Raw genomic sequence first — 288,358 nt, 5'->3', positions numbered from 1 at the left:
TAGTTTTTATTGTAGAGGTCTTTCACCTCTTTTGTTAAATTGATTCCCAAGAATTTTATTTATTTATTTATTGAGGCTATTTTGAATGGTGTAGTTTTCCTAATTTTTCTTTTAGAGGATTCATCTCTGATGTACAGAAATGCATTTGATTTATGGGTATTGATTTTATATCTCACTACTTTGTTGAATTCATTTATTAATTCTAGAAGTTTTCTGGTGGACTTTTTTAGATCCTCTAGTATAGAATCATGTTGTTGGCACATAATGATAGTTTGAGTTCTTCTTTTCCTATTTGTATACCTTTAATTTTTCTTCATCTGTCTAATTGCTCTGGCTAGAGTTTCAAGAACTATGTTGAATAGGAGTGGTGAGAGAGGGCATCCCTGTCTTGTTCCAGTTTTTAGTGGGAATGCTTCCAATTTTTCTCCATTTAGAATGATGTTGGTCTTGGGTTTTCATAGATAGCTTTTACAGTGTTAAGGTATGTTCTTACTATCTGTAGTTTTTCTAGTGTTTTGAACATGAAAGGGTGCTATATTTTGTCAAATGCTTTTTCTGCATTAATTGATATAATCATGTGATTCTTATCTTGAAGTCTATTGATGTGATGAATTACGTTTTTGATTTCTGTACATTGAACCAAACTTGCATCCACAGAATGAGTCCCACTTGATCATGGTGCACTGTTTTTTAAAATATGTTTTTGTATGCAATTTTCGAGAATTTTATTGAGAATTTTTGCATCTATATTCATCAGGAATATTGGCCTGAAATTTTCTTTCCTTGATGTGTCTCTTTCTGGTTTTGGTATTAGGATGATACTAGCCTCATAAAATGAGAGTGGAAAGGTTCCTGCCTTTTCTATTTCATGGCATAATTTAAGGAGTATTGGTATTAATTATTCCTTGTAGGTCTTGTAGAACTCAGCTGTGAATTTGTCTGGTCCTGGGATTTTCTTGGTTGGTAGGCTTTTGATGGCATCTTCTGTTTCCTTGTTTGAAAATGATCTATTTAAATTATGTATGTCCTCTTGACTCAGTTGGGTTGATCATATGCCTCAAGAAATTTGTTGGTGTCTTCGAGGTTTTTCTATTTTACTGGAGTATAAATTTTCAAAATAGTTTCTAATTGTCTTCTGTATTTGAATAGTGTCTGCCATGATATTTCCTTTTTTCATCATGAATTTCAGTAATTTGAGTTTTTTCTCTCTTTTCATTGGGGTGGCTAAGGGTTTATCAATTTTATTTATTTTTTTCAAAGAACTAGCGTTTTCTTTGTCAATCTTTTGAATTGTTTCTTTTGTTTAGATTTCATCCCTGATTTTAATTATTTCCTGTCTTCTTCTACGTCTGGTGTTGGTTTGTTTTTCTTTTTCTAGCGCTTTGAGCTATAATGTCAGGTTGTTTATTTGTTGACTTTTTTCTTCTTTTAATGAATCAACTCCATGCAATAAACTTTCCTCTTAGCCCTGCCTTCATAGTGTCCCAGAGATTTTGATATGTTGTATCAGAGTTCTCATTTACCTCTAAGAATTTTTTTTATCTCCTCCCTGATGTCCTCTGTTATCCATGCATCATTCAGTAGCATATTATTTAGTTTCCAGGTGTTGGGGTAACTTCTGTTTTTTATTTTATCATTAATATCTAATTTCATTCTGTTATTATCTGATAGGATGCGGGTAGTATCTCTGTTTTTTTTTTTTTGTATTTGCCAAGACTTGCTTTGTGGCATAGCATATGGTCTACTTTGGAGAAGGATCCATGTGCTGCTGAGAAGAAAGTGTATTTGCTTGTTGATGGATGGAATGTTCTATACATGTCTGTTAAGTCTAAATTATTGATTGTTTTATTGTGTTCTATAGTTTTTATGCTTAGCTTTTGTTTGGAAGGTCTATCCAGTGGTGAGGGAGGTGTGTTAAAGTCATCCAGTATTGTTGTGTTGTGGTCTATTTGGTTCTTGTATTTGAGAAGGCCTGGTTTGACATACATAGATGCCCCATTGTTTGGGGAACAAATATTTATGATTTTTGTGACTTGTTTTATGATTCCCTTAAGCAGTATTAAATGTCCTTCTTTATCCCTTTTCACTAGCTTTGGTTTGAAGTCCACTTTATCTGATGCTTGTTAACAAGGTCCATGTGAGTGATATGGTTTTTCCCACCCTCTCACCTTCAGTCTGTGGATGTCTTTTCCTGTAAGATGAGTCTCTTGAAGGCAGCATATTTTTGGGTCTTGTTTTTAATCCAATCTGCCAATGTATGTCTTTTAATTGGTGAGTTTAGACCATTCACGTTCAGGGTTATTATTGAAATATGTTTTGTATTCCCGGTCATTTTGATTTAATTTTGGTTTTTAGTTGACTTGGTTTCTCTTTGATTGGCCTTTCCTTTAGGGTAGCTCCTTCATTTGCAGATTTGCATTGTTGTTTTTCATTTCCTCCTCATGGAATATCTTGCTGAGAATGATCTGTACTACAAGCTTTCTTGCTGTAAATTCGTTGATCATGGAAGGTTTTTATTTCATCATCAAATCTGAAGCTCAATTTTGCTGGATGTAATATTCTTGGCATTCATTTGCTTTCAGAGCTTGGTATGTGTTGTTCCATGATCTTCTGATCTTGAGGGTTTGGGGTGAAAAATCTGCTGAGATCTGAATTGGTCTCCTCCTATATGTGATCTGATTCTTCTGTCTTGCAGTGTTTAATACTCTATGCTTTTTCTGTGTGCTAGGCATTTTCATTACAATGTACTTTGGTGTAGACCTGTTGTAATTTTGTACATTTGGTGTCCTATAAGCATCTTATATTTGATTTTCCAATTAATTCTTCATGTTTGGGAAATTTTCTGATATTATTTCATTTAAGAGATTGTGCAGTCATTTGGTTTGAAGCTCTGTGCCTTCCTCTATCCTGATAAATCTTAGATTTGGTCTTTTCAGAATATTCTTCTTTTTTTTTTTTTTTTGGTGGTGGTGCTGGGGTTTGAACCCATGGCCTTGTGTTTGCAAGGCAAGTACTCTACCAACTAAGCTAAATCCCCAGTTAGATTTGGTCTTTTGATGTTATCCCATTAATCTTGGATATTCTTTTCATGGTTTCTTACCATCTTTACTGTGTGGTCAACTTTGTTTTCTGGATTGTATATTTTGTCTTCATTGTCTGAGGTCCTGTCTTAGAAGTAATCTAGTCTATTCTTGATGCTTTTTATTTAGTTTTTTATTTGATATTTTTGTTTCCTTCATTCAAGGACTTCTGTTTGTTTGTTTTTCCACAATTTCTACCTCTTTCTCAAAGCAATCTTTTGCTACCTGTATTTGCTCTCTTATCTCTTTGTTGGAGTGATCAATTTTTGCTTGTATTTTCTCTCTTAGGTCATTCTTTAATTTTCAGATCATTTTAATTATGTATATTCTGATCTCCTTCTCTGTCATTTCATGAACTTCACTGTCCATGAATTCTATTGTTATAGTATCTTGCTTTGTTTGGGGCATTTTCCTCCCTTGTTTTTTCATGTTGTCTGTGTGTCTTCCTCTCTTTTTCTTTCTTTCTTTTTTTTTTTTTTTTGTGTCTTCCTCTCTTGCAGTGCACATCTGAGGTATTGCAGTTTCCACCCTATAATCTTGTAGTGTCCCCTCAGGTTAGAAATACTTCCTCTTTAAGGGGGAGATCAATGTTTACAGCACCCAATGCAACTAATATGCAGCCATAAATCAATTAGCTTCTATTTAGACACAGTTTTGCTGCTATAAACAGAAATGACAAGTATAGTTATCATCTGCCATATAGCCAGTAGGTTTGCATAAGGGCTTACAGTTTCTAGTAGTAGACAGAGAGAGGAGGGGGGTGTAGGTGAGGAGGTAGGATATAAAAAATACAGAGGTATTAGATTATAGAATGAGTGAAAGGGGAATCAACAGAAGTTGGCTGTTAGCAGGAGTAAAAAGAGAGAGGTGACCCCATGCAAGGCTCCCTGTTGCCTCTGCATCAGGGTGGTGACTATTAGCACACCTAGTAAGAATGCTTCTTATGCAACTGGGCCCACAGGGACCTTAGTGACAGTCTTCCAGATCCTGGTTATTGTCCGCAGATCGGAGGGGCCATGTCCCTAATTGGTGGCAGCAGCAACATCACTCCTTTAGGTACCTTGCTGTTGGGCTTCCAGGCCTCAGTCAGTGTCCCAAGATGGAATCTACCCCAACTAAAGGTGGTGGAGGTGGCAGCAGTGGTAACCCAAGACGGCAGTGGAGGTGTCCCATGATGGAGGCCACCACTTTCAGAGAAGGGGCTGAAAGGATGGGCTATGCATTGGCGTTGGGTTGTCTGTTCAGTGATGGAAAACTGTGGCATGCGATGCCTGCAAGGGGCAGCTGCCTCTTGTCCCTGTCCATTGTCCCACAGTGGAAATTACCACATGGGAAGGGTTATGGAGGTGGCTGCCGTGTCCCAAGATGGTACTGGCTTGGGTGCAATCACACATGGGTGGTTAGGGAAACGCCTTGCGGTGTTTGTCTCCACGAGGGTGCTGTGGTTCCTGGCTCCGTGTGGGTGGCGTGTGGTGGGTTCTGGTCCTGCCAATCTTCTTGTTCATTATTGTGTAAGGTACATGCAACACTAAGAAATGCAGCATAACGGATTAAAAAGTAGTTCTTCCTTTAACATTTTTAATTTGATTATCATTTTATTCTCTGTGAGTCAGGCAATAATGTTCCTTTCCAAAAAAGCTACCAGCACACTACAAAAGCCTGTGTGATAAATGTATGCATGTGACTGGCACCTTCCAACACTGTGAGTGTACTTGAAAAATTCTGTGTGCTTTGTAAATTTAGAACTGCACTTCCTAAATGTCAAGTGTTTATTACCTGGAAAAAAGAAAGGAAAAACTACTCTACATTTTAAAAACATTCTGCAGTTTCCTTGATGAGACATTTGGAGGATCATTAGTTGTCTGAGTAAAAATTGTAACTTAGAGAGGGGAACAGTATGAAAGATTGTTCTCTAGTTGAAGGTTCTCTTCTTTACCTTGTGACAGAGATGGTGTAAACTCAAGCAGTCATTTGGCACCCTGATTAGTCTAAGTTATCTTATCTTTCTTTGCTCTCCCTCTTTTCCATCTTATAAACAAACACATTTGAAAGCAACCAGCCTGTTCAAGTGAGGGCTTAATAGATGTTGGTTTGCTTTCCATCTTTTTTCCTTAATAGGCAGAGTAAATTCTATGACTATAATTAGGGATTAAAAATAATCCCTCTCAGGACTGGGGTTGTGGCTCAGGGGTAGAGTGCTTACCTGACATGTATGAAGCCCTGGGTTGGATCCTCAGCACCACATATAAATAAAACAAATAAAGTAAAACATCCATTGGCAACTAAAAAATATTTTTTAAAAACATCCATCTCCAGCTGGGGTTGTTGCTCAGTGTTAGAGCACTTGCCTAGTATGTGTGAGACATTGGGTTCGATTCTCAGCACCACATAAATAAGTGACTAAAATAAAGGTCCATCAACAACTAAAAAAAAATTATAAATTCATCTCTGGATTTCATGAACTTGCTGGATCTTATGTTTTCGTTTTATCAGAAGAGACTTATCATTTTGAAAGAAAATTCTGCTCAAAATTTTCAGAAAATACAATAGTAATAATAATAATTATAGACATGTTTCTGCCTGGCAAAGTAGCAAAATATTCTCAATCTGCTTTCTTTTCCATCCCTTCTGCTTTTAACTAGGAGTGTAAAGAATATAAACATCAAATTGTCTGGAGGTCAACTTCAGAGTGTTCAGACCTCAAAGAAGTTGAGTTCAGTTTTATGATATGGTGTATGAAATAGGTTATTCAGGGAACTCTTTCCCCAACTGGCTTCTTGTTTTGACTTTTGCTTCACTTTGTAGAGTCTGGGCTATAGCCAGGCTCTAAGGTGATATTTCATAGAAATTGATGTCAAGACAACAATTCTGTGTGATATGCTTTTGGAAGTTAAAAACATAAAGAAGAGTCATTTCTAACAGATGCATGCTTTCTAGGAAGAACACTGGTGGATAAATAAACAAAATAATTGTTTTGAAAGAAAGAGAGTCTGTACTGGCTTCTCTTGACCTGACTTGTGCAGACTGCAGAGCTAATTCCCAAGAGGTCATTTCCCACTATCTTATACTCTATAACTTCATACGTCAGTGCTTGCCACAGGAGCTGGCAAGTCTTGGGTTAATCATTACTCTCTCATACAACATTAATTATGCATCCTTTATGTGAAGAAGAACAGACTAGGACTAGGTACTTTACAATAGCAGTACTATTTTTCTTCAAAAATTCACAGTTCAACATAGGAAATGTGTGCATTTCTCATAAAAAATGTAGGTATTAGGCACTGCTTAAGAAAAGAGGTGCTTTGGTAGGAAGAAACAGGAGTCCCTTTTAGAGGATAGTCAAGCACAAAAGGCTCAAGAACATGAGGATCAATGGTAGACAGTCTACTACATTCCCAGAAAGGAAATGGTCCACCTCTGCATTGAGAGAAATGCAGACTCAGCAGAAGAATGGAAATCTTAGAGGACCCTGACCTTCAGTGGCACAACATGGTGCTGGGGTCTTCATTAGCTTGACATTTGGCTTGCCAATGTGCCAGTTTAATGTGTGTGTGTGTGTGCGTGTGTGTGTGTGTGTGTGGTGACTGAACCCAGGGCCTTATGAATGCTAGGCAAGTGCTCTACCACTGAGCTACATCCCCAACTCCTATGTGCTAATTTAAAAGTCAGCAAACTGTGCCATTAGCCTTCCACATTAAACTCATCTCTCAAGTAGGTTGTTGGATCACCTTAGTAATCTTTTCTAGAATTTAGAGTTTTCTGGTGACTCGCTATTATGAAAACTTTGGGTTCTGGGGGTACACAGAAAGATGAACTAGAACCCTCTTCTGTGATAAAATAGACCTACTTTAAAGGCAATGGTTCTAAGCAGTTAAACTTAAGCCCAACATCTATGATGACTACCACAGATTATCACTGTGGCATTTCATAGTGCACATCCCAGAAAGTCCACTTGTGGAATGAAATAGCTCTGAAGTCTCAAGGTCAGAAATCCAACATTGGTCCTGGTTCTGCCAATCATCAACTGTGGGGTCTACATAGAGGTTGCAGAACCTCACTGAGTAAGGTTTCTCCTTCTGCACAATGGAGACAGACAACTGGTTAGGCTATATGGATGATGACATGTGTAAAGTCACTATGAAAATTACCAAGTTCTACCTGTCTATCAATGCTCATTATTACTGATGACTAATAAGCTACAAAGAACAGACGCTGATTTATAATTCATGGAACAGCAAAACAGAAGGAAATTAATGAATAATGACAGTTCAAATCATCAAGGATGGTGAAATTTGCCAGCACAGCAAACTTTATTCCCCTTTCAAGTTCTATGTCACCATGGTACATAAAGCATCCCAGAAATGGGATAAAATTCATTGAGCCAAGGTGACGTGCAGGGAGAGCAATTATTTCTTATCAAATGCAAATGACAAAGCTGACCAGTCACATTTCCAATCAGAACACACAAGTGCTATATCAGCTGGATAATTATAAGGAATTTTACATGAAAACACTTCTAATAATGGACTATAATGTAGATCAGTGGCAGATCACTTGCCTAACCTATATGCTTGGGTTTGATCCTTAGCACCAAAAACAAACCAACCAACCCACTCAAATAATGTTAAAAAAAAAAAAGGAGAATACATGTTTTACTGTGATGATTCAGGGTTTATAGTATGAGTAAAAGATCAATATGATTAATTTTTCTTTCCTTACAAATAACAGTTTCATTTTAACTGGAGAAATAAAACCATAGGACCATGATGTAATCCATAGTTAGCCCATCAAGAACTCCATGAAACTATTTAATATTATCAGAAAGCCTTAAAGCAGCTGTCTAACAGATTGCAATATCAGAAAATTAAATACAAATTATGGCATTATTCAGAAAGAAAGTCATTCAGTCAAAATAGCTATTTCCCAATTCACCCCCAAACTTTCTAATTGCTTCCTTAACCTTGAGCACCATTTCAATTTATAGTGACTTTTAATTTGAAGTTTACATGAAATTATTTCAAAGTTTGAATGAGATAAACTTTGGTTCTTTTTATCTCTTCATTTTTCAGACAGCGAAAGCCCAGCATCTCCACAGGGCTCAGTTTCCATTTTATTTTTAATACTCCACAAAGGAATGAGTTGGAGATAATCAAATAGAAAAAAAAAACTATAAGTAAAATAACAAGATAATCTTGTTTTATTTAAAAGCATAATCATTTTATGACTGCTCCATTAAAGGAGATTAAAATTTTTATTATGCTCCCTAAAATTCATTCTGTGGTCTCTAACTTAACATTAAAATAATATCAGTCTTAGTTTTGGTTATTTTCTAGTCTGAGATCTTAACCACTCATTGGCTTAAGAGTAAGAAAAAAATCATCAATATTCATTCTCCATTCTTTTGCTGATTCTTGATCCTTCCAGCTATTTTAAACAATAAATAAAAAAAAAATCTCAGGTTGAAGTCTATCTGAAATTTGGAGGTACATTAACACTACATATGACTACAAAAGAATTGTCCTTTTGCTTACTTAACCACAGAGCACAACATTCCTCCTACAAAACCCTAAAATATCTACACGTGTAGTAGTAGATCAATGTTATAAAACTCATTTTCATTCTTTCAATTACTTCAAATCTTTTAGAAATGAGTTTTAAAAGGTGAAAGTTTGTACTACTTCTCTTTCACCAAACGGATAAGGTCGTGATGCCCCCAAAATATGAACCTCATCATAGATGGTACTTTTATGTATTTATCTTATGAAAGAGAGGAAATCGGGGTATAAGGAAAGATTTTAGGAAGCCTGGGGAAATCGTTTTTTTCATCTTATCCAAAACTTATATACATGCCCATTCTTTATCCCAGATCCTTGGAGTGTGGTGGAGTTGACATTGCTTGTTTTCTCCTAAATAAACATTAGCTATCCAAACTCTATGAAAATTAACACTGGAAATGATACCTTTGAATTGATAAAGAAAATGAATAAAGATAAATGAAGATATAATAAAGTGAGGGAAGTAAATGAAAGGTTTATTGAGAAACCAAATAGCTATAAAGTCTTCTCTATTTTTGTTTCATTCGCATTTAAAATTAGATAGATACACATATTGCTGTCTAGTAAACGGTTCTCTGTGGTGGAAGAAAGGCGTTTGAAAATCCAAACTCTTGACTCAAAGAGTTAAAGCTACAGCAATAAGAGAAAAACATCCATAAGAGTAAAATTTAACAAATATTTAACCCCTACTGTGTCCCAGGTAGTATTTTAAGTGCTGAGGATTCACAGTGAACAAGACAAAGACTCGGCCATCCAGGAGCTTAGACAGTAAAAACCAAACTTAAAATATGGCCAAATACGCACACACATTAAATTCTTACTTTTTCCTTTGTGAGATTGTGAGTCTAAGGGGAAATTTGGAAAAATACATTTATGTAGGCAGACAACAAAAACTCTACTAGTTCTCACAAATGAAGTACTAACCTCCTTCCCCTCCAGGAAGGAAATCCCTGCTGTATTTAAACACCAGGATGAACATTGCAAATCCTCGTTAAATGACCAATTGTGAAGCACGTATCATTAATACAACTAACTAATTCATTGAGTGCCATCTGAAAGAGGTTGTCAAGTGCTAGAGTAGAGGCATTTAATATGAGATAGTACAGAATCGTAGACTCTAAGGCACTTGGAATTTACATCTGTGATGGGAAAAAAAATAGACTACTATAATCAAGACAAACTCAAGTATCTAAGTCATATAAGAGTGTCTGCTTTGCAAGTAAAGGACCTTGTTGGGTCAGGCCCAAGATGGCTCTAGGTAGGCTCCCTTGCGGAGACTTCCAGTGGGCTATGTTATATTTTTAGTGTGTAGCCAGGGCTGTTAGGTTAGTCAAGGCCAGACTAACCAAGGGATTCAGTGTACATACTCAAGGTCATAAACATTAACTTGTGAGCATGCGCGCCCCCAACCATGTAACCTGTTGGTAGTGTGCCTTCTTTGTTTGGCCTGCATATAAAAAGGATCTATGGAAAACACTGAGTGGCAAAAGGGGCTCATGGGGACAAATGAGGACAAAAATGGAACTGGCTGGGAGCTGAAGCTGAAGCTGGGGGCTAAAGGCTATGGCCACCACTGAATAAAGCAAGTCTCCTGTCGTCACTGCATCTTGCATCTTCTCCCACATGCCGAGCCCTGAACCTCGTTTCCAGAGTCAGAGCTCCTACACGAAAGACCTATTTTGACATAAAGCTTGTGTTTGTCCTATTGGAAGTGAATAGGCCAGTGGTTTATAAAATTGTTATCTTCAACATTTCTCTCCCTGAATCAAGTCTCTGCCTTCAACACTTTCCCATTTCTGCCTTGGGAAAATGTCCCGATGCTCATTTAACTTCCTCCCACTACCAGACTGGGACACATCTAAGTAGAGACTTTGACAGAAAACAATGTGCTCTAAAGTGTTTGTCTTCCTTGAACCATACATTGTATTTAAATCTTTAATCCTAGGTCCCAAACCCCTACCCTCATGTCCCCACCATGCTTTCCACTATAAAGCCCCAACAAAGAGGGGAGAACAATTTCAGGAGATGAGGGCACCTGAATTTTTCAACTCATCAGAAGGAAAACCTTAATTTGAACTTTTGATGGCTTGTCAGGCAAAAAGGGAATCAAACAGTCTTGGAGTATCTTGCATCTGATCTGGAGGAAAGGTGATTGCTGGAGGCTTAGTCCAGGTTGTATTGCAAAAGGAGAAAGGGCCCGTGGGTCTCTTCATGACTGATACCTTTAAAACACACACACACACACACACACATCTTCTCCAAATCCTTAACACAGGCTTCTCTAGGGAAGCAGTTTTCAACTTTGTATTTTTAGCAGCTATTCATGACAAATGTGAGTTCTGTCTATCACCATAACTTGCTTTCAGCGTTACCCAGGAAACATGCAATTTGGTTTGTAACGCTTTCTTTCCCAAAGAGAATATACCTGAGCTGTTCTTAGGGCTAATTCTGAATCCGCTCTGTTTTACTTCTTGAAATCATAGAGGCCTTCCCCTCACCTCAGCAAACCTCTTCTGCAAAGGGCCAGATTGTAAATATTTCACCTATGTGGGTCATATAATCTTTGTGGCAAATATTCAGCTCTGCCACGGTTGCAAAAAAACAGCTATTGATGACAATACTATCAAGTTTGGCCTATAGCTGCCTCTATAGATAATTTAAGTTTGACCTAAATTTTTCTCTTTACATAATGAACTGTAATCTAACTTGATGTGTAGAAGACTAACCTAGGTTTGTAGTGAGGTTCTGAGTTTTATCCAATCATAAGCTGCCAATTGTTTAAGATCAAATAAGATGGACAGAAACTGCAACCAATCAGGCTGTCTCTGTGCCTCACTTCTGTTTTCTGTATGTCATTTCCTTTTTCCTGGCTATAAACATAACCAGTGCATGGGATGGGGCAGAGTATTGTGGGCCATTTTTGGTCCCAACTGCTTTGGGATTCACAAATGAAAAATTAAGATCTACAAAACTAGATTTTTTGTAATTTTCTTTTAGCAGATACCTAAACCAATGAATGTGGCTATGTTCCAATAAGACTTTATTTGCAATGATGAGTGGGCTGGATTGGCATCATGGACTGTAATTTGCTGACTCGGAACTAACCACATCTGGCTCCTTCTCAGATTCAGAATCTTCCCAGCTCACCTCTGGTAGTCTCTCTTGCGCAATCCACCATCCTCTCCCCTCTGCAAAAACTCTTTCTTCCCCAAGCACTTGATGTTATTTGACTTCATTTAATGAAGGGCTATTTTCCTTCAGTCTGATATCCCAAAATATATTCCTATGCTTCTACCTATTTCTGCTCATGGTAATACAGAGTTGATAGAGAAGCGTGTTTGAGAGTGAATTTCCTTCATTAAAAAGAATACTACTGCATATGTACATTTTCTAGTCAGCAGTAATTATTGCTAAATAGAGCAAGGCTTCTAATCAACAAGCAAATTCTAAATGGTGTACCAGACTACTTAATTTGATTTGTTGCTTTTTAATTTCTCAACTGAAAGTCTCAGGCATGGCTATAATCCTCATCCGTTCAGTTCTTTTTTTCCTGGCCTAACCTTGGTTGTACTGGAGGTCATGCTATTCCCACTATTTTGTTTGTTTACTTCAGGTAGAGGCTCTTGTAACCTACACAGTTGAGGAAAGCAAAATCTCTCTTACCCATAGTTTTCCTGTTACCTCCTAGACAATAAAAGCAAAATCTGACAATGGTTTTGTTTTTCAAATCTAGTTCTTCCCGCCCCCCCCCCCCCGCTTTCTTTTTCTTACAATCCATGCATTTATAACATAATTGAACACTAAAATTTAAAAATTACAAAAGAGTATTCAATAGCCCAGTTATACTAGGGAAACAATCCTAGGGATAAAGGAAGTGTTCAGAGTAGGAATTAGAAGTAAGGGAAGAAGATTTTAGCAAATGAGTACGCAGAGTACTTGTTGGCTGTCCTTCCCTTGACTCCACGTTCTGGCTGTTTCTCCACAGTCTGGCACCTGCTAGTCTTTAGAAGACCAGGAAATGGACATAAGTGAACCCTCTGGCCAGTCCAATGGGAAGAAGCGTAGGCAGGGGTTTTTCATCTTGATGCCGGAATGACTACATTAAATTCCTATTGCTGCTGTCACAAATAGTCACAAACACAGTGGCTTAAAACAAAATGAATGTGTTATCTTAGAGTCCTTGTGGCCAGATGTCCAAAATAGGTCTCACCTCCAAAGTGGGTGTTAGCAGGACTGAATTCCTTCAGGTGGCTTTAGAGAAAATCATTTTCTTTACCTTTTCCAAATTCTAGTGGCTTCCTACACTCCTTCGGCTTCGAGCCCTTCCTCCACCTCAAAGCCAGCAGAGCAGCATCTTCAAATGTCTGTAGGACTCTGCATTCCCTGCCTCTGTCACTCACTTGTAAGCCTCCTTGTGATTACTGGGCTCACCCAGATAATCAAGGGTAATCTTCCCATCTCAAGGGCATCTGATTAGCAACTGAATTCCATCCACCACTTTATTTCCCCTTGTAAGATAACATGATATATTTAAGTTTCTTGAGATTAGAATATCTTTAGGGGAACATTATTTTACTTGTCATATTATCTGAGTCTAGGATTCAACAATTAAGAGTTCTAGAAGCATCCCTATGCATATCTTGTCAACATTACTGAATTGTAAAATAAATAAATAATTTTTTTTTTGGTACTGGAAATTGAACCCAGAGGTGCTTAATCTCTAAGCCACATCCCCAGCCCTTTTTATATTTTATTTAGATACAAGCTCTCACTAAATTGCTTAGGGCCTTGCTAAGGTGCAGAGGCTGGCTTTGAACTCAGTCCTCCTACCTCAGCCTCTTGAGCCTGGGATCACAGGCATGCACCACCATGCTCAACAAATAAATAAATTTTTACAACATTCTGGATGGAAAATTTAATTCACAAACACGTATCCAACTAGCATTAAATTTAACCATAGGATAAACATGGAAGATGGTAGACTTCTAAAACTAAAGTTCCAACAACATATATCCATCTATCATTCATTCATCAAGGAAAATAAGAATATTTATAAATATGTGAGGATTCCTAAAACATACAATCCATGAAACTCAATCAAGAAAAAATATTAAAAGAAAAATTCTTAAGCCAAATGATAAAATATCCTGAATAGAGACCAGAAGATAGAGAAAAATGAAAATGGTGTTCAGTAATGAGCCTTGAAATAGACACACTATTAAATCTAAATGAAGAATAGTAGAATATGAAGATTGGTAAATTAGAGATTTAATGCACTGACTTATTTCAGTCATAGAAATCTAATTTACAATTTTATTTGATAAGAAGCCTTGTGAGGAAACTAATATTGGTGGCCTAGGTCAAGGGCTGTGTTGATGTTGCTTTTCTTAGCAAAAGAAGAAAAGGAAGGGTGAAAAACATTTACAACCAGCACCCCCTAAACAAACCCAACAAACATTGCTGGAAACTACCTAGAGGGGTCCATAGTCTTTGAAATTAAACCACATAGTAACTCAAATAGAGACGTTGTCCTTCTATTTACTGATAATTATGAGGAGGGAAAAAGCAAGACTTCCTAAGAAATACAAGTCATACAACCAGGCTGTAAATATAACGGCTTCACCACAACACTTTAAAATGTTTGTTATAGAAAATTGATTTTCTTCACTTCAGCTGTAAATTAACTCCTCAGCCATGTGATAAATAACCTACCACTCAGGAGGTGAACTTTCTGGCCCTGCGATAATGAATCCACCACACTGTGCTTATTCTTCTGTTTTTTAGAGAGCTTTTTCCTAGTTCTTTTCCAATAGCTATAGAAGCCATCCAAGCTGCCCCTGTCAGATCTGATCCACCTACAAGAGGAAGCCTCTCCACACACTGTGAGTGAAATGTCAATAGTAGACCTGTACTTAAAGTTACAAATTCAGCAAGAACCTAGGACCTGAGTGGGCGGGAGGGAGTTGAGTAAATTAAAAGCGTTCTAAATTTATCTCCTTTTCTGGTATAGCGGGAGAGCAGTGGAGAATAGTGTCTGAAATACACAGGAATTGTCTTTTGTGCCCACATAACAGTAAAGAAATAGTTTTGGATTTTGAAAGTACTTATTCACAATGACAGAAAACCTAACACATTTTCAAAAGTCAAGATTTTAAGAAACCGCATTCTCTGATCATAATCCAACAATATTCGATAAAGAATAAATATGTGGCTCTGTTTGAAAATGAGAAATCTAATTCTAAATAACTCTGGTATAGAAGAGAAAAATATAAAGTGAAACCAGCAATGAAAGGAAGACCATTGTTATCTAGCACCTCTGGGACACAGTGAAAACTATACTCAGTGGAAGATTATACCCTCGAAAGCTGTGCTGGAGATCCCTAGGACTGTCTAGGACTAGGACTGTCTGAAGGCTTGACAATTTACTAGAAGGAGCCAGAAAAGCCATTGTACTCACAATTATGGTCTATTGCAAGAAAAGAACATGTATTTAAACTAGTAAAGGTCCACAGGTAAAGTCTAGAAGGAACCAGGTGCAGCCGTTTAGGGGTTCTATGAAGTCACATGGATGCATTTAATATACCCAGGAGTGATATGTGAAAACACATTCAAAACATTGTCAACCAGGGAAGCCTACCTGAGCCTTGGCATCCAGGTATTTCATTGGGACCCAGTAACGTAGGCATGCAGTGTTCAGCATATATCAGGCGTTCACCATATATCATCTTGTTAGCATAACTATCTTGTTAAACTGGTGTCATGTAACCCAAGGGTTCAGTCACCTAAGACACTCTAATTGGGCAGAATATTACAACAGCTCAGAGCCAGCTAGCGGCCATTCCTGAAGTCAGACCTCCCTTGAAAATGTGCAGGGGTTAGTAGTAGCCAGACCTGCAGAGTTAACACTTCCTGCCCCAAAACCATCATGAGCCTGAAGAAGAGAGAGAAGGATACACAGTGGCTCATTACTCTAGGTACCAGCTGGTGTGGAGGACAAAGATGATAGCAATGTCAATGTTTGGGAGAGAGGGAAAGAGGCAGAGATAAAGAGGGAAAGAAAGTGAGAGAGAAGGAGAGAAGGTCAAAATTAAATAATGTGCATGATATATATATATATATATATATATATATATATATATATATAGATAGATAGATATATATATATAGATATATAGATATATATATATATATATATATATATATATATATATATATATAGAGAGAGAGAGAGAGAGAGAGAGAGAGAGAGAGAGAGATCTCAAAGGCAGGTTGCCAGTATTATATGGTATAGACTGATGGGATTTGATGAGATGTTGGAGGTGATTTTAACTCTCTGTTCCTTATATTTTTGAGAATTAATGTTTTAATTAACACGTTAGCTTATGGTTGTAATAAAATAAAACTGTGAAGTAAAAGAAAAACAAATACATGTATGTGTATGTTTGTGTGCATGCATATATGAAATATAGCACATGCAGTAAATTTTACCTTCTCTAAGTCACAATTGGTCAAAGAAGACTAATTTTGTGAGACAGTTATTAGTATAGATGAATTAAGAACAACTTTCACTTTGGAACTTTCAGAACCTTCCGTGTGCTAACGTGCATGGTAAGTATACAGTACGGCACAAAATGCTTCATGATTTTATTTAACCAAGAATTCCTTACCCCCTGTCCCTTTTTGGGGTGGGGAAGACTTTGAGATCCAAGTAGTTCCTGGGCCCTTCTCTAGTGGAGGGAAACTCAACTGAAGTTTTTTTGAGCGAGTAAATGCTTTAGGAAAATTAATGTGGAAATGAGGTGCTAGATACTAATGGTTTGTCTTCCCACAGGCATGAGTCCCAGCCTGGCAGCTGAGTATTTCAAGGCTGAGATCATTAGGGGAGCATTTTTTCTTTACTGTCACTAGTCTGCCCCTAGTGATTTATGCAACTTCACAGCTTTCTAGTTTCCTCATCTGCAGAATAAAGAAGGAGAGAAGAGGTTATGTAAACTACCTCACAAAATCCCAATGATGAATTTGTCATCATTGGTGTTGAAACAAATCAAGTATCCCCACGGCTGTCTGGAAGAATGGTATTTTGATTCTTTAAACAATTTCATATTTAGTTTTAAATATGCTAAATACTTTATTTTACAGAGAGAGGCCCATCTCAAATATTCCCTTATTTCAGTCATCTTTCCTAATCCCTACAAATGAAGGAACCCATCACTCTTCTAAATCTTCAAGTTACTTTAGTTTTAAGAAGCAGTTCAGGATGTCCAGGAAAGAAGCATCAAGAAAGAATTAGATTTGTAAGAGATCCAGTAGGGGCATCACCTAGGAAAGGTGAGAGGGCTCAGGAGCCTACAGACCATGATTCAAGTCTGATACTTGTGAGAGGAGACAGGAAGAAAGAGGGGGCTAGATGAAAATCCACGGGCTCCAGTGCAGCCATGATAATCTCACCAGGCCCCCAGAGAGCCCTAGAGCAAGATTGCCTGGTACAGTCTAGCACTGGGCAGGAATGGCTGTGCTCTGGTGTGCCTCATTGACCGGGAGCAGCCCAGGGAGGGCATGGCCCAGGTGAAATCTCTGCAGTGGGTCTTGAACTCCACAGCTAACTACACACTTCATATGGGCCTCCTCTGGGAGAAAAATCAGTAGAAAGATCTGTACAGCACACCATGGCTGTCCCACCTCCTCTCTGACATGCCACGTGTTACTTTCAGGCTTTATTACTATTAGTTATTACATATCATTCTTTGCTAACTAGCTTGTCAGGTTCTTGAGTGCAAGAACCATGTCTGATTTATTCCTGGAAATGTGCCAAGCTGTGACATATTTAGAGAAACCTGGAGATTTGTAACACAAAACAAATAATCAGAAGTCAATTTCTATGGTAATAATCTTTCCTGGGATGCCTCCTGATGTAAAATCAAGGGTTTTCTCAGCTATTGCCGTTGCCCTTAGCACCCTTCTGAGTGCAACAGTCGACTGGGCCATGGCCCTCTCTTATTGACTCAGGAAGCAGGTGGACACTTGCTTCCTAAATAATTTGAAAAGCAAACTGCTTCCTTGACAGTGGCACGAGGTTGGGCTAGCCTCGCATCTGTTGAAGTGTGTAAACTTGCTCTTTATCATGTTTCCCAGTCCACTCAGCACAATCATGTATACCGAATCTTAATTTTATACATTTAGCAAAACTGTACCATGTGCCAGGTAAGGGTTCAAGTTACATGTATAAGTGACAGGTTACAGAAGGCATTTGATAAATAGTTCTAGTTTGAATAAATCAAATTCAATTTTCCCTTCTACTTACGTAATAGGTATATAATACAGATACACAAAAAATACACTTTTGCTACTCACACCAGGGCTGGCACCTATGGTCTCCCTTCTTAATCATCTCTTTTTGTAATATTGGGTCAGTATTATAAAAGTTGCTCTTCCAATCTACTGATTAAAAGCTACCACCCTGAAAGTCTCCTGGAGAAAATTAAAGGTAAGATGTCACAATTCTTTTTTTTTTTTTTTAACAATTGGTTCAATTTTACTCATATTTGTCAAATGGCTACTTGTGGCACTATTATTGCTGCTTTTCTAGTAATCAGATCAGTTAAAATCACAGAAAGTGGCTTACATGCATTCAAACCTACATAGATGCATAGAAAGGAAGAGATATTTCCTTGGAACTACTGTATTTCAGAATGCTAGGAACAGTAGAGGATTAATATTTAGCCTGAGAAAGGAGACAAGGAGAACAAACTTTTTCCTGAGCATTATTTTATTTTAAAAGAAACACTATTCTTTTCCTCAGTCACTTGCAACACATTTATGAACATATGAATCAATAAATATTTTTGAGTTCTCACGAAATCATTTAGAACACTGAAAATTCACTTGATAAAAGAGATCTGGGCAAAAATTTTAAAAATTATCTTTATCAAAATTATGTGGGCTGAAATTAATGAATACCAAAGGCTTTACAAGCTGAATTCTGAGCAAGAGAATTGGAGAATCTCCTCTATTGCACTTTTTTTAAAAAAAATTTGAGGGTGAAAAATTGTCCCCGCACACCCAGGAAGTAAGAATTTTATTTTCCACTTTGGAAGATGGCGGCGAGGGGAGTGCATTGTCCCTGTGTGCTGCTTCACTGTGTGGGAGTATGACAAGTCAGGACGGCTAAAGGCTATCTTGTTAGGAATTTCCAGCAATAGTGGGGTGCTCCGGAACCTGGAGGAAGGATTTCCATCGCAAGAGGACCGGCTACGGGGACTCAAACGCGAGAGGTTTGTCGCACGGAGGGTAACACTGCTTATTCAGCAAATCGCCCCGCGGCTAGAGTCTGCAGCGCGCGCTGGGAAACGAGGAGATAGCGACGCAGGGATACAGCGCTGCAGTTTCTGCCAGCCGTGCAAGCACCGTACTCAGGGCTGAATTCTGGGTTCGAGACGGGGGAAGGAAGCGGTCCATCTCGGTTCTCCACACCGGTCAGACCACAGAGGAGGCCAGCAGCCACCATGTTGGAAAGCTGACGTCACCATCCCTGTTTTCGACTGACCGCAGCTCATTCAACCATAGAACAGGTAATTTCAGGCTGCCATTCACCTGCGGCTTGCAGACAGATTGCTAGGGTTCAGTGCATGGGTGCTTCTTAGAACCTGATCTTATCAGAGCGAACACCGAGCGCGGGGCAGCCGAGTTCCGGCTCCCGGAACCGCCCTGGCCCAGGGCTGCGGAGCCTGCGGAGGCTGCTTCTTGGACCCTGCTCCTATCAGAGCATACACCAAGCACTAAGTGGCCGAATTCCGGCTCCCGGAACGGAGACCGCGGGGACTACTTCTTGGAGCCTACTCTTATCGGAGCTTACACCGAGCATGGAGCGGCCGAGTTCCGGCTCCCGGAACTGCCCTGGCCCAGGGCTAGGAGCCCACGGAAACTGCTTCTCGGTCCGGGTCCTGCTGAGGGCCGGTCAGGACTCACCCGTTGCTTTGGTTGCCCGGCAAGGGGAACGAAATGCTGCCATTCGCATAGGATACCAACATGGCAGAGATCTGATGTCATCAGAAAGCGGCAGAGGAGAGAACTTCATCAATACCAGCGGCGACAGAAACAGTTGGTCTCCTGGTAGGGGGGGTGAGGCACAGACACCCGAGTCTCCTCAATTTGTCGTCGAGCCAGAGGGGAGGAGGCGGGCCGCCGCCAGCACCCGGAGCAGGCCCAGCGGCTCGCCAGCGTGGTGACCGCGTGACCCCAATTGGAGAGGGGGCGGAGCGGAGCCGCCACCCGCACCTGCAAGGTGGGCAGACCCGCGACCCAGTGGTACATGGGCGTGGTAGGAGGGGCAGGGCAGAGCCGCCGCCCGCGCTTGCAAGGTAAACAGACCTGTGACAGACTGGCGGGTCAGGCCCAGTGGCCTGCCAGTGTGGTACACACGTCACCCCAACTGGAGTAGGGGCAGAGCAGATCCTTCTCCCACGCCCGGATCAGGCCCTGCCGGTGTGGTGGTCACGTGACCCCAATTGGAGTGGGGGCAGAGCGGAACTGCCACCCGTGCCCGCAGGGTGAGCAGACCTGTGACCAACCTGCAGATCAGGCCCAGGGGTCTGCAGGCGTGGTAGGAGGGGCAGGGCAGATCTGCCGCCCGCGCCTCCAACGTAGGCAGACCTGCAACAGACCGGCGGATCAGGCCCAGGAGCCTGCTGGCGTGGTACACACACCACCCTAATTGGAGTAGGGGCAGAGCAGAGCCGCCACCTGTGCCCGAAAGGTGGGCAGATCTGCGACCGACCAGCGGGACAGGCCCAGTGGCCTGCCGGTATGACAGACACGTCACCCCATTTGGAGTAGGGGCAGAGTAGAGCCGCCGCCCGCGCCTGCAGGGTAGGCAAACCTGCAACCGACCGGCGGATCAGGCCCGGTGGCCTGCCGGCGTGGTACACTCGTCACCCCAATTGGAGTAGGGGCAGAACAGAGCCGCCGCCAGCGCCCAGAACAGGCCCAGTGACCTGCCGGCGTGGTAGCCACGACACCCCAATTGGAATAAGGAGAGAGCAGAGCCGCCGCCTGCGCCTGCAGGAAAGATACGCAAGCAGTATGAAAAGACAAGGAAAGAAAGGACCACAAGCAATGCAGGTCAACGCAACTTTAGAAGAGGTAACAGCTGCAGCAGATGGAATGTCAGATAAAGAATTCAGGATATACATGCTTCAGATGATCTGGAGTATCAAGGAAGACATTAGACAGCAAAATCAGACAATGAAAGATCACTTCGACAATGAATTACGCAAACAAATCCAGGAAGCAAAGGATCAACTATACAGGGAGATAGAGGTTATAAAAAACAAACAAACAGAAATCCTAGAAATGCAGGAAGCAATAAACCAACTTAAAAACTCAATGGAGAATACTACCAGCAGAGTAGAACACTTAGAAGATAGAACATCAGACAATGAAGACAAAGTATTTCAACTGGAAAAGAACATAGACAGCTCAGCAAGACTGTTAAGAAACCATGAGCAGAACATCCAAGAAATATGGGATAACATTAAGAGACCAAACTTAAGAGTCATTGGGATACAGGAAGGTACAGAGCTCCAAACCAAAGGAATGAGCAGTCTATTCAATGAAATAATACGAGAAAACTTCCCAGACTTGAAGAATGAGACAGAATCCCAAATCCTAGAAGCCTACAGGACGCCGAATGTGCAAAATCATAAGAGATCCACACCTAGACACATTATAATGAAGATGCCCAACATACAGAATAAGGAGAGAATTTTAAAAGCTACAAGAGAAAGGAAGCAGATTACATGTAGGGGTAAGCCAATCAGGATAACAGCTGATCTTTCAACACAGACTCTGAAAGCTAGAAGATCCTGGAATAATATATTTCAAACACTGAAAGAAAATGGGTTCCAACCAAGAATTGTGTATCCAGCGAAATTAAGCTTCAGGATGGAAGATGAAATTAAAACCTTCCATGATAAACAAAAGTTAAAAGAATTTGCAGCTAGAAAACCATCTCTTCAAAACATCCTCGCCAAAACATTACAGGAAGAGGAAATGGAAAATAACAATGAAAACCAACAGTGGGAGGTAGGACAGTAAAGGGGGGAAAATAATCAAAGAGGAAAACAAACCATGTTTAGTAACAGAAATAAACAAATATGGCTGGAAAACAACCCATATCTCAATAATAACCCTAAATGTTAATGGCTTAAACTCACCAATTAAGAGACACAGGCTAGTAGAATGGATCACAAAACAAGACCCAACAATATGCTGCCTACAGGAGACGCATTTGATAGGAAAAGACATACATAGGCTGAAGGTGAAAGGTTGGGAAAAATCATATCACTCATATGGACTTCGGAAACAAGCAGGAGTGTCCATACTCACATCAAATAAAATAGATTTCAAGCCAAAGTTAATCAAAAGGGATAAAGAGGGACACTACATACTGCTTAAGGGAACCATACAACAACAAGACATAACAATCATAAATATTTATGCCCCAAACAATGGTGCAGCTATGTTCGTCAAACAAACTCTTCTCAAGTTCAAGAGTCTAATAAACCACCATACCATAATCATGGGAGACTTCAACACACCTCTCTCGCCACTGGACAGATCTTCCAAACAAAAGTTGAATAAGGAAACTATAGAACTCAATAACACTATTAATAACCTAGACTTAATTGACATATATAGAGTATACCACCCAACATCAAGCAATTATACTTTTTTCTCAGCAGCACATGGATCCTTCTCAAAAATAGTTCATATATTATGTCACAGGGCAACTCTTAGACAATATAAAGGAGTAGAGATAATACCATGCATCTTATCTGATCATAATGGAATGAAACTGAAAATCAATGATAAAAGAAGGAAGGAAAAAGCATACATCACTTGGAGAATGAACAATAGGTTACTGAATGATCAATGGGTTATAGAAGACATCAAGGAGGAAATTAAAAAATTCTTAGAGATAAATGAAAACACAGACACAACATATCGGAATCTATGGGACACATTGAAAGCAGTTCTAAGAGGAAAATTCATTGCTTGGAGTTCATTCCTTAAAAAAAGAAAAAACCAACAAATAAATGATCTCATACTTCATCTCAAAATCCTTGAAAAAGAAGAGCAAAACAACAGCAAAAGAAGTAGAAGGCAAGAAATAATGAAAATCAGAGCTGAAATTAATGAAATCGAAACAAAAGAAACAATTGAAAAAATCGACAAAACTAAAAGTTGGTTCTTTGAAAAAATAAACAAAATCGACAGACCCTTAGCGATGCTAGCGAAGAGAAGAAGAGTGAGAACCCAAATTACTAGCATACGGGATGAAAAAGGCAATATCACAACAGACACTTCAGAAATACAGAAGATAATCAAAAACTATTTTGAATCCTTATACTCCAATAAATTAGAAGATAGTGAAGGCATAGATAAATTTCTTAAGTCATATGATCTGCCCAGATTGAGTCAGGAGGATATAGACAACCTAAACAGACCAATATCAATTGAGGAAATAGAAGAAACCATAAAAAGACTACCAACTAAGAAAAGCCCAGGTCCGGATGGGTATACAGCAGAATTTTACAAAACCTTTAAAGAAGAACTAATACCAATACTTTTCAAGCTACTTCAGGAAATAGAAAAAGAGGGAGAACTTCCAAATTCATTCTATGAGGCCAACATCACCCTGATACCTAAACCAGACAAAGACACTTCAAAGAAAGAAAACTACAGACCAATATCTCTAATGAACCTAGATGCAAAAATCCTCAATAAAATTCTGGCGAATCAGATACAAAAACATATCAAAAAAATTGTACACCATGATCAAGTAGGATTCATCCCTGGGATGCAAGGCTGGTTCAATATACGGAAATCAATAAATGTTATTCACCACATCAATAGACTTAAAAATAAGAACCATATGACCATCTCGATAGATGCGGAAAAAGCATTCGACAAAGTACAGCATTCCTTTATGTTCAAAACTCTAGAAAAACTAGGGATAACAGGAACATACCTCAATATTGTAAAAGCAATCTATGCTAAGCCTCATTCTGAATGGAGAAAAACTGAAGGCATTCCCTCTAAAATCTGGAACAAGACAGGGATGCCCTCTCTCTCCACTCCTGTTCAACATAGTTCTCGAAACATTGGCCAGAGCAATTAGACAGACGAAAGAAATTAAAGGCATAAAAATAGGAAAAGAAGAACTTAAATTATCACTATTTGCAGATGATATGATTCTATACCTAGCAGACCCAAAAGGCTCTACAAAGAAACTATTAGAGCTAATAAATGAATTCAGCAAAGTGGCAGGATATAAAATCAACACGCATAAATCAAAGGCATTCCTGTATATCAGCGACAAATCCTCTGAAATGGAAATGAGGACAACCACTCCATTCACAATATCTTCAAAAAAAATAAAATACTTGGGAATCAACCTAACAAAAGAGGTGAAAGACTTATACAATGAAAACTACAGAACCCTAAAGAGAGAAATAGAAGAAGATCTTAGAAGATGGAAAAATATACCCTGTTCATGGATAGGCAGAACTAACATCATCAAAATGGCGATATTACCAAAAGTTCTCTATAGGTTTAATGCAATGCCAATCAAAATCCCAACAGCATTTCTTGTAGAAATAGAGAAAGCAATCATGAAATTTATATGGAAAAATAAAAGACCCAGAATAGCAAAAACAATGCTAAGCAGGAAGTGTGAATCAGGCAGTATAGCGATACCAGACTTCAAACTACACTACAGAGCAATAGTAACAAAAACAGCATGGTACTGGTACCAAAACAGGCGGGTGGACCAATGGTACAGAATAGAGGACACAGAAACCAATCCACAAAACTACAACTATCTTATATTTGATAAAGGGGCTAAAAGCATGCAATGGAGGAAGGATAGCATCTTCAACAAATGGTGCTGGGAAAACTGGAAATCCATATGCAACAAAATGAAACTGAATCCCTTTCTCTCGCCATGCACAAAAGCGAATTCAAAATGGATCAAGGAGCTTGATATCAAATCAGAGACACGCCGTCTGATAGAAGAAAAAGTTGGCTACGATCTACATTCGGTGGGGTCGGGCTCCAAATTCCTCAATAGGATACCCATAGCACAAAAGTTAATAACTAGAATCAACAAATGGGACTTACTCAAACTAAAAAGTTTTTTCTCAGCAAAAGAAACAATAAGAGAGGTAAATAGGGAGCCTACACCCTGGGAACAAATCTTTACTCCTCACACTTCAGATAGAGCCCTAATATCCAGAGTATACAAAGAACTCAAAAAATTAGACAATAAGAGAACAAACAACCCAATCAACAAATGGGCCAAGGACCTGAACAGACACTTCTCAGAGGAGGACATACAGTCAATCAACAAGTACATGAAAAAATGCTCACCATTTCTAGCTGTCAGAGAAATGTAAATCAAAACCACCCTAAGATACCATCTCACTCCAGTAAGATTGGCAGCCATTATGAAGTCAAACAACAGCAACTGCTGGCGAGGATGTGGGGAAAAGGGTACACTTGTACATTGCTGGTGGGACTGCAGATTGGTGCAGCCAATTTGGAAAGCAGTATGGAGATTTCTTGGAAAGCTGGGAATGGAGCCACCATTTGACCCAGCTATTCCCCTTCTTGGTCTATTCCCTAAAGACCTAAAAAGAGCATGCTACAGGGACACTGCTACATTGATGTTCATAGAAGCACAATTCACAATAGCAAGACTGTGGAACCAACCTAGATGCCCTTCAATAGACGAATGGATAAAAAAAAAATGTGGCATTTATACACAATGGAGTATTACTCTGCATTAAAAAATGACAAAATCATAGAATTTGCAGGGAAATGGATGGCATTAGAGCAGATTATGCTAAGTGAAGCTAGCCAATCCCTAAAAAACAAATGCCAAATGTCTTCTTTGATATAAGGAGAGTAACTAAGATCAGAGTAGGGAGAAGAGCAGGAGAAGAAGATTAACATTTAACAGGGGTGAGAGGTGGGAGGGAAAGGGAGAGAGAAGGGAAATTGCATGGAAATGGAAGGAGACCCTCAGGGTTATACAGTGGAGGGGGTAGAGAAAGAGGAGGGGAGGGGAGGGGAGAGGTGGGGAGGGGGGAGGGTGGAGGATGGGAAAGGCAGCGGAGCACAACAGACACTAGTATGGCAATATGTAAATCAATGGATGTGTAACTGATGTGATTCTGCAATCTGTGTATGGGGTGAAGGTGGGAGTTCATAACCCACTTGAATCGAAGTGTGGAATATGATATGTCAAGAAATTTGTAATGTTTTGAACAACCAACAATAAAAAATTTAAAAAAAAAAAGAATTTTATTTTCCTATGAAACAAAAAGAAGAGGAACATTGACCTTTGAGCAACCCACAGCATCCTCAGAAAGTCACAAATAGAACCTTAGTAGAAACTTTGAAAGTCACAAGTAGAAGATAACTATTGCCCCAAATCAAGATTTAATAATCTGGAGAGATTGGTTTAATCCTATTGAATCCTGTGGTTAAAATCTATAATTTTGGACACTTCAAAGTTTAGGGCCTGCTTGAAGAATTCAGTGTATAATCAGGAAGAATCAGTGTATAATAAGTAATGAACATTAAAACGTCCATTAAAAGGAACACCTTTCCACTGGGTTGTCACATTGCATTCTCCTGGATGTCTCTGTGCCTTACAGTGCCAACGACTCCCACCTCTTTTAAATTGCAGAAAATAGAAGGTGCATCAAATTGCTATCCCAGCACCTGCAACTCCATATTTCAGTAAAGAGTAGATCTGCTTTTGCCACAGTGCAAGTTATTAGGAGATAGTGGTAATCATGGAACTTCTGTCCTGTGATAGCTACTATCAGCTAAAAAGTAATAATCCTTTAAGAAAATATGACAGTGCTGCCTTTCTTCATCCCTCAAATATTAGTTTTGCAACTAGTGAATGAAGTCAAATAATATGCTGGGGAAAAATCTCTTGACGGGAAGATTAAGCTGAAGCCTGCGTGGCCTGAACATTATGCTTTCATCTCTGTTTCTGGGTCTGATTGAAACGAGTTTGGGAGATTGCTGTTCAGTCCCTAGAGGGCCCTACAGGACAGTAAATCCACATCAGAAAGGCAGTGTATGTACAAATTTGTGCTGATTTTATGTGACAGCCTGTTTCCATTTAGACAGGTTCAAGTGCCACAGAATGGAATCACTTCTCTTCTTATAAGATTAAAACAGGACTCATTTTGGAATAGATTCTTCCACCTGGCATTGCTCTTATAATATTTTTGTCTTTTTAGAATCATGAAATCTTTGCTCCCGAATGACAGCAAACATTCACCATCCATTCACCTTCACTTCTCCTTGCAGATCAGATGTATCATACCTAGGAAAACAGCTGGGTCAAAGCAGCTTCCTTCATTTGGGTTATATGGGAGAATTACAGAGCTCCCACCATAACCAATAACCACCCTGAGAACCGAGGAGTCACATTAACTCTCAACAGGTTTCACGTGTCTGTTTATCAACAACTTAAACATTTTTTTTCCTGTATTAAATTTCTGGGATATCCATGGGAAAATAAATTAACTGAAAGGCTTTTAAATCTTACTTATTTCTTCACTGTGTATTAGAAATCCTAAAGGAAAAGAACAGTTAACTGAAAATTTATTAAAATCTCAATTTGTTGACAATTATGATGAGAATGGGTTTTCTATTTATTTAGGATTTATACAAACCTAACTGCAAACAGTGAAGACAAAAGACAGTGAGTCAAAGAACTGCTAACTCTACAGTGAGCTGAGTGGCAAAGTTGAAGGATTTGGGCTTTGGATCTACATAGGTGCAGGTTGAAATCCTACAGGGTTCTCCTCTTGTTAGCAGCTTTGTTTAAATCATTTACTTTGTCTCTGTTTCCTTATTTACTTAAATGGCAGCTTTATTACAACTGTTTATGACCTCTGCTTAGGCCAGATGGTGTCCTTTCTCTGAGCACAGCCCCCTCTTCTCACAGGGGTGTTGGCAGCCATGCCTTTTCCCTGCAACTTCATTGAGACAAATAAAAACTTACTGACTGACAAATCAAAATTACATTTATTTCAGGTTTACAATGTGACGTCTTGGTATATGTATACATTGCGAAATGATAACCACAATCAAGTTTGGGAGCATATCCATCACCTACACAGTAACCACTTGGTGAATACTTGAGATACATTTTCTTAGTAAACTTCAAGGATATAATACATAATTATTAAGTATGGTATTATGCTGTACATAAGGTCTTCAAATCATAGTTTTCTTAAAATTGAAAATTTGTATCCTCTGATCCACATGTCCCCATTTCCCACCCTTACCCCTCCCCCATTCCCAGGTAACCATCACTCTTCTATGAATTTGATTATTTTTGATTCCACATATAAGTGAGATATTGAGGTATTTACCTTTGTGTGCGTGGCCAATTTCACTTAACATAATGTTATACAGGTTTCTACTATGTTGTAGCAAATGGTTGAGTTTTCTTCTTTTTAAAGGCTGAATCATATTCTGTTGTGTGTGTATCAGATTTTTTGAATCCCATTTAGGTGGTTTCCATATCTTGACTACTGTGAATAATTTAGCATTGGTCAGCTTTCCTTTGCTGAGATCAAAATTCCTGATAAGAACCATGGAGAAGAGGAAAAGTTTATTTTGGCTCACAGTTTCTGAGGTTCAGTTTGTGGTCAGCAGACTCTATTGCCCTGGACCAAGATAAGGCAGAACATTATGGTGGAAGGGAGTGGTGGAAGAAAGATGCTTAGCTCCCAGCAGCCAGGAAGCCAAGGGAGGGGTGGGGTACAGTGGAGACAGCAGGCACAAGGAACCAGGGACAAAATATAAATGCCAAAGGCACGCCTCCAGTAATGTAACCTCCTCCAACCAGGTTCTCCGTGCCTACAGTTACCACCTACTTAATCTATTTACATTATTAACCATCAAATTTATCAATCCACTAATTAGATTATAGCTCTCATAATGTAATCATTTCACCTCTTGCATTAGCACAGGAGCTTTGGGGGGACACCTCAAATGCAAATCATAACATTTGTCAGCCTTATTTTGCCCTCTGTGACTACTACCTGGAGTCGATGCTTGAATCGAACCATCAGATTTCCTCTCATGAGAAATGTAATTAAGATTAAGTGTTTCAGAGGAGCAGTCGCCTGCTGAGAGGCTGAGCCGCCCCCTCCCCCTGCGCCGGCATAGTAGAGGGAACTGGGACCAAAGACAGAGCAGGCCCAGCGGCCTGCTGAGGGGCAGAGCCGCTCCCCACCCCCCTCGCCTGCCAGGTAGGGGAAGGGTGACCACCGACAGAAAAGGCCCAGTGGCCCAGGGCGGGACAGAGCTTCCAATCACTCCTGCAAGGTAGGCGGGCCTGCGACCCACCGGCAGAAGAGGAGCAGTCGCCTGCTGAGAGACTGAGCCGCCCCCTCCCCCTGCGCCGGCATAGTAGAGAGAACTGGGACCAAACACAGAGCAGGCCCAGCAGCCTGCTGAGGGGCAGAGCCGCTCCCCACCCCCCTCGCCTGCCAGGTAGGGGAAGGGTGACCACCGACAGAAAAGGCCCAGTGGCCCAGGGCGGGACAGAGCTTCCAATCACTCCTGCAAGGTAGGCGGGCCTGCGACCCACCGGCAGAAGAGGAGCAGCCGCCTGCTGAGAGGCTGAGCCGCCCCCTCCCCCTGCGCCGGCATAGTAGAGGGAACTGGGACCAAACACAGAGCAGGCCCAGCGGCCTGCTGAGGGGCAGAGCCGCCCCCCACCCCCCTCGCCTGCCAGGTAGGGGAAGGGTGACCACCGACAGAAAAGGCCCAGTGGCCCGCGGCGGGACAGAGCTTCCAATCACTCCTGCAAGGTAGGCGGGCCTGCGACCCACCGGCAGAAGAGGAGCAGCGGCCTGCTGAGAGGCAGAGCCGCCCCCTCCCCCCCGCGCCTGCAAGGTAATCGGAACTGAGACCACCATCAGAACAGGTCAGACCTGCAACCGAGAGACAGAACAGGCCCAGTGGCCTGAGGAAGGGTAGAGCCGCCCCCCCCCCACGCCTGCAAAGTAGGCGGACCTGCGACCCACTGGCAGTACAGCCCCAGAGGCCTGCAGAGGGGCAGTGCCGCTGCCTGCGCCTGCAAAGTAGGCAGAACGGCGACCACTGACAGAACAAGCCTAGCGGCCCGCAGAGGGACAGAGCCGCCGCCCGCGCCTGCAAGGATGGCGGACCTGCTACCGACTGGCAGAGCAGGCCCAGCGGCCTGCCGGCGTGGTAGGCACATTGCCCCAATTGGCGGAGGGGCAGAGCCGCCGCCCGTGCCTGCGAGGGAGACTTTGCAACTATACAAGACCAATATAAATATATAGGGGGAAAATTCAATAGCACAACAGTTTCACCAAGAAGAAAGGAACGCGAACAGTATGAAGAGACAAGGAAAGAAAGGACCACAAGCATTGCAGGTCAACTCAACTTTAGAAGAGGTAATAGCTGCAGCTGATGGAATGTCAGATAAAGAATTCAGGATATACATGCTTCAGATGATCTGGAGTCTCAAGGAAGACATCAGACAGCAAAATCAGACAATGAAAGATCACTTCAACAATGAATTACATAAACAAATCCAAGAAGCAAAAGATCAACTATACAGGGAAATAGAGGTTATAAAAAACAAACAAACAGAAATCCTAGAAATGCAGGAAGCAATAAGCCAACTTAAAAACTCAATTGAGAATACTACCAGCAGAGTAGAACACTTAGAAGACAGAACATCAGACAATGAAGATAAAGTATTTCAACTTGAAAAGAACATAGACAGCTCAGCAAGACTGTTAAGAAACCATGAGCAGAACATCCAAGAAATATGGGATAACATCAAGAGACCAAATTTAAGAGTCATTGGGATACAGGAAGGAACAGAGTTTCAAACCAAAGGAATGAGCAATCTATTCAATGAAATAATTCGAGAAAACTTCCCAGACTTGAAGAATGAGACAGAACCCCAAATCCTAGAAGCCTACAGGACGCCGAATGTGCAAAATCATAAGAGACCCACACCTAGACACATTATAATGAAGATGCCCAACATACAGAACAAGGAGAGAATTTTAAAAGCTACAAGGGAAAGGAAGCAGATCACATTTAGGGGTAAGCCAATCAGGATAACAGCTGATCTTTCAACACAGACTCTGAAAGCTAGAAGATCCTGGAATAACATATTTCAAACACTGAAAGAAAATGGGTTCCAACCAAGAATTGTGTTTCCAGCGAAATTAAGCTTCAGGATGGAAGATGAAATTAAAACCTTCCACGATAAACAAAAGTTAAAAGAATTTGCAGCTAGAAAACCATTTCTTCAAAACATCCTTGGCAAAACATTACAGGAAGAGGAAATGGAAAATAACAATGAAAACCAACAGTGGGAGGTAGGACACTAAAGGGGGGAAAATAATCAAAGTGGAAAACAAACCATGTTTAGTAACATAAATAAACAAATATGGCTGGAAGAACAACCCATATCTCAATAATAACCCTAAATGTTAATGGCTTAAACTCACCAATCAAGAGACACAGGCTAGTAGAATGGATCACAAAACAAGACCCAACAATATGCTGCCTACAGGAGACGCATTTGATAGGAAAAGACATACATAGGCTGAAGGTGAAAGGTTGGGAAAAATCATATCACTCATATGGACTTCGGAAACAAGCAGGAGTATCCATACTCATATCAAATAAAATAGATTTTAAGCCAAAGTTAATCAAAAGGGATAAAGAGGGACACTACATACTGCTCAAGGGAACCATACACCAACAAGACATAACAATCATAAATATATATGCCCCAAACAATGGTGCAGCTATGTTCATCAAACAAACTCTTCTCAAGTTCAAGAGTCTAATAGACCACCATACAATAATCATGGGAGACTTCAACACACCTCTCTCACCACTGGACAGATCTTCCAAACAAAAGTTGAATAAGGAAACTATAGAACTCAATAACACAATTAATAACCTAGACTTAATTGACATATATAGAATATACCACCCAACATCAAACAGTTACACTTTTTTCTCAGCAGCACATGGATCCTTCTCAAAAATAGATCATATATTATGTCACAGGGAAACTCTTAGACAATACAAAGGAGTAGAGATAATACCATGCATCCTATCTGATCATAATGGAATGGAACTGAAAATCAACGATAAAAGAAGGAAGGAAAAAGAATATATCACTTGGAGAATGAACAATAGGTTACTGAATGATCAATGGGTTATAGAAGACATCAAGGAGGAAATTAAAAAATTCTTAGAGATTAATGAAAACACAGACACAACATATCGGAATCTATGGGACACATTGAAAGCAGTTCTAAGAGGAAAATTCATTGCTTGGAGTTCATTCCTTAAAAAAAAAAAAAGATTAAGTGTTTCACTAAATCTCTCCTTGTGACTGAAGCCAGAGAATGATGGGGTAGTATGTGCAAAGAAAGTTAGACAGCAAACAGAAAAGAAACTAGAAGGGAGATATAGAAATAAAAGTCAATGTGGCTCTGGAAAGAGGAGGCATGACAAAAGAGTGGCTGTCTTGATCTCTGATGGCTTCCATGTCTTGGCTTAACTCACACAGGGGGAAAACTGGTCTTGAGTGAGAGAGCAACTTTTAGTAAAAATTTTTTGTGTGAGTGTGTGTGTGTGTGTGTAAGGTATTTAAAGTGAATTTTCTGCTAAAATCCTCATGCCTGCTGCAAGGATAATAGTACCTATATGATGTGAGGGCAATTGTCAAAGTTAAATTATATATCTAGATCTAGATATAGATAGAAAGCAATACATCCAAAAAATAGTAGTTATTGCTATTATGTCCCTTTTTCTATGAGCAAATTGGAAATACACTTGCAATAAAGACAATTATTAGTATTTTAAAACGTGTTTGGCTAATAGGCAGATAGTACAATGGCAGAAAATATAATAGTCTGAAGTTATGCTAACATATTTTTTTAAAAATGCAGATATGAGGGGCTGGGGTCATGGCTCAGTGGTAGAGCGCTCGCCTAGCATGTGTGAGGCACTGGGTTCGATTCTCAGCACCACACATAAATAAATTAAATAAAGATCCAATGACAACTAAAAAATATATTTAAATAAAATTTTTAAAAAATGCAGATATGAAGTTCTATAATCTGTTTTTTCTCAGTGGCACTTATAATGGGCCATAGATCTCTTATTTAGGGGTGGTGTGTGTGTGTGTGTGTGTGTGTGTGTGTGTGTTTGCATGTGAATATCTATGTGTTATGGGAGTGTGTTTCATTGAAAAAATAATGCATTTCCATCTTTTATTGAATTCAGCTTACAATTATAATGAGGCAGTTGAATATCGTCTAATGAAGATTACATTAGATTTTATTGCATGTCTTTTTCCATTTATGCAATTACTAAACAAGCTGGAAATTACTAGATATCTATGAATGCTAAAAGTTTCAAATATACTTTTACTACTTAACTACTTAATTTTATAGTTAGCAGCAGCAGTGAATACTTTGAAATAATGATGTTTGGTCAGTGAAAATTTCAGGAAAAAAATGTTCTAGTCTTATTTTGTGGGGAAAGAGAGTATGTGAGGTGTGGAAGGAAAGCAGGAAAAAAACAAGATTTTGGATTCCTAGCAACTTCTAGCTATTCACTCGGACCTGCCATTTCCTTCCTAGGCACAGAGGTGACACTTCAGTCATCTGTGCAGCTAGTTCTACCTTCATAGCTATGTCCATGTCATGTGGGTTGCTGTACAATCTTCCCCATAAAAAACACTCAAACCTGTATCCCTACATGTTTTTCTTCCACTGGATGGATGAGGATGAGTAAATTTCAGAATCATGCGCTAAAACCAGCAAAGTCATAAGATGGAGGGACTCAGAGTCCTAGAATTGCTGCTTGGGAGTTAGCAGCTGACCCCTCAGAAACACTATTGTCAACTTCCCAGAGTTGGTAGTAAACATTGTTGGAACCATTATACATCTTGAGATTTGTGGGATATGATGGTTGGCCTGGCTCTAAGTCACACTTTTAATATTTTTAATTCATTTGACTTCTTAATATAATTATCAAGGTTTTTCTGATAATTTTCTGAGAAAATTATTATGCTGCATTTCAGAAATATTCTGAAATGCAAATGGCAAGAGTGAGAACAATTTCACCTCATCATATGCCATTAAATTAAATACCTGGAAATATCTGTTAGATAAACACTCTGTTTTGATATTTACATTAGTGAAAGCACGAAAATAGGTCCACCACATCTTTATTATTATGAAACATAGTTAAAAATCAATAATAGGTATAGAGATCTAAGGAAATGATCAGTAGTGTCAATGTATCTTTAAACTGTTTCAAGGTTTTAAGCACAAGGTATAATTACTACAATATTTTTGTAACTATAAATACTTGAGTTATGCTTTAAAAGCAAAAACAAAATCATTAATTTTGCTTCTCTCAAATATTAACTAACATTTTAAAAATCCCTGCATTATATCTTGGAAACCAGTTACTATTAATTTATTTTAAAAAACAACTTCACTGAAGTACAGATTTGTAAAACCTATAGGAAGCTCCATTACACTGGGACAAAAATAAGGCAAGGAAAACCCTAAGTAACAACAAAACTTTCCTTCTCTATGCCTCAAAAGAAAATGGTATAGATACTTTATGGTGTGGTCTTAATTAATCACACCATAAGTATAATTGCAGCTACATTTGCATATCATCAGGTTTAAGATTTTCTCATTGATACATCTCTAGTCTACATTTTAAGAGTACAAAATAGTGTGTGTGAGATAATAAAAATAAAAGCAATGACTCCATGTACTGAGATCTCTATATTCCAGTTTCAATGGCTCATTTAATCCTTCCACACAATGCTACAGATAGGGACCGTTAATAATAGATGCCTAACTCCAGGGGGCGAACTCCTATGTATGTTGGTCTGTGTGAATGGTACTTCCCAGAGTTGTGCAGAGCTCAGAGCTCAGCCTCTACAGCTGTATGTGGTAGACCTGATTATTGTTATTCTCTCCCGACAGATGAGGAACAGGGTCAAAGAGAAGGGAGAAAAAAAGAAAAATTTCAAGTGAAACTTGAGCCAGAGGACATGGACTTAAAATACGTTCATTTTAAAAAGAACAATAACACCTATGCTGCTAATATGCATTAAAGTAATGAAACTAAATTTGTTGAGTCTAGAATCCCTGTCTATTCCTGGGTATCTGCCTTACTTATTAATTTTTATTTTTTATATTTTTATCTTGTTGAGTATCTGCCTTTAAATAAGGATGGCACATCCTCCTCTACCAACCAGCAATCAGGAGATTTTATATATATATATAAATTCTTTAATGATTTAGTCTTATACCTAGAATCTGAGTTTCTCATGAACAAACTGTGTCATGTTTGTAAATCTAGCAACTAGTAATGGGACCTTAGTTTTCATACAAAATAACATGCTAGATTTAAAAACTGGTTTTCTATAAATCACATTTGAGAACCTAAACCTCAACATATTTAAGAAGTTGAACTGAACAGAAAATGGAGGAAAACGTTATTTGACAGAAAATAGCACATTTTACAATGACTTTCTTATCATGAACTTCCAGGAGATGAACTATATATGATCATATGGTGAAAAATATCACATATCTCACATTAAGAAAAATGTAATGGTAAAAAAAACCCACATTGTGTTCTCTTATTATTGTTCTTGTTTATGTCCTCAAATTGGGACTAATTAGAGCTTTTAGATTATTTAATGTTGAAGAAAAACTATTTGTTTACAGTTTAGAGCCAATTGCTTCCAAAAGTTTTTAGAGCAATTTAATAAGTATCTGTGACCAAAATTTTTCCAAGAGCCATTTGCTTCTAAAATGTCCATTTTTCAAAATAGACTCTGCTAGTTTTTTGAATTGGGGGAATGAAGAAGAAAACTTCAGAGGTGAGAACAGCAAACCCGTAAGATCAAGTGTTTCTGTGACCTGACAGGTTACCAAGCAGGCACATTTGAATGAAGGGCAGGAAGTTAGGCTCATCAATTTGAAGGATCTGATACATAGCTGAAACTTCAAGACTATGACAACTTTGGGGTTGGGGATATAGCTCAGTGGTACAGCACTTGCCTAGCATGTGCAAGGCCCTGGGGTCAATCCCCAGCACCAAAAACAAAACAAAAGGAATATTGTAGCTTTAAGCTCTAAATCTGTAAGTATATGAAAAACAGAATGAGATCTTTATCTCCTCGGAAGTCTGCCTTGCATGAAGTGTCTGGGGAAACACAGATGTTATGGCTAGTGTCAGAAGTGCCATTTCATACTTCTGATTGTTAACCAAGGTGCTTTACAACTTCATGTGTCTCAGGTTGGCAAGTCATATCTCCAAGTGCCCTATATTATAGATCCATATATCTATTTTTACTGTATATCTATTGAGGAAATTGAACTAAAAGTCAAATTTGTCCTTTGTGATGCAAAACACAAGGGCTTGACTTATTTTCAGATCTCACCTGGCAACGGTACTAATGACTAGCGCTCATAAAACACTAGTAGGGGTGTAACTGGACCAGGAAATGTTATAAAATAATAAAGGCTGGTTCCAACAAAGGTTATGGAGAAGAAAGGAAAACATCCTTAGAATATGTGTCATAGGCAGGCTGCAGAGTTCTCTGCTTGAGTGTGAAGCGGGGCTCACCCACACTGCCACAAGTGGAGTGAAGGCCAAGAAACTATGGCAGCTAATGGTCTTTAGTAATAACCTCAGAAAGTCCTGTGACAAAAGTGAATGACTCTCACATCCTCTCCAGGCACACAGAAGAAGTCAGCGGTTTTTGAAGACCCAATGATTCTGTGTGGTTTGATTTACTGCAGAAAATTTATTGGATGATAGTGTGGAAGAGGAAATGTGCTGACTCCCACCTCACTGGATTTCCTCATTTGCATCCAGAGGCCATATAGGCTGTTTAAAAGTTGGCTAAACATGAGTTATAATAAGGAGAATTTTGTGAAGTGTCTTCAGACTGCATTTCCTGACAGCTGAAAATAGCCCTCGCTGGTTGGCTACACATATGCCAAAGCACAGGGAAAACTCTAGAAAAATAAGTCCTAGAATCCGTGACTGAATTGAGGGGTATGTGTGTAAGTAACGCTTGTTCTTCATTAGATTGAGGAGAACTTCCAGCCTGTTGGTTCAGAAGGGAGAGTGTTTCCCAAAATTCCTTACTAATTCTGTTGGGGCTCTGTAAGAGAAAGACCCCATTCTTAGAAAACTCTCGCAGGTGAAGGATCATGATCTCATCCACCTCCCTCAAATCAATCAGCGATTCCTTGTGAAGGGGTACATGGGGAATTTATTATGTCATCTGGCAAATATCCTGTAATTATGAACTATTTCAAAATAAAAATTTTCTGAAACGTAGTTTTCACTTACCAACTCTATAATCTGGTTTAAGTCACTTGCTCTTTTGAAGCCTCAAATACTTCATCTGTATAATGAGGATAAAATATTGGTGATGACTTCAAAGAAGTCAATGAAAATCAATAATTCAAGAGAAGTCAGTACTAGTTTTGGACAAGGCTTAAAAATTATTTTCTACTTATGCCTGATTTTAGTCAATTACAAGCAGCTGATTATTTACATGATACCTCCTATCCTGATACCATCTTTAATCAGTGACTATTAGCACTAATATTCAATTTCTGTAAATGCAAACTTTCTCAAGCAGGTTGTGTTTTGAGAATACTATTTAATTATAAAACAAATGTGCATACCCAATAATGTTTATTAACTGAAATTGAATGGCTTGAGAACCGATCAGATATTAACATTTATTTAGAAACTGAAGAATGTTTAGCAGCTTTAAAAGAAAGAAAGAAAGGTAAGACAGAAAAAAAAAAACAAGAAAAGAGATGTTTCCTTTAGTTTCCCTAGATGCAGGTAAAGGTTAAAAATTATTTTTGGCATATATAGATGATGAAGACTCTTAATTGTGTCATGAAGCTTGGAGAAATATTTTATCAATAGGGAAGATAAGTATTGGCACCACCTCTTGAGCAGGCTGACACTCATCATTAAGACCAGTGCTATTTTTCACACAGTGGATTATTTTTCTGACACTTATGAGAATTATAATTACTCTAGCAACTTTAATATCTAACTTTATATATATATATATATATATATATATATATATATATACACACATATATGTGTATATATATGTGTGTGTATATACAAATATGTGTATATGTGTGTGTGTGTGTATATATATATATATATATATATATATATATATACACACACACATATATTTAGTTGTAGTTGAACACAATACCTTTATTATATTTTTATGTAGTACTGAGGATTGAACCCAGTGCCTCACACATGCTAGGTGGGCACTCTACCACTGAGCCACAACCCCAGCCCCTTCAATATCTAACTTTAATTCCACCTAGAAATATTTTGACAAACTGACAATAGTTAAATATGTCAAAATAGTTGAATGATGGGTTGCTTTTACCTTTAAAACACTGAAAATATTAATTTATGAAGATCATATCTGGAGCCAGTACCTGCAACCATATTCCTTAGCTTAACATAAAGGAAAAGAAGAAAGATAATTAAATATATTTTAAGCCCCCAAAGCAACATGGTATTTGAGTGGATCAGGAAATTCTCTTGAGGAGATTTACACTCCCATATGACCGAGTAATACTGCCCTTTTGAATCTCAGAGAGGTGGAAATATTACATCTCTGGTCAACAGATTTTACAATATGAACTTTAAATGTTTGACTAAGTTGTGTGGCGCACCCCACTGAAACCTGTTAATAAAATTCGAATTTGAAATTACCTGAGTAACTAAATACACTGTCATTCAAACTGATGAAATAGGCCATCTGGGTAAAGCAGGACATGGGATTACCCTCTTCAGAATAAAGTTTCCCTAAACTATTGACTTAGTGATGCAAAATGTAAGAATACATTCTCTTCAGTGATATTTATTACCAAGAGACCAACCACTCCCTAGAACTACAATGGTGATGGTAATATAGAAAGAATTTCATGATGCTTCAGAAAACAACAAGAGTAAATACCTAATAAAAAGGCTACTTTGACCTGTTGGGGCAAAGTTGTTAAAGTACCAAAGGTCAATAGGCTGAGAAAGTCTATCATAAGGTAAAGTCTTAATAGATATTTCTAAGATTCACATTTGAACCGACATTTCATTTCACATATTTGATGAAAAATTAGTCAAGGTATTGTCTTATAAGAAAGGCAACTAAGAAGACCAGGTAAGTACACATTTTGATTTAATACATAGGAGGGATCAATACCCCAAAATAATTTGTAAAAGGTACCATTGAATAAAAGAATAACTTCATGTATAGTAACTAATTTTGTGGAAAATACTTTCAATGTTACTTATGGCATATTTTCCTCAGCGAACAGTTGGGTGACATACTAAGAAGCTTCAGGGAGTGAAAGGACTGTGAAATCTGAAGTTATAAACACCTGATTCAAACTCAGACTTGATCACTTAATAGATGAGAGACACAAGGAGATTTACTTGTAACAAATATGAATAGGTACCCATCTAGCATCTATTCCTTCCTTCCTCCACCCATCTGAAACTTAGAAATCTTCAGATGCACACTTGTCCCCCTGGAAGACTCTATGTACCTGGCATAAGACAAAATACAAAGGTTATATCTACATCCCTTTCTCAACTATTGGTTCAGGAACAGGCACGTGGCTCGTTTCAATAAGTAAAGGTTTGCTGGGCTTTGAGGTAAGTTCTTCCTTCTGGGATGGTCCAGAAGTGACCCTCTCCTCCTCTCTGAATATGTATAGACGTACAGATTTGAAGCCCATATGTGTAGGATTTGTTCAATAATCCGCTCATGGATGAACTTGACACACTTCATCTAAGCTAGATTGAGATACTCACAGGAAAGGGGAGCCAGGAACAGTTTAAGGCAATGACTAAAATGGCCTGTCTCTGGACTTCTGACTGTGTGCTAATATTTCCAAATAGTTTAAACAATACTGATGGAGCTTTTTGGTGTTTATGATTGAAACCACTCTAATCACTCTTTAGTTTTTTCACCTGTGGCATTAAGATGGATTGCTACCTTACAATCTTTTAAGAATTCCTTCTGTTATAAAGTAGTACATATTTTGCTTGGCACAGTATAAACTTTTAGTCATTGAAATCAGACTTGGGATGTTGGTTGTGTACACACTGTGTACTTGCCATTAACTTTGTTAACAGTGAACATAGGCCAATATGTAACAATCTTGTATTGTATTGTATTGTATAATATGTTTTTCTAGTGCAGGGGATTGAAACCAAAGCTTGGTGCATGTGAGGTTAAACCTTCTGTCACTGAGCTGTATCCCCAACACAAGCCTGGTTTTTGATTGTTTGCATTTCCGTATCAGATGAGACTGATAGTGTTGGTCTCCAAAGAACACATTGCCATTTAAAGATCTCTGTAAGATCCTCAAAAGACAAGGAATAGAATAATAATTCAATGATATTTTACTGGATATCACATACTCCTTCTCATGCACGCATGCACATACACATACACGTCCAGAATTCTTTCAAAGTCCAGAAGATAGATATATATATTATTAAATGTTCATTTTAAAGAGAATTCAAGAAGATGCAAAACATTGGATACTTCCAAAACTAAAATGAATCCAGTGGAATACAATAAAAATTTAGAGTGTAAAATCAAAATGGTAATTCCTTACCAGCAATCTGGCACTGAAGGAAATGGTAAAGGAACTCCTTCAGAGAAATAATAATATGAAGAACATTGGAAATGGTATGTATGTGGGTAAATACAGTTTTTTAAAAAAAATATTTTAAAAGATAACAGTTTGAACAAAAAAACACACAATGTTTTGTGGGGGTTATAATATATGGAAATAAAACACAGGGCATTAAATATAAATTGTATAAACATGCCAAATAAAAGGCAGATATTCAGATGGCATAAAAAAGCAAAAATCCAATTATATGCTCTTTATAAGAGAGCCACATTAAATATAAAGAAATAAATAACAAAAGTAAAAGAATGGGAAAAAAGAAGCAAACACTAATATATATTAAAAAAAAAGCTAGCATGGCTGCAATAAAATTAGACAAAGCAGATTCAGAGACAAAGAATATTACTAAGGATAAAAAGGGTCACTTCAGGTTGATAATGGGGCCTGTGGTCAAGAGGGTACTGCAGTTCTAAACATGCATGCACCTACTAACAGTACCTGTAGTACATGAAGCGAAATTTGACAGGACTGCAAGGATTAATAGATCCACAGTCACAGAGGTGTAATTAATTGAGTAACTATATGGAAAAAAAAAAAGACATAGAAAGCTTGAACAACTAGTTTTCCAATCTAATCGAATTGACATTTGTAGTATACTCTATCCAACAATAGCAGAAAGACAATATAAAAAAGTTCCAAAAAAATTAAATGGAGAGAGACAGAAGATGGTGGAGGAGAGGAAAGCTGCATTCAAGCTGCGCTGGGTTCAAGACCTAAGCAGCAGCTGTACAGCTTCTCAGTGAGGTGGGTGAAAGAAGGATTTCATCAACAGTCAATACTGGACATTCAAAGGGGCTTAGGGACTCAGAAACTTGGGTACGATAAACAAAAAAGAAATCATACATTGAAGTCAACCCAGAGGGCCACATCAGCACCTAAAGCTGAGATTCTGACTCACCGTAGATGGAGAGAAAACACAGAAAAATCTGAGATATGGGCTGGGGATGTGGCTCAAGCGGTAAAGCGCTCACCTGGCATGCGCGGGGGCGCTGCATTCGATCCTCAGCATCACATACAAATAAAAAAGATGTTGTGTCCACTGAAAACTAAAAAAAATAAAAACTCTCTCTCTCTCTCTCTCTCTCTCTCTCTCTCTCTCTCTTAAAAAAAAAGAGAAAAATCTGAGATCAAAAATCAGAGGCTGTACTGTGTACTGGTGCTTGAAAAGCATGCTTTGCATCTCAGCTGGCTTTGGAGAGCTGAGGTAGGAGCTATTTTGGGCTGAGCGCACCACAGCAGTGGCTGAGGGAGATGGGAGATCAGATCACTGCAACAATATGCTGGCAGGTGCCTAGAGTGACCAAGGCTGTGGATTGTGAATGAAACAGGCATGGAGTGGACTGAAACCAGGGAGATTCAAACCAGGAGGAGGAGGGGAGTCGAACTCTCCTCTTTTTTGTGTCTGGGGACTCACGCGACCAGCCAAAGTGGGCCAGCAGTCTGAGTGGGTGGGGGTGAATACACTCAGGGACTAAGCCCAGCAAGGCTGTGCTCCTGGACAGCAATGAGTGGAGGATTTCTTGGTACTCTTCTGAGAACTAGACCCACGACAGAGATTGGCTACTGTCAAGCCCTCAGGTCTGGTCAACCTAATCTCTCCAGAGCAGGCACCACCCAACAAAGTCCTAGAGGCCAGATTAAACCTAAACCCCACCTGCTGGAACTCCCTGCAAAAAACTCTGTATAAGCTTTACCCTGGGAGTATACCAATCTGGGTGAGGAAGTACTGTGGGTTGGAGTTTTGTCTGAATGGAAAAAAACTCCAACTGAGAGTACTTCCTCACCCATCCTACCTCATACTTGTGAGACGAAAAGTTGAAAAAAAGCTTCAATCTTAGGCTGTTCCAGCTGGCAGTTCAGAGAGCAATACAAAAACAGGAAGGGGTTAACAACCCCACCTTCAATCTATCAATTCTTAACTCCAGAAAAATAGAAAAAAAAATTGTTGGGCATAGACAGTGACCAGCCAATCTGATCAACTATTTTGAGCATCATATTGGAGATGGTTCCTTGAAGAATTTAAAAATTTTCTTTCGTGTGTGTATGTGTGTGTGTGTGTAAATTATTGCTGTGCTGATTGGTTCAGGGACATATATACATACACTTATTTGTTTCTTTCCCCCCCCCCCACATTTTCAGCATTTAAAAATATGTAGTTCTTTTTTCCTTGCCGTGTCTTTTGAGGGTTTGGATATTTTGGATTGTATATTTTGGTTTGGTTTTGTATTATTTTCATTTTTTATTTCTCTTGTTTCTCTTTCTCTCTTCTGCTAATGGCCAAATTCTGTGGTTCTCTCTCTCTCTCTCTCCCAATACTTTGCTTTTTCTGTTTTTCCCCCTCCTTTATGAACATCATCTGCTACATCTCTTCTGCATTCTCTGTTCACATTTTGAAATCGTAAACTCTTTTATAAATTCCTAACACATTTTCCTTTCCTCCAATTAACTGTATTTTTACCATCTTTCAGAACTAATTGGCTTATATAACTCCTGCTTCACCATTAATGATTATACAATTACTACTCCTGTGGATGATACAGTTGACATTGGCTTTAAAGCCAGATCTAGTTCATGGTTATTTATTTTGTTTTTTAATTTATTGTTTTAACTGTTGACAATTGCTGAACCCACCATTCCTGTGTTTTCATGGTAATTAATGTTGAAGAGGTCATAGTAGGAACTGGGTATGTACTTTAAGGCTGTGTATTGTTTGTAATGGTTGTTGCTATTGTTTATTTTGCCCCATTCTGTGAGATGCTGGGAACCTACAGGGACACTAAAAGTTCACAGGATAGAGACTCTGTTGCTGAACTAGACGCAACAAAAAGACAGCACGTTTTGTTCCACATGTCAATTAATGACACTCAATCTTCAATCTTCAGCTATACTTTAATACAAAGAATGGGAGAGACAAAAACAGAAACTAATTATTAGACTATGTAACTCCCACCCTATTTATATTGAGGTTATCATTAACATTGGATAACATAGTAGACACCTATTGTTGAAATCCTGATCTACTTCACGTTTTTCTTCCTTCCTTCCTTTCTTTCTTTCCTTCCTTCCTTCCTTCCTTCCTTCCTTCCTTCCTTCCTTCCTTCTTTCTTTCTTTCTTTCTATTTACTTACTGAAGGTACTGTTGTTCAATGCTGATCCCACCATTTCTATGTAGGTGACAAATAGTATTACAGACAACAGACATTTAGCATAAAGTTGTACATTTCTTGCTGCCATAGTGCTACCCCTGACTCTCCCTTCCAAGAAGAGCTGGAAAGAGATTGGGAAACTTCAAGATCACAGTTATAGATCCTGTAGCCTAGAAACACTTATCAACAGTTAATCTTACCTTCACACAAAATTTACTCCACCTGAGCCCTGACATTACTCCAACTTAAAGAAGTGAAGAGACAAAAGCCCCAAACCAACAAAAAGGACCCAAGAAGGAACAATCAGAGAGGGAACTCAGGTCCCACCCCTTGACATCTACTTATATATCAAAAACAATACCAGAACAAATAATATAATTACACACGAAAAGATATGCATTAAAAAAGAGGTAGAGGAATCTACCTCAGTTGATGTGCAAGTCCAAGACCTTTGAAAACATGAGGAAACAGGCAAACAAGTCTACCCCTAAAATCCACCATCTCCCACCAGAGGATTCCACTGATAGTGAGGTGAATGAAATCACAGAGAAAGATTACAAAAAACTGATTATTAAAACATTCAATGAACTAAAAGAAGATCTAAGGGGAAAGAATTCGGAGAGCACTCACAGGAGATGAAAGACCACTTTAATAAAAGGAATAGAAATGTTGAAAAAAAAAAAAAAGCAGAACTCCTAGAAATGAAAGACACAATCAAGTGAATTAGAAATTCACTTGAAGGCATCACTTAAAGATTAGAATGTGTAGAAAATAGAACCTCAGCCCTTTAAGACAGAACTTCAGGCACTGAAGACAGGATACATAGGGCTGAGGGTATAGCTCAGTTGGTAAAGTGCTTCCTTCACATGCATAAGCCCCTGGGTTCAATCCCCAGCACCACACACACAAAAATAAATAAGTAAATGGAAAACTGAAGACAGGAAACATGATCTTAAGTACACAGAACACAGTAAAGGGGCAAAAACTATAGAACATGACCAGAATATGCAAGAACTCTGGGACAATATTAAAAGACCAAATCTGAGAATCACTGGGATAGAAGAAAACATTAAAATACAAACTAAATGCATAAAGAACATTTTCAGTGAGATAGTTACAGAAATAGTTACAGAAGACTTTTCCCATATTAGAATGTGACAGATGTCCATATACAGGAAGTTAACAGGACCCCCAAAAGACCTATTCAAATGAGAAGCTCACAAAGACGTATCATAATCCAAATGCCTAACAGAAAATAAGGGAAGGATATTAAAAGCTGCAGAAGAGAAACATTAAGGTCACATTTAGAGGCAAACCAATAAAGCTCACTTCTGATTTCTCAGTTGAGACCTTAAATCAGTAAGGGCCTGGAATGAGATATTCTAAGCCCTAAAAGAAAATAACTGCCCAGCCTAGCTTACTATACCCAATAAAGCTCAGTTTCAAATTTGAGGGGGAAATACAAACTTTCCACAACAAGAGTATACTAAAAGAATTCCTGAACAATAAGCCAACACTAAGAAGAATACTTAAAGATAAATTGCACACCAAGGAACTAAAAAACAATTCCCAAAGCTCACATACAAGGGAAGTTCAATACAAAAATAACCTATCGAATTAGAATTGAATCAGAATAAATATCAGTGAAAAACCAAAATGGCAGGAAACCACAAACATATATCCATGTTAACGCTGAATGTTAAGAAAAGACACAGATTAGCAAATGGATCAAGAAAAAAAGATCCAACTATATGCTGTTGAAAAGAGAGTCATCTTAAAGGGAAAGACAGCCACAGGCTGCAGGTAAAAGATGGCAAAAAATACCCCATGCATACAGACCTTGAAAACAAACAGGAGTAGCTATTCTTATATCTGACACAGGAGATTTCAAGCAAAAATTAACCAGGCCACTACATCTTAGTAAAGGGAACAATCCAACAAGAAGATATAATAATGGTAAACATTTATGCCCCAAAAGTCAACACACCCCAGTCACATAAACAACAACAACTCTATCACATTAAATCCTACATAGACACCCAACCCAAAAATTGTGGGTGATTTCAATACACCCTTATCACAGGTCACAAGATCATAGACAGGTTATTAAAACATAAAATTAATAAAGATATTTCCAACCTAAATAACACTATAAATCAAATGGACCTAACAGACATGTACAGAACATTCCACTCCCAAACAGCTGAATTTACCTTTTTCTTAGCTGCACATGGAACTTTTCCAAAATAGATCATATTCAACTGGGCACAATGGTGCACGCCTGTAATCCTGGCAGCTTGAGAGACTGAGACAGGGAACATGGAGAGTTCAAAGCCAGCCTCAGCAAAAGCAAGGCACTAAGCAACTCAGTGAGACCCTCTCTCTCTTAAAAAAAAAAAAAAAAGAATACAAAATGGGGCTGGGGATGTGTCTCAGTGGTTGAGTTCCTCTGACTTCAATCCCTAGTACCTCCCCCCACCCCCGCCAAAAAAAAATAGATCATATTATAGGCCAAAGAGCAAATGTTAGCAAATGCAAAAATTAAAAAAAAACAATATAATCATTATGTATTCTATTAGATCATAATGGAATGAAGCTAGAAATCAACAGCAAGAAATATAATAGAAACCACATATATACATGGAGATTGAATAATACTCTCTTAGATGAAAAACAGATCAAATAAGAATTGAGAATAGAAATACACCAGGATCAAAGGGGTTCCGTTCCAGGAATACAAGGTTGGTTCAACATACGCAAAACAATAAATGTAATTCACCACTTAAACAGAATTAAGAACAAAAATCACATGATCTTTCAATAGATGTAGAAAAGGCCTTTGAGGGCTGGGGATGTGGCTCAAACGGTAGCGCGCTCGCCTGGCATGCGTGCAGCCCGGGTTCGATCCTCAGCACCACATACCAACAAAGATGTTGTGTCCACCGAGAATTAAAAAATAAATATTAAAAAAATTCTCTCTCTCTCTCTCTCTCTAAGAAAAAAAAAAGAAAAGGCCTTTGATAAAATCAAGCACCCATTCATGGTAAAAACTCTGGAGAAGCTAAGGATGGAAGGAACTTACCTCAACGACTATGACAAACTCAACCATTTGTGACAAACGCAAAGCCAATGTCTTACTAAATGTAGAAAAACTACTAGCATTTCCTCTAAAATTAGCAATAAGAGAAGGCTGTCCTCTCTCATTACTTCTATTCAATATAGACCTTGAAATATTAGCAAGAGCAATTGGACACAAAATCAACAGGATACAAATAAAAGATGAAGAAGTCAAATGATCTATTTCCCATCAATATGATTCTATGTCTAGAAGACCCCAAAGAACTCCACCAGAAGACTTCTAGAGCTTATAAATTAATTTAGGAAAGTAGTAGAATACAAGATCCACACCCATAGATTTATAGCTTTCCTATACTCCAACAGTGATTCAGCCAAAGAAGGAATCAGAAATGCCATCCCATTCACAATAACTTAAAAAAATTAAATACTTGAGAATTAATCTAGCTAAGGAGGTCAAAGAGCTCTACAATGAAAATTATAGAACACTGAAGAAAGAAATTGGAGAAGACCTTAGAAGATGGAAAGATGTCTCATGTTCTTGGATAAGAATAATTAATATTGTCAAAACAGACACACTACCAAAGGCAATATACGGATTCAATGCAATCCTCGCCAAAATGCCATTGACATTCTTCAGAGAATTAGGGAAAAAAAGCAATTTTCATTTGGAAGAATAAGAGACCCAGAGTAGCCAAAGCAATACTAAGCAAGAAAAATGAAGCAGGAGGTATCACAATATCTATCTGAAATTTATGACAGAGGTGTAGTAACAAAAACAACATGATATTGGCATCAAAATAGACATGAAGACCAAAGGAACAGAATAGAAGTCACAGAGACAAATCAATAGGTGCCAAAAATGTATTTTGGAGAAAAGACAGCCTTTCTAATAAATGGTGCTGGATTATATAGCTATATGTAGAAAAATGGAACTAGACCCCTTTCTCTCATCCTGCACAAAACTCAAATCAAAATGGATCAAAGCTTAGGAATTAGACCAGAAACTTTACAACTGTTTGACGAAAAAATAAGGTCAAAATATAAGGACTACACTCCATAATATAGGTGCTAGCACTAACTTTGAGACCAGCAAAGTGTAAGAAATAAAACCAAGAATCAATAAATGGAATCCCATCAAACTAAAAAGCTTCTGCACAGCAAAGGAGCTGGTTAAGAGTGTGAAGAGAGAGCCTTCAGAATGGGAGAAAATCTTGGCCAGCTACTTCTCTGATAGGGAATAAATATTCAGAATATACAAAGAACTCAAAGAACTGAACAACAATAAAACCTAAATAACCCAATCAATAAATGAGCAAAAGAAACTTCTCAAAAGAAGAAACACAAATGGCCAACAAATATATGAAAAAAAAAATGCTCAACATCTCTAACAATCAGGGAAATGCAGATCAAAACTACACTTCTGATTTCATCTCACTCCAGACAGAATGGCAATGATCAAGAATACATGCAATAAATGGGGCGAGGTTGGAGAGAAGACACTTGTATGTTATTGGTGGGACTCCAGACTAGAACATCCACTCTGGAAAGCAGAATGGCTATTCCTCAAAAAACTAGGGATGAAACCACCATATGAATCAGCTATCTCACTTCTTGGTATTTTCCCCAAAGATCTAAAATCAGCATACTACAGTGATACAGCCACCTCAATGTTTATAGCAGCACAATTCACAATAGCTAAATTATAGAGTAAACCCAGGTGCCCATCAATAAATGATTGGATTAGGAAATTGTGATACACACACAAACACACACACATACACATACATATATACATATATATGCATATGCACAATGGAGATCTATGCAGCCATAAAAAGAATGAAATTATGACATTTGCCGGTAAATGGATAGAAATGGAGAATATCATTCTAAGTGAAATAAGTGAAACTCAGAAACTCAAAGGTTAAATGTTTTCTCTCATATGTGAAAACTATAGTAAAATTTAAAAGGGGGAGGGAAGGATAGGATAACATTAAGATGAAGGTTGTATTAACAATGTAGAATAAGAAGATCAAGAGGCAGAGTGGAGGGAAGGGTAAGGGAAGGAAACGCAGAATGAATTCTTTAAAAATCATGTTATATCTGTATATAAATATATGACAGACAACTTCACCTTTATGCATAGGTAGAAAGAACCAATTAAGTACAAGTTAATAGACAAGAGAAAGCCAGTCTAGTAGAGTACAGGAGGGAGAATGGGAGAGGGGAAGGAGGATGGAGGGGTTGAGACGGGCATATCATGAACTGAAATTGAATTTTGAGCATGTGAGTTTCTTGGGATCAACCCAACTACTATGTTTAACTATAAAGTTATAATAAAAATTTTTAAATAAATTCAACTTCTAAAAAAAATGTTCACTGATCACACTGAAATTGTTGAAGTGACCCAGAGTAATGTATCTGGAAAATTTCAGAAACATTTGGAATCAAACAGGCTTCTAAATGATGCATTATACAAAGGCAATATCAAACGGCAGAAAGTATTTTGAAGTGAATGAAAATAAAACATGACATCAACATTTGTGGAAAATATATAAAAGAAATTTCCATGATAAAATAGCTATAAAAATAAAACCAAGTAAAACTGAAAGAAGAAAAGGAAAAAGAATATATATGAGAGATCCAACTGAAGATCCAAAAACTGGTTCCAGGAAGTGATAAAAAAAAATTAATATACCTCTAGCCAGTTAAATAAGGGGGAAAAGACACAAATTACCAATGTGAGAAACAATACTAACACAAGAAACAAAGGGGAGGGTGGATCATAGATGTCTATTAAATCAAAGAAAAAGGAAATGTTGTGAACAACTTTGTGACAATGATTCCCACACCTTAGATGAATAGAGAGTAAATCCTTGGAAGGTCACCAACTACCAAATCTACTCAAGAAGAAACAGATAACCTGAATGGCTTATATTTATTAAGGAAATTGCTCAAATTAAAGTCTTCTCTTATGAAACACTATAGGTCAGATGACTTCACTGGTGAATTTTGCCAAATGTGTAAGGGAGAAAATACCCAACTTATACAAACTCCTCCAAAATAACAAAAACAATACACACACACACACACACACACACACACACACACACTTACACACAACTTTGAAAAAGAATAAGACTGGAATACTCACTATCTTTTTTCAATACTTGTTACAAAGCTGCAGTAATAAAAATGATATACTAGCATAAAAATAGACAAATCAATAGAACTAAATAGAGTCTACAAATACATCCAAATATAAATCAATTTTCAACATAGGTGCCAAGCAATTCAATGGGGGAAAAATCTCTTCAATAAATTTTACTGTAACAATTGGATAGATGTATTAACTATTAACTTTAACTCTTACCCCACACCCAAACACACACACACACACACACACACACACACACATACACACACACAATAATTAACTAAAATCACACATGGAACTAAATGTCAGAGCCAAACTATAAATCTGCCAGGCAAAAACATTAAAGCTTAGTGATCTTGGATTTGATAAAGATTTCTTGAACTTGTCACTAAAGGCACAAACTCTAAAAATTTTAAAAATCAATAAACTAGATGAGTAAATTTTTTAAAAAATTGCTATTCTAAAGACACTATTAAGAAAATGAAAATGCTAATCACAGACTGGGAGAATACAGTTGAAAAATTATATCTGATAAAAGACATATCTAGAATCCACAAAGATTTCTTATAATTCAATTTTAAGAAGAGAACCCAATTAAAAATGGCCGAAACATTTTAACAGATCCTTCACCAAAGAAGACCTCTGGAAGGCAAATAAACTCATGGAAATATAATCATGAAGGAAATTCAGATTAAAATAACAATGAGATGCAACAATATATTCACTAGACTGTCTAAAATTAAAAAGATTGACTGACTATGGCTGGACATACACCTATAATTGCAGTGGTTTGGGAGGCCGAGGCAAGAGGATCACAAATTCAAGACCACTACTGAACTATTTATTGTTCACTATTCAATCTCCAGTATTATTTAAGCAATTTATAGAGGCCCTGTTTCAAAATTAAAAAAGTAAAAAGGGCCAGAGATGTGGCTCAGTGATTAAGTACTTCTGGGTTAAATCCCTGGTACCAAAAAAAAAAAAGATAAAAAATTAAACATTTATTGAAGAAGGTACTCTGTGTGTATGATACTAGACAAAGAAAAAAAAAAGATTGTGCCAAGTATTGTCAAGAATGCAAGATAAATGTAACTGCCATACACTCCTCATAGGAACATGAACTGTTACCACTGCTTTAGAAAAGTTTGGTAATTTTTTTAAATGTTAGATATTGGCCATGTGACCAAGCCATTCCTATTCTAGATATCTGCCCCAGGGAAATGAAAATACATATTCACACAAAGACTTGTACATGAACGTTCATGATATCTTTATTTATAATAGCCCCAACCTGGAGACAATTAAAATGTACATAAATAATGAGTGGATAAACAAATTGTGGTACATTCATATAACGGAATTTTAATCAGCAAATAAAGAAATGAACTATTGATACACAAAGGTCATGAATGAATCTCATTATTATGTGGAGTGAAAGAGTAAGACAAAAAAATGAATGTACATAGTATAATCTCATTTCTAGAAAATTCTAAAAAATGTAAACAGTCTGTAGAGTAAAAATGTAAACTAGAAAAGTAGATCAGGGATTTCTTGGGACTAGTGTGGAATGGATAGGGAGGAGCAACAAGGAACAATCAATTACAAAGTAGCACAAGGAAACATTGGGGACAATGGATACACACACCGTATGGATTGTAGAGATGGCTTCGTGGATATTACATAGGTCAAAACTTTCCAGATGGTACACTTTGAATATGTGCAGTTGATTATATGTCATTTATGTACAAATATTGCACTTCATCATTACATACTGGAAAAATTTTGGCTTTAGCATCAGATATGTGAGTTTGAATGTAATTCTGCTCTTATGATGCAACCTTACATAAGTTACTTGAGTTTTGAGTGTCAATTTCTGTTTGTTTGTGTATTAGTAAGAATAATTCTATGTGAGGATAAGAATGTGTCAATGGCTTGTTGTATGATAACGTATATTATATTATTCTTAAACCTACTTCCATTCCTCTATGCTATGGGCATCCTTCTTGTATTTGACATGTGCCCTTGAATAGGTATGTATGTATTCATGTATATGCTTTAAGGTAATGAAAGGACGTTGTGTTATAGCTCTTACTTTTCTTTTTATTCTAAATGTTAAGGATATATTCTTGTTTATCTATAGATACCAATAAGGTATTTCTAACTACTGTGTTATTTTCCACATTATGTATCCACCAAACTTGACTCATCAGTTTCCTAAGAGTTGAACACTTCTATGTCCAACTGTCTGCTTAAAGAATAAAATGAATATCCTAGTACTTGTCTCCCTATGAATCTGCACAAAAAGTTTCCTTGAATGTATATCCAAAGTGAGAGAGCTGGACCATAGGACAGACAGGATTCATATTATTCAGTACATCCAGATTTTTCCCCAAAAGTGTTGAATCAATTTAGTCTTCCACCAGCACTTGAAATTAACGATGCTACTAATTTTTGCCAATACAATGGATATAGTATCTCACCTGAATTTGCATTTCTCAGATTACTATTAAGTTTGAGCATCTCTTTTTACTCTTATTAGCTTCTCAGTTTTTCCCTTTGTAAATTACATTCTTATCATCTGCTCATTTTTATATTGGGCTCATGTCTTTTACTTTTTGAAGTACCATGAAATGTCTGTTAATGTCATTAATGTTATGCATTGCAAAAGCTACTTCAGTCTGTCACCAGCCTGTGAGCTTTAAGGTGTTATTTACTGACTAGAAATCTTTCATTTTAATATAGACATAAGCACCATTTCTTAGCCTAGAACGGTTCTTTAGAAATTTTTTTATTGTATTTGAGAAAAACATTTCCTCACCCATATCTCATGCATAAACCTCCTACATTTTCTTCTATTAGTTCATACTTTTGCCTTTTCATCCAACTTTAATCTTTCTGGAGTCCAACTTTTTGCAATGTAGGCATTTATTTTTTTCCATACGATGGGACAATGTCTCAATACCATCTGCTAAAGTTTGTTCTGTCTCCGTTATGTAATGTTGCCTCTTTACCAAATATCACTCACATTATTTTTATGAAAGAGTAATGCTCCTAGAAGGGTAATGACCCAGAATAATGAGGGTTAAGAGAAATATCCCTGCCCATTCACCCTCAGGAGAACAGTGACACAGCTAATCGTGGGGTCAGCCTTCTGAAGCCACACACAAATAAAAAACCTTACACATACCTAGTGGTTCCAAACAATTTTTTTTGAATCAACTATAAAGAAAGAAGTAGTCTTATTAGGTTAAGTGCAACAGATACATTAAATAAATTCCTGCAATGTTTAGTAGCAGTTAATAGTTTCCATGTAATGTTACATAAATAACATGTTATGAGTATCATAATTACATTACACATCACATCCAAACTATACTTTAGCAATAGCTATTTAGGATGTGCCAATGATGTCCTTTGGTTCCAAAACCTTTTGGTCCTTTTGGAACCAGAGGACATCATTGGCACATCATTTGCACTTCTATACTGTGCAAAAAATATGCAATTGTCCGTGGTGTGGGCCTGTTATCCACAAAGTTTTCCAGCTTTCCTAAAGCCTCCTAAAATTTGTGGAATGGTTTAGGGTACTTGATGTGATATACCCTCTAATTGGCAAATTTTCTGTAAGGAAGGAAAAAAATATAGGCAAAAATATTTCTGACTTATGGCTTAATTCAATATTCTATACATAGAAGTCCTAACAACAACAACAAAAAGTCCTTGTCTACCTGCCTGAGTGCACATGGGTTTACTGGTTGGAATTTACATACAGAGGGAAATCTTCCATGAAAGTCATGGTCTATTTTTCTTTGCCTTTTTTTTTTTTTCAGAGGAAAATATACTGGAGGCTTCAAGGACTTCTATACTGTGCAAAACTTATGCAATTGTCCATGGAGTGCTTTTCTAAGACTATAGAGCACTGTGTACTTCAATGAGTATTTCTTCTTACCCTTGTGTTCAACTGGAAGCTATTTTGAAATTTTGTTGTATGGTTACATTGTCCAATGATGCTAAAGATGTACTTGAACTTTAAGAGCAGAAGATCAAATTGAATCCATCTAACAACACTTTAGCAATGCTTGTTACTCAGAGATTTCTTGAGTGTTACAGTCAGGCTTGGTGGCAGTTAAGTCTCCAAGAAGGAGTTCTCAGTTTTTCTTTGTGTCCTGATCTTGGTGGAAAACTTGCAAAGATTTATCATTATGGAACAGAAAGAACTGCAACTTGTTTTAAAATTTATATGCTGATATGCTATTTTGCCAAAATTTATAGTCTATCATATTTTAGAAAGTTCTATATAATGTTCCATTTTGGAACCAAAGGACATCATTGGCACATCAGAATGGAACACATGCTCTCGCAGGAAGGAAACGTTATGATGTGAAAGAGGCACATACCTTCCCCTGCTTTTAGTTCTTTTCAACATATATAGACTAAGCTTTAAATAATGGCCAATAACTGAGCCGTGTTGAAATCACAGCTGCAGATTTGGGAAAGAGTTATAAAGGATGCATATGTTGTGGCATATATAGTTGATGCATGATAACACAACACACAAAATATGATAGAGCACGAATTTTACCATAGAGTACATATCAGATATGTGAATTGCAGAACAAGTAACAGCTGTTTTGATTCTGTAATGGTGAATTACTGTAAACTTTTCACTGATATCAGAACAAAAGAAAACTACGAACTCCATCTTGCAGACTTGTAGATTAACTACCACTATGTCTCAAGATATCTCCTGATGTCTTTTTGACTAAGGATGTTTGTCTAATGTGAAGCTAAACAAAGTGGTAAAATTTCAAACATGCTTTTAGGACAAAAGTTAATAAAGAAATAAACTTCTGATGAGTGAATGGGAAAAGATCTACATTTTCTCCACACATACACACACAAAAAGAAAATCTACACTTTTTTCCTACTGAACTTTTCCTAGGACATGGCACATGGTTATCATTATATTCCTTGATCTCCTAATATTTTGAATATTTCTGAAATCCATACCTGTGACATTGGAAATTCCATTTTGACATTATAGAGAAAATTTCCTAAGTTAAAATAGCATGTTATATGTGAAGAACTTAAGTAGGCACTACATGTCCAAATCATATGTAATTTTTTATTAAGTAATATGTAAAGATCCCACATTGTGTATTTAATAATTTACTTCAATATATTCTTTTAACTCAGCAATCATGTATTTCCAATATCATCAAAAATAGTTTATTTCTACTTGCCATAAAATATTCTGAGAAAAACATTTTACTAACTGTAAAATACTAGAGTGTTCTGATCTATTCTGAATCCATTGCTAGTATCATGATTGAATCATTACTGATGCAGCTAATAGGTTACTTAAAACCTGTTAATTAAATCTATTAGGAACAATAGAAAAAAGCCACACGATCACCACAAAAGGAAAGAAACAAAAATAAATTAGAATTTACATAACAAAAAGCATTTTCCATTTGAAAAATATTTATATATGAAATTTTCATCAATTTTATAAAGGTAACAAATTTCATTTACTATAGAGGGACGAATTTAAATATGAACTCAAAATAACCCAAACCGTCAAGTATAAAGATTCAGCACAGTGTTCTTAAAAGCGGACATTTAACCAAACAATCATCTGGCTCATATAATAATTCATAGATTATATTTATAATTATTTTGTCATTCTGACCTGGTCTATTTCCAGTCTTCTTGCAGAAGGTACAATGATGAGCAGGAGTATATGCTTGTGATTCCTTAGTAAGCCAAATAACTTATTCAGTGGACTTAGCTTAGCAGAAATCCTCATAATGGAATGGTGTGAAAATGCAAATATGCAATATCCACTTAAGTTTTATTTTTTAACAATGGCTAAACTATTAGCCTCATTTCTCATGTAGGCATAACATCTTTCCATGTGAGCATGGCAAGTTTTGGGTGTTGTCATCCTAATGCATTCCTGTGAAACTGGTCAGGTCTGACTTATTTTCATTTTACAGACATAGGCCCAAGCCACCCACCTCATACACTGTACCTTCTCCTCATTTGGCATTTTTTTGGGGAGGCAAAAACTATGATCTACATTCAAATATTCTCATCATCTCATGTTCCCTCTGCCTAGAATCTTCTTCATTTGGTAAAAACTTATTCATTTTTACTTTTAATTCTGAAATCAACTAATAATCTCTGAAATAGATTCTACTGAAATAGACTTAATTATTCCTGACTATGATCCTTCTAGCACTTTTCTTATAACTGTTGACATAACATTTATTGTATCAGGTCAGTTGATACACACACCTGCTTCCTCCTACTAGGGCAGACATCTTTATATCCCTCCCACAAAGCCTGGTACAGGGCCTGGCATGAAATAGCTGTTTAATATTTTCTTAAAATTGAGTGACTCCTACAGACAACGGGTAAGAAAGACTGGGTATTTTAACTATTCATGTTCTTGAAATAGATCTTGTAGTGGAAGAGAAAAAGGCTTAAGGGTGAAGCAGGATGTTAATATAAAATCATAAACAGTGATTAAGCATGTAGATAAAGGAGGAAAAGAAAAGGCCCAAATCCAACCCCACCAGCACTGGTGATATCACAGGTGAATTTAATCATAAGCAGGCATACTGTTGGCCATTCAAAGAAAAGAATTTCATTCCTGATTAATGAATGATTTCTTGCTTAACTACACAATTTTGTTGTATGCACGCTTGAAGACAGAAAAATGGGAAGGATGTTATTAATAAAGAGAAGTCTGTTATTAATAAAGAGAAACCCCATGGATACTGGCAATTCAGCTATTATTTTCAGAAAGGACCTCCAAGAGAACATACCTTTCATAATCAGTCTGGTGAGGGGAGAAATGTATAGTAAATACAAACAAGAATATAGTCCTAGAGTCCCTATCTCACACCAATTGCCCTGCCAAGAATTTTTGCAAATTCACCTGATTCACTTGCATGAGCCATATATCATGACCCCTACTTAATAGGGAAGGAAATTTAAGATGCGAATGCTTGAATGACTTGTGGAGGTTGCAAAGTTAGTGGGGGAGCTTTGGTTAATCCAAGTTTTGGAGATCTTCCTAGGATACTGGATATCAGCCTCCTTTCGCATTTGGAAACAGTTACTCACCTACTGCATTACACAAGAATTATTCTCATTTTAAGAAACTTTGTTTAAGCTATGTTTCACATTTGCCAAATTGTAGTTTGATGATGCCTTTCATGTGAAGGTGGAGGAACTGGCTATATTCTTTGGGCATCTTATGGAAACCGCGCTTAGGCAACTTATTGTCATAGTAGTGATGGCTGACAGGTGTGTTCTCCACAGTCTTAGAGAAGGGCCAAAACCCATACAGCTTCACATTTTCACACATTTCCACTGCGACACTTGCGATCATCAAGCCGGTAGACAAGCGGTATGCATCCACACCTTTAGTTCTCCAGAAAAGGCCAAGCTGTTTCAGGTACTTGGGATGGAAAAAGAGAACCTTCTGTCTTGCTTTAGACTCTCTGAGTGTGTGGTACACTTTTAAGGAGGGGCCAGTGTTTGCCCTGTAGGAAAAGGCTGGCAGAAGAAGGAACGCATCTCCGTAGGTTGCAATATCCTGCAGAAATTCTGCTTTCTTCTTTAAGTTCTGGTATCTGCCAAATTTTTAAAAAATCATAGTCGTCAAAGTAATAATAATCAGAGTTAACAATTTGGGGAACATGAGGATGAGTTTACCTCTAGTCAACAAAGAGCTAAACTATGAACTCTGAAAAATCATGCAAGCATCATGAAAATATCAAGAGTTATATCTCCCTTGGAATATCTAGGTTTTCAAGTTCTACTTTCTTACTGGACCATCCCCTTACTGGATAGACATTTCTTGTATTATTTAGTAGTCCTCCTCAATCATCTTTTTCTAATATTGCTTTCTGATGCTTTAACGTCTTCCAAATGTACAACCAAATTTCTTTTCAAGCATTTGAAAAATTCATTGAGCTATACATTTGTTATTTGTGCACATATTATAAATATTGAATTATAAAATAGAAATTTCCTTTAGAAAGCCTGAAACACATGTGGGCAAATTTAGGTATCCATTTATATTAGGTTAAAATTTTCTGTATGCATTATGCTGTCACTATTATATATTTCAGAAAGGATACCTTAGTAAGTGTTACAGTGAGAATGATTTTTCAATATCTACTAAAGTAAGCTTTTGGAAGGCAGGTACAATATAGTTTTCCCTCAAGAGATTCTGGAACTGTTTGGAGGGGCATATTCTATTAATAATGATCATTAGTCACTTTTGATGAAAACAACAAAGTAAACCTATGGTTGGTATTTTTATGAGCCAATCGACATTTTGCAGCAGCCACACTGCAGATATGAAACACAGGAATTATTTTTATGTAATTTTTTTATTTATATAAGACAGCAGAATACATTACAATTCTTATTACATATATAGAACACAATTTTTCATATCTCTGGTTGTATACAAAGTATATTCACACCAATTCGTGTTTTTATACATGTACTTTGGATAGTAATGATCATCACATTCCACCATCATTAATTACCCCATGCCCCCCTTCCCCTCCCACCCCTCTGTCCTATTTCTCCCATGCTACCTCTCCCTATCCCACTATGAATCAGCCTCCTTATATCAAAGAAAACATTCAGCATTTGACTTTTAGGGATTGGCTAACTTCACTTAGCATTATCTCCTCTAACTCCATCCATTTACCTGCAAATGCCATGATTTTATTCTCTTTTATTGCTGAGTAATATTCCATTGTGTATATATGCCACATTTTTTTTATCCATTCATCTATTGAAGGGCATCTAGGTTGGTTCCACAGTTTAGCTATTGTGACTTTATAAACATTTATGTGGCCGTGTCTCTGTAGTATGCTTTTTTAAAATTCTTTGGGTATAGACCGAGGAGAGGGACAGCTGGGTCAAATGGTGGTTCCATTCCGAATTTTCCAAGAAATCTCCATACTGCTTTCCATATTGGCTGCACCAATTTGCAGTCCCACCAGCAGTGTATGTATGAGTGTATCTTTTCCCCCACATCCTCGCCCACCACAGGAATTATTTTGTCAGAGATAAACTATTCAATGTGAAACTGTATTTTGCCAGGCTGTCCTAGGGCTTACCCCCAAATGTCTAAATACAATAAATTTTATGAAGAAAGTGCCACGAAATTAAAAGAGTAATGCTAAAACTCTGAAAGAACAGGGAATAAATTAACTTCACTAGTATTGAAAAAGGATAAAGAGATAAATAAGTTCTCGTTTGATCAGAAACACCTAGCTTATGACATTAGGAGCACAACTGAGTCATACCTTTGATGAACCACAACCTCTGTAGGATGTCAAAATTTGCTAATGTATTCTTTTGTATTTTCCCCCAAAGCCATTCCAGCTGTATTGCAAGTCATCCTTAGCAAAGAGATTAGCACTTAGACTGAGAAACATGTTAAACAATGAAAAAGTATTCTTGAACAATTATATAACTTGGAGATACTTACTTTAGCATTATTATACTGGGATTTATAGTCACAAGATTGGTTTTACTGCCAACATCTTTACTAACATTTCCATTGGTTGGAGGGATGTTACACCTGAAATATGTAAGAAAAACTATTTTCAAAATATAATTGTAAGAAACAAGTATATATATATATATATATATATATATATATATATATATATATATATATATATATATCTCCAAACCTAGGATAAATGTTCCTATGTCAGAGAAAAGCATTGCTTTTAAAAGAGAACCTCAGAATCCATTTGATTTCCATTTAAAACTATTTAATAAGTACTGAACTCATAGCTGACATTTCAATGTTATGTAAAATATACAAATTTATAAGTACTTTCAATATTTTCAGTACATTTTATGAGCATCAAAACCAGAAATGACAACTACACCTTGCCTAGCTTCTGAAGAGACTTTAATCCTTTTATTAAAATCATCACTTATATTGATTATATTTCCACAGTGGTATGATAACTAATTTACAGACTTAAAAATAAAATTTGAGGTGCTGCAATCAAGATAATAGCATCCTCCAGAAACAAAGACTATATAAAAACATCAAAATCTCCCAATTTCCATATGGACAGTTTTGCACCAAATTATAGCATTAATAAATAAAACCTTAATGTTCTCATAGTGACAATGAAATACTGATTTTCTCATCTTCCTTTGAGCAATAATTTGTTTTTACATTGAAAACCAAGTGAAGAAATCTAATTTAGAGTATATTTTAATAACGAGAAAAGGGGAAGATGGTTCTGACTCCCTAAATATATTTGAAATTTGAAGTGGCTCATCTCTTTAAAGCTAAGCAGAAAAAGAGAACACCAAGTGCTTCCTAAGGAAGGCTAAAATAATGTGACTGAGGCTGAAATGTTCTGTTCCAGGCCATATGAAACACAGGGAAAAATGAAACAAGCACTTTCCTCTTTGATACAAAAGATACACCAGAAAATAAATATGGCACCTTGGGGAAGTAAATGTCAATTATAGATAGGAGGCCAAAGCAATGACCTTATTAGTGGGCCTCCTCTATCAAACCACAGTCCCTTTCTTTTGAAGAATCAAAAGTGATTTCCAAGATAGTATCACAGGAAACTCTTAGGGGAAATATACATATTACATATCATATAGATACACGGTCACAATAGTATGGTTGTAGCATAGGAATAGTATAGTTATTGACTAATTTTCATTCCTTACACATTTAAGTTGTAGCTCCAAATTTTTTTAAATGGAAAAAAATAAGCAGCTTTCAAATTTTCTTATAAACTATCAACATGCATAGGCAAAATAATTACTATCTTAAAAAATTAAATAAATTCTAATGACATCAACCACACCTAACCCTCATTTTGCCTTTCAATTTGAGTGGCCAACTTCAAAAGGAACTCTCTGTTCAGAAAAACATCTGGCATCAGCAAAAGTAAAATCTAGAGGCAAAGGCATTTATTTTGGAGTTTTAAATGAAATAACTGCTGAGACTGTTTTGTTTGTTTATGTTTTGAACCCAAATTTGTATCTCCTATACTTGCTATAAAGTAAAATCAATGTTTAGACATAATATTCAACACAGATGTTTGGGGAATTTTAAGTCTATAAAAAAATCTATTGCAAGAAAGGTTATTTATCTTCATTATGGGTTTTTCCACACTGGGAATTTGACTGAAATGGCTATCTTAACATTGACCATGAAGAACACATTCAATAACTGTTGGTCTGTCATTTTCTTCAGCGTAAAATTTTAAAATGAGATTCAAGTGAGGAGGAGCTATTTATTGAAAAATCATAATCTTGTTTTCAACTGATAAAAGGAGTAATGTTAAAGCACGAGGGATCAAAAGACCTCTGATATATAAAATCAATACTCCTAAAACGGAAAGAAACAGGTTTCTTCCAACTCTTTTAAAAGGTGCATTTCAACTGAAAACCATCCTCAGATGGATGAATCACCTTTCTGTCATACTTTGAGAGTGGAAATGCTTTGTAGCATGGCTTATTAGTATGAGGCACACATAGAAACCGCTTTTGTTTCTATTTTTGTAAACTAGAAATATCAAGATAAAAAAATGATTTAAAACCAGAATTGAGGGAACCTGCAAAAAATATTTTTTTTAATTTCAAGACAGAAAATTAAACAATGATGTTCATGGCTTAAAGTGTTAAGATCAGCATTTTGCTTAGCTACTGGAGAACAACTTCTCTGACATTCTCTGTAAGAAAAAAAAAAAAAAAAAAGATCTTCAAGGTCAGATGAGACTGGGAATTACTCCTCCCTGGAGTCCTTCCCAGAGAGCAATGCTATCTATTCATTTAAGTGGTGAAGGCCCTGATAAGTCTTGTAATCCCAAACCCTCTTTCCCTATGATTTCTTTCTATCAACAGTAGATGAAGATGGCACGTTTTCAACTTTATGGTATGAACCTCATGAGCCGTGTAATAATTCAGGCAAGCCTACCTGGGTAATCTGTGGATTTTAGCATACACAACAACTCAAAGTCAAAATTGACACAGGGTATATTTTCATTACCCCCTTTATCCAAATGATCTTTGGTTTCCAAGAAACTATTGACAAGTCTTACCTAAAAACAAAGTCAAATTTATCTATTTCAGTTCCGCAGAGAGAGTTATTCAGAATCCCCCCATTTCCAACCACGGCACACTGATTATAAGGATACTCCACAAAGGGCTGGGACTAGAAGAAAAGAGTGGAAAACTAGCATGAAATACCATTCATTTCAGAGCCACAAACACCATCAGCTTAATTCCAGTAACTTAACTCTTCATATATGCTAAGCAGAAGAAAAAAAAAAAAAACAAAGCAAACTGATCAACTTATTATGGTTTCTAATAAAATATCATTCCATAAACCTGTTTGATTTCTCTTAAGAGGAAAAGACAGCACATAATATATACAATAAATGTAAGAGCACAAAGCATAACAAATTTGCATACGAAATATAATATATATCTCGTACATCATGTAAGCAGTAGAATGGAGTGGCAAAATTTCATATCTTTCCAACAAATGGACATTTTCACACACACAAAAAGGAAAATATAAAGAAGTTATAAAGTAGCATTAAATCTTTTATTCTAAGGCATAAAATTAATAGGTAATTTAGCAATAGTTTCCTGTGCATCTTAAATAGAGCTTCAGGCTCAGTAATGGTTTAGATTTATGCTTGCTGGTTCTGCAAATGATCAGCCGGGTGCTTCAGGGGGACCTCCTAACTCTGGGCTGACATACTTCATATCAATTTCAGAGGCCTGAGTATTTTTCATTTCCTCCTAGAATCCGCCCCGCTTATCCCACAAGGTTTCCCATTTTCCCAGAGTCCTCCACAGTATGAAATATAACGTTTCAATTCAACAGTGCACTTCACCTTTTCTGGTCACTCCCTTAAAGTAATAATGTGTACTTGAGCCTGCAGCAATAATACCAGCTCATACCCCACAGTGATGACGTCCTGGTCCTTCTACTTTGTCTCTAATATTAGAATGTAAGTCTTCAAGGGCATCAACGTTGTTTTGTTCCTTAGCTTTTCATTTCCCTTCATCTTTCCCTCCATAACTAGCCTTGCACAATGTACGCAGTGAGTACATACTTATGTTTCCCCAGGGCAGACCCAGCAGTGTGCTGGAGCTGCCTCATTCAGATTGTAGGAGCCAAATGAACAATATTCAAGAACTCCATGAGTTGCCAGCTAAACTACTGGTGTCTTGAAACCAGCCATGGTGTTGGTATTGAAACCACTGAAAATAGCAAAGGCTCTAAAGTCTAAGACAAAACCCCTCCCCCAAGCCATTTCACCAACACCACTGTCCACAGCTCAGGGCTGATATGGTTCTGGGCAGCGCAGAGTGCTGGCAGAGCCCCGAGTCACTAAGCTGCCACCTGCTCCCAATGCTGCATCTGGGAAATGCCCAACCAGCCAAGAGAATTTTGATCCCGTACTTCTTTCTTTGTAATTTTTGTCTGTAAAATTTAGCATTCATATTAAACTTATTGCACGAAAGGCACCAGTCCAAGTGTATAACTTATGAGCACATTTAATCCACACAACCATCTCATGAGCACTTCACAGATGGGAAAACAGAGGTATGAATTTAAGCAACAGCTACAGAGAAGCATAGCACTCCCTGTATGATCCCAGGCATTCTGCTCCAGAGAACCTTCTGGTGCAGTTTCTTACTAGTCAGTGAGTACAGGGTTAATGTAACTGTGTGATTTATTCCGCTTCATATCCACAATGCCTACCAAAGCTCCTGCCTTTTAAATGAATGATTCTCTGATACCTCAGGCTACTTCATGTCACTGAACTTTCAGCTCAGGATGTCTTCAGACAGTGTTCACTCACTGTGTTCGTCACCTCAATAAATTCTGAATTTTATAGATAGGGTAGAACACAAAAATGCAAACCTGCTCTTTATGGTACAATAGAAAAGATTACTGAGGGATATATATCTCAAATTAAGCACTCAAAATAATGACTGTGTTCTATGGTTTCTTGGTCAACTGGGGGGAAACATCCATATGCTTTGGGATCTCATGTTCAGTAGGAGATGAAATAAATTACAAACCCTAAAATAAACCTCCTAAGAAAATGTAAATTTGCATGGCTCAACAGCCTGCTCATTGCTCACTCTGGTTGAAAATCAACTTTGTTGTTTTCCTTTTCAAGTAACTTTACCAAGTTTTTGGAGAAAGTGACTATGCACCATTTATTCAAAAGCATTCCTTGCCATCTGCTGTGTGCCCAGCCATCCTACGGGTTGTGGGTTGTGGAGGGGCAGAGTAGAATAGGGTGGGCAAGTATGCAGCAAGGTAGGAAAGTGGTCAACTACACTATGAGTTCCATCCAAGGAAGATGAAGTAACAAGGGGTTGCATTGGTTCTAGAATTTCCTTTTCCCACTAGTCCAAACTAGTCCAAACTGGATGCAGTTATTCATCACCTGCAGATTATCAACACTTATGCTATTTCTTTCAAGATGCCAAGTGAGAGGCAGAAGATCTTATGCTTCTTGCTGGTCAGCAAGATACACACTAGCAGAAGTTGCATGGGTAAAGAGTTGCCCACTACAGTCCTCTCCAAGGCCTTCCTAATAAGGAACAGAAATATTCTTTTGTTATTAAATTTTCAATTATAGGCCATTCCATTGCACCACGAGAAAGCTTTATGAGTTTCCTTCTTGAAGAAACATGGTCTGTACAACTATAGACCATGAATTGCATTCATTTTGTTGATTTCAAAAGACCATATTTTGTCTTCATAAAAATTTTCTCTACTGCCAACTATTTTCTTTATGAGTTAGTTTTTGTCCCCCTTCTTTTCCACAAAGCTTTTGGTATTTTTTTTCCTTCGTCATTTTCTGTTTATTTCTCATTCATTCTCAGCAAATTATCCTTTCTCTGAATTGTCATACAAAAAAAATCAAAGCAATTTACATGAACAGCAATAATTTAGTTGAAAGAAGTCAAAAGTCCAACAGAAGGGAATTAATTATAAGACTCTAATATCCCAAGGTTGGCAAACTGTGATTCCATTTTGGACCACATTGATTTGGCCTCGTAATTTTTAAATGGATCATGAAAAGATGCCTGAGAGTATATGTTTATACACAACCAGATTTTCGTGACAAAAATTTTTCCAAGTTTGGGTTTGTATTTAGTGATAAGTTTTTCCACATTTGTGTCCAGCAATAGAAAACCATATCATTACTGATTTGTTTTCTTAACAAGTATATGTAGTGGGGAATGTTCTAGGAGCTTTGGCTACACAGTGCAGACAATAACCTCTATATTATGAATATTTGTTTATTTTCCACAAATTCTTACATATTTACTTCCCAAAGATAAGCCACATCAACCTACAGTTTCTTCGTGAAGGAATTGATGTAGTCACCAAAGTTGACAACTAGAAGCATCTTATTCCAGTATTTAAAGTGAATGTTATCTGCACAAGCCCCAGTAATTACAGTAATTATAATGAAGAAAGCTCAAGTGCCCCATCTCATTGAGAGACAGGAAGAGTCAGTAGATATAAATGACAAATGTCCTTCCCTTATAGCCACACCACATTCAGAATTGCCCTTCTGTGGATGGGGATGTAGCTCAGTGTGGACCACTTGCCTAGAATGTGTGAAGCCCCTGGTTTAATCCCCAGCAGCATAAAAAAAAATGCCATTTAAAAAGGTTTCACTATACATATTTTATACAACATAACAGAAAATGGTAGTATTTTAATCATCCAACCATTCATTCATTACTGTAAGTTACAATTTGAAGTGAGAGAAAATTTACCCACAACAAATTTTTACTCACCGCAGGAAGCATATGAAAAATGTTCTCTCCGATCGGGATTGTTCTTTTACTTTCCACCTCGTAGCTCATGTTAGTTCCAACAGGAGTGTTATTTTGAGAAACCACGAAGTTTTGAATAGCATCACAACAGGAAGTAAGTTTTGCTCTGCAATGGGTAAGATGGAAAGTGAGCTGAGGAAAGAGACTAGGAAACCAAAAATAGAGACCACAGTGGAGAAGGCGAGAGAGGAGCTCCACAGGCTGACTTTCCAAAGGTGGACAAAAGACAGGGTAAAAATGGCGGGGAGCATGCTGAAACAGACCCGGTAGGGGGTCTTCTCACCAACATAAAATACTCAGGAGAATAACATTTGTAAATATGAAAACATCCTGTAATGATGTTATTATAATATTAGAAAGAAAAAAAAAATGAAAGAATACATGAGAGCACTCTCCTTCATCCTCAGTTTCAATTGCTCCATGTCAATTGCAATCCAAGAATATTAATATTGGTCTTGACTCTTTCAAAGGAGGGGGACCATATTCATATAATTTTCATTATAGTCCGTTGTTATAATTGTTCTTTTTATTATTAGTTATTGTTATTAATCTCTTACTCTTCCTAATTCATAAATTAACCTTTATCTTAGGTGTGTATGCATAAGAAAAGCAAGGTAAGATAGAGTTTTGAGTCATCCACTGTGGGCTTTGTGATGTATCCCCTGAGGATAAAGGGGGAAGACTGTATAATTATTTTACAATAATTATAAAAATACAGAAACTAAGAACAGTGTCACCATCACTGGAACAACACACAATCAATTTGTAGGAGACACAGCCAAGGTAAAGAAATGCCATTAAATATACTGATTTTTAAGTGAAATGAATGTAAACTTATAATTCCTTACTGGAAACCCAGAAAATGTTAATTAGTATCAAGCTGTACTTCAAAATTATTACTGTAGAATGAAACATTATTTTTAGAATGCAGATCCAGCAAGGTGTTTTCAAGGATCATCAGAGTTAGCCCTCAGCCTGTAGCAGGTGAATGTCAAATTGCTCAGGATTTATATTTTGTCTAATTTTTTAATTCTCCAGGGACATAGATTCCAAAACATCTCTTGATAAATTATTCCAGGGTTTAATCAACCTCAAAGTCTGGGGATTTTTCCATTTGCAGAACTAAACCAGATCTTAAATCCCTTTGCTCTGATAGTTCATTTTATGGAGTTTTCTCTTAGGAACACCATATAATTGGAAACAGTAATCAAACATTTGATTGACCTTTCAATCTTGACAGAATTTCCTCTTCTCTCAGATTTTTCCTAATAAGAGTAGTTTTCCATTATCTTAGTCACCTTGTTCCTCTTTAAACCCTGACTTATTTCTCCATGTTACTTTAAAAATATGTATGCAAGCAGGATACCACCATGGGAGAACAGACAGTGGGTCTTCTGCTAGAGCTGACTTCAGTGACATTGATTATAATTGGTCCTTTCCCATTATACACTTTTATTACTGGTTCTTGGTTCTTCAGGGCATACTATTGTATACGTTCCTACTGAATTTTGTCCTTTTGAAAAAAATACAATGCTCTAATTTGTCATGCTCATTTTAAATTCAGTCTTTCTGAATTCTGATAATTCTTAAGGGATGAAAGTCAAGGTGGTATTATTTGTACCCCAAGGTCCAGGTTTTCAAAAGTGCTTTACATTATCAGTTAACTTATTTCACAAAAATGTACATTTTCTCCCTTTTTTCCCCATATTTTGTATTGGTGCATAACAATTATACATAATAGTGGGACTCATTGTGGTATATTCTTCTTAATTGAATTCTGTCACCTGCTTATTCCTTTTTGTGTTTTAAAACCTATCATTTCTGAAGGAGAATTCATGGAGATTAACAAAAGAAACAATAAAAATGAAACGATGCATAGTCAACAACATGGTACTAAGTAGTATTTAATTATAAATTTAATTTGGTAGCAATTCATATGACACATTGCAAACTCAGAAACTTTTATGTGTTTATGATTTTAAGTGTCTCTTTTATCCAGCTTTTTGAGAAACTGAAATGTAATAAATTCTCATTTACCTTTGACAAGTAACTTAATGTCTTTAAGGATATTTCGTGCTTATAAGAATATTGAATCACCAAAAACATTAACCAGAGTTCCCATGGTGCTTTTTTATATTAATAATTTTTTTTCTGAAATTATATTTTTAAAAATATTGTTATAAAATTTTCAAACCTACAGGAAAGTTGAAAAGTTGGAAACTGGGCACCAGCTATATTTTATGATTGACTTTTTATTAATTCTGCCTTATTGTGTATCTATCTACCAATTTTTGTTGTAGTTGTTGCAATTCAAAATAGACTGCTGTCCTCGGTACACTTCACCTCCAAATGCTTCCTACCTCTCTCTACTCCCTTCTCAGTCATAGAGGCAACCATTTTTGTGGTTTCTAACTTTTTTAACCACAGGTCAGTTTTGCCTGATATAAAATATAATAAAGAGAATCATATAGTAAATGTGATTTTGTGTAAGACTTCCCTTATAGCCTAACCGCTTTGGCAATTCATTCTGTGTTGCACATTTTTATTGCTACAATCATATTCCATTTTATGGATGTACCAGAGAGAGGGTAGCCAACCTCCTTATACTTTTTAAGAAATCACTAACAACAAAAAATTTAAATACCGAATTATGCATAATAATCTGCTGGGAAAAATATCAGCATAATAATCTGAAATATCATTTCTGAAGCCTTCCTTTAGTCACAAACTAATTAAACTTTTTAAGTCTATGTATTCTGCTACAGAATGATAAATGTATGCATTTTGTCACTCCTCAGCTATTACTCTGGCTCAGAGTAACAGCCAGTGGCAACATAAAACCGAGCTGCTTATAATCAACAAAATAAAACAGATTTAAAAAAAAAAAAGATCTCTGTTATTCCATTTCTATCAGCCTCAGGAGAATCAACTCTGATCTTTGGTCACTCCAAAATGAACTAGATGTGTTCACAATAATGAGAATGGCAATTCTTCCCTTCTTGTGAACAAAAGGTGGAGATATTATGAGATGGAGAATACTGTTAGTGTTAATTGGAAAATCCACCAATTCCATGATGCCCAAACTATCTCTAATGTGAAGTTCCACACTCCACAAGAGTTGGTGTCCAGCCAGCTTGACAGGGACAAGCCAAGCATCGACAAAGCACTGTATTCTTTCCACCACATTTGCACATTCATTGCCACTTTGATTCCCACTTTGTAGAGGCAGAAAATACTATTATTTTCATTTCACAGATGAGAAAGCTGGGGATGAGAGACAGTAAATGATATGACCAAAGAATTCAGGTTATAAACAACTCAAATCTGCATCTTACGATAATAAGTTCTTGATAGTTTACACGAGAGTATATTGAAATTGTGAATAATGCTGTCACTTACTCCTCTTCCTTTGGGATGCTTTCCAAAATGGTACCATGATATAATAGTCATTCATAAGCAAAGTGATCCAAGCATCATCTGGCTGCACAATCTGCCTAGTCACAACCCAAAAGCTACCATATCATTTATACGTACGTTAAATGCTTCAAAAACTCTATCCAGATATAATTAAACATGAACTTTTGTTTTCCATACAGGATGTACAGGGTTCTCTGTGGGACCAGGGATATCAACTGATCTGGTCAATGTGCCCTAAACACTTGCTGGGTCCCACATGTAGCAACTTCCTTCCCATAACCCAGGTTCAAAAGAGAACACACGGTTCATCCCCCGCCCCCAGAAAAGAATCAGGATTCCCTGGACTGCACCGAGTTCCAGAATTCAGAAGAATTTGTGTACTTCCCAAAGTGCCTAACTTTCAAGGAATAGGTTGGTCTGGGTAGAATCCAGCTTCCTATTTTTAATCTTGATCTATAAATATGGAATCTGAAAATGTACCAACTCATTTTGTATCCCAGATGGTCTAATAAATACACTTTTAAGAAAAGGATATTTCTTAAGTTTATAGAAATTCCTTTTTCTTTTTCACCACAAGTGCTATTTCCTTTGTTTTTATTTTTGGTTTTCTTATTTCATTCATTTAGAGTCTCAGGTCAAAATTGTCTTTTAGTTCTAAATGGAATGCTACCTGGATTTTCATGAAATGTTAATGACTCCTTAAGGCTTATAGCAGTCAGGACACTATTGGACACACTGAATACTAACGACCTCCAGCTCTGAGCCCATGGTTCCCAGGCATCTCTTCTGTTTATTAAACTCTTTGAGATTCCCTAATGAAATGTGGGCCATTCAGGGCGGTGGTGCCGGGAGAGGCTGCAGGCACCTTCTAAGTATTAACAAAGAACTACCATTCTAGGATTCATTCTCTGTGCTTCTAATGAGAGTCCTGGAAAAGGAGCTTCAACGTAAAAGCACCTGCGGAAATGCGAAGGACATGCTTGCCATTCTAACCGTTTCTAATAAAGCAACCCATTTTTCCCCTTCATGAAACCACAGCATACTGGGCAAAGTGATATACCAATTGTCCCTCTTAAGATCCCTTTCATTTCTTTTAAATTTATAACAAACAGAAATTTGATGGCCCTTTCTGGTTGCCTTTCCTCTGGTCCCACCCTACATTATACAATTCACAAATTGACCAGTAATGCCAATAACAAACACCTAGTGCAGTCTCACTATGTGCTGAATATTTTATGTAGGTCATTACATTTAAGCCCTCTGATAATCCAACAAAATAGATACAATCAAAAATTCCCCTTTCACAATTGAGGACCACTCGGGATCACAAAGTTAAGGTCACAGATCACATATTCACTCATTCGTTCGTATTTGTTTAGCTTCTATGAAATACTGAACACTATGAGGGGCTGTCCACACTCTGGTGAACAAAATGATCATTTACTTTGCCTTCATAGTGTTTATGATCTAGTAGGGAAGGTTAAAAGGATGAATTGTAAGGTACTAAGCAGGATTAAAACTCAGAACTGAAGTCCTTACTCTTTTCTCAGTGGAATTTTCTAGAACACTCTCAAGTTCATAATTAGAAGCACTTAATAAAGAGGGCTGTGCGAGCTCAGAGGGTCTTTCTACTATTATTCATGTCAATCATGTAATAGACCCCATGCTCACCTCCTCACTGTCATCATGCCCCAGTGACCAAGCAGACTGCTAATCTCCACATCTGCAGAGGGGCCTGGGAGTGCAGCTCCAGTGGCTGAGGCATGGGGAAAGTGGGAGAGAAGGAATAATTCAGCATTGGGAGTTGAGACCAAGTCATGCCTGCTTAGGGGCAATTTGAAGGATCCTAGATTTGCAACTTTTAATTGTTTAGTTATAACTCAGCAGTGTGCATTGACTTCCCAAAATTCAAATGTGGCCTGGAATCACATAATTCAAGGAAGAGTGGCTGGATAAGAGAGAAAGACACATTCCACTCTGATGCTCAAGCCATACTCCGTGTGTTCAGGTCTGTTGTTAGAAGCTTTTCTTTCAAAGGCTCATTGACAAACGGGGGCCTGTCTGGATGGATCAGATCAAAATCCGTGACAGATGAAGAACCAATAATATCCAGATAGCATTGGTCTGCACAGCTTCAGGAGATTCATAGCTGTCTTCAAATCTTAGGACAATACATAATATGAAGGAGGAAATAAGAATTAATGTATAATTTCAAGTACAGAATGAAGGATGTTTGGGTTCATCAAAATCCATGCAATGAAATACTAATCTTCAATGTGATGGAATTAGGAGGGGAGTCTTTAGGAAGTGATCAGAGGTAGATAAGGTCATGAAAATGAAGCCCTGATGAATGTGAAATTAATTACAATGAGAAGTGGGCTATCGGCCACCAAGAGAAGGAATCTCATCTGAACTTACCACAATCATACTGGCATACTAATCTTGGACCTCCAGCCTCTAGAACTGGGAGAATAAATGTTGCTTACACCACCCAGTCTATTGTATTTTGTTATAGCAGCCCGAGCTAAGACAAGGCATAGAGCAATGCATAGAGTAATTCAGCACACATTTACTGGGCAGTCCTAGGTGAGGTTCACGATCCAAGGTCATGAGAATTACGGCTTGCAAATTACTCAATGCAAATATAACTAAAATAAAGGCGGGCCCTAACTTCCAGGAGCTTATTCACACTAGGATCAACAATTGTAAGATGTAATTGGTATTGATATCATTTCAATATAATGAGACAAGAAGAGGCTATAAGAGGAACATGAGGGAAAGGCACTTCAGCTAACCTGTGGTTTAGGGAAGCTTCTATAGAGGTGGCATTAGCACAGCACCCAGAGGGTCCTCAATAAATATTTGTTCATTGAATGAATCAACCCGTGCTTGGATAATACAGAGCAAACAGCAGCTGGAGACCAGAGAGAGGAAGTCTGGCTGGGAAGTGGCTGGCAGGCTACCGCAAGAGAACTGCCTAATTAAAGACTAGCAAACACAGTGACTCGGGAGGCTGAGGCAATTTCCAGCCTCAGCAGTGTAACGAGTTCCTGTTTCAAAATCAGAAATAAAAAGGGCAAGACAATGATTGGGTGATGAGTCGCTCTCTGTGGATTCCCCTGAAGTTCAATATTCCCAGTAGAATTCATTCATTTCACAATATTTATCAAGAGCATCTTGTGCTCCAGGCACTGTGCTGGACCCAGGTAGAAGCCAAGGAATAATGAGGCACCATCCCTGCACTCATCCTGCACCTAGAACAGCACAATTTAGATAAGTAGAAATTGGGAGATGCTTCAGAGCAAAGCAATAAGGGTGCTTAACAGTTTGCTACCTACTATTTAGAGGGAAAGGTCTGTCAAACAGGGATTTTCTTTCTACAAAGGGTCACTGAACCACAGGAAAGAGAATCGATAGATGCGTGTGCAAGCAGAGAACAATTTGATCCTCTCCAGAGCCATAGAAAACACTGTATTCATAAACTTATAAATTTTTGAAAAGAGGCATGGAAAATTCTTTAATGAATCAGAAAGCATATATATATATATATATATATATATATATATATATATATATATATATTTAATTTTAGGGTTTTGTTTTTTTTCTATTTTATTAACTGCAATATGGAGGTAGAAAAGTTAAGGAGAAAAAGCAAATCAAGAAGAGAGAAACCAAGAAGGAGAAAACAAAACAAAACAAAAAACAGAGACAACACACAACACACAGGCACAGCATAAGACAGAAGAAAAAGACACATAAAAGGGAGAAAGACTTGAGAAAAGCACAGAGGACAGAAGCTAAAAGATAATTACACACAAACATCAGGGATGTGATACGGAAGTCCAGTCCTTGTCCTTGATGCTGATACAATAAAGAGAACAAAGTGGTGAGAAAATGGAAACAGAAATTTTACTGCTTTGCTAGCAAAGGAGAAAGGCTACGGACTCAGGACCCAGAGGCTGCCATTCAAACTGCAAAGGGAAACAGAGGGCCTTTAATCACAATGGCTCAGGAGGCTGAGGCAGGAGGATTTCAAATTTGAGGCCAGCCTCAGCAATTGGGACCCTGAAAGACTTAGAGAGACCCTGCCTCAAATTCAAAAAAATAGAATGGGTTGGGGATGAGGCTTAGTGGTAAAGCACCCCTGGGTTCAATCACCAGTACCAAACATGCAGGGTTAGGGGAGGAAGATGAAGGTTGTTTCCAAGATCATTATCAGTAGATCTAATTACTGTTTAACTTATATCCTTGAAAGAGCTTTTGTTCTCCTTTCCAGGTCCAGAGTTTTTTTTTATTCTTATGGACAGTGAATGCAAGGCAGATAGCTTAACTTAGGACAGAAAGAATGTTAATCTGACTTCCCCCAAGGTTGAGGAGGGGAAGAAAGAAGAGGAAGGAAAAAAAAAAGAAAAGAAAAAAAGCCCTTGCCAGTTTAAAAATAAGCCACACTAGTGGTTGAGCAGCAAGGTTTCTATTCCAAGCATGAAGTGGACCCCCGTTATATGAAAGGAAGCTCTGTTATAGATAGACCCCTGAAACATACAGAGAAATGCAAATGTGCACATTACACTGAACCACAGGTTTATGCAGACAGAACACTCCATAGAAACAAGGCCAGAAAGAGAGACAATCTACAGGTTCAGAAAAGAACATTAAAAGGATCAATGTGTCAATTTAAGGTTCATGTACATAGATACCAAAATAATAACAATAAACACATCTTTGTTGGTATCCTTCCAACAAACTTTCCATGTCAGCTTATTTGAACCTTACATTTCTAAGAGGGAAGAAAAACTATCACACTCACTACTGATATCCCCAGTTTTCAAATGTTAAAACCAAGTCAGAGAAGTGAAGTGACTTGCCTGAGGTCATACAGCTAATAAATGACATGCCAGGGCTTTGAACCCAGGCACTTAACACTGCCTGATTCTCCCTCATTTGCACAAATCAATCATAACAGAGAGACAAAGAGAGAAGAAAAATCACAGTCCACCCAGCTCCTGTTTCAAGTCATGCGGATTAACTTGAACTTCAGGGGGAAATATCTACATCTTCAGATATTTTGGAAATTGTGATTAAATCTTTGTAAGCCGTGCTGAGTTTCCACACCTATATGCATAATAAATGGGGGGAAATAGTAACCAAATCCCTTCCTCCTGGGGCCAGGGAAGATCCAGCCAAGTCCAGGTTAAGGGGCTGAAGGTGGAGAACAGAGGTCCATGGTCAAGGATAAGGCCAAAAATTCCTACCTAGGAAATAGATTGTTTGGGGCTGGAAGAACCAAGGCAAAGAATAGACTAGACTAGTGGGGGAAGGAGGGTTGAGAAAAATTGGTACATTTGAAACATATTTAGTATGTGAAACTGCTATGTTTAGTGATTGACTGGAAATGGGTACTGAAGGAGAAGATGAAGGACATCAAGAGTCATGCCCAGGTTTCCCATTGAAGTCTCTTGAGGAAGGGTGGTACCTCTAGGGAAGAGCCTAAGCAAGGGTGGGGAGGACAATGGTTGTTGGTAATGAAGGTGCTGACCTGTTATGGTTTTAATTCATACTGAGACTCGTAGATGGAAAATGGATCCTTAGAACCCTGAAGTGTGATTGTGAAAGAGCTGGGTTGTGAGGTCTTTGAACACAGGAGAGAGACGAAACCAACTGGCTGGCTTCAGATGCCTTTTGGAATGAGCACAAAGCAACTGCAGAACTGATCTCTCCAGAAACCCCTGGAGCGCTCCAGTGGCATGACTGTCCCCTGCCTTTTCAAAACTGTTAAGTGGAAGTCAATTGCAAATTACGTAAGTGTGAAAAAAGCAAGTTCTAAAAATACAAGGTCAACCGCAAAGATGAATGTTAAGATTTCTGAATATATTTTAGTTTTCAGACAAAATCAATCCAGGTCACTGTCATTATTGTTCAATGTGTGAAAAGCATGTAAAGAAATCATTTGTATCAAACTTCAGTTGACAGTTGATACTTTTATTTAGTTAGATATTTGAAGGGAAGATTAAGAAATCTTTTTAAAATTTTTTTTTGTTGCTATAGATGGACAGAATGCTTTTATTTTATTTGTTTATTTTTATGTGGTGCTGAGGATCGAACCCAGTGCCTCACACGTGGTAGGCAAGCGCTCTACCACTGAGCCACAACCTCAGCCTAAGAAATCTTTTTTTTTTTTTTTCACTTTCAGACTTTGGCAATATATTGAGATCCTGGACTAACACTATAATCTCATGAAGACAGTTTTGTGATTATAATGCTAAATCAGTCTTATGTGAAATTATACCAACATGCTACTCTGTGAACATTTCTTTTTTCTTTTTTCTTTTTTGGTGGGGGCAGTACTGGGGATTGAACTCAGGGGCACTTGACCTCTGAGCCACATCCCCAGCCCTATTTTGTATATTTATTTAGAGACAGGGTCTCACTGAGTTGCTTAGCACCTCACTTTTGCTGAGGCTGGCTTTGAACTCTTGATACTCCTGCCCCAGCCTCCCGAGATGCTGGGATTATAGGTTTGCACCACTGCACCCAGCTTGTGAAGCATTTCTTTTTCTTTTTCTTTTTTTTTTTTTAGAGAGTTTTTTTTTTTTAATATTTATTTTTTTAGTTTTCGGCAGACACAACATCTTTGTTTGTATGTGGTGCTGAGGATCAAACCCGGGCCTCATGCATGACAGGCTAGCGCGCTACCGCTTGAGCCACATCCCCAGCCCCCGTGAAGCATGTTTAAGGAAAATGTTCCCGGTATATTTTGAGTCAATGCCACTTTCTTTTATAAAAGTTCTCATTATTTCCTGAACTTCAACTGACTAGACTCGTTCCTAAATGTTTGCCCTGGTAAAAAGAGCTGAATGTGTATCTCAAGGGTTTCATCCACACTATGGGTCAGCGTCTTGCAGGTGGAGGAACAGGCAGGCAGGTCATCCTCATGGTCATTTGATTAGCCTGGTTCACATACACAAATGCACCCTCAGTGCTCCTAGAAAGCCAAGCTCACATTTCAGGCTCTTTTCCAGGACAGCTCCCATGGCTCAAAGAATTCATGATCTGCTTTTTTGGCTTCAGCCCTGAACTCAGCTTCTGATTTTGCCTGGCCTCTGGGAGCCATGCACTTACGTTCCTGCTTTTGGCCTCTGGCTGCCTTCCAATTCATGACTTTTCATCTCTGCCCTCGGGCTTTGCCTTAACAGAACCTCAAATATGAATTATCCATTCCTTCACTGAACTAGAGATTCCTTATTCAGTCCCAAGCATGGGCTGAATAATCTGGGGGAAAGGCAGGATGTATAATTATTGGCTCTGCCTATAATCAGGCTGATTAATTTTCAGGAAATTTAGAATCGTTTCTGATTAGACCGCAGAGCATGTGATTTGAGTAGCTATCTTGAAAAGGAGGGACAAGCTATGAAACCCACATAGTAAAGTCCTTTTCTACTGAAAATAATGCACAGGAGGATTGTAACTTAGAAAGTTGTAGCTTCATACTTGCTCCTCTATATGACCTATTTTCCATCATGAAAAGATCAAAGAGAGTTCAAAGAGAACAAATTGAATAGGGAGTGTTGGTCCTTACCGAGTGCATGGCATAATCCAAACAAAATGATCAGAAAAGCAAAACCCTGGCATATGTGTGTTTGTACCTCTCCTTCCCTTGGCAGAGGTTTGGAACTGAAACTATTATAACTTTATTGGTACATCATCGACTTGCTATATTTATTATAGATAGCAAGAGCTTAAACCATATTTAGTAAAACACTAATTGTAAGTTAGTAAAATGATATAAAACTGGAAATACTAATATCTATTGTATACTAAGACTCTAACATATAACAGACTCTGTCCTGAATGTTTTACATAGTGAATATTCACAAAAACTCTAGAGACAAGGATTATCTCCATTTTACCAATAAAGAGACTGGCTAGAAGTGGCTCAGCTAATAATAACAATGATGATACCAATGACCAATAATCAAATGATGCCTTTAGGACATTCTAAGGGGGAATTCATTCAATCACAGAGAACAAATTTAATATACAGTAGTTCCCCTTGATCTGTAGTTTTGCCTTCTGAGGTTACCAACAGTAAATCTGAAAATATTAAACGGAAAATCTAGAAATAATAATTTATAAATTTTAAATTGTATGATATTCTGAGTAACATGATGAAACCTCATATTGTCTTATCCAAGGAGGAATCATCCCTTGTCCAGTGTATCCATTTGGTATATGCTACCTGCCTCCCACTTAGTAGTCATCTGGGTTATCAGATCTACTGTTATGGTATTGTAATCCCTGTGTTCAAGTAACCCTCGTTTCACTTGATAATAATCCCCAAGCACAAAAGTAGTGGTGCTGGCAATTTTAATATAATATATGTTTATAATTATTCTATTTATGATTAGCAATTATTATTAATCTCTAACTGAGCCTAATTTACAAATTGAATTAAAAAACCATGATGATGTGATGACACTAATTTGAGAATCAACTGGCTTACAATGAAAGCATGTTTCAAACTAAAGGGAGAGTTTGTGTTATGAAGAGTTTGTGTTTATCATAAGTATGTATGTATAGGAAATAACAGTATATATAGGGTTCAGGATACCATTTGGAGTTTCAGCATCCACTGCTCCCAAACATAAGACGGGACCACTTTATAAAATTAAAGACAACAGATAATACAAAGGAAAGTCAATAAGACACATAGTGCCAATGTAAAGTTGAGTCTATGCTCCTGAATCCAGAAACCAAATTTTAGGCTCCAACTCCTACTTTCTCTACTCAACTGAGGCCCATATACAGCATGCCCATGGATCATAAATCAACCAGGTCTATAAATTAAATAACCACACACATGCAATGAAAATTTATTCTTATGACTGATGTAAATTTAAATGAAGGTAAATTTCAGGATAGCACAGCAACAACTTATTTGGGTTTAGGAAGGGATAAATGAAGGTTAGTATCCTTGAGGAGGAAAGGTGGGGGAGGCAGAAGGGACAGCGTCGTCAAGGCTCAGTGGATGAAGCAAGTACAGAACATTTGATGAGGTACTGGACCAATATAGGGGAGCAAAATAGTGGGTAGTGAGGCTGCAGAAGCAGTGGTTCCCAGGCAACGCAGAGTCTCCTGGGATTTTAATTTTTGTCTTGAGTAGGCTGCAAACTGTTTGTGGCACAGGTAGAAGTTTTGGAAGCAAGTCCTGGCCAAAGTCCATAGTCCAATTTGCATTAAAAAATACTTCTATTAATTTTATCAAGCCAGGAATGGATGAGAATGACCCAGCATGGTACATGGTGACCAGGGGAAAAGTCACAAGATAAGCAGAAGGTAACAGAAGAGGGTGTGTATAGACAACTACTTCCAGGGTTTGTGTCATGGAGGAGAAAGTGTTTTTTGAGTATGTAAGAAGTACAAAAATCATGATGATGTGCTGACACTAATTTGAGAATCAACTGGCTTACAATGGAAGCATGTTTCAAACTAAAGGGAGAGTTTGTGCTATTAAGAATTAACAATGATCTGCAGGGCATGGTGGTGCATGACTGTAATCCCAGTAGCTCAGGAGGCTGAGGCAGGAAGATCACGAGTTCAAAGCCAGCCTCAGCAAAAAGCAAGGCACTAAATAACTCAGTGAGACCCTGTCTCTAAATAGAATACCAAATAGGGCTGGGGATGTGGCTCAGTGGTCAAATGCCCCTGAGTTCAATCCCTGATACAAAAAAAAAAAAAGAATTAACAGTGGTCTAAGAACCCACAAGACAGATCTAGCTACCTAGACTACTGTGAGAATTCCAGGAATCCAGAGGGGATCTGTTGTTAGTTTGTGTGACTATCAGGTTGGCACCACACTGATAGGTAGGATAGGGGAACAGATAGCTATCCCTGCTTCAGGATGACTCATGACGTTAATCAGCCAGTGGCATTTTATTTTCAAATCTCCAACTCACAAAATTAGGAAGGTGGGATGCGGGGCTGGGGATGTGACTCAAGCGGTGACGCGCTCACCTGGCATGCGCGGGGCGCTGGGTTCGATCCTCAGCACCACATAAAATAAAATAAAGATGTTGTGTCCACCGAAAACTGAGAAATAAATATTAAAAAAAGGAAGGTGGGATGCCCTATGCTTTTAGAATTAGAAAGTCAGACACCAGTGGTTATCCGTTAATGAATCTACTTAGACCCAGAACCGAAAAAGCCAAGAGTGTTATCAGAATACAGAAGCCACATTCTGTATTGCCTCTTTCCTCTTCCATTGGAACTGCTGAATGCTCCCCAGAGCTGCCCCACCCCAGCATATTTCTCTTCAAGATTATTCTATTGAATTCCTCGTCCACATCTTCATTTTACACCTGTCCTGTGCAGGAGTGGCTACTTATATCAATTTGCACAAGAAAACTGGTTAATTATTTTGACAGGTTATCACAGAGTAGACAGTGGATTAAAATGGTCAAATTTCCTCCAAGATCAAAGTACAAAAATTTTTTTAGTATTATAACAAGGACAGCTATATTTAACTTTCAGTTATCTTACCAGCACTTACAAGATAAAATCCAAATTCCCAGGGCTCCATATAACATTACATCAGCTGCCTAAAAATTAACTATTCATTCTTCTCCCTGGGATGTAAATGCACTTATACAGATTTATCTCCATCTGTGTTCTTCCTCTCCTCCTGTCTGAATTCTTCATTTTCTTCAATTGGCTTCCTTCCTCAATAAAACCTTTTCTACAAACCCATGTCTCAGGGATCTGCTCCCCCTCTGAGTATCCACAGTGATCCATGGCTTTGTCCCATATATTATCTTTCACTGGTAGTTATCTATTCTTGCATATATGTCACCATATTGATTAAAGTTTCTGAGAGAATGTTCTGAATCTCATTAACATCAAAAAGAAAATATCAAGTATGTCCAGTCCTGACCAGTGAACTGGATATATATTCCTGTGTATATATTAAATATTCAACAAAAAGCACTCGTTTATTAATTCACCTCATTGCGTATGGGAAGGTGTGTGTTTGTATAGATATAGCTCAACTTAGACAACCTCTCAATTGTTCCTAATACCCACTTCTATTGCCACAACCTAAGGGATCCAAGCAAGGGAAAAAGGGTGAGCTCAGAGATGCTTGCTACAAGTCCTGGCTTTATAGAGAGGAAGTAGAGGATCAAAGCCTTCTTCAGAATCACTAGCTAAGACTAGATCCCCAAATGCCTGGTCCTTTGTTTGCTCTATTCCTGAATGTGGGGTCTTAGGAGACTGAACATAATCCTCTATCTTGAGTGCCTTCTTTCAGGCTGCTTCTTCCAATCTCATCACCACTATAACATCCTTCAGTCTCCCCAGAGAAGTTTCATATTTTCATTTGCATGACAAAATACTCCCATTGGATGATACTGGAGACATGTCAGCATTGATTTAACAATAGATTAGCCTATCTAAGACAGACCACATTATGTTGGCTGGACTTGCATATGCTGTTAAAGACTTGATGAAAGGATGTAAGAACTCAGAGGAGGGGCAGGAAGAGAGAAAGTGCCTGGCACAAGGCAGACTGTCAATAAATTAAAGTGTGTAAGGACTGACATGAAGTTGAAAAAAGAAGGGAATGGAAAGGAAGAATTGGCCGAAATTGAGCAATTTTCCCAGAAGGGATTAAAAAAAACCAAAACACTGGAAAAGTCAAAACTTTTAGAAAACTATATATACTCTTCCAAACTTGATTGAAAATGGAAGCCACAGAGGAGTCCTCATACTTCCCAATTTCAAACTCACTGTAACTTGCAGCGGTGGCATAAGGATAAATAGCTCAGTGAAAATAAGTGGAGACCCCAGAAATAAACCCTCATGTTGATGGTAAATAATATTTTATGGTCCCTACAACAAATGTAACTAGGACAACTGGAATTGAAGCTAGTTTCTTAGTTCATACCATACACATAATTCAAAATGGATCATAGACCCAGGTGTGAAAAGTGAAACTGTAAACTCCTTAAATACAGGCATAAACCATGATCTTGGGTCAGGGAATGTTTTCTTAGAAATAACACCAATAACACAAGTAACAAAAGAAAAATAAATTGGATTCCATCAAGATTTTAAAGATTAAGAACAGGATTAAGAAAACTGAAAAGCAACCCACAGAATGAGAGAAGACACTTGCAAATCATATATCTAATGAGGAAGTGTGTACAAAATAAATATATGAAGAATATTTATAACTCAACAATAAAATGAAAAATAGTCGATTTTAAAAATGAGCAAAAGAGCCAGGTTTGGTGTTACATGCCTGAAAGCCCAACAACTCTGGTGGCTGAGGCAGGAGATTGCAAGTTCAAGACCAACCTCAGCAACTTCATGAGGTTCTAGGGATTTAGGGAGACCCTGTCTCAAAATAAATCATTAAAAAAATGGCTAAGGATGTGGCTCAGTGATTAAGCAAACTTGGGATCAATTCCTGGTACCAAAAAGAAAAAAAAAGCAAAAGATTAGAATAGATATTTCTCTAAAGATATAAAAATGGCCAGTAAGCACATGAAAAGATATTCAACATCATTAATAACTAGAGAAATACAAATAAAGACTACAAGATAACATTTCATACTCATTAGGATGACACAAATTTTTAAAAAGGACAATAAGGAATGTTGTTAATGATGTAGAGAAATTAGAACCTTTACATGTTGCTGGTAGGACTGTAAAATATGCACCTACTTTGGAAAATAGATTGACAATATCTCAAAGTGTTAAACCATATAACCTAGAAATGCCATTCCTAGGTGTATAACAAGAAATGAAAACATATGCTCATAGACAGATACAAATGTTCATTTAAAAAATCATTATTCACAATAACCAAAAGTGCAAACAAAACAAGTGTTTCTCAACTAATGAATGGCAAACAAAACATCCATACCATAGAATTCTATTTGATAATATAAAGGAATGAAGTATTGATATATGTTTCAATGGATAAATTTTGAAAATAATCCTAAGAGAAAGAAGCCATAATCCTCTATCTTGGCCACATATTGTATAATTTCATGTATATGAAATTTCTAGAACATATCTATAGAGTTGAAAGTAGATTACTAGTTGCCAAGGGCTATGGGGAGTTGGAATGGGAAGTTACCGCTAATGGGAATGGATTTCTTTGGGGAATAATGAAAATATTCTGCAATTAGTGGCAATGATTGTACAACTCTGAATCTACTACAATATACAACACTGAATTATACACTTTAAAGATTACACAATGTGTCAAGCGTTGAAGCTGCCATGCAGTAGGCATTCAATAACTGTTTGTTTGCCTCCTTTCTTTTCAGAAACAGTCTATTTATTGGTCACTGACATCTAACACAAGTTACTATACCCCGGAGATCAAGAGAGATCTACCACACAGTAACTGGAATTTTGAGAAAGAATAAGGAAGACAACATTTGGGAACATGGAGTCCTAACATGGCATGGTGGCCCTGAGACTCCAAGGCATTGGATTGGAAGCAACAGAGAACAGGAATTGCTGAGACCATTTTTAAAAGATTTTGAAGAACTGTAATGCCTTCTGCTGTCATTTATTTAAAAACAATCAATTAAAAAATATTTTGAAAAAAGGGGGAGAAAAGGAAACCTAGAAATCTGATACAGAGAAGATATTCAATACATCTGGAGATGTATATGAAATATAAAACAAGGAAATGAATTCTTCACAAACTTTACCATTTTGTTCATCCTGTCCCTCAACCCAAAGTTCCCCTTCAAAACTTGAAAGCCATAGAAAAATTTAAGGGGTTGTGTGAACTAGTATTCAACATGGAAACCACACAAGTTTCAGTCTGAGAGAATGAATAAAGACCAAATTCAATCAGCAACTCAGATAACTGCATTTTTCCATTCATGGCTAATGTATGCACGGATATTTTCAAGTTTACGAAAGAGGAGCTCATATACTCGAGTAGAATATAAGAACTAAACCAAAGTAAAATAAAATATAAATGAATATGATTATCAAAGCAAAGGAGATGAAGTCTATTGAAATGTAAACCCAGCAGTGAAGCAGTCATGTTGAAACACTGGAGAAGGTTTGTCTCCTGGGATTTGTACCAGTGTTTAAACAGTGCAATACATTGATGAAGACATTGCAGGCAATGGTATAAGGTGAGGAAGATTTGAAAGACAGAATGGCCTTGGAGGAGGCTTATCTGACATGGGCACATACAGCAATATAGTTAATACTGAGTATGACTTGGGAGTTAATTTTTGAAATAGAATTTAGAAGACACTGAATCCCACGTGAGTTCAATGCATTTTTATAGCCAAGTTTATATTCTGAAGACTAAGGAGAGAAGCTGGTCCCTAATGTCCAAGAGCTCATTTCTATTATTAAATATAGCAGAAGTAATGATATGGTGTGGTTTTTGTGGCTTTTCTAAATGCACAGGCATGCTATATGGCATGACAAATAGAAGATGATATGACAGGATATTAACAGTGAAGAACAGTCTGGGTGCTGAGGAAAAGAGAAAAAAAGGCTTTTTCAATCTGACAACTGACCCAAAACACCTATCATAAACTACACACATCTTCTTAAATATGAAAAAAAAATAAAATATGTATTGCTTTCAGCTGTCATCATAGTCACCTTGTATGAATTGTAAAAGCAAACATTTAAAAGGAACAGGAAGGAGAAAAACAGTGGCTCTGAAAAATGAACGTGGTCTTCCATAATCAAAAAAAAAAAAGTCTGAAACAGAGATGATTTTGCTTCTCTCTAAGAATCTGTGCTAGAGGACAAAAATCCTGGAACACGAATATTGTTCAGGAAGTGTTGGCCAATTTAAAAATTCTAGGCTCACAAATAGCTAAAGAAATAAACAGAACTATTACTTTTGTAGAAATATTTCAGAAGGCAATTGAAATCTCTGTTGGTTAAACTAAATTTGGTTTTCCAGATCTATTATTTCTTCTGATATGTTGATCAACTTATCCATCTACTTATTTGCAGGAATCTAACCTTGCACAATGTTAAATCATTAAATGACATTATTTTAACAATGTAAATGTAGTGTTTAAAAATTAACATACATGACATGGTATATAAGTTTATTTTGTTTAACAGTGTATTTTTTTTCCCAAGGAGCTCAAATAAAAATGAAAACATCATACAGCGTGTTATTTTTGGAACATCAATGTATCTACCAAAATAAAATTGGGATCTTTGCTTACAAATTCAACACAAGAAAGAGTAAGGGATAACTTTTAAGAAATTTTAATTTAATCAACCCTGAGGGAATAATTTGAGATTCACTAAAATTGCTACCTTGTAATAGATATCCATAACAAAGTAATTGGGCACCAAATACCTGTTTTACAAGTCATTTGAAAGGTATCTCATTTGCATGAGTCCTAAAGGTGTGCATTTACATAATAGAACTGTTTTCTGCCCTTAAGTTTTCAGTAAATATTTGATTGATAATAATCAGCTTCAGATTCCAACTCACATCTTTGAAACACGATGTTTAATGAAATTGAATGGTATCAGAGGGTCCAAAACAAACTAAAAAATAATAACAATAGTGTACTTTCTGGGGAAAAATGAGAAGGTAATATGAAAATCGAGTACTGTTGCTGTGTACCCACTACTCCTGTAATTGGTCACACAAATGAATACAGTTCTTTTAGAAAACTACTGAAGAAAGCTAATGTAGTAATTTCCATGCAAGTTACTTAGGGAATCTAAGACTAATTACTAAAGCTCAAAGATCTTCTGCTGGGATAAAATCTGCTTACCAGAAGTTTCCAGAGCTTCACAAAAGAGCTTTCAAGGGTGAAGGAGAGGAAGCGGGGAAGAACCAGTAAGAGGTGTTTCATATAATGTCTAATTTCAATTTAAGCATCTCAAATTTCTGAGTGTCATGCTCAAGCAAATGCTTAGCCATCAGTTTCTGAAAATTAGAGGGAAAGACTGTGAAGAGGAATCATTTCTTAGACTGAAATCGAAGTAGCTATTCCACAAATGATTCTGTATATTGGCTTGTGGTTCAATAAATGATTTTAAAAGCAGAGGAGGTGATACCTCAACATTCTTGAGTTTGTAAAGATATATGTAAGAGAAACTAGACACCAAGAAGAAAAGAAGACAAATGGGTAGGACGTTTTCAACTTTTACTTAAAATCCTCTTTAACTAGGTTCAATGGGATCTCACCAAAACAAAAACAAACAAACAAACAAACAAAAAAAACCAACACACAAATTCAGAACCAGAATATCTAAAGGGGAGGGAGGAATAGAAGGCAGATCAATGTCTAGGCTAATGCCTACTTGGAAGGTGAAATAAGTAATCAAATCCCAACACCACCAGAACCTCAAATCCAGAAGAATTCCTAGAAATATTTTAGTCATTTGGGGCATCCTAGACTTCTTGAGAATCTGATGAAAGTTGTGGATCCTTTTCTCAGGAACATGTTCAAAATTTCTCACACAATTTTGAAGGCTTTATAAAATTGCTAACGTGGACTTCGGATTAAGAACCTTTTGCTGGGTATGGTGGGCATATCTATATAATCCCAGCAACTCAGGAGGCTAAGGCAGGAGGACCACAAGTTCAACGCCAGCGTCAGCAATTTAGAGAGGCTCTAAGCAACTTAGTCTGTCTCAAATTTTTAAAAAGGGTGGGAGGACTGGGAATATGACTTAGAGGTTAAACACCCCTAGGTTCAATCCCCAGTACCAAAAACCAAAAGACTTTCATTTAAACCTCTCATGATTCAGGTAAAGGCAACCAGGTAAGAAGGTAGAAATGCAACCAGGCTTCAAAGTTCTCAGGCACAAAGTTCTCTTACTTCTAGGTAAGTACTGAATGAACTCAGGAATCTCTGAAAAGAAGATGAGCTCCTTTGGCACAAAAGAAACTTGCTGATTATAGAGTTCAGTGGCCATATTTGTACATAAGTCAGTTTTAAATTGTAATTCTTTTCTTTTGGGGGAGAGGCAGGTTCTCTTAGCATTCATGTTTTCCCCAGACCACGGCAAGGTCTTCTATACCCAGTTGCTTCAACTCAGCTCAGATACACCCTAACCAGAATGGGCTCATCTTCCCCCAAACCATTTACCCTTTGAAATCTTTCTGTCTGTAGCACTATGATTATACCAATCAACCAGATCCCAAACTTCCCATTTGACTTCATTTACTTATTTTTACCTGTGTGGTACTGGGGATTGAACCCAGGGCCTTGTGCGTGCAAGGCAAGTACTCTACCAACTGAGCTATATCACCAGCCCTCACTTTAATTTCTTCTCCTTCAATTAAGAGAACTGAAAGTCAGTAAGTAACCTAGTCTTGCAGCTATTGGTTGGGTACTGCCTATGTGATGGGCACAGGAAATACAAGACAAATAACACAAGCCATCCCCAGGGGTCATTGTCATGTGCCTCTTCCTTGATAGTTTCATAGCTACAACTAATGTTCCAGTCTTGTTTTCCTATGATCACTCTTCTGCAACCAGCCCCTAACTGCTCTGACTCCTCCAACCCACTAACACTCCAGTTCACACAATGTTATGTGACCCAGTATTTCCCCTGAAACAATAAATTTGTCATGCAGTTTCCTTAGTAGGAGTATCTCTCCTGGGTTCCTGTTATCTACAGAAGGTCTGCGGATTTTATTCTGATAATCAAAGCTCCAGGCATTATCAGGCCATCCCCCATCTATCTACAAGCACCCCGTAGTACAAATTTGTACTCACCCAAGCTGGCCTTGAAACTAACTGGCCACTCTTCCTGGCCCTATCATTTCTAAATTGGTCTCTCTCTCCCTTTCTGTCCATCCTCAGACTTATAGTTCTCTTTCTACAAAATGTTTCCAGAAATGAGACTTATACCGATATAACATAGTATATATCATAAAGCATTCATTTTGACATTAAATCATACATATTTGTATTCTTTTTTCTTGTTTTCCAAACTGACTGTAAATTCTTTGAGGTCAGTAAAGAAACCTTCTGTTTTCCTTGTTTACTTTCATGTATCCAATTATTTAACAACTATTTCTTGAGGCCATGATTTGTACCCAGCATTTTATCAATACTAAAGGGGTCTAGAGTGCTTGATATAGAAAACGCTCAACAAATATTTGCTTGATGAATAATTTTGCCCCCATTTTCTGGCAAGTAGCATACTTATTTCAGAAAAATGACTTTCAAGCTTTCTTATTTTTAGATCCCTTGACCATAGGAGTCTCATGATTTTCAGAGTCTGTGGGTATCAATTATAGGAAGTGTCAACAATTGTGTTGCAGATGGATTTAGAATATATTCTCTTACTCATATTCTTCAGAATTCAATATAACTTTTGTAATGGCTGATACAAGAATATTATTACCTTTTTAAGGAACATTTTGCTTTCCTTCAATTTGACATAAAATGATGCTACAAATAAATAAAATGGAAAACTATTTAGTTACTTGACATCTATAATAATAGGGGATGTTTCTACAATGCTGGTTTTATAAATAGGTAGAGACTCAGATTTGGCCAAGTATGTTAGGCAAAAATTAAGAGTGGATGGTTTATTGGGATTTGATTTCACAGATTCCTATTGAGGGTTTATACAATTCAGCTTACAAATATGTCCATAATGTAAACATTATAATGTAATATAGACTCAAGTAAATACGTAAATGTCACCGTAACTGTTCTCTAGAATAAGAACACACCATAAGTGGTATAGTTCCAGATGTTTACTTAAATTGTCCCTGAAGGGATGAATAGACCATTGGGTAATTGTCATGGTTACTGATGTGCTTTTTATACTGAGATGGTACTAAGGAGAAAATGTACCATCAATCACGTAGCTGCTATCTATGATAATTTGCAGCAAGGATGCTCATGCAGTTTTGGATTTAAAGTGACTGCCAATTTTTGTTTCAAAAGAAAAAAAATGGAAGGGAAGAAAGAAAAAAAGAAACCTTTAAATCTCTAAAAGGAAAAAAAAATTTTAATTTTAATTGAGCCAGACATTGTGTGAGAAAACTTGCAGAGATAATTTAAAGCTCTGAATAATATTACCTTCTTCCAGAGAGGATTTACTTTTGCTTCTATTTGTTATCTAGGCTAAGGGCAGATCTCCTAAATCCAGCTGAGGATGGCAATGATTTGAATGCGGGCATCAGTTCTTGGGAGAGCTGGTCTTTTCCAGGGATTTCTGGAAGCTCTGCTCAGCTTCTCAAGCTCTCATCATTTTACCTTCAGCAAGTCCCTTCTGAGAAAAAGCAGCCCCAAATGCCACTCAGCTCCCTCTTCCTGTAAATTCCCCCTGGTCCAGTAGTTTTCTAACACCCTTAAACAGGTATCTGGTGCTCTTTGTTTTGTTTGCATTACCCTCCTGAGGCTTGGTGTGAACCGACTTGACAGCCAGAAGTAGAAGCTTCTTTTTATTTTTATTTAGTTATTTATTTTTTGGTTCTAGAGATTGAACTCGGGGGCACTCAACCACTGAGCCACATCCCCAGCCCTATTTTGTAGTTTATTTAGAGACAGGGTCTCACTGAGTTGCTTAGTGCCTCACTTTTGCTGAAGCTGGCTTTGAACTCACAATACTCCTGCCTCAGCCTCCTGAGCCACTGGGATTACAGGTGTCTGCCCCTGCGCCTGGCCAGAAGTAGAAGCTTCTTTACCCCTGCTTTCATTATTGCCATCACTACTCATCTAGCTTTCTAGTTAATTATTTAGTTAATTATTGGGATTCAATAGCTCAATATTTAACTCTTTCTTTCTTGCCCATTTAGATGTGAGAAAAGGTCTCTGAAAATCAGATTCCACTGCCACTCTTGATGCTGTGATCATTCAGGTTATGATTGTGAGCACAGCTTTCTATCTGGATCCTCTTCAGGACATTGAAGCCAGTCTTGAATAGGACTGCGTAACCTAAGGTATCCTGGAGGTGAAAGAGTTTAATAGGAATCTCTGTTCTAGCCTTTCACCCTGAAGTGACAGGTTAAATGCTTATGGAATCCTACAGGAAGTCACAACATCCATTTTTCTAGTACAGTGGAGGGAAGATACCCATGTTTAGCTTCAAGCCAATCAGGAAGCTACTCTTCAACTCCAAAGGGGCTGACCAGAACCCCTCTTATATTCTCAGGGGTATCAGAGACAGTTCATCTGAAGGGGGACAGGCTGGGCTACAGCACAAGGAAACAGAAGAGTCGCTGCCTTTCCCAGAAGAGAGGCAGGCAGCAGATATTTCCTAAGAATATTTTAAGAGAAAGCAAAGTCCCATTAATAAGACTTTTAAGGCTTACTGCTTAAATCAAACTTGAAAATGTGAAAAAGTGAAGATAAAGATGAGTCTCCGGCTTGTAATATAACAAAATAATTTAGCACAGATCAAAACCTGAGTGGGATGCATAGAAGAGAACCAGAAAAACAAAACACAGTCCAGAATAATTTACACCTGGCTAGCCCAGACAACTGACCTAGCTCTGTGCCAGGTATGGTTTGGGGAGGAAAGGGTAACAAATAAATATCCATGCACTCCAACGGCGTATCGCTTTCACAAATGGCATTTTAATCTGGGTGCAACTTCAAATTCTCCAAGAATGAATGATAGCTCTTTAATGGCAAACTGGTAACCTAGTTTTGTGGTTGATGCTTCCTCTGTAAGTTACAACTTACAGGAACTCATGTTCCTAAATGTTACTTGTGTTAAAAAGCCAATGAAAAACTGGAGGAGAATATGCATAAAGCAAAAAGGCTTTTGTTCTAATTAAAGGAATCATGGATGATTTTCTTCTCTGTACGTTTGCTGAACATTCCTTAATGCCATTATATTGCCATTATATTTTATTTATAAAATAAACACATACTAAAAAAAAGGGTACAAAGAAGTATCATCATTTAAAATATAATAAAAGCATTAATGAAAACTTTTTTTAGGACTTGCATTTTTTTTCGGAATTAATTCCAGTATCAAAATTAAAAACTTTTAAGTAAGCAGTGTGGACAGAAATGCCATGTGCCTCACAAGAGGGCCTTAGAATTCGATTCTCCTGATTACCAGGTGGCCCTTTCTACTGTTGGTTTTAATAACTTGTTGCCTATTTTTCTACAAAGCAAATGAACATTTTTTTACTCATATTATTTATGAAAAATCTTTTACCTGAAATTTTCATATTCTTCTGCTTGTCGTTTCCACGGACAGTTCTGGATATCTGTGATGATCTGAAGGTAATCATCCTCTTTTTGTCTAAAAGTTAAATATCAATGTAATTAGAAAATAAAGATCTCACATAGTGCTTTCTTCGAGGACACTTTTATAAAATATACTCATTTTAGCCCTCCTCTATGTCTTTTCTGGAATAAAGTAGAAATTATTAAATACTAGACTCATTTAGAAACATTAGGAACATACAACTTTCAAATAATTATTATGTTGGTTTAGGAATATATAAATTGCACATCTTGTAAACCAAGTCTAGTTTTAAAAACTGTGGTAGCACAACTTGCACATGTGTCTTATGGTCATTTCAACTTGACTTTAACTCATAGACAAATAAATATACACTTTATAGATTTTTCTCAATAATATGTAATCATTGTTTTTCAGATTCTAAGTTGATACATTGACCTTGGGATATATAGCTAAAACTTTCCCAAAACAACCATATTAAGTTTTAACTTTGAATAGTACATTAAAAAAAACATATCAGGCTAAGGGAGGAGACATATATATTGTTATAAAAATCTATAGACACAGGCTGGGTGTGGTGGCACACACCTGAAATCCCAGTGGCTCAGGAGGCTGAGACAGGAAGATAGAGGATTCAAAGCCAACCTCAGCAAAAGCAAGGCACTAAGCAACTCAATGCTGGGGATGTGACTCAGTGGTCAAGTGCCACTGAGTTCAACACCCAGTTCTCTCCCCCCACCCCCCGCCAACACACACACACAAAAACTATAGACACAGTTCTACAGTTTAAAAGCACAGAACAGGATCTCAGTTCGCAACAGAGCTCCCTCTATCTTAAGTATTAATTCCTAAAGCACAGAATAGAGCTTAGTCCTTAAGGGTGCTCATGTGAATGAATAAATCCTTAAGTTTTCTTTAGTCTCTTAGTCATTAATTGCTAACTATTAGAAATCAAGGCTGCATGACAAGATGGAGAATATGTTGGTGAGCCAGGTAGGGAAGGAAAAGATAGCTTTGTCTGGAAAATTCCTCCCTTGCCCACACAAATAAAACAGTGTTTCTCCAAAGTTTATTTCTAAAATAAAATATTTCTCTTATAGTTAGGAAATGTAGTTGACCAAGCAACTCCTTTGTCCCTGAAATTTACCTTTCTCTTGGGTTTCTTTCCTTCCAATGATGCTACCAATATGAATAATATATTCTGGTGAACATTGCCTGTCCCCCATGGAGAATGATAGTCAGGGACACTTTTCAAGCAACCATTAAATCCCCCCAAACAAACACATATTCAGCAACCTACCAAAGTTTCCCCAAGTCTGGCTCTTCCAGAAAAGCATAATACTATGACTTCTCCCATGCCTGGAGAAATCTTGTCTACTACCAAGGCATAGCTTCAAATCTTTTGGTAATATTGATAAGTCTACAATCAAAGCACTATGTGTATAAAGGTCCATGACCAAAGAAACAAAAACAATTGTACTAAACAAAAACAAAAACAAAACAAAAACTAAAAACACAACTAAAGAGAAAGTATAAAGGGAGGAACCAAATATAAATATCTAATTAAATTAAAAAAAATTATAATTGTATTTTATGTCATCAAGATAAAGCATAACATGAAAAGTAAAGTAAGTGGAAAGCAATCATCTTATCATGGAAATAAATGTGCAAAAGTTTCAAATTTTATTTAAGTGTAATTTATTAAATGAAAAGAAATCAAATTTCTTATAATGTATGGCTAAGACAATAAGATTAGTGAACTTGAAGAGTTAATAAGAGAAACTAATGAAAATTAAAAACAAAAAAGAATGAATAAAAAATGGAGAATCAGTCACCTGTGATACAATTTGAAATGGCCTAATATAAGTGTAATTATAATCCTAGAAAAAGAGAGAAGACAAAGAAAATATTTTTAAAAATTATGGTGGAAATTTTTCCCTAAAATTCAATGAAAACTATAAATTCAGACATCTAAGAAGCCCAACACACCCAAAGAACAATAAATACAAACAACAACAGTAAAACAAAGAATAATAAAATTCTTCAAGCCAGTGATAAAGATCTTAAAAGTAATTAGTGTAAAAATATATTCAGTATAAAGAAGCAAAGATAAGAATAACAATGGACCATCTTGTTGGAAACAATGCAAACTAGAAGGCAATAGAAAAACAGCATTTCAGACTGGGATTTGGGGAAAACTATCATTCTAGAATTCTCTATTCAGGAAATCTCTGGGCTGGGACTGTAGCTCAGTGGTAGAGCCCTTGTCCCTCACATTGAGGCTCTGGGTTTGATCCATATAAAAAATAAAGCCCCACATAAAAATAAATAAATAAAGATTATGTTCATCTATAACTAAAATGATATTTTTTTTAAATGAAGGTAAAATAAAGGCTTTGTCAGATATACAAAAGCCAAAATAATTCACAACCAGCAGTACAAGCAATGTTAAAAGGAGTTCTTTAGACATAAAGAGAAATAAAACCAGATTGGTATCTGGATAAACAAAGAGTAATGAAGAGCACTGAGAATAAATTATGGAAACATACATTAGAAACTTTTGCTTCTTTTTCCAAGACTCTTTAAAAGGTAATTGGCAAGCTGGGCGTGGTGACACACACCTGTAATCCCAGCCGCTCTGGAGGAGGCTGAAGCAGGAGGATTGTGAGTTCAAAGCCAGCCTCAGCAACAGCAAGGTACTAAGCAACTCAGTGAGACTCTGTTTCTAAATAAAATACAAAAAAAAAAAAAAAAAAGGCTGCCCCTGGATTGAATCCCTGGTACCCTCCCCAAAAAGATAATTGACAGTTTAAAGAAAAAATAACAACAACAAATTGGGGGTTATAGTATATGTAAAAATACATGATGTCTAGAACAGAGGTCAGAAGACAGAAGATGAAAAAGAATAGAGGGAGTATAAATCACTTGAAAGCAGATTGGAAAAAGAAAATGGTATATATTTTATCTAAATAATCAGAAGAAAAACTAAAACTAAAATTAAATCCATAAAAATGTAATAATAAAAATACTCTATCCAAAGGAAAGCAGAAAAAGAGAGAGGAAAGGAATAATAGGCAAACAGAAAACAAATATCAAATGGTAGATTTAAACCCAACCATATGAATAACCACATCAAATGTAAATGATATACACATACCAATTAAAAAGGCAGAGATATTAGACTGAAATTTTTTAAGCTACCATTGTATGTTGTCTAAAAGAAACTGGCTTCATATAAATAAATAAGTTAGAAGTAAAAATATGGGAAAGAATGTCCTATAGAAGAATTAATTAAACAAAGTTGGAATGGCTATATTCGTAGTAGATTTTGATCAAGGAATATTGCCATTGAAAATAATATTCCTGAGCAAGAAATATTACCATGAGAAAATAGGACAAGATCAGAAATCAATAAAATAATTAAGAATCAATTAAATCAATAGCTGGTTCATTGAAAATACCAATAAAATTGATAAATCTACTGCTACATTGATCAAGAAAAAATTAAAGATACAAATGGCCAATGTCAGAAATGAAAGAGGATGCAGTGTAACAGTCCTATATACATAATAATGGTATAATAACTTTATGTTAAAAAATGTCATTGACTTAAATGCAGTCAACATATTGAAAGAAGAAAACTATCAAAGCTCACTCACATATATTGGTGAAATGAATATATGAAGAGACCCATAACTACTATGAAATTGTAATTAAAATTCTTCTCACAAAGGAAACACCATGCCCAAATGACTTCACTGGAGAATTTTATGAAACATTTAAGGAATATTTATACCCAGTCTACACAAATTCTTCTAGAAAATTGACAGGCTGAGGGAACTTCTCAACTCACTCTATGAAAACAGTGCTATCCTGATACTAAACCCAGAAAAAAAAAAAAAACATTAAAGGGAAGAAAAACTATAGACAAATATCCCTTTACAAACATAAATGCAAAAATTCCCAGCAAAATGTTGTTGAATTGAATCCAATAATATGAAAACTGGTTAGAAGTACAATGTTATTAGAATGTTGATATTTTAATTGACATATTAGAGTATCAATACAATTGATAAAATGTTATATTAATATAACAACAAAGAAAAATGACCCAATGCAACAAGAAACATGCCAAAAACTCCTAGAAAATTCAACCTAGAAAGGATTTTTCACAACTTAACGAAGGGCATTCTACAGAAGAACCTACAGCTAAAAACACACTTTATGGTAAAAGTCATACTGTTTTCTCTTTAAGATAAGGGGGATGTCCACTCTCAGCATCTCTATTCTACATTGTACTGGAAATCCATACAAGGCAATAAAACAAGAAAAAGAAATATATCTATCCACACCAAAAAGCAAGAAGCCAGTTGTGTTTATTCAGAGATGACATGATTATCTGAAGAATCTACAAAAAGAAAAGTGCTGAGAGCCACGGCTGAGTCTGTATGGCCCCTGGCATTTTGCCAACAGTATTGATTGACAGGCGAGGCATTACTATCCGCCTCTGCCGCAACTTTTGAGTTCTCGCACTATTTTGGAGTTCTCGTGGGAATTTCCGGGGATTCCCCGAGAGTTCCCATTGGTTGGGGAAGTGCAGGAGGAGGGATTTTCCGGGAGAGATATTTCCGGCTGGGGGTTCCTGGACAAGCCTCGTGGCGTTCAGGACGATTCCCCGGGAGCTGTGTGAAGTGTTTTCCTACAGTTTAAAAATAAAGTTTGTTCCTGCTTCAGTGGCTAGTGATTTGTGCCCAGCCAGACTGCGGCAGAAAAGCTATAGGAACTAATAATAATTCAGCAAATTTGCAGAATAGAAAGTCAATGCACTAAGGCAATTATATTTTTGTACACTATTATTATAGTGCTATAGTAAAACCTAAAATTAGTTGATAAAGCAAACAACCCAATTAAAAATCATGAGAAATATTTGAATTGACATCTAACCAAATATGATGGGTGGCAAACATATGAAAAGATGCTCAACTACATTAGTTACTAGGGAAATGTAAATTAAAATCATGATACAAGGACACATCCACTAGAACGGCTACAATAGAAAACAACGGATCACATCATTTGGCATAGGAATAGGGCATCTAGGACTCTCATATACTTCTGATGAGAATGCAAAATATACAGTTAGTTTAGAAAGTTGTCTGGAAGTTCCTTCAAAAGTTAAACACAAACCTTCTGTAGATACCTATAGCCCAGCTGTTCTACTCCTAGGTTATTTAATACCCAGGAGAAATGAAAACATATGCCAACACAAAGACTTCAACACTAATATTGAAAACAGCTTCATTTTTGACAGCCCCAAACTGAAAACAATGCAAATGTCCATAAGGAAGTGAATGGATCAGCAAACCATGGTGTCTATATAGCAATGGAATAATGGTGCTATTGAATGACTGATACCTGCAAAGACATAGATTGATCTCAAAATAATTATGCTGAATGAAAAAAAGACCGAAAAAAGAACACACAATGCAGATTGCAACTAGAAAATGAAAACTAGTCCAGAGTAACAAAGCAAAGAAGGGGCTACTGGGTGTGGGGCTTGCATGTGGAAGAGGGAGGCAGTGGAGGAGAGAAATGGATTGCAAAAGAACACCAGAAAACTTTTATGGGTGATAGACACGTTCATTAGTTTAACTGTAGCAATGGTGCATATATGTCAAGACCCGTCAAATTGTATATTTTACTAAGATAATAACCTCTGTCTCTGCTACCATTCTAAAATTTAAAATTCTAGTAACTATGAATCTAGAGTATATTTAAACTGCAGTTCCCTGGATAACACAGTTGCTATTTCCTGTGAGCTCTCATAGTCCCATGACCAGTACTTCTACAACAATCTTTCTCACATTGAATTTAATTGTGAGTTTACATGTTGATTTCCCATTCTGTCCCCTTCCGCTCAGGACTTGAAAGACACCACAATCCTAAGACATGTTGATTATTTTTGTTAACCTAGAAAAGGCATGTTTAAATAAAAATAGAAAATGTAATGAGATCATCAACCTCTGAACAAGCTCAAAGCAACATTCCTTGTTCCATGGATTATGGCTTCTACTTATTAACTTTCCCTATCGCTGACTTCCACTGACTTGTCCTATTTACCAATCACCCTGCATTAACACCTAGCTGTCCTTTGTGTATTGCCTGAGAATTCTCACATTATGGCTTAATAGCTAGTTATGTCTGTGTCAGTCCAATAATCCAACTAATTCTTCCTAATTTCCTAATTTCTTGGCACTAAAGAGGGTGTGCATATGTGTATCTTCTGTTACTTCTACCAATTTTCTCACAAGTAACCCTTAAATTGACCACACTCATCTTCCTCTTTGAGCCCCTGCAGTAGTAACCTAGAAATAGAGAAAGGGTTTATCTTGCTATGTAGTAGCAACACAAAAACCTCTGCAACTTGAAAGAGAGAAAACAATTCATCCCTATCTCTGTGGCTGACTCTTGGACTTGAGCATAATCTGCTTTCTCAATCCTCTTTGTTGGGATGGGGGAGGGGCAGCCTTTCCTCCCTTTCTCTGGGGTCTCTCCTTGGTGTGCTAGAGCTGGTTCATATGAGCTTGTGGGAGTTGACTGTTAAATTTTCGGGAATATTGTAAGCAGTTAAACCACTGGTAACTTGAAATTGGCCAAGATGGCTGACAACTGTTACCTTGGGAAATTAGACATGATTTTATTTCCACCAAGATTTTATGCAAATGCTCTTGAGTTTTTATATTTTGGCTTATGTGAAAAGCAGAGTATATGCCATTTTGAAATCATTCTTGCCTGAATACCCAGTTAGTCTGGAACAGTAAAATTGCCATCCTTTTCCAATTAGAGTAAAGGTGCATTGTGAAGTATGCATAGTCTTTAAAGCAATTTGTTTTAGTGGCATACATTCCTCAGTAAATTGTAGTTGGCTCCAATTTAACTCAATATTGAAAGATGTCAATCACAATGTATCTAATTTTACTGGTGAAGTAGCTGCAGAAAATGGCTCTTGACCTTTAGCCACTGACATTTAAAACCAAGTGAACACATTATAGCAGACACAATTATTAGAAGAAAAAAAATATTTCTGGCCAATTTACATTTGGAAGACAATACTCAAAGTACTTAGTCTCTGGGATTGCTGTGTTCAAAGACTTTTTTTTTTTTTTTTCTTTCCTTTCTTGAGGAGGGTACTGAGGTTTGAATCCAGGGCACTCAACCACTGAACCACATCTCCACCCTTTTTTATTTTTTATTTTGAGATAATGTCTCACTAATTTGCTGAGGCTGACCTTGAACTTGGAGATCCTCCTGCCTCAGCCTCCCCAGCTGCTGGAGATACAGCTGTGCAGTACCTCACTTGGCTCAAAAACTCTTTGGATGTTCAATCTACTAATGAAGCATTATCCCCTGATACAATAAAAGGAAAGAATGTGGACTAGCAAAGGGAGTTTTCTTTTTCTAAATCCTTATTCTTTTCTACTGAAAAATAAATCACCTGTTTTAGTCATGATTATAAGCAGGGAGCATGGATGTATTAGAAAATCATTTGGGAGGAAAATCTACCTGTATGCCACAAGTGTGGGTCAATTAGTGGGATAAATGTGTCTCATCAAAAGACTCCTGTTAAGTAAAATACTCCTAATCACAGCTCACTATCTGCACATTTACATTTACTGTGGCTTTTTAATTTACAAAGCACAGACCCCACCCTAAAAATCTTGAGACTCAGTTCCATTTAGGATATTACTTCCATTTTTGTGGATGACAAACTAAAAGTTCTGGGAAGGTAAACAGCTTGCTCAACATTACATTGTAAGTAGATGAGCTAAGAATTAAACTTATGTCTTCTGATTCAGAGCCTGGCTCTCTCTCCAATATATCATGCTGCATCTCATCTATTTTCATAATGAAACTGAAAATTAATCCCATCAGAAAAATTTTCTGGTCCCAAGATGCACAATAAATCACACTAAATAATGCAGCAAGTTATTTTCTAAAGAATAAATAATGCCTATTTAAATCATTATTAATAATACTCAAAATGAGACTCAAATTATGAATAACATTCTAAATTACACTAAATAAATATCATAGTAAACGTTTACATATTTTTCCAGAAATGTCTCTTTGAAGATAAAGACCCACATATGTGACTAATTTTATCTCAATTCAGATATAAATAGGGCTTTTTAAATACTCTAATATATAGTTAATTAATTGAAGCATTAAATATTTATTGGGTCGTTATTATGTGCTTGGATGTTATCTTGGGAACTTTCATTTATTATTCCCATTCAAACAGCTGATGCACTGATTTGGTTTCCTATAACATCTCTTCGTGATGTAAGCCAACCTCTTCTGCCCATTGAAATAAGTAGGGACAACACAGGAATACAAAGCCAGCAGGATTCTGCATGATCCTCTGTGTAGATCAAAAAATCTTTTGCAGCTGCTACCACACCTCTTGAAGAGCCCAGCTCCACATGAGAACAAATTCTGCAAATGAATATAATGCTACAAGATTTTCAATCAATATGACCATCTATCATTTCCACTGGGTGACACTTTTTAAAGGAAGGGCTAACGAGTGTACAAAAGCTAAGCAAAGCGACCTGAGGGGAGCCGAGCCATCATGCTGACATCTCATCCCTTCATGGTAGATGATTTCGATATATATGGGTTTTCAACTCTGCATGATGGTAACTTGTAATCAGAATGCTGCGGGTATTGTCAATGGACTTGGGAGAAAGGGATCACAAACTTTTATCTTCTTCATAACTTTAAATATCCCTCAAAGTTAAATATTACAATGCAGGATACCAATGTACTTCTTCACAACCCCAGTGAAATCTCTAATGGGCCATACTGCATTATTCAAAAAGTCAAGCATTGATTTACCAAAATAAATAAATAAGAAAACTTTCTCTGTTCTATAAAATTAAATTCGGGGGTATTGGTATTGATTATATAAGACACATGCTAAGAAATGCTGCGGGCAGTGACTAACCTTAGCCAACCAACAGGGAATAAATAGTGTATCTTTTTACAAAGGACAGGAGTGGTGTAGGAAAGGCTATACAGATTGGTGGAGTACATTATGTGGAGCTAGTGACAAGATGGAGTGGGAGAGGGTGTCACGCCCACCTCCCTCAATGGAGAGACTATGGGATATGATAGAAGATGCAGTCAACCCTAACTCCAGTCCACAGAATGATCCAGAGGGACAGATACTTCAAACTCCTCCCACCTTCTACTCTCCGGCCAATGATTCCCACAGCTGACCTTAACCAGAAGCCAAAGAGCAAGAGAGTAATTAGTCCAAAGAAATCAACCCCAGGAGCAAGAGGGAAAAAACGTAGAGCAAGAGGGCGTCTGGAGGGGCAGCAAAGAATTTATATATGACAAATGGAAATCTATTGGTGGTGCTATTTCTTGGTTTTATTTGGGGGTAATTGAACTTTACTTCAATGGACTAGTTGGATACAAGCAGTACCTCCCAGCCAAATACACAATATAATTTTCAGTGTTTGTGAGTTCCTTCTCCACAAACATCTGCAACATGCAAACATATTGCGGGGCCACAAAGAATGAATAAACAAAGAATGAACCTGTTATTTAAGATTTTCATATTTCTTCTTGTAATATGACCAGGATTAGATTTTTGAAGATGAAAAAATGATGACCTACTTTTCAAGTTTATAGGAAAAAAAATCGCTAGGCATATAGGAGAATATTTGGAGAGGAAAGTAACAACATAGTGATCTTATTAGTCAATTTTTACAAATATTTTATATATTGCAAACAATCAAGAGAACCAATAAAGTTAATATTACTCCATCCATCACTTAAATTTTATATAGTTAGAGTAAATCACAATAGTGAGAGATAGCATGAATAAAACGGCTGGTAAGATAGATTGATTGATTCTTGCAATGCCAGGGATCAAACATAGGGCCTTGAATACGCTAGGCAAGCACTCTGCCACTCTAGTACATCCTCAGATCCTATTTTGAAGCCATATATAGATGGCTCTTAGCCCATTGCCTCTCAAATTCTTCTCACAGAGGCAGAGTCCACTCTTTCTTCCACTCTTTCTTAGCATCACCTGTATATTTATTACATACACCTAAAGCACTTATTCTTTTATTTTCATGAATTTATTGAATAAATATTTATTGAACATCTGCCTAGATATGCAATACTTTTATGGGCACCGATAATATGGTTCACTAAATGTAAAAATCCATTCTCTCTCCAAATTTGGTGGTGCATGTCTGTAAACCCAGTGGCACGGGAGGATCTAGAGTTCAAAGCCAGCCTCAGCAACTTAGCAAGGCTCTAAGCAATTCAGTGAGGCCCCTGTCTCTAAATAAAATTAAAAAATAGGGCTGGAGATGTGGCTCAGTGTTTGAGTGTCCTTGAGTTCAATTCCTGTTACCAAAAAAAAAAAAAAAAAATCCATTCTTTCATAAAGTTTATACTGTAGTAGATGATGATGAGGTAAATGAAGGCAATATATAAATTAATAGTAGGTTGAAGTAATAGATATTTCTATGTGCTAAATAATATGAGGAAAATTGAGCAAGGCAATGGGGGAAAAAGGATGTGGAACAGCATTGCAATTTAGGCAGGATGGCCAGGGTTAAGAGTTGCTAATTGAGCACAGATTTATTTATGCCAGTTTTGGCTGCATGTATTTTAAAGCTGTGTCACTAGGTGCATTTTATTTGTAATCGAGAAGTGTTTCTGATAGATGGATTCTTTGGACATTTTAAAATCTCCCTTTATCTCTAAATATATTTTTGTTTTAAAAGTCTATTTTATCTAATGTTAGTATGGCCACTCCAGCTTCTGTGAGATTGCTATCCACATGTTATATCTTCTTCTATCCTTTTTCCTTCAATCTATTGCATTTTATAATATTACGTGTGTCTTCTGTAGACAGCCTAATGTTAAATCCTTGTCTTTTAATCCAGTCTGGCAATCCCAATCTTTTGATTGGTTATTTAATCCATTCAAATTTAGTATTGTTATTTCTTTTTTCTTTTTCCACATTTTTCAAATTGGTGCACTATAGTTGTGTATAATGATGGGGTCTGTTGTCACATATTCATGCATGCATAAAATACAACAATACAACAATATCATTTTGCCTACAACACTTCCCATCTTCTCTCTCCTTCCCTCCTTTCACCTCACCCTGCCTCTACTGATCTCCCTTTGATTACCATGGGATCCGCCCCCATCTTTCTTTTCCTTTTTCCTTTCTAGCTTCCACATATGAGTGTTCTTAATGATGTAGTTAGATTCATACATATTTTACTTTTTTGTTCGCTATGTTTCATGTGTTTTATCATTCCTGTTTTCCCCCTTTACAACTTTCTTTTGCCTGAGTGAATTTTTCTGATCTAACATAGCATTCTAATGTCTTTACTAATTTTTAACTATTTTAAGTGCTTGCTATATGATTTACTATATAAAACTTCACAACAGAATCAGCTTCACAGTTATATTATCTTGATGGCAGTGATACATAGAAACATGCTCCTTGGGTAAGAGTTTCAACCATGCCTATTTTGAAAAAGCTCCCCAGTGAATGAGACCTATCCCTGGTTAAGAACTGAGCACACCTCTCCCTTCACAGACACCATAGTGCCTGCTATATATTTCTCACACTAAAATTTAGTATATGACCAGAATACAAAAGGTTTCAGATATTAATATTGAATTATGATAACCATTAGCCACCAGCCATGATCCTGCCTAGAGAAGCCACATGATCTTCCAAGTAGCAATTAGAGTAAACACTATGCAAGATAATGCTTATGAAAATACAGCCACATTATAGAAACTTAAAAAAAAATAAACTCACAAAATTGAGAAACGTGTAGTATTTTGGAGTCGGATCATTTTGAGTAGCTTCACAATATAAAATCAAATGCCTTTCTCTTTTTAAATAATTGACTTATCAGTGAGCTCTCATTATGACTGGTACCGCAGAGCTATGAAAAGAGGAGGTCACAAAGTCAAATACTGCTTGGGAGTGAAGGATCACCACCACACTGCTCACTCTCATGACTGACCAGATGGTAGTAGACCTTGACAGAAGACCACAGTTCCTTGTCATGTGGACCACTGTAAGTCTTTATGTCATGGCACCTAGCTATCACCAGAGCAAACAATCCTAAAGACAGCAAATCAGAACCCCCGATTCTTTTATGACTTAGCCTTGAAAGTCACATGTCCTTAGTTCTGCAATATCCTACTGGCTGCACAGGACAGCCACCTTCAGAGTAGCAGGGACTTCAGAACTGTAAAAGATGACCTTTGGGACCATCTTGAAAGTCTGGCTAACCACAAAGAGTAAATAAATGATAACTGTAACATTGCCTGGTACACTTGAAGATTTTAGAAACCGTTAGAGAGCAGCTTTCTTTTCTCTGTACCACCTTCTGAAACAGGAAATAATTCCAATGATTTCTCAAAAACTATAAGTAAATGTGGTTATTTTTATTGTCATGATCTTCCCATTAAAGACTTCTTTCAAAGACCAGTTATTTAAGGAAGTATGAGGAGGCCTTCTGATGTAAATAGGTAATCAACTTTGGAGTCTAACTAGGAAACCGATATTTCAATTTTCTTCGAAAAGAAAATTCAATTTTATTTCCAAGAAAAATTAATTAAAATAAAATCTTACACTATTTCAATCTCCAGCACTATAAAATTTATAGTAAGTAACTCTGATCAAGTACTAAGGAATTTGGATTAGGATTGTGCCAGTTATTCTTCAGTATCAACAGACACACACACACACACACACACACACACACACACGAAAAAATAAATTTTCATTTTTCACTCTTCAGGTTGCCTGACTTGGAACAAGTCATAATCTTTAAACTAAGGCAATTAGATGTCTTTGAAAATATAAAATCCATACACATTCACAGTAAAAACAATAAAAAAATGTATACAGATTACAATAATTGAATAAACTATTCCTTTGGGTTCTCATGTACTCTTTAAGGTAAAGATGACTGCTAAATGACCTTTTAACAGTCTTAGCTTGACTTTTGCTTGGTGTAAATGCAAAAAGATTTCAGAAGTGGCTATAATGGTCTCCACGCTAGCTCATGTGCCTCCCAAATTAAAATTTTATATCAGCAAACACAGCCCTGATTTGATTACCAAGAGAAATCTAGGATGTTAACAATTCTCCACATTGGTACGATGGGCTATTTGGTGTTAACTTCTTATTTTCTGGCCTGTTTCTTTCCACTAATAAAAGGAAAGGCTGCTAAATTTTGGAGCATTTAAAAGCTGACCAGAAAAGACAACTTAAAAGGTCAGAGGAAAGCAGACAGACAAAAGTATGTAAATATATCACTTTAAAAAGCCTTAATTAAGGCACAGTGCTTTGAAAGCTGAAGAGAATCAAGCCATCTCTCATTTTAGACCCTGAAAGATCTTTCCTTTGACCAAAAATCCATCTTCCTGGCAGACAACTTGAAATTTAGGAACACTTGCTTTGTTAGCAGGCTGTCAAGTGATACACTCACACTCAGGCTTTTTGAAGTTTGATCTGCCATAATTTACGCCTCCTCTTTCTGTGCAGCAATTCGGGTCATGTTGTTCTCTCCGGGATAATGAAGAATAAAGAATATTTAGGGCCAGTCTTCAACTCACTTCACGTTTCACCCTACATCACAGCACCTTCCCATCAACATCTATATGCCACCCCATGAAAACAATTGCTCTCAGAAAATTCTACTGTTCTCAGTCATTTTAAATGTAACTGCATGAAAACAGCTCATCAAATTTATATATTCACCAGGGAGCCTGTGGTTCAAGCCACACCTAGGCAGTGCAAGGCCGATGTTCCAAATCTTCATTCTGAGTATGTGTGGTTTACCCCCACAAAAGCTATCTGAATTCAAGTGAGCCTTTTCATGCCTTAGCAACTTTGCAGAAAGTGGCTTACCCTCTGTTCTGGAGAAGACCTCTGAATCTTTTCACTAGAAACACTGTTTAAATTGCTCAAGGGTTCAAAAGATAGACCGGGTTGCTGTATATCCTTCTTTGGATGGTCAGAATGATACTGCTATTTAATATATACATGGCAGAGGTGTCTGACCGCCCACCACTAATTGGTTCTCCCTCTTTATTGCATAAACTTGTTTCTATAAGCAGCTGCTCAGCTAGGCACCACCCTCCCCCAAACCAACCTCATGTAAACTCCACTCACATGCTACTGGCCAAAGCCAGTCACATGAGCCCAACATCTAGATGGACCAGACCTAGCCTGCAGAATGTGGGTGGTGACCAGTAATTTAATTCCCCTCCAAGCTGTGTGGAGGATAGGCTTTCATGTTATCTTCCCTCTGGCTACAAGTCTGGGCACCACCTATTGAAGATGGTTGCTCTGGAACAGCTTCAGAAGGAGCCAGAACACCTAAGTCAGAGTTTGGGGGAAGAGCCACCTAAGAAGAGTTGCTAGATCAAGAAGGATCTGAACCCTGGGTAACAGAAAAAAATTTGTGTTAAGACATTGCATTTTGGGGAGATTTTGCTAGTGTAGTTCACCTACTCTGACTAAATGGTAAAATCTAAACAGATGCAACTGTACATTTGCTTGAGATCTCAGATTCTTAGAATAATAATGGCAGAGGGCCACAAGGCCAAGAAGGCTCAGCAAAAGCTATAGTTTGGACCTTAAACTGCCCCCCAAAGGCCCATGTGTTAAAGAGCTGGTCCCAGTTTGACACTGTTGAGAGGTGGGAAATTCTTAAGGAGTGGGATCTAGTGCAAAGTTTTAGGTCACTGGGGACATGCCCTAAAAGAGCACTGTGGGAACCAGGTCTCTACTCTTCGGTATTGCCGTCACGAGTGGAATGGCTTCGTTCCACCACATGCTCCCACTGTGACATGCTGTACCCCCACCAGAGGTCTAAACATAATGTGTCTATTCAATCATGGCCAGAAACTTCCAAAACTGTGAGCCAAAATAAATCTCTTTTTTTTTTTACAAGTTGATTTATCTCAGGAATTTGTTACAGTAATGGAAAGCTGATTAGCCCAGCAAGAGAGGCAGAAAAACCCAAGAAGGAGAATTAAGTTCATTTCCTGGGTCAGCACCTCTGAAGTATCTGTTCTTAGAAAAATCACTTCATTTTTCTGAAGCAATAAGGAATAAGATAGACAGCTTGGACATCCATAGAGCCATTTAAAAAAAAAAAAAAAGTCGTAAGCAGTGAAAATTGCAAACAATAAGTTTTCCATACTGAAAAATGAGCAAACTAGCAATGATAAGATGGCTATATAGCACTCTTAATACTGTGTAATCTTTCATCTGGGAGATAACCTAGAGAAAAGAATTGCAATGATAAAACCCATAGAAATATCCAGCTTTCAGGGGAAAAGGATGAGATTTAAAAAAAAAATCAGAAAACAGAAACGAAATAAGAGAAGGAATCAAAGAAGGTAAAACTGATTTCCAAAAGGAGTTGAAGTTTGTGGATTTATTTGTAGTTTTTAACACCTAGAAGTTAGAGATGGCACAGAAAATGTTTTGACGACCTGAGAAATTCATTCATTCCTTTGTTTATTCAACACTTTTCCAGCAACTAATTGGTGTTCAGGCCCATGATGAGTACCAGGGATGAACTGTAAACAGACAGTGTTCTATCTTCTTGGAGCTCACTGTCCTAAAAAGAGAATAAATAATCACAATCCATAACATCATATCGCACTGGATGTCCTAATGGCAGAAGCTTAATTTTCTTTTATTCAAAAATGCACCAAGACTAGCAGAGGAAAGAAAAAAGAAAAACCCATATCCCTCCCACTATAACTGTCTTTCTAAATTCTATTTTAGCAACCTGAAAGGGACAAATTGGCTGAAGAAAGAGAAAATTCTAAGTCTTTACCAGACCGTGACAAAAATAGGGCTAAATAATTATTTCTAAGAAAATGAAATTACTTTTTTATCACCATCCACTGAATGGCTTTCCCAATTGTCCCCTGTAAGTCCATAATAGCACTCGTTGCAGAACGCACCATTCCTGACAATAGACGATACAACCGAAAAAAATTAGTCTCCTGTGTGCAAAATAACACTTTCACAACAATGGGCAATTCAGGCCTGCTCTCTCTAGACCTTTGCCGCAAAGAATACCAGCGCAGGCTAATTATATGAGCTAGCTGAAAATTGTGTGCGTAATGGAAAGGCAACCCCCTAAAGAGTAGCTGAGAAAAGGTCTTCCCATCAAATACAAAACAACAGGGGAAAAAAACCCAAAGAGCAAACAGGACAGCATGTGCCTGGGCATTCTCATTAGCATACTGCCCTTAGCCACTGCTCTTGATGCACACAAAGGAGTGGTCAAATTCCCTGCCTTGAAAAAGAGGCCATCCGTGATAAGAGAAGTCACCCGGAGGATGAGGAGGATGACTGAGTGCTTTGTCACATGGGCACACATGGATCATTCTTATGTTGAAGACCATCGTCACTTTGTGGAGCAAACTTTGTTCATGTCAATGAAAGAACTGAACAGAATCAAAGGCAAGTGTCAGGCTGATGTGCACACTGGGCGAGCACTGACCGGGGTCCACAGGGTATGCTGGAGCAAACCCCTACTGTTCCCAGTTGTACTTTCCAAGCCTCCTTCACATCTGATGGGTGAAAGGTAGTGCAAGATATTTGGGAGAAGAGTCACTCAGGGAAAGTTGGACTGGGTCTTGTAACACCCACATACCCAACAAACAATAGGTCCAATACAATCAAAACAGACATAAAGCACCATCATGTAGCATGAGCTCCAGACACTCTATAGCAATCTGGGGTCCAGGCGGGAACCACGGCCAGCTGAAACCGTGGAATTTTTTTATTTGTTTATTTTAGATTTACAAGACAGTAGAGTGTGTTTTGACAGATTATACTTACATGGACTACAATCCATTTCAATTAGGATCCCATTCTTGTAGTTACACATGATATGGAGTTACACTGGTCGTGTGTTCGTGTATGAACATAGGAAAGTTATGTCTGAATCATTTTATGTCTTTCCTATTTCCATCCTCATTCCCTTCCCTTCATTCCCATTTGTCTAATCCAATGAACTTCTCTTTTTCTCCTCCCTACCCTCTCTTCAGCCTTTGGTTTGGGGGGTTGGCTTATTTCACTTAGCATGATAGTCTCCCGTTTCATCCATTTACTGGCAAATGCCATGATTTCATTCTTCTTTGGGGCTGAGTAATATTCTGCTGTGTATATGTACCATGTTTTCTTTATCCATTCATTTGTCAAAAGGCACTAGTGCCCTTCAAACTGTGGAATTTAAGAAGGCCTTAATGAGGGACTATTCCCAAAGGTTTGGGCAGGATGCAGGACTATTAATAACTAACCCCTAAATTGGAGAGAGAGAGAAAAAAAGAGAATGAAAGTAAGGGGCAATAAAAGAACAGGAGGGGGAAAAAGAGATTGAATAAAAGTCATGGCCTTTTATCCCCCGTAACTTCATCGAGGATGACACCAGGAGAGAGCTGTTTTACCTTCTTGTCTCTCTCTAATCTCTTTCTCATGCACCAACTTGGTCAAATCCAAAGATAAAAGGATGTCAAAAGAGCCCAGAGTGGGGCTGGGGTTATGGCTCAGAGGCAGAGGGCTCACCTAGCATGAGTGAGGCACTGGGTTCGATTCTCAGCACCCAATATAAAGAAATAAAATAAAGACCCATTGACAACTTAAAAAAATATTTAAAAAAAAAAGAGCCCAGAGCATACTGATGAAGTCCACTTAGGCCAATGTTTCTGGGCAAAGACAAAGACTATCCCACAGGGAAGGGGGTAGGGCATGGGTGGGGTAAACAGAGGGGACTCATCACAATGGGATCTTTTATCAAGATTAGAGCTCATACAAAAATGCTAACAGGTCTCTCCTTCCATCATAAAGGGAGCCAATTTACAGGCCTGTGTTGTTGAACTGCACTAATTCAACTCAGAGCTCAAACCCAGCATGAAGCATTATAATAAATTCAAGAGTCTGGGTAGTCAAGAGGTTCAGACAGAGAGGCCTGGGACACCAAGGGTGGCCATTCCTGTCCTGTCTTCCCACACTGGGTCCGACCTAGAACAGTAGGTGATATCTCTGAGTGAGGTTCAGGGGATTCTTCACACAGCAGAATTTAAATTACGAAACATTTGTTGCTTGTACCCAAGGAGTTTCATAGCCCATGTGCCATTCTCCAGGGGCACCTGCCTCCTGGGTCACGGGTTCCATTTACTATAAATGCTACCTTAGCCAAAGGTCAGCCTTCTAAGGACAGTTGAAGAATAAGGCGTCTTCCTTCAAGGAAATGTTCTAAATCTATTTTCCTAGAATTTCAGTTGAAAAGCAGGTTAGATGAGGTTACTTACTTTGGTTTCATTTCCTCTGGTATCAGCCTCCCATATCCCCAGGGAAGGAAGTGAACAGATTACTGGGGGCTGCTTCAACTCCTTCCTCCCACAAGCACTAAAGCACTATTTTCTATATTAGAAAAGGAAGTGTGTGTGTGTGTGTGTGTGTGTGTGTGTGTGTGTGTGTAAGAGAGAGAGAGAAATATGGAGGAGGAAGGACCCCTGGATGATGAAATCAACTATACCTCTTAGCTAAACACGCTTCTAAATTTGTCAAACAAGCGTACAGAAAAATGAATCTCAGATTACTTTTTTCATCCATTTACTGGCAAATTAAAGGCATAGCCAAACGCCCAGCACCAAATGCACATCCTTTGTCCAACATTGTTAGACTCTGCTCTTTCCAGGTACCATCAAAACTCATCGGAATCTCAAGCCAACAGTGGCTCTCGCTATGTGTGAAGCAAGGAGCTGGATTCACTTGCCCTCAGGTTGAAGAGGATATAGATTGCAGACTGTAAACCAAAGCGGGGAAGTCAGAGAGGGCTGCGGCTGGGAATGGGGATGTACCACTAACCCGAAATTATAACCAAAATTCATACAAGGAGGCATTTTTCTAGGATCGTGTCCAGGATGCATATCATATTTTCAAAAGGATTGATGGCCTTTAAAATAACTACACAGTATTTCTTAATAAGTGCAGATTTAGGGACAGATAAGTTGAGGTCCATCTCCAGAGTGTGACCCATTTGGTCCCTGGTCCATCCTTGTCACCAACAGGAGCTACTCAGAGCCCAATGTCAAGCCTGAACATGAACAGAGTCTTATTTTCTAAATGATTTCAGAGATGTTTGGGGATGCATATTTAAAATTAAATTAAACATGTGAAGAGTGGAACTTACCTTTTCGTTCTGTTAGATAAAGAATTGAGGTCAGATTGCAGATTTTTGCATTTCTCTGTCAGTTGGAGTGACTTCTCATCCAGATATGTGCTGTTTCATGAAAGAGATTAAAAGAAAAGATTGATTTAAAATGAAAGTGTATAAGATATTGTTAGTCAAAATCAGATTTAATTGATAAAGGGCATCTAAATGAAGTCTGACTTTCATTCTATTATTGGATTTCTCCAGGGAGAAGGAAATTGATATTTTCACCTCTGAGGAGTCTAAATTAAAAAAAAAGAAACAAACAGTTTACACTATGAAGTAAAGCTGCAAAAAAAAAAAAAAAAAAAAAAAAGTAAAAAAAAAAATCTTTGTTGAAGATGTCATATTTCCAGGTTTTCATATTTTGAGGTTAATATTTATAATGAACAGGATACTACTAAACAGTTTTAATTACCACCTATGTAAATAGTGTTTATTTTAAAAAGATGTTGTCTCAGGTAGGAAGCATGCAGATCCAAGAGATTAATAGTTCTTGACTAAAGAACATGGGTAAAGCTGGCCTTGTAGCTGTGATATAAGGGCCTGGTGCTCTTGCTTTATGAACTTGGAAAATTAAGGCAGAACAAAACCAAAAGCAGACTAAGGACATGGGTTTTGGAGCGTTGGACACAATGAGGCGCCTGGACATGGGCATGTTATTAAACTGCTCCATGAATAGGTTTCTGCGTCTCTAATGCAAAGATAATGGTCCTCACTTCACAGTGTTATTGCCATGATGTATACATCCTACACAAAGCACTGTAAAACACCTGACACCGTGCCTCAGACAAGCAGGAGCTCATAAAATACAGTATCACCTTCACCAATGCAGGTGGGCATCACCCCAGTCCATTGAGGGCCAGATAGAACAAGAGAGAAGGAAGGATAAATTCACTCTCTTTTCTGGAGTTGGGACATACAACTTCTCTTGTCCTCCAATATCGGTGATTCTGGTTCTCAGGCTGTGAGATCTAGACTGGGACTTATGCCAGACGATTCTTGGGTCTTTGGAGCCAGAATGGAATTTCCACCAGTGGCCCCCTTTGTTCACAGGGATTTGGCCTGAACTACACCATCAGCCTTCCAGGGTCTCTGATTTGCACACAGCTCATCATGGAGCTTCTTTGTCTCCATAATCAGAGCGAATTCTTCATCATAAATCATTCTATATAGCTATATGTGTTCTATTGGCTCTAACACATGGACTCAAATTATTTCAGTCTTGCTACATCTTTGTTTTAACAATATGCTTCAATAATTGCTGTGGAAGGACAAAGTGCTAGAAGGTCTGACCCTGAATCTGAATGTCTGGGCCCAGAGGTAAGATGTATCATTGGCCAGAACCAATGCCCCATATGATGGCAAGGTGAGAAACAGAAAAAAAGCAACCTTTCTGCGTGCCCAGAGAAGAAAACCTGATATAGGTATGCACTGGAGACTGCACCACACCTGTGTTCATCAGAAAGAAGAGAAGTAGGCAAACATGAGATCTATTCTGGAGGTAAGGCAGGCAATTTCTCATAGTATATTGCACGTGGGAGGTGAGGGAGAGGGAGGTATAAAGGTAAAGATATAAACAAGACAGGTTCATAATTAATTCTCCAATATTTCTCAGAAATGCTTTCTAAAAATATTGGGTCAGTGTACATATGGGCTCACAAAATCCCTCTTAATCCTGTTATGATTTCTTTCCCCACCACTTTCTTCCCCACTCTCTCTCTCCTTCTGTCTATATGCCTCACCTTTTGTGCTTTCTGGATATATTATAATACTTTCCAAGGATTTGTTTATTTCTAATTTGCTCTATGTTTTATTCAGGCAGCACCATTAATGAAGTGAATTACCAAGCTAGCAGTGCTTTGAATTATGATGGCTTTATAATATTAGATTGTGAAGCTGTGACAACCAGGCACCAATGTAATTATGTCTTCTATACCTTTCCTTAAATTGGAGAGTATCTTCCTTTATAAAAACTCAAAATAGGTTTGCCCAACTAAAAAAGGGAGGGGATACATGGAAAGCAAAATAAGAGTACCTGGGGTAAAAGTGGAGATGACAGAATGCAGTCATGGGGAGAAGACAACTCCCTCGGTGGGGCCAGCCTTGCATCTGGGTTCCACTCTGACCTTATTAGCCTTTCAGCTTAATGGTTGCCTTTTTAAAATTCCTCCTCCATAAAGCAAAGAGATTAAATAGGAGGTGTGTAAAAACAACTGACACACAAAAATCAATCAATAAATTATGTGTTCTCATTCTTCTAAATTCATTATAGTGTTCCTCCCTTGAGTCAATCATTGTTAGTACCACTGAGTTTGGAAACTGCCCATATCTATAGGAAGTCATTTTATAATGAGAGGAACGCACAGGGAAGCCCTTTATAGTTTATTTGCTTTCTGTGCCTCTCTTGTCTCCTTTTCTTTCATAATCTTCAGAGTTTTCTTCCTTTTCATCTGAAGTCATTCAAACGTGCTCAAGAAAAAGAAAACAAGAAACCTACTCACTTCTGAGCTGGAAAAAGACAGGACCTGTGGGCGGATGGATGCCACTTGAGAGGTTGGCACACTCTGCAGAGGAAGACATTAGGGTAAATTCCCTTTAATTTCTGTTTGGGGAATGTCTCTCAGTCAAATCAAAGGCCACAGAAGTTGACTGACATGAAAGTAGGAACTCCAAAGACTCAGAATTAGAGTTGTACAGAGGTTGCCACAGGACAAGAGTGGGCTGATCAGTAACCCTAGGAAGGGTTACCAGAGATCAGGTCAGAATGGCCCATCCAAAAGGGCTGCACATCAGAAAGAACTCTGTAATGGTTAGCTTGAATTGTCGACTTGATTGGATTAAGAGATGCCAAGGATTAACAAGCTTATGCGTGTGTCAGTGAGGGTATGTTTAGGAATGATTGGCATGTGGGATAGCCAATTAAAATGGAGACCCTTCCAAAGCATGGGCAGCACTGTCCAATAGGATGATGGCTTGAATGGAATAAAAGTTGGAAGAAGAAGGAAGCAGCAGCAGATGCAAGCTCCATTCTTCATGAATGGTTTCTGGATTGCTGGTGCAATCATCTGAGGATATCAGACTCTTGCTTTTTCACCCTTCCAAAGCTGACTCTAACAGTGATGCTCCAGAAACCTTTGGTCTTGAGCTAGGGTAGCACCATTGATCCCTCTTGTTTGGGGGCTGCAGCCTCTTGGACTGTGCAGCTACTGATTCGTGCAGCTCTCCAGCCCACAGACAGCATTGTGGACTATCCAGCTTCTAGTCGCATAAGCCAACCTAAGAAGCCCCCTTTTTATAATTATACTTCCTGTGGATTCTGTTCCTCTAGAGAATGCTGACTAAACAAACTCGAAAGGGTCCAAGATGCTTTCACAGAGGTGGGGCCCATCACAGACTGCTGCCAGGAAGCTCTTTTCAAATAGAAGTCCAAGATATGAATGGAGAGGGATCCTCTCCACCTCCCCCTGCTTAAACTAGCTCAAGTCAGTGGTCTGAGCAGTTGAGTGCTGGGAGAGAAACTAGAACAGGACTCAGGAGTGCTACCAGGTATACTCTAACCAACCAAAACCCTGGGACTATACTAAGTAGGCTGAAAGTAAGACATTTTTCTTTTCTTTTAAATTTTCTGCTTCATTCCAATTTTCTGGTTTAAAAAAAAAAAAAAAAACTTTCTTAAAACTTGACAAATTAGCTAAGCCAGAGAAAAATATCAGCTCATATATGCACTGCCAAATCCTACAGTGAGAGTGTCTCCCAAAAGGACAGGTCATGGAAGGGACAGTGGTCCTCCTGCTGGAGATTTGCTAGGGAGATAGAGCAGGTTAGCACCTGAAGCCTCCCAGAGCAGCTATAACTGTTCGACCATTGCTTCCTTAGTTGTTCCACTATGGGATCCTGATCTCTGCCACGTGTCACTGTGCAAACTTCCCTGCCTGCCCATGTGTAGCATTCCTTGCATCTTTTTTTTTTCTTATTTTTTTTTATTTTTAATTTTTTATTGTGGGTTGTTCAAAACATTACAAATTTCTTGACATATCATATTCCACACTTTGATTCAAGTGGGTTATGAACTCCCACCTTCACCCCATACACAGATTGCAGAATCACATCAGTTACACATCCATTGATTTACATATTGCCATACTAGTGTCTGTTGTGCTCCGCTGCCTTTCCCATCCTCCACCCTCCTCCCTCCCCACCTCTCCCCTCCCCTCCCCTCCCCTCCTCTCTCTCTACCCTCTCCACTGTATAACCCTGAGGGTCTCCTTCCATTACCATGCAATTTCCATTCTCTCTCCCTTTCCCTCCCACCTCTCATCCCTGTTAAATGTTAATCTTCTTCTCCTGCTCTTCGTCCCTACTCTGATCTTAGTTACTCTCCTTATATCAAAGAAGACATTTGGCATTTGTTTTTTAGGGATTGGCTAGCTTCACTTAGCATAATCTGCTCTAATGCCATCCATTTCCCTGCAAATTCTATGATTTTGTCATTTTTTAATGCAGAGTAATACTCCATTGTGTATAAATGCCACATTTTTTTTTATCCATTCGTCTATTGAAGGGCATCTAGGTTGGTTCCACAGTCTTGCTATTGTGAACTGTGCTGCTATGAACATCGATGTAGCAGTGTCCCTGTAGCATGCTCTTTTTAGGTCTTTAGGGAATAGACCAAGAAGGGGAATAGCTGGGTCAAATGGTGGCTCCATTCCCAGCTTTCCAAGAAATCTCCATACTGCTTTCCAAATTGGCTGCACCAATCTGCAGTCCCACCAGCAATGTACAAGTGTACCCTTTTCCCCACATCCTCGCCAGTACTTGTTGTTGTTTGACTTCATAATGGCTGCCAATCTTACTGGAGTGAGATGGTATCTTAGGGTGGTTTTGATTTGCATTTCTCTGACAGCTAGAGATGTTGAGCATTTTTTCATGTACTTGTTGATTGACTGTATGTTCTCCTCTGAGAAGTGTCTGTTCAGGTCCTTGGCCCATTTGTTGATTGGGTTGTTTGTTCTCTTATTGTCTAATTTTTTGAGTTCTTTGTATACTCTGGATATTAGGGCTCTATCTGAAGTGTGAGGAGTAAAGATTTGTTCCCAGGGTGTAGGCTCCCTATTTACCTCTCTTATTGTTTCTTTTGCTGAGAAAAAACTTTTTAGTTTGAGTAAGTCCCATTTGTTGATTCTAGTTATTAACTTTTGTGCTATGGGTGTCCTATTGAGGAATTTGGAGCCCGACCCCACCGACTGCAGATCGTAGCCAACTTTTTCTTCTATCAGACGGCGTGTCTCTGATTTGATATCAAGCTCCTTGATCCATTTTGAATTCACTTTTGTGCATGGCGAGAGAAAGGGATTCAGTTTCATTATGTTGCATATGGATTTCCAGTTTTCCCAGCACCATTTGTTGAAGATGCTATCATTCCTCCATTGCATGCTTTTAGCCCCTTTATCAAATATAAGATAGTTGTAGTTTTGTGGATTGGTGTCTGTGTCCTCTATTCTGTACCATTGGTCCACCCGCCTGTTTTGGTACCAGTACCATGCTGTTTATGTTACTATTGCTCTGTAGTATAGTTTGAAGTCTGGTATCGCTATACCGCCTGATTCACACTTCCTGCTTAGCATTGTTTTTGCTATTCTGGGTCTTTTATTTTTCCATATGAATTTCATGATTGCTTTCTCTATTTCTACAAGAAATGCCGTTGGGATTTTGATTGGCATTGCATTAAACCTATAGAGAACTTTTGGTAATATCGCCATTTTGATGATGTTAGTTCTGCCTATCCATGAACAGGGTATATTTTTCCATCTTCTAAGATCTTCTTCTATTTCTCTCTTTAGGGTTCTGTAGTTTTCATTGTATAAGTCTTTCACCTCTTTTGTTAGGTTGATTCCCAAGTATTTTATTTTTTTTGAAGATATTTTGAATGGAGTGGTTGTCCTCATTTCCATTTCAGAGGATTTGTCGCTGATATACAGGAATGCCTTTGATTTATGCGTGTTGATTTTATATCCTGCCACTTTGCTGAATTCATTTATTAGCTCTAATAGTTTCTTTGTAGAGCCTTTTGGGTCTGCTAGGTATAGAATCATATCATCTGCAAATAGTGATAATTTAAGTTCTTCTTTTCCTATTTTTATGCCTTTAATTTCTTTTGTCTGTCTAATTGCTCTGGCCAGTGTTTCTAGAACTATGTTGAACAGAAGTGGAGAGAGAGGGCATCCCTGTCTTGTTCCAGATTTTAGAGGGAATGCCTTCAGTTTTTCTCCATTCAGAATGATGCTAGCCTGAGGCTTAGCATAGATAGCCTTTATGATGTTGAGATATGTTCCTGTTATCCCTAGTTTTTCTAGAGTTTTGAACATAAAGGGATGCTGTACTTTGTCGAATGCTTTTTCCGCATCTATCGAGATGATCATATGGTTCTTATTTTTAAGTCTATTGATGTGGTGAATAACATCTATTGATTTCCGTATATTGAACCAGCCTTGCATCCCAGGGATGAATCCTACTTGATCATGGTGTACAATTTTTTTGATATGTTTTTGTATCCGATTCGCCAGAATTTTATTGAGGATTTTTGCATCTAGGTTCATTAGAGATATTGGTCTGTAGTTTTCTTTCTTTGAAGTGTCTTTGTCTGGTTTAGGTATCAGGGTGATGTTGGCCTCATAGAATGAATTTGGAAGTTCTCCCTCTTTTTCTATTTCCTGAAGTAGCTTGAAAAGTATTGGTATTAGTTCTTCTTTAAAGGTTTTGTAAAATTCTGCTGTATACCCATCCGGTCCTGGGCTTTTCTTAGTTGGTAGTCTTTTTATGGTTTCTTCTATTTCCTCAATTGATATTGGTCTGTTTAGGTTTTCTATATCCTCCTGACTCAATCTGGGCAGATCATATGACTTAAGAAATTTATCTATGCCTTCACTATCTTCTAATGTATTGGAGTATAAGGATTCAAAATAGTTTTTGATTATCTTCTGTATTTCTGAAGTGTCTGTTGTGATATTGCCTTTTTCATCCCGTATCCTAGTAATTTGAGTTCTCTCTCTTCTTCTCTTCGCTAGCATCGCTAAGGGTCTGTCAATTTTGTTTATTTTTTCAAAGAACCAACTTTTAGTTTTGTCAATTTTTTTAATTGTTTCTTTTGTTTCGATTTCATTAATTTCAGCTCTGATTTTCATTATTTCTTGCCTTCTACTTCTTTTGCTGTTGTTTTGCTCTTCTTTTTCAAGGATTTTGAGATGAAGTATGAGATCATTTATTTGTTGGTTTTTTCTTTTTTTAAGGAATGAACTCCAAGCAATGAATTTTCCTCTTAGAACTGCTTTCAATGTGTCCCATAGATTCCGATATGTTGTGTCTGTGTTTTCATTTATCTCTAAGAATTTTTTAATTTCCTCCTTGATGTCTTCTATAACCCATTGATCATTCAGTAACCTATTGTTCATTCTCCAAGTGATGTATGCTTTTTCCTTCCTTCTTTTATCATTGATTTTCAGTTTCATTCCATTATGATCAGATAAGATGCATGGTATTATCTCTACTCCTTTATATTGTCTAAGAGTTGCCCTGTGACATAATATATGATCTATTTTTGAGAAGGATCCATGTGGTGCTGAGAAAAAAGTGTAACTGCTTGATTTGGGTGGTATACTCTATATATGACAATTAGGTCTAGGTTATTAATAGTGTTATTGAGTTCTATAGTTTCCTTATTCAACTTTTGTTTGGAAGATCTGTCCATTGGCGAGAGAGGTGTGTTGAAGTCTCCCATGATTATGGTAAGGTGGTCTATTAGACTCTTGAACATGAGAAGAGTTTGTTTGACGAACATAGCTGCACCATTGTTTGGGGCATAAATATTTATGATTGTTATGTCTTGTTGGTGTATGGTTCCCTTAAGCAGTATGTAGTGTCCCTCTTTATCCCTTTTGATTAACTTTGGCTTGAAATCTATTTTATTTGATATGAGTATGGACACTCCTGCTTGTTTCCAAAGTCCATATGAGTGATATGATTTTTCCCAACCTTTCACCTTCAGTCTATGTATGTCTTTTCCTAGCAAATGCGTCTCCTGTAGGCAGCATATTGTTGGGTCTTGTTTTGTGATCCATTCTACTAGCCTGTTTCTCTTAATTGGTGAGTTTAAGCCATTAACATTTAGGGTTATTATTGAGATATGGGTTGTTCTTCCAGCCATATTTGTTTATTTCTGTTACTAAGCATGGTTTGTTTTCCTCTTTGATTATTTTCCCCCCCATTACTGTCCTACCTCCCACTGTTGTTTTTCATTGTTATTTTCCATTTCCTCTTCCTGTAATGCTTTGGCGAGGATGTTTTGAAGAGATGGTTTTCTAGCTGCGAATTCTTTAAACTTTTGTTTATCGTGGAAGGTTTTAATTTCATCTTCCATCCTGAAGCTTAATTTCGCTGGATACACAATTCTTGGTTGGAACCCATTTTCTTTCAGTGTTTGAAATATGTTATTCCTTGGCTGGGGATGTGGCTCAAGTGGTAGCGCGCTAGCCTGAAATATGTTATTCCAGGATCTTCTAGCTTTCAGAGTCTGTGTTGAAAGATCAGCTGTTATCCTGATTGGCTTACCCCTAAATGTAATCTGCTTCCTTTCTCTTGTAGCTTTTAAAATTCTCTCCTTATTCTGTATGTTGGGCATCTTCATTATAATGTGTCTAGGTGTGTTTCTCTTATGATTTTGCACATTCGGCGTCCTGTAGGCTTCTAGGATTTGGGATTCTGTCTCATTCTTCAAGTCTGGGAAGTTTTCTCGTATTATTTCATTGAATAGACTGCTCATTCCTTTGGTTTGGAGCTCTGCACCTTCCTGTATCCCAATGACTCTTAAGTTTGGTCTCTTAATGTTAACCCATATTTCTTGGATGTTCTGCTCATGGTTTCTTAACAGTCTTGCTGAGCTGTCTATGTTCTTTTCCAGTTGAAATACTTTGTCTTCATTGTCTGATGTTCTATCTTCTAAGTGTTCTACTCTGCTGGTAGTATTCTCCATTGAGTTTTTAAGTTGGTTTATTGCTTCCTGCATTTCTAGGATTTCTGTTTGTTTTTTATAACCTCGATCTCCCTGTATAGTTGATCCTTTGCTTCCTGGATTTGTTTGCGTAATTCATTGTCGAAGTGATCTTTCATTGTCTGATTTTGCTGTTTAATGTCTTCCTTGATACTCCAGATCATCTGAAGCATGTATATCCTGAATTCTTTATCTGACATTCCATCTGCTGCAGCTGTTACCTCTTCTAAAGTTGCGTTGACCTGCATTGCTTGTGGTCCTTTCTTTCCTTGTCTTTTCATACTGCTTGCGTATCTTTCCTGCAGGCGCAGGCAGCGGCTCTGCTCTCTCCTTATTCCAATTGGGGTGTCGTGGCTACCACGCCGGCAGGTCACTGGGCCTGTTCTGGGCTCTGGCAGCGGCTCTGTTCTGCCCCTACTCCAATTGGGGTGACGAGTGTACCACGCCGGCAGGCCACCGGGCCTGATCCGCCGGTCAGTTGCAGGTTTGCCTACCCTGCAGGCGCGGGCGGCGGCTCTACTCTGCCCCTACTCCAAATGGGGTGACGTGTCTGTCGTACCGGCAGACCACTGGGCCTGTCCCACTGGTCGGTCGCAGATCTGCCCACCTTTCGGGCATGGGTGGAGGCTCTGCTCTGCCCCTACTCCAATTGGGGTGTCGTGACTACCCCGCCTGCAGGACGCTGGGCCTGTTCCTGGCACGGGCGGCGACTCTGCTCTGCCCCTACTCCAATTAGGGTGGTGTGTGTACCACGCCGGCAGGCTCCTGGGCCTGATCCGCCGGTCTGTTGCAGGTCTGCCTACCTTGGAGGCGCGGGCGGCGGATCTGCCCTGCCCCTCCTACCACGCCTGCGGACCCCTGGGCCTGATCTGCAGGTTGGTCACAGGTCTGCTCACCCTGTGGGCACGGGTGGCGGTTCCACTCCGCCCCCACTCCAATTGGGGTCACGTGGCCACCACACCGGCAGGGCCTGATCCGGGTGTGGGAGAAGGATCTGCTCTGCCCCTACTCCAGTTGGGGTGACGTGTGTACCACACTGGCAGGCCACTGGGCCTGACCTGCCAGGCTGTCACAGGTCTGTTTACCTTGCAAGCGCGAACGGCGGCTCTGCCCTGCCCCTCCTACCACGCCCATGTACCACTGGGTCGCGGGTCTGCCCACCTTGCGGGTGCGGCTGGCGGCTCCGCTCCGCCCCCTCTCCAATTGGGGTCACGCGGTCACCACGTTGGCGAGCCGCTGGGCCTGCTCCGGGCGCTGGCGGCGGCCCGGCTCCTCCCCTCTGGCTCGACGACAAATTGAGGAGACTCGGGTGTCTGTGCCTCACCCCCCCTACCAGGAGACCAACTGTTTATGTCGCCGCTGGTATTGATGAAGTTCTCTCCTCCGCCGCTTTCTGATGACATCAGATCTCTGCCATGTTGGTATCCTATGTGAATGGCAGAATTTCGTTCCCCTTGCCGGGCAACCAAAGCAACGGGTGAGTCCTGACCGGCCCTCAGCAGGTCCCGGACCGAGAAGCAGTTTCCGTGGGCTCCTAGCCCCAGGCCAGGGAAGTTCTGGGAGCCAGAACTCGGCCGCTCTGTGCTCGGTGTAAGCTCCTATAAGAGTAGGCTCCAAGAAGCAGTCCCCGCGGGCTCAGTTCCGGGAGCCGGAATTCGGCCCATTTCCTTGCATCTTACCATACTCTCAACTCCCAGTTCATTGACATCCTCTCACATCCACCTTGCAAGTATGCAGTCATGGTACAAGATGGCTTCTGGCATAAGATATTTGCATTCCTGACCCTGACAGCTTCTAGAAAAATATCAGACAGGTGGATGGGCTGGTGTCTTGATAAATGGTGTCCAAATTGTTAGGCCTTTTGTATACCTTAAATAATGATTCCAAATCCCAGTTCTCTCAATGGCTACCCGATACCTTCATAATTCTATTGTGTTCGCCCATATTCTCTGCTGTCCCAACTTATCATTTAATCATACTTCCTGTGTCAGAGAAACATGACGCTTCTGGGTGTGAATGAATCTTCAGCAGTCAGTCATCCTGAATTTCCATATCAGAGAAAGAAGTGTCTCCCCTCTCAAATAAGGATAATCTACCTGCCACCCATCCTCTGTCTGCACTGAGGTCAGGCCCTTCTCTGAACTGGACCTCTACACTCTCCCTACTCCGGTCTTCTTCTTATGCTCAATTTTCTACCATTTCAAAATCTAAGGCAAGATAATTCCATTATGGCTTAGCTCATGTGTTGAAAGCATGATCCCCAATGCAGCAAGGGTCAGAAGTAGGGCTTTTAAGCCATTATTAGGGTTCTGACCTCATCAGTAGATTAACCTATTTATTGGATTAATTCACTGATAGCTGAATGGTAGTGCATGGTGACTACAGGCATGTAGAGCATGGATGGAGGAAGTAGGTCACTGGGGGCATGCCCCTGGAAGCTATATCTTGTCCCTGGATTACTGGCACTCCATCTCTCTCTCCCCCCTTGCTCCCTCTTCTTCTCCCTCCCTCTCCCCTCCCCACCTCTCTCTCTCTCTCTCTGCTTCTAGGTCACCACAAACTGAGTAGCTTTCCTCTGCCACACTCTTCCACTATTATGTTCTGCCTTACCTCAGGCCCAGAGTAATGGAGTTGGCTGACCATGGACTGAGACCTCTGAAACTGTGAGCCCCAAATAAACGTTTTCCTTTTCTAAATGGTTCTTATCAGGTATTTTGGTCCCAGTGACAAAAAGCTAATTAACACAAATTCACTCTGCTAATCTATCTCTTGCCTTGCCTCTCATTCACAATGCAACCTACCTCTTTTCCCTTCATTTCTATCCTCAATGCCCCAAGGTGAGTTGTCTCAGGTGTGTGTTTGATCATGTCATTTCCCTTCCCCAAGGTCCCCCACGGCCCCCATCATTCTTGCAACCATGCTCTCCATTCCTTAGTAGGACGGGCAAAGCCATCCACCATCTGTCCCCTGACTGAGTTCACTGACAGTTTGCTAATCATTAAATGGTACAAATTCCTCTTTTTTCCATTCCCTGCAAGTCTTATATTATGGATTCTGACTGCTTTTATTATTTAATTATAGAATTTATTTGTTTGGTTTTGGCAACCAAGCCTTCAGGCACATTTTCATCACTTCAGTATGTCAGGGGGAAAAAAATCTTTAATAAGATTGGGAGGAAAAGACACACAAAAACAAGCTTTTCTGCTCTCACTGTTATCTGTGTGGATGCTGTGGTTTTTTTTAAAAAAAATCTACCTTTATAAGTCATTCTTCAGTTGAAAGCGATCACTTTACAATACCAGCTGGCAAGATTTCACAGAAAAGCAAGATACTTAGAGACAACATTGGCCATTACAAAATAATAAAAATTAAAACTCTGGTAACACAAAGAATCTCTCTCAAAGGAAACAAGTTATTCAATCCCTACAAAATAATGTCGTCAGTACTTAGTGATCATCCACAAAGACCTCTGAAACAGAATTAATGTCACCTTCTGAGTATGACCTGTAATCATGCAATCCTGCAATCAGTCCCCTGGCCAAGTAAAACATCTCAAGGAAAAATCTGCATACAAGTGACTAAGGAGTTTCAAGAACATCCAAATTCTATTTCTGGTGACCATAATAGGGACAAAACTGGATTGTAAATCTAAATGTAAAGCTTAAAGCCAAATCAATCTTATTCTCTGAAGAGTGAATGTATTAATACTCAAAGCATATTTCCTAAATAAGAAAGTCTAAAGAAAAGAAATGCTTTCCATATACTTCTCAGACTCCTTCTTCATTCCAGAGAAACATTTGAACAGCCCTCAAAATGTCCAGACCACCAACAGAAACCCAGCCCCCACCTCATCCCCAAAGAGGCATGTGGCAGGCCAAGGTGTCCCCAGGACAGATGCCATAGTGATTACCCCTGCTTTGATTCCAAGCTCAGCAAGCAAACTAGACCACTGTCTAGTTTGATTACTCTCTTTAATCGACAAAGTAATATTCTAGTTTCTAAATCATCCTCACAGTTAGCCTTAGAAATACCCATTAGACCCAGAAACCGACAAAATCAGATCTTGGCACCTCCAAAGACGAGGGGTAGATCCTGTATTGCTTCTTTATTTAGTCACTCGTGTGCCAGAGAGAGGGGAAGATACTAGAGAGAGAGTCATGTGCAAGACCAGGTCACTGTGGCCTTGGAGCAAACAGCCAGCCAGGGAGGACAGACAAGTGAACATACAGGTACGATCTGAGTGTGCAGAAGGAAAGCGAGCTATTTTCCTTAATCATTAATTTCAAGAAACCATGAATCTGTGTTTTGGTGTCTTGTCATTTAACTGAAGATATGGGAATTGCTTTTAAAATGACCACATAGAATTTCAATTCTTTTATATGGGAACATTGCTAGCAACTTAAATTGTAAAATATTCTGCAGATAATCTCTGCTTACTTGGCTTTTATCTGTTTTTTTTTTCTTTTTTCCAGTTAACCTTGATGAAGATTAATGAACTAGCTCTCTACTATTAAATCAGTTACCATAAGGCATCCTTGCCCCCTACTATTGTGGAGTTTTCAAAAATGTAAAATCGTAACTCTCATACAGATAATGAATATGTATTAAGAATTTTACTTTGCTCATAATAAGGGAACTAGTAAAAAGAAAAATCTAAAGCTCCAACACATTTATAAATCAGTAATATTGAGATAAATTTGCAAATGGAGGCAAAAACTGGCTTTTGCCTCCCCTGATCAGTTTTGGCTCTCTACCAGATACAGCATCATTTGCATAATTACAGACAAGAATTATTTTGCATTGCTATCAGTTAACCACAACTTAGAGTTGTCAAATAGCTCCCATAGGATCCGAGTCAGATAACTCAAAGAGGTATGTGATCTAAACAAAGCAAACTTACCGGATGAAGCACAAAATGTTCTCTCACATCTTTAACCCCATCACTGCCCATCTCTGTAACTTTAAAGGAAGGATTTACAATAACAAACCTAACAGAGTGGAGCCTCTTGGGAATTTCAGTCCCCTTCCACTCCACAGCTTGCCCCAAAGAGGAGCAGAGGGACCTGGCCTAGGTGTGAGCCCTTTGGGGCAGTCAGCAAATGCCAAGTTCCCCAAGTAGGCCTAAGCAAGGTTACCAACAGGACAAGGTTTTGTTGTTGTTGTTATTGTTGTTTAAATATTTTTTAGTTGTTGATGTACCTTTTTTATTATTTATTTATTTATATGTGGTGCTGACGATTGAACCCAGTGACCCAGGACAAGTTTTGATATAAGGATGTATGAAAACTTCAAATCTAGATGACAAGAGTGAGATCCTAAATACGAAATCATCTTTAGCAAAGTAGAGAAAAAATAAAATCGGAGCAGATTGGGAACAAGTGACAAACTTTGGAGCAGCCATGTCTCACTGGTCCAGAATGTGAGCTCCTTGGGTGCTTAAGGCAGACTTGGAAGGGCAGAGTCAAGGTGGAATGTATCTCCAGTGTGATCTACCTTCCTCCCTCCCTTCCTCCCAGCTGCCAGGATTATAGGCCTGCACCATCACACCTGGCTCTCAGTGTGATGTCTCTAAGGCTCTTTCTGTGATTTTTTTCTTTTCTTCTTCTTTACCTTCCCATCACATCATATCTCACAGTAATTTCAGAGCTAACATATTAAGTCTTTTTTAAAACAAATTTTTTTCTTATTCTATACAGCCAAGATTGTTTAATCTTTCTTTAGTGTATTTATGTTTGGAAATCATTGATATACTGTGTATATTTTTTAAAGAGAGAGAGAGAGAGAGAAAATTTTAATATTTATTTTTTTTTAGTTTTCAGCGGAGACAACATCTTTGTTTGTATGTGGTGCTAAGGATCCAACCTGGGCTGCACGCATGCCAGGCGAGCACGCTACCGCTTGAGCCACATCCCCAGCCCAAATGTGTATATTTTTAATAACAATATCCACAGTCTCTGATGCAAAAATTCTCTTATGGTTCAGAATGAAAGTCATAATAACAACATAGATGGGATGGTTGCAGGTACCACATACTGTGCTAAGCACTTTACAAATATAACATCTCATTTACTCTTCACAATGAACATACAAGTTAGGTGCTAGGTTCATTTTATAGATGAGGAAAATAAGGCACCAGAAGATTAAAAGACATCCCCAAAGTCACTCTCCTAGTTAGACATGGAGTGGTTTTGAAGCCATATACTATGGTTCTGTGTTCTTAACCACTGTGATATTCTGCCTCCTCTTACAGAGAAAACTTGCCCTTGGGTAGAGAACTATTTCATTGTCTAGAGAACCACCTGCTCCTCCAGGTTAACTGATTCTATGGGAGCTGATTCTCTCCTTGACCAAACTCTACTCAGGTCTTTTCAACTAGTTCCTATTATTGGGCATGTCCTCAAGAACCCAATTTTATCAATTCCCCTGCTAAGTCACTTTAGTCAGAATCCCTACCTTTGCTATCTGATAATCCTCATTATCTAATCAAAATCTTCATGGCCCACCTCCCTAAGTGACATCTGATCATTACAGGCTGCCTTCAGCAAAAAAAAAAAAAAAAAAAAAAATCCTATCATGTCAGTCTAGACAGAATACCCCCTCACCCCTGAAGTTTCCTCTTAGTAAATTTCCATCCACTGAACCCCCCCACCCCACCCCCTGCTCATTAGCTTTAAATTTCTACTTTAGCTTATATTTGGAGTTGAGCCTACTCTCATCTCCTGCAAAAACCCATTTCAGTAATATCTGTCTCGACAGTCCTGAATAAAATCTTCCTTACCATTTTAACAAGGGTCATGAATAATTTTTTTCCTTAACAGAGCAATTTTTCAGTTCTGTACATTGTAGATAACAATAGCAATGCAAAATAATTCTTTTTTATAGGCATGCAAATGAATTATGTCCAGTGGCAAGACAACTCATACATATGCGCACACACACACACACACACACACCAAGAAAAAATGTGTTTCACCCCCTTTTGCACATTTGTCAAAATACTCTTGATCTACAAATGTGTCTGTTCTGTAGATCATCCCTCAAACTGGTGATAACACCTACCAATTTCTTCATTGATAAGTCACATAAAATCTTTTTAAAGTATTCATTTTCACATCTACATCAGAGTCTTGGTTTTACCTTTTTATAAAAAGTTATCTTTTGCCACCCTAAATGAGAAGGCTGAAAACATTTTTTTTTTTTTATCCAGTAAACAGAGGACACTGGTCAGGAAGATAAACTTTAGTGGCAGAAAGGCAATAATTCAAATCTCTACTTCACTACACACTAGATGATTAACCTTAGAAAAATTATTTAACCTTTCTAGGCTTTCAGCATCCTCATGTGCAAAATGGGGATAATGCCTGCTCTTGGATGGATGTGATGCAAGATGTGAAAAGATAATGCATAGAATGTTCTGCACAGAGACTGGAAAGGAGAGTCCACTTCATATGCAGTGTTCAGAAGCAGAAGTCCCTGCAGTGGGGGTAGTTATTGCTTTGGCATGCCTGTTGAAGCAGCATTTCTCCAACTGCCACATGCCTGTGAATCTCCTGGAAAATTTATTAAAATACAGATGGTGGTTCAGTAGAGCTGGGGTGAGGCCTAATATGTAGCATTTCTAACAAGCTCAGGTGGTATCAGTCCACTGGACCAAGGGTCACACTTTGAGTAACAAGGTCTTTAAGGTGTCATGGATCAAGTCCCTGATTGTCTTTTTCTTAATCATTTATAGTAAGACTTCATAAACCAGAAATGTGAGAGCTGTCCTATCGAGAAGTGAAGTGTGAGTAGAAAAAACAATGAAATACTTGGAAAATTACAAGAGTAAAATGAGCTCCATCACGTCAGTAAGTATTGTGTGTTTTTTTCTGTGATAAAAAGCTCAACAAAAGAAATAATATAAGAGGAGACTTATGTACTGAGAACACTTAACATAATTGCTTTTCTAACTCAGATGCACAGCTCAGACTCCCAAAAGCTCTGCTATGGGGAACATAAAGCAGCCTCCATCAGGCTAAAATCTTTAGTCAGGCTCAGCACTGGATCCAGCCCAGTAAATGCAGCCCTGAAGTGGACAAACTCCATGACAGACAGCCAGAAGATGCTGGTTGCTTCTGCAAAACATCAAAGGGTGCAAATTCTGGAAAAGTCTTTCAACGTCAGTTATATCAATGTCTAAGTGTCCATATTAAACATGTCATCACACCCAGTAACTTCACAACCAAATAAATGAATAAATTTTTTTTCTGACAACTAAATATTTCTTCACTCCCACAGAAGTACATTTTGAGATAGAATTTTTTTTTAATTTTTAATTTTCTTTTTTAGTTTGGATAGTAGAATCCATTTTCACATATTATGCAAGCATGGAGTATATCTTATTCTAATTAGGACCCCATTCTTGTGGATGTACACAATGGTGGAATTCACTGTGATGTTTTTATATATGGACATACTGCTTTATAGAGAGAGATCGCACCAATTTGCAGTCCCACCAACAAAGTATGAGCATTCTCCACATCCTCACTAATATTTATTGTTTCGTGTATTCTTTTTTTAATATTTTTTTAGTTGTAATTGGACACAATACCTTTATTTTATTTATTTATTTTTATGTGGTGCTCGCCTTGCACATGCTAGGTGAGTGCTTTACCACTGAGCCACAACTCCAGCCCGGTTACTTGTGTTCTTGATAATTGCCATTCTGAGTGAGATGAACTCTCCATGTAGTTTTAATTTACATTTCTCTAATTGCTAGAGATGTTGAATATTTTTTTTCATATATTTGTAGATCATTTGTATTTCTTCTTCTATAAAGTGCTTGTTCAGTCCCTTTGCCCATTTATTTATTGAGTTATTTGCATTTTTAGTGTTAAGTTTTTTGAGTTCCTTGTATATCCTTGGAAATTAGCATCCTATCTAAGGTCAAGTGGCAAAGATTTACTCTCTTTCTGTAGGTTCTCTCTTCTAGCTTTTAATTGTTTCCTTTCTTGTAAAGAGGCTTTTTAGTTTGATGCCATCCAATTGATTATTGATTTTTTATTTTACTTCTACAGCTTTAGGAGTCTTGTTAAAGATGTGGGTTCCTGAGCTAATAATATGTTGAAGTGTTGGGCCTACGTTCTCCTTTAGTGTGTGCAAGGTTTCTGGTCTAATTCCTAGGTCTTTGATCCACTTTTGAGTTTTATGCAGGGTGAGAGATAGGAGTTAAATTTCATTCTATTATGTATGGATTTTCAGTTTTCCCAGCACCATTTGTTAAAGAGGCTCTTTTCTCCAATGCATGTTTCGGGGGACTTTCTCTAGTATGTGGTAACTGTATTCGTGTGAGCTTGTCTCTAGGTCTTCTATTCAGTTCCATTGCTCTTCTTGCCTGTTTTTGGTGCAAGTACCAAGTTGTTTTTGTTACTATAGTTCTGTATTATAATTTAAGATCTGGTATTGTGATACCTCCTGCTTCACTTTTCTCACTAAGGATTGCTTTGGCTCTTATGAGCCTCTTATTTTTCCAAATGAATTTCATGACTCCTTTTTCTATTTCTAAGGACATCATTGGAACTTTTATGGGAGTTGCATTTGAATCTGTGTAGTGCTTTTGATGGCATAGCCATTTTGACACTATTAATTCTGCTTATCCAAGAACACGGGAGGTCTCTCCATCTTCTAAGATCTTCCTGAATGTCTTTCTTTAGTATTTATATAGGAATTTTAATGAGATGATATCTTTTACCCATATCAAATGTGATATTACTGTGGAGAGAGCCCTACAGCCACTTTAACACTCAAGAATTTAAATACTTAGCCAGGTGCAATGGTGCACACCTGTAATCCCAGTGGCTAAAAGGATGAGGCAGGAGAATTCCAAGTACAGGGCCAGCCTCAGCAACTTAGCAAGGACCTAAACAACTTCACAAGGCCTTACCACAAAATAAAAATAAATAAATAAAGGATAAGAAGGGCTGAGCATGTAGCTCCATGTAAATAAAGCATCCCTGGGTTCAATCCCTAGTATCAAAAAAGAGGTTTTCTTACTTTTTTTTTTAAACAAATGCTTGAAGTTTTGACCAATAACTATTATTTTTTAAATAAGTTTAATCATTTCAGAGTGAAAACTCTCTCATAATCTGTAAGTCTATAGCTTAACTTTATACATTCGCTTTTATATTCATTTTCAGAAAATCATTATGTTAAAAAACTGGGAACTTCCTATAAAGGATTTTATGGAAACTTCTTTGAAAAACAAATCAATGAATAAAGTTTAATAGGATGGTGTGTCCATTTCTGGCCAGGAAAGCAGAGAAAAGTGAACCAATTAAAACAATCCAAGGCTGACAGCCAATTTGGGGAGGCGGCCTAAATCAGTGTGGAGGCTCTTGGGAAATTATACATCACGAAAACCTAAACACTACAAAAATGGGCTACCCAGCACACCAGAGCAGTGAACAAAATCCTAACTCGTCCCTTTATCATTCAGAACTGGTAAACGTTTTCACATCTTTTAAAGGCTCTTTGGGGCTTCTTTGTGGAGATCAGATTAGCATCCTCAGAACAAAGATCAGGGCAAAACAGTCTCTCAGGAGTCATGTCCAAACATTTAAGGGTATCTTAAATCTGAAATAAAATGGCAAGAAGGGAATGTCACAAAATAAATAAATAAATAAATAGCCAGGGGATAACTTGTCTTTCGGTGGCAATTTTATAAACATGAAATGAGGCCAAAAGTTCTGTCAAAAAAGGATGATTTTTAAAATTCTGGAATGCCAAGAGGGAATCAGGTTACTTCATGTGGTTTACAGGAAGTCCACCAGAATCTTGCTGTCAATCAACATTTTTTTCCCTATGACCTACATTTTATAAGACAATGATGAAAAAAAAAAAAAAAGAAACTATTTGCTGGGAGCCATTAGCCAAGTAGGTATGACAATTTCCTTGCCAGCGTACCCCATATTGCAGTGACATTGAATGTAGGTGACCTTGCTCAAGGACCAAGGCGGATTAGGGTGTTCCCGGTTTAAGATAATCGTGTTTAGGGCGTTCCCAGTTTAGGTTCCAGGTTTAAGGTTTAAGATTATTCCTGCTGGGAATAGGGCGTATCCTGCTGCCTGAGTTCCCCTTGAGTTCTCACGGGATTCAGAGTATTTTTTGAGAGATAGAAGCCCAGTGGAGGTGGATTTGGGCAGAGAACGGGGATTTGGGCAGAGAACGTGGATTTCCCCAGAACGTGTTTGTAGACGGCTGGTGTGAGTTCGGGAATAAAGAGTTGCTGTTTGAATCTACAAGCTGTGTGGTGGCTTGTGATTGTGTGCCCAGCCAGACTGCAGCATTTGTGCCCAGCCAGACTGCGGCAACTATTACCTAGTATTTTTTTTTTAAACCAACTTCTGGGGTTTGCCCTTGGTTCACTAGTTTATTGTTTCCATATCTGTCTCTGGAATGAATTTCTTCCTTATCTGTTAGTTCCCTTCTAATAAATTCAAACAAATGAATGAAAAAAATAAATGAAAAACTAAACCTGAAGTCTGCAATATCGAAAATCATCCAAGGAAAAGTAAATTCTGAGGGGGGTCAGACTGAAAAACAGAATATAACATCTTAGAAAAAAAAGTCAACAGGAAGAATGAGAAGCAAAAGAATCCTCCGATTAACCCACAGTTAATTATAAGATTCAGTTAACAAGATGAATGCAATATCTGTTCATTCTATTTAATTGAGATTTTACTGTATTTTAAATGATGTTATTCAAATATCCCTATTAATATTTGATGAATGTATAAGAGAACTGCCTAACTAAATTTACTGTGCTTAGGTAAACTATAATTAGGAAAGGTTAGGAGAGCATCCCATGAGACCTATCAATCACATGATGAAGCAATATAATTACAGATGAAATTCAACAAGGAAACAGCCCAAAGTAATAATCTTTGAAAAGAGGGAATAAAATTACTTGAATGTGGTGTTAGGTTCTGAGAAGTACAGTCAATCAAGTGTCATTTCAGGCGACTCAGGAGCAATAAACCTACTCAACAAAATTGAACTCTTGATTACATTATAGTGTATTAATCTCTCATCTACTTATTCACAATTTCCCAGATGATAAAATGTCCTGCTGTTATTTCACTTACAATTTGGAATTATCTGAATCTAGTTAAATCTGAGCTGCTTTGTCTTGTTATGAATATTTTTGTTCAAGTTCTTCCTTTTTTGCTTTGCTCTCTCTACCATTTTAACTTGGCGGAGTCCAGGAACTGTTTCCATTCACCTGAAAGACCTCTCTTCCAAGACCTCTCAGGTTTTCCCTCTAAAGCACCTACCACCTGGAAGGTATCTATCTGTTCTTGCTCTTTAACCAATTCAGACTCCCATTTCTTATTTATTTGAAAGACTAGCCTTTGTGAGCAGGATCATGCATGGCACTGAGCTGTAATGAGCTTTTAATGTATCACACCTCACAATGAACATATTTGCATTTCAAAAATGCTTTTAAGGAATGTTTTTTTTTTCTGCCCCCACTCCCAACCCTGTTGCCTTTAAGCAAAACTAAAAAAGAGACACAGCTTGCCTGTTTAGAGTAATGCAACCATTTAAGCTCTCTCTGCAGTGGTTCTTCTTGCCTCCCCAACCTGCCCATGCCTACCCAAGTCTCAACTTTCACCTTTTTGCCTTTTGCCTTCTCAGTTTTCACCTCTGAAGATGTCTCTTGGCCAAGGTTAGCAATCACTGTGACCAACCTCACATGACCAGTATTTTGGATCTTATTGCCCTAGAAAACATCTGCTCTCCCCACCCCATGACTGGCCTCCCAGAGCCTCATCCTGTCCCATTCACCCACCAACTAGCCAAGCCAATCCCTCTCCCCCTTGATTGGGGCTCAAAAAAAAAAAAAAAAAAATTATTAACTCAATCAAAGGCTCTAAAGTAGAACTAATTATGAAGCAGGTCCCAAATTTTGATCAAAGAGGGGCTCCTCAAAATGAGATACAGGAATTTGGAGATATAAGAAAAATACACTGCATCTCAAAAGGAAAGTGCCCGCCAACAGTTGGAATGTAGGAGATGCCCACGAACAGCTGAAATGTGAAATGAGCAAATGCTGACAACCCAGCCTGCATCATTACAGCCACGTTCTTGCCTATAGGAAGTAACATGATGTGAGGACACTGCCCAGCACAAAGGAAATTGGCACAAAATTGTATAATCCTGCCCTTACTCCACCTCTAGTTCAGGCCCTAGATACTGTCGCTCTATAAATGTTAAAAACTTAGGCCAAGGCCTTGCTTCTTACTCTCAAGATAGCCCACACACTCTCTCTTTCCTTTCCAGTGTGTAAGCCTTGTTTTCCTAAATAAGTCTATACCTGTACCTCCATCTAGCATGTGCTCAAATTCTTTTCTGTAACATTTGTCAAGAATCCCACTCATTTTGAGTTCAGGGTCCCCTCTCCAGGACCTCCTTGAACCTTCCTCTGATGATAAAACCATACCATTCTTCAATTATTAAGAACACAAGTAACAATAAATGTTGGCAGGGATGTGGGGGAAAAGGTTCACTTGTACATTGCTGGTGAGACTGCAAATTGGTGCAAGCATTATAAAAAGCAGTATGGAGATACCTTAGAAAACTTGGAATGGAACCACCATTTGACCCAGCTATCCCACTCCTTGGTCTGTACTCAAAGGACTTAAAATCAGGATATTATAGTGACACAGCCACATCAATGTTATAGCAGCTCAATTCACAATAGCTAAACTGTGGAACCAACCTAGACACCCATCAATAGATGAATGGATAAAGAAACTGTGATATATATATATATATAATCAATATATATATCACACTTGGCTTTAAAGAAGAATGAAATTATGGCATTTGCTGGTAAGTGGATAAAATTGGAGACTATCATGCTAAGTGAAATAAGCCAATCCCCCCAAAAAACAAAGACCAAATGTTCTCTTTGTTCTCTCTGATATGTGTATGCTGACTCACATAGGTTGGGGGAGGGAGGTTCACAGAATTGGGCAGGATCCGGGGGAATGAAAATGGAAAGACAGTAGAATGAATCAGACATACCTTTCCTATGTTCATATATGAATAAATGACCTTTGTAACTCCACATCATGTACAACCACAAGAATGGGACGTTATATTCATGTGTATGTATGATATGTCAAAAAACATTCTACTGTCGTGTATAACTAAAAAGAACAAAAACAAAAAATAAACAAAACAACAACAACAACAAAAAAAAAACATACCATTCTTGCAATCAAGTGTTGGCCAATAGGTGGAGGACACAGTGCAAACTAACAAGGCTGAGCACTGGGATTGGCTTCAGGGAGGGCTCATTGACTATCCCCTGAAGGAAAGGCCTCTCTGAGCCTTGGGAACCAGTCACCACTACATCAAAATGGCTGCATGAAGGTGTTCCCATTTTATCTGAACCTGTGTTTTCCTGATATACAGGCCTCTTACAGAGGCTTACAGAATGGGCCAATAGTCAATATAAGTGCATGTTAATATAAGAGAATTTGAGATAAGCAAATAAAATGTTAGCACTCTGGTATCTAAGACCACACTTTTCCCACCTCTATCAAAGACAGAATAAATTTTTTAATTCAAGAAATAGAATATTCAGAATGATAACTTTTATTGCAGCTGTGAAGTTTTTTCCCCCCTTAGGCATTGAATACATTGAATACTTCTCTCTATTTCAACTACTTATTATCTTTTTGCCCGTAACTCTCTACTTTTCTCCCAGAAGTAATATATATTTTCTCAACTTTTTAAAATCTCTTGATTAGATACAATTGAATGTAATTAAGAATTTACAAGTCTTATCACATACTCATTCTGCCTGAGCAATTCTGGATATAAAAGTACATGCAGTCCATATTTTTCTTCAGAGTTCCTGTAACTCTTTGCTTAAGATTCCTGAAATTAAAATAATAGTTCTAACTCAACTCAAAGTAGATCAAAGACTTAGGCACTAGAACAGAAGACTTTGCACCTAATAGAAGAAAAAGTAGGCCCAAATCTCCATCATGTTGGATTAGGACTTGACTTCCTTAAAAAGACTCCTCAAGTACAAGAAGTAAAATCAAGAATCAATAAATAGGATAGATTCAAACTAAAAAGCTTCTTCTCAACAAAGGAAATAATAATGTGAAGAGAGAGCCTACAGAATGGGAGAAAATCTTTACCACACACACCTCAGATAGAGCACTTATCGCCAGTATATATAAAGAACTCAAAAAACTTAACACCAAATAAACAAATAAATAAATGGGCTAAGGAACTGAACAGATACTTCCCAGAAGAAGAAGTACAATCGGTCAACAAATAAATGAAAAAATGTTCAACATCTCTAACAATGAGAGAAATGCAAATCAAAACTAAGATTCTATCTCACTCCTGTCAGAATGGCAATTATCAAGAATTCAAGCAACAATAACTGCTAGTGATGATGTGGGGGAAAGGCACACTCATATATTGCTGGTCGGACTGCAAATTAGTACAACCACTCTGAAAAACAGTCTGGAGATTCCTCAGAAAATTTGAATAGAACCACCATTTGACCCAGCCATCTCACTCTTCAGCATATACACAAAGGACTTAAAATCAGCATACTACAGTGATGCAGCCACATCAATGTTTACAGCAGCTCAATTCACAATAGCTAAACTATGGAACCAACCTAGGTGCCTTTCAACAGATGAATGGATAAAGAAAAGGTGGTATATATACATAGTGTAATATTATTCAGTCTTAAAGAAGAATGAAATTATGGCATTTTCAGGGAAATGAATGGAGCTGGAGAATAGTATGCTAAGCAAAATAAGCCAATCCCCACAAAAAACAAAGGTCAAATGTTTTCTCTAATATGCAGATGGTGATTCATAAAGGTGGGGGCTAGGAAAGAATGGAAGAACTTTGGGTACAGCAGAGGTGAGTGAGGGGAGGGAAGGGGTGTGAGAGTGGGAAGGAAAGTGGAATAAGTCAGACATTATTACCCTACGTACATGTAAGATTGCATGACTGGTGTGATTCTGTATCGCGTACAGCCAGAGGAAGGAGAAGTTGTGCTCCATTTATGGACAATATGTCAAAATGCATTCTGCTGGCATGTATAACTAATTAGAACAAATTTTAAAAGTATAATAAAATGATAGTTCTTTGATGCCTTTTCCATCAAATTATTGTTGGCATTTGGAAAATATCAAATACCCTCCTTACACAGTGTTACACTCTGAAATTTCTCACTTAAGCATTGTCCGACGTGGAAGCACTGACAATTTTGCAAGGTAGTTGGCCACAGAGTTGGCCAGGGGCTAAAATAAGCAGAATCAACCATTTTTTTTAAATTTTTATTGTTGGTTGTTCAAAACATTACTTAGTTCTTGATATATCGTATTTCCCATTTTGATTCAAGTGGGTTATGAACTCCCATTTTTACCCCATATACAGATTGCAGAATCACATCGGTTACACATCCACTGATTTACATATTGCCATACTAGTGTCTGTTGTATTCTGCTGCCTTTCCTATCCTCTACTATCCCTGCCCCTCCCCTCTTCTCTCTCTACCCCATCTACTGTAATACATTTCTCCCCCTTGTTATTTTTTTTCCCTTTCCCCTCACTTCCTCTTGTATGTAATTTTGTATAACCCTGAGGGTCTCCTTCCATTTCCATGCAATTTCCCTTCTCTCTCCCTTTCCCTCCCACCTCTCATCCCTGTTTAATGTTAATCTTCTTCTCATGCTCTTCCTCCCTACTCTGTTCTTAGTTACTCTCCTTATATCAAAGAAGACATTTGCCATTTGTTTTTTAGGGATTGGCTAGCTTCACTTAGCATAATCTGCTCTAATGCCATCCATTTCCCTGCAAATTCTATGATTTTGTCATTTTTTAATGCAGAGTAATACTCCATTGTGTATAAATGCCACATTTTTTTTTATCCATTTGTCTATTGAAGGGCATCTAGGTTGGTTCCACAGTCTTGCTATTGTGAATTGTGCTTCTATGAACATCGATGTAGCAGTGTCCCTGTAGTATGCTCTTTTTAGGTATTTAGGGAATAGACCGAGAAGGGGAATAGCTGGGTCAAATGGTGGTTCCATTCCCAGCTTTCTAAGAAATCTCCATACTGCTTTCCAAATTGGCCGCACAAATTTGCAGTCCCACCAGCAATGTACAAGTGTACCCTTTTCCCCACATCCTCGCCAGCACTTGTTGTTGTTTGACTTCATAATGGCTGCCAATCTTACTGGAGTGAGATGGTATCTTAGGGTGGTTTTGATTTGCATTTCTCTGACTGCTAGAGATAGTGAGCATTTTTTCATGAACTTGTTGATTGATTGTATATCCTCCTCTGAGAAGTGTCTGTTCAGGTCCTTGGCCCTGATTGGGTTATTTGTTTTCTTATTGTTTAATTTTTTGAGTTCTTTGTATATTCTGGATATTAGGGCTCTATCTGAAGTGTTCCCAGGATGTAGGCTCCCTATTTACCTCTCTTATTGTTTCTCTTGCTGAGAAAAAACGTTTTAGTTTAAGTAAGTCTCATTTGTTGATTCTTGTTATTAACTCTTGTGCTACGGGTGTCCTATTAAGGAATTTGGAGCCCGACCCCACAATATGTAGATCGTGGCCAACATTTTCTTCTATCAGACGCCGTGTCTCTGATTTGATATCAAGCTCCTTGATCCATTTTGAGTTAACTTTTGTGCATGGCAACAGAAAGGGATTCAGTTTCATTTTGTTGCATATGGATTTCCAGTTTTCCCAGCACCATTTGTTGAAGATGCTATCCTTCCTCCATTGCATGCTTTTAGCCCCTTTATCAAATATAAGATAGTTGTAGTTTTGTGGATTGGTTTCTGTGTCCTCTATTCTGTACCATTGGTCCACCCACCTGTTTTGGTACCAGTACCATGCTGTTTTTGTTACTATTGCTCTGTAGTATAGTTTGAAGTCTGGTATTGCTATACCGCCTGATTCACACTTCCTGCTTAGAGTTATTTTTGCTATTCTGGGTCTTTTATTTTTCCATATGAATTTCATGATTGCTTTCTCTATTTCTACAAGAAATGCCGTTGGGATTTTGATTGGCATTGCATTAAACCTATAGAGAACTTTGGGTAATATCGCCATTTTGATGATGTTAGTTCTGCCTATCCATGAACAGGGTATATTTTTCCATCTTCTAAGATCTTCTATTTCTCTCTTTAGGGTTCTGTAGTTTTCATTGTATAAGTCTTTCACCTCTTTTGTTAGGTTAATTCACAAGTATTTTATTTTTTTGAGGATATTGTGAATGGAGTGGTTGTCCTCATTTCCATTTCAGAGGATTTGTCGCTGATATACAGGAATGCCTTTGATTTATGCGTGTTGATTTTATATCCTGCCACTTTGCTGAATTCATTTATTAGCTCTAACAGTTTCTTTGTAGACCCTTTTGGGTCTGCTAGGTATAGAATCATGTCATCTGCAAATAGTGATGATTTAAGTTCTTCTTTTCCTATTTTTATGCCATTAATTTCTTTCGTCTGTCTAATTGCTCTGGCCAGTGTTTCGAGAACTATGTTGAACAGAAGTGGTGAGAGAGGGCATCCCTGTCTTGTTCCAGATTTTAGAGGGAATGCCTTCAGTTTTTCTCCATTCAGAATGATGCTAGCCTGAGGCTTAGCATAGATAGCCTTTATGATGTTGAGATATGTTCCTGTTATCCCTAGTTTTTCTAGAGTTTTGAACATAAAGGGATGCTGTACTTTGTCGAATGCTTTTTCTGCATCTATCGAGATGATCATATGGTTCTTATTTATGTGGTGAATAACACTTATTGATTTCCATATATTGAACCATCCTTGCATCCCAGGGATGAATCCTACTTGATCATGGTGCACAATTTTTTTGATATGTTTTTGTATCCGATTCGCCAGAATTTAATTGAGGATTTCTGCATCTAGATTCATTAGAGATATTGGTCTGTAGTTTTCTTTCTTTGAAGTATCTTTGTCTGGTTTAGGAATCAGGGTGATGTTGGCCTCGTAGAATGAATTTGGAAGTTCTCCCTCTTTTTCTATTTCCTGGAATAGCTTAAAAAGTATTGGTATTAGTTCTTCTTTAAAGGTTTTGTAAAACTCTGCTGTATACCCATCCGGTCCTGGGCTTTTCTTAGTTGGTAGTCTTTTGATGGCTTCTTCTATTTCCTCAATTGATATTGGTCTGTTTAGGTTGTCTATATCCTCCTGACTCAATCTGGGTAGATCATATGACTTAAGAAATTTATCGATGCCTTCATTATCTTCTATTTTATTGGAGTATAAGGATTCAAAATAATTTCTAATTATCTTCTGTATTTCTGAAGTGTCTGTTGGGATATTGCCTTTTTCATCCCATATCCTAGTAATTTGAGTTCTCTCTCTTCTTCTCTTCGTTAGCATGGCTAAGGGTCTGTTGATCTTATTTATTTTTTCAAAGAACCAACTTTTAGTTTTGTCAATTTTTTTCAATTGTTTCTTTTGTTTCAATTTCATTAATTTCAGCTCTGATTTTAATTATTTCTTGCCTTCTACTTCTTTTGCTGTTGTTTTGCTCTTCTTTTTCTAGGATTTTGAGATGAAGTGTGAGACCATTAATTTGTTGGTTTTTCCTTTTTTTAAGGAATGAACTCCAGGCAATGAATTTTCCTCTTAGAACTGCTTTCATTGTGTCCCATAGATTCCAATATGTTGTGTCTGTGTTTTCATTTATCTCTAAGAATTTTTTAATTTCCTCCTTGATGTGTTCTATAACCCATTGGTCATTCAGTAACCTATTGTTCATTCTCCAAGTGATGCATGATTTTTCCTTCCTTCTTTTATTGTTGATTTCCAGTTTCATTCCATTATGATCAGATAAGATGCATGGTATTATCTCTACTCCTTTATAATGTCTAAGAGTTGCCCTGTGACATAATATATGATCTATTTTTGAGAAGGATCCATGTGCTGCTGAGAAAAAAGTGTAACTGCTTGATATTGGGTGGTATATTCTATATATGTCAATTTAGTCTAGGTTATTAATTGTATTATTGAGTTCTACAGTTTTTTTATTCAACTTTTGTTTGGAAGATCTGTCCAGTGGTGAGAGAGGTGTGTTGAAGTCTCCCATAATTATTGTATGGTGGTCTATTAGACTCTTGAACTTGAGAAGAGTTTGTTTGATGAACATAGCTGCACCATTGTTTGGGGCATATATATTTATGATTGTTATGTCTTGTTGGTGTATGGTTCCCTTGAGCAGTATGCAGTGTCCCTCTTTATCCCTTTTGATTAACTTTGGCTTGAAATCTATTTTATTTGATATGAGTATGGACACTCCTGCTTGTTTCCGAAGACCATATGAGTGATATGATTTTTCCCCACCTTTCACCTTCACCCTATTTATGTCTTTTCCTATCAAATGCATCTCCTGTAGGCAGCATATTGTTGGATCTTTTTTTTTTTTTTTTTTTTGATCCACTCTACTAGCCTGTGTCTCTTAATTGGTGAGTTTAAGCCATTGACATTTAGGGTTATTATTGAGACATGGATTGTTCTTCCAGCCATATTTGTTTATTTATGTTACTTAACATGTTTGTTTTTCCTCTTTGATTATTTTTTCCCTTTACTGTACTACCTCCCACTGTTGGTTTTCATTGTTATTTTCCATTTCCTCTTCCTGTAATGTTTTGCCGAGGATGTTTTGAAGAGATGGTTTTCTAGCTACATATTCTTTTAGCTTTTGTTTATCATGGAAGGTTTTAATTTATTTCATCTTCCATCCTGAAGCTTAATTTCGCTGGATACACAATTCTTGGTTGGAACCCATTTTTTTTCAGCATTTGAAATATGTTGTTCCAGGATCTTCTAGCTTTCAGAGTCTGTGTTTAAAGATCAGCTGTTTTCCTGATTGGTTTACCCCTAAATGTAATCTGCTTCCTTTCTCTTGAAGCTTTTAAAATTCTCTCCTTATTCTGTATGTTGGGCATCTTCATTATAATGTGTCTAGGTGTGGTTCTCTTATGATTTTGCATGTTTGGCGTCCTGTAGGCTTCTCAGATTTGGGATTCTGTCTCATTCTTCAAGTCTGGGAAGTTTTCTCGTATTATTTCGTTGAACAGATTGCTCATTCTTTGGTTTGGATCTCTATACCTTCCTGTATCCCAATGACTCTTAAGTTTGGTCTCTTTATGTTATCCCATATTTCTTGGATGTTCTGCTCATGGTTTCTTAAGAGTCTCTCTGAGCTGTCTATGTTCTTTTCAAGTTGAAATACTTTGTCTTCATTGTCTGATGTTCTATCTTCTAAGTGTTCTACTCTGCTGGTAGTATTCTCATTTGAGTTTTTAAGTTGGTTTATTGCTTCCTGCATTTCTAGAATTTCTGTTTGTTTGTTTTTTATAACCTCTATCTCCCTGTATAGTTGATCTTTTGCTTCTTGGATTTGTTTATGTAACTCATTGTTGAAGTGATTTTTCATTGTCTGATTTTGCTGTCTAATGTCTTCCTTGAGACTCCAGATCATCTGAAGCATGTAAATCCTGAATTCTTTATCTGACATTCCATCTGCTGCAGCTATTACCTCTTCTAAGGTTGAGTTGACCTGCATTGCTTGTGGTCCTTTCTTTCCTTGTCTTTTTATACTGCTCGCGTTTGTTTCTGCTTGGTGAAACTGTTGTGTTCTTGAATATTCCCCCTATATATTTATATTGCTCTTGTATAGTTGCAAAGTCTCCCTTGCAGGGGCGGGCGGCGGCTGTGCTCCTCCTCCAAATGGGGTGATCTGTCTATCATGCCAGCGGGCCGCTGGGCCCCTTCTCCAGGTTGCGTGGTCTGCCTACCTTGTGGGCAACGGCTGAGCCCCTCCTCCACTAGGGGTGATCTGTCTACCACGCTGGCGGGCCGCTGGGCCTGTTCTCCGGGTTGCAGGTCTGCCTACCTTGCAGGCGCGGGTGTAGGCTCTGCTCTGCCCCTCCTCCAATTGGGGTGACGTGTCTACCACGCTGGCGGGCCGCTGGGCCTGTTCTGCCGGTCGGTCGCAGGTCTGCCTACCTTGCAGGCGCGGGCGGCAGAATCAACCATTTTTAATGCACATCATTTGCCAGCTACAAATCCAGCTAAGGTGTCATCTTACATGTATTATGATTTGGTTCATGAGTGTGACAGTTATGGTAGAATGCATTAAGAAAATCAAGATATGTGCTGCGCTTACCAGGCTGATAACTCACCTGGATAGTTTGCCAATATTTTTATCAATCCTTGGAATAATCCCATGAAGGGAGGATTTTTATCACCAGTTTCATATAATAAGTGTAATTTATTAACTGTATTAACTGTTAACATTGATACTTACTATTTGTCAAGTTCACTTATTTTCATATCCTCTCTGCAATAATTTTTTTGTCTCCTGAGAACCCCACACCCAATTGTACCTCTGATCTTCATTTCCCTTCTTTCCCATCTTGTGCCCTTCAAAATGTCCTTGACTCTCTTCCTTCTCTTTCATTTACCCTTAACTGGCAAATTTCGAGCCCTGGATATATCACATTTTATGCCATCTGGCCAACCCCTGAGTAACCAAATATTGCTAGAGGAAAAAAAAAAAAGTCAAATTCTCCTGAATGATTCACTATAAATTCAGCACTATGAACTTCAAACAGGCTTTAATGACACCTGGCAACCCTACTATGTTTCCTGAATAGATCCCATACTCCTCAATCAAATTGTTTGTTTTTCTTCTCTTCTCTCCTTCTAATTTCCCTATCCACCATTCCACACTAACTCTCAGCTGATGACTTTATCTTATATAATAGAGAAAACAGAAGCTCACAGAGGGTGACACTTCCATGATCCTTCCCCTCTGTCTAAAATCCTCCTTGGCTTCCGTGCCTCAGTTAGTTGGCTGGGGCTGCCATAACAACACATCACAGGATGAATGACTTAGGAAACTGAAACGTATTTTCTCTCACAGTTCTAGAGACTGAAAGTCCAAGATCAAGGTGACTTGGCCGTTGGGTTTTGGTGAGGCTGTCTCTTGCAGATGGGCACCTTCTCTCTGGGTCCTTATGCATGAACAAGGGAGAAATTTCTGGTGCCTTCCTCTTCTTATAATGATATCAGCTTTATTGGATCAAGACCCTTTATGACCTCCTTCAAGTTTAACTCCCTAAAGACTCCGTCTCCAAATATAGTTACTTTGGAGATTACGGTCTCAATATGAGTTTGGAGGATACCAATTCAGTCCATAACCATTTCATAAGTTACAATGGAAAAAAAAAATGTCCCTGCTCCTATCAAAAATCAGTTAACGGGGCTGGGGATGTGGTTCAAGTGGTAGCGCGCTCGCGTGGCATGCGTGCGGCCCGGGTTCAATCCTCAGCACCACATACAAACTAAGATGTTGGGGCTGGGGATGTGGCTCAAGCGGTAGCGCGCTCGCCTGGCATCTGTGCGGCCCGGGTTCGATCCTCAGCACCACATACAAACAAATATGTTGTGTCCGCCGAAAACTAAAAAATAAATATTAAAATTTAAAAAAAAACCAAACAAACAAACAAAAAAAATCAGTTAACCCTAATCAGTTCTGGGGACCCTGGCCCTTCCCACCTTCTTACCATCACAGACCTGCCCATCTCTTCTCTACCTACCATCAACCTCCCTCTCCCCGGAATCATTCTCCCGAGCTATAAACATGCTCTGTAAGCAAAAATAACCAACATGGTTTCAGCATCATTATGAAAACACAAATAACCAGGATCGAAGCAGACCTCACAGGGATCAGCAAGCTTTCCTTTCTTCTGCAGTGGAGTCAATCAATCAGGCCCTGGAGGGGCTCACTTTCTGGGTAGAAAACGGCCGCCAGTTACAGAAGGACTCGAGTTTTATAGGTTTCAATGAGAGTGAATTAATCACTGGAGACTCAAGCAGAATATGTCGGTTTGGGAAGTCAGGAAAAAAAGTTGTAAAAACTCCAAAACTTATTGTTACTGGGAAGGGATGAAAGCTCAGAACTCGGCCCGAGCTCACTGTGTATCTTCTTCCTCTGAGACCCATGTTACCCAGAGCTTTACTACTTACTTTTCTCCTTCTGGGACTCATCATCAGCAATGGGAAAGGGTAAAAGTCCAAGGCCCAGCGTTTCAGTATTGCCTCCTCCTTCATGACTGTTGGGAAGGGATGAATCTTTGCTTTTGGTGGAGATGCTGGGATCGAACCAGGAAAGGGATGGAAGTCTGCTATTTTCCCCTTGGGACCCATTGTTACAGGGAGAGAATTAATGATTGCCTTCCGCCTCCCTCTTCCTCCATGTCAGACAGTTGTCTTTTCCCTGTGCTGGGGGTTGTCCTTTTCAATATCCTTCACACTCCTGTTTTGAATCCATAATCCCTCCCCACCCCCCAACTCATCTTTCTTTTTCGCTTTGAAATGCCAGTTCTCCAAAAAGAGTCATCTAAAATCAGTGCCTCCCCTTCCTCAACAATTTATGTACACATCAGAACAATAGAATCTGGCTAAAACTGCTTGCCTCAAATTCATCAGCAGCCCCCGCCCCAATGCTCCAAGTTCAAGGATACTTCTCTCTTCTCATCTTTCTCCATATTTCCACAAAAGTTGATCCAGATGATCACTTTTCCCTGAAAACCCACCTCTTACTGGATGCAACAGAGCTCCCTCTTCTGGCTTTCACTAGTTACTCCTTCACCCTCTCCTTTGCCAGCTCCTGCGCCTCTTTCCAAACCGCTAAGTGTTGGACAACCCTACAACTTGTTGCTGGACCCTCTTCTCCAGCTATTTCTAGTGCTAAGTGAGCTCATCCTATTTCCTGGCTTCGAATACTCTCCTCTGGTGATGACACCCAAATTTATCTGTGCAGCTCTAACCTCTCCCTTGACCTCCAGATCCATTTATACACTCCAAATGCCTCCCTGACATTTCCAGTTGGGTGTCTAATAGTCTTGTCAAATGTAGCCAACTCAAACATAACCCTTGACTTCCTTCTCCCTTTTCCACCCTTCCCTATCTCCATGGATGACAAGGAACTGCTCAACCCCAAAATTTATTATCCTTGACTCCCGGCCGCCCTCCCCTCCCCCCCAAATCCAGGCTTGTGGCTATTCTGCCTCCAATCCATCCACTTTTTTTATCTCTACCCTGTCGCCCTGGTCCAAGGCACATCAGCCTTTGTCTGGAGAGCAGCCACAGTGTCCTAACTAGTTTTTCTGCTTACATTCTTGCCTTACCACTGTGCATTCCTGTGCAGAAATCCCAGTTATCTTTCAACACTTGAATCATTTTGGAGCTTCCCTTGTTCAAAACCCATTAGCAATTTCACTGGAATATTATTGGAATAAAACTCAAAAGTCCTCAGCAAGGCTCACAGCCTACCTCATAATCTGACTTGCTGGGTCACTTTTACTCTTTTTCCCTTTGCTCTCCAGGCCCTCTTCTTTCTGCTTTTCAAACATGTCAAGCTCAGGGACTTATGTCCTGGCTGTTCCCTCCGCCTGAAACATTCCTTTTTGTCCTTCAGATCTTAACTCAAAGGTCAGCCCCTGAAAGTGGCTTTTCCTCCACCCCATCTAAGGCTGACCCCCTCCCCCCCCATACACCCTCATCCGCCCTCAGCATTTTCTTTCTGCTTCTTTCATACTAATCACAATGAACTCAAGAGGGCAGGGCTTTGTCTGTTGGGTTCCTGCTGGGTTTCTCCACCAGGCACATACCTGGATGCTCACTGCAGGAATGAAATGGATCTCAGCTTCTCCCCCACTCCTCTGGGCTGCCAGAAGAAGCCCATAATTACCTCCCTCCAATTCTCCATTTGTTCCCACCTCACTTATCTCCTAAGGAGAGAGGGCTCAGTCAGACTGGACCTGGGCTCTTTGTACATGGAGGGAATTGACTGAGAATTAATAGAAAAAAGATAGAACTTGAAAGGCTTAGAAGGGGACAGACTTGGAAAAATTGGTTGTCAGTCAAAAATAATAAAGAACACAGGTGTGAGTGAGTAGTTAACGGAAGGGAGTTGGGGGGAGGGGTTGCACTAGACAGTCCAGGTGTAAGCCAGAGAATTCTTTCAGCATTTGTCAAATTTGAGTACCTGGAAGGTGTGGGAAAGTGAAAAATAAAAATAGTAAATGGGATTATAAATAACGTAACTGACAATTCTGAATTGGATCACTCTGGTAAGAGGTTATTTGACACGATCATAATCATTCAGTAAATACAGCAAAATAAGAGTTCAAATCTAAGGCATCTTATTGTTTTCCCTCCTAATTGTTCCTAGTGATTTAAGTCAAGCACACCAATTTGTGACTTCAGAATACATCTTCATCCTCCCTCTCAGTGTCAAAAATAACATTTGTCCCTCTCGTTAAGTGTCAAAGTAACATCTGTTCCTTTTTGTGGTTTTCTTTCGCCTCTCCTCTGATTCCTTAAAGACCACCAGTAGTGAGTATCCAATTCTACTTGTAAAGAATAGTACCTGGCAGATAATTTGTCTCCATCTGAAGCAACGAAATTACATAAAGTGGAGTGACTCTAACTAGCTCTTTTTTACTGTCTAGGATTTCTATTCCCTCTTCTTCTGTGCTAAATTTCCTTGAAGATCAATGTCTTCGAAAAGCAAGTTTGAAACAGAAGCGAACAGACAGTTCTCATTTCCCCACCAACAGGGAAGAATACCCAATCTGCCCCAAGCAATGAACATATCCCTCTCCTGTTTTTGCTTAAAATCTGACTATCTAAAAACATCAGGCCAGGCACAGTGGTGCTCGCCTGTAATCCCAGCAACTTGGAGGCTGAGGCAGATGGATCGAAAGTTCAAGGCCAGCAACTTAGAGAGACCCTGTCTTGGAATAAAAAATAAAAAAGGCTAGGGATACAGCTTAGTGGTAAAGCACTTCTGGGTCCCATCTCCAATACCAAAAAGAAAATAAACAAAAAGAAAAAAAAAATCAAAGGTTCACTGTATTCCTGAGCTTTTTTCCAGTCTTACAATATTGGGCCACTGTTTTGTACATATCCTTCTTATACTTGCTTTATCTGTCCACCTACCCTATCTGAAACTGAGATCCTGCAGCCATGCTAACCTAAAAGCTGTTTCCCTGTATTTTCATTTGCATTTATGTCATCAGAATTTCATGTTGTTAAGAGTTTTTCCACCTGGCAAGTCTTAAACACACAGATTTTTCCAATCAGATAAGAATGAGGTATTCAGATGATAACCATGATAGTTACATTTTTAAAAAATATAACTTCAAAGACTGAAAACTCTGAAATGCTTTATGAGAGACAAAGTACGCTTTTCTATTTTGGTGAATATGTGAATATTTGTATTGTTTATGATCATCCCCCAGAAACTCCCTATAGGCATCATCCAGGGAATCCATCCATATAGACGGATACTTCCTGGAGACAATTTAGGTGCCATGAAGTTTGAGATGACACGAGTAGAGACGTCCGTGGCATGCCACACAGACCCCTCCTTCAAGACTGGGACATTCATTTTTCCAGCTGCTGGGAGTTTGTACAACAATAGCTCACACTGGGTTCTTCCCCAGCAGGTGTCCTCCATGGAAGGAGCTGCCCCTTCCAAGGTGACACTGTCTGCTAGGCAGCTGCATGCCATGCCTGATCAATGCCAGACCTTTACCACAACTCAGCACAAGGGCCATTCCAGCTTCACAGCTCTCCGAGGAACTGGCAGTGTCCCCTGTTGCAACTATACTACGGTCCACCTTCCCCCTGTAAATCCTGCTTCTCTCCTGGGCATGGTTGTTGAAGGCACTTCCTGCTGAGATAGATCCCCATCCCAGCGTCCTTATTCCAGGGGACCTGGAGATATAACACTCAATAAAGTACAAACTACCCTATGTAGTTTAATTGACCTGAGTTTCTACTGGGTATACAAAAAAAAAATGTGTATATAAATTGTCCAATTATCTCAGCCCTGAATAAGTGAGATCTTAGAAATAAAAGGATACCTACAGAGTTAGAACAAGTCTTAAAATTAATTTTATTGCCTTTAAGGAATGAACATTTTCCATTGGTACATGGTCTTCAAAGTAAGTGGAGATTTTAAAGGCTCTGCAAAGATTTGCTTGAAACACTCCTTTTCAGATTTATTATAGGATATCTTACAGAGTTTCTTATTTATTATGATAGTCTAGAATTTATAATTCCATGCATATAGATAATTTCAATCTTAAATCTACTTACATAAAAAGTAGAGCACCTATGATACCACACCCTCATCTCACTTTTAATCAACAGAAGCTAATAGAAATAGTATTCAATCATGCTGCAAGAGGAAAAACTTGATGCATATTAAAAAAAAAGTTAAAATATCTTGCAGGGGAAAGCTCACGTTTGAAAGTCAACTGTTCTAAAACTTTTATGAGATACCATTTTTATTCCTCTAATTAATGAATTTATGCTCTGGGCTAGCATTTTGCCTAAAGCACCTCCCCATAAGTAATTAAGAATTGGTTTATAGGACAGGATTGAGCAAGTCAGATCCAATTACTTTGAGTCAGAAAGACAACATTTGCAAATTCCTTTCAGTCCCATAATTCTGATCTGCTCCTTACCCCATGGCAGCCAACAGCTCTTCAATTATGAACCTGATAATGTACTACTCCATGGCAAAGAGTGCCTTAAATAATTTCACTCCTCTCTTACTGCTGTCCCTGTACAGAATAGCGAAAATACATCGACATTGTCATGGTTCATGACACATTGATTAATCAGGTAATACACAGTCTAAACACTTAGTGAAATGGACTGTAAAAAAATCTCTTTTACTGACTCTTAGGGGCAGCAATTTATCTTCTACTTTAATGATGATGATGTGTCTATGTCTTTACGGTCAACGGTACTTAAAAATCGTCTGAAACGCCTGGCTTTCATTGATCCAATACCACTTAAAGTCAACTGAATTATGCGAAAATTTCCAAAAAAGCTAAACAGGAAATCCTGAGCAATATTAAGCAAGGTAAGAGCGAGAGAATGATAGAAAATAGAGGAATTGTTTAACAATACGAACTAGATAGACAGGGATGATGGACAGTGGCAATTTCACTTTGAATAAAACCAACTGGGAAATGATGAAAATATCATCACAACAGAAAATAAATGTGCACAGGAGCATTTTTAAATAGAATATCGGTGCCATTCATTTGGCAGCACCAGAGCCAAGGAGATACTCAGGGAATGCTGGGGAACAGAAAATATGTGTCTGATACATTATGAAGCCAAATTATCAAGTAATTAGACAGAAATATTGAAACAGCACCAGAAATTGAAACAGCCATCCCACAAATTCCAACCACATACAACAAATAAATGGGAAGATGAGAAAAATCACCATATTTATAACTGGTAGCTCCTGTGTTCCCCATTCTAGTAATTTCCTCAGGGAAATCTCGAATCCCCTTCTTATATGTTCTCATAGAGTCCTATGTACGTAACTGAACATTCCTGGGGTTCAGTAATTAGTATTTCCCTGAACTAGAATAATTAATGTTTTACAACTAGATTGGCAGCTGAATGAGACCAGGGACCTTGCATCTGCTGGTTTCCGCACACCTCATACTGTATGAGACACATTACAGGTGCCCCAGATATATTTTTTAAATGAATGAGTGATCTTTTCAATAGTAGTCTTCTCTATTTTTTTCAATCTCTTTTTGGTTGTTACATGCATTGTCTCTAGACACTCATACTTTCTCTTCTGCTACCACTCTGATGAGACTACAATAGCAGACAGCATCCCTAGAACAACGTGACATTTACAGAAAAGGGGCAGTTCCTCCCACCCTTTGTGCTAGGCACACCAAAATAGATCACTTGTTCCTGTGCATTCAGGCATCCGTGATGGGTCCTGAAATACATGGGCAATAATCTTCAAGGGAATCTTAAACCTCTCTCTGAAATCATCTTCAGAACAATATGTATTCTACCAAGCCCTTTGTAGATAAGTAAAGTGAAGCAGAGATCACAGGTATTAATTGAGCACCTATCATGTGCCAGTTATTATAAAATTCCCCAATGTCAGAAATACAACAGTGGTTAGACTTCCACTTTCTAACTTCGTGCTTTGAAGCAACCTTCTCCCCCATCACCCTCACCTCCTGCTTTTCACTGAGATCTTAACCAGGGTGAGATGCTGTTTTAGTCAGCTTTTGCATCACTGTGACCAAAATATCTTATAAGAACAACTGAGAGGATATTCACTCTGCATCCAAGCACAACCTCCATGTGACCCCAAGTGACATGCAATGTCTTCCTCCCCTGTACTATGAGTATATGAGAATAATAAATAGCCATTAATCACATCTCTCCAGTGTGGACGTCCCTGTAATCCCTGGGGGGAGGGAAATCCTTCCCCCACTAAAAGGGAGAACAGGAGGCAATTAAAAGAGATACATACAGAAGGAAATGCATGTAATAAAATGTGCACTGTCAAGTGAGTTACTACTGTGGCTCACTGAGCAACTAGAGTTAAACCCATCTGGAGAGTTCTGGGAGCCAGTCAGAAAAATCCTCGGAGACCCCTCTCCAAAGTGGTAAAAGAGTTGGCTTTTTTCCCCCTTTTTTGCAGTACTGGGGACTGAACCCAGGGGTATATTATCATACAGCTAATTCTTTTTTACAGGGTCTTGTTAAATTGCTGAGGCCAGCCTCCAAGTTGCGATCCTCCTATTTTGGCCTCCGGAGTTGCTGGCATTACTGATAGGCACCACTGTGTCCTGAGTTAAGAGCTCGGGCTTTTAAAAGCCAATTCTTGTCAGTCACTATTGAAGGAGCCATGGAGCAGAGGGACCTGGGATCCACAGTTGGCAGCTGGTCTACAACACTCTCCCTGTAAGACCTGAGGGGATACAGGCAGGGCCAGGCTGCCACAGTATGAAAGAGCTATGGTCCTTTATGCCAAAATCTTGTTTGATCCTGATTTTTTTTTCCACAAAATTCACTAATCCACATATAGAATGATTCTCGTCAGACAGATAAAGTTCCATGCACAAAAAGGGAATAAAGTTAAAAAGGCTAGAGTGTCATAGCTTGATGAAGTTTGGTGCCACTCCATCTCTCTCATTTCTAGTGCTTGGCAATGGGGTGGGTCTCAGCCTTTGGCATGCATCAAAACCATCTGCAGGGTGAGGATGTCCATCCAAAGGCTCTCAGGAAGTCATCTGGGGTGAGGCCTGGGAACTGAATTTCTATCTATTTCCCCTATGATGCTGATACTGCCAGTCTAGAGGCCATGCTTGGCCCAAGGCCAAGACTCTGCAACGGAAAATCTTCAAACACAGAGTTATGGAGACCTGTGCTGAGTGATAAGGACATGACACAGTCAAAACAGCATCAGAGCAGGCCACTTCAATGGTGGGATGGACCAGCAAAGCATGAGGAAAGTCACAGAAGAAAATTCAGCAGCTTTGTCTTGGCTGTTTTGGAGATGATAATGAGCTTTTCTGTACAAAGATCAAGGTCAAGGACATCATTTGAGTAAAGAGAAGTACAGTCATGAGCCTCAGAACGAAATTTCAGTCACAACAGACCACATATACAGTGCCGATCCCATGAGATTATAACTCAGATGAAAAATCCCCATTGCCGAGTGACATTGTAGCCATTGTAATGTCAAAGTGCAATGTATCACTCAGGTCTGTGGTGAGACTGGTGTAAACAAACCTACTATGCTGCCAGTCAAATAAAAGCAAAGCACATACAACTATAGACAATATATATATATATATATATATATATATATATATATTTTTTTTTTTTTTTTTTTTTTTTTTTTTTGGTACCAGAGACTGAACCCAGGGGTGCTTACCCACTGAGCCACATCCCCAGCTCTTTTTATATTTTTATTTAGAGACAGGGTCTCACAGAGTTGCTAAGTACCTCACTAAGTTGCGGAAGCTAGTTTTGAACCTGTGATCCTCTGGCCTCAGCCTCCCGAGTCGCTGGGATTATAGGCGTGGGTTGATTGCGCTCAACTATAACATTTGATAATGATAATCAACGACTATGCCTAGTAGTTTATCATTTACTATACAATACTTTTTATCATTGTTTTAAACTGTACTCCTTCTCCTTATTAAAAAAAAATGTTTACTACAAAACAGTACATAATGCTATGGTGGCAGATGCCTCATGGATCTCTCCCTTGTATCAGAGGCCAAGTCCAATGAGTGACCCGGACCTCCTTGTGTAAACACACTCTGTGATTTCACAAGAAAACAGAATTACCCAACAGCATGTTTCTCTGTAGGTATCCTCCCCATCATGTGATACACAATTAAACTTAAGGACAGCATCTGAACACGAGACCAGTCAAAGTCCCAATGTATGTGGTCATTCTCCTCAATGGACAGCGTGTAGCAAGGTCTCCACAGGAGATCACATTGAGAGCTGGAGTCGAGGTCACTCTTGTGCCAGAAATAAGCAGTTACTTATCTGTGGCCAAGGGGATCCCTGACTTCCACCCTCGGCTCCTGAAGGGGCAGAGGCAGGAGTCTGTTGAGAATAGCCTGGTACCTTGGTGTCATGGAACTGCATTTGCTCAGGAAAAGAGGACAACCCTCACTAGTGCTTTATCTTTTTTCCTCTGAATTCAAGTAGGCAAGAAGTACTCTAAGAGTCCTTCTACTTGTGTGAAGAAAAAAAACAAGATCATTGTGTTGACTGTCAGTGTTCTGAGACATTGTTTTGACTTCATTTTAAGCCCTATTAACTTTTAGTATTATTCCTAGCAGTTTTTCTCACTTACTGGCTGAGTGACTAAATCCCTCTTGATGTCCATTTCTTTAAATACTATAACATAAGTACGACCACATGTATCCCAGGGGTTGCCGTGATGATAAAGTAACACGATTCGCACTCCTCGCTGGGGTCTCCATCCAAGCCCCACCCCCACACTCTGTTCACCTCCTCAGTTATCTTAGGGATCTTTTTTTCCTTCATAGAATTAGATGCACTGTAAATCCTAATGCTTTCACTCATTCACTGAGTTAACAAACATTTATTTTTATTTGATACAGGATACTCAATTAATGCTGGAGATACAAAAATGATGGGCAGTCCCTACTGTTACACAGCTCTCAGACTCCCCCAAGAGGGACAAATGAAGAGTCCATTTACTCTAGTGAGATAATGAGCTCAGTCAAGAAACACACAGGGAGAAAGTTAGAGAGAGGAAGGAAAAGTGGCTGTAAGATTTCCCCAGGGAAAAGACAGGTTAGAGAAGCAGAAGCCCAGCTACCACCTAGCAACATGGTAGTCCAAGGTTGAGAAGAAAGGATCAGCCAATCCAACCAAAGAAGTAGCATAGAGATTAGCAAGGGTCCATTGGTTGCGTTGCTGATAATCATAGAAGAAAGACTGTCAGAACAGTAGGTAGGTGCAGAAGCCAGCCCTGTGAGAGTTTGAAGAATGAGTGGGAGTTGAACGCAAATGTACTACGTGCTTTTTGTGGCACCTCCCGTTATGTTAGGGGGTTCCTGATTATACCAGTAGTGCATACAGTTAACACAGGTGTGCTGTTGTTGGCTTGTATCTGGTATCTTCAGAGATCTCTCTCTTGATAGTCATATTTCATATGAGTTAATTTATCATACGATACATATTTACACTGCTAGTTTTTCTCTTTTGAGTATATAATACACCGTTAGTACCATTGTCCCCACTACCAATACCCCCCAAATTCCTGTGTACTTTTAACTCTTATCTGTACGTCACTTCTTGTGATTTGGGACTTCGTTCTGCAACTTGTTCTTGGTTCTGTAGTCCCACTCCTCTCCCAAGTGCCTATATTCTTCATAATAGGGTTTCCTGAAGGCACTTGCTCAGTGTGATCAGGGTTTCCCCCTTGTGGCAGACCATGGATCCACAGCCCCAAAGCCATTCACAAATTGTTTTCTTTTGCCTTCCTCTGGTAACACAGGCTACAAAAGCTAGAACATTTCTCTTTCTAGTCTTCCTTGCGGCCTGGCCTGGATGTGAAACAATTATAGCCAAAACGATTTAGGCAGAAATCTTTGGATTGGAATTTTCTTTCCAACTATAAAGACAAAGCCTCATTAGGAAAAAAGCCCTTTATCACTACCCTTTCCTTTCCTCCCAGCTGTGATGCAGATCTTCTAAGGAGAAATTACCCTTGGATGATGGGGGAATGAGAAGCACCCTCTGAGGCTGGCAGAAGGCATTTGGGATTCTGACAATAAGGACAGCTGCCATACTGCCCTGGACTGCTAGCTCAAGACTTCTTGCTAAGTAAGAATTCTAAACCCCTGTTGCTATGTACATTCCCTGTTACTCATTGCTGGAGACAGTCTTAGGTGGAGCATGCTCCTGGAAGCATCCCAAGCTGGCACTTGGTTGGTGCTCATTGCTCTATATGGCCCCTTGAAGCTCAGGAGCCCTCTGACCTCCATGCTTTCCTCTAATGGTCCATTGCTAGGCTGCTCCAAGTTTATGCAAAGCAAACTATCCCCTATTGCAACGCTGCCTCTTGCCCCACATGGTTTCCTGCTGGGAAGATCTCTAATCAGATGACCCTGAAGTTTGGTTTGACATATTTCCTGATCCTCTGGACTCCTGGACCAAAAGCAACACATGGAAGGACCCAGAAACTTGCCTGGGCAAGAAATTACAAAGTTACACATGCCACACAAATAAAAGTGGATGTGTCACCCCCACCGCCAGTATAAAAAATTACTGAAGGAGAGGAGAAATGGGGAAGGAGGAAGAGAAGATCCATCAATGGACTATGAAGAGCAAACAGGGCCCCCAGCCTTTGATGAAAGGGGAGAAGCACAAGGGCGCAATAACAACAGTGTATACTTCAGGGACTTGCAAGGGCAGATGAAATAGGACGTGACATTTTAAAATTCAGATTCCTGGGACCTGGCTCTAGGCATTCTGACGTCACAGGTCTGAAGTGGGGTCCAGGAATTTTCATTTTTCATGAGTACCCCAGGCGATCATTATGCAAGTGGCAGCCAGACAGCTCTAAAACTCTGCTGAAGGCTGTGAACCATGTACGTGAGGGAAGTCTGGACTGAGCAGTGGAGGAAATTGCAGAATAAGTAGCTTCTGTGGAAATCACAGAATAAATAGCTCAGCAGCAAAGAACCAAATGCATACTTCTCAAATGTTTTCTGCAGAACCTTTTTTAAAACAACTAATAGTTCATGTAAATTTGATCAGTTGTACTGAATTGATGAGAGATGCAGCTCTGAATGAAGCAGAACCCAAGGGCTATCTTGCCCCCTCACTTTATCATCCTCCTCTGAGAAAGTCTGATGTTATTGACACCAAGAGGCCAGGTGGCATCCTGATTCCATTCCAACTAAGACAATATTACTTGAACAGAATGGCAGATAAATTAGGGGAAATCCCTGTGGTCCTCACTTTGATGGAAAGGTAGATTCTGTTCTGAGACAGAGAATAGAGGCGAGAAAGTCAGGGCATTTATTTTAGCTCACATTTGTTATCTTTATTTAAAAGAAATTTCTTCACAGTGCTATTTTTTAAATTATTGTTTTAGTTATAGATGTACATAATACCTTTATTTTGTTTATTTATTTTATATGGTGCTGAGAATTGAACCCAGGGCCTCACATGTGTAAGGCAAGTGATCTGCCACTGAGCCACAACCCCAGCCCCTCAGTGCTGTTTTAAAGGTATTTTAAGCATGTCACTTCAAGGTATGACCAGAATAAGGATATACTGATTTGAAAGCAGTCATTGAGTGAACAACAATAAAAAAAATTATTTTAAAGGTGTGTGTGGGGGAGGGGGGGCAAATGATTATAATATATAGATTTATTTGGATTTAAAAAATATAGACTGTCCAGGCTACAGTGGAAAAAAAAAAAAGCACTAACTAGAAGAACAACAATGAAAAACCTGCCATAAAAACAAAATGGAATTTGGAAAGCCAGTGTTGAGAATCTTGGTACCCTAAAAACAGCACAGGAAGGCAACCTGGGTTCAAGTCCCAAGTCAAGACCCACCATCTGTGTGCTGTCAGGGAAATCATTAAGTTTTTCTGTGCCTCTTTATCATCTTTCCTGGTATTATTCCAAGCAGAGCTGCTAACAAGCAAAACTCCATGCCCACATGGAGCTCTCTGCCCACAACCCATGTCAGCTCATGTCACATGGTGAAAAACGGAATAGGGAAAAATGAAGCCGGTGAAAGGGGGCACAGTGAGAGGGATTCGTAGTGGAGACAAATGGACAGTGGGGAGAAGCTGGAGGCTGACAACTTGGAGAAAGACCTCGATGTGTGAGGGAGCCAGCTTGTGGGGAGCATTGGAGAGCACTGGTCCAAGCAGGGAAGAGTCAGAGAAAAGGCACCTGAGTATAGAATTCTAGAAATAGCTAGAAGTTCCATGTGGCCATAGCACAGCAAGCAAGGAGAACTGAAAGGAATGAAGTCAAAACAGGCAATGGGGACAGATTTTATGACTCACAGGCCATTGAAAGGACTTGTGTTTTTACTCTGAGTGAATTGAGGAGTCACTAGAGGTGAATGACAGGAGGGAGTTTATATTTAAAAGGACCACTGATCCTGAGGTTGTGAGAAGAGGCACTGAAGGGCAGGAGTTCTGAGGCAATCCACAATCCAGTCAGACGAATGGATGGATATGGGCCTGTTCTGCTCCACCAATTAGCCATGATGTCATTCACATGAACATACGTTACAAGACACCTTATGCATTTAAGATGCATTATTATTGCCAGATTATGATCTTTATGCTAAAAACATGCTAGTAGGAAAAAATGTAGCCAACAAATATGGTTTCATATTATGAGCTCACAGTGATAAAGATGTACTTTTCAGCTTTTCAAACAACTGACTCTAGGTTGGTGTCATATTTAGAGCCTGCTTAATGATCTAAGGAAACAGATGAGTCCGGTCACATATAAGTCACACCCTAAATTCTCTGGAGTCTTTATGTGACTCCAGAAACTAATGAGCATTCCAGATCTGGAGGAAAAAGAAAAAAAAAATTGTACATTTCCTCAACAGTTCCAGATCATTTCTGCATCAACTTGTTTAAATGCATATAACATATCTACATCAAGTTGTCTCTCTCTCTCTCTCTCTCTCTCTCTCTCACACACACACACACACACACTTACACACACATATACACAATATTGCTGTTTTGATTCAGATATGAAGTGTCCTCCAAAGGTTCATGAATGACACAATGCAAGAAGGTTCAAAGGTGAAATGATTAGATTATGAGAGTTATAACTTTATCAGTGGATTGATAACACCCAGAGGTATCAACTGGGTGGTAACTAGGCAACTAAGGTGTGGCTAGCAGAGATAGATAGTTCACTGGGGGCATGACTTTGGAGGCAAAAAGCTGATTACACTTGGCTTTTAAAAATTGTTTAACACTGATGGGAAAAAAATAACCGGTCATTGTTCATTTATTTTTAAGGGTGAAGCTCTGAGATATAGCTTTAATATTCAACTATTAGGAATGAAAGAAATTAGAATTAAAACATACCATTTTTTACTCATCAATCTAACAAATACAAAAACATAATTAATACCTAGTGTAGGCAAATGTTTAATGAAATAGCAATTCTTATATCATAGTGGTGGGTTTTAAATTGATATAATCTTTCAAAAGCAGAAAATGTCAATATGTATTGCAATAGTTTGGACCTGGAATTACCACGTGTTGAAGGCTTGGTCCCCAGCTTGGTGCTATTTGGGAGGTGGTACAATAGGAGGCAGGGCCATGCCTTCGAAGGGGTAGCAGGATTTCATCCCTTTCTCTTTCTTTTTTAATCTTTCTTTCTATTTTCCCTACCCAGCCATGAATGGAGTAATTTTGTTCTGCACATGTCCCATTCACAATGCGCTGCCTTACCACAGACCTCAAAGTCATGGGGCCAATTAGTCATAGACTGCAACCTGCAAAAATGTAAGCCAAAATAAACCTTTCCTCTTTATAAGTTGGCATAAAAGTATTTGTTATAGTGATGGAAAGCTAACTAACACATGTATCAAAGATTTAAAATTGTCAATATCTGCTGCTGATAATGATCCTTCTAAAGTCTATTCTAAAGATTCCATAAAGTGAAAAAAGTATAGGCATAAGTATGTACTGTTCATTCAGCAAACATTTATTAATTATTACCAATAATATCCAGATACTGATCTGGGCCCCTGAGTAGGGGTGGGACAGTGTTAGAAATAAAACTTAAAAATCTTAGGGTGAGATAAACAATCAATCAATTAAACAAACACATAGATATCATTTGTTAGTAAGTATTATGAAAATGGAATGAGGAAGGTAGATGGTATTAACGTAGTGAAAAATAGAAATAGAATAAAGTATGGGTAAATCATGAAAGTCACATACAAGAGTAATTTAAAATATGCATTTATAAAGAATTTTTAAGTGTTTAATTAAGTAAAAAAGAGATGATACAAATTTGTGTTTAAATATATGTATGTGCAGGTGTATATACATATATATTTGTACACATATATATAATGTTACATATGTTAATGTATATACACACAAAAAAAAAATGATTCTGGAAGACAATATTCCCATATCATAAAGGGTAATAGGTGTCTTTCAAGGTAGTTTTCATTTCCTTTTTTACAGTTTTTCTAAATGAAATGGTTATACATTTTTAACAACAACAAAACCCTGGCAACTTTTCAAGATACAACCTTGAGATCACTTTGAAGTGGTTTACAAAGGCAAGTTAAAGAGAGGAAAAAAAAAAAAAAGCCAAGAAATTGTTTGGTTCACAGAAGCTGGGTCCCACACTCTGAGATATCTAAGCCCTTAAAGGAACATACTTGGGGCACATGAAAGCTGAAGACTAACTAGAATGATTTTGCCCCCCCCCCCCCAAAGAGTTCTCAAAAGATCTTGGGAGGGCACAGTGGAAAATGCCTGTAATATCAATGGCAATTGCTGGAGGATTGTGAGTTCAAAGCCAGTCTAAGCAACTTAGCAAGGCCTTGAGCAACTCAGCAAGACTCTGTCTCTACATAAAATATCAAAAAAGAACTGGGGATGTGGCTCAGTGACACAACACTCCTGATTTCAATCTCTGGTATCAAGAAAACAAAAAAGATCATGGAGGAACATCTAATCAGAATTATCTGACTTGCTTGCTACGTGCAGATTGCTGATCTCCACCCAGCATGAGTCACAGCCTGTAGGAAGTGCCCCAGGCTGCATTTGATCCAGAAGACTCCACTCCCAAGATTCCCCTTTTGATGTCTGCTTTAGGCCCTGGGGTGAGCTGTGGTGAGTCCCTACGGATATCACAGGGAGATATCCTTAGAGGAAGAGAATGGTTTATTCTGTTTGTCTGGTTTCTTATTTTTATTTTTATTATGGAGTCCCCAGTATGTTCTTTGCAGTCACCATCCTTTGATTTAAATAGCATGTGTATGAATAAGAAGACAATTTCAACTGCAGCAGCTAGTATCATTTTGGACCTTATTCTGTAACAGACTAGCAATCATCATCTCACATACTAAAAAAGAGCCATTTTAGTCTTAGATGCTACATTAATATAAAAACATCTATGTCATGGATTGAATGTGTCTCAAAATTCACATCTTGAAATATTAATCAGCAAGGTGGAGCCTTCAGGAGGTGATTAGGTCAAGAGGGTGGGGCCTTTATAAGTAGGATTAATGCGCTGATGAAAAGAGAGCCCTCCCAACCCTGCCCCTGAGAGTGCACCTATCAAGTGAGAACACAAGGGAAGTTGGCCTCCTGCAACCTGGAAGAGGGTCCTTACCAGAACCCAACCATGTTGGCACCATGACCTAGGTCTTCCAGCCTCCGAAACTGTGAGAAATGAATTCCTGTTGTTGGTAAGCTACCCAGAGATATAGTGTTTTCTTACAGAAGTCAGAAAGACAATCTCTTTTTGAATTAATACAACAACTTCTAAAGCAGTAAGAGAAAATACTTTAAGCACAAGTTCTAATATAATACATGCTTCTCCATATTTTGGGCAAGTCCTTTTAGGGTGGAGAAATTAAGTCTTAAGTTGAAGATATATACCTTAGTTTATTCCTCTCAGGAAAACTACAATAATGACATGAAGTTGCTGTGCTGGGACAGTTTGAGGGTATCTATTTACTAAATAACTAGTTAATCAATATGTAAAATATCATACTATATCCTATAAACTTGAAATGACCCCATGCTCCCTTTTGAAATTAAAATAAATATGTTAACACAAAAGTGCATGTTCATTTAGTTTAAATTTTTTGGAAAAATGTCACAGTTTCAGAGGAGGAACATGACAGAATAAATGTTTTTGTCTCCTAAATTCTCACTACAGTGAGAAAAACAAAGAAGAACCAATGATAGAAATCCATCAAGAGAAAAAGAGAAAGTGTACAAATGAAAGCTTTGGGCAATTTCTGGAAGATAGAAAGTAGATAGATGAGTAATTACTGACTTAATGAGGAAAAGAAAGCTCCAGCTGGTGTGCTCGCAGAGGGACTCACGGGTGGGTATGCTGCTCAGAACCACACAGCCTCAGAAAGGCACAGGAATCGGAGATTTCAGAAAGCTGGGGTAGGGAGCTATGCACCAGGGGGTCAGTTATCACAAAGGACCCCTAACTCCTCTCTAGCCATCCCTTCTGGAGAAATGGAACCAGAGAACACAGTCATCATTGACAGGGGGTGGGGATAGCTCAGTGAAAATGTATGTATAGATGGCAAATGGGAGACCCCAACTCCTTCTCCCACGGGACCCCCAGAATGCTAACAGTCAAGCCCATACTCCCAGAACTGTGGTGTCCTCTGGAGAGACAACAAGTAAGTAAGAATAAATAAATACTTGGCCACTTTCTAAAGATCAGAAGGTAAGCTCTGTAAAGCAGAAAGCTTTATCTATTATGTTCTGGGTGCCCCAAACCTCAAAGGTAGTCTGGCACATAATAGGTGAAGAAACAGTTCTCTAGATATTTGCTGAATAAATAAATGAATGGATACATGAATCAATGAGCAGTCAGAAGGGTACTGGATTCCACCACCTATGATGAACAGGCCCTCACCAGACTCCAAACCTGCTGGCACCTTGATCTTGAGCTTCCCAGGCTCCAGAGCTGTGAGAAATTAACTTCCAAAAGCTGGAAGACATGAGATGCATAGTTTCCAACCTGGAATTCAAGACTTAACTGTCATGAAGTGGTAAGGTAGAATAAAGTAGTTTGGGGACATTAAAAAAGCGTAGAGAATTTAACTCTCGTGTGTCCTTACTGAGGAAGCTGTTGGGGAATGCATCCACCTAAACAAAGGAGCATAGGGAAAAAAAAATAAGTTTGAGATTTGGGAAACAGGAGTCTCAATTTAAAAAAGAGACAAATTCCAGAATGATCCTAAAATAAAAGTCTAGCATCACAGTGAAATACCAGAGACAGCAGCCAGTCCTGACAGGGGCAGGACAACTTATGGGCTCTAAGGAAGGTGTTTTCCAAAAAAGAAATTGCACTCATAGATTATCTGATTGTTAGACCCAGAGAGTAGGATTTTTATAGCTCCTTCAGAGAATTTGGGGTGAAATTTTCGATAGCTATTCACAAAACCAAGCAAACAAAACATAAGCAGGAAAAAAAAGAGAGAGAACAAAAGATGTAATCATAGGCCAGTATATGATTCAGCTGTGAATAATATTTACAAATTCATACTAATGCAACAATAAAAATTAATTGGAAGTCTGCATAATAGTATTAGGAGAGTAGAGAGAAAAGTATGTGTGTGTGTGTGTGTGTGTGTGAGTGTGTGTGTGTCTGTCTGTCTTCTGATGGCGAGATGGAGAATAAAAGATCTAAATCTATTCCTGCCAGCAACCAGCACTAGTATACAAACCATATATATATCTTTTCTTTCTAGGAAAAAAAAATTAATTGTACTCTTGGGCTTTTTAACTATTTAACGGACTACTTAGTAAAAATTAACATAAGAATAGGGCATAGTAGCTTATATCACAAACTATATAAGTGCACAGGATTCAGGTGTTTCTAATATAAAGTTCAGTTCTTATTAGAGCACATTAATAATCTGAACACCATGGACAGAGGCAGAATATAATGAGGCAGAATTTGCTTTGGGTATTCTACTGAGTCACAAAAGAGAAGTCTTATTGATGGAACTAACATTTCTTGTATTCCAGGCTCCGTGTGTCCACCATTAATGATTTTTCCCACCTTGGGAGATGAAGAAAGGATGTTCAGGAAAAGGTAGGTCAATTTCCTAAGGTCCCACAGTTAAGATGGTGCTAGGGAATTAATGTTTACATCCCCCTATAATTCACATGTTGAAACCTAATAACCAACACAACAGAATTAATAGGTGGGGCCTTGGGGAAGTGACTAGTCCATAAGGAAGAACCCTCCTGAATGGGATTATTGCATATAAAGGAGGCCTGAGTGAGCCTGTTCACCCACACTACCATGAGAGGGATGCAGCAAGAAGCTACCATGTATGATGAACCGGCTCTCACCAGACACCAACCTTGCTGGCACCTTGATCATGAACTTCCCAGCCTCCAGAGCTGCAAGAAATTAACTTCTGTTTTTTATAAATGACTCAGTCTAAAGCATTTGGTTATAGCAGCCCAACTGGACTAAGATGGTTAAGTAAATTTCCTAAGGTTGCACAGGATGGTGTTATGAACTGAATGCTTGTGTTTCCCCCAAAGTCCATATCCTGAAGTCTTGCCTCTCCCTGTCACATGATGCTATTTGGAGACAGGGACCTTGGAAGTAATTAGGTTTAGATGAAGCCATGAAGGTGGGGCCCTCATTGCATGGGATTAGTACCCCCAACAAGAAGAGACATCAAGGAAACTCTATTTGTCTCTTTCTCTTCATCATATGAACACACATGGAAAAGGCAGCCATCTGTAAGCCAAAAAGATAGCCCCCACCAGAAACCAACCACAGAGGCACCCTGATCTTTAATTTTAGCCTCTGGAACTGCAATAAAATATATTTCTATTGTTGACGCTACCTAGGCTCTGTCTGGTATTTTCTTATGATAGCCTGACCAGATTAAGACTGACAGGCTGAGGAAAGATGAGAATCTAGGCCCATCTGACTCCATCCATCTCATGCATGCACATGTGATTGCATACTCTCACATGCAAAGGGGCACACACACACACACACCACCCAGAGTTTCAGGCTACTGGACTGTGTATACTCCTGAAATACACTTACCCCCACAGACACTCAGGTCATCCCTGCTAAACACAGTCATGGAAAGCAAAGGAGCAACACTCACCTTGAGAAAAATCTGAATTTCCAAAACCAGGTTAGGGTATGCTGCCTCAACTTAGGTCATGGGATTCCTTCCATGAAAGTCTTTGTATGTAAGTTTCCCTTCCATTACACAAATAGCACATCAACTCTGGTCACTGGAAATACAGGCAAGCCTATTATGATCCCTCAGGATGAACCATTTAACGGAGCTTATTGGTACTGTTTTACATCTCCATGTTATGGTCTAAATCATGCCCCCAGCCTGGCAAAGATTCATTTGTCAATATCCTAACCCCTACTACTTCAGAATATGATTGCATTTGGAGGCTGTGTCTTTAAAAAGGTCATTAAGCTAAAATGAGATCACAGGTCAATGACTGGTATCCTCAGAAGAAGAGGAAATCTGGACCCAGACACAGAAGAAAGATGATATGAAGACAAGGGGAAAAGATGGCCATCTACTAGCCAAGGAAAGAGGCCTAGAAAATATCCTTCCAACACAGCCCTCAGAAGGAACCAAGTCCTTAGATTTTCAATCTCCAGACTGTGACTCAGTTTCTGTTGTTTAAGCTACACAACCTGAAGCATTTTACCTGAACAAACTAATGCCATCTGTAACTGCACGTGCCATTGACCTTGTTCAGGTGCCTTTTGACACACCAATTCCATTCAGTCACCAAAACTTGAAGATTCAGACCTCTCATATGTGTCTTTCAATTCCCCTCCATTCCCCACATATGGGTGTAAACTCAGACTCATCCTAATTTTTGGCTATGATAATCCTAATTATTGGTTTCTCTGCCTTCAGTTCCTTCTCCTTTTGGTCCAACATCTGCAGAGTGAAAGATGTTCAAAGGAGATCACAACAGATTCTAAACAGATGCAGGGCCAAGGTGTCAGGCCATAGTGCAGTCCCCTGCTCAGCCAGGCACCCACCTCTGGTGGCTTTGGGAGCAGGGCAGCAGGTGGGGTAGAGCACCTAGGACTCAGACTTGCAGCTCTCCCAGCCTTTAAGAACTGGTACAGCTATCCCAACTCACTAGCCCAAATCACCTCTCTACATTACAGACCCTCTCACGTCCCTCTTTCTGGAAATCCTTCCCTGGGTACCCACAACCTACAAAGTAGTTTCTGAGCTATTTAGCAAGGGGCTTTCCTTTGTTTTCTAACCCATCTGCTTTTCAGTCTCAGGCTCATCACCCCTCAACTGACATTCTGGGGTGCAGCCATCCTGAAAGATTTTTCAAATTCATAAACCATCTTTGTCCTTATATCTCCAAGACTTTTCACGTTCTGAGAATGTCTGGGCCCCGCCCTTGTCTGCTCATGAAACTACTTAAAATTTGGAGACTCCACACAGGCACCCTTACTTGTCTAGCTTCCCTCCCCCAGGCCTCCCCTTCTCTATGTCTGGGCACATTTCCAGGGCAGAGCTTGCACTGGGTGGTCATTACATATGCTGCCTCTTGCTCTCTGGATGAGGGACTCCTCAAAACCAGGGAGGGAATGCTTCTTCAGGATTACGTCCACATATCTGCCCCTCTGGCTGACCAAGTTGGAAGCACAGAAAATCTCTGGAGGTTAGATGATTGATGTGCTTTGCCACAATGCTGCTGAGCTGAACTTGGTGACTGCCTCCCTAAGGAAAGAAGGATGTTTTTCCCCAAATCAAATTAGGTCCCACCTGCATATCCACCTTCCTGGCGCCCAGGCTCTGAGATAAGAGCACGGGTCTCCTGCAGCATAAATATCTGCTGAACGGATGAATGAAGTCATTAATAACCTTTGACTGTGTGCTGGAGTCAGTGCAGTGCTGGGAAGGATATTTTCAAAAGAAAAGAAAATCACCTTTTTGACTGACTAAGGATAGAATTGCTTGGTTACGAATCATTCTTTTCTTAGGGAACTTGCTCTTAATGAAAGTCACAGTGAATGGGGCGGATGTGTTTGCTCCTTGGACCTTCCCGAAAGAACAGTATGATCCTACTAACAAAGCCTATACTTGATAGGAATAAAGAGTGAGCCTGTGTCTGCATGGAGGACACACACACACACACACACACACACACACAGAGAGAGAGAGAGAGAGAGAGAGAGAAATTAATAAAGCTGGGAAGAGAGAAACTGCCTGAGTTGGTTGACTTCAGATTGGGTGAACAAAAAATAGGGTCTCAGTTAAACCTGACACAGTTAAGATTTCACTTTTAACAAGAGAAGGCCACTTTCAGCAGGTGGACACCAAAAGACCCAACTTTGGCCTTTAAAGCTTAGTGCAAGCTCTCTGAACCATCCCCCCAGCCAACCCCGGCAACATACACACACACACACCATGCAGGTTAGGTTGACTCTGATCTTCCAGATTCATCAAGGACTCCCATGCTGAGGTCAGTTCTCTGGGGGCTCTTTTAAGGAATGGCCTGGATTACACCCAGGAGGATATGGATAGCCTGCTGGCATGCCCCTGTCCATGCAGCTTATTCTGCAGTCCTTGTCACTCCTGCACATCGGCTTCAGTAAGCCTGATTTCACAGACTGAAGGAATCCAGAGATCTCTGGTTGGTCCACTGTGCCAGCATGAGTGCTGTCATCCCCGCATCTTGCCGAGGCCCTCTGTGTCTGCAAGGCTAAGTCATTAATGATCACTTACCATCTTCCTCTCCCAAGACGCCCTGAATGTCTGAAAAAATCACCCAGCATTTCCCATGGGACACACCACAGCTGAACCGTGTTCCTCTACCTGCAGTCTCTAAGAACATAAGGAGCACAGACTCTGAAGTCAGAACCCCATTCAGCTATGAAATGTCTCTTCAAATCTTCTGCCCATTTTTCAACTGGGTTGTTGGTTTTCCTACTATGGACTTGAAAGATTTCTTCATATATTCCAAATAGAAGTCTTTTATCAGATATACAGTTTACAAATATTTTCCTCCCAGCCTTTGATGACTTTTTATATTCTTATTGGTGTCTGTAGAAGCAAAGAAATGTTTAATTAAAATAAATGTTATCAATTTTTTTTCTTGTATCATTTTTACATTTAGTTTTAATCTAAGAACTCTAGTTGATCCACAGTTATAATAATTTTCTCCTGCTTTCTTTTTAGAAGTTTATGGTTTTAACACTGAGATTTATTTATTTATTTATTTATTTATTTATTTTGGTATATGGTGTGAGGTAAGGGTCTATACTTACTATTATGGTTTGCATATGCCACCCCCCCAAAAAAAATTGTATGTTGGAAACACAATCCTCAATACAAGAATATTGGGAAGTGAGTCCTAATAGATGATTGGATCATGAGGTCAGAGTCCTCATGAATGTATTACTGCTGTTATCAGAGATTAGGCCAGTAATCATGAAAACAGATTGTTATAAAACAAGTCTGTTCCTCATGCTTTTTCTTTTACAGATACATGCTTATCCTCCCCTGTTTCCAACATTCAGATAAAACAGCAAGAAGGCTCCCACCACATGCTACCACCATGGCCTTAGACTTCTCTACCTCCAGAATCCTAAGTCAAATATACCCCCGTTCTTTGTCAATGCCCAAGTATATGGTGTTCTAATATAGCAGCAGAAAACAGGTTAAGACACTTTTTGCATATAGAGATCCAACTGTGCCAACATCATTTACTAAAAAGACTATCCTCACTCCACCATCTGGAAATCTCACCTCTAAAAGTGTTAATGAATTTAATTAATTTCATTTGAAAGACTCTGTCACACTCAATAAAATCATGATTATATATAAGAAAAAAAACTTATTTGAAATTATGTCCAAACAGCAGCTCTGTTCTGACTTTTATTGTTTTCAGAATAAAGATAACATAAAACAATCTCTTAAATGTGATACATGTTATAGTCTCTCTTCAAAAAAACACATGGAGAAATGGAGAAAACCTCATACAATGTTTAAAATTTTGAAAAACAGCAAGATTTTTCAGGTTGTCATAGCTTTTTTAAGAGACCAGCCTAAGGCTCTCATGCATGAGTAGTAATATATTATAAAATAAAAAAAAATTATGTAGAGAATTGCTAGCTTAGAACATGTCATTTTTGTTTACAAGAATCTTCTAGCAGCAGCCCAGCAGAAATCTAACACTAATTTTTTTCTGCTTTGAAAAATGCATTTTTAATCATTATTTATCAAAAGTTACATTTGTATTAAAAGCTTATTAGGCACAGTGGCACACAGCCTGTAATCCTAGCGGCTTGGGAGGCCGAAGCAGGAGGATCACAAGTTCAAAGCCAGCCTCAGCAACTTAACAAAGCTCTAAGCAACTTAGTGAGAACTGTCTCAAAATTTAAAAAAAATAAAAAACACTGGAGATGTAGGCTCAGTGATTAAGTGCCCCCTGGGTTCAATCCCTGGTACCCAAAACAAAAAACAATTTCCAACCAACAAATCTGAGGCTTTTCAAAGAGTGTTCCAAAACCCCACAGAAACAGGAATGTTAACATTGACTGAACACATATACCATCACTCATCTCTGAACCATTTATTTAAAGAATAATTCCCCTTGGTAGGAATTTCACAACACTTGAAATCCAAGTCAGGATTATGGGCAGGCCCCACACCTATTTATTCAAATTCTTTGTTAATCTACATTTGTTCTGCCTTTAAGAAACCATTGTAGATAAGAGTTTTCAACCTTCCAGGCTGAATCTATTCTCTTCCCACTGGAACATTTTATTTCATTTACTCATACCTCAGCACACAACTATAAACTCTGGTTTTGTTATCATTAGTATTTTATCCTGTAAATCTTACTGTCTATCGTACATTGAAAAATGATAAAGTGTACTTCAATAACCTAGGACCATTATGAAGACAAGGCAACAGGATGCAAATGTCCACATGCTGGATGGAGTTCTGGAATATATAGTGGGGGCAGAGTGATGAAAGAGATAGACAAGGGCCTTCAGTACTACAGCCCTTTGCCTAATATCCCTCAGACAGAAACAGCACAAGTACTTGGTGTCCACAAACAGAATAGAAGTGTTGAATAAATTCTCAAGTCTAAATCACAAAAATATTCCAAGTGTGGTGGTGCATGCCTATAGTCAGTCCCAGGGGCTTGGGGAAGCTGAGGCAGGAAAACCCAAGTTCAAAGCCAGCCTCAGCAATTTGATGAGGCCCTAAGCAACTTAACGAGACCCTGTCTCAAAATAAAAATACAAAAAGGGCTGGGAATTTTGTGTGGCTTGGTGGTTAAGCACCAAGTTCAATCCCCAGTACAAAAAAAAAAAAAAAAAACCCACAAAAATATGCCCATAAACTTAACATGCAAGTAATAATGTTATGTGGACAAATATAAACATTTAGAATATAGGAGTCCTTCTAAAGTTATGAAGTATCAGGGATATTAAAAATGCATACTGCAGCATTAAAAAATACATTTCAAATATCGAGTTTGGGAATCACATATTATATTCCATCAAGTAAGGAAATAATGGAATGGACTCTCAAAAGAGAATATCTGGAATGTGGATTTGTCCTTTGAAGACAGCATAGCAGGGGCCACTTGTATTCCAACTAAGGTTCCAGCGACCATGGGAGATATTTATCACTTGCAAAATTACTGATCCTTTACAACCTCAATTTCTTTGGATGCAACTGTTTAAAAATTACATGTTAAAGAATTTCAATGTACTCGACAATAACAACAATAACTAACTAACTAGATAATGGAAATTATTTTACAATCACTGCAAAATAACAGGTTGTGCCTTATGAAATTATCTTTAGAAATAATTATAGTCATGGATATAAATGTTCCCAAGAATTACTATCTACAGCAGGTACAATCCTTCCCAGTACTGGGTGAAACAATTTTTTTTTTCTAATCTAAAAGTATAAAAAAGATGAACTTAACCACTCTGGACAAGTTAACATCCCAAGTATGTACAGATAAATATATTTAATAACCATCTTAATGACAAAAGCATCCACAAAACAAGGCATCTAGAAATAAAAGCACTTTCTCAAGTTTTTCCCTGAAGCCTCCATGGCTCTTTAGAAACCTTCTCTCTCTGCCCCCAAACAAGAGCTTATAGAATCCTTGCACCCTTAAACCACATGCAGTTGAGGACCAGCGACTAGAAATACTGCAGCTGGCAGAGGAGGACACACATTCACTTCCTTCCCCCTCATATTCTTTCTTCTCTACCCAAACCTCTGTCTCATCATTTCTGCTGTTAGCACCCAATTTCCCAGTCCCTGTGTGCTTCTCTCCACTCCTGCCTTATCAGATCTCTATCACCCCTCCCAGGGACAGCCAGGGTTTTTTCTTCTTTCACATTCATCCGAATGCCTGATGGCTCAAGAAAATGTCTATCCAGGGGACAGTGAACTCACACACAGCCACACCACATGAAGGCCACCTGAATTGATGTTGAAATAGAACCACCTTTGCTCTGATATACGCTGGGAACAGTACTGTTTACTGAGATGTTACCCCTCAGTTGCATAAAGAAGCATCCTGGACTCTCTGCTCAGAGACGTGCAGTCAAGTCAGGATTATGGCCCTCACCCTTGGGCAGGCCCCATATCTGTAGATCCATCTAACCATGGGGGGGAAAAACTGTGTCTGTGCTGAACACCAATACATTTTTCCTTGTCATTATTCCTTACACAATATCGTCTAACCACTACATACATAGCATTTACTTTATATTATGTATTGTAAGTAATGGGTAGATGAAAAAGAAAAGGGAGGATGTGTGCACATTATTTGGAAATATTACACCTTTTTACATAAGGGACTTGAGCATTGGTGCATATGGTATTCAGGGGGTTCTGAGAACACATACCCCATGGATTCCAAGGGACATTACACAGACTGTGTTCCTTGAGTCTGGTGGAAAATGAAATTCCACCTCCAACAACCTCTGAAGTAACAGGTGAGTCATTCAGAGCCCATTTCTTATAAACTCCTGTCCTACTCATCCATCCACAAAGTAAAGGGAATAGGAGGACATTTCTCCATGTCCTTCAAGCTCTCCTGACTCTTCTACCCACATGCCAATGATTTTTGTAGAAGCCCCAGCAGTGACTGTAGCCCATGCTTTGAAGCCCACTCTCTGCATACACTGCCCCAAACCCATGCATCCTACAGTTTTTCCGGAGCTGGGTAGCCAAACAGGAGACACGGAAGGCAGAGAATGAAGACATTGAAAAATGCCCATCAGGAAGACCACAGTGAACCACATCCAAACCACAGAGAAAGCAAGGAGAAAAGTAAACTGTGCTGTCAGGAGCGAATGGAGGAGAATCCTCTCTACTCCTTAAAAGGGAAGGGTTGCAACTAAAACGGAGAATTAGGAAGTAGGAAAAGAATGCAAGATTCCAAGCCTCATTTCAAAGTATTTCAGGAAGCAGACTCAAGGCAACCCTAAAGCATTCTGAATTTTAAAAATCAGGATGCATTAGTATCGTTACTTCTAAAAGCAAAAAGAAAAAATGTGCAAGTGAAAAAGCTTTTACTGCTCTCAGAAGTAAAATCCAATAACCTTCACATATGTGTGGGGTGGGGCAGAGAGAAAAGGGGAAGAGGGTAAAAATGAGCTGCTTTGGAGTGATGTTTAGTTATATGGTCCTTTTTTTTTTTTTTTTCCAAATTCTAGTTCATGCTCATCTTGAATTTTCTGAAGCCTGCAGTTATGATCCCAGTGTGAACATATACAACAGAAAAATGTCAAATAAAACATGATTACAACTTGCAGGGTATGACAGTGGAGAGTAGACAGGGCCCGATCTTCCCTCTCCCAGACTATTTACATTCTTATCAATGTACACAAGTCTATACAAAATGACAAGCATATATTTGGATGGCAACAGATCAGCTGCTTCTGAAATTTGACTAGTTCAGGGAAGAGATATTATGGACAAGAGCAAAGGTGTAAGCACAGTGTTTGGAATTACCAGGGGCAGATGCAAATTTTCACCTCAGAAACAAAGCAGATCCAAGGAGGAAAAATGAAAAAGGTTGTGATTCTTCTCCCACTGTCTGTCTGCCTCTCTTTACCTGAGGAAAAGAGTTTGCCTAGACCAGAAAATTAGAGATCTGGAGAGATCTACTTCCCATGGCAGGAAGGGCTGTTTGGGTTTTGCTGAAGCCTTCTCTATTGCTCTTTCTACTTCCTCTTGAGATTGTGCCTATGTTATATAATATTGTATTATACTAGATTATTATATCGCATTGCATTACATAGTAACACTAAAAGCATAGAAGGAAATGGGAAAGGGAACCAATCAGTCATCACACCCTAGGACATGAAGTATCCATGGCAGATACCCAGGGAGCCTCAGGGGTTTTGAGTGACATTTGTCATGCATAGTTCTGGGCAGCAGCAGAAGTCCAGGTGGTGAAGATCACCCAGGTATACTTGAACTTTCTGACAGGCATGAGTCCACAATAAGAGCAAGAGACAGCTTTTGGGTCTGGTACCTAAAAACTCCAATTGGTAAAGTTTATGTTACGTGTATTTATGTTATGTGTATTTTATCATAATTAAAAACAAACTTAAAACTTAAGGGCTCTGTGACTCAGTCTTTCCTTTGACATATGCTCAGAGAAAGAGATTCTTCCAGGCTCTGGAGTGGCCAGCAAGGAATCCCAATGCCTCCAATTTGACAAACACTGCCAGAAAGAAGCCTCCTCCTTGGGGGCATCTAAATTAAACAAACTTTCTAAAACTTATGCAAAGATGCTGTCCTATAGGAGGAGGATAGTGCCTTGTGTTTGAAAAATATTTATTACAAGAAACAGAAGAAACCTTTACAAGGAATATTCCCAGGAAATACAAGAAAAAATAAAATAAGGTGGGGGGGAGTGAGACTTAAAAAGTTACTAGGATGCTTTCTGAGATGTAAACTGATAGCCTGAAAGGAAAAATTCTTAAGAGAATAAAAATAAAAATCAATGTACAATCATAGACCAGGCAAAACCAAGAATGGATACTATGGAAAAAATAAACTACAGTAACAAAGAGGACACATTTGAGAAGCCATCCCAAGGGACAGAGGAAAAGGACAAAGAAAACAGAAATCTAAAGGTGAAATGAAGTTGTTGACATGGAGAAAGAGGAAGAGGGAGAGTTGCAGAGATAGGAGACAGAACATGAAGATCTGCTTCACAGAGTATTGCCCAAACATGCGGAACACTCAAGTCACCCAACATAGGACAAGCTTTGTTTTTTTTTTTTTTGTTGTTGTTGTTTTTCCTTCCTGAATTTAAAACTCACTGAGTCAGATGATTTAAAAGACAGGCAAAATTAGTCAGAAGAGACCCTGTGTAGACATATTCGTGTGAATTTTACATTAAATCTAATGAAAACAAATGTCAGGATCCAATAAAAAAATAAACCAATTACAATAAAAAAAAAACAATTACTTTACAAGAAATAAAAATTAGATTGCCTCTATTTCTCTTTCAGAACCCTTAAATGCCAGAAATTAGGGAACACTGTTCACAAACGTTTTAAGAAGAAAAACAAAAAACACAGTGAAGGTGTGTTCATTACTCAGTGCTAATTCAGTATTCAGGTATGAAAAATATCTGAAGTTCGGGCTGGGATTGTGGCTTCAGGGCAGGTCACTTGCCTCGCATGTATGAGGCCCTGGGTTCAATCCTCAGCACCACATAAAAATAAATAAATAAATAAAAAGTTTTATGTCCATCTGTATCTAAAAAAAATGTTTTTTTTTTTTTTAAATCTGAAGTTTCAGAAAGACTGTCATCCACATTTCAATGCTAAAAATGTTGGAAAATTTATGCCAACTGACCAAGAAAGGAATAAAATTAAAAAAAAAAAAAGAAGAAGAAGAAGAAATGGGAAGAGGATCATTAAAATGGCAAATTTCAAGCACCGAAAAGAGAATCTAAATAGTACTTCTAGAATTTTAAGCTTGATTTAAATTTAAAAATAATTCTCAAATAATAATTTATTTATACTTTTATTTATCAAAATAATACATTAAATATTATTTTATTTAATAAAAAAGTAAAAAGTCTATCCCATGCCAGGTGTAATGGCACATTTCTGAAATCCCCGTAACTCAGGAGGCTTGAGACAAGAGGATCACAAATTTGAGGCTAGCCTCAGCAATACAGCAAGGCCCTAAGCAACTTAGGAAGATTCTGCCTCAAAACAAAAAATTAAAAGGGCTGGGGATATAGCTCAGTGATAAAGTCACTGCTGGGTTCAATCCCTGGTAACCCTCCCCCCCACCACCAAAAAAAAAAACCAAAAAACCTTTTTGCTACATGCCAAAATAAATTCTCAATAGAAAATAAATTGACTTAAATACTCAGAATAAATATTTTTAAATGAGGGTGGGCAAAAGACTTAAAATCAGTATACTACAGTGATGCAGCCACATCAATGTTTATAGCAGCTCAATTCACAATAGCTAAACTATGAAACCAGCCTAGGTGCCCTTCAACAGATGAATGGATAAAGAAACTATGTTATACATACATAATGGAATATTATTTAGCCTTAAATAAGAATGAAATTATGCCATTTTCTGGTAAATAGATGGAATTGGAGAATATCATGCTAAGTGAAATAAGCCAATCCCAAAGAACCAAAGGCCAAATGTTTTCTCTGATATATGGATGCTAATTCATAATAAGGGGAGGGGGGAGAATAGAGGTATTTTGGACTAGACAGAGGGGAGTGAAGGGAGGGGAGGGGGAATGGGGGTAGGGATGAAAGTAGAATGAATTGGACATTATTACCCTATGTGCACATATGATTACACAACTGGTGTAACTCTACATCATGTACAACCAGATGAATGAGAAGTTATACTCCATTTATATATTATATGTCAAAATGCATTCTACTATTATACTTTTAATTTATATATGAAATATCTATATATAGCTTGAAATTTTATATATATATATATATATATATATATATATATATATATATATCTTGAAAATCAATAAGAAAATAGAGTATCTTAGTGGAAAATAGACAAGGATATGAAAAATCAATTTAGGGAAAAAAATATGAATGTCCAGCAAATATCTTGAAAATTAAGCACCATGAGCCACCCACGGTGGTACACACCTGTAATTCTGACTATTTGGGAGGCTGAGGCAGGAGGATAACAAGTTCATGACCAGCCTGGGCAACTTGTCAAAATGAAATATAAAAAGGTTTGGATTATAGTTCAGCGGTAGAGCTTACCCAGCATGTGCCAAGTTCTAGGTTCAATCTCCAGTACCAAGAAAGAAAGAGAGAGAGAGAGAGAGAGAGAAGGAGGGAGAGAGAGAGAGAGAAAGAGAGAGAGAGAGAGAGAGAGAGAGAGAAAGAGAGAGAGAGAGAGAGAGAGAGAGAGAGAGAGAGAGAAAGAAAGAAAGAAAACAAAATTTAAGACATAAATTTTCATCTTGAAAATAGTTAGAAAAAAATGGGAAAAAAAGTCCAATACACAGTACTGAAAAGGGTTAGGGTCAACAGTCACTCTCACATACTTCTGAAAGTGGGATAATTTGGAACAACTAACAACCTTTTGTGAAAATTATTGGAAAAATCATGGCAACATTTGAAAATTTCATATATTCTATGATGCAGCCCCTTCATTTTTAAGAAGAACTTGTCCAAACAACTAAAGTGTGTGCATAAGCCTAAAGTCATTCATATTAGGATATAAATCAAAATCAAAGATAATAAATAACCCAAGTGTACAAAAGGAAAGAATATATTAATTAAGATACATCTATACATTCTATAACCATGCTTTAATTTTATGTTGCAGAAGAATACTAATGACATGGAAAACAGTTCAGATGTTGTTTTTAAAGAAGTTCCTAACCTGTATCAAAATATCCATAGCAATGTGATGGGCATTATTCTCCAAAGTACATGTATGAAGACAAAAAAAATATTCATAGCAAAATTATTAGATTAATGCTCATAAAATATAACAACATATGAAATGCCATTTTTTAAGGTATTGAAATGACAGGCAATCTTCCTTTTCTCTGTGTTCATCTAAAAACTTACAATGAAATCTCTACAATGACACACCTTACAATAATGGGACTTGGAACATAACACAGTTTCTGTCTGCTCTCTGCCTCGCCCCAATTCTCAAACAGGGACAAGTCCAAGTTCCTCTTCAGGAAAGAAGGATTACTGGCAGGGAGGGCAAGGTCACAAGGGAAACAGCAGGCAAACCTCTTTGGGAAAACATATGTGGTATTGGGGAGTGGGGGTAATTGTCCAATCATCCCAGATAAGTCAAAACAGGCATCAACTAACCAATGCTTCAAGGAATAGCTATTGCTGTCCAGAAAGTTCTAGCCAGCTACAGGATCTTAAATTATCATCAGTAATGTTTAAGTCAGAATGAACAACTGCCATTAAAAGGTACGGAACCATGGCCAGGACCTGGATAGATCCCACAGTGAGACCCTTCAATTCCAGATTAGCTAGTTACACAGGCTTATGCTAACCATTTCATTAGTCTCACAATAATTCAGCTCCTCATTTCTAATAATTGGATATTTGGGAACTCACTTATGATATCATAGCAGCATTTTATTGATTTCTTTCATAATAAAAAAATCTAATCTAAGTAAACTAATATTATTTTTAAAAACTATTCAATTCATTCTTAAGAAAAAAAATCCACCATATAGAAATTTTTAAATCATTCTCAAAATAATAATGGAGATAAAATAAAAATTTAAATGTAATCAAATAACATGGAATATATATATATATATATATATATATATATATATTATATATATATATATATATTTAAATATGGATACCATGTATTCAAATTTAAGGAATTAGTCTAGAGCTGCTTGCCTAGAATGCAGGAGACCCTGAGTTCAATTCCTAATACAAATAAATAAATGAATAAATAAATGGAGCTGGGCATGGTGGCACATGCCTGTAATCCCAGCAGCTTGGGAGGACGAGGTAGGAAGATTGAAAGTTCAAAGCCAGCCTCAGCAACTTAGCAAGACCCTAAATAAGTTAGTGAGACCCTGTATCAAAATAAAAAGTAAAAAGGGATAGAAATGGAACTCAGTGTAAAGCACCACTGGGTTCAATCCCTAGTACCTAAAAGTAAATAAATATCCAAAGCTTTATTCAAAGGAAAATTCATAGTATTAAATATCCTTTTACAAAGGAAAAGGAGGAAATTACATAAATAAATCAAGCAGGCACTACAAGACATTACACTGGGGAAAAATGATATTTTAAAATAAAAAAGTAACATAAAGGAAATATGGAGATACAAGAGTTAAGATCTAAATCCAAAAACTTCTTGTTTGACAATGACAGATTTTTGGCAATTTATCTGGAAGAGAAAAAATCCACTGTAATGGGATAATATTTTTTAAATTATTAATATATTTTCTCTTTTGTTATTTTATTTTATTTTATTTTTGAGGGGAGAAAGGGTACAGGGTTTGAACTCAGGGGCACTTGACCACTGAGTTTAGAGACAGGATCTCACTAACTTGCTTAGTACCCGGCTTTTGCTGAGGCTGGCTTTGAACTCGCGATCCTCCTGCCTCAGCCTCTGAAGCTGCTGGGCTTTTCTGTCTTTCTTAATACATGAGTCTTCCAGAAGCATTTAGAAACATCTTTGGGGGTTGGTGGAGAAAATAAGACTTTTTTTATAAAGAAAGAATGCAAAGAGAAAGTATAAGGTAATATTCTACTCTAGACAATGCAAAATAGAATTTGCTTCAGCTCCAAGAGATTTCTCCTATTCCCCTCCTTTAACACACTAACCACATGACCTAGAAGAAGACATTGTTCCCTGAGTTTTCCCAGTTCCTTCCCCCTGACCCCCACAATTTGCCATTAAAGCTTGTATTTGAGTCATGACAAAATATGAAGCAGAGGGGAACCGGCACATTCCTATCATGGAGTACAGGTGAGAGGAAGCAACAAAAAGGTAGAAGAGAGTTTGGGTTTGGAGAGAAACAGGTGGGGGCCATAACACGATAACATCAAGGACAATAACAGAGGGAAAGGAGGTTTTTGCATCCTCCTATCAAGATTCTGGAAACAGATCACCTCTTGAGCAGTCCCCTATTTTGAAATTAATTGTGAGTGGGGTCCCATCTTGGTGGAGCACAAGGGAGGGAGGCCCTGATATTTAGTTTCTTGAACCAACAATGGTTAGGTTAGATGGTTCCCCTAAAAGGCTAAGAGACTGTGGAACTAGCTAGCTAGAGCTGAGAGAGATAGTATTGTAGCAAAGGTCAAAAAAGTGACAATCTAGAAAAGGATCCACAGAAACCCTTCACCAGATTCCTTATAGCATCAGTGGGCACTCAGATAACTAGGAAGTACTAACAGGTGTAATGCCTGACCAAAAAAGAATGAACTCCAAGCGGAAGGAATCTCATACCTGGCTATTGAAAGGTGGCCTGTCTACCAGATAGAAAAGGTATAACATCACTCCGGAGACCAGAGGAGTTAAAGTGTACCATGATCTTGAACCATAGGCTCTACCACTGAGCTCCATCCCCAGTCCTTTTTATTTTTCATTCAGAGACAGGAACTCGCTAAGTTGCTGAAGCTGTCCTAGAACTTTGGATTCTCTTGCCTCAGCTTCCTGAGTCACTGAGATTATGGGTGAGTGCCACCACACCCACCTAGATGTCATTTTTAAGTGAAAGGATATATTGGGAGCAATGTGAGATATGAATAATTTGTTAACAGAGTAAATATTACCAGAAAGAGTTTTAAGGATTCGTACGTACACCAACTGGCCCTGCACCAATAAAACACTGCACTGCAGAGAGATTAGGTGTGGGATTCCGGGTCCATGGATTTGATTCCGAGTAGCACAGTTTGGAAATCTATAACTTAGGGTAATTACTTAATTACTTAATTTCTCAGTGTTTCAGTTTCCTTGCCTATAAAATGAAACAGGTTTTTCTTACTATTTCTAAGGATTAAAAGAGTTAATAAATGGTATAGATAAGTGTCTGGCCCATTAGAAGAGTTCATTCATTTGGGGCTCCTCTTATTGGTATCACTAATGAGGAAGATCAGACCAGCTACAGAATAAGAAATTGCAATTTCTCTATACAACCAAGTAGTACGGTGATTTAAAATTTGTTCCCCTGATACATAAGTAATCAAAATTAAAAGCGATAAAGGGGATATAAAGCAGATCAAAGGGCAAAGAGATTTCTACTAACACAGCACTATGGTATAAATGAAAAAATTTGACCACACTCAAAAAAATATGAATTAATTACCTATATTAGTTCAAGAAGTATGCCAAATGGAAAAAAAGTGTGACAAAATAAACTGCTGTAAAACTCATCAAAAATTACCATACACACATACACACACACACACACACACCACACACACACACACCACACACACTCGAAGACCTGGGACCAGATCATTTAATGAGCACATGCTTTCAAACTTTCCCAAAGCAGAAACCTCAGGATGTATAATAGTCAAAAGACTTGGAAGAAAATGAAATTCCCCCAGTTCATTGAAAAGCTACCCATCTGCACACACAAAACTGCATAAAATAAAACTATAGGCCAACATTTTTCTCACAAGCTTTCGTTAATTCAGAATTTGTTAGTGCCTCTAGTATAATATGACATTCAACAGGGGACTGGGTCTGGCAGTGCTGTTCCTCACTCTGGAGTCTCTTCCAGGTACTTCTGGACTTTCATAGTGCCAAGCCAGAGCCACAAAGGAGGGAGCCTCCAGTCAGGCAATCAGAAGATTAAGGTGATCCAAGAGCCAAGAAATACAGGAAGATAAATAGAGGAAAAGGGATTCACAAGAGATATGAAGAAGTGAGACGGTAAAAGATTGCAATAATAATAATAGCAACGCTGAGGAACAAAGCAGTACATTCTGTTAGTGAAAGCATAAATGGATTTGATCCTTCTAGTAAGCAATTGGAAATGTGATTTAGAACCTTAAATGCACATACTCTTTGACTTAATAATCCAACTTCTATCAGTTCATTCTGGGGAATTAATTTGAAACAAAGATATACAAACAAGGATGGATTTAATAGAATTTTGATAGCAACCCCCCCAAAAAAAAAACCCCAGGAAACAACCTTAATGTCTAAAAATGAAGATAGTTAAATAAATTAGGAACTATTCATATGATGGGTTATACAATAATCAAAAGCAATGTTTTAGGACAAAATTAACAAAATGTACACAAGTCTACGACTGTTTAGGGGGAAAGGTGGAACACAAAGTACAAAATACAATCTAAACTATATTTTAAAAATATGTGTATATGGCAAAGACCACTAGAAGAAAAGAAACCAATATGAATACAGTCTCTGGGTGCTGGGACTTAGTGAATTATTTTCTTTTATATATTTTTCCTGTTGTATTTCCTGAGTTGTATTATTTTTATGATCAGAAAAAAAATAGAAAACCTGAATCACTCTTGTCTCTGTTTAAATATTCATATGAATGATAAAGGAAAAAATTTAAGTCTTCATTCACCAAGGAGAAAAACATTTACAGCACACCCAAGAATTCCAATCCTCCAAACCTGAATCTTAATAATGATACACTTTAAACCATAGAAGGAAAAAAAAAAAAAAACCAAAAAACAAAAAAACTAATCCCTCAAAAAGGAGAAGCGACTTCTCTAGGGGGAGGGGGTTTCCAAACACCACTCAACACTCACATAGAGGGGCAGGCTTTCAAAGGTTGAGTGAGCATCAAGAGTTTCTCAGAGTAATACACACACACACACACACACACACACACACACACACTCAATCATGTCATCCCAAGCTGGCAGCTCAAGCTAGTTGGTGGCCCAGGAGTCCGCCCGCCAGTCCCTCGCGCCTCGGGCGTACCTGTTCGTGGTGCGCGGTACCGGGGGCGCGGGGCTCCTGAGCATCCTCAGCGCTGGGGAGGTGCCCTGGGGATCCTCCTCGCTTTCGTCCACCAAAAGCCTGCACCCGGGGGAAAAACTAAGTTGTCACACATCGCGGGGGAGCTGTTGGCTGGCAGGTGCGTTGCGCTCCAAGCCTAGCCAGGGCATCTTTGCGCACCCCGGCTCGGGGGACAGTTCCCCAAGCACGGAGTTGGAAATGCCTTAGGAAGGGGAGGAAAGGATAGCAAAGACCAGAATGGAGAGCCCGGGAGGCTGTAGGGAACCCGACGGCAGGTCCTGCTCCGCAGCTGTCTCACCCACAGCGACGCACACTGGAGCCCCCACCACCCTGACAGGTCCCTCACCACCCATGGCAATGCCCACGGATCCAAGAGTCACCCCTCTGCCCCACCTCTTCCTCAGGCAGCTGCTGCCCCTCGGCTTGTTCCCCTAGCTACCAAAAGTCTGTGCGCCCAAGGCAAGCCGATCTGCGCCCAGAGCTCTCGAGGCGCACGGCGGGGCGCACAGCAAGGATGCGCGGGACCCGCAGGTCGATCGGCTAGGGCCCGGGATTACCTGGAGCGGGCGGGAGCGTCGATGGGGCACCAAAGCAGGCGCAGCAGCAGCAGTAGTAGCAGGCTGGAGAGCAGGGAGAGCAGCGCGCACCCTGGCCGTACCCTGAGCCATGGGCGCCGCCGCCGCCGCCGATGCCCGGGCGAAGCGTAGCCGGGGCGGCCCCAGCTCGCTACTCCCGCCGCTGCCGCCGCCGCCGCCACCACGGCCGTAGCCACGCACACCCCCAGTGTTCAAAGGCGGCGGCGAGGGGCGACAACAGCGCGCAGCGAGGGCCCGCACACTCTGGGCGCCCTGAGCCCAGCCTGCACAGTCTTGGCGGGGAGAGAAAAGAAGCTGTGTCCTGGCTCTTTCTTCTCCCACCCAGCCACGGCCCGCCGAAGCTCGGCTCTCCGCTGGCAGATGACAATTCACCGAGCTCGCCGCCTGTCCTCCCGGAGGCGCTCCTAGCTGCTGCGGGCTCTGGTCGCTGCAGCCGCCGCTGCCTCTGCCGCCACCGCGCGGGGTCACCTGAAGGTTGGGACGCGGAGCTCAACTCCATGCTGATTGGGCTTCAACTTTTCCGCGCCCTCACCACCTTCTGAGTGCCCGCTTGGTTCCTCTGAAGCCCACGCAGCCCACCTAATCACACCACAACTGGGTCTGTGTCGCAGCGGTGGAGAGGAAGGACTTGGAGGAGCGAAAGAGGAAAGAAAAAAAGGGCCCACTTCAGAAACTTCGAAAACTGTGGAGTCGCTCTACTGGATCCTCCCACACATTAAAGGCTGCCAGGACTTGGAGGTTGGATGGAAACAGTAACTTCCCCTTCTTAAACGCAGACTCATTGATACCAGAGACTAGGAAATCTTCAGGGATGGGCGAGGACTAAATCCACTCCCTGCCGGTTTTTGTAAATAGTTTTATTAGAACACTTACACCTGTGTCCACTACTTTACGCTACTCTGTACTATCCATGACCATATAAGGCTGTGGGATTTACGGTTGCTTTGGCACTACAAGAGCAGAACTGAGGAGAGGTGACAGAGATTCCTGTAACCCTCAAAGCCCATATCCTATCTGACAAGTTCCAGAAAAAGTTGGCCTTCTGCTGTTAAAGAGCCCATTAGCCTGAGGCTCTCTCTGTACTTTTAGCGCCTACCTAACAAGGAACCTGATTTATGAATATAAAGACCTCTTTAAGTTTCAGCCGGTCACAGGCAACCAGGTTTTAGCCAATCATAGACAGCCAACTCATCACATCACACCCAAATAAGGCAGCCACCTAGATATAGCCAGTCAATCAGGTGATTTCTCTACTAAGCCTCTGTGTTTCCCCAATAAAAGCTTGATGCTCGCTCACACTGCAAGCTTCAGCTCACTCAGTCACTTCTGATTCTAAGTGATACCTGGTTTATGTGTACTCTTTGCTCAAATAAACTGCTAAGTTGGCCTACAAAGTTTTTCTTGTATTGCTGCTATGGGTTGAATGTTGGTATCCCTCCAAAATTCATGTGTTGAAACTTTAATCCTCAATGTGATGGGTTGGGTCATAGGGCCTTTGGAGGTCATAAGGGTAGTTTTCTCACAATGGGTGACAACCCTTAAAAGATGAGGCAGGAAAGGGTTTGTTGTCTCTCCACACCCCACCCACGCCACCCCCATCCATGCCACCACCCCCCCATCCTCTCTCTCTCTCTCTGTCCTCTCTGCATGGTGAGGTAAGCCACACCTGTAATCCCAGCCGCTCAAGAGGCTGAGGCAAGAGGATCACAAACTAATGAGGCTCTGAGTCACTTAGTGAACCTGTCTCAAAATAAAAAAATAATAATTTTAAAAAAACAGACTGGGGCTGGGGCTGGGGTTCAGTGGTTAAGTGCCTGTGGGTTCAATCTCCAGTAGAGGTCTGCTATCAGCCAACCAAGAAGTGTGTTTTCACTGGAACCTGGCCATGGTAATATCCTGATCTGTAACTTTGAAAAATTAATCTCTGTTATGTCAGCCACTTAGTTTATGATACTTTTGTTATAGCAGCAGGAACTAAGATTCCTGGTTTAGATCATCTTGGCTTAGACCATGTCATTTACTGAAATGGTTAGTTTCTCATTTATTGCTGGAGAGTCATCCAATGATCATGGGATCTAGTCAGATTCTTGAATTATTTCATTAGAAATGGGTCTCAGCTCTTTCAGCCCTAAGCTAGCTCACTCAACTACATGTGGCCCCTGGGCTGCCCAAGCCCCCACCTCCACCCAAGCAACCTTCCTAGTCTTTAGACCTAACTATGTTTGGGAAACATCAATTAATCACAGACCTCAAAGTGGTTATATGAAGGCACACAAGATTATTCTACTTTAGTATAGATTGGAGATTTTTTTCCAACCCTTGGACTTCACCATCTTGTCAGCAGCTTTATAAAAGCATTATGAAAAAGCTGAAACTTTTAAAAAGCTTTAATGAGTTAACATTAATGAACTACTTTTCAAAGTAACGAAAATATTTAGATTTCTACCGGAGTCTCTTAAAGGCATAAGGCCTTAACCTGAAAGAGACCAATGTAAAGAAACTTCAGGGAGCAAGTACACTAGAGAACCAGATAAAGCTGACACCAGCGAGTTTGTCACAAGAAAAACAACATGTCAAGAAGGGAAATACAAGATTGCCTAGTCCCTTTCTGTTAATTTTGCAAATATTCTAAAAATATTTGATTGAAAACGAACTAGAACTTTGCACATAGGGGCTGACCAATACATGTTGATCATTGAGGGCTGGGTTTTTGGCTCAGTGGTAGAGCACTTGCCTAGCATGTGTAGGGCACAGGGTTTGATCCTCAGCACCACATAAAAAAATAAACTAATAAAATAAAGTTACTTTTAAAAACTGTTTGATCAATGAATAAAAACACTTTATAACGAATGCTATTCTTCAGAGGAGAAAGAGAAAGAAGCTGAAAATAAATGTGGTTAATGTTAGTTGCGAAGCAGGTTGAACAAATATTAGCTGCAGGGTGGACTGAATACTGGACCCTCACCCTCACCCGTCTGGTTCCTAATCGCTTTTTTGCCTCAAGTCTGAACGTTCAACCCCACTCAAGGCTGAACATTCAACCCCACTCAAGGCTGAACAATCGACCCCCACCTGTATGGTGCAAATGAAACCCATGGAAACCCATATCTGACCCCTGCCGCATTTGCCTGGAGGCAGAAGATGACACCTTTAGCAGTTACTGTATGATCCAATCACTGTACACCAACAAGACAGCCTGCAGACCCAGAGACCCCATTAGATTTTGGCTATAAAAACTCTCTCCTGCCGGGCCTCCCTCTTTTGTTCTCTCTCCCTCCCTCGCTTTGCCCTTTCTCCCTCTCTCTTACTCTTTTTTCTCTCTTTCTTTCTCTTTCCCCACTCTCTCTTTCTCTTTCTCTTTTTTCTCTTCCTTCCCTGTTAATCAGATACCACCACAATAAAGATCTCTTAGTTGCTCTGAGTGTCATGGTCACTCTCCTTTCAGTTAAGCTAAGATTTCCTTTTATAGATACCACTGTAGTTAAATATATACTAATCAAGAAAGAAAAAGCTTCTACTTTTACATAAGATTGACATTTTTAGGGACCTCATTGCTTATCTGAATTTGATATAATAAAGTAATACTGTATTCAAATAGGGCTAAAATGATATAGTAATAGAATTATACATATTTGAAAGTTTAAGCCCTCTGTTAAATAAGTAGTTGTGGCACAATCATCATGCAAATGGAAGAGTTGTCTGGATTTGGAAGATATTCTGAATTTTCTCTCAGTGCAGAAAAGTGGTGCAGACAGCTAATACCAAAGATGGTTTGCAGAAAAAGAAAAGGGCATTATTGTATCAGCCAGGAAGCTGCAATTTCACCTAATTTACTAAAGTCTAATATTTCAGCACAGCTGGGCTCAAAGCAACTGCAGAAGACTCAACTTTGCACTGGGTTCCCCAGACCAGGATGCAAATGAAGTTGCTTTTTATCAAGCCATTGGCTATCAGCAGGAGACTCACAAAAGCCTATTTTAATTGGAAAACCAAGTGTAAATTTGCAATGGGAATTCTGAGCCCAGTGTTAAAATTTGACGGTGGGGAACTTTACCACAAACTTAGTAGTTTAAGATTTGGATTGGAAAGACATGAATTATCTTCCTCATCCTTGAGAGAGAAAGGAACGTGATAAAAACATGAGCTTTAAATATTATCAGCCATAGAACCAATACCAAGTATACATTTGCAGGTTTGACCAGCGACCCCAAAGTAATAATTGCCACTGCAGTAATTTGAGATTCTGCAGAGGCCATGAACAGAAACAGGATAAGGTGAAAAAGCTGCTACCTGTTTTAGGTACGGGAGCAGACCTTACCCACCACATGGGGCCAGCATTTGCCTCTCATTTGGCCTTTATTATTATCATCATGAATGCCATTACTTTCACAAACTGACTTTTCAAAAGGTGACTGGGAAGTTTGATATATAAACAATGTCCAATTAATTGAAAATCTTTCTGGAAATTGAAGCTATTTCTAATATTTGGTGTCAGACTGTGTATAGTGGAAATGTGTGATTTTTCGACAACAACAAAAAAGATGATTCAAGGGAAAGCTAGAAAGGTATAAAATTTCCATAGGCATGGATATTTGGGGGTTCATAAAGATGGAATCCAAATATCAGGTGTCCTATATACACATATATATATATTTATATATGTGTATTTTGTCATATATACATATATGGCACACTATAAAAATATATGTTTGGGGACTGGGATTGTGGCTCAGCGGTAGAGTGCTCGCCTAGCACGGGCGGGACCCGGGTTCAATTCTCAGCACCATATAAAAATAAAGGCATAGTGTTGTGTCCCTCTACAAAAAAAAAAAAAAGATTCTCTCTCTCTCTCTCTTAAAATATATATATATATATGTGTGTGTGTGTGTGTGTGTGTGTGTATACATAGTATATGTATATGCAGGTATAGATATACTCATAATTATATATATATATTATATATATATATATATATATATATCACATACATATATCTCACTGGAACCAAAAAGAGAAATGGAAACTATTTATCCTGAAACTATAAAATGAATGCCTGCCAAAGATGAACCACTTGGATGAGAATTCAAAGTTCAAGACATATCTCCCCTATGTATGACCTTAGATTTGTGGGAAAGAAGTAGAAAAGTTTGCAAGGCTCTAATACTCAATTTGGAAGGGCAAAGGCCAGGGGAAGCCACAGAAAAATAAGAAGAAGTCAATGTGAATGGCCAGAGCTGCAAAGCCAAAAATGAAATGGTGGCCAATATTTCTGCTTTCAGCAAACAGAGTTGTTTTTTTTTTTTCCCCCAAAGTAATGATGATCTAAAATTAGTGCTAATTTGGGGGAAAGATTCCATGAAAGAAGTTGTAGCTACTGACGAGAATCAATTTGCTACAGGAAAACACTCACCTATCGTACCTACCCAAATAAACAAAAGGCCTTGGATCCATTGGTTTTTAAATGGATCAGACTCCTTTGCAAGTATCCTACCTATTTACAGATCTCTAGTTTCTTTAACAGATTGAGGAGTAGAGGTAGTGTGCAGACATAATATACGAAATATGCCATATTTTCTTAGGCTTTCTTTCCCACTTCCATATAATCTAAATTATAAGCAGATATATAACTAAACAAAAAATATCCAACTAAGTTTCAATACATGTACAAGTAAAAAGGAAGAATGGCCAAATATCTTCCATTCATAGTATTACTGGCAAGTAACAGGAAGAAATAGACATGACTTCTTTTAAAGATGCATAAACAAAAAAAATTGCAAAAGTTCTGAAAAATATATGGCAAAAGCAAAGGAGTATAAATAGTAAAAAGCAAAGGAAAAATATATTTGGAACATGACCCCAGGAAACAGCGGAAAACAAGCAACAACTACTTCTTGTTCCCCAGGAAATTAAATATAGTATAAACTATCATGATAGTAAGAGAACCCAAAGAAATAAGAACAGAGAGAACAGATAATAAAGCAATAGAATATGATGAAAACTGAGCCAACAAAACAAAAACAAAACCAGAACAACCACCATTCCAGAACGGAATTATCTTAGAAGTTTATGAAGTAGAAATTTCATGGCAAAAAAACTGATCCAGTATCAGAGATTAGACTGATGAAAATTACAAAAACAAAACAAATGAACAAAAAAAAAAAAAAAACCAAAGAAAATAAATAAGAAAAATACATTGGTTAAAAAAAAAAATATATATATATATATAATATATATTATATAATATATATTATATATATATAGCCAGATGTCATATATGCATTCATAGAGGCATTAGCTGTTCTTTTTTAAAATATTAAAAATATGTAAAAACATAATAGAAGAAAATTTTTCTGAAACAGAGAAATATGTGAATTTTTGATGTTTCATGTTATCATTGTCTAAATTTGCTATGTGAATTAATAGCGTTACAGAGAAATTTAATAGAGAACAACAAATATGTTGACTTATTTTGTTACAGAATTTATTAGAAGTCATAGAAAGAATCCTAAAGGTATCTAGAGAGAATAAACAGTTAAAAATGAATCTAACTTCCAACTTCACCTTGGTGATATTAGGGAAAAATTATATTTACCGAGTTCATAAGCAGAAAACATTTGACTCAATAATTCTACACCCAGTCAAAATAATGTTCTCTTAACTAATGAGGTTTTCAAATATTTAGGAACTCAGGATCCATAATATTTATGTATGTCTCCTGGAAAAAAAATCAACCTTTAACCCAACCAAAACATGGATCAAAATTATTCCAGTCATGCACCATATAATTGGACTTATTTCAGTCAACAATGGATCACATATGCAAATATGGTCCCACGAGATTATAATGAAACTGAAAATTTACCATCATCTAGGCTTTTTACTGTAACTTTTCTATGTTTAGATATGTTTAGGCATATAAAAACTTACCATTATGTTACAATTATTTACAGGTTTGTAGCCTAGGATCAAGAGGTTATAGACTGGGGTTATGGCTCAGTGGTAGAGAACTTGCCTAGCAAGTATGAGACACTGGGGTAAATACACAGCACCACATTAATAAATAAATAAATAAACAAACAAACAAATAAATAAATAAATAAAGGTTTTGTGTCTATCTATCTATCTATCTATCTAGAGAGAGAGTATACCATATAACTTAGGAGTGTTGTAGACTAAATCATTTGGTTTGCGTCAATACATTCTATGACATTTGCTCAGTAACTAAATTGCTCAATGACATGTTTCTCAGAACAAGACCACATTATCAAGCAAAATATAATTGTAATTTACAATGAAGAACCCTTTTTAAATTTTTTTTGTTCTTTTTAGATATACATGAAAGTAGAATGTATTTTAACATATTACACATACATGGTATATAACTTCCCATTCTTGTGGTTGTATATGTTGTGGAGTTACACTGGTCATGTATTCATATATGGACATAGGAAAGTAGTGTCTGATTAATTCTATTGTCCTTCCTATTCCCATCTCCCTTTTGTCTAATCTTCCCTTCATTCCCTTTTGTCTAATCCACTGAACTTCTATTCTTTCCTCCCCTCCCTCCAACTTATTGTGTATTAGCATCCACATACCAAAAAGAACATTCAGTCTTTGTTTTGGGGGATTGGATTATTTCACTTAGCATGATAGTCTCCAAGTTCCATTCATTTACTGGCAAATACCATAATTTTACAATGAAGAACTCTTGATGATGAACCCAGATGAGAAAGAGATAATTTTTAAAAGTATTTAAATAGAATAATTATTATTTAAATAGAATTCCACAGTATATTAAATCTTCTTTAAAAATAGCTAACAAGTATAAACTAATTAATTGATGCAATAAATCTGGAAGGAAAACTTCAGTTCATGCAAATAATGAAAGGGATGAAATTAAAAAAGAAAATATGATGGATGTAATAAAGCACATTGCTTTCTCATTTTACCAAAGAAGGAGGGGAATAAAATAAGCAATGTCTAAATAACTACCCAAGAAGAGAACGAAAACTCAGATTATCTAACAAAAGATAGAAAGAATACCAGTTCAAGATATATATATATATATATATATATATATATATATATATATATATATATATATATATATTACACTTAGAAACGTTTTATAAAATGTAGCAACAAAAATTAATGCATGGCTGCACTCTTAGTAAAAAGCCCAGGTACCTGAATTGAATAATAATCTGGGAATAAATGCAGTAAGTGTGAGCTGCTGACATAGCAGGTCATCTGGGGTGCAGGATCTGATAATCTAGACGTCTTCTTTTTTCATGCAGAAAGTGAAAAAAGAAGACCGGTTTCCCAGGGGACAGAGTTAGAATTCCAATTCTTGCCCAAAGTTTTGTTATTGTTAAAAAAACAAAATGTTGGAACTAGAAAAACAAATTCACACACCTGCACAATGACAGTTATTTGTCTTTGCCTGAGCTCTGGGTGAAATAATTTTACTTTAAAACCTTTGTCTTGTTTGGATTTGTTGCCCAATTTTATACCACTCAAATGGTCCTGCAATTAACACCAGCATCAACAATAATAACTGGTCCCTCTCTAGCTAATGAAGGCCTGGAGTACATGCCAGAAAAATACTAACTATTCTGGTTCCATAATATCTTGAGGAAAAGGAATTTCATGAAAAATGAGCTTAAAACCAAAAATTACAAAAGAATGAATTCACCATGAATGGCTTAATAATTAAAATTCATGGAAGGATGACAGTCTCCCAAACCAGACACTTGAGCAATAATCAGAAAAAGAACATAAAATAAATTTGAAATAATTAAAGATATGAGAGTAAATTAATATGAGAAAACTTATAAAAGGAGCAGATTTTTTTCTAAAGAGCCTATGCAACCATTAGAAATAAAAAAATACAGTTATCAATATAAAAATATCCAATGGATGGGTCAAGTGACGATTATACATGACCAATAATACAATCAATAACCTAGAATATCAATCTGAAAAGTTGCCCATTGAAAGATTTAGAGATGGAAAATATGAAAGAGAGGCTAAAGGACCTGTAGAAAAAAATAAGAAGACCTATATTCCTATTACCTATTGCTGAATAATAAAAAATTCCAACATCCATTGGTTTAAAACAATAACCATTTTATTATATCTAAAGATTTCATAGGTCAGAAATTCAGGCATCCCTCAGCTCAGCAGTACTCTTTCACATGGTGTCACATGTAGTCTGCAGACTTCCACAAGGTTTTACTCACATGTCTTGCCCTTTGGTGCAGATGGCTAAAAGGACAGGAACTGTCAACTGAAGGATCTATAAGTGACCTCTCCAGCATAGTGACCTCGGGTAGCCAGACTCCTTACTCACAGGTTCACAATTCCCAGGAAAAAAGCTCTAGGAGGACAGCAAGATCCTTATAATCTATCCAGAAAGTGCCAGCACCTCACTTCTGCTGTGTTCTATCGATCATACAAGTTCCTAAGTCTAGTACGCATTCAAAGAGGGAGGAATTAGACTCTTTCTTTAGGGAAACAGCAAATAATTTGTGACCGTCTTTAATCTACCGTAATCCCATACTTGTATAATAGGAATTCCAGAAGGAGAAAACAGAGAGAATGGTAAAGTGGTAATATTTAAAGAGATAATGTCTGCAAACTTTCCAGAATTAAGGATTTGAAAACTCAGATTTAAGTCACAAATCCTGACCAGGATGAATAAAAATACATCTAAACCCAGACACTGTAATAAAGCTTCAGAATTCCAAAGACAAATTCTAGACCCAATCAAAAAAGAAAGAAATATAACTTAAAAATAAATGGTAATTGGTTACAGCACATTTCTCATGAGCAAAAAAAAAAAAAAAACCCTAGAGTTACCTGAATCTTTAATGTGCCAAGAGAAATAATTATAATTCTTAAGTTTTATATCTAGCTAAACTATCATGAGAAGGTAAGGTTAAAAGAAAAATGTTTACATGGGTATAAAAAGTCTACCACTAAGGGACCCTGATTGGAAAGAAAAGCTATAAACGGTGCATTCCAGGAGAAAAGAAATGAAGAAGAAAGGAGTGAGATGGTTGAGGAAAAGTGAAGAAGGAAAATGGTAAACCAGCTTTGACTACATGAAACAAAATAACTAACGACCAATCTGCAGAGGGAATTACAAAACAAGATTAAAGTAAAACAATGATGGCTATAATATGAAAGATGATCAGGAGGAATCAGAGTCAAAGCAAATTGAATTCCTTGTGTTATGCCAGAGGTAGGTAGAGATAGCAGTCACCTGTAGACACCTTTTTACACGTTAAGACATACACTAAAAAAGTTAATATATGACAACTCATAAACCAAGGGCAGAGATAAAGGAATAAAGAAAATCAGTTCATTCAGTAGAAGACAAAAAAGGGAAGGGAAAGAGGGGGGAAAGAAAAGTAAAAAAATAAAGGACAAAATGAGGTGGTATTAATTTAAATACATCAGTTATCAGAGTGAATCTAAGTAAACTAGATTTATCAGTTAAAATAGAGAAACTCAAAAATTCTATTACAGCACATTTCTCATGAGCAAAAAGATGACAATAACAGTTTGTAAAATAATATGCAGCAAAAATGCTAGGCAAAAGAAAGCTAAAATATAGACAAAACTGACATGGAGGTTGAGAATATTGTCAGAAACAAACAGGGACAGAGCTGGGGTATAACTCAATAGTAGGTAGAATGCTTGCCCAGCATGCATAAGACCTTAGAGTTTGATCCATCACATTGAAATAAAAAGGAAAGAAAAGTAAAGAGAGAAAGAACAAAGAAAGGTTCTTTTCATAATAATAAAAAGCACAGCTCACTAAGTAGCCATAAAAATGATGAATCTCTATGCAACAACCAAGAACATAATCTGAAATTGCACAAAATGAATTTGATAGAGTCAACATTTCTCTCTTCCAAGTAGACAAAAAAAAATTAGAAAAAGCATGAATTAAACAAAATCTGAAAGAACACATTCTTGTCAAGTTAATCTGGGATGTCTCTGGAAACTAGCCATATTTCAGGCCATAAAGCAATCCCCCCAAATCCCATATAATTATAGGGATAATATTCTCTGACCACAAATCAAGAAACTAATAAACTTATTTTTAGAAGATTAATAAAACCATACCTGTATATAAGCACACTTTCATGTAAATATAGGTCAAAGAATTCATCTAATTAAGTTGTGAATATATTTAACAAAATAATGAAAAAAATACGAAATTATGAGCTGTATGGAAAGCAGAAAAATGTCTAATTTTAATGCATCTATTAAAAACTAAACCTTGAAAAATCAATGACTTTGGCATCTAACTTATGCTCAGATAAAACAGCAAAATGAACCCAAAGAGTGTGAAATGTGGTCCCCAAAATTAGCATAGAAAGATAAGAAAATTAGGAGATCAAGCCAAGGAAAGTATCATCCTAACAAGCTATCTTAGTTTAGATCTTCCCTTCATCTCCAAAAGCGAAGCTGAGACAAGAACTTTTGTGCAGGTAGTTTATTTAAAAATGAATCCCTAGGAGGAAGAGTGAACAACTAGAGAGAAGAAAGCAAGTCAGTGTAAAAGAACATCATGGAATTGGACACTCCTGTGGGTAACAAATGCCAGAGATTGTCTGATGAACCTCATAGAACGTGCCTCAGGATCATCCGCCTGAGAGAAGGTTGGCATTTCTCCACTTGCTCCTATTGCGTTTTGCATTTTCAGGTTACACGAGGATGAATGACAGGCATCCTGCAGAATACCAAGTCCCCATATCAGACTAATTCACAGATGAATGTTCCTATATTAATAAAATCTTCCCTCTTCAAGCTTACATGATGCCTGTCTACTCCAGTACCTTTAAGAACCAAACCCAAATGTGCTCCCTTGCTTTTTTCCAGTAGGTACTGCAATTCTTTTAGCTATATGTTTTTTCCTAAAGATTATTTTCTTGAATAAGCCAGGCTGTCACCTAACCATCCTTCTTATCAATCTGGAGGCAATTAGGGAAGTGGGGATAGATCTTGAGGAGGATGTCAAAATAAGAGGTGTCTGCACTGATGGAGTCTTTGCTGGATATCTAGAAACAGTGAAGCTGCTCTCTTATCAAAGGGGAGTGGCTGCCCTCCCAAAAAGTTTAAGATTCTCAGCTATTCCTCCCAAATATCCCCAGTCAGGTTTCAAAGTCCCAGTTATTTCCTATAATAACCTAGATGTTTGCATGGATACTTGTCAAGACTATAGATTAAATCCTTTTTTTGCTCTGCATCCCATGAGATTAAATCCTAAGCCAAAAGGTTCTGTGGCTGCAAGTGATGCTACCATTTTGAAATGCTACCATAGAGGTCTTCTATCATTCAAAGCCTGACTTGAGTTGATATTTAGTACTTTCTTAACGGTTCTAAAGTATTAATCAAAACCATTCAGTCCATGACTCTTTTTAGTACCATGACCCCATATTATTCAAAGGTTTTACCTATCTCTAAACTGAAAGTTTCATCTTCACCTACCCACCCCACCCCCCACACACACACCAAACCACTCCAAGGAGTCTCAGTGCTTCTGATGTCAAGGGTTCTCACTGTTCCACCCACCACGAATCCTTCATTGCTGTGTGTCTGGTAAGCAATTCAGCTCCAGAGGCCCATCCTGAGGGTCTGCTTTCTAGTTCCACTCTGAAGCCAATTTCACCTCCCTCAACCTCAAGCAAATCCTGAAGCAAATTCAAATGAGGCAGCTTATTTGAGAATAGGCCATCAGAAGCAGAAATGAGGGATGGAATGAGAGAAAACATGACTTAGTTGCTCCATTATATGAAAAAAAAAATGGAGCCCAATCCCATTTGGCACCCTCTATGGAACCACCTAGAATACATCTCAGAATGTGCACCCAAAGATCAGACAAGGGGAACCTTTATCTATCAACTGTCTCCTTATCTGTCAAGGGCTGCATCCTAAGTTATAAACTTCTTCTCTCTTAGGTAGCCCATGAGGAAGGGGTGGGTTCCTGCAGAAATTTGCCCATCACATTTGGCATCAGAGAAGACCCAGGAAGAGGTGATATGCTGGGCAGTGGAACTTTACACCTGCACTAATATGGAAAGCTAAGCAGATAAAACACAGATCACATAAAGAGTGAATGTCAAGAATACAATCTAGTGAATGAGAAGGAACTCTCAGAATAGACTGCTGATGTTCACATCTGTTCATTCCATTTACCTGTTATAGAATTCGGGGCAAAGACACTTAGATATATAGATTTACATATAAATACCTACATAAATAATTGGGGGCTAGGGATGTGGTTCAAGTGGTAGTGCGCTCGCCTGGTATGCATGCGGCCCAGGTTCGATCCTCAGCACCACATACAAACAAAGATGTTGTGTCCGCCGAAAACTAAAAAATAAATATTAAAAAAATTCTCTCTCTCTCTTAAAAAAATAATAATTGGGATAATAATAATAACATCCACTTCATAATGCTGTTGTAAAGATGAAATGAGTTATTACATATAAAGAGGTTAGGACAGTGCCAGGCATGTAACAAATATGTAAGTGAGTAACTGTTTCATTCTTGTCAGCAACACTGAATGCTAGAACACAATGGAATGCCACCTTCAAATTGCTAAGGTGAAATTATTTCCAACCTAGAATTTATACCAAGACAATAAGTAGAAATGACCGAATTGTCCCTCAGAGGTGAATGATGAATATTTTTCTGCTCATTCATTAAGAAACTGAAATGAATAAACAAGGTCTACATCCCATAAATCCCCCAAATTAGTAAACAAGAACCATTAGTATTCATTCTCATGATGCAAAGATGGTTCAACATGAGAAAGTCTAATTGTATTTGCTATATTATTCGGCCATTGCAGGAAAATCATGATCATCTTAGCAAAGGACAAATTTAGCAAACCTTGCCTGAATTTTTTAAAAAAAAATCTAGTAATATAATGTGGACTTAACAGCAACTTTTAATAAGATGATAAAATAAACACCATGAACTGAAAGTCAGTTTCATGCTTAATCGCTTAATAAAAACAATTTATTTATTTCCAATGAGAAATGAAACAGGGTCTTTAAAAACGCTTGTTGAGTGAAACATATTCAGGATCTTTTGTAGCTTCTTGACCAACCATTTGACTGCATAACATGCTAAAAATAAGTTTCTTAATACCATCAAAAGTTTAAGCCTAAATGAGACCATCTAAAATATTCAAAACCTTTATTCATAGTCTAAGAATCAGTGTTATTGAAAATTATCAATTGTTCCATTCCTATACTAAGGATTCAAAATTAGAATTGATGTTACAGCTATCTCCAAAAATAGAGAAGAGAAATATATTAGAAAATGTCTAACTTTATAGTCAGTGGCAATTAATGAGAATGATATTCCTCACTAACTCGTTTATCTGACAAATTGGGTCCCAACTTGCACACATGGAAAATTTAGACTCAGTAGAATGTTCTAATTCTGTTGATAACAAGTCATTCAACTTTTAATCTTCACTCCAGATCTGTCTTCCAGACATCCCTCTAGGACATGATCTTCTCTTTTAAGATGGTTGAAAAATGTTTATAAATATTTGGAAACCAGGTATAAATCTCAAGTAATTTTCTTCTTGCCTTCTAAGACTTATAACACTTTTCCAACATTGTGATGAAAGGAATGTATAAAGCCCTTGTGAAACAAGAGGTCATCGTAATTTTTGCCACAGTGCATTTCCAGTTGTCATTCCCTCTGCCACAATAGCTGTTGGAGCTTACTCCCTTCTCCTTTAGTCTGATCAAACATTACCTTAATAGAATAAGAACTACCCCTCAAGCCCTCATGCCCAGCATTTGTGTCTTCTTTCCTCGCTTTACATTTTCCATAGCTCTTAATCACCATTTTGTATTTGTTTGCATATTGTCAATCTCTTCCAATTACATAGTCACTTCACAAAGGCCCAGTGTCTATTTTGCTCTGTTTCTGCATTCCCAGTGCCTACATGTAGAAGGTATAAAATATGTTATATAAAGAAAAGAATGTAACTTCTTAAGCGTTTATGATATAAAACTGACATTTTGCAGCCAGCCTAACCACTGCTTTTCTTCTGAAAATTTCAATGGCCTTTAGAAAGGCTGGACACAGTAACAGCAATGATTCAAGAGTAAATATAAAAACAAAACAAAAAAAAAACACGTTAGTCACTAAACTGCAGAATACAGTATTATAAAAGACAGGGTAGGGGGATGATTTAGCCACAGACTGCAAAGTTTGAGCAAGTTGTTTTCCTGTAAAAGATATTTCTTTCCATTAAAAATTTAAAGAGGACATATTTCTTTGGAAAAGATGACGTGTGAAAAGGCAGCACTGAGATTTTAATAGATTCCTCCACAGTCTTCCTATGGCAATACTCAGAGCAACTTGATGTAAGATAAAGAGCATGAAAGTTTTATCCCAACAGGTCTGGTGCATACCTTGGCTTGGCATATGACTCTGAGCAAGATGTTTAACCTCTCTTGAGTTTTTTTTCATTTGTGAAACAGGAATAAGTGAACATTCTAGATACTACATCACCCCTCCTGAGTTCTCTAAATGTAAAGGACTGTGGACCAACAAGATGCACAGCCCAGAAACTGACATCTGTCACACCTTGCTTTTATTTAGGGAGCCCCCACACCTGCCAACCATCACCATATCCAATAAACCATTTAAGTCTACATCTCTTTAACCCATTCATCTCTCTCCATCCCCACAGTCTTTTTCATGATCCAGAACACCATTGTCTTGTCTGGATTACTGCAATAGCCTCTTAGCTAATTTAATTGCAGCCATTTTTTCTACCACCACTTTCCCTCCATTCCCCAAACAGCAGAAAGAATGATCCCTCTAAAATATAAAAGCAGTGATCCATTGCACACCATAGTAGCTATACTTAATAACAACATGTTGCAAATTGCAAAAGAGTTAAAAGAGTGGATTTTTAAGTCTTCTCAGCACAAAGAAATGATAAGTATATGAGGTGACAGGTTAGTTAACCTGGTCTGATCATTCCACCATGTTTACATTTATCAAAACATCACATTGGACCCCCATAAATATACATAATTATAAAAATTCTAATATAAATAAAAATGATCCACATAATAAAACAATATAAATAATAAGATACAACTTCAAACAATTAGAATTTAAAACACCTAAGATGAACATTATGTAAGAAGCAGATGTTTGCCTCTTTTCCCTGCTGCCTGCTATTCTAGCACTTCTTTCCTTTTTGCTTCCTTTTGTGGGAGAATTCCACACTTTGTGAGCTTGAGTGGTAGGGAAGGGGCAAGCCTTCCTGACAGATGTCTTCAGGAAGCAGACATTTTATCTCCAAGTCCTCTGGCAGCTAAGTGATGGGCCTGTGATCCAGGTGTGGCAAATCAAACACATGCCTCCAACAAATGTTGAATATTGAGGAAGTGCTAGCCATGTGCAGGGACAGTAGGGGCGTCACTGAGAACTGTGTGCTATGTGTCCACACACAGTGTACCATTTCCCTTGCCTGACCTCCCAGATCACCTCCATGTTTCAAGCATTGTTCTCTAGCCCGCCTGATATTTCCAGAACTAGCTAATAAATATTCTTCCTTTAAATTCCACTTCCGCTTATGTCAATTATTCATGCCTCTAATCAAGAGCACTGTGTTAGTCAGCTTCCCGTCACTGTGACCAAAATACCCAACAGGAACAACTTAGAGGGGGGAATGTTTATTTTCACTCACATTTTCTGAGGTTTTGTCCATGGTCAGCTGAGTCTACTGCTTTGGACCTATTGTGAGGCAGAACATCATACAGAAGATCCTGGTGCCAGAGTGGGGCACTGTTCATGGTGTCCAGGAAGTGGGGGGATGGGTACAGGGCAGGTGCACCCTTCCAGGCACACCCCCAGGAACCCATCTCGTCCAGCCACAGGCACCTGCCTGAAGTCACCACCCAGTCCCTCCATTCAAACTGGGATAGACTTATCAGGTTACAGCTCTCTCAGTGCAATCTCTTAGACTCTGAATATTTCTGCATTAATTTCTGTGAGTTGTGGGGAACACCTCACAGCCAACCCATAACAAGCACTAACAGGCACATCATGAAATGCCATGCCCACCAACTCCTACCAACCCACCTTCCACTTAGGGTTCATTTCCTGTGAACCCCACAGTCCCTAGCATTGCTTTGAGATTTGAATACCACTCACCTCCCAGCCTCCTCTTCTTACTCCAGTCACAGTTACACTCCTGCAGACCTGCAGACCTCAGCTTTGAATTCCTCAGAAAGTCCTTCTTAGACACTTCACAGGTAGACCTCCTTCTCTGTTGCAAAAGTCTCTCTTCCCCTAACTGGGCATACAGTCGTAGGCAGCACTCCATATCTTTAGAGCTTCATCCAGAGACCACTGTCACACCATCTTTAGTTAGAAAATGCAGGACCTAGTTTGGGTCATGAGGTCCGTCTCTCTAGTCAGCTGGATAAGGAAGGAGCTCTCTGTCACTGTCCAACTGAGGTCACATGCCCACTTTGTGGCTGGGGGCAGAGTTCTTCGACTGTCCTCCCTCTGTGTGCTTGTGGGGTATTTCCCCAAGATAGATTGATTATTTCCAAAGAGTGGTTATTTCCAAAGAGTGAGACTTATATTCCACTTTTTGTTCCTTTGTTCTTTTCAAATGAAATGCTAGGTACATGTTTTAACTATTCGAATGAATTCGTTGCCAAAAATGTTTATCTCACAAAGTTGTTGCAGAAAACCCACCATATAATAGATTTCCAATCAAATTACTGACACCCCACCCCTCTGCAAGTGGATATAAATCACCCACCTGGATTAGCATATGAAAGGGAAGGACCTCCTGGTATAAACCTTACCTGTCCATGTAGGAGATGCATGCTTTAGAATGAATGCATGTATGTTTGAGTATAGATGAATCCTCATGAGTGTGGAAATAGGAATCATATAACTTTACCTTATATAATGTGAGACTGTTATACCTTATTGAAGTATTAAGGTGCTCAGCTGTGTATCTCAATCTATAGGAGTTTGCTTAATTTTTAATAAGTACAAAAATAGAAAGCAAATATTGAACCAGTGACTTCAGTCCTTCCATTTCTGAACATTGAGCTACCAGGTGAGGATGGTCCAATCAGATCTAATAGTTCTGAGCATGGGAAGAATTTTTTGAGTACTTCCGAAATAAACCATCATTTTCACACATTAGGAAAGAGCCACCTGTAGCTGGTTTTCTAACTCACTAACCATCACCTTCTGATGGTCTGCCAATTATTCCCCACATTTAGCCTCCACAAGCTATTCATCAAACCAATCTCTAAATCAATATAATGTTTGCCCACCTGTTCATTTTTCTTCAAAAATAGAAAAGAACTGAACACTAAGTAGAAAGCAATGTTCTTTTGAAAAGAAAAATATACTGACCTAAAATAACTAGTATAATGTGAACGCCACTATGACTTACAAACTGCTCTGCTTAGTAGAAGCAAACATAAAATATATTGTGCATCTAAGTTTATAACACAAATTGTGCAGAGTTATTCCAGAGTAATGGTGCAGGAACCTATGAAGTATGTTGTTTTTCTAAATATTGTCCACATTTCATTTACCATCAAATGTATAAAATATTTGCTTTTTCTGAAAAAGATACTCTAAATTATTCAAAATGCAGTACATTTCACCATTTCTTTTCACAGGTAAAACATGTTTCTTGGATCAGTAGCAAAGATTTTTAAAAGCAATACTGAGAGTGCAGAAAAGCACAATTCAAGAAAATCAAACACCCACAAGAAGACTTTGTTGTTCCAAAAGCTAAATATGGAAAATTGGATGTCCAAATAGAAAATCACAGGTAGGCATTTGGGGATTAACAAATAGTGCTATTATGATTGGAAAATAGCACTGAAATCAAATATCCCTTCTTCTGTACCACACTGGGGTAGGAGATGAGAAATCAAGGTTTGGGAGCATTTTTGGTCTAGAGTCACATGAATAATACTGGAATTTTTATTTATGCCCAAACCATTCTTATAATTAAGAAAATTCTTGAAGAATGAATATATTATTTCAGACTCCTTTTTTAATCGTCATTTTTCCTATTGTTATATATGGACATGTAAATGGTGTTACCTTAGTAAAACTATTGATAAGGAGAACCCTATTTAGTATTTCACATAGTATTCACCATGCATTCAGAGAGCATTTTATGCTCTCACCTTCATTGAATTTCTTAGGATGGCTCCATACCAAATACATTGATCTTTGCAATGTTCCAGTGCATTTATGTTATAAACTAGAATTCTCATTCTCTTGAAGTCTTCCTTGCTATATAAAGTGGTAATTTCACATTTAAGTTGTGAGATAACCCATATGTTTACTTAGTTTAATTAATTTTCCCTTGGAAAATGTTCCTTTAATTATGTTTTGCATATTTGAATGATTCTCATTTTCCACCTGTGTTCAAAGTCACCTACCTGATTTTAATGGAGTCTCTAGGTTAGAGAGAGGATACCATTACACTCAGTCTACTTTGATAATGGACCTTGTATGTTTGATTTAGATGTCATTTTGTGCCTTATTTTATCACCTCATTAACTCTATTAAGACATTTCAATGATATTTAACATCTCACTGCTATGTAATTAAAATATAAATTTAATCAAATTTATATTATACCTGAAATTATAGAACCAAGGCAGCTTGGCATTCTCTTCGTGCTTTCTCTGAGAGACTTAAACTTTGACCTTTCCTCAGCCAATTATCTTCACTGTTTTTTTTCCACAGGCACTTTTCCTTGTTTTGCTTTTGCAATTTTCTTTGAGCACCACTTTATCTGCTTTGATCAAGTTTCCAACATGCACAGAAATGAAGAATTTGAAGGAGTTTTTCAGATCATCTGAACCAATATCATATTTCATGTTTGGATTTTCGGAATTGGGTGAGTAGAGCTAGAATTTTCTTTCCTGGCTTAACCAAACAACAGTCTAATTACCCCTTCTATTCCAGCTGTGAAAGTCCAGCCAGTGTGAAGGGAGATGATTTTTTTTCCTCAGTCCCAAAGCAAGTTATTAGCAGTTATGGACTCAGGAATCTACACTGTCTCCATGGGTACCCATCAAACATTACCCCCATGCTTCCCCTGAATTGGAAGAAGACACTTTTTCATTCTTTCTGAGAACAATTGCACATTATTGTTGTTACTGATCTTATCCAATCTTAAAATTGCTCCTGTCCTAATCGTTTTAAATATATTCTGGAAAATAGCTTAAGTGCAATAATATTGGTAGCATTATTGAGACTCACATTGTCAGTTAAAATGTTCTAAAAATTAAAAGAATTTTACTTGGATTTTTTTTAAATACATAGTTAAAATTAGAGGAAATTCTCAGTGATAGAGAGATAGCGAGAAATAGGCTAGTGCCTCCAAAAACTGTTTAGAGATTTAATTAAAAGCAAGGGCAGCTGGAGAATTAAAATTTAATACCAAAGATAGCAAAATCTAAAATTACAGAGTGAGAATGAGTTACCATTTTAAGAACTCACCTTTTTATAGAGTCGGTCATCAGGTTTAAGCAGAGCTGAACGGGTGGAGGCCATCTAACATAGGTAAGGAAGATTGTTCTGCTTTGGAACAAACATCTTAACCAGACATCTGAGGGGGAAAAAAATTCCTCAATCTTTTTCATTACCAGCTCATTTCTTTTAAAGTACATTTTTATAATTTATAATATTTCAATTCAGATATCAGAATAACATGACTAATTTTTAGCTCCACACAAAATCATAAACCCCAACCCAAAGCCCCTAATTGGGTTATTTCTAGCAGCCATAGGAAATCAGCTCAATTCGACCTCCATCCTTGACCATCAGCTATTGAAGGACCTACACCAGTTTCAGCTCCATGATACTCAAGCACAATGGTAGCAGCAGGGATTTTTCTTCTCATCTGCTTTTACGCTCTAATAGAAAACAATATTATTCAAACACTCTGTGTTTAGGTGCTGTTGCCACCCCGTTCACAGCCATTTGTGCCTTAAATGACTTAAAAATGACTTTAAAAATGACTAAAAAATATTTGTTGCATTTTCCACCTCAGGTCAACTTGCAGTAGTAGTCACTATTGAAATTAACCAACCACACATGGCGTTTCTCCATATCTGTATACGTGCATTCTTTAAAGCTATGCTATTTAGATGCTCGGGATCGATTATCCATAACCTAAGTGACAAACAAGATATCCAAAAACTGGAAGGCCTATTTCAAGTCATACCATTCACCGCATTTTCACTTATTATGGGTAGCCTGGCTTTTACAGGAATACCCTTTCTTACAGGCCTCTGTTCCAAAGACTTAATCATCAAGTCATCAAACCTGTCATATACCGAGACCCGAGTCCTATTAACTACACTCATTTCTCCTTCCCTTACAGTGCATGCCTTGGTTTCTTTGCCCTACTATGACAACCATGATTTTTTTTCCTCTATTTACTTTTATTTTTTTATATTAGAGCATTACTGTTATACAAAGTAGCTGGGTTCATCCCCACAAAATCATACATACATGGGACAACCATGATTTTTAGCATTAGTTTGTATGAATGAAAATAACTGTTTCTTACTGAACTCAATTAGACTTTACACAATGGCAGCGTTTTTGCTGACTTCTTCATCTCCAGTAACACCAGTCCCACAACACCCCACTTAGAACTATGCCACTGTACTTAAAACCAGTAACCCTAATAGTTACTATCATAGGTTTTGCTATTGCAATAGAACTCAACCTGCTAACCTTTAACCTCAAAACCAAACACTCCAATGCCTCTGAATTTTTAAATCTTCTAGGATTCTTACTAAAACAATTATTCACCCTCTATTACACACCTAAATATATCTGTAAATCCAAAATCAATATCTACCCTGTTAGAACAAATTTGACTAGGGAAAAAAAAAGCCCCAAATTCATTTTCATATTCAAATAATAGCTTCAACTATCACCTCTAATCAAAAAGAACTAATCAAACTCTAATTACTGTCACTTCTTCTACCTATAATTTTAATATTAACCTTTGCTATTTTGTTTCCATAAGCAATTTCAGTAACAATGAAATACTGACAAAGACCAACCAGCTACAACTATCAATCAACTTTCATAACTATACAATGCAGGAACACCTATTAAATATTCAGGAATCAAAACAAGTTCCTCACCCTCAAACATAACCCAATCCTCTAAATTCCTAAATTTGATAACAATTTCCATGTCATAAATAACCATGAATATAATTATTAATAATTCCACTTAAAAAAAAAGCAAGTAGCAGAGAGTTCTCCTATACTATGTATTTTTTTTTTTCAGGAATAGCCAATCAACCTTAAGTTTGTTTGTTTAATTCATTTATCTATTTAAAAAATTTACAGTTTCCTTTTCTTATTATTTTTTTATTTATATATGACAGAAGAATGCATTACAATTCATATTACACATATAGATCACAAATTTTTCGTATCTCTGGTTGTATACAAAGTATATTCACACCAACTCGTGTCTTCATACATGTACTTTGGATAATGATGTCCATCACATTCCACCATCATTCTAATCCCATAGACCCTCCCTTCCCTTCCCACCCCTCTGCCCTACCTAGAGTTCATCTATTCCTCCCATGCTCCCTCTCCCTACCCCACTATGAATCAGCCTCCTTATATCAGAGAAAACATTTGGTATTTGGTTTTGGGGGATTACCTAACTTCACTTAGCATTATCTTCTCCAACTCCATCTACTTACCTGCAAATACCATTATTTTATTCTCATTTATTGCTGAGTAATATTCCATTCTGTATATAAACCACATTTTCTTTATTCATTCATCTACTGAAGGCCATCTTGGTTGATTCCACAGTTTAGATATTGTAAATTGTGCTGCAATAAACATTGATATGGCTGTGTCCCTCTAGTATGCTGTTTTTAAGTCCTTTGGGTATAGACCAAGGAGTGGGATAGCTGGGTCAAATGGTGGTTCCAGTCCCAATTTTCCAAGAAATCTCCATACTGCTTTCCATATTGGCTGCACCAATTTGCAATCCCACCAGCAGTGTATGTGTGTAACTTTCCCCCCACATCCTCACCAACATTTATTGTTGTTTGTCTTCCTAATAGCTGCCATTCTGATTAGAGTGAGATGAAATCTTAGAGTATTTTCAATTTGCATTTCTCTAATTGCTAGCAATGATGAACATTTTTCATATATTTGTTAATTGATTGTATATCCTCTTTTGAGAAGTGTTTGTTCAGTTCCTTGGCCCATTTATTAATTGGGTTATTTGGGTTTTTTTGGTGTTTAGCTTTTTGAGTTCTTTATATACTCTAGAGATTAGTGCTCTATCTGATATGTGAGGGGTAAAAATTTGCTCCCAAGATATAGGCTCTCTTTTCTTTTACTGAGAAGAAACTTTTTACTTTGAATCCATCCCATTTATTGATTCTTGCTTGTAATTCATGTGCTATAGGAGTCTTATTAAGGAAGTGGGGCCTAATCCCACATGATGGAGATTAGGGCCTACTTTTTCTTCTATTAGATGCAGGGTCTCTGGTTTTATTCCTAGGTCCTTGATCCACTTTGAGTTGAGTTTTGTGCATGGTGAGAGATAGGGGTTTAATTTCACTTAGTTATATATGAATTTCCAGTTTTCCCAGCACCATTTGTTGAAGATGCTATCTTTTCTCCAATGCATGTTTTTAGCACCTTTGCCTAATATAAGATAATTGTAATTTTGTGGGTTAGTCTCTGTGTCCTCTATTCTGTACCATTAGTCTACCAGTCTGTTTTGGTGCCAATACCATGCTGTTTTTGTTACCATTGCTCAATAGTATAGTTTAAGGTCTTGTATAGCGATGCCATCTGCTTCACTTTTCCTGCTAAGGATTGATTTAGCTATTCTGGGTCTCTTATTTTTCAAGATGAATTTCATGACTGCTTTGTCTATTCCTATGAGGAATGCCATTGAGATTTTGGTCAGAATTGCATTAAATCTGTATAGTGCTTTTGGTAGTATGGTCATTTCGATAATATTAATTCTGCCTATCCAAGAGCAAGGTAGATCTTTCCATCTTCTAAGGTCTTCTTTAATTTCTTTCTTTAGGGTTCTGTAGTTTTCATCATAAAGATCTTTCACTTCTTTCATTGATTCCCAAGGTTTTTTTTGGTTGTTGTTGTTGTTGTTTAGGCTATTGTAAATGGGATAGTTTTCCTTGTTTCCCTTTCTGAGGATTTGTCACTGATACACAGAAATGCATTTGATTAATGGGTGTTGATTTTATAGCCTGATACTTTGCTGAATTCATTTACTAATTCCAGAAGTATTCTAGTGGAACTTTTTGGGTCTTCTAGGTATAGAATAATGTCATCAGCAAATAGTGCTAATTTGAGTTCTTTTCCTATCTGTATCCCTTTAATTTCTTTCCTCTATCTAATTGCTCTGGCCAGTGTTTTAAGAACTATGTTAAATAGAAGTGGTGAAAGAGGGCATCCCTGTCTTGTTCCAGTTTTTAGAGGGAATGCCTTCAATTTTCCTCCATTTAGAATGATGTTGGCCTGGGGCTTAGCATAGATAGCCTTTATGATGTTGAGATATGTTCCTGTTATCCCTATTTTTTCTAGTGTTTCGAACATAAAGGGGTGCTGTATTTTTTTCAAATGCTTTTTCTGTGTCTATTGAGATGATCATATCATTCTTATCTTTAAGTCTATTGATGTGATGAATTACATTTATTGATTTCCATATGTTGAACCAACCTTGCATCCCTGGGATGAATCCCACTTGATCATGGTGCTCTATCTTTTTGATATATTTTGTAATCGATTTGCCAGAATTTTATTGAGAATTTTTGCATCTATCTTCATTAGAGATATTGGTCTAAATTTTTCTTTCCTTGATGTGTCTTTGCCTGGTTTTGGAATCAGGGTGATATTGGCCTCATAGAATGAGTTTGAAATGCTGCCTCTTTTTCTATTTCCTGAAATAATTTGAACAGTATTGGTATTAGTTTCTCTTTAAAGGTCTTGTAGAACTCTACTGTGTATTCATCCCGTCCTGGGCTTTTCTTGGTTGGTAGACTTCTGACGGTGTCTTCTATTTCGTTGCTTGAAATTGATCTGTTTTTAAATTGTGTATATATAATCCTGATTCAATTTGGGCAAATCATATGACTCTAGAATAATTTATTGATGCCTTCAATATTTTCTATTTTATTGGAGTACAAGTTTTCAAAATAATTTCTAATTATCTTCTGTATTTCTGTAGTGTCTGTTATGATATTACCTTTTTCATCCAATATGTTTCATCCTGTTAGTAATTTGAGTTTTCTCTCTCCTTCTTTTCGAAGAGTTTGTCAATTTTATTTATTTTTTCAAAGAACCAACTTTTTGTTCTGTCAATTTTTTTTCAATTGTTTCTTTTGTTTTGATTTCATTGATTTCAGCTCTGATTTTAATTATTTCCTGTCCTCTATTTCTTTTGGTGTAGATTTGTTCTTCCTTTTCTAGGGCTTTGAGCTGTAATATTAAGTCACTTATTTGTTGACTTTTTCTTCTTTTAAGAATGAACTTCATGCAATAAACTTTCCTCTTAGAACTTCCTTCATAGTGTCCCAGAGATTTTGATAAGTTGAATTTGTGTTCTCATTCACCTCTAAATTTTTTTGATCTCCTCCTTGATGTCTTCTGCAACCCATTGTTCATTCAGTAGCATATTATTTAGTCTCTAGGTGTTGGAGTAGCTTTTATTTCTTATTTTATCATTGATTTCTAATTTCATTCCATTATGATCTGATAGAATACAGAATAGTATCTCTACTTTTTTATATTTGCTAAGAGTTGCTTTGTGCATAGTATATGGCTTATTTTAGAGAAGAATCCATGTGCTGCTGAGAAGAATGTATATTCACTCATTGACAGATGAAATATATATATATATATATATATATATATATATATATATATATATATATATGTCAGTTAAGCCTAAATTATTGATTGTTTTGTTGAGTTCTACAGTTTCTTTGTTCAACTTTTGTTTGGAAGATCTATCCAGTGGTGAAAGAGGTGTGTTAAAGTCACCCAGAATTATTGTGTTGTGGTCTATTGAACTCTTGAACTTGAGAAGAGTTTGTTTGATGAACATAGATGCTTCATTGTTTGGGACATACATATTTATAATTGTTAAGTCTTGTTGGTGTATGCTTCCCTTGAGCAGTATGTAGGGTCCTTCTTTATCCCTTTTGATTAACTTTAGCTTGAAGTCTACTTTATTTGATATGAGGATAGAAATGCCTGCTTGCTTCTGAAGTCCATGTGAGTGATAGGATTTTTCCAAACCCTTCACCTTCAGTCTGTGGATGTATTTTCCTATGAGATGAGTCTCTTGGAGATGGCATATTTTAAATTTCCCTTTTTAAATTTTCTTTCCCTTTCTTTCTTTTTCTTCCTTCTTTCTTTTATTTTCTTTTCCTTCCTCTCTCCTTCCTTCCTTCCTTTCACTATAAATCTAACCCAGGACCTCACACAAGTTAGACAACAGCTTTTCCACTGAGCTATAGCCTGTAACCACTCTTACTTTCTTCTCATTATCCATTTCACTTACTGTTACTCAAGTAGATGATACTAAATGATTGCAGAATGAGTAGATAAATGTCATAGAATAATATCTTATAAATAAATTTCATATTATCTAGAGATTTTTAAAAATATAAATGATTTCTTGAATTTGAAAATGGCAGATCTGTGGAATTCACTAGAGTGACATATGCACAGAGCATAAAATTTTGTTCCAAGACTACTGGGAGGCTAGGCAAAAATGTTTCCACTTTTACTGCAGAAAAGAGACAAGTTCTGTTTTAGGAGTGGTGATACCAATACCTGAAGCATTCTTTCAGAAACAGGAAAACAGAGAGTATAAAATACAGCTTGTTGATGAAAATCCACAGTTGTAAGAAGGGGACCACTTGTCTGGTTGATTCCACACCCCACCCCCTTCACCATAGAAGTGAGTGGTGGAAGCAGAGAGAACCATTCTTATACAGAAAGAGGCTTCATTATCAAAATCGAAGAGTAGTCATCATAGCAACTCTGGTTATGCCTCTTTATCTTACACTGACATGAGTCACAAAATAATCTATTAAAGAGTGTGTTGGTGATATGAGTATTTGTATGCCTCAGGATTTGAGAAGAGAAGAAAGGCCCCAAACCATTGAAAATTATAGGCATTTTTCCTTAGGCCTGGTCCTCAGTCCCACCCATGTACTCTGATTCTCAGGGAACATTTCATAGGTCTGAACTGGATCCTTCTCTCTTTAACTGGATGACCTTTAAAGCTGGACTCCAGTTTTGTCTTCTATAGTGAATAGAAAACTCTTATTTCTGGCCCCTGGAAAGCTCTACCTTATTTTTTTTTACTAGTCCCTCACTTAAATTTCTAAGATTAACTGCTCTTCTTCCCCACACTAAACCTTCCTCACCGCCTGTTTCCTATGAAGGCACTAGGGAGCCACAGTCACACCTCTCAAACTAGACTGCCCAGATTGATATTTCATTTCTCCCCCTTTGCCCTGACTACTTTACACCCCCACTATCATCACCCTTTTCTCAATACTGGTCCCTTGACTTCATTTACATCCTGTTCTTATCCATCTTACGTGATACTACCAAAATACAGTTTCCTTGGAGTTGCCCTACAAAAGTCATGCTGTGTTGCTGTCCCCAAATTGATTCTTCAGTGTCTCTCAGTTGCCTCTTAATTGAGACAAAACTCTGCAATCAACACCCAGACTTCATTTCCTTGTTTTTATCAGGACCCAGACATCTGAGTTCAACATCCTGGGTTTGCCACTTACTACCTGGGTGAGCTCAGATGTCAGCCTCTAGGTATCAGTTTCTTCACTTAAAAAGTTTCCTCTTGGGGTTGTATAAAAATTAAGTGAGTCAATATATGGATGTGAGGCATTTAGAACAGAGCCAAGTAACTATTAGTACATGTTACATAGTGTTTCTGGTTATGGGCAGTCTTATAACCTGACAAACAGGACCAGTCACGACTTCCTAAACATGTGTTCACTTTGGTCATTTCAGAACTTTCTTTCTTTTTCTTTTTTCATTCATTCTTTCTTTTTTCCTTTGGTGCTTTTTAGTTACACATGACAGTAGAAGGTACTGTGACATAATTATAAAATCATGGACTATAATTTTTTGTAACTCAGGTCCCAGTATTTCCCTTTCCCCTCCCTTCCTCCTATCCCTGTTTTCACTTCCCTCTGCTCTATGATCTTTCTAATCACTTATTTTTTTAAGTGTCTTGTGGATGTACATGATGGTGAATATGTACAGTGTTATATTCACATATTTACATAGGAAAGTTAGGTTATTAAAATCAGCATACAACAAATTAAAATAAAATAGAATCAGCATACTATAGTAACACAGCTTCATCAATGTTTATGGCAGCTCAGTTTCAATAGCTAAGCTATAGAGCTAACCTAGGTGCCCTTCAACAGACAAATGGATAAAGAAATATGCTATATATACACAAGGAAGTATTACTCAGCTATAAAGAAGAATGAGAGTGCCAGGTATGGTGGTGCACGCCTGTAATCCCAGTGGCTCGAGAGGTTGAGGCAGGAGGATTGCAAATTTAAACCCAGACTTAGCAACTTAGTAAGGGCCTAAGCAACTCAGTGAGACCCTGTCTCTAATAAAATTTTTTAAAAAGGGCTGGGGATGTGGCTCTGTGGTTAAGCCACATCCGGGTTCAATCCCTGGTACCAAAAAACAAACAAACAAACAAACAAGAATGAAGAATGACGTGATGGCCTTTGCCGATAACTGGATAGAACAGGAGACTATTATGCTAAGTGCAATAAGCCAGTCCCCAGAAGTTGAAGGTCAAAATTTTTTTCTGATATGCAGAAACTAATCCACTATAAGGGGGAGGGGATAGAAAAATAGAAAAAAATCAGAAGAGTAGACAAAGGGGAATGAAAGGAAGGGAGGAGGAATAGGATAAGGAAAGTCAGTGGAATGTATCAGAACTTTCTTCCAAATTGGTCCCCCTTTTGTTGCCAAAATATCCATTTTTTGAAATTTTTTGAAATCCACCTCTAATAACAACATTTTTTGAAATCCACCTCTAATAACAACCTTTCTCTTGAAACATTCACTTAAAAAATGTGTCATTTTTTTGAACTCAAGATAATGCATCTTTCCTACCTTTATTTAGTTATGAGTGAAATAATATATATTTAGCATTTTTGTTTGTTTGTTTGTTTTTTTTTTGTTTTTTTTTTTTTTGCGGTTCTGGGAATTGAACCAGGGCCTCGTACATGCTAGGCAAACACTCTACTACTGAGCCACATCCCCAGGCCCATTATAGCATTTTTAGGCCTCCACAGAAGACAATATTCTGTAAAGCTGTTCTGTTCTTTAGTTGACCTTCTTCTTCTTGCTGCCACATGCCAATAATTTTTATGATGTTACTTTCCTTCATTTGTTTGTAACTCTAAATTCAAGGTTGTTTTCAATAGCAAAATCAGAAATGAAATCACAGCTTAAGGAAGAAATATATTAAAGCCTTCTAAAAATGTAATTAACTTTAGGATTTAGGAAGATCTTTAAGAGAAGATTAAACATTTTTAAAGTAGAGACTTATGAAACATTTCTGAGGAATCTGAAGAAACAAATATTACATTGTACCATTAAATATGCCATGAGAGAGGATATAAAAATTTGGATGACTTTTTTCCCTTTCAACTTCTTCTTCCATTTTTTTTTTTTTTTTAATTTTCTGGCTATATTTGATGCCTTGCAAAGTTTTAAAGGTTGGTCTCTTGCGGAGACAAATTATACCTGGGGAAATTAGCCCAGGTGCAGCCAATTAATTGTGGAGTCAAAAACACCCCAGTGAAGTAGGACTGAGCCTTCCCAGGGCTTTGGTACTCTAGGCCTCTTAGATGATGGATCTCCACTCTTAATGAAGGAAAAGTGCCCCCATGTGGTTTGAACTTGGCTTTGATTTTTTTTTTTTCCATCTAAAGATCACAGTTTGCTTGGGACAAGCAGGAAGAAGGCAGCACATAGTGCAGTGCAGTTTCCAGTTTCCTCCTCATTGGAATTCCTGTCTGTGGTAGGTCATCTTTCAGGCTGTCCCTTCACCATCCACTGGTCTCAAATTAATGTCCTCACACTATCCCCCATCCATCCTGGCCTGTGTTCCTTCAGGGGTAGGATCCCTTGATGGACCAATTCATCCCAACACTTTGATGAAACAAAAAGAATTCCTTCCAGAATGATCTGTGCTGAGTTCTCCCTCCTTCGTCTCTTTATTATTCTCTTTGCTTCACTTTCCCCGCTCTCATTCCTCCATCACCACCCCACCGCCCTTTCTAATATCTTTGATGAAGAGTCTCTTACCTGTATTTTTTCTTATACAATATTTATTTTGGTGTTTGCATGCATTTCTTACAAGCTTTAAAGATCTCATTCTCTCTTACAGTAATACTCAGTACTCTGTCTTTAAGACCTGTAGGTGCTCGGTGTGGTAGCACATGCCTGTAATCCCAGTGACTCAAGAGTAGCACAAGTTTGAGGCCAGCCTTAAAAACATAGTGACACCCTGTCTCAAAAATTTAAAAAGTAAAATAGAAAGGATTGGGTATGTTGCTTAGTGGTAAAGTGTCCCCTGGGTTCAATCCCCAGTACTGGTGGGTGGAGAGATGGGGCTGTTTGCATTGCTTGTGCGCATACAGTGCATTGCTCCTGGCTGCTGCCCTACATTCCACAGTGGATGTGCAGAACATCGTACAGATCCCTACCCAGAGATGGACACCCAGATTGTCTCCAACTCCCACAAACTATGCTATGATGAACATCCACAAATACATTCTGTTGTGGGGTCATGCATGAATCCCTTTGGAAAATAACAAGGAGCAGCATGCCTGGACCTTAGAATACATGTAAAATTAATTTGATCCTTTGCTTCCAGAATGCCCTCCAGGATGACTATATCAATTTATGCTCACACCAGCCATGAGTGAGGGCAGGTCTCCACACCCCTATTGTTTTTCCAGACTGTTGTGTATGAAATATTTCATTGCAATGCTAACTGACAATTCTGATGAATAATGAATTTGAGCAACTCTCTGGGGCTATTAACCTTTGGGGCTTTCCCGTCTATAAATTGCTCATTCATATTCCTAGCCTGTTTTTCTATAAATGTTCCTATGTTCTCCTGGTTGATTTGCAGAAATTTCCAGGTTTTTATATATATATATATATATATATATATATATATATATATATATATATATATATATATATATAATCTTGATTTTGTTCTCTTGTTAGTTTGGGGCATTGTCAAATAATTTCTAAATATCTTTCACTTCGAGGTTAGTTCACGGCATCTTTCACTCAATGAAATCCTTAGTTTTTCTTTATGATATATGGTTGAGAAGCCCTTTTGTACCCTTAGGTAAGGACATATTCTCATCTCACTTCTGTTAAATTTGAACAAATACTTTTCACATTCACTTCTTTCATCTATTCTGAATCCACTTTTGGGTATGGTGTTAGGTAGAAATCAGTTTCATTTTTCTTTGTGTGGAATCAGTTTTACCAGCATTGTACACTAATGTGCACATGCTTAGATTAATTGATAGTGCCATCTTTATCATATATTAAATTACTGAGTTTTCTATTCTATTCCATTGGTCTATTTGTCTGTTCTTTTGCCAATATCGCCTGTTTCTATTACTGTAAGATTTGATAGTATATTTTAATATCTGATAAGACAAAACCTCCCTCATTTCTCTATTTTCAGAAGACTGAATTAGCTACTCATGAGCATTTATTCTTTCACATAAATTTTGTAGTATATTCAATGAGGAATTTGATTGATATTTCTCTGAATTTAGAGATTAATTTGGTAAAAATTGACATCTTCAGAAAATTAACATCAACCCAGAGGCTCTGAAAGTATTTAGATTGATTTTTATGTCCTTTGTTCAGTTTGAATTTTTTTATAAAAAGGTTTTATGTATTTTTGTTAATTCCTAAGTATGCTTAGTTTTTATTGGAACTGTAAATCACATTTTACTGCATTTTTAGATAATTAATGCCAGCATAAATATCATTGATTTTTGTAAGTTGATCATGTATCCAGCAACCTTGCTAAATTCTCTTCATTGTTTTAGCAGTTTGTATATCGATTTTGTAGATTTTCTTCAAGGTAAATTATATCATCTTTAATAATGAAAGTTCCATCTGTCTCTTGATCAAGCATTATACATAATTTCTTTATTTTTTTTCTCACAGCATTGACTAGAAGTATATTTCGGGAGAGTGATGCTAGAATATATCCTTATATTTTTCTCTATGCTAAAGGGAATAGTTGGGATTTGAAATATGATGAACATCGACAAATACAGTGATCAAGTGCCTCCCCCACCTTTTCACCTCATTTTGTTACAGAACCTCTGAGTTTTAACTGGACTTAAATTCATTCAGAATGATGGCTGCCTTTTTGCTCTCTCTTGTAACTAGTTAGGGCCTTGTGACTAACTTCTGGTCAATGGAGTATTAGCACAAGTGATGCACTCATTTTTCATCTACAACTTTAAAAAGGGAAAGAGTGTAGCTTCCCAGTCCTCATTTCTGATGGCTTCAATATGCATATAATGATGACAGCCAGAATAGCCACCATAGATCCATAGATCATAGATGAGGCCAATACTCTGTGGTTGACACATCAACATGATTGAAGAAACCTGGGACCCAAAACTATGAAACTGCAGTGTTAGTCCTGAACTGCTATTATACAAACAACACACATGGAGAAAATACTTATACTTTTATTTATACCCTCATGATTAAATGCAAGTATGGTAGATAATTGTGGGCTAAGTTTAATTTCTCTTCAATACTTTTAAAGTACTAAGCCATTGTTTTCTTGTATCAAGTGTTATGTTAAAATTTTTGATTTTTGTGGCTAAGTCATATTCTATTGCATATATATATATATCACATTTTCTTTACCTATTCATCTGTTGAAGGGCACCTAGGTTGGTTCCATATCTTGGTTATTGTGAATTGAGCTGTTATAAACATTGATGTGGCTGGGTCACTGTAGTATGCTGATTTTAAGTCCTTTGGGTATAGACTGAGAAGTGGGATAACTGGGTCAAATGGTGGTTCCATTCCAAAATTTCTGAGGAATTTTCTGTACTGCTTTCCAGAGTGGTTGCACCAATTTGCAGTCCCACCAGCAACATATGAGTTCTCTCCACATCCTCGCCAATATTGATTGTTACTTGTATTCTTGACAATTGCCATTCTGAGTGAGATGAAATCACAATATAGTTTTAAATTGCATTTCTTTAATTGCTAGACATGTTGAACAGTTTTTCATATATTTTTAACCATTCATATTTCTTCTTCTGTGAAGTGATTGTTCAGTTCCTTTGCCCATTTATTGATTGGGTTATTTGTGGTTTTGGTAATAAGTTTTTTGTGTTATTTGTATAATCTGGAGATTGATGCTCTATCTGAGGTACAGGTGGTAAAGATTTTCTCCCATTCTGTAGGCTCTCTGTTCACTTTCTTGATTGTTTCCTTTGCAGTGAAGAAGCTTTTTAGTTTGACACAATCCCATTTATTGATTCTTGATTTTACTTATTGTGCTTTACGAGTCTTATTGAGGAAGTTGATTCCTAAGCCGACATAATAAAAAGTTGGATCTCCTTTTTCTTCTAGTAAGCACAGGGTCTCTGTCTAATGTCTAGATCCTTGATCTACTTTGAGTTGAGTTTTGTGCAGAGAGAGAGATAGGGGTTCATTTTCATTCTACCACATGTGGATTTCCAGTTTTCCTAGCACCGTTTATTGAAGAGGCTATCTTTTCTCCAATGTAGGTTTATGGCGCTTTGTCTAGTGTGAGATAACTGTATTTGTGTGGCCTTGTCTTTGTGTTTTCTGTTCCATTGGTCCTCGTGTCTGTTTTGGTGTCAATACTATGCTGTTTTTGTTACGATAACTTTCCTATCCTTGTATTTGAATCCATGAGCAGGGTAACTCCATATCATTGTACAATCACAAGAATAGGATCCTAATTAGAACAAGTTATCCTCCAGGTATGGATAATATACCAAAATATATTCTACTGTTTTGTATGTCTTAAATAAATAAAATAAAATAAATCAATAAATAAACAAAAAATTGATTTTTTTCTTTGTAGGTAATCTGCCATTTATCTCTAGAAACTTCTATCATTCTCCATTCTTGATGTTCATATATTTTCCTAAGTATCTAGGTGTTAGGGATATTGTTGTTGTTTTAATACATATACTTTGGGCTTGGCATTTTATGAGCCCCTGTCCTGCTCAGAAAATCATCTTTAAACTCCTCAAAAGAACAAGCATTTTGAGCTGGAAGTCCCCCTTACTTACTATCTACTTGCCTGAGGCGTTTGGCAGCACACAGTGAGGCAGGTCACTTCTCATCTATTTTTTACCAATTTCTCACACCTGTAAGGATTTCTACAGTGAGGAAGTAGCAACAATGACCCTTGGCCAGGTAAGGAGGAAGCAATACAGGCCTTATGAGTTCCACACCTGCCCTGTCACTGTGTCTACAGTGCCCTTCTCCTCCAGCTGTCCCTCTGCCCGCCCTCCACCTGTCCCCCCTCTCACCCCCACTCACAGATGATTTCACCACAGCCATTGAGATTCTCCAGGTGGCCCATCTCTGTTACTTTCTCAGACCTATGCTTCCTATCACTTCTAGTTTCTCCACAGTTGATTTGGGGAGAGAAAGCCCATCCCAGTTCACCATCCTAATAGGAATCCAAAATCAGAAGAATATTTAGTGGGCCTCATGGAAATATTAGCATACAGTAGTGCACCCTTATCCACAACTTGCTTCCAGCAGCTTTAGTTATCCACATGAAAAAAGAAGAAGAGTGAAAAACATATAAGAACATATTTTGAAAGGAGAGAGAGAGAGAGAGAGAGAGAGAGAGAGAGAGAGAGAGAGAGAGAGAGAGAGAGATGGAGGACCATGGTTGATGTAGGACAGAAGAAGCTGACACCCAAGGAATTTTCAGGAAGCAGGTTTATTTTAAGCTGCAGTGGTCCAGAGGGGCCTATCACCTAAAATTCTCTGGACCATGAGTCTAGAAATTCTTTGAACTTTACACTTAGAGGGGGGAAAGAGAGGTTTGAAGGTTTAAACATGACTAGTGCCTTTTGTTCCTTTTTTTTAGACTAGACAGAGGTTTTACAAGTTTTTTATGTGTTTCCATGTTTGTTTGTTTGCAAACCTAGCATTTACAAACATTTACAAGCTACAGACCACAATGCCCTCTGCAGAAATTTTTGCTGATATTCTGTGTAAAAATCTTTCTGACAAGAAGAGAAGCTCAATTGTGTACAAGGTTTTTTGCATGGGGGTACCTGGTCTGCTTCATGGTCACATAATTTTATTACAGTATAGAGTTCTATTTTATTATTACTTATTATTGATCATCTCTTGCTATGCCTAATTTATAAATTAAACTTTTTCTTGGGGATTTTAGAACTATGTCCCCCCCCCCCCCAGGGATTGTATTCATAGTGAAAATTTTAGGCCTACCAGGAAGAGAAGGTATGAGGCTGGAGAAAAAGATAAATTCATCCAAATGGGACGTTACTGGACTACTTTCTTCCCACCTTGTAGGTGGCTATACTCAACCCGTCCGTGAGAACATCTCTGAACAAGAATAACATTTGGAATTCCCTAGAGGACCATCTAATCCAGTATCACCTTGCCCAATTCTGAAGGTGAACAGAATGCTTGGTGGAATAGGTTCCATTCCGCTTTCCTATCTCCCCTCCCTGAATACAAGAAGCTTATCAGAACTTTTAATAGCAAAAAAGTAAGACTGTTCTGGGTGTGCTATGGGTGTTTTCTGAAATCTGCCTGGGGTGCTCATTATCTAAATGGAGATTGCCTTAAGGACATTAGGGAAGGTTATCACTTAGGCTGCCTGTTAACAGGCCAAAGTGGAGGGTGAAATAGTCAAAGGGCTGTTAATGCCTGCATTGCTCCATACTGCTGAGTCAACTTGACTTTGATTGAGCCCAGGAACCATTTAGAAATCACAGCCTCTGGGCAATGTCATAGCCCAATGTCCCAAAGAAACTGGGACAGCAATTAAACTGATGGGCATCAGGAATAGGAGCAAAAATGCCAACACCTTGCATGAGAAACTTGTTGGGCCTAAGGGTGTTCGCCCCCCTTTTCCAAAGAAAAAGTAGAGATGTCTAGGTTTATAAAATGAGCACTTGAAAATCCCAAATCTAAACAACAGAAGAGCCATTCTTTAGAACAAACTGGAAAAAAATATCAACAGAGGATACTACTATTAGGAATCAAACCAGATTGATCTGGAAATAATACTTGAACATACTACCTTTATTATCTGCTTCTCAGACTTCACTCTGTCTATCACATCCTCTCCCTCTAGAGACAGCATTGCCTATTAGTATTAATTAAATGTGAATGTGAACATGTAGGAAGATTTATAACTTCCTTGGCCTGACAGTTGCGCTGTAACCGAAATGCATCAAAGTGGATGAACGGCCCCGTCTGCCACACGTGAATTATGATCCACTTCTCCAAATTGGCCAGAGCACTTTTAAAAGTATTTTGGGGAACTTGCCAAACAAATCTTTTTCTTCCCACCTCCTCATCTCTTTCTCACTACTGACACCATTATAAACAGACCACATCTATTGAGTCAGTGGTTAAAATCGGGGCCCAAACTTAAAAAGGAAAAAAAAAATAGACTTTGTGATCAAGTGGAGAACTACAAGTTTGGGAAGCAAAAGATATTTTGGCCTAGATTCCCCCTTATTGGAACCATGACCCTTGGGCAAATAGAATGATAGTTTTTAAAATAATTTATCTATAGATTTAAGATGGGTCCAAAATAAAATAATTGTCCTGTTTTAGATTAGAGAGCCAGATGAAAAAAAAAATGGATGTCAAATATCTCTTAAGGGTTGGGGATGTAGCTCAGTGGTATAGTGCCTTCCTACCATGTGTGAGGCACTGGGTTCAATTCTCAGCACCACATCTACCATCAAAACTAAAGAAGTATTTTTTAAAAATCCCTTAAATTTCAGAACAGAAAATAGAGGAAACAAATTCAAAGCTGACAATCTCTTAACAATCATGGCATGGATACACTTCCCAAACCCAACTTTTCTAAAATTTAAAAAATGTATCCCATAGTATGTTTTACAGGAATTACATGAAGATTTGGAAACCCTGACTTTACTATGTATTCAATTCACCTACATAATCTGAGTGTCTACATGGACATGACTTAATTATCCTATTGTCTTTATAGCTTTATTAGCATAAATTTACAATTTACAGTGTAGCTTTACTGTTCTAGGACACTGCTTACCCTGGAAATGATTTGATTGTTCACTAATGGAAATTCCTAAAAGACTCATCAACCTTCCATGTGGAAGCACCAACAGATTGCTTTATGATTCCTTAAGACATTTGTATCCCTTATGTCAATTTTTGTTTTTTGGTGATGGGTATCAGGGATTGAACGCAGGGGCACTCAATCACTGAGTCACATTCCCAGCCCTATTTTGTATTTTATTTAGAGACAGGATCTGACTGAGTTGCTTAGGACCAGCTAGGCTGGCTTTGAACTCGAAATCTTCCTGCCTCAGTCTCCAGAGACATTGGGATTACAGGCGTGCGCCACTATGCCGACTACCTCAAATTTTTTGCTATGATATTTCCTTAAATGTTAAACACAATCCTTTTCCTACCCTAACCAAGCCTCTGCTTTGAAATATCACCTTAAACCAGGCTTCTTATTCTCAGTAAAACCTGACCTTGCCAGAAACAGTACAAGAAACACTCAGCTTCGACTATCAGCAGGCTGCTTAGGTGAGATTTGGGAAGCATTCACCAGCACATAACACAACATCCCATGGATTCAGTACAAGCGCTTAGAACTTACAGAAAAAACGAGTGATATAAATGACACATTTTCACATTCAAGATGTGTGTGGAAGAGAAACTGATGGAGAGACTTTTAAGTTGTAATTAGTAAATGCATGGGTCATGTGCTTCATGTATTTACAGGTACTGTTTCTCCTATCCTCCTCTCCCTGCTCCCCAGATCTTGCTGCCTTTGGGGTGTGGGGTGGGACAGGTCAGAAGGTGGCTTTAGCGCTTATCTGACATACAGAATACATGTACAAATTTGCTCATGTGTTTATTGTCTGTTTCTGTTACCAGTAATTTTGGTTTCCCCCTTAGAGGAGAGTCCCTAAAGTGGGTTTTCTTTTTCTGTCTGAGTTTGCAAAACCAGAAACAAAAACAAAACACTGAGTTTCTTGACTGCATAAGTTGATTCAGTGGCCAAAGAATGGGGAAGCTGGAGCTCTGCTCACAAATCTTTTCTCAGCCCCAGGGAGGGTGAGTAGTCACAGATACAGGGGAAGAGTCATGAGGGACCCACGAGCCAAAAAAGGGAAAGAATATTCATTACCTTTTCTTGAAGTAAGAGGAGATTTTCAAGGAACTCAGTGGCCACCTCGTTTCACTCCCTTCTCTAACTCTTCCAGCCATTGTCATGGCCCTTGTCAGCTGTCACATTGCTGGATGGTGTGCTATTTGGCATGCAGATAGGATTATAATGAGTTTTAGGGCAGCCATCTTGGTGTTTTCAGCCTTAAAGCAGGGGAAGAGACTGGACAGGTCCAGGTCAAATTAACCCTGCCTCACAGTTCCAGCCAAAACATCTCAGATGATCAACATGTCTACATACGGAGCTGAGAAGAATCTGACCCAAGGGTTGAGGTAGCAATGGAGACAGACACACCATGAAGGCAGAGAGGACAAGCCTTTTCATTCCATTCCAGTCCCCATTGGACATCAGCAGGCCCAAGTGAAGAGTCAATGCTTTGAGCAAAAATGGCCTTCAAACCCTGAAAAGTAACCTAGGCAACCATTACCATCATAACCCACGCGTCAGAGGTATTATCTATAGCAAAGCTAGACTAATAATGTATTGCCCAGCTGTGTGACCCTCCAAATGAGTGAATTTTAGGTCAAGTAAGAGCAAGTGTAGCTGGAGGATTTATTCAAATTTTCCTGTGGTAACATTTCTATACACACAATCCTAACACAAACCTAAATTCATGAGGGCAGAGACTTGTTCTATTCCCCCATGTATTCTCACTCCTAGAACACTGCCACATTTACAGTAAATATTTTAGGAAGGAGGGAAGAAAGAAAAATAAAGAAGAGAGGGAGGGTAGAAAGACAGAGGGGAGAAGCCTGCCAGGCTAAATTAAATGAGGATCCGTAGTTTCATGGCCAATGCCCAGACTTGGAAGTCAAATATAAATTCAAATTTGTTGACCAATTTAGTAGTTACATGGCTTTGAACAAAACAACTACAGCCTTGAGTGTTCTACCTATAAAACAAAGATAATATGTACATTGCAAAATTGTGAGAATTGGTAATACATTAAATCATTTAAAAAGTGTTGAGTCTAGTGATTTGCTAGCTGTAAAGAGAAGAAAAATCAGTTTTTAGGGGACAATAATAGCTAAACTTTGCTTTTTAAAAAAGGGAGAGCATCTTATTTGTGTTAGTGGGAAACAGGATTTAAGATGGAAAAAAAAGAAACACTTTGAGAACAATTTTGGCCAGAAATTGGGCAAGTTGTAGAGAAGAGAGATTGGGCAAAAGTATTTCATTGTTTTGCATAATTAAGGGGCAAGAATAGAAACTTGGTGTTTTGGGGGGAGACCTCAGGACATGGGAGTGCAGTGTTGGGGCTGGATTCCTGCAAACTAGACTGACAAAGACAGATTGACAAAACAAGCAAGTTTATTAACACATGCATCGTGGATACACACAGGGAACTCATAGATGAATGACTCAAAGGGTGAGATAGAACTTGGACTTAGGTAGCACTGTAACGAAGAACAATAATTTTGTAGAGAAGTGAAAGGAAAGAAAAAGAGCTTCAAGCTTTTAGAAGCAAAAAAAAAAAAAAAACTGTGGCAAAGTAAATATATGGGGAAAACTAATGAAAGATCAGGATATTTTGGAAGGCTTGTAACCATTCTTCTAGTGTCATTTCCTGTACTGAGAAGAGTCTAGCATTGTCTCTAACCTTACCATTCTGGGTAAAAGAGGGGTTCTGGTTTGGACCTGAAATGTCCCCCTGAGGCCATATGCTAAAGGCCCAGCCTGCAGCACTATTTAGAGGTGATGCAACTTTTAAGAGGTGGGACCAAGTGGAAGGAAATGAGGTCACTGGTGGGTGTGCCCCTGAAAAGGATATTGGGACCCTGGACCCTCTTTCCTCTCCCTTTCTACTTCCCAGCCACCATGTGATGAGAAACTCTATTCCATGACCTTCCTACTATGAGGTTCTGCACAAAGCAATGGGACCAAGTGACAATGAACTGAGGCTGCTGAAACTGTGAGCCAAAATAAAACTTTCCTCCTTATAATAAGTTGGTTATCTCAGGTATTTTATTACAGTAATACAAAGGCAATGGAGCGGAGAGGGAATGGGGTACAAAGAGTTTTTCTTAGCTAGAATTATTTATTAATTAATTTATTTTGTACCTGGGCACTTAACCACTGAGCAACATCCCCACCCCCTTTTTATATTTTAGTTAGAGACAGGGTCTTGCTGAGTTGCTTAGGGCCTCACCAAGTTGCTGAGGTTGAACTTGAACTCACAACCCTCCTGCTTCAGGTCTTTTGGTTATGGCAACGAAAAAGCTGACTAAAACACCAGCTATGTGCGCATTCTGTGGTTTAGTCAAGTTAACAGATAAAAATTAACCATCACAAATATTCATTTTGATAATTCAGTTTTTTGAGTACTCCTGAAATTTTGCACTAGTGATAAATGAGACCCAGTAATTTATCCAGAAGCAATAGGAAAAATGGCTAACAGGCATCTCAAGAATTGAGATGATTAGGGTAATTGAATTACTCCAATCCCAGCCATGGACAACAGGTATTGTGTTATTTAGAGAGAGACATATTTTATTGCAGTACAAAATTTTAAAGAAATGTGTACTGAACACCTACCTACTAACTGTCAGGAAATGAGTTCATTGTAGGGATTGAATAGTCAACAATGCAGTCAGCTCCTGTCCTCATGAAGACTACTGTCCAGGGAGAGAAATGTACATAAAACAATCAAGATGATGAGCGTTATGGTGACAACACAAAACACATTAAAAACCTGCAGCAAGAGGGACTTCAGCTGGGCAAAAGGTTTGAGAAAGGCGTCTCTGCCTTTCTATTTCAACTCAGTCTTAAAAGACACAGTGGCATTACCTAGATAAATAAGGAAGTAGGGAGGAGATGAGTATTCTAGAAAGAGAGAATAGCATGCAGAAAAACATAGAAGCAAGAGAGCTTATCCTATGCAGCCAGCAAAGAAAGGTCAGCATAGTTGAGGGATAAAGAATGTTGAGCAAAAGCTGCAGAGCCAGGCATGGGGGACAGAGTGAGGGACTTTGAAAGTCACATGAAGGATTCAAGATTTTATCCACAGAGCAATGCAAAGATTTTACAGAGTTTTAAGTAGAGTGATGACACAGTAAGATTCATGCTTTGAAAAGTCAAAATTTGGAGACAATACGGGAGGAGAGAAAAAAGGATGTGTATTACAACAACCCAGACAAGAGAGATGGTGTCCAGGGCTAAGGTAGTGATGGAGGGATAGAGGGAAGTAGAAAAATTTTAGAGACATTTATAGATGGAATGATCAGAAATTTTGTATTTATTGGAGCACATTTATTGGAGTAGTGAGGTAGAAGAAAGAGTTTAATATTATACCTGAGTTTTGGGGCTTGGAGAACTGAGTGGCTGTTGGAGTCATTTCCTGGAGCTCAGGCATATTATTTAAGTTAGGACTAGCTGTGTACACAATAGAACTTGACAGCTGAAATGATTTTGTATGCTGCATATTGTATTTAATTACTCCCCCAAACAAATCAGATCCTTTTGAGATAAAGAAAGTTTAAAAAAAACAACAACAACAGAAATCAATTACATAAGTTTATTGTTATACCATGTGACCAGAAATTATAAGTTGCCATTCATTGTTTTGAATAGAAAAAATTATGTAAGATGTTGGCAGTTGCTCATTGTATAGTAACAAACTAATAATAGGCAGGTCTTGAAAGTGTATTTCATTTCCTTTTCATTCATACAGTTTGTTTCTTGGCTTATTTTTCATACATTCTGTAAGCCTGAATTTCTGGAAGGCTTATCATAGGAAAAAAGGTCATAATTTTCAGTATTTATTTTGAAGGCAGTTGGAATGATTCATTCTCAATGATACAAACACAGATAAAATGGCCCTTTCTCCTGAGATCCTTGAGATTTTCCAAATCCTGTTCAGTGGTTTTCATTGTAATTTCAAGCAGATTCATGTTTATGGTCTGATAACATTTATGGGGGAGGGGTAAAGACAATGCAATTATGAAAACAAATAAAAATTACACCTCAGGTTTTTGGTTTTTTTTTTTAAGAGAGAGATTTTTTTTTTTTTTAGTAGATGGACACAACACAATGCCTTTATCTTTATGTGGTTCTGAGAATCGAACCCAGATCGCGCCCGTGCTAGGCAAGTGCTCTACCACTGAGCCACAATCCCAGCCCCATACACCTCCGGTTTTTACTTGCTTAAAAATGTCCATAATGCCCCAGTGGCTCCAAAATTACCCATAGGCAAAAAGATAGCAGCAGCAGCCATAGTAACCATCTTTTAACCTTCTCCAAATTGCTCCCAACAAAAATAGATGGAACAATTGATAGAACAAAACAAACAAACAAACAAAAAAAAAAAACAGGGATAACATGGGTTCCAAAGGGAAAAGTCCACTCTCAGTCCATCAGCAAGATTGGGAAGGGTCCAACTAGGGAGTGTCTTTATAGGCTCCTGCAAGCACTTAGTTTGCTTAGATAAAAATGAGTCTATAAATGTAAAAATCTTTGCAATTCTTAAAACTGAGATTCACAATAAAGATGCAATAGTTAATATTTACAGAACCTAATTATGCCACTTTCATAAAGCAGGACAAATCCCCATACCTAGGAGAAACTGCTGGGCATTGGATATAAACAGAACAGAAGAAGGACACCAAAGACAGAAGAGAGAAGTTCAGAGCACAGTGCAAGGAACCTGTCGCAGAAAGGGTAAGTCCACAGATCCTAATACACCACGATAGCAACAGAAAGTAAAGCCATAGGGCACTAAAGCTAAGAAGATGTTTGGGTTCCTCTTCTCTAGGAGCACTGGACCAGGAGCAAGAGCAATAGCTAGCTGAATGCCATATCACATTATCTTAAGAAAAAACACAATATTGGACAGACAACAAAAGCATGCCATAAAGACATGCCTACATAATGATAATAATTATTGTTAGCCTTTTATTTCCAAGTGAGCTTAGAGAATTGGACAAAAATGATAGAAGCTACATATGAATGCCATAATTCAGAATTAGAAAATGAGATGGTTGGACAAAAGAAAAATTTGGAAAGTGAGCTGAGAGAATTTGAAGAATTAAAAGAAAAACAATTTCCATAAAGAATGCTGAAGTAGGACAAATAACATCAACAGGAGAAAAAACAGAAAATAGATTAGAAGAAAATAAAAATAAACTAAACTTTTAAAAGGATTGAATAAAAAAAATACATTATTACTTATTGCTCTGTTTGAACGTCCCCTCCAAAATTCATGTTGAAATTTAATTGCCCTTGTAACAGTATTAAGGAGAGGCAGGACCTTTAAAATGAGGTCACAAAGACACTCCCCTCATGGATGGATTAAAACATTATTGTAAAAGTGGGTTAGTTATCCAGAGAATGGGCTTCTAATAAAAGGATGAATCCAGCTTGATTTGTTTGTGTTTCACAAGCATTCTTGCTTACCCTTCCACCATGTTATGGATGCAGCAAGAAGACCCTTGGCAGATGTCTGTGCCGTGTTCTGAAAGTTCCCAGACTCCCAGACCCTGAGCCAAATAACCTTGTATTCTCTACAAATTACTTAGTCTCTTTCATCTCACTCCAGCCAGAATGGCAGCTATTAAGAATACAAACAACAATAAGTGTCGGCAAAGATGTGGGGGGAAAGGCACACTCATACATTACTGATGGGACTGAAAATTGGTTTGATAAATCTGAAAAACACTATGGAGATTCCTTAGAAAACTTGGAATGGAACCACCATTTGACCCAGCTATCTCACTCCTAGGTCTATTCCTAGAGGACTTAAAAACAGCATACTACAGGGACACAGCCACAAATCAATATTTATAGCAACACAATTCACAATAGTTAAATTGTGGAACCAACCTAAATGCCCATCAGTAGATGAATGGATAAAGAAACTGTGGCATATATACACAATGGAATATTACTCAGTATTAAAAGAGAATAAAATCATGGCATTTGCAGGTAAATGGATGGAGTTGGAGAATATCATGATATCATGTTAAGTGAAGTAAGCCAATCTCAAAAAACCAAAGGCCAAATGTTTTCTCTGATATGTGGATGCTGATTCATAATGGTGGGGAGGGGGAGCATGGGAGGAATGGAGGAACTTTGGATAGGGCAAAGGGGAAGAAGGAGAAGGAAGGGGGCATGGGGGTAGTAAAGATGGTGGAATGAGATGGACATCATTACCCTAAGTACATATATGGTGTGACTCTACTTTGTGCACAATCAGAGAAATGAAAAATTCTGCTCTATATGTGTACTATGAATTGAAATGTATTCTGCTGTCATGTATAACAAGTTAGAAAAATAAATAAATAAATTTAAATAAATAAATATAATTCTTCCTATTTAAAAAAATTGCTTAGTCTCAGGTGTTCTGTTACAGCAACACAAAACTAATATATATATATATATATATATATATATATATATATATGATAGAAATTCCCAAAGCAAGGAAAACAAGTACAAACTGAAGCTCTAGTTCAGAAAGTTGTTCCTGATTAAAGAACATCTGAATCTACATATTGAAAGAAAGGTATGCCAGTTACCTTGGAAAATCAACCCAGAGTGACCAAAATGAGACATGATTGAGTAAATCCACTGAACTTAAAAAAATGGGGAAAAACAAAATAAAACCACGCCACTCAAAGAAAGAGAAAATAAGCCTGACATTTAGACTTTCCAATGGCAACATGTTATGACATAGGATAATGAAGTGATATTTCTGTATAAAATCAACTGCAAAGTCATACACAAATTGTTAGGATTATGCAAGAACTCAGGGAGTCCTATTCTTGTGTGTCCTTTCTGAGGAAGCTACTAGCAAATGACACAGACCCCAAATGTCTGTGGAGGAATTGACATAGGATTGGTGATGAGCATTGAGCAAATATAGTCACATGTGGAACTAATACCATGTGATGGATTTGAAGGTTGCAGTATAGAATATAATTGTTACTTGGTGTAGTATAATGCTAAATAATTATAAAATAACAACTTTTAAGCATAGAAAGAGGAATCATTTCAAGTGACTTTAAAATATGGTAATCTGACACATCTCTGTGGTACATACCCTAAAAACAAACAGAAAATCCAAAACTGTTTTTAATAATCAAATTATTAGTAAGAATACTGTTATTGCTTCTGAAACTACATATTATATAAAAAACTCAAAAAAGTAATTCCGTGAATATTGTCAGGTACTAAGATTTTCTGCACAAGAAAAAAAGATAAAACTCAAGGAAACAATTTAAAGCTCTACAATATTACAATTCAGTTGGAAATGTAAACCTCAACTAATAATATTTTTGAAAAATATCTACTCATGCACATATATGTCACAGTTCTATCCATTAAAAGGGCTTAATAACAGTAACTCAAGTAGCAATAAGCACCCCTAGCATCTGTGTTGTAGGATACAAATTCTCTTTTGTCCTACAATTTCTTGGACAAATGGCTGCTTTCAGGTCTAGGGGGGAAAAATGTATAAGATGAGCCTAAAATATTTTTATGTCAAAAATAAGCCTAAAACATCATTTCAAAAGGACTCTTGTTAAATTGAAGCGTCTATACCTGGCCAAAGATGAAATAATTTAAACATCAAAGGAATAACTATAATTAAAGGAAACATATCAAACATGTTTCAATCCATTAGACAATAGTGACTTAAAAAAATCCACTGGTCACATTTGGAAGATGCTAGGGAATCAATTCTTTATTTTGAAAACTGTTGAAAGTAAGATGGGATCAAGCAGTTATTTTTGCTTTAAGTATTTGAACTATTCCTTGTGACAATAAATGATGAAGGAAAAAATATTCTAACTACTAAATGTGGAAAGGGTGATTAAATTAGAATATCCTCTTTGTAAACCTCCGTGAAACAAATCAAGATAAGATGAGCCTAAAATATTTTTATGCCAAAAATAAGCCTAAACCCTCATGTCAAAAGGACTCTTGTTAAATCAAAGCGTCTATACCTGGCCAAAGATGAGATAATTTAAACATCAAAGGAATAACTATAATTACTGGAAACAATATGAAACATAGTTCTTTCAATCCATTAGACAATAGTGATAAAAAAAAAATCCACTGGTCACATTTGGAAGATCATTAATGGCTGCTGATATCACAGAGAGCCCAACATACAGCCTGCACCCCACGGAAGTACTACCATCAAAACGTCAAAGCTAATGTTGGAGTCCTTTGTTCTCACTACCCAGTTCACAGGAAACGCAAGAGGGAGAAACATGTTATGCCATAAATTGCAGGAAAAATTTCAGAGTTTGGGACACTCAACAGACAACTGTCCTGGTATCCTTAGGAATAAATTATAATGAAGGAAAAAAGAGAGGGAGAGATGAGAAATCTATAAATAAAAAGAATTTTTAAGAGATATGCACAAATTGTAATGTACAATCCTTATCTGAACAAATCAACTGTTTAAAAATGAGACAATCAGACAAATCTGAATACTAATTGAATAGTCTATAATATTAAGAAATTATTATTAATATGTTGAAGATTATTTTTTTATTTTTTATTTTTCTAAAATTTTAGTTGTAGTATGACACAATACCTTTATTTATTTATTTTTATGTGGTGCTGACGATCGAACCCAGGGCCTCCTCGCACGTGCTAGGCGAGAGCTCTACCGCTGAGCCACAACACCAAGCCCCATGTGTTGAAGTTGAATAATGATGCCTTGGTTATATTTTGAAAGAGTTCTGCCCTAGGGATACACACTCATATGCTTTTGGATCAAAGAATATCATAAGATTTGCCTCAGTAAAACATAAAGTTGCGTCAAAATAATCTGGTTAAAGAAAGGAGGATAAAGGAGCCAAAAGTGGCTTTGAGTTGGCAATTATTAAAAGTAAGTCATGAAATTTGGGTTTGTTATACTGTCCTCTGTACTTTCATAGATGCTTGGAATTGTCCATCAGGAGGAGTATAAAAAACACACATAATCATGTCTTTTTTTTTTTTTCTTATTTCAAATTTTTCTCAATCAATCCAGCCACAATGAGAATGCTACATTAACTGTCCAGGTTGAAAACAGGCCCTAAGTTGAAAGAATAAATCACACTATAAGTGTGCCATATTTTCTTTGATGATGTTGTATATCATTTATCAATGAATTTTAATAAACACTAGGTGGCATAGTGATTGCTTTATACCAAACAGGCAAAAGAGAAAATGGATTATCCCACTGCCATGAATACCATCACCTCTCAATACTGAGGTGTGGCGTCATCATTTCTGAAATAATCTCATTTCTTAGTAGATGAAAATAGCCTTCTTTCATTTAAAAACAGTAATGCTGCCTCTGCTTTACAGGGTCACCTAAACATAATTTGTTGAAACCTCTATTTATATAATAATTTTTCATTTTTACATTTTTTTCTCCTTACAATTTATTTTAACATAGCTGCACCCTGAAAGGAAAAAGCTGAAATTGAATTCTGCGTATGTAAGTGCAAGGAAGAATTTTGTGTTCTTCAAACTGGATTGACATGAAATATTCCATATGCTGCAAAAATTAATATGAAGTAGCCCTGAGCCTTTTCTCTAATATCTGAATGTTGCTTCTAGCTTCTCACTCTCATGTCACTAATTGGTCCCAAATCTTATTTTAGCTATTTCAATGTTCCTCTTAGCTAATTTTTTTCTTAACCAAAATAATATATCATTCTATTTTTATAGTGCATGACTAATTTAAGGAATCACTGAGGTTTTAATTAATGGATTATGATTAAAGTATTTAAATACAAAAGTTCTTTATTTTAGAGAAAAAAATAAACCTAACACCCAGAGACATAATAGAAAGAATAGTGGATCTGGGTGCCTAGAGATCCTTATGACATTGGTCCATTTGATTCACTTTTCTGGGTCTAGTATCTTTCACTCTATTCCTCATTGAATAAATATTTACATACCTACTAAGTGCCCAGATTTGTGGTAAAGCGATTAAGAGACAGAGGTGAGTGCAATATCATATTGGAGTTTGAGTTGACACTGGAAAGCTGCTTAAGAGTTATCAGGATGAAGAGTGAGGGACAGGAACGTTTGGGTGATAAACTGAGCAGTGCTGGGGAAAAGAATAATGCAGAGATGCATTATTAGAATGAAGGAGGAAAATAAGAAAGTAGAGAGGCATACTATTAGATGGTAGAATTGAACAAAATGACCCACTAGATTCTTCCAGTTCTAAATGCTCACATAATGATGTAGTAGTGTCTGAATTACCATTGTTATTGCTGTGATTCTTTGCAAATTCCTAGCCTCACTAAACCTGTGTTGTATTCTGTAGAATGGTGAGGATGCTTACAAGGTTCTTGTGGTGCTTAAGTAAGACAATACATTTAAAGTCTGTGCCGGGTATATACTATAGGGCCCGGGGAATTAGTGGTGGTTGTTGTTAGCTTATACTTTGTCCTACCCAAAGAAACTCCTGCATGCATTATTTTATTTTAACCCGACAAAAGTCCTGGGAGTGATTCACGAGATCTATGGCAATCCTTATTGTTCCTGTTTTCCAAATGAGAAAACTTGAACTCAAAGAGGAAGCCTGGCACATGAATGGCAGGACTTGGTCTCCTGGGTTCCTGTTCAGTTCTATTCTGACCATCATACAGTATTCTATTTCAGCTTTGCTTTGAACAAACAAGGAATTTCAGCACAGACTTGGAATTTGTACAGATTTGTTTATCTTACAGCTCAAGATGTCAGGTTTCCCTTTGGGGTTTTCCTATTATGCCAACAGATCGATCTTATCCAGAAGCAGCTTCTCTCATGCTAAGCCTTCTTTTGGGGGATGTTAAGGTTACAAAGGTTCTGCTGGTCGACGACCTGTTAAAATGAAGATGAGTGAGTGTTTTTAATCATTTTTATGTGCACCGGATTTTCTTCTCTGTTGTTCTTCCATTACTTTGGACTTGTGAGCTAAACCTTTCTTTACGAGCTATTTCTCAAGAAATCAGCAGAGTTTCGCTAGAAATTGCCTTAGTGGGATGACAGACCTCAAAATAAAAAGCCACACCGTGTTAGACGGTGAGCTCATCTCATCTTGAAAATTCCGTAGAAGTAGGGTCATTCCTAGCCTGGTTTTTACTTGAACTGCAGATAATCAAAAGAAACCCAAAATCTTCACAACTTTTGGAAGTAGAAGAAAGCAGGGTGATGGGCCCTAAGGGACATGTTGCTGAACAGTCTTCCTCACATTTAGACACTTTAGAGCTGACCTCTCTCCTATTTAAAAATGATGAAATAGAAGTTCCTTTCTTGAGCTGCTTGTTGTTAGGTATGTGGGGACAATGAGTCCAATTTAATTCTCTTCCAGGCAGGGTTCTTTAGTTCTCTTCCAGGAGAAGAGAAAGGGTGTTTTCACAGCGCCTGGAAGCGTCACTTCCATTGATGGGTCTCCATAACTATTATTTATGCAAGTATTTATTTTGCTATTCACCTAAAATTCAGCTGGGTGTTAAATTCATGTTTGTTAAAATTTGTGGGATAGCTAAAGGTGTTTCCTAAATATTAGCTATCTGTTTTGAATGTGGTATATGTCCTTCGATTCTACTTAAGTTGTTTCCATATATCAAACTCCCCACCACCCCTACAATTTTTTTTTTCTTGACCCCCTCCTCCCCAGTCAGATGGGACCAGGCCTAGTGCTTACAGTTCTGCCTCTGCTCCTGGGTATTGGTAACCACTTTGAGTTGTGGCTGCATTTCTTAAACTATACCCCCCTACAGTACTTACCATGGCTTGCTCCCTGCACATGGTAAATAGGAATTGAGGAAACACAAGTGGAATTGAATTCTCCTGCTTCAAACTGAGAGTACTTTATGTACCAGAAAGATGAGGCTTATGAGGGAAAAAAAATGCATTCCTTTGAAGCTTTTGAAAAAAGATATTAACAATGATACAGTATGCCTCAAATTGTGGGTCTCAGACTCCTAAGCTTTTAATACAAGTCATAAATTTAGGCATCAAATTGTTCTTGCTACAGAAGGAAAGAATGAGTGACATTTTTGGTTATATGCTGAGAATTTGGGTTGTTTTTGTGATGGGAGAAACCTGTCTATCAAGAGACTGTATGCTGCCGAGTCATTACCACTCAGCTCAGGCTGTCAAAGGTCTTGCTTTAAGTGTGTTTCCCTGAAAATTATCCCTGCCCATTTGCCTTGAATAGTTATATTTCAAAAATAAAATCTTTAATGAAAAAAAGGCAACAGAGAGAGGAAATGAATATTGATGCAAGACAAAGATTCATAGACTAGACACAGTAGCAAACACTTGGATTTGTAGATTCCCTGACTTTTCATGGACCTTGGAATGATTTCTGATAAAAAAACAAATTTCACATCATCCATAGTGGTTTTTTTTTTTTTTTTTTGCTACAAGCCAATTAAACCAGTTCAGCTTTTAATATCTTAGTCCTCATATGTTAAATAGATATATAATAAAGGACCATTTTATAAATTCCTATGAAATACTAACTAAAATATTTAAAAACTGGCAATGTATATATTTTCTATACTGTCTTTCTGTGAGGTACAGACTAAGAGTGAGACCCCATTTTGTCTAGTATGGCATCTCCCTGAGACCTGGCTGTGACCTGCCTTGACAGATTCCTTCTCTAGTCCCTACCTTTGTATCTCAGTTGTTTGATCCTCCTCATGCTGCCTGAAGCCAAAGTACTGTCTCTACTTTTCTCAGTTTATCAAAATCTATACTGATATGCCTCTTCTATTACTAAGATCAGAACCAAATAACTGATTGCATTTAACTTACATGTAATAACTGCCTTCAAATTAATGAACGCCAGACCCTCTGTTTCTCCATGGGAAATTATGTGTCTTTCGTCTCATGGATGATATGAATTTTGTAGCAGTTCCTGTTTTCCTTTTTACTTTGGCTTTTTGAACACTCAGCATCAAAGTTATAGCCAAATCTCATAAATTCAAAGGGTTCTATGCCTCACATTGCTTCATAATATGCTCTTGTTGGTTTTATGCTGCTAATGAACTTGTATTTTCTCCTGTATTGACCTTTTTTCATTACTGTCGCACTACATATTGCTTTTAAACTGTATCAGAATCTTTGCAGAATAAAGAAGGGTATAAATGTATAAATAATTGAATCAGTTATAGAATGCATTTCAGAGTCAGAGCTTATTTTCCTTAGGAGGGTAAAACTGAGACAAAAGATTAATGCCTCTTTAGAAAAATGTATCTGAAGTAAAGTTGCATCATGCCTAATAATTATCCTCTAGTTATTTGCCTGCAGTCTTACCACACTCTAATCCATCCATCATCTTGAAATTAATTATCTGTCTTAAACACAGATTAGATCACATTACTTATATCATTTATATAATCATATTACTTATATAATTATCTGTCTTAAAGATGAGATCATTATCTTTCCTACTTAGAAATCTTAGTGGCATTATTGCAGCATGAAGTCCAAGTTCCTAGGTGTAGCATTCAGTCTTCACCACAAGTCGCTACTCTACTTGTCAGGCCTTAACTCCTGCCCCCCGTCCCCACCCCCCACCCCCCACATCCTCCTCCTAAGCAAACTTGTACTATGTGCTTCTGGACAAGCCCTGCCTTTTCTTTCCCACCTTCAAGACTTTTTTCCCTCCCCTCATTCCAAAGCATTCAGAAAATCATCCTTCTTGTTCTTATTTCTGGCCTGATAAAGTTCCCAGCCTGAGCTAATTTTAAGAAAGTCAGTTCATTAATGATTATAAACATTTTATTTTGTAATGACAAAACAGATTTGTCTTCTGATCTCTATTAGCATCAAAAATTCTTGATTCACTACTTCTTCCCAAATTCAGTTTAAGAACTATATCTTTTAGCCCCAAATGGTCTGCCTCCTCTGATTAATCTTTACTTCCTAGAATATTTGAGAGCAATACACCTTATTATGGAGAGGTTTGGCTTTAGAGACAACTGGATTTGGACTCGACCCACTTACTTAACTTCACCATTAAAATAAGATATACTTGAGGCTTTAAAATGTGTGTCTACAATTCTTTGACCACACTCCTATGAAGTGCTAGAGTATATGTATCCTCCTTTTGAAACTAGGAGTGTCTGCAACTTATTTGTAACTAACGGAATTCAAGATAAATAATACTTGGTAACTTCTGAGACTACATCAAAGAAAGTTATGCAATTTCCACCTTATGCACTGAGATATTTACTTTTGGAGCCTTCAGCAAGAATTTAAGAAGACCAAATACTCTCAGGCCACCATACTGTAAGAAAGTCCAGGTCACATGAAAAGCCCTTATGAGGTCCCAGCCAATAGACAATATCAGCTGCAAGACGTGGATGAAGACACCTCCAGGTGCTTCTAGCCTCGACTGTGAAGTCCTCATCTGCTAACTAAGCCTCCCCAGTTGAGGACCCAGATATCAGGGAGCAGAGACAAGCCATTTCTACTTTACCCTGTCCAAACTCTTGAGCCCAACACAAGACCCTAAGAAAATGGTTGCTTTAAGATACTACTTTGGGGGGGGGTAAATTTCTATGTGGCAATAAAAATTAGAACAGGAATTTGGTACCTAGAAGTGATACTATATAGAACACCTAAAGCATAAGTATTGGCATTGAGACCACTGTTTGGCAATAGCTGAATGAATCCTGAAGAGACTAAAGGTGAGAACCTGATAATGTTGGGGAGGTTATTGGTGAGGGCTTTTTAAAAAGCAAAGAAAATGCTCTACAAAGCTAGAGGAAAGCAAAATTTTATTACCCAGTGGCAGAGAGTTTGACCATCCTGTCTCTTAGGTTAATATGAAAAAAAAAAAAAGTGGGGGGGAATATACTTAAGGAATTGATGACCTAGTTAAGCAGATTTTCCTGTGAAATATTTAAAAAGCCACCTGGCTTCTTCTTGCTGCCTCTGATAAAATATAAGAGAAGAGAGCTGAGCTAAAATGTAAACTGTTTAGTTTGCAAGCAAAATCTTGGGGAAATACAGAGCTGGGAGTCGTTATGTTCAAAAGTAAAAATGTTTTCAATTCCTGACATTTACAAATGGCGAATGATTTCCAAGTTAAGAAGAGGGTCTAGGGTAAAGATCAAACCTAGTAGAGTAGCTGTAAGATCATTTGTTAATACCTCAGAAAGATCTAAGGCAATGCCTCATGAATTTCCAGATATACAAACTTACCTCTAAGGATCTTAAAAACATGTCTCATAGAAACTTCCTCTTAAAGGAATTCCAATAATTTTAACGGTCTTGCCATTTACCAACTCCTTAGGGACCCCACATTAAAGCAGAGCTTGTCTTAAAGAGAACTGTAGTTGTGGCTTCTAACAGTGTGCATCTAAATAAGATTTAGAGGAACCCCACAAAGTTTCAAGGGAATTGCATTGATGGCAACATGACAGCTTTTAGTAAGAGGAACAGAAACAGGACAAGAGGAAGGAAGACTTTTGTACTAGACTCCAACTACTTTGGTCAAAAGTCAGGATGAGAACTTAATTCAGTTGCAAACATGGGTTAATTCTTGTGGGAAAGTAAAAGTGACTCAAAGGTGGAATCAAGAGTTCAGAGGGCACAGCTGAGAACTACAGAAGCAAACTACTAAAAAGTAGAACAGAACTGTGATCAAGGATCTCACAACATGTGTCTGAATGGATTTCAGAATTGTTATGAGCTAGTGACTGCTGTGAGTCTCTCATTTGCTACCTTTTTGAGTCAGAGTATAGATAACTGTTCATCTGTGCCTCTCTTACCATTGGTGGGTAGTAAGTTGGGTGTGAGTGTGGAGGGTAAATAATTTATTTCTTTAGCTCACAGGTCATCAGATAAATGAGAATTACCTGAAGGGCCTTACCTGAAATTGTACCTGAGGAATCAGCATTCCAGATGGACTTGCTTTTGATGTTGATATATTAGACCTCAAACCACAACCAGATGGCATTATAGATGTTACTCTTAGGATACCCTAGGAAGAAGCAAGTATGTTTTGCATGAGGATAGATTTTGGATGTTTCAAAACATGTCTACAAATTCTTTGACATTCTCCCTTCAAGAGGTGGGGTGTATGTATCCTCTTTATGAATTTGGCTTAGACTTATAATTCACTTGTAACTAATAGAATGCATAGCAAATAGTGCTACAAGATATCTGGGCTTCCTCTTCTTACAAGTGGCCTAAGGTGATCTGTGAAAATGGTCTGCTACTCTCTTGACCCTAAAACCCCACAAAATCATGCAAATCAAGAGGTTCAAATCTTTGTGTTCACTTTAAGAACACCCATGAAACTGCGCAGGCTATCAAGGGTATGCATATCTGAAAAGCTACCAAGTACCTGAAAGGTGTCACTTTAAAGAAGCAATGTGTACCATTCCAGCATTACAATGGTGGAGTTGGGAATTTTGCCCAAGCCAAACAATAGGGCTGGGCACAGGGCTGTAACCCAAAAAGAGTGCTGAATTTTTGTTGCACGTGCTTAAAAATGCAGACAGTAATGCTGAACTTAAGGGTTTAGATGTAGATTCTCTGGTAATTGAACATATCCAGGTGAACAAAGCACCCCAGATTCATCACTATGTTTACAGAGATCATGGTCGGATTAACCCATACATGAGTTCCCCCTGCTGCAATGAGATGATCCTCACTGAAAAGGAACAAATTGTTCCTAAACCAGTAGAGGAGGTTGTACAGAAGAAAAAGATAGCCCAGAAGAAACTAAAGAAACAAAAACTTATGGCACAGGAATAAATTCAGTATAAAATAAATGCAAATAAAAGTTGAAAATAAAAAGACATCTGGGGCTATTCATAAAAGTCAGGGCATTTTCCTTCTGGTTAGCTAAAACACTTGCTTTAGGAGGTCAGACTACCATATTACAAGGAAATTCAGGTCACTTACAGAGGTCAAGTACAGGTGTTCCAGTCAAGAGTCCTAGCCAACAGTTATCATCAGGTGCTAGATGTATGAGTAAGGACACCTCCTGGTGATTCAAGCCCTCCAGCCCTCAGGTTGTCACAGCTGAGACCTTAATTCATGACTCATGCACAAACCATTTCCTCTGTACTCTGTCCAAATTTTTGATGCACAGAAGCTGTGAGCATAATAAAATGGTCATTTTAAGCTGCCAAGTTTAGGGGCTCTATGTTGTATAGCAATAGTAACTGGATCCATACCGTTGTGAGAATTCAGCAACATGTACACACATATAAAGCAAAGAGCATTGTGTTTGGCAACTCAATGAATGGGCCATACCAAAAGCTAGCTCTTATTTAGTTTTGCTCAATGTATTTAGCATGCTTCTTGGGTATGCCAGAGATGCTCAAAATATACGTGGTAACTTGAAGTGATTATACACATAAGGACAGAAAAGATGAGTTTCCAGAGAAATTGCAATGTCGTTTTTCTGAACTTAAGACATTTTTAATGCTAATAGAAGTAGAAGTCTTCCTGTTAGAGTCTATCAAATTCTAAAATTTATCTTGGGGAGAAATGAGATTGGGTCATTTATTTAATTTTTGCCATCTGAGCTAAGTCTAGGGTAATGAAATTGCAAATGCTTGGATTTAGTGAATAATTTGTGGGGAAATGAGGGATCTTGCTTAGCAACTGTGGAATATAGATACTTCAGTGGCCCACATCTCTCCTAAGTTCCACAGCAACTCAAGTGAGATTTTCTACTCCCTTATCAACTACTCCATACCCACACACCCTCTCCACAATCTAACCTCATCACTGTCTTCCTCTGTCAATTACTATAACTAATTACATCTAATCCTGTAGAGTCAAATGCCACAAGGAATTTTCAAAAACTTACAGCATTTAAACAATTTTTTCTGAAGAAAAAAATTTCACCTAAAATTTTGGGATATGTCATCACAAGTGCTATGCTTTGAATCATACAATCATATTGGATTATAACTATCCCTGACTTCTCCCATACTTTGTTCAACTGGTTAAGAGACAAGGCAAAGTGACCAATGAGCCTTACTGGTTTCTACCTATAAAGTCTTTTCATCTCAAGAATGAGGTCTAACCTTAGTTAGAAGGCATTTGAAGAGCCCAAGCTTAACCAGTAACCACACATTTCAATACCTTTGCTTCTTATCTGATAAGTTGTCTTTACTTTGTTTCCCAATTGGAAAGCCTGCCTAGAATCTTAATCCCTTTATGAACATGCTCCCAATGACCTAATTTCCACAAGGTCCCATCTAATAAAGGTTTCCTCACCTCTCAGGAATGCCACAAGGTGAGGACTAATCTCTCAACACCTGGACCTATGGGGAAAATTCAAGATCCAAATTATAGTACCCTCTTAAATCCCTGTGAAGTGGTTAGAGGCTGTGCTAGCTAGGACTGGTTTCTCTACCTGTAAAAATCCACAATGAGGGCTCCAAAAATTACTTGTCCTTGCAAAGTGACCAATGAGCTCACCAAGGTTGGGCTTTTGGGGAACTCTAACACTTTTGCCAAGCCCGGCGTCCCAACTATTACCTCACCTGCTGCCTGGCTGAGTTTCCTCTGCATGCTCTCTTCTGCTTCTGCCTAGAAGTTTCCCCACATGCAGTGGATGAGTCAAGGTTTGTTCTGTTTGAGCAAGTCATTTGAAATAATACTAACACCAGGTTGAAAACTTTTCAGTTCCTTAGATGGTTCTATTTCATACTTACAACCTGACAAATTAAATATGCAAATTTCTTTGCTCCTTGAACTGCTCCTTCAGAGAGGCAAAAAGAGGTTCCAAAACATCTATAAATTGAGGTGAGAGGAGAGAGCTTTCAGTCATCTGAATAATGATTCCCCTGCTGAGAAAAGGGCAAACAGTAAGTAATTTCATTTTATTTAATACTGAAGATACAGAAAATGGGACTTTTAGATTTATCTCTAAACCACTGTCCAAAAATTCTCTTGGCAATAGGGAAAAAATCTTTTAATACAACCAAAAAATAACAAAAAAAGAGAGTAATAAAAAAGGAAGAAACACTCCCACCCAAAGACTGATTTTATACTTGTGTTTTTTTTTTTAATTTACCATCTGAACCATTTAAAATACATATTCAGTGGCATTAGGAACATTCACATTGTTGTGCGACCATCATCATCATCCATCCACAGAATATGTTTACATATTTCCAACTGAAATCCTGTACCCATTAAACACCACCTCCCTGTACTTTCTCCTCCCCAACCCCTAGCCACCAACATCCCGTTTTCAGTCTCTATGAATTTGATGATTCTTGGTAACTCATTCAGATAAGTGAATCACACTGTATTTATCCTTTTGGGGATTGACATATTTCACTTAGTATAATGTTCTCAAGGCCCATCCATGGTATAGCATGTGTGAAGATTTCCTTTCTCTTTAAGCATTAATAATATTCCATTGTATGTACAAAACACATTTTGTTTATACATTCATCCCAGGATGGGCTATTGGGTTGTTTCAACCATTTGGCTGCTGTGAATAATGCTGCTGTGACCATGGGCATATAGAATCTCTGCTTTCTTTTCTTTTGGATATATATGAACCCCAAAGAGGAATTGCTGGAGTATAGGGAAATTCTATTTTTATGTTTTTGAGGGAGTGCAACACTGTTTTCCACAGTGGCTGCACCACTTTATAATCCCACCAACACTGCATAAAGATTCCGATTTTTCCATATTCTCAACCAAATGTTATTTTCTGTGTTGTTGTTGTTGTTGTTGTTTTTAATTTTTATTGTTGGTTGTTCAAAACATTACATAGTTCTTGATATATCATATTTCACACTTTGATTCAAGTGGATTATGAACTCCTATTTTTACCCCATATACAGATTGCAGAATCACATCAGTTACACATCCATTGATTTACATTTTGCCATACTAGTGTCTGTTGTATTCTGCTGCCTTTCCTATCCTCTACTATCCCCCCTCCCCTCCCCTCTTCTCTCTCTACCCCCTCTACTGTCATTCATTTCTCCCCCTTGTATTTTTTTCCCTTTCCCCTCACTTCCTCTTGTATGTAATTTTGTATAACCCTGAGGGTCTCCTTCCATTTCCATGCCATTTCCCTTCTCTCTCCCTTTCCCTCCCACCTCTCATCCCTGTTTAATGTTAATCTTCTTCTCATGCTCTTCATCCCTACTCTGTTCTTAGTCACTCTCCTTATATCAAAGAAGACATTTGGCATTTGTTTTTTAGGGATTGGCTAGCTTCACTTAGCATAATCTGCTCTAATGCCATCCATTTCCCTGCTATACTTGTTTTTAATTCAAGAAGAACTCTCTGAAGATGGGGTGGAGGAAGGGAGGGTAAATATTAAAGTCCATGGACCTTTTCCATTGGGAAAAACTCTGGGAGATAATGAGACAGAAATGCTTGACAGGTCTCCCCAAGGACGAGGCCAACAAGCTGCTTCAATGGCAGAAGCACAACTGCAAATTTCTTAGATTTCTCACCCATTAAAATTCCAAGCAAAGAAATACAATTTTGTAAGTAGCCAACTCTGATTTCCTGTTATATATGCCTCTTATAAAATAACAAGAAGACAATTGTATGACAAAACACTTGAATAGCTATAGTAATGTTTCCCATAAAGACTTGGTAGACAGACTTTACCTGAGAAATCTTCAGTGTTTTGTTTTTAATAAGTTAACTAGACTTTTAAGCACAAAGGTTCTATGGAAATAGTTATCAAGGATGCTGCCGATGCAGTTACACAGGCAAGATTGCTGCTATTGTACCTAGTATGCTTCTAAGCTGTATGGAATATGTATAGAAGAGGCTTGGTACTGATAGATTGAATACCAGTGAAAATAGGAAGAAAGTTTCTAACTAAGGTAGCCACATAATTAAGACAGGAGCAAAAACAAGATGTTGACCACCAATAAAAATGACTGATAAAGCAGATCATTTCCGAAGGTGGCAACCAACAATTCCCCCTACACCTGTATGTGCCTTCCACTCCTTCCATCAAGAGGCAGAATCTACTTCATCCCATAGATTTTTACATGTTTGTCACCTACATGTTATTAGATGTATTTTCTAAGCATCTTGCTTTGTAGTTTTATCCCTCTTTGGTGTTAAGATTTCAAATTCCCTTTAACAGATTTTTAAGTTTCCGTAATAGTGTAAGCTATTTAAAAATTTTTAAATGTGCTTCATTAATTTAAATGTAATTTGTCTTTACTTTTTTAAAGAGCTCATTGTCTATTATGAAGTTTTATTAGAATAGTTGAATCTTGGAGTGTATGTTTGTGTGTGATGTAGATGATAGAGATTGAGGAATTGTCATGATGTATGTGTACATGTGTGTGCAAAGACAGAGGAAGAGATCTTGCATTTTCAGGAGGACATTCAGACAAAAGCAAAAGAATACTGCTTATTTGAATATTCGTTGAAATAGAAAATTAAAATTATGATACTTTAAAAAAAAACAGGGGGGATTAGAATCTATCTTTCTCTTCCTGGATTCTGGGCTGGTTAATAAGTTGCTTTGATCAAGCAAAAGAAAAAAAAGAAAAAAGAAAAGAAATAGGCTTTCACTTCACTGGAACATCTGAGCTACAGCCTTAAAATGCCTGTGGCTTCCATTTTCAATTGCTTAGCAGCCAACCATACAGAGAAGCTTGGGCTAGAATTGTAGCACCCTGAGAGGGCCAGTCTATCACCATCTGAGGTTCCAGATTGTGAAAGAAGCCATCTGGAATGTTGTAGCCCCAGCAGAACTCCCAACAGAATGCAGTCACTCAAGTGATATCAGTGGAGCAAAAGTACCTATCACTGAGGGTAGAGAACCATCAGAAATTATAGGTGGTTGTTGTTTTAAAATGAGTTTTGAGAAATAGCTAGATAACTGAAATAGGTTCTCTGTCCCCAGTGACAATGCAGAGGTAGTGTGACAACATAAGGGCCTTGAGTGATGTGTGGACAGACTTCTGGATAAGCCAGTGGCTTCCAGGGACGTAAGCGGGAAAGAGGTAACAAGCCAGGCAGTCAGAACACTGTTGCCAGCTTTGATAAGATGAAGAAATGGAAGACAAACTGGGACTCAGTTGTAGGGTTTTCCTGATACTTCCAAACTCAGACCTTGTGGTGGGATTCCAGAAAACTAAACAGTACAATGCAGAGAAACAATTGCTTCTGAGGTCTCTCATTCCAGGGACAAAATGGCAGTTAATTGGGAGGTGAAAAGAATACAGATAGGCAAAGGGGGAAACTGATACAGAGAAGTGAAGGAAGCTAAAGTTATTAAGCCAAGTTACCAGAGGTGGTAATAGAGACAAACTCTGAGATATTTCTGGAAGTACACCTTGGAATGATCCAAGCTAAACTGAAAGAAAACTGGAATGAGTCAACCCACTCTTGCCCAAATATATACATGTATACATACAGACATTGATGGTTTTCCAGTAGTGCTGGGAAAGAAGGGGAATGTGCTTCTTGATATATTCCAGGAAACTAATTTCTGGAGGAAGGCAAAGTAACAACTGCATTGATTAAGAGTGACATGAAATCTAGACTTTCTTAATAAGATAGAACCCACAGCCGTGATCTTTGCCAAGTGCACAGCTAGCTAAAGCGGCTACCTTATCTCAAAACAGAAGAGAATTCCCCAACAGAAAAGATGAGCACAAGTCTAAGGTATCAGACGCTTTCCACTGAGAAAGACACATCTTCTCCCATCTGTATGTCATAGTGCTCTCTCAGCAGTCAAGTGACAAGCTAATTAACGCATCAAAGTCCCTGGGAAACTGCTAGGACAATAAAAATTGTATTTCAAGAGGACATAAATTATATTTAGTAATAAAATAAAAATATAATAACGGAGAAATCCAACTATTTCAAAACATCTGACAAATGAATTATTGTTTTCATGACAAAAATCTTCATGGTGACAAAAAGGAAATTGTACATTAAGCAACTTTAGTAAAATATTCTGCACAAAATGAAAAAAAAAAGTTTGCATCTAGATCAGCTTCTTGATAAACCAAATTGTTTATGTACTTGATATTCACTAAAAATATAAATTTCAAAATATTACCCTATTAAATTTTTCAGTTTTTAGACATTTACACTGTCATTCTGTTAAAAAACATACTTAACTTCTAATAATTCTTTATGGGGGGTTCCACAATTTTACTTTTCCTTCTAGTTTCGTGTACTAGTAAATGAATTCTTTAGATAGAAATGCTACTTTATAAAAGAGATTCAAGTACATGTTATGATTGATTGAAAATAAAGTAATGACTACTTCTTCTTAATTCTTTATTTTTCATTCTTAGTGGGTCGAAGGTATGACTATCCTAAAACAGTATCCTGCTTTAAAGAAAAAAAATAGCAAACATCATGTTATGATAATAAGATCTGAGTTTAAGACAACTCAAAAAATTATTACAGATAAAACAACATCCTGTGTTTGGTAAATCTATAGTTAGAGACTGATAAGGAAAACAACAAAACTATTTACAAAAAATTTAAAGACCTTCCTTCTGTTAGTGAAATTAATTTACAAAATATTGATAGCTATCTTTTATAGAGTACTGCTATCTACAAATCTTGTAATCATTATTTTATTCATCCAGTAACTTTATTTTATAGGCAGCACATAAGAGAGAGAAACCAGTCTATGATCTCATAGCCAACAATGAATCAAGACTCCAAAGCTTGGTCTCACAATTTCAAGTCAAACACAAGAATTCTGGCGACCTTTATAACAATAGACAATTTCCTGCTGCCATCGGGCACTGTGGCTTGGGAGGCTAAGACAGGAGGATCACGAGTTCAAAGCCAGCCTTAGCAAAAGCAAAGCACTAAGCAACTCAGTGAGACCCTGTCTCTAAACAAAATACAAAATGGGGCTGGGGATGTGGCTCAGTGGTCGAGTGCCCCTGAATTCAATCCCCAGTACCCCACCCCCAAAAAATGTCCTATTCCCTGTTCTAGAACACCAAGTTGATGGTGTTGACAAGAATTTAGGAAAAAAATTACTCTTCTACTCTAGTTTTAAAATAAAATGGAAAATCAGAGTTATATTAGCAAAAAATTGCTTAAATTTTTTATGCCAACATTTTAGTAATTCTTTAATTCATTTATCCCATCATTACAGATGTGGAACACCTATAAAAACTTAAATATAGTCTATAATATATAATTATAATATTAAAAAGAATATAATTGTTTTAATATAATTATAATAATGTTAATTAATGTAATATACGTAAACTCTAGACTATAATTTCCAACCTATTTTAATGCACTTGTGTCAATTTCATTGAAATATTCACAGAATTAAAAACTTGGAAATTTTGTTTTGAGAAAAGTACTAATAGTGCAAGTTCCTTATTAAATAATTGCACTTAACAATAAATGTTCATGGTGTAATATTCAAAACACAGAAGATAACTTTAAAAGATGATCATCTTTGTACCCATGAACCTAGCACAAAATTTTAACCACTGTATAAAAGTACAGCTTAGGAGGCTTAGAAATTGTTTGGTCCATAGATAGCTAAGGCATTGTTTATCCAGTGAGGTCAAATGTCTTTCTGGGATCACATGGTCGCTAAGTGGTAGATGAAACACAAGAACCTCAATCACTGCTTCTCCATGTACTGTTCCTTTCTCCACTTGATGCCACCCTCTTAACTTGGAATAGCAAGAGAATCCAGACTGAGAGAGCAAATGCCCATGAAAAACCATTGCTCAGCAACCAGCTAACCAAACTAGAAATAGAAGCCCCATAAAGAATGCTCACAACTTACAGACTAGCCAAAGATATAGAACTTTTATCGTAGGCATTAAAATAAATTTGAAAATCGAGAATGCTCTTTTAGAGGACAAGCTTCAACTTGATCAAAGCCACAGTCCATCAGATGGATGACTGTGAGTTATCTCAGCTTACCTTCCCAATTGTCACACCTCTGAAATAACTGTCACTTTGGAAATTATCTATTATCTATTATGGTTTGAATCTGTGTCTGTTTCTGGAAGTTGGAAGGGAGAATTTGAACTATTTTGGGATTATCAATAAGATTGAAGAGGACTGGAAAATGGTTCATAGTTTTTAATAATATTTTTAATACCTTTATTAAATTTATTTTATGGTGCTGAGAATTGAACCCAGTGCTTCTCATGTGCTAGGTGAGTGCTCTACCACTGAGCTACAACCCCAGCCCTCGAAGTATTTTAAAATGACGGCTAATATAAAATTATTTGTAAGATAATTCTCAGGTATGTTTTAAATCCTAGATTGGCTTTATCTGTTATTCCTCAACCCGAGAATGCTTTCCAAGTCTACACACAATTACAGAATTTAAACAATTATTCAAATATTTTAAAAATTAATATCCTCTAAAGAACATATTTTAAGATATGGCTATAGCCATCTTCAGAAGCAAATAAGAATTAATCTTCAAATTAGTTATTTAAATACCTGTTTGCCCAGAACTGTCTAAGAATTCTGGAAATTTCTTCAATTTGAAATGACCAATCTGGCTTTCAAAGAGCAGGTATAGAAAATTCAATAAACTGGATCAATCTTTACTTTCATTGCAATTATTTATTTTGCTGCCAGGGAGTTTTCGAAGGCCACATGTCATTGTCTACTGATTGAGTAATTCCACTGCTGAGTCATAAAGGTTCTTAAAGATCTCTCTGGATGGTGCTTCATGACAGGGGTGTTTGACTACAGTTCTTTTGTTTGCATTCATCTGCTCTGTCATGGTGCCCCAGACTCACCCAGATTAGCAGAGGTAAAAGAGATTTCCAGCCTCATGCAAAAGTTGCACTGGAACCAACAAGCAAGGTCCTACTTTGATCCATGACCACAAGTCCAGACATCTCCTTTCTGATGTGAGCTCCATCTTGGAAACTCTTGGTATCCTTGCAAGCTGGTCAGACATCAGTTAGCACCACCTCAGTCCTCAAAGGTGTTCAAATAGATGGACCCCCCCCACCCCACCCCAAAGATCTATATTTTAAAATTTCACATGAATTTTAACAGGTAGAATTTCAGACAAAATAAAAATCATGTTGTAGATAGACATAGGAGATGGGGGTGAACTCTCCAGGTAGCTCATATTAAGAATGTATACATGTAGCTCCTTTGATTCATTTCTGCTATCCATGGCTTTCTCCTTTTATCCAATACCCAACCTAGAAACTTTTAAAAAATATCAATGATTGTGGAGATCCCTTCTTCCTCATTTACCTGATGAGACAGAAGTTTGGGGAGGCAGGAAGTATCACATCAGAGAGAAAACAGTACACCAGGATTTAACAGTACAACTAAAAGGCTTACTGGTTCTTCTTCCTGCCTAGGAGGGTGTAAGCCACCTGAGAAATTAAAGTCTAGAATAATTAGTAAAGAACAAAAGATAAAGTCGGAAAGATATTTTCAAAAGGAAAGCTCCTCATAGGTCCAGCCCACATGGAGGCTAGAGCTGAACAACTAGAAAATGGCTCCTGTGGTTTAATTAAGGGGGCACATCAAAGGCAGGGGTAAGGTTTCAAGGGTAGAATCTTGCTTCATGATGTATTGCAGTCAGCAGGTTGATTGGCATCTTGGCAGATCACACCCATCTCAGAAGGGCTGTGCAGCTACAGTGGGTCACCCCATCTCCAGTACTGTGTGGGACATGGCAGAGAGGAACAGAAATTCACAATGTCTCTGGGCAGTCTTACACAGAAGAAATGTCCACTGGAAGTTCCTAGACACCAGATTATCCTACTCACTCGGCTACGATGTGCAACACAGTCTACACACAGCCTACGGACAGATGGCTCTCAACATAGTGAGTTATCATGTTATTAAAAATATATGATAAAATTGCAGGGGGGTGGGGTGCTGAGGATTGAACCTCCTGAATGCTAGGCGAGTACTCTATCCCTAAGCCACATCCCCAGCCCTATGATAATTCTTGTAAGAAACTGAATGGACTAAAGCTTGACAACTCCTTTAAGAGACCAGAATAGAACTGCAGTGGCTGGCTAAATTCCACTAACTTTTTTTCATTCTCTTTAATTTGTTTCTCCTGATCTTCTGTTATCCTTTCTACAGGTTGCTTTTTCAGCCCCTTCATTTTCCTAATTTGTATTTTGCTTAGGTCTTGTTTCTGCGTGTGAATCCTTCCATAAGTTGTACTGAAAGTAACATGGGAGATATTTTTCTTTTTCTTTGGCTTAAGAGCTTTTGGCATTTTCATAGATAATTTATAAAGATCATCTGATGCCAGGTGTGTCCTCCTCAAAACCAGATCCAAAGAAGTGTAACCTCTCTTCCAATTCAATTTGTGGTGTTCTGCAACCAGATTTCTTCAACAGCAACTTACAGCTTTGAAAGTAAATCTTGCTGTTCAGTAGAGTGAAGTGCAGAGTATACGCTAATCCAGCCAGGAGAATATTTGATACTGTGAGCCTCTGAAAAAGACAATAAGAAGACTTTTTAGTCTTCTGTAGTCTTCGTTTGCATCAAAAGCATCACCAGCAAATATTAACATGGGTTTTGTTTACTCTCAGGACATCTTTGAGAGACACAAACTTCTCAATACCTCATTCAGTCATATTCAGCACATAGTAGTCATACATGTGACCTATTCCTAGATTATTTGGCCGCTTCTTGTTATGGGAGCCAAACATGAATAAAGAACAATCTGACTTCTTTGAAAAGAATTCCAGTGATGTCTGATCCTCAAATGATCTTGTAATGTTTTTCCACATTTTTAAGTACTTGTATCACTGTTGCATTTGCATTTCCCTGTTTAAAGAGCAGGACATTTTTAGTATTTTCACTGAGGTTTGGTTCTCTCTTCTTCAGGAATCTCTTGGCCATTTTTTTTTTTTTTAGTTTTCGGCGGACACAACATCTTTATTTGTATGTGGTGCTGAGGATCGAACCCGGGCTGCACGCATGCCAGGCGAGCGCGCTACCGCTTGAGCCACATCCCCAGCCCCTCTTGGCCATTTTTGTTTTGGGTTTTATAACCTGATCCAAGGTGTCCATGGCGACCACAGCCCCATACTGGTGAAAGGTAGCAAACCATGCCGTTACACCAGATAGGTGCCTAGATTGATGTTTGACAATAGAAATGACAATAAAATAATATTTAGGGATATATTGTAACCATTCTATTTAATCCTCATAGGAATCTTTTGAAGTAAATACTAATTTTTACCCCATTTTTCTGGTGAAGGAGTGGAGACACAGAGAGGTAAGCTTCACTAGTAACAGGCAGGAGAGATTTGAACCTCCAAAGGCTGGCTCCAAAACCACACCTCCCTTAAACCCAAAAGGGAAGAGATTGAAGTCTCTTTGCTTCCTGGAAGTTCCCCCTAGTCACTCCACACCCCAATTCCTACAAGATTATAAAGCTGAGACTTTATCAAACAATAAAAGATACTGAGTGGTCTATTCCACAGAGCATGTAGGCACCTAGGTGTCAGGGCAGATAAAGGCCACCCAAATGATCCTTCCAAAGGTAAAAAATAAAACTCACTTTCATCAGTGATCTGTTTTCCACCTGGATGAGAACTATCTGGAAACTTTTCTAAACAATCATTTTTCATATGGCATTCACAAAACTCACAGCAAAAAGAGCTCATCTTAATTTGCACTATCCTTTAACTGAAACCTAGCATTTTCTTCAGTTACAAATGTTGGTGGCAAACTGCAGCAGTAGTAGCAATTCCTGTGACTTTGTAACCAATTGAAATTACACCTATTTTTTTATTGTGACTTTTTGCAGACATCAAAAAGATCCCTTATACTAGTCACTGCTTCGAAATTCCATTAGTTGCAAGACATACTGCTAAATCTTGTTTAGATAGTCATAAAGAAATGCCTGCATTGATAAGTGAGGAACATATTTTTCAATAGTATTCTAATGATGTTTTAATATATTCAATGCATTGAAAAGCATCATTCTAAGAAGACATCTTTAAGCACAGAGAGGTTCAGATTGGATCTTTCCAATCTGAATGGATTCATGAGCAAGAGTCCAGTCACTCCCTTCCTGGGAGTCCTTCAAATGGATTGCTCTCTGTTCTTTCATAACCTTGACCCCTTTTGGTTTCTGGTACCCCTTAGGCATTGGTCTTATCCATTCAGCACAGTGGTTCCTACCATCCATTTTTAAGGTCAGCTGTAGACCTTCCCAGAGGACTCCAAAAGAGCAGAGCAAATTTAAAGTCTTCCCCAAAAGTTTCACAACTCAGGCTTAGAAATCAACCCAGAATAAATCTTGCTTTGAGAAGAGAGGAGAAAAGAATAGACCAGGTGTAAGGTGCTGCTTCTAGATCCTTCCTTTCTTTGGTCTGTCCTTCCTTCTCCCCTCCTTCCCTCCTCTCCTCCTTTTATAGGTATCAGACCAATTGCTTTTGTTCCTCCCCTTTATTCACAGAGCCTTACCCCAAAAGTCTCTTGCATATCTAAGCTCATCTCGGATCTTCTGGATGGATAAACTGGGAAAATACTCTTCTAAATTCACAACTCTTGCTGGTGTGTTAGAATCTTGGAGAGGTCTTATAGTAAAAAATATTTTTTAAACATTTTTACTACTCAGTGTTTTCCCAGGCTTATTTGACCATAAAATATTTTTTACCCCGAATTCATAAAACTATCGAGAGAGAATCACTGCCAAGATCGAATTCTCCCTACTTGCAGCTACCCTTCAAAACAGCTCAAAATGTCAGGAGGTTGAGAGTGCAGCAGCTTGTTCGCTCAGAGGTGCTGGCTTGATGCATGAAACAACTGGGCCCCAGTCTGTTCTGGCTCTTGATTCACCTCTGAGTGCAATTCACATTAGCAACTGTGATCCACAAAGCCATTCTGGCCCTTGGTTAAGTGAAGTCATTTGGATCTAAATGTTGCTTTTAATGGCTTCTAATTTTACTCATAAAATTTTTCAATCATAAAAATCTTCATTTTTAGTACCAAATTGGGAATTTTGTCAGCAAATCACTTGATCTACAGTCACTAAGGTGATTTCAAAGAGCCCCTTCCATCTGGCCGGTTTTCCTGCTCCCAGTCCTGCCAAGACCAGACCATAAACTCAGCTTTTCAATTTGGAACACAGGAGTTCGCTGCTTCCGTATTTAGTGCACATTCAGCTCATTCAACCTCTTGGTTCCCCTCTGATGTTAGGTACATGTGTGTCTCTCCTATCTCACTAGATGGACATCCTTAAAAGGTGATATGTCATGAAAGTTTATGCCCGAAATTCATATGTTGGAATCTGAACATTAAAGTAGTAGTGTATTAACAGATGGGGCCTTTGGGGAAATAAGTCCCTCCCTTTTGAGAAGTGATTAAGTCTGCCCTCATAAATAGAATTTGTGCCTTCATGGAAGAGACTTCCCAGAGCTGCCTGGCCTTCTTTCCCTTTCATCTGCCATATAAGGACACAGCATTCATCCCTTTTTGGTCTTCCATCCTTTCCATCATCATCATCTTCTTCTTCTTCTTTTTTTTTTTCTTGTACTGGGTCTTGAAACCAGGTGCATTTAATCACTGAGCCACATCCCCAGCCCTTCTTTGTATTTTATTTAGAGACAGGGTCTCACTGAGTTGCTTAGGGCCTTGCTGCATTGCTGAGACTGGCCTCAAATTTACGATCCTCCTACCTCAGCCTCCTGAATTTCTGGGATTAGAGAGATGTGCTACCATGCCCAGCTCATCCTTTCTACCATCTGAGGGCATAGCATTGGCTCCTCTGGAAGACGTAGCAACAAGGCACCATCTTGGAAGCAGAGCGCAGCCCTTATCAGACACCAAATCTGCTGGCACCTTGAAACTAGATTCTCTAGCCTCCGGAACTGAGAGAAACAAATCTCTATTACTTATGAATTACCAAATCTAAGATATTTTGTTATCGCAGCAGAAATTAACTAAGATGCTAAGAATTGTGGCAAAGTGCTTTGTGCCTAGTGCTTAGTTGAATGAAAGGAAGAAGGGGAGAGAGGGAAGGAAAGGGAGGGGAAGAGAGAAAAAGAAAGGGGGGAAGGAAGGAAGGTAGGAAAAAGCAAGAAGGGGAGGGAAAGATTATTCTGGCACAAATAAAAATTAAAAGATGGCCCTATGCTTATACTTAATATTTGGTCAAAATAGTATTTATGCTTTTTTTATGCCCAAATATATTTTACATACTACAATGAAAATGTATTTTTCCAAGTGTTCATAAGGCAAGGAGCTCAGGGAAATTAATAAAGTATAAGGGTCTGCTGCATTTTCATTAAGGAAACCCTGATTCAATTCATTTCTGTTGTGTTGTCTTTTGCAGTCTCCCAACCTAGTGGGTTGGAGAGTAATTAATTATGAATTAGACTGACAGCTATATTGACTTCTTGATATGCAAGAAGGAACATGTACCTAAATAATATTTTTTTTAAAAAAAATCCCTAGGTAAGGATAATGATCCATTAAAATATAAATTTAGAAAGCTAAAAAAATGAGTTCTTATCATCACTTTCAATTTTCTGCCTTTAAAAATTTATGGAAATTGTTTAAAATATAATATTATTTTTCATACCTTTGTGATTACATTTTAATGAAAATGCTATAATTAAGATATTGATAATACAGTTAGTCACACTCAATTATGCAATATTTTTTAAGCAAATCAGAAAGCAAGAAGTTTAGTCCCTGATTTACAACGGTGTCTGTCTGGCAATCTCTGGTCCTAATTTCTAAACTTCTCTTAAAATATGTTATGCAACAACAGAAAAAAATAAAAACCAATAACATCATAAAAATCTAGTGTGAGGGATGATTTCAACTTAATATAAGTCCAATGGAATTGCAAACTAATTGGCCCAAACTGAAGAGAATAAGGACAGTGTCATTCCCCATGTTCAGTACATGAGCATACACCATGGAGACGTGTGGGCAGCTGCTACTGTTGCACTGGAGTCTACTTTGGAGACCCTCAGGATGCTATTGGTCTCTCCTTACCTTCATTGTATTCTGTCCCCCAATATCATCAGGTCCTCCCGTCCAAAGTCCAATTGGAGGCTACAATCACCATGTAATCAACTGGGAAGAAGAGCAGACAGAGGGCTAGTGGAGGCAGGTGCACCCTTCCAGGCACAGCCCCCCATAACCCACCTCTTCTAGCCACAGCACACCTGCCTACAGTTACCACCCTGTCCGTCCAATCAAACTAGAATGGACCAAGTAGGTTACAGCTCTTATAATCTAATCACTTTACCCCTGAATATTCCCATATTTGCAGGAGCCTTGGGGACACACCTCACATCCCAACCACACAGATGGTTAAATTTCTGTGTCACAGCACATCAGACATCTGATCAAACATGACCGTGGGTGTGTCTGTGAAGGTGTTTCTGGACAAGATGGATATTGAAATAGGTAGATTGAGTGAAGCAGATTGCCTTCCCTAATGTGAGGAAAGGGGACTCATCAATAGATTGGAGGTCTGAACAGAACAGGAAGACAGACCCTCCTGTGAGTGAGAGAGAATGTCTTCCACCTGAATGCCTCAGCTGGGACATTGGTCATTCCTGCCTTTGGACTTGAACAGAAGCATCAGCTCTTCTTGGGTCTTGAGGCTGCCAGCCTTCAGAATGGAATTTACGCCATCTGCTGTCCTGACTCTCAGGCCTTTGGACGTAGATTGGAACTATACCACCAGCTCTCCTGGATCTCTAGCTTGTTGACTGCAGATCTTGGGACTTGTCAGCCTCCATCATCAAATGAGCCAATTCCTTATAAATCTCTCTCACCTATTATATAGGGGTGTGTGTGTGTGTGTGTGTGTGTGTGTGTGTGTGTGTGTGTCCTATTGGTTCTGTTTATCTGGAGCACTCTGACTACTACAAGTAGCCTCTGAATCCCCTCTAGACCACTGCTGTCCCTCCCTATTTCATCTTCCACAGAGCTTCCAGAATGTTCTCAGACTACACATCCAATCATGGTGTCACCCTACCTCGAATACTTGAAAGGCTTTCCCATCCATCTGGGGAAGACATCCACATCCCCAAGAGGGCTGCATGGTCTGCACAGAACCCCTGCTCCTGGCTTGAGCCACCCTAGGTTTCTTTTTTATCTGAATGATCCAAGTTTTTTTCTAGCCCTGGAGGTTTGCACATTCCATTTCCTCTGCCTGAAATAGTGTTTCTTCCAACCAATACGACGATAATTCGAATTCATCCTTCATTGCCTTGGCTTGGAGAAATTTCCAACATTTTCCCAACACAATTGCAGGACAAAGGTCCTATTATACATGGCGTCCTGCATTTGCCTCTTTGAGCGAGCACACCAAGAGACCAAAGGTTACCTGTGTAATGATTTGCTTGCTGTCTACTCTGCCGTCCCATTCCTGTTCATAGGAGGGTATCTTCAGTGCTTCCGGGGAGTGCACATAGGAAGCCTCTCAGCAAATACTCCTTCACAAAAATTCATGAATATTCTATTTTTAAGAAACCTATATAAATAAAGTAACTCAGCTAAATATAAAAGAATATGCAAACACAACACTTTTTGCTAAAAATAAAAAGGAAATAATTTAAGTACTGCAATGCCTCTCCCTTAGTATTAGATTTAATTACTGCATTTATGTTTAGTTTTTGAAAGCATAATATTTTTATTTTAATAACCTGAATTAGCATCTTAATACATAAAAACCTGTGATCTCTAATAATTAGATTGCAGTGTAAAAGCTATTTAATTTCTTCATATAATACGATGGGTGTCAGTGGGATTGGATAAGGGGCATGCAGGTACCAGTGGCACCAGAAAGGGAAGAGAGATAATAATGAAGGGAAATATTAGTGAAGTAGTGAAGTTCCATTCTCAAGTGCTTCCAGGGAGAATAGAGGACACGCCAACATGGGTTCCTAGAGCTGACTAGGAAGGTTTTAAAGAGGGCTGGACTGCATTATACAGCTTAGAGACACATATTAGTGAAATAAGATTTTTAATGTCACTGAAGTTGTACTTAGACTCCTGGGGAAATTTAGGTTCTCTATATAAAATACCAAAGCATCACAGTTGAGTAAATTTTAGTTTTATCACTTCTGAATGACCTTAATACTTCCATGATTTTCACTGGTAAAGGCTAACAAGCCAGATACCTGGACCAAAGTTCCACTTCATCTTAGCTTCCAACTAGATCACATTTTTCCAATTTTATTACAAGAAACAGCTGAGTAGGTTGTAAAAATTGCTAACTCCTGGGTCCACCCTCCAGAGACTTCAATTCAAAGGGCCTGAGATAGATTCTGAGAATTTGCATGTCAACAAACTGAAGGAGTTTCACAGTTGTCCTGTGATCTAATATAGAACCTCTAAATAGACCTGTGATACCCATGCTTTAAAACGACCACACGTGAGATATTATGGTACCAAACTGAATAAATTAAGCATCATTTAAACCCACAAACACTCAGTGGTGGGATTCTTAGTCATCTTAATTTTCTCTAGTGTTTTTTTTTTTTTTTTTGTATATTTCCTGAGTTTTATGTCAGGATACAGACTTTTAAAACCTGAAAGCAATGTTTTAAAAATGATCAGTCTGTGCTACCTTATTTTTAGTATATAGTCTACTCATAACTAAACAACATGGAAAATAGTACAAGGAAATACATTAAAATATTAGATATGGTCATATTCTTTGATGGTGAAAGAGATTTTTTTCTTCCTTTGCAGTTTTATCACTTTAACCATTTTTTAAGGAACAACGTTAACTTTATTTTTAAAAATAAAGATTGTTTTCTACCCAAAGAGTTATCTTTCCTTCTCAAACCATTTCATAAAGTACCTGACAGTTTTGACAGAAGTAATACCAAGTCCCCATTACAATTCCTGCTCAGGCACTGAAAATAAACCAAAGCAAAATTGTGAAGGCTGTGAAGTGGTTTTTATTTATGTGTGTCTCATCCTCCTCCTTGTGCTATATTCTCCCTCTTGCACTGGCACACATTCTTCCATCTTATCCCATCCATCTTCTCAGGCATAGTGTTTTCCTACTTTTAAATCTCTTGCCCCTTTCCAAACAGACACCAAGTATTACCTCATTTAAATCTTGAAATTACACTAATTCTCGAGAAAACCCACCTGCCCCAATCCCCTCACCTCCACATTTCCTTTGGCAAAAACACTGAGGGGCTCAGAGCTTCATCTCCTAATGCCAACACTCACTTCCTGGCTACTACTGTTGGCTTTGATGCCTCAGGACTAATCCCATACCACCCCTTTTCTCTTGTTTGGTCCACAAGCAGCCCCCAACTCCCAGGTCACACATTATATGCTGTGTCCCAGTAATCCTACAGTTTTGCATATGCCTTTTCTATCCTTCCCTCCTATTCTTTCTCTCCTAAAATCCCACCATTCATCATGGTTCATTTCTCAGCACTAGCCACTAGATCTGAACTTCTCTCTCTAATAAATTTCAGTCAGTTCCCCTATAATGCAACATAGGTGTCACCAAAAGTCACCATGCTATCCAAAACTACCTTGTAAACACCAGAGAGTTTATGGGGGAAATAGCATCAGAGCACAACACTCAAAAATTTGGTCAGTGACACCGTTAAGAAAAAAAGATAGTAAACTGATGAAAAAACAGTAGCACAGGTTCATACATGTTAAATAAGTAAGAATCGTACCACAACACTAGACATCTATCTGCTCTCTTAGAGCTGTTTCTGCACCAACCGTGGCCACCTTTGGAGCTCAGCACCAAAGCTAAGATGCCAGTTTTGAGTCTGGGCAACTGGAAGTCTCCCCCAGGCAAAGTCAAAGAACCTGGGAAGGTGGCCATCGATGCATATATTGCCACATAGACTGTGCCTACATCTATCAGAATGAGAAGGAGGTGGGAGAAGCCATGCAAGAGAAGATTCAAGAGAAGGTGGTGAAGCGGGAGGACCTCTTTATTGTTAGCAGTTGTGGTGCGCCTTCTTTGAGAGAAACCTTCTGACGGAAGCCTGTTTGGAGGACCCTCAAGGGTCTGAAACTGGACTATCTGGGTGTCTATCTTTTTACTGGACTCAGGGATTTCAGTCTTGCAAGGACTTATTCCCCAAAGATGATAAAGGCCTCAATCTTGTCAGTAAATTAACATTCTTGGATGCCTGGAAGGTCATAGAGGAGCTGAGGATGAGGGATTGGTGAAAGCCCTTGGTGTCTACAACTTCAACCCCTTCCACATTGAAAGGATCTTGAACAAATCTAGACTCAAATATAAACCAGTGACTAATCAGGTGGAGTGTCACCCATACCTCACCCAGGAGAAACTGATTCAGTACTGCCCCTCCAAGGGCGTCACTGTCCCAGCCTGCAGCCTCCTGGGCTCTTCAGATAGACCTTGGGCCAAACCAGAGGACCCTTCACTACTAGAGGACCTCAAGATTAAGGAGATTGCTACAAAGCATGAATAAAATCCTCAGCCCAGGTTCCAATCTGCTTCTAGATCCAGAGGAATGTGGTGGTGATCCTCAAGTCTGTGACACCAGAAGACTTTGTCAAGAACTTTCAGGTCTTTGACTTCAGATTGAGTAATAAGGGCATGGCGACAATATTCAGCTTCAACAGAAACTGGATGGCCTGTGTCCTGGCTAGCTAGGCTCATTTGGTAGAATATTCCTTCGATGCTAATTACTGAAGCTGAATCTCCTGATGAGGCACCGGTGGATTCTTTCTCTTCACTGAAGTGGAACTCGCTCCCCCTGAGGTCTATATTAGCCAAGTTTATGTAAAATCATACTATGCCTGACCATGTTGTAAGGCAATGTTTAAAAAACATTTTTGATGGGGGAGTACCAGGGATTGAACTCAGGGGCACTCAACCACTGAGCTACATCCCCAGCCCTATTTTGTATTTTATTTAGAGACAGGGTCTCGCTGAGTTGTTTAGGGCAGGGACTTGCTAAATTGCTAAGGCTGGGCTTTGAACTCTCAATTCTCTTGCCTCAGCCTCCCAAGCTGCTGGGATTACAGGCATGCACCACCGTGCCTTCTTTAAAAAAATTTTTGTTGGTGCATTTATAATTATAAATAGTGGGATTCATTGTTCCCTCATTGTACATGCATGCAACATTAGTTGCTCGATCTCCTTCCCAGAACCTTCCTTCCCGTTCCCTCCTCCCTCCCCCAAGCAACTTTTTTTTTAGATCCATGTGATGAACCAGGAAAAGCCTTATCACAAGGAAGTATGATTCAGATGAACAAATGGCTACTTCTGACTAAATGTTTGTTAAATAAAAAGATCTCTGCTAACATTGCGGATGCAAAACTGAGAAGAACAAAAAAATAATAAAAGTTTTTTTGAAAAAGGAGCATATTATAAGAATTATTGCACTCTACCTTGAAAAAGTAGGTCACAAGAAAGGCAAACCAGAACAATAAAGTGACTAGAAAACTCCTGAGATGATGGAATATGATGTGGCATGCTTCTTAGCAAGCTAGGGATCAAAGAAGAAATCAAAATGGAAATTAGAAAATGTCTAGAACTAAACAATAATAAAAATATTCCAGCCAAAGCAGTCCTTAGTTACATAACTTTAGGCACCCAGTCATGCGCCACATAGCAATGTGGTCAACAACAGGCTACATATATCATGGTGAACCCATATGATCCCATCACTTAGGGACTTTGCAGCTGTCAAGTTTGTATAAGGTCACTCCACGATGGTCACCCAATGATGAAATCACCTAACAATGTGCTGCTTAGAGTGTATCCTGGTGGTTAAGCGACACATGACTATATTAGAAAAGAAATATTCAAAGTTCAGTATGGGAAGCTTTCTGCCCAAAAAGCTAAAATCACAATAGTGGAGCAAACCACAGAAACTCAAAGAGGGAAACCACAGATGAAAGCAAAAACTCATGAAATAGGAAGAAGACAATGACAGAAAAAAAGCCAAAGATTTTTGGATTGTTTTAAAATTACTAACATCAATAAGCTTTAGAAAGCAAAAAAAAAAAAAAGTAAAATCAGTCATAGACAATATCGGGAATGAATAAAAGGCTTCCAGTCTACATCCTATGACATGAAATAAATACTAAAGGCACGACATGAAAAACTTTTTATCCATTCATTTGAGAAATTTCTTAGAAATGTACAAATTCTGGTACAGAATAGAGGACACAGAAACCAATCCACAAAACTACAACTACCTTATATTTGATAAAGGCGCTAAAAGCATGCAATGGAGGAAGGATAGCATCTTCAACAAATGGTGCTGGGAAAACTGGAAATCCATATGCAACAAAATGAAACTGAATCCCTTTCTCTCGCCATGCACAAAAGTGAATTCAAAATGGATCAAGGAGCTTGATATCAAATCAGAGACACGCCGTCTGATAGAAGAAAAAGTTGGCTACGATCTACAGTCGGTGGGGTCGGGCTCCAAATTCCTCAATAGGACACCCATAGCACAAAAGTTAATAACTAGAATCAACAAATGGGACTTACTCAAACTAAAAAGTTTTTTCTCAGCAAAAGAAACAATAAGAGAGGTAAATAGAGAGCCTACATCCTGGGAACAAATCTTTACTCCTCACACTTCAGATAGAGCCCTAATATCCAGAGTATACAAAGAACTCAAAAAATTAGACAATAAGAGAACAAACAACCCAATCAACAAATGGGCCAAGGACCTGAACAGACACTTCTCAGAGGAGGACATACAATCAATCAACAAGTACATGAAAAAATGCTCACCATCTCTAGCAGTCAGAGAAATGCAAATCAAAACCACCCTAAGATACCATCTCACTCCAGTTAGATTGGCAGCCATTATGAAGTCAAACAACAACAAGTGCTGGCGAGGATGTGGGGAAAAGGGTACACTTGTACATTGCTGGTGGGACTGCAAATTGGTGCAGCCAATTTGGAAAGCAGTATGGAGATTTCTTGGAAAGCTGGGAATGGAGCCACCATTTGACCCAGCTATTCCCCTTCTTGGTCTATTCCCTAAAGACCTAAAAAGAGCATGCTACAGGGACACTGCTACATCGATGTTCATAGCAGCACAATTCACAATAGCAAGACTGTGGAACCAACCTAGATGCCCTTCAATAGATGAATGGATAAAAAAAATGTGGCATTTATACACAATGGAGTATTACTCTGCATTAAAAAATGACAAAATCATAGAATTTACAGGGAAATGGATGGCATTAGAGCAGATTATGCTAAGTGAAGCTAGCCAATCCCTAAAAAACAAATGCCAAATGTCTTCTTTGATATAAGGAGAGTAACTAAGAACAGAGTAGGGTCGAAGAGCATGAGAAGAAGATTAACATTAAACAGGGATGAGAGGTGGGAGGGAAAGGGAGAGAGAAGGGAAATTGCATGGAAATGGAAGGAGACCCTCAGAGTTATACAAAAGTACATACAAGAGGAAGTGAGGGGAAGGGGAAAAATAATACAAGGGGGACAAATGAATGTCAGTAGAGGGGGCAGAGAGAGAAGAGGGGAGGGGAGGGGAGGGGAGGGGAGGGGGGATAGTAGAGGATAGGAAAGGCAGCAGAACACAACAGACACTAGTATGGCAATATGTAAATCAATGGATGTGTAACTGATGTGATTCTGCAATCTGTATATGGGGTAAAAATGGGAGTTCATAACCCACTTGAATCAAAGTGTGAAATATGATATATCAAGAACTATGTAATGTTTTGAACAGCCAACAATAAAAAATTAAAAAAAAAAAGAAATGGACAAATTCCTTCAAAACATGATTTTGCAAAAGGGGCAAAGAATGAATAAAAATTCATATTTGTTAAAAGAAATTAAATGCTTACTTTAAAGAGAATTCTACAATCCAAATTCACAGATGAATTCTACTAAACTTTTAAGGAAGTAGTAATTGCAATAGTGTACAAACTCTTTTGGGTATAAAGGGAGAGACAGTATTTCCTAATTTAGTTTATAAAGTAAATGTAACATTGCGAAAATGACATCACAAGAAAACCACAGACTAATATTCCTCATAAACAGAAACACAAAATCTTTAATAAAGTATAAGAAATCCAATTCAGCAACATGCAGAAAGGATAATACTTCAATACAAAGTGGGATTTATTCTAGGAATGCATAATTGGTTTAACATTAAAAAGCAAACAATGTCTATTATAATGTGAATGTGTTCACTCCAAAATTTATGAGTCGGAAACTTCATCCCCAATGCAACAGGCTTCCTGGGAGATGCGTAGGTCACCAGGGTTCCACCTTCATGAGTGGATTAATGCTACTATAAAATGGGCTTGCAGAAATGTGTTCTATCTCTCTTACCTTCACCTTCTGCCCTGTGAGGATGCATAAGGGGGCCTTATGCAACTTGATCTTGGCTTTCTGGACCTCTAGAACTGTGAGAATAAATTTCTGTTCTTTTTAACTCTGGTGTGCGTGTGGGCAAGGAGGCATTCTGTTACAACAACAAAAAGAGACTAAGACAATGTCATTTACCACATTAACAAAATAAGGGAGCAAAATACGCAATTAACTTAGTAATTAAAGGAAAAGTCTTTAATGAAAGTCAATAGTGGTTCATAGACAAAAATTAGTAATAGAAGCCAATAATAAACGTGAATTTTCTCAACTGGATAAACATTCTGTAAAGAACTGGCAGTTACTATCATTCCTACTGATGGACTATTGGTTGTTCTCCAGTTATTATATCCTCCTAAATTGAGAATATAATAATTATATCCACTCTTAACCATGTACATTCAATATTAGACTAGTGGTTCTAGCCAGTACAAGAAGACAAAAAAAAAAAAAAAGAGGTAAAAGTTATAATACTTGGGAAGAAAAAAATTAAAACTTTTATTTACAGATAGCATGGTTTTACAGATAGAAATCCAAAGTAATAAAAAATATGAATTTATTATATTGAGTGTAATATGACTACAGAATACAAGGTCAAATCAATTGTATTTCTGTATGCCAGGATACACAAAAATCAACTGTAATTCTATATACAAGCAACAAACAATTGCAAATTAAATTTTAGAAAGCTACCATTTATAACAGCATCAATAACATTAAACATTTTTGAATAAATTTAATAAAAACCATGTAAAGTCCTCAAAACTAAAAATAATGCTGAGATAAAGGAGGTATAATAAATGCAGAGATACACAATTTTTATGAAATGCAAACCTCAGTAGCATTAAGATTCAATTATCCCTAAATTGATCTTTAGATTCAGTGCAAGTTCAACAGATGTTATAGGGGTTGAGGGGGTTATTAGTCAACTTTTCATTACTAAAATACCTAAGATAATCAACTATAAAGAAAAAAAAAAGATTTATTTTGGCTAAGAGTTTTGGAGGTTCAGTCCATGATAGACTGGTTCTGTTTCTTGGAGACTGTGGTGAGGCAGAAGCGTGTGGCAAAGCAAAACTCAGCTCATGGCCAGGGAACAAAAACAGAGCCAAAAGGAGGCTACGGTCCCCTTCAAGGGCATACCCTCAATGACCTGAAGGTCTCCCATGAGGCTGCACTTCTTAAAGTCTCATCCACCTCCCAACAGTGCTACCCCAGGGATCAAGCCTTAAACACAGGGGCCTTTGGGGGATAATTAAAATGCAAACTAAAGCAGGGAGAGAGTGGGATCATATTGCTGATGGGAATGTAAAATGGTACAATCTCTTTGAAAAATCTATTTGGCTATTTCTAATAATGCTAAGCATAGAGTTACCTATGATTCAGGAATTCTAGTCCTACTCAAAAGAAGCAAGTAAGCATATCCTTGAAAAGACTCCTCAAAGATCCTCATTAAAGCTTTATTCATAACAGATCAAAACTGAGAACAACTACTTGTCCATCAACAAAAGAATAGAAAAACCAATTAGGGTATATTCACAGGGTAGAACACTACTCAGTGATTAAAAAAAAAAAAAAAAAAAAAGAAAAGAACAAATGACTAATATGTGTTACAATATAAATGAATCTCAATAACATTATTTATGGTGATTTGAAAAAAAAGTCAGATACAAAAAGTACACACTGTAATATTTCACTTATATGGAGCTCAAGAAAAAGCAACACTGTATAAATAGATTAAATAACAGGGACGAAAGCACAGTTAGATAGGAGGAATTGGTTCTAATGATCTATAGCAGTAGAGTACCAATAGTCAAAGACAATTGATTACATATTTTGAAATGCTAGAAAAAAGATTCCAAAGTTTCCCAACACCCAGAAATGGTAAATGTTTCAGGAGATAGAAATGTTAATTAGCCTGATTTGGTCAGGACACATTTTATACATGTATCAAATTATCATACTATACCCCCATAAATATGTACAAATATTATGGTTAATTAAAAGAATTTTAAAGAATAAGCAATTGCATGAGCAATTTAGCAAGACTCTGTCTCCACATAAAAAATTAAAAAGGGCTCAATGGTAAAGTGCTTCTAGATTAAATCCTCAGTATGTGACAAGAAACAAACAACAACAGCAAACAAAAACATGTGAGGTCTGGATGTAGCTTAGTGGTATGAGAACTTGCCTAGCCTGCAGAAGGCCCTGGATTTGATCCCAGCACTCAAAACAAAAAGTCTGAGTCCATGTATAATTCTAGAGTCAAACATTCCGGAACTAACTTCTACATAGAATTCAATGTACATTAAAAAAATATATTAAGCTTTTCTTATTTGAAGCCTGTGGCTATAGCATTAAATCTCAACAATTATTTAGATCCTAATCCAGTATGAGATATTTTTCTTAGAGAAAAGGGATATTTTATCAATGACTTTGTGGAGCATCACTGTCCACAGTGATAATAAAAAGCTGAACTTCTTTTAGACATTTTGATATCACTCTACACTTCTCTACAGACAATGTATCTTCTGTGGCCTGTTCCTGGAGTTGATTGCTTCCACTGCCCTGCCCTGGGCATGCCACTGAACATAGAGAAAATTTTTACTGTGCCCTTTCTGTCCTTTGACACTCACCCCATCCACCTGGGTATGTCAAGAACAAAATCAAAGCCTATTGGCAGTTTCCCTGCCCAGAACACTTGGTTCAGTGAATAGGCAGCATCTAGGAAAGAGGAGGGGATTGCAAAGAAAAAGTGGAATTACCTCCAGGCCTTGGGTGAGCATGCAGGAAAGATGTTCCAAGAACTCTGGACCATTGCCTCAAGAGGCAGTCTGTCTGATGATTCGGATAGAAAAGGGAAAGGAAATAGCAATTTCCATTCTGATTACAGAGGAGAACTCAGAAAATGAAAGGAGGAAAACAAGAGCTTAAAATGGCCCATTGTGCAAATAATACCAATTACAGTCATTCATGTGAACTAATAGCCAGTTTCCCTAATCACCATGCAGCCTATTAACAAGAATTCGCACCACCATGTGTGTGTCACATTAAGCAAGTTTAATTGGACAAAGTGTACTTTATCATCACGGTTTATAGCTTGGGTGGCCTAACCTAGTCTAGTTGCCCATAGGGTTAAAGAATTTCAGAGAACATTAGTTCCATGATTTTTTTTTTCTTCCAGTTAAATCTGAATGCTAAGAAGTTCTGGGCTTTCCACAGTGGAGACGGTAATCAGTGTTTGCTTTTGTTTACAAGTCTCTCTCCATGGCCCATCCATTGCGACTGCTGCTGAGCTTCCATCTGTTGGGACTCGGACTAACTTCAAGAGACAAAATGGAAACTTCCAGAGTTTCCACAAGAAATTGTTTAGCATCATGATTAATCAAGAAAGCAAAACCCAGCTCTGCTCTCTGCAATGCTTACATAATTATCCACCAATCAAGGCAATTAGAAAACTATCAACTGCTGAGTCAGATGTATGACAACAATAAGGGCCAGATTTCCCTAAAAAGTCCAGATTTCAAATATTTTACAACTTTCGGTTCAGAAAATATGTTTTTTATGACTAGACTGCTGCATGTTACCCAAGTAATAAAACCTGAGAAAACAATGACGAGTTTTCACAGTGACACTGCCAAGTGCTCTTTCAGTGTTAAGCTTTCTTTGCAGAAGAGAAGGGGAGGTAGTGTCGGTGGACACAGCCCAGGCCCACCTGGTGGCTGACATTATGGAAGCTGGCCACACTCTGTAATCATAGATCAGACCTCTACTCACACAGATCTAGCTGCCTTGATTCATTTGCTGTTTCAGAACATTTTCCCTTTCTAAACATTTGGTTTGGGAAATTATGATCCATTATGACAAAAGGCAAAAAAAAATTTTTTTTAAATGTTAATTGTATTCCCTTACCGTTGTTACTATAGCAAATGACCACAGATTTTTGGCTTAAAACAATACAAATTTATTATCTTTAATTCTGTAGGTCAGAAATCCAAAACTGGTCAGTAGGGCTGTGTTCCTTCTAGAAGCTTTAGGACATAATCGATTTCCTTGTCATTTCCAGTTTTCAGATGTTGCCTCAGATCCTCGGCTCTTGGTCCATGTGTCACTCTGACCTCTGCCTCCATTGTCACATCTCCTTAGAGTCTTCTGCCTCCTCCTTTCCCTTGTAAGGACCTTTTAAATTACATCAAGCCCATTCAGAAAATCCAGAATAATCTCTCCATCTCAGGATGCCTGCTAGAGTTTGGGTCTTTAATGTCCCTCCAAACTCCATGTGGTGAAGGCTTGGTCCCAGAGTGGCTCCATTGTAAAATGGTGGAATCAGTGTGAGGTGGAGGTTAGTGGAGGTTTCCAGGTCACTGGAGGTATGCCTTTGAAGACTATAGTAGGACCCTGGCCTCCTTGCTCTCCTTTGCTACCTGGCCACAAGGTGAGTGGTTCAGGGCTACCTCACACCTCTGCCATATTGTGCTCCCTCATTACGGGTTCTAAAGAAACAGAGCCAACTGTCCGTGGACTGATATCTCTATAAACTGTGAGTCAAGATAACACTTTTCTCTTTGTCAGTTCATTATCTAAACTACTTGTTATGGTAATGGAAATCTGACTAACATAAATGCCTAATCGAACCACATTTGCAAAAAGTCTTTTTTTGCCATATAAGGTAATGTATTCACAGGTTCCAGGATGAGGATGTGAACATCCTCATGGAAGATGATTACTTTCCTGCCATAATGATTATGAAATTTAGGCCAATGCAAAATAAAAAAAAAAGAAAGCATTCCTGATACAACGTGAACTAAAGTAAAAGACACAACTGGAATTATGTGGCATAGGAAAAGGTACACACAGAATGACAAACCAAGGTTAAATGTAGAAAAGTTTCTGTAAAAAAATAGCAGTATGTGGTTGCTTTCCACCATCCCCCTTCTCTGGAGACTCTATCTTCTCCTTTCATAGTATATTCTGAAAGAAAAAAAAAATATTTGAAAGACGGTAATTAAAATTGAAAAATAGTAAAGCCTGTCTCCTTTATCTCAACAAATAATTAAAGTTCCATTTTCCTTCCTAATTTGAAAGAAAATGAGAAATGAATGATGAAAACAAAATTAATATTTGCTTGTCAGATGGAAGAGTAATTATCACTTTAATTTTTCTTTCAAGGATTGAGTCAAGTAAACAAAGGTAACACAGTGATTCACAATATTTAGTGACAAAGAAAAGGCAATATGTGAATCAAGAAACTTCTCTGCACTGCTTCTCTAGAAATTCTGTGTGTACAGTCTGAATTTAATTGTTATCAACTTTCCTAACAGCTTTCTTGGAATATAATTCCCATACCATAAAATTCACACTTATAAAGTGGTCAATTCCTGGTTTTGAGAATATTTATAGTGTTCAAGCATCACTACTATTTAATTTGAGAATATTTTTATTAACCCATACCCATTAGCAATTGCCCCTCATTTTCTCCTCCCCCAATCCTTAGCAGGTACGACTCTATTTTCTGTCTCTAAGAACTATCCTATTCTGGACATTTCACATAAATGGAACCACAAAATAGGTAAGCCATGTGATTGGTTTTTCTTACTTGGCATCACATTTTCAAAGTTCATTTATGTTGTAACATGGAACCATATTTCATTTCTTTTTAGGGCCAAATAATATTCCATTGTGTGGCTATACCTTCTTTTTATAAATCCATTTACCCACTGATGGATACTTAGGGTGTTTCCATTTGGGGGCTATTAAGCAATGGTGCTATGGATATTTATATATAAATGTGCATAGTTTTCATTTCTCTTGGGCATATATCTAGGAATGGAATTGTTGGATCATATAGTAACTTTAAATTTAACATTTTGAAGAACTGCTAAACTGTTTTCTAAAGTGTTATTGTCTTTTTAAATTATAGCTATCCTAAGTAGGTGTGAACTGGTATCTCACTATAGTTTTTATTTGTGCTTCTCAAATTATAATGATACTGAACCTCTTTTCAGGTGGCTATCGGTCATTCATGGATCTAATTTGCAGAATTACACATTTAGAGATTTGAATCCTCTGTACATTTTTTGGAGTCTGTTTCTTTTTATTGGTGAATTGTAAGAAGTCTTTATATATTCCAAATACAAGCCTTTGATCAGATATAAGATTTGCAAATATTTTCTCATTCTATGGGCATGTTATTCGATTTTTTAAACCTCACTTCAAGTGCACTTGTTCAAGATTGTAGCAAGACCAGAAAGCTTACTCTCAGAGATCATACCTTTCGCTCTTGAATTTTTCTCTGCATTTCTTTCTTTCCTATTTATGAAGTTCGACATTGTCATTCTAAAGTATTTAACATTGTGATTGTCAAAGACAGACATTGACATTGACATTGAATACATAGCAAACTCCTGTCTATAAACACTTGCTCTCTTTATCTTGCACTGCAGTTTTCATTTCTTTATATCAGTGACTGACCAAAAGAGCAAGGGGATGGGGAATTTCTAATAAATGCTCTCATCTCTCTCCTCTTACTCATAAAATATCAAGGATAAATACTCCATCTTGTAGCCCTGGGTAGTCCCTACAGATTGCTTCTGTCAAATTCAGAACAACTAAGAATGAACTGGCTGCCCTACTTGTTAAGGGGCTCTTTATTTCTTCTTTCCTGCTCTCAGTACTTGCTGCTGTGCTTTTCAAACATGAAAATCTTTTTAGGAGCCATAATCCTTAATTGTGCATGGGATAATCTCTGCCTAGGATGTCTCAGAATTTTAATAACCCACAAGTTTATAGTGAAGTGAACAGCATCCAAAATAATTGCCCCAGAATAATAAACAGACATTGCTGTCCTATGACTATGATTATCAGTACCAGTATCATTGTGGTACCGTCTGTCCGTCCGTCCTTCTTTCTTTCCTTCCTTTTTTCATTCCTTCCTTCCCTCCCTCCAACTTCCTTTTCTTTTTCTTTCTTTTTCTGTCTCTTTCTCTCCCCTTTCAGCTTTCTCCATCATTCCACTCTGTTTTCAGAGACCCACTGATATGCTACCAACTCCCATCCCTTATTTCTTTCACTACCTGTTCCTATAAGAAGATAGCCTTAACCTGACCTGAGCTTTTCATTCTGTTTTCAACACTTTTCCACTTCCTGTGCCTTTCTTAAAACCTAAATTATTAGCATTTAAGGTCTTCTACCAATCTTTTAAGGAGACCATTATGGTTGGGATCTGGAATGTCATCTAAAAAGCTCAAGTGTTGAAAATAGGGTACCCAAGGCAACAAGGTTGTTGTTGGTGGTGGGGAGGGTGCTTTGGGGAAGTAATTGGATCATGAGGTTTCTTTATTTTTAACTTTATTTATTTATTTTTATGTGGTGCTGAGGCTCTGAACCCAGTGCCTCGCATGGGCTAGGCAAGTGCTCTACCACTGAGCTATAACCCCAGAGTCATGAGGTTTCTGACCTCATCCATCATTCACTTAATGGATTAATAATTTGAATGGACCACTGGGAGGTGGTACCTGTAGGTAGGTGAGGCATGGTTGAAGGAAGTAGGTCATTGGGGTCATGACCTTAGGGACTATTCTGTCCCCATTCCTCCCTCACTGCTTCCTGGCTGTCATGAGCTGAGCATCCTTCCTCCACCAGTTGCTTCCGCCTTGGAGCCTGCTGACCATGGACTAAATTGCTGAAACCATAAGCCAAAATAAAACTTTTCTCCTGTAAGTTGTTCTTGTCAGGTATTTTGGTCACAGAAAAAGCTAACACAGAAGCATTTGGATAAAATGGTTTTTCAGAGTATATCACATTTTTTTTCTATGAACTGCAAGTTCTGTGCTTTCTTTGGCAATCATGGAGCATGAGGTTGTATTATTAAGTGAGACTAAGAAAAAGTCTTCTCTTTGTAAACTGCTTAGATAAAGCTTCTCAATTGTTATGCAGAATTCTAAGGGGCTGGGGTTGTGGCTAGTGGTAGAGCATTTGCCTGCATGTATGAGGCACTGGATTCAATTTTTAGCAGTACATATGAATAAATGAATAAATAAAGATCCATCAGAAACTAAAAACACTTTTTTAAAAAAGAATTTTAAGGATATTTCCTTTTTAGGGGTAAAAACATTATGAAAACCTATTCAATTGTTCTGTCTACTTGACTCTTATTTATATAAAAATTATCAGGAAGTTCAACTGTGGCTTGTGAATTTGATTAGCTAAATTATCAATAAGATGACAGAGTGGATATATGACATATCCAGTAAATTATAAGAACCAATAATAATATGAAGTAATGCTCAAGTGACAAAGCAGGATGTACAAATGTCAGTTCAGCATAAATGCAACTACATAAATAAATAAATATACAAATAAATATATAAATTAAATCTCTTAAAGACAAAGGAAATACAGTGAACTACAAATGTAGCTGAAAGCGCACATTGTTTTCTGTTTTCAGTAATTTTCAAGTGCTCTGCAAATGCATATTTCATCGACTTTAAGATGTACTCTGAGGTTCCAGCTTGACATGATGACAGCCATCTAGTTTGTAATTGCTGTGTTGCCCACCAAATGACTCTGGCACCATCTCGAGCCCTGTAGGGCAAAGCAGTAATCAAAGAAGTATGTTGTGCCACCATTGATACCTAGACCATTTATTATCCAATGTTAGACATTTTAATAGTTTTTTGGGAAAGTCCAGGTACATTCTGGTTAGTTGTAGCCCCTTGCCTGACTTAGTATACAAAACCCGATTTCTTCTGCCAAGACATGCTTCTGTCCAATAGCTGTCAATAAATTACACTTTGTATTACCCTGGATCTGTGTGTCTTTGTCTTTGGTCTCATGGTCTCTTTTGCCTTTGGCAGCTGGTACTCATACATCAGGACTATGTTTTTCTGAAACATGCTTTGTCATATTTTAACATCTCTGTAATTGGTACACACCTTGCGGTTGCTCTGAGCCAGCCAACTTGCAACAAAGCTATTGTGACATGTCTGTGAACAAGCATCAAAATTGCAGACCAGGTGCCAGGAGTTGTAAGAATGTCTCAGAGTCACGAAAGGAGCATTCATTTAACACACGCTGCATCTAACCTTGAGGGTTTTATGTCAAAAATCATTTAGAGGAATTGGACTACAAGCTAAAGAAGCTTTCAGAATACTCTAACCCTTTTTTTTTCTTATATTTCTTTGTACATTTTTATTTATGCACAAGAGTGATATATAATTTTTTAAAACTTCAGAAAAAATGTTTACATTTTCTATTTTAAAAAGCCATTTTTAAAACAGAACTTTAAAGTGACACAAAAGCATTGGGGAATAGTCTATTTTGAATGAATAGTTTCTTCCTTGCTGGTATATAAACTAATGGTGCATATAATGTAGGGCATCTCAGATTTTGCTGTGTGTAACAGACACTTTTAAGTGCAATTGAAAATTACTTCTCTCCCTCATGACTATCTGTAGTTGGTGGTCTGGGGCTGGTATGGTGATTGCTCAACAGCCACTTAAGGATTTGGACTTTTTTAATCTTATCCCTCAGCTATTCCAAATTTGTGTTTCAAGTGGCAGGAAAAAGGAAGGACTATGCACTCTGTCCCTTAAGGATATGCTCCCAATGCTACACACATCACTTCTCTATAAGTCACATTGGCCTGACCCTAGGTACATGGATCCACCTATCTAGCTGCCAGAAAGGCTGGAAAATGACTCTATTCTAGATTAGGGGTCCTCAAACATTTTCTGTAAAAGGCTAATTGATAAATATTTTAAGTTTTCTGAGCCATATAATATCTCCACTAATTTTTTAACAACCTCTTAGAAATATGAAAACATACTTAGCTTGCTGGCCATACAAAAACAGACAATAGGCTGAATTTGGTTCACAGGACAGTTTTCCAACATGTTCTAAATGATCAGATATATAGATGCTACAAATCTAGTTTCATTTAATACTGGGGACTGCGGGAAGATACATTGACAAATGATTAGCTTTCTTTGTCAAAGCATATTTACATTTCTGATATTTATAAAACTGTCAGACTAGCCAGATGTGGCAGCATACACTAGCTACTTGGGAGGCTGAGGCAGAAGATTGATTGCAAGTTTAAGACCAGCCTGGTCAACCTAGCAAGACCCTGTCTCAAAATAAAATAAAAAGGGCTGTAGACGTAACTCAGTGGTAGAGTCCTTGCCTAGCATACTACAGATTCTGGATTCAATCCCCAGTACCATGACAAAAAATAAAACCAAGACTACCACTTCTTTGACATCATATGAGAAATGTTCATAAATGGCAAATATGAAGCTTATGGCATATTTTTAAATCTCTAAAAAATTTAATTTAGGCATGGAACAAAATCTGAAAGAATATAATAGGGATGTTGACTCTCTGGTGATTTGATTCTGGGTTGTTTTGTATACTTTATCTACCTATTTGAAGTTTCACAATTTTAATATAATGAGCATATATTATTATTATAGTACATACATTTTTGGAAAATTAAAAAAGCATTAATAATTTTAACTATCTTTTTATAACCCCTATTCTTCTCCTAAAGTCATTTATGGCATAAAGATAAAATAAATAAAATATCTGTTAAAATTTCTGAGCTGTCACCTCATGCCAATTAGGATGGCTACTATCAAAAATAATAAACAAATTTAAAATATTGCTTTGGCAAGGATGTGGAGACACTTGTGCACTTTGGAGTGTAAGATGTGCAGCCACTATGGAAAACAATATGGCAGTTCCTCAAAATAATTAAACATAGAATTATCACATGACCTAGCAATTTCACTTCTGGCTACATGCCTCCAAGAAATTGAAAGCAAGGACTTGAAAAGATATTTGTATAGTCAAGTTCATAGAAGTATTATTCATTTGTATTTCTAAGTTGGTTTTTTTTTTTTTTTTTTTGTATCAGGGATTGAGCCCAGGAGCGCTTTACCACTGAGCCATATCCCCACCCCCTTTTTATATTTTATTTAGAGACAGGGTCTCACTGAGTTGCTTAGTGCCTCACTAAGTTGCTGAGGCTGGTGCTGAGCTTGCAATTCTCCTACCTCAGTCTCCTGAGCTGCTGGGATTACAGAAGTGGGCCACCATACCTGGCAGAAGTATTATTCATAATACCTAAAAGAAGCAACCCAAATATCCATTACTGGCTACATTGATAAAGAAAATATGATATATACATGCAAGGGAAAATTACTTGGTCTTAAAAAGGAAAAACTTCTGACACATGCTATAACATGGATGCCCCTGAGGACATTAGGCTAAGTGAAATAAGCCAGTCACAAAAGGACAAAGTCCTTTTGAAGAAGAGGTTCTGGAGCAGTCCTAAAGACAGGAAGAAGAATGGTGGTTGTCAGGGGCTCAGGGAAGAGTGTGTTCAATGGGTACAGAAATTCAGTTTACAAGATGACAAACTTCTGGAGGTGGATAATGGTGATGATTGTACAACAATGTCACCAAACTATATGTATACTTAGAAAAGATTAAGGTCATCAATAATCTTTTTACTACAATAATTTTTTTACTACAATACTCTTTTTTCACAGCTGGAGAGACCTTAATTAAAATCATTGAGCTTAAATTCCTGTATAAAATTTCATTTCAAGTTTATTACAGTTTAATACTATATAAAAAGACCACTCTTGTTTTTCAGTTGTCAAGTGCAGAAATTAGATGCAACTTCTCATCTGGTTTGGAGGCAAAGAGCTCCATAATGAAGAAAATAATTTTCTCACCAGTGGTTCTCAACAACGGACCCTAGGCCCTATGGAGGAGATCCAAGTGGGGGAGCTGAAACTGTCACAGCCTCAGAAGAGCACCACTGCACTGTTGGGAAGGGATCAGGAATTTAAGAATGGCTGCCTCCATTCAGCAACAATCCAGCCTCTCCAAGAGTGCACCTGAGTCTTGTGACTTGCATGTTGGTGAAAACCTGTTGGTAATTAACTGAGCTTGGATTTTAAGTCGGATGCACCTGAAAACTAAAATATTCTTTGCATACTTGCATGCACAGAATTCTCTAGGACTTCAGTGACCATATTTGAGGGACATTTGCAATTTGCTTGTTGGGGAATTTTTCCAAAAGATGGCCAAAGTTTTAGGAAATCACATCACTTATAGCAACACGGATGTGGCAGACCTGAATCAGGCTGCATTTGCTGTCACACTCAACATGAGCCTATAGAGAGCAGCAGGCATTCTGATCACATTCTCTCTTCTAATATGATCATGCCCAAATGTTTACATATGAAATGCATATAATTATCTATCTTCTTTTATTTCTTTTTATTTTATTTATATCTTTTTGTTTTTGTTTATTTATTTGTTTGTTTGTTGGTGCTGGGGATTGAATCCAGCGGCTGCTTAACCACTGAATCACATCTCAGCCCCCTTTTTAATTAAAAAAAAGTTTTTTTAGTTGTAGTTGGACACAATATCTTTATTTTGCTTATTTACTTTTATGTGGTGCTGAGGATTGAACCCAGGGCCTAGAACATGCTAGGCGAGCACTCTACCACTGAGCCACAACCCCAGCCCCTCAGCTCTTTTTTATATTTTATTTAGAGGCAGGGTCTCACTGAGTTGCTTTGGGGCTCACTATATTGCTGAGACTGGCCTTGAACTTGCAATCCTCCTGCCTCAGTCTCCCAAGCTGCTAGGATTACAGGTGTACACTACCTCACCCTGCTTGATATTTGATTTAATGTAGGGAACGTATGTTTAAATTACAAGTAGATTTTAGATATGACTTTGGATGGGTCCCTAATTGAAGAAATTAGACAATAACTCGGACAGGTGAGTCCAAAAACAACTGAGGTTAGTTGGCTATCCTTCAGAAAGCATGGAATCTGAGATTAGCAGGATATCCTTAGGAAACTTGGGAACTGGTTTGATCAGTTATTTAATACACATTTGCCTAGTTCCTGAATTCTTGTTGTTGGTGACGTTCATCAGGGCTGAGGAGGAAAGAGGTCCCTAAAAGGCAGTCCTGGCTTTCTAAGATAACTGTATTAGTCAGGCATCTGCAGAGACACATAATGGCATGTGTACATGGATATATGCAGAAAAAGAGAGAATTGGCTTTAAGGAACTGGCTCAGGCAATTGTGGAGGCTGGCACATCTGGAATCTGGAGAGCAGGCCAGAGGGCTGGAAGATGATGCTATGCTTGAATCTAAAGGCAGCCTGGACGCACAATCCCTCTGCCTTCTGGGGAGATCAGGCTTGTTCTCTCCATGTCTTTAATTGGATGAGGCCCACACACTTTATGGAGGGTAATCCGCTTTACTCAAACTCTACGCATTTAAATGTTAATTGCACTTAAAATATACTTTCAGAGCAACATCTAGACAGTGTTTGATCAAATATCTGGGTGCCAGGGTCTAGCCATGTTGACACAAAATTAACCTTCACAATAAGCTCATGGAGCTTGAAGATTCAGGCCCTGAAAGTGGGAATGTGTCCCTCTCAGGATGGGACACAAGCATCTAAGTCTCACTCAAGTTCTTCCAACTTGATTGGGGTGGGTCGATGCCTTAAAATCAAATCTTCTCTCATGTAAAGCATTTGACATGTGTTATTTCAATTCAATCCTTAATTCCACCCTAATAGCTAAATATATTTTTAATTGAGTTTATGAGGAAATTGAGGCTAAATCATTTGACCAAGGTCACAAAACAAGTAAGTAGAGGGGCTAGATCTCAGATGCAGGGCATGTGATTTCTGAAGCTGTTCTCCTTGCCGCAGTCCGGCTGGGCAAAAAAACCAGGAGGTGACAAGCAACTTGAAGGTTGAAGTGGGAACTGCTTTATTGCGGGGAAACTCGGCGGAACTCAAGGTCGCCGGCACCCAAGGTAGCGGGAGCCCCTTTATTGCGGAACAGCAGAGGTATATATACCTTACTGATTACACACAGCTTGTCTCAATTAGCATCATCTAGATACAGCAATCAGCCAATAAGGAATCCCCATCATCTTAATGGCTCCGTGGCGTTGCCTCACAAACCACTCCTCCTGGCAAACTGCCAGGCGCCATCTTGACTTGATTTGTGGTCCCCAACAATCCTAACCTCTGTCCTATGCCTCCTTCCAGCAAAACAAGAATGGGGCTCTTCTCAGGGTAGTAGGTGTGGAGAGGAGGGTCCTGGTCCAGAACTGGGAGGAGCAGGTGGGCTAGACCTGGAGCAATGGTAACAGAGACACTGAGAAGAGAAAGATAAAGGGGGAGATATTTTAGTAGCTTCAGTAAGGGGAAAATTTGGCGGAAGAGAGAGGAATCTAAGTAGAAAGTGAAGAAATTCCTTTGGGGGCAATTTTGAACAGAACGCTTTTGTACCTCTTAAAAAGGAAATTTGCAAGATCTACATTATTTTCAAGACTTTTGGAGGCAGACTGCAGCTATGATTACTTTTCTATTCCTTCTTTCTAATGAAACACAGGACTGAGACACATGGGGCCACAGCAAGGGTTGCGTTGTTTTTATGATTTTATGTTTGTTTTTATGATTTCTTTTTCCCTTCACAGTCTCTCTAGATGCATTTCTTCCTTTCTACCCTCAGATTTTCTTTATCTTACTGCTGTGCATTTCACTTAATCAGCATCTCTTCTGATTTTCCAGCACACAACCAACGTTATTCATATCAAACATAATACCTACATGTAATTCTTTCTCTTGGAAACTTTTAATAACCAACTCTGAATTGTTCAGCTGAGATCCAAGACTTCCCAGAACTGAGAACTCTGTGTCAGTCAAAAGTGTCTACCACGCCTTTGGGACCTAATCTGCACATCAGCTAACATCCTGTCTAAGCTCACAGGCTTCTTGCATCCCTTGCTCTTCAACTCCCAGGACAAGCCCCATAACTACACTTCTTGCTCATGCTATTTCAGTCTGGAATTTCATCCTACTAGAATCCCATGCTTTTTTTCTCTGGATAAAAATCAAAGGAAGCATTTTCTTAACTTTTGGGGCTGTCATTAGCCTGTGGTTTTCAAAATGATTGTCTGTTTGACACACTTGTGTCAAGAAAAGGGTTTAACTGGCTGCAAGCTCAATAAGTATAGGTAGTGGAATAGGTGTGATAAAAGAAAACAAATTGCCTGGCTTGTGGCGCATGTCTGTAATCCCAGTGGGCTGAGGAAGCTGAAGCAGGAGGATCGTGAGTTCAAAGCCAGCCTCAGCAAAATCGAGGTGCTAAGCAACTCATTGAGACCCTGTCTCAAAATACAAAAAAAAAAATTATATATATATATATATATATATATATATATATATATATATATATATATATGGGTTGGGGATGTAGCTCAGTGGTTAAGGGCCCTGAGTTCAATCCCTGGTACCCTCCCTTTCCCCAAAAAGAAAGTCACAATTACTTGCACCTCTTAGCTATAAGACAGTGCACATATTTTAGCAGAGAATGCATTATTAAAAATTTCCCAAGTGGTGGTGATATAAGAAAATTAAAAACAAAAATTCTGAAGTGGAATTTAAAAGGGGGTTCTTGGTATGAGGTGTCTTGAATATGGTGATGGCCTTTACTAACAAAAGCCATAGGATGGTGAATGGAAAAGAAAAAGAAGGGTTTATTTTTGGAGGATGCAGTTGTCTTCCAGAAGGCAAAGGGGTAACTCTCAAAACAATTAAATTTATAGTTACATGGGCAAAAAGGGGAAATTTAAATCCCACTGAGCCTACAGTACAGGGAAAAAGAAAAAAGAAAGCCTTGTCTGATAAGGGAAAGGGGACCAAGACTGAGCACCCCCTCAGCTCTCATTACCAACATCACCACTACCACTACCACCACTTCCACTTCCACTCAAGTCAGCTTTCCAAAAGTTATAGTTTGGGGGCTGTCATGGTTTTGATGTGAAGTGTCCCCCCAAAAAAACTCATGTGAGACAATGCAGGAATTTTAAAAGTTTAAATGATTAGATCATGAAAGCTGTAACCTAATCAGTGGATTGACCCATTTGATAGGTTAGTAATTTAAATAGATTATTGGGTGGTAACTAGAGGCAGGCAGATCATGGCGGGAGGAAGTGGGTCACTGGGGTGTGCACCTGGGAACTATATGTTTTGCACCTGGCTCCTCATCTGCTCTCTCTGCTTTCTGGATGCCATGACCTGAGCAGCTTTTCTCTGCCACAGCTTTCCACCATGATTTTCCACCTCATCTCAGACCCAGAGTGATGGAGTTGGCCAACAGTGGACTCAGCCTCCAAAACTGTGAACTTATCATAAGCTTTACCTCCTCTAAGTTGTTCTTGTTGGATATTTTGGTCACAGCAATGAAAAGCTGACTAACACGAGGGTTACAAGGAGGAACTAATGAATGTCAGGATCACATGCTTTCTAAGGACTCTTTCATTAAAGAGAAAGGAAGAATGTGCCTCAAAGAAATTGTCTAATGTCACCACATGCAAGTTGTCCAGAAATACAAATAAGTCTCCATAGAGGTGACCAATGACTAAAGGACTCATGGAAGAATCTGCTTTTAAACAATATGGGCTCCATACTGAACCAGCAGGTGGTTAATCAGATCAATGGCCATGGCCAATAGATAGGGTGGAAACCGCCCTCACTAACATAGGGTTCAACATATAAGGGAAGGCAAAGAGGGGACAGATGGCTGGCTCTCTACTAGAAATTACATAAAGAAATGTCTTTTGTTCTCCTCTCCTGTCTCTCCTTCTGCTATCTACACCAATACCACAGAGACATTCTCCATCTCATCCATAATCTCTGGAATCTCTATATCTCAAAAATACTGGTATATAGACCACAATATGAAAATTAAGTCTCATCTTATGAATCACAGATCAGAATACAGGTAGAACATAGTTTTAACCCTATACATCAAATTCAGAGTTCCATTAAAACCAAATGGTGTTTATCTGTGGTAAAAATTCTGAATTTATACTAGGAAAGTATAAATTAGATACACAAGTGTCTCGAAATCATATCCTAAAGAAAATTCAATGAAAATGAATATCTTTGACCTGAAGGTCTAGGTTAATTGTCTTCCAACATTTGAAGGGATGTCATGTAGAAGAATTGGATTTAGTTTCTGTGTTTTCAGAAAACAGACTTGATGTGTGAAAGGTTAGAAAGATACAAGTTTTGTCTTAATGATACAGAAGGAGGAACTTCCTAAGAAGATGGCCACGCCATGTGCCACTCTGAATGGTTCTCTCACTTGAAATATTCATGGAGTGACTGAATATTAATTCCCTAGGCTGGTGTAAAGGGAAGCCCAGTATAAGAGCAAAACTAATCCATTATTTCCACCTCTTTCCCAACTTCTAAGATTATATTTAATGATTTCTTATGTCCTTTCATTTTTAACTTAGTTCCTCCTTATCAGTTTTCATATATGTAAATCTTTTTCTTTCACTTAGTAGAAAACATCCACAGGAAATCTTCCATGTATTTAATGCATATTGGCAAACACACACAGATGATCACTGTATAATCAGGTTCAACAGATTAGTATCTTGTGATCATAAGAAATCTTCAAGAATATCTGGTCTTATACCTTTTCTGATATTTAAACTTCCTCTACACTATTCTTCCATATGACCCCCAGGTCCAACTTGAACATTGCTCATTGATGGTGAACTCATTCCCTCACAGAGAGCTCCACAACATTTTGGACAACCTGACTACAAATTCCTCTGTCTCGGTTATATGTGGCTGAGTAACAACACCCAGAATTAATGTCTTCAAGTAACAGTGACTTTTATTTCTGTGGACTGGCTAGATTGTTCCTCTGCCAAAGTTGCCTGGAGTCAATTATATATTTATTTAAAACTGAAGGATTATCTGGAGCTGGAAGATGCAAGATGGTCCGATGCACCTGTCTGGGAGGTGGCAGGTGGTGCTGGCTGTGGCCTGGAGCACTTTCTTGGTCACTTGGCCTCTAATCCTCCTCTACTTTAGACTGACTTCATTTCTTGTCTCAGGGCAACATTCCAAAAGAATGAAGCCAAAAACTGCAGGGCCTCTTGAGACCTCGGCTCTAGAACTCATACAGAATCATTCCTGTCATATTCTTTTGGTCAAAGTCACAGCAGTAGCTCAGACACAAAGGGCTAAAGAAAAAGCCTTCACTTCTGAGGAGGAGGAAAGGAAAAACCACATTGCACGGGGACATTCATACTGGGATGGATGAGATGGATAGCTGTTAAACAACCTACAATATTCAAAGAGATTACAGAGAAAATTTCCTGCTTATATAACTTTTTATTGGTCCTTGACCTTCAGTCAAGAACATATAAAACAAGGCACTATTTTTTTTCCCAACAAGTAGATTTACAATTGTCTAAAGAGAGCAAAATCGAAATTATAAGTCTTTTCTCCCTTTGTTCAACTTGACTTAACGACTTTAGAATTATAGAATAACCCCCAAAATGTTTTTATTGAATAGGAAATTCTGCAGAGTGGAGCCCAGCAGTTTGTTTCAGTGAGCTCTCCAGGTGATTCTGATACATGCTAAAGTTTGAGAACCACTGATCTGGTCCCCTTTGCTCAATCATCTGTCCACAGTCCTTAAAAATACAATTTTTATAGTTTATTTGCTTGCTTTAATTTTTGCAGCAGAAGCCATGGCCTGCTACTACTTACTACATCCTGCACAAAAACAAGAGTTCCCTCTACCTGATCTTAGTTGTTAAGAAGGTTACAAACTGCAATATTGATATTTATTAGTCAATATTATCTCCCTTTTCATTATGACACCAAAGTGTTTTATTTCCTATTTTTTTAGGAAAGTGTCTTGTCAACCATGCAGTTTGGGTGGTGTAAACTCCATCTTCAGCTCCACAAATGAACTCCGATTGGAATAACCAATCAGATCATTCCATCCACCCATCCACAGCAACTGGCTCAAGAACAAGCATATATATTCACAAATTCAGTGATACCTGAGAGTTTGTGGAGGAGAAATGGTTACTCCACTTCCATTGGTTTTGAAGGAATAAAAATATAAAGTTTAACATTTGACTTATTTTGAGTAAAATGCAGAACCTGAAACTATCCTTGGTCACTGTAAGCCCTGAGAATGAAGCCCATCCCAAAATACCCCTAAACAATGGAATCCAGATATGACAAGATGGTTGATGCAAGCCACTCCTGAACTCTAATCTACCCTTGGAATTTTCGTGTGCAATTAGATCAATGCAATCAACCATCCTGGATTGCCTGGGACTCTGGAGTTTTCCAGGAAAAGGGATTTCAGAGCTAAACTCTGCAAATCCTGGGCAAACTGGGATGGACTGATCGCCCAAGATGCAAGAGATAGTTAGAATTACGGTACCCCTTACATTTTACCATTAGGAATAAGATGCAAAATGTCACTTCAAAAGAATAGTAGAGACGGGGCTAGGGTTATGGCTCAGGGGTAGAGCACTCACCTTGCACATGCAAGGCCCTGGGTTCGATCCTCAGCACCACATATAAACAAATAAAATAAAGTTATTGTGTCCAACTACAACTACAAAAAATATATATTAAAAAAAAAGAATAGTAGAGACTTTTTGTGACTAGATTTTTGTCTTTAGATTTTGGTCTCATTTTGTTTCCTAGAAGCCTTTGGGAATGTGATGCATTCTGAACCTAAGTCACAAAATTTCCATTTTCTTTTGCAAAAGATTGTAATGTGGCTTTTAAACAGATTAAACTACATAATATATTAATCTAAATCCTTTTATTAAAATGATGAATGAGTAGGAAAACATTTAAAGCATATCATTAACAGTTTTCTAGAAAAGTATTATAAGCAAGTTCAATTCCCTAGGAAGTATCCAACTAAGGATGGACAAAACAATTAATACTAATAATTTTAATTTGCCTATCTCACAGAAAGTCCTTTCAAAACGCATGAAGAAATGGTTAGGAGGCACATGGAAGTACTAGAAGTTGGATCTACTTGTTCAAGTAAGGGTAAAGGATTATAATTTCAATTTTTACTCTGTTAGTTTCTTTGGCTTAATTTTTATCTGCATGTGGATTTCATCTGCAAGGATTTAGATGTTAAGCAGGATAATGTTCATGACCTATTGCATTTGTTTACAATAAAGAAAAAACTAGGACTGTGTACTATAAATCGCAAGATTATTACAAATCACAGTCTGACACAGTCAGGCACTCTCCTTGTCTTGACCCCTGAGGTTTATAACACTACCTTTAAGAAGTCTTTTGGTACCTGAAGAAAAAAGTGGCAATACAACTCAAAAATATCAAGTTGCAAAACACATTATTTTAAGAGCATGATCCTAATATAGTAGCACAAAATAAACCCTTACCTTTCCTTTTCTGTGACACGGTTGTCAGGTGCTTACCGGGGTTGTTAATTTAGTCTATGACTACTTAAATTCCAGCTGAGCAAAAGAAACTGTAGTTCATTAAAATCCATTTCTCAGTTCAAACAACTGCCAACCATCCAGGCTGCCCCTGCAATTAAGGAAATGTAAAGTGATCCCCCACAGAGAGGAATGGAAGTCAGAAGCTAGGCCAGCAAATCATTTACTTCTCACTGCTTCCCAGAAGGGCTTCTGCAGGGGACAGGACCAGACCTACACTATGTGATAAATAGATGAAGGTTTGTTTGTATCATGCATCTATATAATCACTACACGAAAGGAGTTTGGTTGTTTTTTTTTTCCCTCCTAGACTGTACTAGATTCTGGATTCCGTCCAGATTCCATACACTTCCAATAATTTTACTGTAAGCAAGTTTTGTATGATTGAGAAATCTCAAAGAGACTCTCAAGAATGTCACAACATCGGGCATATCAAGGACACCCAGGTTTGCTTCTGAATCCCCTTCATTATAAATTCAAATAAGCCTCGGGCAGCTACAACTCTACTTTTCAATGCATTCTCATAACTGAACTATAAATTTCTTTGCACTTAAAGTAATTCCCTTTTTTGTCTTTCAGCAGGAGAAAATAGGAATTCTATATGCAATTATTGCAGTGTTTATTCAAAGAGTCATTCATCTTATGTCCTCCTGAAAAACACTCATAAAACACCATGCTACCCTCCTGACGGCATTTTTACAAGTCCTTAATTTTAATACCTCTCTGAGTTGTTTGCTTGATTAGTTTCGGGGAAAATATGAGAGCCTAAATTTAATTCATTGTCATTAATGACTCATTTTGCAACCTTGTTTAAATCAAATATTAACAAGCAAATACAAAGTTGTTCTCTCTCAAGTCTGGCAGTTTAGAAGCTTGGAATCCATGAAATAATACAGAAAAGTGGAGTCATTTTTGCATCATTAAATGAAACCTATGGGAGGCCATTGTTCTGAACCCAACTCCTGCACTGGGCTCCAGTAAAACAGACCAAACCTGAAGGGAATAGATTGTTCCAGGTGCCACAATATTATGTCAAACCTTAAAATGGGCTGGTTTTCAAAAGAACAGGAGAACTCCAGCAATCAATCATCAGGGGCTGAGTCAACCTGAGCAGACACAGTAAGAAAGACTCTGCTGATTTAAACCTATAAGGAAAGTAAATCTGAAATGACCAATCTGCTTTTCAGTTTCCTGTTTCTGCTTTGTCAGGCTTTTTCTGCCTATAAAATCTAGCTCCTCGGCTCAGCCATCAGAGCTCCTTCTCTGTTTCATAGTTGAGATACCGCCTGGTTCATGAATTACCAATCAAAGCCAATTAGGTGTCTATAGCATGAGCCCCAGTTTACCAGGTCACTAGGTCTGTTCCAAACCCCCACATTCTCTCACTATCTTCTTTTGTACAGCTCTACCTCCCCCTCCTCCTGCTAGACACACTGACGCACACACTCACCTATTATTTGAGAGATTGAAATTAAATGAACAAGAAAATTGGCTGCAGAAACTTAACTGGCTGATGCCTCCTTTCCTCCTCCTTCCTCTGTATTATCTTTTGACTACCTACTGTGAAGAATTGATGCAAAAAACCAATACTTATTCAACAGGCTAAAAAATACAAAGCCCCACATAGATCCCACTGTCGATAGATCTCTTTGGTTTCAAATTGTAGAGAGAAACATCACAAAGAAAAACACAAACAATGAGGGTACATCAAAGCACCTGTGTCCACTGGAGAGGGGGAAAGGAAAATCTATAATTATAAGAAACAACCAAGAGGAAGAGAAATTGCAGCCAAAGCCATACACACAAGATAAATGTCTCTATCAGATAAACAGCTCTTTTGAATTCATAAACAAAACCTCAAGAATTTCATAAATGTAAACAAAAAAAAATGTTCACCTTAGTACCTTATGCATCTCTGAAGTACCATTTTATACTATTAAATTAGTTAAGAAAATGTATTGTAAATGCTGGTGGGACTTGGATAAAAGAGAAAATTTAATACCACTAGAAATTAGTATAAATTTCCAGAAAAGCAACATGATGAAAAATGTATCTGAAATTGTTAGAGCATTCATATTGTTGAGCCAGTAATGTAACTGAGTCGATGCTAATTCTCTTTTTTTGTTGTTATTTGTTCTACTTAGTTATACATGACAGCAGAATGTATTTTGATTCATTGTACACAAATTGAGCACAACTTTTCATTTCTCTGGTTGTACACGATGTAGAGTCACACCATTCGTGCAATCATACATGTACCTAGGGTAATGATGACCTTCTCATTTCACCTTCTTTCCTACCCTCATACCCCCTCCTGTCCCCTCACTCCCCTCTGCTCAACACAAAGTTCTTCCATTCTTCCCCTGCCTCCACCCATTGTGGATCAGCACCACATATCATGAAAAACATTAGACTTTGATCAATGCTAATTCTAAGGAAATGATTCAATAGAAGAAAAACTGGTAAAATGTGTTCACTCCAGAATTATTTTTACAATATTGCAAAAGTGTAACTAAAAGAAAACAATTTAACAGAAGCAAAAACTGTCTTAGAAGTTGCTCACTGCAGCCTTATGGAATAAAATTGTCTAGAATCCAATTAATACCTCAACATTGGAAAAGCTATACGTGCTAAACTCAAGGCCAATATCATTCTAAATGGAGAAAATTGAAAGCATTCCCTCTAAAAACTGGAACAAGACAAGGATGCCCTCTTTCACCACTTCTATTCAGCATTGTCCTTAAAACTTATGTGATTAAAAAACATTAAATTATAGAATAGAATTGTGCTTTTTTTCCTTCAAATCTTCTTTAACATTTCACTTAAAATAAAAATAATGGTCCCTTTTTGTGAATACATGCCATAGGTTCTAAGCAAACACTTTATAGTGAAAGCAAATTTGTGGTATATTTATTGATCTTAAGAATTTTTTTTTAAAAGCTCTTCATGGTCACTTTATGATTCATTTTGGCTTTGTTACTAAGTTTTTGCCAGTGGAACTTTCATGAATTCCACTTCCACATTAGCCCATAAAAACTGCCCACATGCAAATCTGTGTGTCTCTTCGGCTATAGTAGCTTGATACTTACAAGCGCCTCAGCCTTGGAAGCCACGTGTTGAAGAAGGTACAGTCGTAAGGTAAAAGGAGACTGGCTCCCTGAATCACTCTTTGGAGGGGAATTGCATAGTCAATCATTATGAGTTTGTGTTCATCTGCTGAGATGTTTGGTTATATTGGTTAGAGTAGCTGGCTTTACTCTCTCTAATACCTCAGGACCAGGAAACAGGATGGAACCCAATCAGGAAAAATTCCAAATTTTAGTTTTTATGCAAATAACCTCCCAATTCTATTGTTTCTCTCCCAATATAAACTCTTTCCTTCTTCCTATTTAGATTTTATTTTTTAATTTAAGAAAAAGTTCATAATTTTGATTTCAAATTGCATGCCAATAAGCACTTGGAAATACCCTATTCAATATCATAAGGAAGGAGACTTATTACTGGACTAATCTACAGTCAGTTCCACCAGCATGCAGGTGAGCTCCTTCACAGGTGCCGGTCAAGCCCAGGGAAGGGAGCCCTGAGAGCTAAAGACTATGGGATGAACTCACATGCCCAAATCTGTTTTCCATGTCTTTCATGGTTCTAGAGCAAAGAACTTGAATTCAGTGTAGGTACCAAAATATTGGCTCAGAAAATTCCTGAAGTTCAAAGTTTCAAGAAAAGGACAAGAAGAGTGTATTAGCTTTGTGTTTCTGGAACAAACTAGCTGAAAAAAACAACTTAGAGAAGGAAAGATTTATTTTGCCTTAGAATTGTACAGGTTTCAGTCCAAGTCAGCTGGCACCATTGCTATAAATAAGCTTGTTTGGAGAGCATCAGGGCAGAGAGGGCATGGCCTCAGAGAGATGGGGGGCCAGGAAGCAGGGGAGACTAAGGTCAGAATCCAGTCCTCAACAGCACACCCCCAAGGTTCCACTCCTTTAACCAGGTCTCACCTCCCACATTTTCCACCACATTCCCAAAGGCAATTCAAATTATGAACCACTCAATGGATTAATCCATGAATGAAGCCTAAGCCCTCATGATCTAATCACTTCTGAAATCACCACCTCTGAACATGGCTGCAATGGGGACCCAGCCTTCAACATGAGTTTTTTTGGGGGATACCTCATATCCAAACAATAATGGAGTTATCAGATTTCTTGCCACTGCCACAAGATTGAATTATTAGGGCATATGCTCCTCAGCAGGTATGACAATATGTAGAGGACACACTCTAGGTTTGGGCCACACAGGTATTCCTGATAAGCAGTATGCTCTTTCTTGCTGATTTGGAATCACTGGCACAGCATTTTGGCAGCTATTAACAATCAGTGGGTAGATGAGATGAGAGGTGGCTGTCCCTGTTACAAAGGCTGGGTATTTTCTCTAAGGATCTTGGCGATTACAGTTTAAAGTTACCACTCTCTGACATCTGGAGGGCCTTTCGGAACTCACAGAGTGATTTAAGTCTCTTAAAACAATGATAAAAGATCATAAATATGACCTTCTGAGCAGAAAAAAATAATTTTTAAATTCTAAAAAATTGCAAATCATGCCATTAACTTTGCCTGATAACATAGAGCAGAAGTATGCAAATCTGAGTCATAAATAAATGATCAATCCAATTAATTTAATCAGAAGCAAAAGTATTATTTACTTTTACATTTAACTTGTGACACTTGAGAGGTTTCTATAAAAACAACTATCAAATTGCACCTTATTAAAAGTAAACTCTAATATGACAACATTTGCTTTATACCTCCTAACTCTATCTGGGCTCTGCCCAAATTTCGATCCACATCTTGCACTACTGCTCATAAGACACCTTGGATATCAGCCCATACAGATGCACATAAAATTTTTGTCTTAGTTCATCCCTGCTGCTGTAACAAAATGCCATAGACTGGATGATTCCTGCTGAGAGCCACAGCCAAGTTGGTGTGGCCCCTGGCATTCTGCCAACGGTATTGGTTGACAGGCGAGGCATTACTATCTGCCTCAGCCGCTACTTTGGAGTTCTTGCGCTACTTTGGAGTTCTCATGGGGATTCCCAGAGAGTTCCCATTGGTTGGGGAAGTGCAGGAGGAGGGATTTCCGGAGGAGATATTTCCGGTGGCTGGTTCCTGGACAAGCCGTGTGGGTTCAGGATAGTTCCTGGGGAGCGTGTGTGGAGTGTGCTGGTGGAGTTCAGAAATAAAGTTTGTTCCTGCTTCAGTGGCTCGTGATTTGTGCTCAGCCAGACTGCGGCAGATTCCTAAATAACAGTGACTGACTTCTCACAGTTCAGGAGACTGGAAAGTCCAAAAGAGGCTGGCAGATTTGGTGTCTGGCGAATGTTCTGCTTACAAAATAGGGTGTTCTCAGAGTGACCTCACATGGTAGAAGGGAAAAAGAGGTTAAAAATAAAAAAGAGCACATAAAAAAGAGCACTCTGTTAAGAACATTAATCCCATTTCAATCACTTTCCAGAGGACCCACTTTAAGAGGGTTTAAGTTCATCACCTTGGTTTTCAACTTCCAATGTATGAATTTTGAAGGGACACAGTCATTGAAACCATGGAACCTTCCTCTATCCAACTCTTTCAGAACCCTATGCCTTTGCTCAGGCTGCAGTTGCCTCTGCCCAACACACCCAGCCCCTAAGTAAACGCCACATAATCCTCATAAGACTCAGCTCCAGCCTGCCCTTCTCTGCAGAGTTGTTCCTAAATCAGTTGCTCCTCGTTTATGTTCTAGCAGAGTGTTCAAAGAGCACTTGCCACATTAATTTTTAATCACAGGTTGATTTGTCTAAAAAAAACCAACAAAGCCAAGCCAGGTGGTGCACACCTGTAAATCCCAGCAACTTGGGAGGCTGAGGCAGGAGGATTATGAGTTCCAAGCCAGCTTCAGCAACTTAGCAAAACCTTTAGCAATTTAGTGATATCCTGTCTCCAAATATAATAAATAAATAAAAAGGGCTGGGGATGTAGCTCAGTTGTTAAGCACCCTGGGGTTCAATCCCTAGTACCAAAATAAAGCCCATAAACCCCTCGTGGGCAGGAACAAATTTCCTCTTCACACACCTTAGCACATCTAGTTGTCTAATAAAGTTGTTATATGATCGAGTAAATTCTGCAGCTTAGAACTGTTTTGAAAAATGATGCTAAAACTACTTGCCCACCTAACCCACACCTCTAAAGGCTTTGATTTGCTAGAACATAGCGGAGAGGCATGGTCACTAAAGTATTGTAGAAATTAGATTTGTCAAGACAAGAATTTTCTTTGTCAGTTATAACTTATAAAAGTTTACCAGAAATTTCTAACAAGCTTCTGTGCTGTATGCCATAAGCAAGCATTAACTATGGGAATATCCAGTATATGTTTCCAGAATGCAACCTTCAGTTGATAGAATTCATTCATTCATTCAATAAAGGTTTCAATACCTTCTCTGTGCCAAGCGGTTCTATGTGTTGGAGACAGAATAGAATCCAAGAAAAGAAAGAAAGAAAGAAACCAATAAGCTTCCTTTGTTGATTTTTCATCACTGTGACCAAAATATTTGATAAGAACAAGTTAAAGGAGAAAACATTTATTTTGGACTCAGAGTTTCGGAAGTCTCAGTCTGTGCTGGTTGGACTCCATTGCTCTAAGCCTGAGACAAGGCAGAATATCATGGCAGAAATGTGTGCAAGGGAAGCTGCTGGGAATTGGGAAGCAGAGAGAAAGAGACAGGACAACCCCCAGGAGAGATACAGTCCCCAAGGCCATATCCCCTTGACCCACTTTACCCAGCCATGCCCAACCTGTTCATTGTTACCACCCAGTAGTTCATTGAATCATTAATCCAGCGAATGGATTAATCCACTGACAAGATTATAGCCCTCGTATCCAATCATTTCCCAAACATCGCACCCCTGAACCTTGCTGCATTGGGGACCACACTTTCAACACATGAGTTTTGGTGGGGACATTCGCATTTCCACTCTATAATAGATATGTACTTTGTCAAGTCTTATTGAAGTCTTACAGAATGCAGTGGCAGGACAAGCCTTGCTATCTTTTAGCAACCCTTCCATGGTTGGAATTTTCCAGGAACAGAAAGCATAGGTAACACTGCAGCAAACTAGCAGAGAAAAATAAGATAGGACGGTGGGGGAGAAACAGGCAAGGGGGAGGACTCGGGAGGCTTCCTAGAGGGAACTCTTGAGTTTTACTCTGATGTGAGAAATCACTACAAGGTTTGGAGAAGAGGAATGACATCTCACTTTCTTTCGTTCGTGCGAGCCAGTACCAGGGATTGAACCCAGGGGCACTTAACCACTGAGCCCAGAGAGCTGGTCTTCTCCTCCCCTATGTACCCACAGCCCTTTGGGAGTCTATTTAATACAATGTGTCAATCAGTTATTTGTGTGTGTATTCCCATATCTTTTGGGCAAGGACCCACTATATAAGAACATATAATTTGTCTTATAAACCACATCTTCACAGCATGCAACAGAGTGCTTCTCATGATCTGTCCTCAATAAATAAATACAGTGGGTTTTAATGGTAAATGTCTGTTGTAATGAGAATGGTTTTAATACTGAGAAAAGATTTGTGATTGGTTCTCCCATATACACAGGACACCCATACATGTTATTTTTTCAAATACATTTTTATAGGCTTTTATTATTATCTTAGTCCGTTTAGAACCAAACTACCAACACAATGTATTTTAAAGGTCACATTCAGACACTGTCCATAAATATAAGCTTCTCTAGAGAAATACTTAGAAAACATTGTAAAATAAATTAAATGCTTTGTTCCTCTGAGGCCAAGACTGTTTTCATTTTCTTGTGCAAATAAAAATATATTGATTTTTCTTTTTTATTTCTGGAAAAATAAAGCAACAACTCTTTAAAACACACTAGGCAAACTGCTTATGTGCTGCAGACGCCAGATGTCTAAGGGCATTGAATTAGAAAAATTAGTACTATATCCCATCACTTAAGGAGATCTTAAGGGAAAACTGACAAATGCTGTGCTTTGGGAACTGGAGGCTAGCTAGTAATGTTCTGTTTAGCTCCAGAACTGCCTCCAGGACTCACTTCACTGCTGTATATTAACATTATTGGTATAAATGACTTTTTGAAAACTAGATTATTGCCTCCAGAGCTTTACTGCACTCCTGTATATTAAAATTATTGTTACAGGGCTGGAGGTGTAGCTCCGTGGTAGAGCAAGAGCTTAGCATCTATGAGGCCCAGGGTTCAATCCCCAGCACTAATAATAAAATAGTTATTGGTGTAGCCTGGTGCAGTGGCACATGCCTGTAATCCCAGTGGCTTAGGAGGCTGAGGCAGGAGGATCATGAGTTCAAAGCCACTCAGCCAAAAGTGAGGCACTAAGCAACTCAGTGAGAACCTGTCTCTGCACAGAATACAAAATAGGACTGGGGACATGGCTCAGTGGTCAAGTACCCCTGAGTTCAATCCCTGTACCAAAAAATAAAAAGTTATTGGTGTAAATGTATGTTTTTCACTAGATTATAAATTCCTTGAGGGTTATAGTCCCTTAAATCCTCATTTATAGGTATAAATATATTTTTCCTCCAAAATTGCAATTTCCTGAAGGGCAGGAAATATCCTTTCTTTATATTCCTCAGAGCTTTAACTTACCAGAGTTCTGCACATAGCATTCACCCAAGAAACCCTAAATCCACCTTGTCCTTCGATGACCACTCTTTTTGACTCCCCTTTCTTTGCTAGCAGACACTAAAGCACCCAGTTACTACCTCTGATTCAGAACCTTGTTTTATTTGTGATATAAGTTCGGGAGCTATACCAGTGATCTAAAATTACAGTAGTTTAGTTTTCAAGGGTAAGCTTCCCAAGCCTTACTCCTAAGTCTGTCCTACCTGCACAGGTGGCTCTGGGGTACCATGTGTGGTTGTGCAGGATGTGCACTATACAATCCTGTGGGGCCCTATTCACATTGTGGTCTATGGGAATGGCACCCACTGTGTACCCCTACACAGCTGCATTCAGCAGCCCTGCAGCTATTTCCCAGAAGTGCCAAGCCACACCTCTTCATTCTACTGCTCTGCTGTTCCTGGGGAGTTCCAGGCTCTCTCATGTTCTAAGATGGATGGCTGCCATCACATCCACATTCCAAGGAGAGCCTGGTTACTGGAAGTTGCATGTGTCATTTCTACTCACATTCCATTAGCTGGAAATTAGTCACACAGCCATGCCAAGCTGGAAAAGAGACTGGAAAAAATATCTTTATTCTTAGTGCCAAGTGAAAACTGAAAGGTTCAATTACAATAAAAGTAGAGAACAGATCTGTGAGACAGCTGCAAGTCTCCATTACACACCAGAATGCTACCTTTCATTTGGTGAGGATTCTTTTTGAATTTCTGCAGTCTTTATTACACCCATCTCTACTC

The 288,358-nt window shown here is 38.1% G+C and overlaps 1 protein-coding gene, 1 non-coding gene and 2 pseudogenes across 2 annotated transcripts; 1 reads left to right on the top strand and 3 right to left on the bottom strand.

Moving 5' to 3' along the window:
- Positions 1-57,118: 57,118 nt before the first annotated feature.
- On the bottom strand, positions 57,119-179,078 carry St8sia6 (ST8 alpha-N-acetyl-neuraminide alpha-2,8-sialyltransferase 6). Its single transcript, XM_027928444.2, has 7 exons — positions 179,010-179,078; positions 109,761-109,850; positions 90,433-90,519; positions 65,812-65,956; positions 62,067-62,179; positions 59,465-59,557; positions 57,119-57,581 (listed from the first exon to the last, which is right to left on the bottom strand). Exons 1-7 carry the CDS (start codon positions 179,051-179,053, stop codon positions 57,119-57,121), a joined length of 1,035 nt encoding a protein of 344 aa, XP_027784245.2. The 5' UTR covers positions 179,054-179,078.
- On the bottom strand, positions 86,478-86,551 carry Trnaa-ugc (transfer RNA alanine (anticodon UGC)). Its single transcript has one exon. It is a non-coding gene; the product is annotated as a tRNA-Ala (tRNA).
- Positions 179,079-245,159: 66,081 nt separating the features above from the next.
- LOC114087052 (ribosome production factor 2 homolog pseudogene) lies at positions 245,160-246,253 on the bottom strand (annotated as a pseudogene).
- A 4,307-nt stretch (positions 246,254-250,560) lies between these two features.
- Positions 250,561-254,828, top strand: LOC114087050 (aldo-keto reductase family 1 member B10 pseudogene; annotated as a pseudogene).
- The last annotated feature ends 33,530 nt before the right edge of the window (positions 254,829-288,358 follow it).

The sequence above is a fragment of the Marmota flaviventris genome, chromosome 12 (assembly GCF_047511675.1).
Source record: "Marmota flaviventris isolate mMarFla1 chromosome 12, mMarFla1.hap1, whole genome shotgun sequence".
Taxonomy (NCBI): domain Eukaryota; kingdom Metazoa; phylum Chordata; class Mammalia; order Rodentia; family Sciuridae; genus Marmota; species Marmota flaviventris.
Note: the sequence above shows the minus strand (reverse complement) of the source record. Positions and strands in the feature narration are given on the sequence as shown.

Bases quoted from the DNA above. Each gene is read 5' to 3' on its own strand.
- St8sia6 (XM_027928444.2), bottom strand. From the start codon at position 179,053: ATGCTCAGGAGCCCCGCGCCCCCGGTACCGCGCACCACGAACAG. The intron at 65,957-90,432 runs GTAAAAGATTTT...TACCCATTGCAG, and splicing joins GAAGAATATGAAAATTTCAG to AGCAAAACTTACTTCCTGTT. The intron at 62,180-65,811 runs GTGAGTAAAAAT...CTTTTCTTCTAG, and splicing joins TTTTTCATATGCTTCCTGCG to TCCCAGCCCTTTGTGGAGTA.